The sequence below is a fragment of the Pelophylax lessonae genome, assembly GCF_965119305.1.
Source record: "Pelophylax lessonae genome assembly, chromosome: 1".
Classification (NCBI taxonomy): Eukaryota; Metazoa; Chordata; class Amphibia; order Anura; family Ranidae; genus Pelophylax; species Pelophylax lessonae.
Genome location: NC_138768.1, coordinates 814,865 through 1,093,232, shown reverse-complemented (window position 1 = coordinate 1,093,232; position 278,368 = coordinate 814,865). Strand labels below are relative to the sequence as shown.

At 48.8% G+C, this 278,368-nt stretch overlaps 1 protein-coding gene, 1 long non-coding RNA gene and 1 pseudogene across 3 annotated transcripts; 2 read left to right on the top strand and 1 right to left on the bottom strand.

Annotated features, from left to right (window-relative positions):
* The first annotated feature begins 102,425 nt into the window (after positions 1–102,425).
* On the top strand, positions 102,426–214,699 carry LOC309543142 (annotated as a pseudogene). Its single transcript, XR_014226120.1, has 6 exons — positions 102,426–102,556; positions 143,449–143,670; positions 146,863–146,972; positions 173,702–173,793; positions 204,473–205,561; positions 214,389–214,699. The product of XR_014226120.1 is annotated as an uncharacterized misc_RNA (transcript).
* Positions 214,700–227,218: 12,519 nt separating this feature from the next.
* Positions 227,219–228,246, bottom strand: LOC309566342. Its single transcript, XR_014225865.1, has 3 exons — positions 228,029–228,246; positions 227,326–227,412; positions 227,219–227,283 (listed from the first exon to the last, which is right to left on the bottom strand). It is a non-coding gene; the product is annotated as an uncharacterized lncRNA (long non-coding RNA).
* A 10,523-nt stretch (positions 228,247–238,769) lies between these two features.
* LOC309550124 (olfactory receptor 51G2-like) lies at positions 238,770–239,729 on the top strand (the record flags this gene model as incomplete). Its single annotated transcript, XM_082250573.1, has 1 exon — positions 238,770–239,729. One exon carries the CDS (start codon positions 238,770–238,772, stop codon positions 239,727–239,729), a length of 960 nt encoding a protein of 319 aa, XP_082106699.1.
* Between the last annotated feature and the right edge of the window lie 38,639 nt (positions 239,730–278,368).

The following is a 278,368-nucleotide window of genomic DNA, read 5'->3' as shown; positions in this document are numbered from 1 at the left end:
GCAGCCCCTGCATCTCCTGCACAATGCCCGCAGCCTCTCCCTCTCGTACCATGTCCGCAGCCTCTGCATCTCCTGTACCATGCCCACAGCCTCTGCATCTCTTGGACTATGTCCACAGCCTCTCCCTCTCTTGTATCATGCCCTCAGCCCCTGCATCTCCTGCACCGTGCCTGCAGCCCCTGCATCTCCTGTACCATGCCCACAGCCTCTGACACATCCTCCTGTATCATGTATGCAGCCTCTGACATCTCCTGTACCATTACCACACTTTTACCTCTGTTAACCGGAATTTGCTTATAAATATATATATAAAGCCCTATATGCTTTCATATCTGTCTTATCTATATATAATACATTCTTCTTTATAATGCATGTGAACAATAAATAATGGTGTTATGCTGTTGGGTTGGTATAATAATGCTATGGGGCTGGTATGAAATAATTTCCAGGGCTGAATTTTATTCCCAGTCCGGCCCTGTCTGTAATCACCCCGTTCTTTGTATTGTGTGCAGTTCTCTGGATCCTGTAGCAGCGGCTTCCAGTCCACCTCTGGCCTTTGGATTCTTGGTGACATTTTCATCCGGGAATATTTTGTGGCATTTGACCGTGGAAATAACAGAGTCGGATTTGCACCTACTATCAAGTCATAACTTGTATTCTCTACAAGAGTTTGTGAGATTTTGGCTCATGATTTCTGAATAAAGTTGGTGCAGTTTACTCCCTGCTTTGTCTTCCATTATTGAATCTCTCCTACACATTTACTGACAGCAGTGTGAGTGTATTGAGTGTTTTAGGGTTAGTTGGTGCAAAGACAGTTGGGGTCTAGTCAGTGCAACAGCCTTTTCATTGTCTTTGGGTTAGTGCTACTGAGAATTGATGGACATTCAAGGGTGCATTAGAGTTCATACCATTGGTGAACCTTCTGTACACTTGTAGAATCCTTTAGCACTGGGTAGCGAAGGATGACCCCCAAGTGGCTCAGTGAGCTAGCATTCCATCTCTTAGATTGGACTCCTTGGGGTGGAAGGAATAAAGTTAGTCACTTAAGAAGATTTAAGGAGTTTATTAGACACAATGAACTTGGGACAGAAGGATGAGGCACAGAATCCCCACAAAGACAACAAAAATATCTCCATGCTAGTCACAGCCAGACAGACTATCCAGCAATCTGTGTACACAGAACAGCAGCAAGATACCTTCTAGACAAGTAGACAGGACCCACTGCTCCGCCCTTCCATAGACCCTAAGTCCCAGTACATAGGGAACCGGTCGCTAGCCAAAGGGCCACACATAACACCTACTTACTACCAGAACTTCCATCACCCTTACCATGTCACCCAGTTCCTGGCTGGTGGTTGCTTAGGTATGTGACACAAGTATGGTAGTCATTAGCAACGTCAATATAGCCTCCTTAAGACAGCTCCTCTGCTCATTAGACCCATGTACTGTATCTTCGCCCACTATTTTTGTTCCCATGAATAAGCACTGTTCTTTGTGTACAACATGCATGTACCCCTAACTTCAAATCAGTTGTAGTGACCCCTGAAGTAGTCAAACCATAGTTAGTTAGTAAAGTCCACCAAAAATCCTTTGCAAGGTAAGAGTCCATTATTGGCATTGGGTCTATGATTTGGTGGCCATAATCCATAGAAGTCTACACCCCCTGGAATTCAGACAGATACTAGGGGAGGGAGAGAGCCAGAAAAAGAGTTTATAAAAGATCTTTGTTTAAGAACAGCTCTGTATCTCAGAGTCTTCTGTACTGTAGAAGTTGCCCTAAACCCTTGCCTGACCTCTCAGTGCCAACAAATGCCGCCTTTCAGCTTTCACCATCTCACCCTTTTTCATAGTTTTCTTATGTAGCAATATTTTCAGGCATTGGGCCTGATATGGTTCTGCCATCATTACCGGAAACACTTCCAACACATTTAAGTTGAAAACCCAAGTGTGAGAACTGAGACAATGACCATTCTGGTATCTTTGGTTTATTTTGTTTATTTTGTAATAGGGATTAGGGATGATCGAACGGTTCAGGTCAACCATCGGTTCAACCCGAACATTGAGTGTTCAAAACTCAGCCGAATTCCGAACTCTTTGCGGTAAAAGTTCGGAATTCGGTCACCCGAACCGCCCAGAATGCAATGGGACAGGAACTGGGCTTTAAAAGCCCGTTATTGGCCCAGAAACGTCAGTAAAAGCCATCGAGGGGACAGGAGTCTGCTAGGAACGTGATTGGAGTGACTACGGGGACTAGAGGCCAATCAGGAGTGAATACGCCCCCCAGTATATAACATAGCCCCGTCTAACCTCTAGCACTGTAATACAGAGGCTTTGGAAGAGACTGGAAGCATTTGTGTTTCTCCTGCTGCGTTAAACAACGTTTGCTGCATAGCCGATTGCTTGTAAAGCTCCAGATCAGCAGAAGAGCAGTCAGCTTACAGAGAGATTGTCAGTGTAGTTAGAAATACAGCGATTGTGCTGTGCAATAATTTAAAGGGACAGTGTCAGTTAGAAATTATCTTCTGCTGTATGGAGCTGTTCTTTTAGTGTGAGGAAAGGGATATGCAGTGTAGTTAGGGTACTATATACCACTATAGTTAGATTCAAAAATCTTGTTTTTTTGTAGGGATACTTTTAAGTGTCAGGGTTCCGTCTAGTGAGCACGTTGCACTGCTGATATATCTACAGCAGGTATACGTGCTTGCTAGTCAGCTATTGTGCAAAATACATTTCAGCGATACACACATCTGCTGTATTTAGCGACAACTTTGGGTCGCATAGCAGTGTGCGTTTTGCAGGTGAATTTCACCGCGCAGAGTTGCCAAAGCCTCAGTGACAACTTAACGGCTGTTCTTGTTGTAAGCTTAAGTCTGCTGCAAAAGGCTTTGCTACTCTGCGTCACACACAACTGCTGTATTTAGCGACAACTTTGGGTCGCATAGCTGTGTGCGTCTTGCAGATTATTTTCACATCACACAGTTGATAAAGCCTCAGTGACAACTATACATAAATTAAAATTCATCACAAAAAAATGATTATATTTCTTAGAATTTCAATAGCGCAGGGATGGTGTTACCCTCCTTTCATAAAGTGCAAATAAATAAAGTGCATAAATTGCATAAATAATCCAAACCATCCAACTAAGCAAGAACAGAATCCTTCAAAAGTCTTTGTTTATGTAGTGCCAGAGCAATACACAGTGCCTTTAATGCAGGGTCATTGGTGTCAGTTATAGGAACCACCATACAATGTCACCACCACCAGCTCTGGCACCAGTTGTCACTGAGGCTTTATCAACTGTGCGATGTGAAAATCACCTGCAAGACGCACACTGCTATGCGACCCGAAGTTGTCGCTAAATAAAGCAGATGTGTGTGACGCCTTTTGCAGTGGACTTAATGCCTCAGTGACAAGTTAACGCCTTTTCTTGTTGTAAGCGTTAAGTCCACTGCAAAAGGCGTCACCACATCTGCTTTATGAGGAGCAAAAGAAAGGCGCGGTTAAGCAAAAAAGTAATTTTCGAAGGTTTGGCTATAATTCTGGTTCTGGACATGCTACAGAGCTGAAACTTCACAGGGACACTTTTTAGACAATTTTTAAGAACTTTTTTTTTTTGTGTGATTAATAGTCCCTGGGGCATGACCCAGAACCCTGGGCACTTTTTAGGGGCACTTATTAGGTTTTAGGGCTTCAAAATGGTGTTTTTTGATTGCCAAAGTTCGGGTCCCATTGAATTCAATGGGGTTCGGGAATCCGAACCGAACTTTCGGGAAATTCGGGTGTTCTGGTGGAACCAAACTTTTCAAAAGTTTGATCATCCCTAATAGGGATGGGGGAAGGGAATGAGTGGGATACTCCTCTGGATGGGGGAAAGGAATGAGTGGGATACTCCTCTGGATGGGGGAAGGGAATGAGTGGGATACTCCTCTGGATGGGGGAAAGGAATGAGTGGGATACTCCTCTGAATGGGAGAAGGGAATGAGTGGGATACTCCTCTGGAGAGGAGAAGGGAATGAGTGGGATACTCCTCTGGATGGGGGAAGGGAATGAGTGGGACACTCCTCTGGATGGGAGAAGGGAATGAGTGGGATACTCCTCTGGATGGGAGAAGGGAATGAGTGGGATACTCCTCTGGATGGGAGAAGGGAATGAGTGGGATACTCCTCTGGATGGGGGAAGGGAATGAGTGGGATACTCCTCTGGAGAGGAGAAGGGAATGAGTGGGATACTCCTCTGGATGGGAGAAGGGAATGAGTGGGATACTCCTCTGGATGGGAGAAGGGAATGAGTGGGATACTCCTCTGGAGAGGAGAAGGGGATGAGTGGGACACTCCTCTGGATGGGAGAAGGGAATGAGTGGGATACTCCTCTGGATGGGAGAAGGGAATGAGTGGGACACTCCTCTGGATGGGAGAAGGGAATGAGTGGGACACTCCTCTGGATGGGAGAAGGGAATGAGCGGGATACTCCTCTGGATGGGAGAAGGGAATGAGTGGGATACTCCTCTGGATGAGGAAAGGGAATGAGTGGGATACTCCTCTGGATGGGGGAAGGGAATGAGTGGGATACTCCTCTGGATGGGGGAAGGGAATGAGTGGGATACTCCTCTGGATGGGAGAAGGGAATGAGTGGGATACTCCTCTGGATGGGGGAAGGGAATGAGTGGGATACTCCTCTGAATGGGAGAAGGGAATGAGTGGGATACTCCTCTGCAGAGGAGAAGGGAATGAGTGGGACACTCCTCTGGATGGGAGAAGGGAATGAGTGGGATACTCCTCTGGATGGGAGAAGGGAATGAGTGGGATACTCCTCTGGATGGGAGAAGGGAATGAGTGGGACACTCCTCTGGATGGGGGAAGGGAATGAGTGGGACACTCCTCTGGAGAGGAGAAGGGAATGAGTCGGATACTCCTCTAGATGGGGGAAGGGAATGAGTGGGATACTCCTCTGGATGGGGGAAAGGAATGAGTGGGATACTCCTCTGGATGGGGGAAGGGAATGAGTGGGATACTCCTCTGGATGGGGGAAAGGAATGAGTGGGATACTCCTCTGAATGGGAGAAGGGAATGAGTGGGATACTCCTCTGAATGGGAGAAGGGAATGAGTGGGATACTCCTCTGGATGGGGGAAGGGAATGAGTGGGATACTCCTCTGGATGGGGGAAGGGAATGAGTGGGATACTCCTCTGAATGGGAGAAGGAAATGAGTGGGATACTCCTCTGGAGAGGAGAAGGGAATGAGTGGGATACTCCTCTGGATGGGGGAAGGGAATGAGTGGGACACTCCTCTGGATGGGAGAAGGGAATGCGTGGGATACTCCTCTGGATGGGGGAAGGGAATGAGTGGGATACTCCTCTGGATGGGGGAAGGGAATGAGTGGGATACTCCTCTGGATGGGAGAAGGGAATGAGTGGGATACTCCTCTGGATGGGAGAAGGGAATGAGGGGGATACTCCTCTGGATGGGAGAAGGGAATGAGTGGGATACTCCTCTGGATGGGGGAAGGGAATGAGTGGGATACTCCTCTGGAGAGGAGAAGGGAATGAGTGGGATACTCCTCTGGATGGGAGAAGGGAATGAGTGGGATACTCCTCTGGATGGGAGAAGGGAATGAGTGGGATACTCCTCTGGAGAGGAGAAGGGAATGAGTGGGACACTCCTCTGGATGGGAGAAGGGAATGAGTGGGATACTCCTCTGGATGGGAGAAGGGAATGAGTGGGGCACTCCTCTGGAGAGGAGAAGGGAATGAGTGGGACACTCCTCTGGATGGGAGAAGGGAATGAGCGGGATACTCCTCTGGATGGGAGAAGGGAATGAGTGGGATACTCCTCTGGATGAGGAAAGGGAATGAGTGGGATACTCCTCTGGATGGGGGAAGGGAATGAGTGGGATACTCCTCTGGATGGGGGAAGGGAATGAGTGGGATACTCCTCTGGATGGGAGAAGGGAATGAGTGGGATACTCCTCTGGATGGGGGAAGGGAATGAGTGGGATACTCCTCTGAATGGGAGAAGGGAATGAGCGGGATACTCCTCTGGAGAGGAGAAGGGAATGAGTGGGACACTCCTCTGGATGGGAGAAGGGAATGAGTGGGATACTCCTCTGGATGGGAGAAGGGAATGAGTGGGACACTCCTCTGGATGGGGGAAGGGAATGAGTGGGACACTCCTCTGGAGAGGAGAAGGGAATGAGTGGGATACTCCTCTGGATGGGAGAAGGGAATGAGTGGGATACTCCTCTGGATGAGGAAAGGGAATGAGTGGGATACTCCTCTGGATGGGGGAAGGGAATGAGTGGGATACTCCTCTGGATGGGAGAAGGAAATGAGTGGGATACTCCTCTGGATGGGGGAAGGGAATGAGTGGGATACTCCTCTGGATGGGAGAAGGGAATAAGTGGGACACTCCTCTGGAGAGGAGAAGGGAATGAGTGGGATACTCCTCTGGATGGGGGAAGGGAATGAGTGGGACACTCCTCTGGATGGGAGAAGGGAATGAGTGGGACACTCCTCTGGAGAGGAGAAGGGAATGAGTGGGATACTCCTCTGGATGGGGGAAGGGAATGAGTGGGATACTCCTCTGGATGGGAGAAGGGAATGAGTGGGATACTCCTCTGGATGGGGGAAGGGAAAGAGTGGGACACTCCTCTGGATGGGAGAAGGGAATGAGTGGGACACTCCTCTGGAGAGGAGAAGGGAATGAGTGGGATACTCCTCTGGATGGGGGAAGGGAATGAGTGGGATACTCCTCTGGATGGGAGAAGGGAATGAGTGGGATACTCCTCTGGATGGGGGAAGGGAAAGAGTGGGATACTCCTCTGGATGGGAGAAGGGAATGAGTGGGACACTCCTCTGGATGGGAGAAGGGAATGAGTGGGATACTCCTCTGGATGGGGGAAGGGAATGAGTGGGATACTCCTCTGGATGGGGGAAGGGAATGTGTGGGATACTCCTCTGGGTGGGAGAAGGGAATGAGTGGGACACTCCTCTGGAGAGGAGAAGGGAATGAGTGGGATACTCCTCTGGATGGGAGAAGGGAATGAGTGGGACACTCCTCTGTATTGGAGAAGGGAATGAGCGGGATACTCCTCTGGATGAGGAAAGGGAATGAGTGGGATACTCCTCTGGATGGGGGAAGGGAATGAGCGGGATACTCCTCTGGAGAGGAGAAGGGAATGAGTGGGATACTCCTCTGGATGGGAGAAGGGAATGAGTGGGACACTCCTCTGGATGGGAGAAGGGAATGAGTGGGACACTCCTCTGGACGGGGAAGGGAATGAGTGGGATACTCCTCTGGATGGGAGAAGGGAATGAGTGGGATACTCCTCTGGATGGGGGAAGGGAATGAGTGGGATACTCCTCTGGATGGGAGAAGGGAATGAGTGGGACACTCCTCTGGACGGGGAAGGGAATGAGTGGGATACTCCTCTGGATTGGAGAAGGGAATGAGCGGGATACTCCTCTGGATGGGGGAAGGGAATGAGTGGGATACTCCTCTGGATGGGGGAAGAGAATGAGTGGGATACTCCTCTGGATGGGGGAAGGGAATGAGTGGGATAATCCTCTGGATGGGGGAAAGGAATGAGTGGGATACTCCTCTGGATGGGGGAAAGGAATGAGTGGGACACTCCTCTGGATGGGAGAAGGGAATGAGTGGGACACTCCTCTGGACGGGGAAGGGAATGAGTGGGATACTCCTCTGGATGGGAGAAGGGAATGAGTGGGATACTCCTCTGGATGGGGGAAGGGAATGAGTGGGATACTCCTCTGGATGGGAGAAGGGAATGAGTGGGATACTCCTCTGGATGGGAGAAGGGAATGAGTGGGATACTCCTCTGGATGGGAGAAGGGAATGAGTGGGACACTCCTCTGGATGGGGGGAAGGGAATGAGTGGGATACTCCTCTGGATGGGGGAAGGGAATGAGTGGGACACTCCTCTGGATGGGAGAAGGGAATGAGTGGGATACTCCTCTGGATGGGAGAAGGGAATGAGTGGGACACTCCTCTGGATGGGGGAAGGGAATGAGTGGGACACTCCTCTGGATGGGGGAAGGGAATGAGTGGGATACTCCTCTGGATGGGGGAAGGGAATGAGTGGGACACTCCTCTGGATGGGGGAAGGGAATGAGTGGGACACTCCTCTGGATGGGAGAAGGGAATGAGTGGGACACTCCTCTGGATGGGAGAAGGGAATGAGTGGGACACTCCTCTGGATGGGGGAAGGGAATGAGTGGGACACTCCTCTGGATGGGGGAAGGGAATGAGTGGGACACTCCTCTGGATGGGGGAAGGGAATGAGTGGGACACTCCTCTGGATGGGGGAAGGGAATGAGTGGGACACTCCTCTGGATGGGGGAAGGGAATGAGTGGGACACTCCTCTGGAAGGTGAAGGGAATGGGTGGGATACTCCTCTGGCTCAACTAGGTTCAGCTGGGACACTTTACAGAAAAATGCCTGTTAGCGCTGTCTTGACGCCAGCTGAATGCCGGCCAACACTCCCTGGCGCTGGAAGATTCTGTTCTGATGAGCTGTGCTGAAACTTCGACTTTAATTCTCAGATTAACTCAGAAGATCCAGGACTGTAAGACATTTGACTCCTGACACTCTGTTTAGCTTAAAATTCCGGTGAACGGCTCCCTCCAGCCCTTCACTGACTGAGTTAGCTCCTTGTTACTGCTTGTGCTACCGCAACTCTTCATGCTGTACACTTAACTCTTCAGGGCCCAACCGCTGGCACCCCCTCTACACTTCAGGGTCCTCTGCACTAGGCACCCCCTTTAACACTAGCAGGCTCCTGGATCCCTGGGACCTTCCCTGGAGTGGTCCCCTCTACACTAGGCAGACCCTCAGGGGCAATTCACAGTACTCACGAACTTGGCATGCTTTCCTGGAACTGAACCCCTCTATCTCCACTGGTCCTCGGCACACCGGATCCTCTCTGCAGCTCAGCTCTCTCTCTGGACTCTCAAGCAGCCACCCGAGACACCCGATCCTTCTGACAGGAGGAGAGACAGCCGTTCTCTCCCTCCTGGGACTCTGCTTCCCACCAAAGACACTGCGTCATGCGTTACCCTCAAACTTATACCCACTCCCAGAATCCTCTGCGGCAGAATCTGCCTTCTGGGGTAGATACAGGCCTGATTGGGCTTCCTCCACTGCCCAATGAGAATCCTTTTATGGAACCAGTGGGGAGACTCCCCTCTCATCAACCACACCTGGGAGACATGAGAGCCCAGCTGAAACCATGGCCCTGCTGTTAGGCAGCCAAGGCCCATTATACTTTACCTATCACTGACCTGTAGGGTGTATGTAATATTTTCATGTGATCTGCCCCTCACCCCATATACTTCTCTGACTCTTCGTATTCTCTAAAAACTGACCCTCCCCCCACCCGCACCCCATCACCATTGTCCTTCTCTAACTCTCCCCATCCTCCAATAATTGATCTGCCCCTACCCCACCCCCCATCGCTTTTCCTAATTCTCCTCATCCTCTAATATCTGATCTGCCCACCCCCCCACCCCCCATCTCCTTCTCTGACTCCCCCGTCCTCTTATATCTGACCCCCCCCCCCACCCCCATCTCCTTCTCTGACTCCCCCGTCCTCTTATATCTGACCCCCCCCCCCACCCCCATCTCCTTCTCTGACTCCCCCGTCCTCTTATATCTGACCCCCCCCACCCCCCCATCTCTTTCTCTGACTTCCCAATCCTCTAATATCTGATCTGCCCCCCCACCCCCCCATCTCTTTCTCTGACTCTTCTCATTCTTTAATAATTGATCTGCCCTGACCCCCCCCCCCACACACACACCCTTGTCCTTCTCTAACTCTCCCCATCCTCCAATATCTGATCTGCCCCTACCCTACCCCCCATCTCCTTCTCTGACTCCCCCGTCCTCTTATATCTGACCCCCCCCACCCCCCATCTTCTTCTCTGACTCCCCCTTCCTCTAATATCCAATCTGCCCCCCCCCCCACCCCCCATCTTCTTCTCTGACTCCCCCTTCCTCTAATATCTGATCTGCCCCCCCCCCACCCCCCATCTCCTTCTCTGACTCCCCCTTCCTCTAATATCCGACCTGCCCCCCCCCACCCCCCATCTTCTTCTCTGACTCTCCCTTCCTCTAATATCCGATCTGCCCCCCCCACCCCCCATCTTCTTCTCTGACTCCCCCTTCCTCTAATATCTGATCTGCCCCCCCCCCACCCCCCCATCTCCTTCTCTGACTCCCCCTTCCTCTAATATCCGATCTGCCCCCCTCACCCCCCATCTTCTTCTCTGACTCCCCCTTCCTCTAATATCCGATCTGCCCCCCCCCCCATCTTCTTCTCTGATTCTCCCTTCCTCTAATATCCAATCTGCCCCCCCCCCCACCCCCCATCTTCTTCTCTGACTCTCCCTTCCTCTAATATCGGATCTGCCCCCCCCCCCCCATCTTCTTCTCTGACTCCCCCTTCCTCTAATATCTGATCTGCCCACCCCCCATCTCCTTCTCTGATTCTCCCTTCCTCTAATATCCGATCTGCCCCCCCCCCCCATCTTCTTCTCTGACTCTCCCTTCCTCTAATATCCAATCTGCCCCCCCCCCATCTCCTTCTCTGATTCTCCCTTCCTCTAATATCCAATCTGCCCCCCCCCCCCATCTCCTTCTCTGACTCTCCCTTCCTCTAATATCCGATCTGCCCCCCCCCCCCACCCCCCAATCTCCTTCTCTGACTATGTGGATAAATAAATCCGCGCTAAGGATATCAAGGGATTGTAACAATATATGCACAAATAAGCTGCAGCCTCCCTTAAACTATAGCCAAAGGCTATAAAGAGATAAATAAAATGGAAGGTGATGGCGCTGCTTATTTAATAAAGTGCAAATAAATATAAGATGCTAAAGTATAAATATGATTGAGGAATAAGTTAATAGATAAAAGATGCGGAGGTGAAAAACCAAGTAAAAAGATCAAACGTATAGTGTTATAAGGGATATAAATTATTCTAAAAATAAATTTAAATATATAAAAATATTCCAAAGGTATATGAGAGAAACAACCACCAGAGGGCGTAATAAGTGGCAAAGTGTGACAATAAATATGCTTGTGTATATGCCAAAATAAAATAAACAATGTGAATATATGACAATGCTAAATAAATAAATAAAATTTATACAAGGTGTATATTCCACAAGTGATAATATAAATAATAGTGAATAGATAAGTAAATAAATAGGTGATAAATGTGCGGGAAACTATTATGCACGGGATGGGTGTGCAAAACAACAGTTGGTATACAGTGCAACAAAAAGTGATAACAATAAATATATCAAGGTGAGTCAAAGATAAATGTGCCAAAAATAATTTTTTATATAAATATGCAGGTGAATATAAAGGTGCGGGAAGTCTATTTGTGCAACGTGCAAAAAAATCCAAAAAATTAGTCCATAAAATAATGGTGATAGCAAAAAATATATAGGTGTACAGGATATCTTACGGTGACCCCCAAGGTGGGTGACTGGTGAGTGGCAAAGTGGCCCCTGGTAAAAAGACCTACTCACCAGATGCCGTCACGTCACTTCCGGTTCCGGTCTCTGGTTGGAACGCATTGCGTTCCGGGACGCTGATACCTCGCTGTTTTCCCACATTGTATATGTGAGTACCCATTTTGCTGCTGTAATTTACAATAAACTTTCTAGCTTAACGATAATACACTATCGAGCTCCTTTTTTTCCTCCATCCATATACCCTTGAGTGGCCACACTTGATTTACCCACGAGATTTTGGATACCACAATTCACTACCGGACCCCACTCAGGACACTCCGGACTCCATAACACATCTACCCTAGGAAGTGAACTACTACACAGATCCAGGCTTAAAAGATACCTCTTCAGTACCCGCTCTATACCCCTGTGTTGGGTGGGTACATCTGGTGAGTAGGTCTTTTTACCAGGGGCCACTTTGCCACTCACCAGTCACCCACCTTGGGGGTCACCGTAAGATATCCTGTACACCTATATATTTTTTGCTATCACCATTATTTTATGGACTAATTTTTTGGATTTTTTTGCACGTTGCACAAATAGACTTCCCGCACCTTTATATTCACCTGCATATTTATATAAAAAATTATTTTTGGCACATTTATCTTTGACTCACCTTGATATATTTATTGTTATCACTTTTTGTTGCACTGTATACCAACTGTTGTTTTGCACACCCATCCCGTGCATAATAGTTTCCCGCACATTTATCACCTATTTATTTACTTATCTATTCACTATTATTTATATTATCACTTGTGGAATATACACCTTGTATAAATTTTATTTATTTATTTAGCATTGTCATATATTCACATTGTTTATTTTATTTTGGCATATACACAAGCATATTTATTGTCACACTTTGCCACTTATTACGCCCTCTGGTGGTTGTTTCTCTCATATACCTTTGGAATATTTTTATATATTTAAATTTATTTTTAGAATAATTTATATCCCTTATAACACTATACGTTTGATCTTTTTACTTGGTTTTTCACCTCCGCATCTTTTATCTATTAACTTATTCCTCAATCATATTTATACTTTAGCATCTTATATTTATTTGCACTTTATTAAATAAGCAGCGCCATCACCCTCCTTCTCTGACTCTCCCTTCCTCTAATATCTGCTCAGACTTTTTCTTCCTCCCCCCCCCATAGCTCCAGCTTGGCTCCCCACCTTCCCCTCTAATTTCAGCGTCTGCCCAGAGCGGCCTTGGGGAAGAGTCAGGCCTGAGTCCAGCCACGATTGAAGCTTTCCAACCTTCTAGTATATAATGATTGTGATGTGTTATGACAAGCCAGGATCTCCGAGCTTCCAGATGACACAATAATCCTTCCGCAGAGGGAAATCCCAATTCTTCTTGCTGTAATGTAACTCAACCGTCACTCAACGGTCACTTCACCGTCACTCAACCGTCACTCAACCGTCACTTCTCCGTCACTTCACCGTCACTCAACCATCACTCAACGGTCACTTCACCGTCACTCAGCCATCACTTCTCCGTCACTCAACCATCACTCAGCCATCACTTCTCCGTCACTCAACCATCACTCAGCCATCACTTCTTCGTCACTCAACCATCACTCAACCATCACTCAACCGTCACTTCTCCGTCACTCAACCATCACTCAACCGTCACTTCTCCGTCACTCAACCATCACTCAGCCATCACTTCTTCGTCACTCAACCATCACTCAACCGTCACTTCTCCGTCACTCAACCATCACTCAACCGTCACTTCTCCGTCACTCAACCATCACTCAGCCATCACTCAACCGTCACTTCTTCGTCACTCAACCGTCACTCAACCGTCACTTCTCCGTCACTCAACCATCACTCAGCCATCACTCAACCGCCACTTCACCGTCACTCAACCATCACTCAACCGTCACTTCTCCGTCACTCAACCATCACTCAACCGTCACTTCTCCGTCACTTCACCGTCACTCAACCATCACTCAGCCATCACTTCTCCGTCACTCAACCATCACTCAGCCATCACTTCTCCGTCACTCAACCATCACTAAGCCATCACTCAGCCATCACTTCTCCGTCACTTCACCGTCACTCAACCGTCACTCAACCGTCACTTCTCCGTCACTCAACCATCACTCAACCGTCACTTCTCAGTCACTCAACCATCGCTCAGCCATCACTCAGCCATCACTTCTCCGTCACTTCACTGTCACTCAACCGTAACTCAACCGTCACTCAACCATCACTCAACCGTCACTCAGCCATAACTCAGCCATCACTCAGCCATCACTTCTCCGTCACTTCTCCGTCACTTTACTGTCAGTCAACCCATCACTCAACCATCACTTCACCGTCACTCACCTGTCACTCACCCATCACTCAACCGTCACTTCACCGTCACTCACCTGTCACTCACCCATCACTCAACCGTCACTTCACCGTCACTCACCTGTCACTCACCCATCACTCAACCGTCACTTCACCGTCACTCACCTGTCACTCACCCATCACTCAACCGTCACTTCACCGTCACTCAACTGTAACTCAACCGTCACTCAACCATCACTTCTCCGTCACTTCACTGTCACTCAACCGTAACTCCACCGTCACTCAACCATCACTCAACCATCACTTCTCCGTCACTTCGCTGTTAGTCAACCGTCACTCAACCATCACTTCACCACTTCTCCGTCACTTCACCGTCACTCAACCGTAACTCCACCGTCACTCAACCATCACTCAACCATCACTTCTCTGTCACTTCACTGTCAGTCAACCGTCACTCAACCATCACTTCACCATCACTTCTCCGTCACTTCACCGTCACTCAACCGTAACTCCACCGTCACTCAACCATCACTTCACCATCACTCACCTGTCACTCACACATCACTCAACCGTCACTTCCCCGTCACTCAGCCGCCACTTCACCGCCACTCAACCGCCACTTCACCGTCACTCACCCTTCACTTCAACGTCACTCAACCGTAACTCAACCGTCACTCACTTCACCATCAATTCACCATCACTCAGCCATCACTCAGCCATCACTTCTCCGTCACTTCACTGTCAGTCAACCGTCACTCAACCATCACTTCACCATCACTCACCTGTCACTCACCCATCACTCAACCGTCACTTCACTGTCACTCAACCGTAACTCAACCGTCACTTCACCGTCACTCAACCATAACTCAACCGTCACTCAACCGTCACTTCACCATCACTCAGCCGCCACTTCACCGCCACTCAACCGCCACTTCACCGTCACTCAACCGCCACTTCACCATCACTCAACCGTAACAAAAACCGTCACTCAACCATCACTTCACCATCTATTCACCATCACTCAGCCATCACTTCTCCGTCACTTCACTGTCAGTCAACCGTCACTCAACCATCACTTCACCATCACTCACCTGTCACTCACACATCACTCAACCGTCACTTCACCGTCACTCAGCTGCCACTCAACCGCCACTTCACCATCACTCAACCACCACTTCACCGTCACTCACCCTTCTCTCAACCGTCACTTCACCGTCACTCAACCGCCACTTCACCATCACTCAACCGTCACTTAGCCATCACTTCACTGTCAGTCAACCGTCACTCAACCATCACTTCACCGCCACTCACCTGTCACTCACCCATCACTCAACCGTCACTTCACCATCACTCAACCGTCACTTCACTGTCACTCAACCGCCACTTCACCATCACTCAACCGCCACTTCACCGTCACTCAACCGCCACTTCACCGTCACTCACCCATCACTTCACCGTCACTCAACCGCCACTAAACTGTCACTCAACTGTCACTTCACCGTCACTCAACCGTCACTTCACCGTCACTTAGCCATCACTTCTCGGTCACTTCACTGTCAGTCAACCGTCACTCAACCATCACTTCACCGCCACTCACCCATCACTCAACCGTCACTTCACCATCACTCAACCGTCACTTCACCGTCACTCAACCGCCACTTCACCATCACTCACCCATCACTCACTTATCACTCAATTGTAACTGTACCGTCACTCAACCACCACTTCACTGTCACTCAACCGCCACTTCACTGTCACTCAACCGCCACTTCACCGTCACTCACCCATCACTCAACCGCCACTTCACCTTCACTCACCCATCACTCAACCGCCACTTCACCTTCACTCACCCATCACTCAACCGCTGCTTCACCGTCACTCAAAAGCCACTTCACCGTCACTCACCCATCACTCAACCGCTGCTTCACCGTCACTCAAAAGCCACTTCACCGTCACTCACCCATCACTCAACCGCTGCTTCACCGTCACTCAACCGCTGCTTCACCGTCACTCAACCGCCAACTCACCGTCACTAAACCGCCATTTCACCGTCACTCAACCGTCACTGAACTGTCACCTGAAATCAATTGAAATGCGCCGTCGGGCTGATGACGTCAACACGTTTCGCTGAAGTGCCGTAGCTTCGTCTGGACGTCTAGAGGAAGCTACGCCACCTCAGCGAAACGCGTTGACGTCATCAGCCCGATGGCGTAATCTCTAACTACTCCATAGTGGATGGCGGATTCAATCGAGAGCGGACCCTGCAGCCGGAGACCCGGTCAGTGACCAGAGACGTGCGGAAGACATACAGGACACCGCACACCGCGGGAGAAAGCAGCGAAGATAGCGAGGACAGCAAGGACACTATATACAACGGGAGGAACAACCGAATGGACCTCAACACCTAAGGTAATACTGGAGGTTCAGTCATGGTCTGTAGAAGATGGACAGGAAAGGGTCATAGTAAGAGATGTATATTGTGGGGTGAGGGACATGGGGTTCAGTCATGGACTGTAGAAGGTGGACAGGAAAGGGTCATAGTAAGAGATGTATATTGTGGGGTGATGGACATGGGGTTCAGTCATGGTCTGTAGAAGATGGACAGGAAAGGGTCATAGTTGGAGATGTATATTGTGGGGTGATGGACATTGGGGTTCAGTCATGGTCTGTAGAAGGTGGACAGGAAAGGGTCATAGTTGGAGATGTATATTGTGGGGTGATGGACATGGGGTTCAGTCATGGTCTGTAGAAGGTGGACAGGAAAGGGTCATAGTTGGAGATGTATATTGTGGGGTGATGGACATTGGGGTTCAGTCATGGTCTGTAGAAGGTGGACAGGAAAGGGTCATAGTAAGAGATGTATATTGTGGGGTGAGGGACATTGGGGTTCAGTCATGGACTGTAGAAGGTGGACAGGAAAGGGTCATAGTTGGAGATGTCATAGTTGGAGATGTATATTGTGGGGTGAGGGACATTGGGGTTCAGTCATGGACTGTAGAAGGTGGACAGGAAAGGGTCATAGTTGGAGATGTATATTGTGGGGTGAGGGACATTGGGGTTCAGTCATGGACTGTAGAAGGTGGACAGGAAAGGGTCATAGTTGGAGATGTATATTGTGGGGTGAGGGACATTGGGGTTCAGTCATGGTCTGTAGAAGGTGGACAGGAAAGGGTCATAGTTGGAGATGTATATTGTGGGGTGATGGACATTGGGGTTCAGTCATGGTCTGTAGAAGGTGGACAGGAAAGGGTCATAGTAAGAGATGTATATTGTGGGGTGAGGGACATTGGGGTTCAGTCATGGACTGTAGAAGGTGGACAGGAAAGGGTCATAGTTGGAGATGTCATAGTTGGAGATGTATATTGTGGGGTGAGGGACATTGGGGTTCAGTCATGGACTGTAGAAGGTGGACAGGAAAGGGTCATAGTTGGAGATGTATATTGTGGGGTGAGGGACATTGGGGTTCAGTCATGGACTGTAGAAGGTGGACAGGAAAGGGTCATAGTTGGAGATGTATATTGTGGGGTGAGGGACATTGGGGTTCAGTCATGGTCTGTAGAAGGTGGACAGGAAAGGGTCATAGTTGGAGATGTATATTGTGGGGTGATGGACATTGGGGTTCAGTCATGGTCTGTAGAAGGTGGACAGGAAAGGGTCATAGTAAGAGATGTATATTGTGGGGTGAGGGACATTGGGGTTCAGTCATGGACTGTAGAAGGTGGACAGGAAAGGGTCATAGTTGGAGATGTCATAGTTGGAGATGTATATTGTGGGGTGATGGACATTGGGGCTCAGTCATGGTCTGTAGAAGGTGGACAGGAAAGGGTCATAGTAAGAGATGTATATTGTGGGGTGATGGACATTGGGGTTCAGTCATGGTCTGTAGAAGGTGGACAGGAAAGGGTCATAGTTGGAGATGTATATTGTGGGGTGAGGGACATGGGGTTCAGTCATGGACTGTAGAAGGTGGACAGGAAAGGGTCATAGTTGGAGATGTATATTGTGGGGTGATGGACATTGGGGTTCAGTCATGGTCTGTAGAAGGTGGACAGGAAAGGGTCATAGGGATATTCATTTAGGAGATATATATACAGCTGTGGGGGACTCAGGGTTGTGCTGCTGCTCTTTGCCAGGCACAGAATAGACGCACGGGGAGGAATGGAGCGCAGAGGAGCCTCCCAACCACTTATCACTTGTAGGGAAAAGAAGTTTGGCTGGAGGAATTGGCAGGTATTTCTCCACATTCATTCCCCACCCAATCAGGCTCGGGTTTGTGTCCCCCCAAGGACTCATTCCTATACTCAGAGTTGGGTGTGACACCATGTAACATATAACGATGAAATGATTCATTCTGACACACTTAATGTACAGCAGATCCCGGCTCAGCCTCTAATCTCCTCATCTGACATTCCATGAGAGGAATGAGGCTCACTAGATGGCTGTCACCTCCCGGAGGCCATGAGCTTAGCAGATCAAACGTTCAATGACAGTTAGGTGATCCTTGTTGTGAGATACAGAATGGAAGAGCCGGCAGTGACACCAATGTTCCCTATTGTACGTCTGTCAGGCACAGGAAAGGGTTAATTATGAGGCGCCATCGTTTTCCTTCAATATTTTCTTAGCATTTCATGGCGGTGACACAGAAAGTCCATCAATTCCACGTAAGAAAAGCCCCGGAACCCTTTAATGACGGAAGGCGAAACAAATCCAAACATCTAAACGCAATTTTCCGTCACGTGTTGATAAAACTGTTCTTATCACCGCGGCGACCTCGTGTATCCGCGGGAAATATTCCACGCTCTTTTCAGGATTTATTTTCTTATTAAAGAAAAAAACTGACCCAAAACGGGTAAAAATCGTATTTCTTGTCATTATCGTCATCAAAACAATCCCAAATAAATTCTCTGCCTCCTGACATTCATGGCGGTACCACCTATGTGTATATTAGTTGTGGTACCACCTATGTGTATATTAGTTGTGGTACCACCTATGTGTATATTAGTTGTGGTACCACCTATGTGTATATTAGTTGTGGTACCACCTATGTGTATATTAGTTGTGGTACCGCCTATGTGTATATTAGTTGTGGTACCGCCTATGTGTATATTAGTTGTGGTACCACCTATGTGTATATTAGTTGTGGTACCACCTATGTGTATATTAGTTGTGGTACCACCTATGTGTATATTAGTTGTGGTACCACCTATGTGTATATTAGTTGTGGTACCACCTATGTGTATATTAGTTGTGGTACCACCTATGTGTATATTAGTTGTGGTACCACCTATGTGTATATTAGTTGTGGTACCGCCTATGTGTATATTAGTTGTGGTACCGCCTATGTGTATATTAGTTGTGGTACCACCTATGTGTATATTAGTTGTGGTACCACCTATGTGTATATTAGTTGTGGTACCACCTATGTGTATATTAGTTGTGGTACCACCTATGTGTATATTAGTTGTGGTACCACCTATGTGTATATTAGTTGTGGTACCACCTATGTGTATATTAGTTGCGGTACCACCTATGTGTATATTAGTTGTGGTACCACCTATGTGTATATTAGTTGTGGTACCGCCTATGTGTATATTAGTTGTGGTACCACCTATGTGTATATTAGTTGTGGTACCACCTATGTGTATATTAGTTGTGGTACCACCTATGTGTATATTAGTTGTGGTACCGCCTATGTGTATATTAGTTGTGGTACCACCTATGTGTATATTAGTTGTGGTACCGCCTATGTGTATATTAGTTGTGGTACCGCCTATGTGTATATTAGTTGTGGTACCGCCTATGTGTATATTAGTTGTGGTACCGCCTATGTGTATATTAGTTGTGGTACCACCTATGTGTATATTAGTTGTGGTACCACCTATGTGTATATTAGTTGCGGTACCACCTATGTGTATATTAGTTGTGGTACCACCTATGTGTATATTAGTTGTGGTACCACCTATGTGTATATTAGTTGCGGTACCACCTATGTGTATATTAGTTGCGGTACCACCTATGTGTATATTAGTTGCGGTACCACCTATGTGTATATTAGTTGTGGTACCGCCTATGTGTATATTAGTTGTGGTACCACCTATGTGTATATTAGTTGTGGTACCACCTATGTGTATATTAGTTGTGGTACCACCTATGTGTATATTAGTTGCGGTACCACCTATGTGTATATTAGTTGTGGTACCACCTATGTGTATATTAGTTGCGGTACCACCTATGTGTATATTAGTTGTGGTACCACCTATGTGTATATTAGTTGTGGTACCGCCCAGAATCCATAGTCCATCCGACCCACTAGGGATGAGCTTCCAGTTCGTTAGTCGAATGATGAACAAATGTGCTTCTTCGCGGGAAATTCGAGTTTCCCATAAAGCTCTGCATGAGCGCCGCGCGTTATGTGGTTGGCCAAAGCGTGAGGTCAGGGTGCAATGATCTCTGCCATGATTGGACTAAAGGCAGGCTGCATTTAGCCAATCATGGCTGAGGGGCCAAGTACACGCCCCACACTACATAAAGACCGCTCGCGCAGCCGCAGCGCACAGTGCCATCAGACAGGGAGAGGGTCGATTTTTTTGGAGTTAGACAGTGCAGAGAGAGCAGTGCCGGGACAAGGCCATCCAGCGCCCAGGGCAAAGACACCAAACCGCCCCCCCCCCCCCCCTACAAGATGTAGCAGCATAATGTGTTAGCAAAAGAAAAAAGAAATTTGAGCACTAATTGGCACACTTAGGTCCTAAGCAGACATTCCCTTTCCAAGCCAAATATTTCCACAATTCTCCCTCCTCCCAGTACAAATCTCCCCCCCCCCTTCCCACAGCACAAATCCTTCCCCCCATCCTCTCTAAACTCAAAGCCTCGCTCTTCCCAAATCTTCCCTGCTAGCACAACTATTCCTCCTCAACAAAGCCCGTTAGCACACATTCTCACCCCTCCAATTTCCCCTCCAAGCGCAAATTCTCCCCTCTCCAAATCCCCCCTCCCAGCACAAATACCCATCAATTATCTCTTCTAGCACAAACCCCCCCCCCCCATCCCCCAAGCACAAATCCCCCCTCCTGGCACAAATCCTCTTCCCTCCATCCCCACAGCAAGAATCCATCCTCCTGGCACAAATCCTCTTCCCCCATCTCCCCAGCACATATCACCCCCTCCTGGCACAAATCCTCTCCCCCCCCCCACATCCCACCAGCACAAATCCTCTTCCCTCCATCCCCACAGCAAGAATCCCCCCTCCTGGCACAAATCCTCTTCCCCCATCTCCCCAGCACATATCACCCCCTCCTGGCACAAATCCTCTCCCCCCCCACATCCCACCAGCACAAATCCCCCCTCCTGGCACAAATCCTCTTCCCCCATCTCCCCAGCACATATCACCCCCTCCTGGCACAAATCCTCTCCCCCCCCACATCCCACCAGCACAAATCCCCCCTCCTGGCACAAATCCTCTTCCCCCATCTCCCCAGCACATATCACCCCCTCCTGGCACAAATCCTCTCCCCCCCCACATCCCACCAGCACAAATCCCCCCTCCTGGCACAAATCCTCTTCCCCCATCTCCCCAGCACATATCACCCCCTCCTGGCACAAATCCTCTCCCCCCCAACCTCACAGCATAACCCCCCAAATCACCCTCCTAGTACCCCCCAAATTTCCCATCCTAGAACAAATCTTGCCCCTGTCAAATCCTCCCCCCCATCAAAATTTTGCCTCTAGCACAAATACCCCCCATCGTTCCTACAGGCACAACCCCCCCCCCCCAAATACCCCTTTCTAACAGCCCCAAGACTTCCTGCTCTGACACAAATCCCCCCCCCATCCCAAAAATCTCTTCAAGGACAATCCCCAAATCCCCCCTCCTGGCACAAATCCTCACCCCCCCCCCCCAGCACAAATCACCCCTCCTAGCACCCTCCCCCCCAATTCCCCTGCTAGAAGAAATCTTATCCTGTCACCTCTCAAATTCCCCATCTCAGCACAACCCCCCCCCTCCCCTCCCCTCCTAGCACAACCCCCCCCCCCCCTCCCATATCGATCCCACCTAGAAGTAATCATCTTCTCCCCACCCCTCCTGGTACAAATACTTTTTGGGGGATTGTCCTTGGGGGGGGTAGGGAATGAGAGAAGTTGTACTAGGAGGGGTGGGGAGAAGATGATTACTTCTAGGTGGGATCGATATGGGGGGGGGGGGGGGGTTGTGCAAGGAGGGGAGGGGGGAGATTGTGCTGAGATGGGGAACTTTAGAGGTGACAGGATAAGATTTGTGCCCCCAGTGCAGTTCTCCCTTTCCTCCAGCAGGTAGACCTCAGATACAGCGCAGGACAGCGCTCTGTGATTCTCCTCTTCTGAGGCTCCTCCTCCTCTTCATATGTAAAAGTGGAGGAGGAGCCTAGGATAAGCCAATTCCTAAACCTTTGCATGGACAGCTGGCGGGAGAGATGCAGCTGCAGAAGGGGAAGAAGATTGCGGCTCAGGAATGACACGGGATGTCAGATCCGGACTATACAGAGTTTGTTACCCCCCCCCCCTTTCCACATTGCTTGCTGGGAGGAGAGGGGGGTAACAATCTCTGTATAGTCCGGATCTGACATCCAGTGTCATTCCTGAGCCGCAATCTTCTTCCCCTTCTGCAGCTGCATCTCTCCCGCCAGCTGTCCATGCAAAGGTTTAGGAATCGGCTTCTCCTAGGCTCCTCCTCCGCTCCTCTTCCGCTCTGACATTTTAAGGGGAGGAGAAGCCAAAGGAGAAGTCCCGATCTGACGCCCACTACAGTGACAGGAGTGTGAAGCCCGGCGAGAAGAGAGAGAGAGAGCACATCCCGCTCTCTCCTGTCAACTAATAGTCACAGAAACACTCCTGGTAGTGCCCCCACCACCTCCCATGCTCCAGACACCCAGGGATGCCGTCCCTACCGCCCACCCCTTGTACCGGCCCGGAGAGAGACATTCCTAGCAGTTTAGCCAGGGCCAGGTTCCTGTGTGAGGTAGGGAGAGATTTCTTTCTTTACATCAGATACCAGTCACAGTATTGTTCATGGGTCAGTTTTTGCAACATTCTATAATATTTACAGACCTCTAGGAATAGAGATCACTTCAGATATCAGTCAGAGTATTCATTGCTCAGTTGTGGATCTTTCTATAGGGATCACAGATCATCCATCTATAGGATTATAGATTACATCAGATATCAGCGAGAGTATTTTTAATCGGTCATTTGCGTACATCTATAACCATCACAACTCATCTATAGGGCTATCAACTACATCATATCAGGCCATTGAGTATCTATTGGTCAGTTGCGTATACCCTATATTGATCTGTATCAACATCATGTCCGAAAGGCCAACAAGGAGAGGCCGACGCTCACAGGCCACGAAAAGAGGGCAAGCAGCCTCTGTGTCCATTGTGAAAAGTGGTGGTCACAGTGCACCCTCTGCAGTCGGGGCACGCCCGTCCTTTATTTTCGGTGCTGCCCGTGCTATTCATCCACAACATATGGAAGAGTTGGTGGAGTGGATCAATAAGCCATCCTCATCCTCCTCTTCCTCTGACACCCACACTCCCAATAGTTTTCCTTCCACCGCAGCTGCCAAAGCGGCCCGTTCCACAGGCTCCTTCTCCACAGCTACTCCTTCAGTGGCCCCACCATCATGCACGGAGGAGTCACCTGAAATATTCGATCATAGTGTCAGTGACATGATCCTGGAGGATGCGCAGCCATTTGAAAGTTGGTTCCCAGGTTGATGAAGGGAATAACGTGAGCCTAGAGAGAGGGGTGACAATGATGGACAAGAAACCAGCAGTCATGTTGCCACAGCTGAAGCATATTGCCAAGTTTGCTCCAGTGACGAGGAGGGAGGGGATAATGAGGTCACTGACTGTACTTGGGTGCCTGACAGGATAGAGGAGGAAGAGGAGGAGGGGAAGGATGAGGAGGATGCACAACTCCAATGAAGCAGGATGTGCTCCAGGGGCCGCCATAGCAGTAGCCAACCTATTGCGTCACAGCACAGAGCTCCACAGGTGCAGGATGCCATAAAATCCCTGCAGACTCCAAAAAGTTCATTAGTGTGGGCTTTTCTCAGCACCTGTGCAGGAGACCGCAGCGTTGCTGTTTGCAGCATCTGTCTAAAGCGGATCAAGCGTGGCCAGAACACCAACCGCTTGGGCACCGCATGCTTGACAAGGTGTATGACAACCTGCCATGCAGTCCGTTGGCAACAGCACCTGAAAGAGGCACCAGATCAAAACAAGCATACATCACCTTGCTTCTCATCTGCGATCTCTAACCCTACTATACCTCATGCCTTCTCAAATACCAGCATTGAGAGGGATGGTGGTATACCAATGAGTAACACAGAGACTTGCACTCAATCTGCTAGCAGTACACCACCGCTTGATTTGAGCAGCAGGCAAATTTCACTACCCCAGTTGCTGAACCGTAGAAAGAAATCCTGTCCCAGCCATCCACATGCTCAGCGTCTTAATGCTAGCTCGGCCAAATTGCTAGCATTACAGTTGCTGCCTTTTCATCTGGTAGACTCGGCTCCCTTTTGCGAATTTGTGGAATGTGCTGCACCACAGTGGCAGGTCCCAAAAAGGCATATCTTTTCGCGTAAGGCCATTCCGGCTCTCTACCGTCATGTGGAAGGTAGTGTTTTGGCCTCGTTGGACAAAGTGGTCAGCAGGAAGGTGCACATTACTGCTGACTCTTGGTCCAGCAGGCATGGACAGGAACGTTACATTTCTTTCATGGCGCACTGGGTAACTCTGCTGGCAGCTGAGAAGGGTGCTGGAGCTTGTTTTGCCACCACGCCTCCAAAAAGATGATGTTGGTTCTGCCACATCTGTCTGCTCCACCACCTCCTCCGTGTTCTCTTCTGCGCAATTCTCCTCTGCAGCAGCAGTGCTCCCTAAGCGTCCAAGGGTCTACGCAAGCAGTCAGGATAAAAGATGCCATGCTATGCTTCAGTTGGACTGTCTAAGGGATAGGAGTCACACCGGTGCAGAGATTCTGTCAGCTCTGCAGGGGCAGGCTCAGAGATGGTTGACGCCACGACAGCTTGAGCCAGGAATGGTTGTATGCGATAATGGCACGACCTTCTCTCTGCCCTCCGACAGGGACATTTGACACATGTTCCATGCTTGGCACATGTTATGAATCTCGTGGTTCAGCGTTTCTTGAGCAGATACCCGGGATTCCAAGAACTCCTGAGGCAGGCCAGGAAAGTCTGTGGCCATTTCCGCCGTTCGTTCAATGCCAGTGCTCGCTTATCTGACATTCAATGGGAATTCAAACTGCCCACCAACCGCCTCATTTGTGACATGTCCACAAGGTGGAACTCAACATTGGCAATGCTGCAGCAGCTGCACATGCAGCAGAGGGCCATCAATCTGTACCTGTGTGTGTATGGCACAAGGACAGGGTCAGGGGAGCTTGGCTTTTTTTAGCCACGCAGGTGGCTTTTGATTAAGGATGCATGCATCGTCCTGTGACCATTTGAGGAGGCTACAAGGCAGTGTTGCCAACCGCCCGTAGATTTACGGGCAGCCCGTAAAAACAGGGCACTTTTAGGCTGCCCGTAAATGCCCGTAGGAGCTGAAAACTGCCAGTAAAAATCGATGTTACGGGTTTGGGTGAGAACTGCCCATGCGCAGTTCCGGATATCGCAGAGTCAATCCGATCTTCAGTCCGCGCTGCCCACTGATGATGTCATGCTGCACGGGCACTGGCCTAAAAAATGCCAGGAGGCGCCAAGCCGCAGTGGGCGGATGGGAGGAGATTTGACTTGTTGTGGTGTGAACAGTGCAGGGGGAGCCGAAGGACTGTGGCAGCACCAGCAAGAAAGACAGACAGCGCAGACCCGACCACCATGAATGGATTGGACACACAAAGCCCTGACCAGTGCCACTAGCCGACACTGAGCACACTCTGCCCTGGCTGCAGCCCCCCTGGTAAGTGAGTGAGTGGAGTCAGGAGTGTAAGCATGCATGCCAGTTTTAACTTAGAATGAGTCCCACCACCTGGCCTGCAACATCCATCCATTGCTTGGCTGTCCACTGGCAGGCACAGGTAGCAGTTATCATACAAGAATGGCAGTGCTGAGATTGTACAGAATCACAGATGTTCACAATCTTTGTCTTGCTATCTCCTGTATCCTGTCTGTATCCTCTGACCACCACCACCTGTCTGCATGCTCAGTCCGCCACCTGTATCCTGTCCGCATGCTCTGACCGCCACCTGTATCCTGTCCGCATGCTCTGACCGCCACCTGTATCCTGTCCGCATGCTCTGTCTGCCACCTGTATCCTGTCCGCATGCTCTGTCTGCCACCTGTATCCTGTCCGCATGCTCTGTCTGCCACCTGTATCCTGTCCGCATGCTCTGTCTGCCACCTGTATCCTGTCCGCATGCTCTGACCGCCACCTGTATCCTGTCCGCATGCTCTGACCGCCACCTGTATCCTGTCCGCATGCTCTGAATGCTACCTGTATCCTGTCCACATACTCTGACCGCCACCTGTATCCTCTCCGCATGCTCTGTCTGCCACCTGTATCCTGTCCGCATGCTCTGACCGCAACCTGTATCCTGTCCGCATGCTCTGACCGCCACCTGTATCCTGTCCGCATGCTCTGACCGCCACCTGTATCCTGTCCGCATGCTCAGTCCGCCACCTGTATCCTGTCCGCATGCTCTGACCGCCACCTGTATCCTGTCCGCATGCTCAGTCCGCCACCTGTATCCTGTCCGCATGCTCTGACCGCAACCTGTATCCTGTCCGCATGCTCTGACCGCCACCTGTATCCTGTCCGCATGCTCAGTCCGCCACCTGTATCCTGTCCGCATGCTCTGACCGCAACCTGTATCCTGTCCGCATGCTCTGACCGCCACCTGTATCCTGTCTGCATGCTCAGTCCGCCACCTGTATCCTGTCCGCATGCTCTGACCGCCACCTGTATCCTGTCCGCATGCTCTGACCGCCACCTGTATCCTGTCCGCATGCTCTGACCGCCACCTGTATCCTGTCCGCATGCTCTGAATGCTACCTGTATCCTGTCCACATACTCTGACCGCCACCTGTATCCTCTCCGCATGCTCTGTCTGCCACCTGTATCCTGTCCGCATGCTCTGACCGCCACCTGTATCCTGTCCGCATGCTCTGACCGCCACCTGTATCCTGTCTGCATGCTCAGTCCGCCACCTGTATCCTGTCCGCATGCTCTGACCGCCACCTGTATCCTGTCCGCATGCTCTGACCGCCACCTGTATCCTGTCCGCATGCTCTGACCGCCACCTGTATCCTGTCCGCATGCTCTGTCTGCCACCTGTATCCTGTCCGCATGCTCTGACCGCCACCTGTATCCTGTCCGCATGCTCTGACCGCCACCTGTATCCTGTCCGCATGCTCTGACCGCCACCTGTATCCTGTCCGCATGCTCTGTCTGCCACCTGTATCCTGTCCGCATGCTCTGACCGCCACCTGTATCCTGTCCGCATGCTCTGTCTGCCACCTGTATCCTGTCCGCATGCTCTGTCTGCCACCTGTATCCTGTCCGCATGCTCTGTCTGCAACCTGTATCCTGCCGCATGCTCTGACCGCCACCTGTATCCTGTCCGCATGCTCTGACCGCCACCTGTATCCTGTCCGCATGCTCTGACTGCCACCTGTATCCTGTCCGCATGCTCTGACCGCCACCTGTATCCTGTCCGCATGCTCTGACCGCCACCTGTATCCTGTCCGCATGCTCTGACCGCAACCTGTATCCTGTCCGCATGCTCTGACCGCCACCTGTATCCTCTCCGCATGCTCTGTCTGCCACCTGTATCCTGTCCGCATGCTCTGACCGCCACCTGTATCCTGTCCGCATGCTCTGACCGCAACCTGTATCCTGTCCGCATGCTCTGAATGCTTCCTGTATCCTGTCCACATACTCTGACTGCAACCTGTATCCTGTCCGCATGCTCTGACCGCCACCTGTATCCTGTCCGCATGCTCTGTCTGCCACCTGTATCCTGTCCGCATGCTCTGACTACAACCTGTATCCTGTCCGCATGCTCTGACTGCAACCTGTATCCTGTCTGCATGCTCTGACCGCCACCTGTATCCTTTCCGCATGCTCTGACCGCAACCTGTATCCTGTCCGCATGCTCTGACTGCAACCTGTATCCTTTCCGCATGCTCTGACCGCCACCTGTATCCTGTCCGCATGCTCTGACCGCCACCTGTATCCTGTCCGCATACTCTGACTGCAACCTGTATCCTGTCCGCATGCTCTGAATGCTACCTGTATCCTGTCCGCATACTCTGACCGCCACCTGTATCCTGTCCGCATGCTCTGACCGCCACCTGTATCCTGTCCGCATGCTCTGACTGCCACCTGTATCCTGTCTGCATACTCTGACTGCCACCTGTATCCTGTCTGGATGCTCTGACCGCCACCTGTATCCTGTCCGCATACTCTGACTGCAACCTGTATCCTGTCCGCATGCTCTGAATGCTACCTGTATCCTGTCCGCATACTCTGACCGCCACCTGTATCCTGTCCGCATGCTCTGACCGCCACCTGTATCCTGTCCGCATGCTCTGACCGCCACCTGTATCCTGTCCGCATGCTCTGACTGCCACCTGTATCCTGTCTGGATGCTCTGACCGCCACCTGTATCCTCTCTGCATGCTCTGTCCGCCACCTGTATCCTGTCCGCATGCTCTGACCGCAACCTGTATCCTGTCCGCATGCTCTGACCGCCACCTGTATCCTGTCTGCATGCTCTGTCCGCCACCTGTATCCTGTCTGCATACTCTGACCGCCACCTGTATCCTGTCTGCATGCTCTGTCCGCCACCTGTATCCTGTCTGGATGCTCTGACCGCCACCTGTATCCTGTCCGCATGCTCAGTCCGCCACCTGTATCCTGTCCGCATGCTCTGACCGCCTCTTGTATCTTGTGTGCATCCTCTGACCATCTCTTGTATCATGTTTGCAATCTCTGACCATCTCTTGTCTTTATCATGTCTGTAGTTTCTGAGGGGGAGTCTGGAATGGAATCAAGGGTGAGAGCGGGGATGGAGATTATGGGAGAAGTCAGACGTGTGTGTGTGGACTGTGAAGAGGAGACTATGGGATACAACCAGAGCCACCATCCTGGAGCGGTCTGACTGAGCCTTGCATGATGCACCTGAGAGGAGGTCAGTGACAGCGCCGCCAGGCTAGTGGGGGGGGGGGGGGTGGGGGGTCACTGATGTAAGGGGGGAGTGAATACAATAATGTAAGTGGGCAATGATATAAAGTTCCCCCTTTTATCAGTAACCCCCCCCCCTTACCGTAGCGTATTCACTCTGCAGAAGGTGGTCTCTGGTCACCAGAGTCCCGTCCCCCCCACATCAGAGTTTCCGGCATTCCCCTTTACATTAGAGTTTTCAGGATTTTCCCTTACAGTGCAAAGGGGAACTCTGCAAACCCTAATGTAATGGGGAACTCTGATGTGAGGGGCAATACTGCAGACCTTGATGTAAGTGGGAACTCTAAAGTAAAGGAGAATGCAGTGGATTCTGATGTAAGGTGGCCTCTGGTGACCAGAGCCCCCCTTACAACAGAGTTTCCCCTTAGATCATGACCTGCAGCATTCCCCTTTACGTCAGAGTTTCCTTGTGCTGTAAGGGGGAATCCTGCACACTCTGATATACAGTGAAACTCTGTGCTGGCTGGGTTATATTAACCTGACCTTCATATAAATGGAGAAATATGTTTTTTTACTTTTTTGTTTAACGTTAACACTTTGCTAATAGCACTAGCTACATGTTTATAGTTTAAATATTGATATTTGCACTGTTTAGCACTGAAAACAGACATTTTAAGTATGTTTTTGCAGTGTCAGTAAAAAATGCGGCTCTGTCAGTAAATTTCATGTTTTTTTCCCAGTAAAAAATTGGTGCCGTTTGTAAATTTTGGCATCCTGCCAGTAAATTTCACTTCGGGGGGTTGGCAACACTGCTACAAGGATGGTGAGCCGGGACAATGCATGCATCAGTGACACTATCCTGCTAGTCTACCTGCTGGAGCACACGCTGTGTGGAATCATGGACAGGGCACTTGAGGCAGAACAGCGGCAAGAAGAGGAGGACTTCCCTTCCTCACAAGGCCCCCTTTATGCAGATATCATGCCTGCAGGGACACAAAACACACAGGAGGAAGAGGAGGAGGATTGTGGCAGCATGGATGTAGAGGATAGCATACAGCAGTCTTCAAGGGATGGTTTTGATTCCCCAGTAACCCCAGGAGTTGTACGTGGTTGGGGAGAGGTTGCTCCTGTTGACAATGTCATCCTTAGTGACCCAGAGGACTCAGAAGCTCATGCCTCCTCCAACTTATTTTGCATGGGCTCCCTGATTCCTCAAAGCCTGCGAAAGGACCCGAGGATTTGTGTCATCAAGGAGAGGAATAATTACTTTTTACTAATTAGGGAGAGTTGGCAATCCTTCTTGATCCACGTTACAAGGGTAAGGTTGCAGAGCTCATCCTGCCTTCGCAGAGGGAGCAGAGGATGAAACATCTTGAGGAGGCCTTGAAAAAAAATGTGTGTACCGCCTTTCCAGACACTGGGAAGTCAACATTCTCCGGACATATTTCTGAGGCATCGTTCAGCCAAAGGAGGAGCGGTGGAGAAGGCGGCCAGCTGACCGATGCCTTTAAACAGTTCTTTTGTCCTCAGCAGCACCCAGGGCTGTTACGTTTAAGCAACCATCACCGGCATCTCCATCATATGGTGCATGATTATCTAGGCGCAAGAGCAGACTTGGAGACCTTTCCAACTGAGCATCCACTGGCTTACTGGGTCTTGAGGATGGAACACTGGCCAGAACTTGCTCAATATGCAATGGAGCTACTGGCCTGTCCTGCTTCCAGCGTGCTTTCCGAATAGATGTTTAGTGCTGCTGGAGGTTTTGTGACGGACAAAAGAGTGCATCTGTCCACAGACTCTGTTGACCAGCTGACTTTTATCAAAATGAACCAGTACTGGATCAAGAAGAGCTATCAGGCCCCTGATGCTGATGTAACTGATTGAATTTGCTAGGGGTCTGGCATCCCTTGAAGACTGCATATGCTGCCTATCCTATTCCTCTACCTTGATTCTGCTAGCTTCCAACAATGTTTTTGGTTTAGGTCACTACCAACCCCCAAGGCCTAATTTTTCTGCACTTGTATGACAGGTACATACAATTGAAATGTCGTATGTCATTTTTAACAGCAGGCCCTGTCCCTGTGCCCTGCTAACTGTGAGGGGTTATGGTGTTCAGGCACCACCAACACCAAAGACCCAATTTTGGGCACCTGTGTAGTACATGCAATTTCAAATTTGCATGGAATTCTTACCAGCAGGTCACGTTCCTGCACCCAGCAAGAGTAACTGCAAGGCCTTGGTTACGGTCTTCAGGCACCACCTACGGCAAAGGCCCAATTTTTGGCACTTGTATAGCACATGCAATTTCCCACTTGTATGCAATTCTTACCAGCAGTTCCCATTCCTGCACCCAGCAAGAGTAACTGTGAGGTGTTGGTTATGGTGTTCAGGCACCACCAACAGCAAAGGCCCAATATTTGGCACCTGTATGACAAGTACATGCAATTTCAAATTTGTATGTATATTTGTACAGTATATGACATTTGTTGCTTTAGAAATGTCAGTATAGCTGCAGCAGGCTACATACATCATAGAGAGGCACTACTTTACAGGCACATTCAGGCCCCCGAGGCACGATATTTGAAGGAATTTTTCATTTTTATTGTTTCACTTTAAGCCTCATTAAAATCAATAAATCAGTGCTCCTTTAAATAAGATCATTTAAAAAAAAAAAATGTCATTGCTACATGTTCCCCAGGTCAGGACCTGGACCCCCATACACTTTTTTGGGGCAATAACTTGAATTTAAGCCTTCAAAATGAGGCAGTTTGATGTTCGAGGTTCAAGTCCCATAGACTTCAATGGGGGTTCGTTTGTTGGAACAAACTTTTCCTCTGTTCGCGGTGTTCTGGTGCGAACCGAACCGGGGGGTGTTCAGCTCATCACTACCACACACACACACTGACCCTGACCTTTCACCCCAACCATGACCTTTCACCTCAACCATGACCCTTCACCCCAACCATAACCCTTCACCCCAACCATGACCTTTCACCTCAACCATGACCTTTTACCCCAACCATATCCTTTCACCCCAATCATAACCTTTCACCCCAACCATAACCTTTCATCCCAACCATAACCTTTCATCCCAACCATGACCTTTCACCCCAACCATGACCTTTCACCCCAACCATAACCTTTCACCCCAACCATAAATTTTCACCCCCAACCATAATCTTTCCTCCCCCAGCCATGACCTTTCACCCCAACCATAGCCTTTCACCCCAACCATAGCCTTTCACCCCAACCATAACCTTTCACCCCAACCATGACCTTTCATCCCAACCATAACCTTTCATCCCAACGATGACCTTTCACCCCAACCATAAAATTTCACCCCAACCATAATCTTTTCTCCCCCAGCCATGACCTTTCACCCCAACCATGATCTTTAACCCCAACCATGACCTTTCACCCCAACCATGACTTTTCATCCAAACCATAACCTTTCCCCCCCAACCATGACGTATCACTCCAACCATAATCCTTAACCCCAACCATGATCTTTCACCCCAACCATAACCCCCCCAACCATGATCTTTAACCCCAACCATGATCTTTAACCCCAACCATAAACTTTCACCCCAACCATGATCTTTCACCCCAACCATGATCTTTAACCCCAACCATAAACTTTCACCCCAACCATGATCTTTCACCCCAACCATAACCTTTCACCCCAACCATGATCTTTCACCCCAAGCATGACCTCACTCTGTATGTAGCACACCTCTCGACCCTGCACTCGGTACATAGAGCAGCTTTCAACCTTGCACTCTGTACATAGTGCACCTCTCAACCCTGCAGTCTGTACATAGTGCACCTCTCAACCCTCTACTCTATAGAAAAACTCTTAAGAGAAACTTAACATAAATAAATCACCGGGACCGGATGGCTTGCACCCGAGGGTTCTTAAAGAGCTCAGCCAGGTGATTGCCAGACCATTATTCTTGATCTTTAACCACTTGCCTACAGTGCACTTTCACCCCCTTCCTGCCCAGACCGATTTTCAGCTTTCAGCGCTCTCACACTTTGACTGAGAATTACTCAGTCATGCAACACTGTACCCATACAAAAATTGTGTCCTTTTTTTCACACAAATAGAGCTTTCTTTTGATGGTATTTGATCAATACTGGGTTTTTTATTTTTTGTGCTATAAATAAAAAAAGACTGAAAATATCGTGAAAAAACACATTTTTCTTTGTTTCTGTCATAAAATTTTGCAAATTAGTCATTTTTCTTCACAAATTTTGGCCAAAATTTATACTGCTACTTATCTTTGGTAAAAATAACCTAAGTAAGTGTATATTATTTGGTCTTTGTGAAAGTTATAGAGTCCAAAAGCTATGGTGCGAATCATTGAAAATTGATCACACTTGCTCACACCTGATGTACTGAAGGCCTATCTCATTTCTTGAGACACTAAAAAAAGTCAGGAAAGTACAAATACCCCCCAAATGACCCCTTTTTGGAAAGTAGACATTCCAAGGTATTTAATAAGGGGCATGGTGAGTTTTTTGAAGTTGTCATTTTTTCCCACAATGCTTTGCAAAATGAAGATTTTTTTTTTTTTTTTTTTTTTTTCACAAATTGCCATATTAACAGGTTATTTCTCTCACACAGCACATGTATACTTGCAACTACACCCCAAAACACATTCAACTACTCCTCCTGAGTATGGCGATACCACATGTGTGAGACTTTTTCACAGCCTGGCCACATACAGAGGCCTAACATCCGAGTAGCAGCGTCCGGCATTCTAGGAGCACAAATTACACATATAATTTCCTGACAACCTATCGCACTTTTGAAGGCCCTGGAGCACCAGGACAATGGAAACCCCCATAAAATGACCCCATTTTGGAAAGCAAACAGCCCAACGTATAATTTTTGAGGCATAATGAGTCTTTTGAATATGTCATTTTTTTCCACAAGTTTTTGGAAAATGTGGAAAGAAAATGAAAACACATTTTTTTTTACACAAAGCTGTCCATTTATGCAATATTTCTAACACATAGCATGTACATAGCAAAAATTGCACCCCAAAATACATTCTGCTATTCCTCCTGAGTATGGCGATAGCACATGTGTAACACTTTTTCACAGCCTGGCCACATACATAGGCCTAACATCCAAGTAGCGCTTTACACAAAGTTGTCCATTTATCCACTTTAAGACTGGGCCTATTTTTGACACTTGGTGTTTACAAGCTAAAATCATTTTTTTTGCTAGAAAACTACTTGGAACCCCCAAACAGTATATATTTTTTTTTAGCAGAGACCCTAGAGAATAAAATGGAGATCGTTGCAATATTTTTTATCACACCATATTTGCGCAGCAGTTTTCTAGATGCGATTTTTTTGAAAAAAATTCACTTTTTTTAACTAAAAAATAAGAAAACAGTAAATTTAGCACAATTTTTTTCCATAATGTGAAAGATAATGTTTCGCCGGTAATTAGATACCCAACATGTCATGCTTCAAAATTGCGCATGCTCACAGAATGGCGCCAAACATTGGTACTTAAAAATCCCCATAGGCAACATTTTAAAAATTTCTGCAGGTTACTAGCTTAGAGTTACAGAGGAGGTCTAGGGCTCAAATTATTGCTCTCACTCTAACGATCGCGGCTATACCTCACATGTATGGTTTGAACACCATTTACATATGTGGGCGGGACTTGCGTATGCGTTTGCTTCTGCGCGCGAGCTAACGGGGACAGGGCGCTTTAATTTTTTTTTTTCCTATTTATTTTATTTATTTTTTTTTTATTTTTACACAGTTTAAAAAAAAAATGTTTTGATCATTTTTATTCCTATTACAAGGAATGTAAACATCCCTTGTAATAGAAATAGGCATGACAGGTCCTCTTTATTGTGAGATCTGGGGTCAAAAAGACCTCACACCTCACAACTACACTAAAAAAGAAAAGAAAAAAAAAAATTGTTGAAAGAGGAAAAAAAAAAGAGAAAAAAAAAAGCGGCCCTTTAAACCGGTTGCTAGGCAACGTCTTTTGACGTAGCTCCGGTCCTCCAAGACCATAGAGTTGAGTGAGGGCCATCTTGCCCTCACTCGACTTCCTGTCTCTGAGGATCCGGGACCGGATAGTTTTCCCCGCTGCCGGCGGGTCCGGTAAGCTGGGAAAACGTCTGGGACGCGGCAGGAGGGGGGGGCACCTCTTCCCCTGCACCGTAAGGGTAATTCCGCGGCGAATCCGCCACTGGGACCACCCTTATCTGAAAGCCGACCGCCCGCCGTTTCAAAAAATACCGGGGTTATGGGGGCTATCTGCTGCCATAACCCCAGTATTTAGCTTTTAATGGCCGACGCATATAGTCGTTAGGCGGTCAGTAAGTGATTGCATGTATATGGCAAACAGGTGACGATGACTGATGGGGTGACAGGTGACGATGACTGATGGGGTGACAGGTGACAATGACTGATGGGGTGACAGGTGACGATGACTGATGGGGTGACAGGTGATGATGATTGATGAGGTGACAGGTGACGATGATTGATGGGGTGATAGGTGACGATGATTGATAGGGTGACAGATGACGATGACTGATGGGGTGACAGGTGACGATGACTGATGGAGTGACAGGTGACAATGACTGATGGGGTGACAGGTGACGATGACTGATGGGGTGACAGGTGACGATGACTGATGGGGTGACAGGTGACGATGACTGATGGGGTGACAGGTGATGATGATTGATGAGGTGACAGGTGGCGATGATTGATGGGGTGACAGGTGACGATGATTGATGGGGTGACAGATGACGATGACTGATGGGGTGACAGGTGACGATGACTGATGGGGTGACAGGTGGCGATGATTGATGGGGTGACAGGTGACGATGATTGATAGGGTGACAGATGACGATGACTGATGGGGTGACAGGTGACGATGACTGATGGGGTGACAGGTGACAATGACTGATGGGGTGACAGGTGACGATGACTGATGGGGTGACAGGTGACGATGACTGATGGGGTGACAGGTGACGATGACTGATGGGGTGACAGGTGATGATGATTGATGAGGTGATAGGTGACGATGACTGATGAGGTGACAAGTGACGATTATTGATGGGGTGACAGATGACAATCACTGACGGGGTGACAAGTGACGATGATTGATGGGGTGACAAGTGACGATGACTGATGGGGTGACAGGTGACGGTGATTGATGGGGTGACAGGTGACGGGCGATGGTCACTGATGGGTGACAGGTGACGGGCGATGGTGCACGGCGGTACTGATGGCAGTCTCTAGTGACCGGTGAATTTTAGGCTACGTTCACATGTGAGCGTAGCGATCACGGGCAGAATCACTGCGATTCTGCCCGTGATCCAGAAATCATTGCAAATTGTGAGACGCCTGTGCGTTGCCCGTTTTTTGCAATAGCACCCCAAACGCTGTGCGATGTTGCTGCGATTTCCGCCTGCCGAATCGCGGTAACATCACGCAAACAACGCATGACGCCCCAAAGAAGCTCTTGTACCTTTTTTGGGCGTCATGAGATGTTTGCGCGATGTTACCGTGATTCGGCAGGCGGAAATGGCGGCAACATCGCACAGCGTTTGGGGTGCTATTGCAAAAAACGGGCAACGCACAGGCGTCTCACAATTTGCAATGATTTCTGGATCACGGGCAGAATCGCAGTGATTCTGCCCGTGATCGCTACGCTCACATGTGAACATTATGGGTGTCAATTTCTGGGCACTGATGAGGTGACTGTTGGGTGACAGGTGACATTGGGGGGGGCTGAGGACTGTGTGGGGACCTTTATTACTGTGATTTTACTTTTGCAGGTACACAGAGCAGTAACTCACTATTTCTAGCTCTTCTCCTCTCACACTGGAAACTGTAACACTGAGTTACTGCTCTTTGTTTACATTTTGTGATCGGCTGTGAATGGATTCACTGTCAGTGACTGTTTACTACCGCCGGTGACAGCTGTGTTCCTACGGAACACAGTGCCACCGACATGACCGCGCTGTGCGCTCCCGATCGCGCATGCGCGGTCATCTCCCGGCCGCCTCCATTGTGATCGGCTGTGTCATTGGAACACAGCCGATCACGTGGGAAACAGCCACGCCCAGTGGCTGTTTCCCCCCTGCCGGTGACCGGCTGTGTCCCGGGGACACGCCGACACCGGCAGTGCACGGCGGCGCGCCCGCGATCGCGGGCCTGCCGTGCATTTCCTGGGTCACGTCATATGACGGCGGGTGGGCGGTAAGTGGTTAAGGATAGTTTACAGACGGGTATGGTGCCAGCTGATTGGAAAAAAGCCAACGTGGTACCAATATTTGGGCCGAGATATATCCCGGGTAACTATAGGCCGGTCAGCCTAACATCTGTAGTCTGCAAGATTTTGGAGGGGATGTTAAGGGACCACATACAAGACTTTAGTAATGAAAACGGTATTATTAGTAGTAATCAGCATGGATTCATGAAAAATCGTTCTTGCCAAACCAATCTATTAACCTTCTACGATGAAGTGAGCTGCCACCTAGATAAAGGTAAGCCAGTGGATGTGGTGTATCTGGATAAAGGAAGGTCTGTGGATGTGGTGTATCTGGATAAAGGAAGGTCTGTGGATGTGGTGTATCTGGATAAAGGAAGACCTGTGGATGTGGTGTATCTGGATAAAGGAAGGTCTGTGGATGTGGTGTATCTGGATAAAGGAAAGCCTGTGGATGTGGTGTATCTGGATAAAGGAAGGTCTGTGGATGTGGTGTATCTGGATAAAGGTAAGTCTGTGGATGTGGTGTATCTGGATAAAGGAAGGTCTGTGGATGTGGTGTATCTGGATAAAGGGAAGCCTGTGGATGTGGTGTATCTGGATAAAGGAAGGTCTGTGGATGTGGTGTATCTGGATAAAGGAAGGTCTGTGGATGTGGTGTATCTGGATAAAGGAAGGTCTGTGGATGTGGTGTATCTGGATAAAGGAAGGTCTGTGGATGTGGTGTATCTGGATAAAGGAAGGTCTGTGGATGTGGTGTATCTGGATAAAGGAAGGTCTGTGGATGTGGTGTATCTGGATAAAGGAAGGTCTGTGGATGTGGTGTATCTGGATAAAGGAAGGCCTGTGGATGTGGTGTATCTGGATAAAGGTAAGCCTGTGGATGTGGTGTATCTGGATAAAGGAAGGTCTGTGGATGTGGTGTATCTGGATAAAGGGAGGTCTGTGGATGTGGTGTATCTGGATAAAGGTAAGTCTGTGGATGTGGTGTATCTGGATAAAGGAAGGCCTGTGGATGTGGTGTATCTGGATAAAGGAAGGTCTGTGGATGTGGTGTATCTGGATAAAGGGAAGCCTGTGGATGTGGTGTATCTGGATAAAGGAAGGTCTGTGGATGTGGTGTATCTGGATAAAGGTAAGTCTGTGGATGTGGTGTATCTGGATAAAGGAAGGTCTGTGGATGTGGTGTATCTGGATAAAGGGAAGCCTGTGGATGTGGTGTATCTGGATAAAGGAAGGTCTGTGGATGTGGTGTATCTGGATAAAGGAAGGTCTGTGGATGTGGTGTATCTGGATAAAGGAAGGTCTGTGGATGTGGTGTATCTGGATAAAGGAAGGTCTGTGGATGTGGTGTATCTGGATAAAGGAAGGTCTGTGGATGTGGTGTATCTGGATAAAGGGAAGCCTGTGGATGTGGTGTATCTGGATAAAGGAAGGTCTGTGGATGTGGTGTATCTGGATAAAGGAAGGTCTGTGGATGTGGTGTATCTGGATAAAGGAAGGCCTGTGGATGTGGTGTATCTGGATAAAGGAAGGTCTGTGGATGGGGTGTATCTGGACTTTGCAAAGGCCTTTGACACCGTTCCCCACAAACGCTTACTATACAAACTAAGGAAGGTAGGTATGGACCATAAGGTGAGTACCTGGATAGAGAACTGGCTCCAGGGGAGAGTACAGAGGGTGGTGATTAATGGGGAGTACTCGGATTGGGCGGGTGTGGAAAGTGGGGTCCCCCAGGGTTCTGTCCTGGGGCCAATCCTGTTTAATTTATTCATAAATGATCTAGAGGAGGGGATATCTAGTACAATCTCAGTATTTGCAGATGATACTAAACTAAGCATGCCAATATCTTCTATGCAGGATGTGGAAACCTTACAAGCGGACTGTAGGCTCATGCGTCCTTTTGCGGAGGTGACAACCCTGGTGGTCAGTCAAACCCAAGGCAACATCATCGACCTCATCCCATATGCGTTTTTTCTGGAGCGTGCCCTGCGAAGAGTACTGGATCAGGCTGTAGATGAGCATGAAGAGGAAGAGTTGTGGTCCTCATCACCACCAGAAGCAGCCTTGTTGTTGTCGATTGCTGGACCTGTGGCAACGCAGAGAGAGGAGTCTGAAGAAGAGAAGTCAGAGGAGGAAGGTGGCTTTGAGGAGGTGGAATACCAACCACAGCCGGCGTCCCAGGGGGCTTGTTGTCACCTTTCGGGGACCCTTGGTGTTGTACGTGGCTGGGTGGAGGAAGAGACATTCAATGACGTCAGTGAGGACAAGGAACGGGACATGGCTAGCTTGGTATCCAACCTTGTGCAAATGGGGACTGACTGACTGTTAAACAGGAAGTTTGGTCTGTCAGAGTTTGGTCTGTCACTGTGAAGCGGGCGTATCCCTTACACTACCTGATCGATACAACATCATACCTGATCGTATTCACACACTGGATGTTTTAAAGCACGTTATTCCAAACAATTTAGGAATGTTGGGTGATTTATGCCCTTTATGGAATAAAACCCGACTCTGCGTCAACTACGTAATTTTCCATTGGAGTTTTGCCATGGATCCCCCTCCGGCATGCGACAGTCCAGGCGTTTGTCCCCTTGAAACAACTTTTCTATCACTATTGTGGCCAGAAAGAGTCCCTGTGTGTTTTAAAATTCGCCTGCCTATTGAAGTCTATGGCGGTTCGCCCGGTTCGCCCGTTCGCGAACATTTGCGGATGTTCGCGTTCGCGAACGGCAAATTTTAGGTTCGCGACATCTCTAGTGAGTAGCTTGCTTTCGTGTTTCTGACGCCCAAGTGCATTACTTTACATTTTTCAACATTAAACCTCATCTGCCATGTAGTTGCCCCCCCCCCCCCCCACCCCATTATTTTGTTCAGGTCCGCTTGTAAGGTTTCCACATCCTGCATAGAAGATATTGGCATGCCTAATTTAGTATCATCTGCAAATACTGAGATTGTACTAGATATCCCCTCCTCTAGATCATTTATGAATAAATTAAACAGGATTGGTCCCAGGACAGAACCCTGGGGGACCCCACTTTCTACACCCGCCCAATCCGAGTACTCCCCATTAATCACCACCCTCTGTACTCTCCCCTGGAGCCAGTTCTCTATCCAGGTACTCACCTTATGGTCCATACCTACCTTCCTTAGTTTGTATAGTAAGCGTTTGTGGGAAACGGTGTCAAAGGCCTTTGCAAAGTCCAGATAGACCACATCCACAGACCTTCCTTTATCCAGATACACCACATCCACAGACCTTCCTTTATCCAGATACATCACATCCACAGGCCTTCCTTTATCCAGATACACCACATCCACAGACCTTCCGTTATCCAGATACACCACATCCACAGACCTTCCTTTATCCAGATACACCCCATCCACAGGCTTACCTTTATCCAGATACACCCCATCCACAGGCCTTCCTTTATCCAGATACACCACATCCACAGACCTTCCTTTATCCAGATACACCACATCCACAGACCTTCCTTTATCCAGATACATCACATCCACAGACCTTCCTTTATCCAGATACACCCCATCCACAGGCCTTCCTTTATCCAGATACACCACATCCACAGACCTTCCTTTATCCAGATACACCACATCCACAGACCTTCCTTTATCCAGATACACCACATCCACAGGCCTTCCTTTATCCAGATACACCACATCCACAGGCCTTCCTTTATCCAGATACACCACATCCACAGACCTTCCTTTATCCAGATACACCACATCCACAGACCTTCCTTTATCCAGATACACCACATCCACAGGCCTTCCTTTATCCAGATACACCACATCCACAGACCTTCCTTTATCCAGATACACCACATCCACAGACCTTCCTTTATCCAGATACACCACATCCACAGACCTTCCTTTATCCAGATACACCCCATCCACAGGCCTTCCTTTATCCAGATACACCACATCCACAGACCTTCCTTTATCCAGATACACCACAACCACAGGCCTTCCTTTATCCAGATACACCACATCCACAGACCTTCCTTTATCCAGATACACCACATCCACAGACCTTCCTTTATCCAGATACACCACATCCACCGACCTTCCTTTATCCAGATACATCACATCCACAGGCTTTCCTTTATCCAGATACACCACATCCACAGGCTTACCTTTATCCAGATACACCACATCCACAGACCTTCCTTTATCCAGATACACCACATCCACAGACCTTCCTTTATCCAGATACACCACATCCACAGACCTTCCTTTATCCAGATACACCACATCCACAGACCTTCCTTTATCCAGATACACCACATCCACCGACCTTCCTTTATCCAGATACACCACATCCACAGGCCTTCCTTTATCCAGATACACCACATCCACAGACCTTCCTTTATCCAGATACACCACATCCACAGACCTTCCTTTATCCAGATACACCACATCCACAGGCCTTCCTTTATCCAGATACACCACATCCACAGACCTTCCTTTATCCAGATACACCACATCCACAGGCCTTCCTTTATCCAGATACACCACATCCACAGGCTTACCTTTATCCAGATACACCACATCCACAGACCTTCCTTTATCCAGATACACCACATCCACAGACCTTCCTTTATCCAGATACACCACATCCACAGACCTTCCTTTATCCAGATACACCACATCCACAGACCTTCCTTTATCCAGATACACCACATCCACAGACCTTCCTTTATCCAGATACACCACATCCACAGGCTTACCTTTATCCAGATACACCACATCCACAGGCCTTCCTTTATCCAGATACACCACATCCACAGGCTTACCTTTATCCAGATACACCACATCCACAGGCCTTCCTTTATCCAGATACACCACATCCACAGGCTTACCTTTATCCAGATACACCACATCCACAGGCCTTCCTTTATCCAGATACACCACATCCACAGGCTTTCCTTTATCCAGATACATCACATCCACAGGCTTTCCTTTATCCAGATACACCACATCCACAGGCTTTCCTTTATCCAGATACATCACATCCACAGACCTTCCTTTATCCAGATACATCACATCCACAGGCTTTCCTTTATCCAGATACACCACATCCACAGACCTTCCTATATCCAGATACACCACATCCACAGGCTTTCCTTTATCCAGATATACCACATCCACAGGCTTTCCTTTATCCAGATACACCACATCCACAGGCCTTCCTTTATCCAGATACACCACATCCACAGACCTTCCTTTATCCAGATACACCACATCCACAGGCCTTCCTTTATCCAGATACACCACATCCACAGACCTTCCTTTATCCAGATACACCACATCCACAGGCCTTCCTTTATCCAGATACACCGCATCCACAGAGCTTCCTTTATCCAGATACACCACATCCACAGACCTTCCTTTATCCAGATACACCACATCCACAGGCCTTCCTTTATCCAGATACACCGCATCCACAAGCCTTCCTTTATCCAGATACACCACATCCACAGACCTTCCTTTATCCAGATACACCACATCCACAGGCCTTCCTTTATCCAGATACACCGCATCCACAGAGCTTCCTTTATCCAGATACACCACATCCACAGACCTTCCTTTATCCAGATACACCACATCCACAGACCTTCCTTTATCCAGATACACCACATCCACAGACCTTCCTTTATCCAGATACACCACATCCACAGGCCTTCCTTTATCCAGATACACCACATCCACAGACCTTCCTTTATCCAGATACACCACATCCACAGACCTTCCTTTATCCAGATACACCACATCCACAGGCCTTCCTTTATCCAGATACACCACATCCACAGAGCTACCTTTATCCAGATACACCACATCCACAGGCCTTCCTTTATCCAGATACACCACATCCACAGACCTTCCTTTATCCAGATACACCACATCCACAGGCCTTCCTTTATCCAGATACACCACACCCACAGGCTTTCCTTTATCCAGATACACCACATCCACAGACCTTCCTTTATCCAGATACATCACATCCACAGGCCTTCCTTTATCCAGATACACCACATCCACAGACCTTCCTTTATCCAGATACACCACATCCACAGGCTTTCCTTTATCCAGATACATCACATCCACAGGCCTTCCTTTATCCAGATACACCCCATCCACAGGCCTTCCTTTATCCAGATACACCCCATCCACAGGCCTTCCTTTATCCAGATACACCACATCCACAGACCTTCCTTTATCCAGATACATCACATCCACAGGCTTTCCTTTATCCAGACACACCACATCCACAGACCTTCCTTTATCCAGATACACCACATCCACAGACCTTCCTTTATCCAGATACACCACATCCACAGACCTTCCTGTATCCAGATATACCACATCCACAGGCTTTCCTTTATCCAGATACACCACATCCACAGACCTTCCTTTATCCAGATACACCACATCCACAGACCTTCCTTTATCCAGATATACCACATCCACAGGCCTTCCTTTATCCAGATATACCACATCCACAGACCTTCCTTTATCCAGATACACCACATCCACAGACCTTCCTTTATCCAGATACACCACATCCACAGACCTTCCTTTATCCAGATACACCAAATCCACAGGCCTTCCTTTATCCAGATACACCACATCCACAGGCCTTCCTTTATCCAGATACACCACATCCACAGGCCTTCCTTTATCCAGATACACCACATCCACAGACCTTCCTTTATCCAGATACACCTCATCCACAGACCTTCCTTTATCCAGATACACCACATCCACAGACCTTCCTTTATCCAGATACACCCCATCCACAGGCTTTCCTTTTTCTAGATGGCAACTCACTTCATAGTAGAAGGTTAATAGATTGGTCTGGCAAGAACGATTTTTCATGAATCCATGCTGATTACTACTAATAATACCGTTTTCATTACTAAAGTCTTGTATGTAGTCCCTTAACATCCCCTCCAACATCTTGCAGACTACAGATGTCAGGCTGACCGGCATATAGTTACCCGGGATATATCTCGCCCCTTTTCTAAATATTGGTACCACGTTGGCTTTTCTCCAATCAGCTGGCACCATACCCGTCTGTAAACTATCCTTAAAGATCAAGAATAATGGTCTGGCTATAACCTGGCTGAGCTCTTTAAGAACCCTCGGGTGCAAGCCATCCGGTCCCGGTGATTTATTTATTTTAAGTTTCTCTGGTTTAGTTCTAAGTCTATCTTCTGTTAACCATGGGGGTATTTCCTGAGGTATATTATTTAATTTAGCATTACAAGCTGGGTTAGTGTAGCCCCCCAATTCTTTTGTGAAGACTGAAGAGAAAAAATTATTTAACACTTTCGCTTTCTCTATGTCCTCTGTGGCCAGATTCCCTTTGTCGTCTTTTATGGGGCCAATGTGTTTTACTATTTATACACTTAAAGAATTTCTTGGGTTTTTTTTTTTTTACTCTCTACCGCTATATGTCTCTCGTGTTCTATTTTAGCCTCCTTGATTTCCCCTTTACATTTCTTATTACACTCTTTGTAATGCTTGAATGCTGCCAATGACCCCTCAGTCTTGTATTTTTTGAAGGCCTTTTCTTTAGTATTAATATGCCTTTTTATGTTGGAGTTTAGCCACCCAGGGTTTAGTTTTGCTCTTTTAAATTTATTTCCCTTTGGAATGCACTGGACAATCCCTTTGTTTAGTATGCTCTTGAAGCACTCCCATTTCTCCTCCGTGTTCTTTGTTCCCAGGGTTCTATCCCATTTGATATTTTCTAGCAGCGAGCGCAGTTTTGGGAAATTAGCTCTTTTGAAATTCAGTGTCCCTTGTGTTTCCTATTACTGTAATTAATACTGAAACTTATTGACCTATGGTCACTGTTTCCTAAGTTGCCCCGTATTTCTATATCTGTGAGCAGGTCTGTATTGTTGGTAATCAGTAGGTCTAGTACCTCATTTAAAGTCCCAAATTTCTCCCTCCACCCCTTTTAACAATCATGAGAGCTGTCGAACCAAGTCTCTGTAATCCCCACAAAATCTATGTCCTCATCATACATCAGCAGCTCCAGCTCTCCCATCTTGTTGGCCAGGCTTCTGGCATTGGTATACAAACCTCATAATTTTGACCGGATGCAAACTATATCCTCGTTTGATGTTGTTTTTAGGCTGCTCTTGTGATTTTTCCCCATACCCACCTTGGATTTAGGAACTCTGAACACCCTACCGCTAATGTCCCCATTTGTGCCCGCCGAACCTTGCTCCCCACTGGCTAATTCTACATCTGTACCCCCCCCCCCAATCACCTAGTTTAAAAGCCCCTCTAACTTTATGGCCATCCTCTCACCCAGTATGGTTGCACCCTCCCCATTTAGGTGCAATCTGTCCCTACCAAAGAGCCGGTGGCCGACTGAGAAGTCGGCCCAGTTCCCCAGTATCCCGAAACCCTCCTTACTACACCAGCTCCTCAGCCACTTGTTAACTTCCCTCATCTCCCGCTGCCTCTCTGGTGTGGCTCGAGGTACAGGTAGTATTTCTGAAAATACTACCTTGGAGGTCCTACTCCTCAACTTAGCTCCTAAGTCCCTGAAATTGTTTTTTAGGACTCTCCATCTCCCTCTGCCTATGTCATTGGTACCCACGTGTACCATGACAGCTGGATCTTCCCCAGCCCCACCCAGTAATCTGTCCACCCAATCCATGATGTGCCGAACCCGAGCGCCCGGTAAACAACAGACAGTTCGGCTCTTACGGTCTTTGTGACAGATTGCCCTGTCTGTCCTTCTAATAACTCAGTCCCCTACTTGAGTCGTCCTCACTGGAGGAGTTCTTCCCCTGGCAGCTAGGGGCGTCGCTCTGCTCCAGCAATGCTGGTCCCTGACTGGTTTCCCCAACATCACGCAACAGGGTGAATATATTGGGGTTCCGGCCTCCTTGCCTTGTTCCCTTCTACCCCTTCTAACTGTCACCCATCTACTCTGCTGTGATGCCTGCACCCTTGTATCTCCACCCTCCTCTGTGCAGGCCCCTGCCTGCACCTGATGGGTACGTTCCCAGCTCTCCTTCAGTATGGACATTCTTCTCAGTGTTGCCAGTTGTTTCCCTAGATTCAGGACCCGAGCTTACAGGGAAGCAACGTGCTTACATTTTGTGCAGCTGTATTCGCCCTCGATCACATGATCGAAGAACATATACATGCCGCCGGGCATTGTACCCACTAATCTAATCTGATGGGGATTCAGTAATTTAAGTCTGTCCTATGTGGCTGTTTTCTAGCTTCCTAACTCTACTTTCTCACCCTCCTGTACTCCACGGCACTCACAGACACTCACTGACCAGTGACGGCCGACACGTTAGGGGCGCAGGGCGCCGCCCCCCCATCCATGCATCCGCCCCCCTAATCTGCATGCAGAGGCGCCGGACGCATGGAGTTCAATGGGGATTTTTTTTTTCATCACCTGATTAGAGCCAGAGGCTCTAATAGGGTGATGGAAAGGGTGGTCTCGGGGCGCAGAGCAGTGCGTCCCGAGCCCACCCATTGTGTGACAATAGCGAATGAAAATTCGTTATTTTCACACCGATCCTCCTCCTGGCCAATCAGGAAGCGCGTCCAATACGCGCTTCCTGATTGGCCGCAAGGCAAACCCCATGCCATTGTCCGAGGAGGAGGCAGGACCGGAAAGGACTGGAGGAGATGCGCCGGGACCGTGCAGAAGAAGCCGTTCGGGGGACTGAGGAGAAGCCGATCGCCGCCGCTACTGCTCCAGGTAAGAAAGGGGGCACGCACGCTGATCTCTGCATTGGGGGCATGTATGCTGGTCAGTACATTGGGGGCACGCACGCTGATCTCTGCATTTGGGGACATGTTCACTGGTCATTGCATTGGGGGCATGTATGCTGATCTCTGCATTGGGGGCATGTATACTGGTCACTGCATTGGGGGCATGTATACTGGTCACTGCATTGGGGACATGTATACTGGTCACTGCATTGGAGGCACGCACGCTGATCTCTGCATTGGGGGCATGTATACTGGTCACTGCATTGCGGGCATGTATGCTGGTCACTGCATTGGGGGCATGTATACTGGTCACTGCATTGGAGGCACGCACGCTGATCTCTGCATTGGGGACATGTATGCTGGTCACTACATTGGGGGCACGCACGCTGATCTCTGCATTGGGGGCATGTATACTGGTCACTGCATTGGGGGCATGTATACTGGTCACTGCATTGGGGACATGTATACTGGTCACTGCATTGGGGACATGTATACTGGTCACTGCATTGGGGGCATGTATACTGGTCACTGCATTGGGGGAACGCACGCTGATCTCTGCATTGGGGGCATGTATGCTGGTCACTACATTGGAGGCTTGCACGCTGATCTCTGCATTGGGGACATGTATACTGGTCACTGCATTGGGAGCATGTATACTGGTCACTACATTGGGGGCACGCTCGCTGGTCACTGCATTGGGGGCATGTATGCTGGTCACTGCATTGGGGGCATGTATGCTGGTCACTACATTGAAGGGGGCACGCACGCTGGTCACTGAATTGGGGGCATGTACGCTGGTCACTGCATTGAAGGGGGTATGTACACTGGTCACTGCATTGAAAGGGGGCACACTGGTCACTGTGCATTAATAGGGGGCACGCTAGTCACTGTGCATTGAAAAGGGGCATGCTGGTCTCTCTGCATTGAAAGGAGGCACGCTGGTCACTCTGCATTAAATGGGGGCACTCTGGTCTCTCTGCATTAAATGGGGGCACGCTGGTCTCTCCGCATTGAAAGGGGGCACGCTGGTCTCTCTGCATTGAAAGGGGGCACGCTGGTCTCTCTGCATTGAAAGGGGGCACGCTGGTCTCTCTGCATTGAAAGGGGGCACGCTATACCTTAATTACTGAAGGCTCCTTTCACACTTTTGCGACCTCAAAGTCACGCAATTTTTTAGAGCGTTTTTTGCCGCAAAGCAATGCCTATTACATTTTTCTGTTTACCAATACATCAATGTGTAAGTGTCAGGTGACCGCACTGTCCTCGTATGAAGACCGCACCATGTATAACATGTCTATCAGATGACCGCACTGTCCTCGTATGAAGACCGGACCATGTATGACATGTCTATCAGATGACCGCACTGTCCTCGTATGAAGACCGGACCATGTATGACATGTCTATCAGATGACCGCACTGTCCTCGTATGAAGACCGGACCATGTATGACATGTCTATCAGATGACCGCACTGTCCTCGTATGAAGACCGGACCATGTATGACATGTCTATCAGATGACCGCACTGTCCTCGCATGAAGACCGGACCATGTATGACATGTCTATCAGATGACCGCACTGTCCTCGCATGAAGACCGGACCATGTATGACATGTCTATCAGATGACCGCACTGTCCTCGTATGAAGACCGGACCATGTATGACATGTCTATCAGATGACCGCACTGTCCTCGTATGAAGACCGGACCATGTATGACATGTCTATCAGATGACCACACTGTCCTGGTATGAAGACCGCACCATGTATGACATGTCTATCAGATGACCGCACTGTCCTCGTATGAAGACCGGACCATGTATGACATGTCTATCAGATGACCGCACTGTCCTCGTATGAAGACCGGACCATGTATGACATGTCTATCAGATGACCGCACTGTCCTCGTATGAAGACCGGACCATGTATGACATGTCTATCAGATGACCGCACTGTCCTCGCATGAAGACCGGACCATGTATGACATGTCTATCAGATGACCGCACTGTCCTCGTATGAAGACCGGACCATGTATGACATGTCTATCAGATGACCGCACTGTCCTCGTATGAAGACCGGACCATGTATGACATGTCTATCAGATGACCACACTGTCCTGGTATGAAGACCGGACCATGTATGACATGTCTATCAGATGACCGCACTGTCCTCGTATGAAGACCGGACCATGTATGACATGTCTATCAGGTGACCGCACTGTCCTCGTATGAAGACCGGACCATGTATGACATGTCTATCAGATGACCGCACTGTCCTCGTATGAAGACCGGACCATGTATGACATGTCTATCAGATGACCGCACTGTCCTCGTATGAAGACCGGACCATGTATGACATGTCTATCAGATGACCGCACTGTCCTCGTATGAAGACCGGACCATGTATGACATGTCTATCAGATGACCGCACTGTCCTCGTATGAAGACCGGACCATGTATGACATGTCTATCAGATGACCGCACTGTCCTCGTATGAAGACTGGACCATGTATAACATGTCTATCAGGTGACCGCACTGTCCTCGTATGAAGACCGGACCATGTATGACATGTCTATCAGATGACCGCACTGTCCTCGAATGAAGACCGGACCATGTATGACATGTCTATCAGATGACCGCACTGTCCTCGTATGAAGACCGGACCATGTATGACATGTCTATCAGATGACCGCACTGTCCTGGTATGAAGACCGGACCATGTATGACATGTCTATCAGATGACCGCACTGTCCTCGTATGAAGACCGGACCATGTATGACATGTCTATCAGATGACCGCACTGTCCTCGTATGAAGACCGGACCATGTATGACATGTCTATCAGATGACCGCACTGTCCTCGTATGAAGACCGGACCATGTATGACATGTCTATCAGATGACCGCACTGTCCTGGTATGAAGACCGGACCATGTATGACATGTCTATCAGATGACCGCACTGTCCTCGTATGAAGACCGGACCATGTATGACATGTCTATCAGATGACCGCACTGTCCTCGTATGAAGACTGGACCATGTATGACATGTCTATCAGGTGACCGCACTGTCCTCGTATGAAGACCGGACCATGTATGACATGTCTATCAGATGACCACACTGTCCTCGTATGAAGACCGGACCATGTATGACATGTCTATCAGATGACCACACTGTCCTCGTATGAAGACTGGACCATGTATGACATGTCTATCAGGTGACCGCACTGTCCTCGTATGAAGACCGGACCATGTATGACATGTCTATCAGATGACCACACTGTCCTGGTATGAAGACCGGACCATGTATGACATGTCTATCAGATGACCACACTGTCCTGGTATGAAGACCGGACCATGTGACATCTATTACCCATACTGAAGGGTCAGGCATTGCGGGTGAAATCAGTTGGTGATCAGATATATGAAGCTTCTCAGGCCTGTGATTGCACATTGGGACTTGTATTCGGGTCGCTCTTCAGTTGGGTGTTGCAGAAGATTGCAGCTGTTACAGACAGAGAAATCTCGGATTGGGAGGATTCGGGTGTAGATATGTGAATGGAATGTATACAGATGGCTGTGGGGAAGAACATAGGACTTGATTTTTGTGTTTTCTCCTTTAATACGTCCGTCTGTTAATCAGAGGCGGCGGACGCTGAGCAGCGCCAGGAATGGAACTTACACCAAGAAATAACATGAGATGTAATCTGTCCTCGTATGAAGACCAGACCATGTATGACACCCCTCTAGGATTAGGGTTAGCGGGTCAACCCTACAAGGTTAGAGTTAGAGGGTCAACCCTCTAGAGTTATGGGGTCAACCCTCTAGGGTTAGGTGGGGGTCATCCCTCTAGGTTTAGGGTTAGGGAATCAACCCTCTAGGGTTAGGGGGGGGGGGTCAACCCTCTAGGTTTAGGGTTAGGGAATCAACCCTCTAGGGTTAGGGTTACAGCATCAACCCTCTAAGGTTTGGATTAGGAGGTCATCCCTCTAGGATTAGGGTTAGAGGGTCACCCTCTAGGGTTAGAGCGTCAGCTCTCTAGGGTTAGGGGGTCAACCCTCTAGGGTTAGAGCGTCAGCTCTCTAGGGTTAGGGGGTCAACCCTCTAGGATAAGGATTAGGAGGTCAACCCTCTAGAATAAGGGTTAGAGAGTCAACCCACTAAGGTTAGGGTTAGAGGGTCAACCTTCTAGGGTTAGGGTGAGAGGGTCACACTCTAGGGTTAGAGCGTCAGCTCTCTAGGGTTAGGGGATCAACCCTCTAGGATTAGGGTTAAAGGGTCACCCTCTAGGGTTAGGGGGTCATCCCTCTAGGTTTAGGGTTAGGGAATCAACCCTCTAGGGCTAGGGTTACAGCCTCAACCCTCTAGGGTTTGGATTAGGAGGTCATCCCTCTAGGATTAGGGTTAGGGTTAGAGGGTCAACCCTCTAGATCAGGCATCACTAAATGGCGGACCGGGGTCCGGATCCGGACCCAGTTAATGTCTCATCCGGACCCCTGCGGTCCCACCCTTTAGAGTCGTTCTGCCCACAGCCATCACCACTGCCATTCTCACAGAGCCAACAGCTGGAGGCAGGAAAGCTATAGACAGAGGACGGGGGCTATCCAAGTTAACAAGCAGGTGATTGGTTGCGAGGATACAGGGCGGTCATCGCACAAACATGCGATTCGGACCTCTGCTGGAAGAATATTTTATTGACTGGACCTTTGTAAATTTTAATTCAATACCCCTGCTCTAGATATTCCCTAGAAGACAGCTAAAGCTTCTTCTTCTGATAAGAGTTCCACACCATGGATGGGGATTGGTGATGGAAGGAGGAGATGCAAAGACCTTAAAGTGGATCTCTAGTCAATGAGTGAAGATTTTCTGTTTACAGGGGGTATGTAGAGGGGGTATGTAGAGGGGATATGTAGAGGGAGTATGTAGAGGGGTATGTAGAGGGGGTATGTAGAGGGGGTATGTAGAGGGGATATGTAGAGGGAGTATGTAGAGGGGTATGTAGAGGGGGTATGTAGAGGGGGTATGTAGAGGGGATATGTAGAGGGAGTATGTAGAGGGGTATGTAGAGGGGGTATGTAGAGGGGGTATGTAGAGGGGATATGTAGAGGGAGTATGTAGAGGGGTATGTAGAGGGGGTATGTAGAGGGGGTATGTAGAGGGGGTATGTAGAGGGGTATGTAGAGGGGGTATGTAGAGGGGTATGTAGAGGGGATATGTAGAGGGGGTATGTAGAGGGGGTATGTAGAGGGGGTATGTAGAGGGGATATGTAGAGGGGGTATGTAGAGGGGGTATGTAGAGGGGGTATGTAGAGGGGGTATGTAGAGGGGATATGTAGAGGGGGTATGTAGAGGGGTATGTAGAGGGGATATGTAGAGGGGGTGTTTAAGGATAGAGACCCCCCGGCATTCCTCCTTGGTTTCCATACATAGCACTGATAATAGTTTGGAGCCGATCGCTCTATAATATGAGGCTGTACGAGTTCTATATGAAATGTTGCCCTGGCAGTATACATGGCTCCGCCCACTACGCTAAGGCGAGGAATGCAGCCCTTATGATATCAGACATGTATACACAGTATATACTTGCGGAGCTCTGCACTGGTTTAGAGGGGGGTCTCTGGATTCATTTAGGTCCATCTATAACTTGTCTGGTAAGACTTTCCAATGTACAAATAATAATATAGCCTCTATGAGGTGTGTGGGGGATGGGCGCCCGCTCACTTGCCATTTTATTACACACTCGCTCTGACCCGAGGCCAGCACACCGGCAATGCCAGAACATTAATTGAACACATGCCGTGTTTTCTCTGGAAAGGTTATACACGCCTGGAAATGTGCTGTGAATTATTACAGAATGTAGCCGGGAGCTGGAACTTTCCATGGGGTCCCGTGTGTGCCCTCCCCGGGTGCTTGTACATGTGAGGGTACATTTCAGGGTACATGTGAGGGTACATGTGAGGGTACATGTCAGAGTACATGTGAGGGTACATGTGAGGGTACATGTCAGGGTACATGTGAGGGTACATGTGAGGGTACATGTCAGAGTACATTTGAGGGTACATGTCAGGGTACATGTCAGGGTACATGTGAGGGTACATGTCAGGGTACATGTCAGGGTACATGTCAGAGTACATGTCAGAGTACATGTCAGGGTACATGTCAGGGTACATGTCAGAGTACATGTGAGGGTACATGTCAGGGTACATGTCAGGGTACATGTCAGGGTACATGTCAGGGTACATGTGAGGGTACATGTCAGAGTACATGTGAGGGTACATGTGAGGGTACATGTCAGAGTACATGTGAGGGTACATGTGAGGGTACATGTCAGAGTACATGTGAGGGTACATGTGAGGGTACATTTCAGAGTACATGTGAGGGTACATGTCAGAGTACATGTGAGGGTACATGTGAGGGTACATGTGAGAGTACATGTTAGGGTACATGTGAGGGTACATGTCAGAGTACATGTGAGGGTACATGTGAGGGTACATGTCAGGGTACATGTGAGGGTACATGTGAGGGTACATGTCAGAGTACATTTGAGGGTACATGTCAGGGTAAATGTGAGGGTACATGTCAGGGTACATGTCAGGGTACATGTGAGGGTACATGTGAGGGTACATGTGAGGGTACATGTGAGGGTACATGTCAGGGTACATGTGAGGGTACATGTGAGGGTACATGTCAGAGTACATTTGAGGGTACATGTCAGGGTAAATGTGAGGGTACATGTCAGGGTACATGTCAGGGTACATGTGAGGGTACATGTGAGGGTACATGTCAGGGTACATGTCAGAGTACATGTCAGGGTACATGTCAGGGTACATGTGAGGGTACATGTGAGGGTACATGTGAGGGTACATGTGAGGGTACATGTCAGAGTACATGTCAGAGTACATGTCAGGGTACATGTCAGGGTACATGTCAGAGTACATGTGAGGGTACATGTCAGGGTACATGTCAGGGTACATGTCAGGGTACATGTGAGGGTACATGTCAGAGTACATGTGAGGGTACATGTGAGGGTACATTTCAGAGTACATGTGAGGGTACATGTCAGAGTACATGTGAGGGTACATGTGAGGGTACATGTGAGAGTACATGTTAGGGTACATGTGAGGGTACATGTCAGAGTACATGTGAGGGTACATGTGACGGTACATGTGAGGGTACATGTCAGGGTACATGTGAGGGTACATGAGAGGGTACATGTCAGGGTACATGTCAGGGGAGTTACATGTCAGGGTACATGTCAGAGTACATGTGAGGGTACATGTGAGGGTACATGTGAGGGTACATGTCAGGGTACATGTCAGGGTACATGTGAGGGTACATGTGAGGGTACATGTGAGGGTACATGTGAGGGTACATGTCAGAGTACATGTGAGGGTACATGTGAGGGTACATGTCAGGGTACATGTCAGGGTACATGTCAGGGTACATGTCAGGGAGGGTACATGTGAGGGTACATGTGAGGGTACATGTCAGGGTACATGCCAGGGTACATGTGAGGGTACATGTCAGAGTACATGTGAGGGTACATGTGAGGGTACATGTCAGAGTACATGTGAGTGTACATGTGAGTGTACATGTGAGGGTACATGTGAGGGTACATGTCAGAGTACATGTGAGTGTACATGTGAGGGTACATGTGAGGGTACATGTCAGGGTACATGTCAGGGTACATGTGAGGGTACATGTGAGGGTACATGTGAGGGTACATGTCAGCGTACATGTGAGGGTACATGTCAGGGTACATGTCAGAGTACATGTGAGGGTACATGTCAGGGTACATGTCAGGGTACATGTCAGAGTACATGTGAGGGTACATGTCAGGGTACATGTGAGGGTACATGTGAGGGTACATGTCAGGGTACATGTCAGTGTACATGTGAGGGTACATGTCAGGGAGGGTACATGTGAGGGTACATGTGAGGGTACATGTCAGGGAGGGTACATGTGAGGGTACATGTCAGGGTACATGTCAGGGTACATTGCACAGGGGGTGACAAAGTGGACATTTCTTGGGTGTTATCTTTGACTCCATTGTAACTTTTGATTGGGGGGTGTGCAGACCACTCCTATTTGCTTTGGTTGTTTCTTGGCTGCTCTACGCTGGGCCCAATCGGCCTGACAGCTCACAGCCCACAGTCATGCGCCAGCCCGGCCCAAAAGATTATATTTGGCTAACAGGTGGGGTAAGTCCAGGTCTTTCAAGACATTCATGCCCAGCGTAACAGGCACTGCTGGGTTGACTGGGCCATGGGTCACCACTATCCCTACCCACTCCACCACTATCCCTACCCACTCTACCACTATCCCTACCCACTCCACCACTATCCCGACCCACTCCACCACTATCCCTACCCACTCCACCACTATCCCTACCCACTCTACCACTATTCCTACCCACTCCACCACTATCCCTACCCACTCCACCACTATCCCTACCCACTCCACCGCTATCCCTACCCACTCCACCGCTATCCCTACCCACTCCACCGCTATCCCTACCCACTCCACCACTATCCCTACCCACTCTACCACTATTCCTACCCACTCCACCACTATCCCTACCCACTCCACCACTATCCCTATCCACTCTACCACTATCCCTACCCACTCCACCACTATCCCTACCCACTCTACCACTATCCCTACCCACTCTACCACTATTCCTACCCACTCCACCACTATCCCTACCCACTCCACCACTATCCCTACCCACTCTACCACTATTCCTACCCACTCCACCACTATCCCGACCCACTCCACCACTATCCCTACCCACTCCACCACTATCCCTACCCACTCTACCACTATTCCTACCCACTCCACCACTATCCCTACCCACTCCACCACTATCCCTACCCACTCCACCACTATCCCTACCCACTCCACTGCTATCTCTACCCACTCCACCACTATCCCTACCCACTCTACCACTATTCCTACCCACTCCACCACTATCCCTATCCACTCCACCACTATCCCTACCCACTCCACCACTATCCCTACCCACTCCACTGCTATCTCTACCCACTCCACCACTATCCCTACCCACTCTACCACTATTCCTACCCACTCCACCACTATCCCTACCCACTCCACCACTATCCCTACCCACTCTACCACTATCCCTACCCACTCCACCACTATCCCGACCCACTCCACCACTATCCCTACCCACTCCACCACTATCCCTACCCACTCTACCACTATCCCTACCCACTCCACCACTATCCCTACCCACTCCACCGCTATCCCTACCCACTCCACCGCTATCCCTACCCACTCCACCGCTATCCCTACCCACTCCACCACTATCCCTACCCACTCTACCACTATTCCTACCCACTCCACCACTATCCCTACCCACTCTACCACTATCCCTACCCACTCCACCACTATCCCTCCCCACTCTACCACTATCCCTACCCACTCTACCACTATTCCTACCCACTCCACCACTATCCCTACCCACTCCACCACTATCCCTACCCACTCTACCACTATTCCTACCCACTCCACCACTATCCCGACCCACTCCACCACTATCCCTACCCACTGCACCGCTATCCCTACCCACTCCACCACTATCCCTACCCACTCCACCGCTATCCCTACCCACTCCACCACTATCCCTACCCACTCCACCACTATCCCTACCCACTCCACCGCTATCCCTACCCACTCCACCACTATCCCGACCCACTCAACCACTATCCCTACCCACTCTACCACTATCCCTACCCACTCCACCGCTATCCCTACCCACTCCACCACTATCCCTACCCACTCCACCGCTATCCCTACCCACTCCACCACTATCCCTACCCACTCCACCACTATCCCGACCCACTATACCACTATCCCTACCCACTCCACCACTATCCCTACCCACTCCACCACTATCCCGACCCACTATACCACTATCCCTACCCACTCCACCACTATCCCTACCCACTGCACCACTATCCCTACCCAATCCACCACTATTCCTACCCACTCCACCACTATCCCTACCCACTCCACCACTATCCCTACCCACTCTACCACTATCCCTACCCACTCCACCACTATCCCTACCCACTCTACCACTATCCCTACCCACTCTACCACTATTCCTACCCACTCCACCACTATCCCTACCCACTCCACCACTATCCCTACCCACTCTACCACTATTCCTACCCACTCCACCACTATCCCGACCCACTCCACCACTATCCCTACCCACTGCACCGCTATCCCTACCCACTCCACCACTATCCCTACCCACTCCACCGCTATCCCTACCCACTCCACCACTATCCCTACCCACTCCACTGCTATCTCTACCCACTCCACCACTATCCCTACCCACTCTACCACTATTCCTACCCACTCCACCACTATCCCTACCCACTCCACCACTATCCCTACCCACTCTACCACTATCCCTACCCACTCCACCACTATCCCGACCCACTCCACCACTATCCCTACCCACTCCACCACTATCCCTACCCACTCTACCACTATTCCTACCCACTCCACCACTATCCCTACCCACTCCACCGCTATCCCTACCCACTCCACCGCTATCCCTACCCACTCCACCGCTATCCCTACCCACTCCACCACTATCCCTACCCACTCTACCACTATTCCTACCCACTCCACCACTATCCCTACCCACTCTACCACTATCCCTACCCACTCCACCACTATCCCTCCCCACTCTACCACTATCCCTACCCACTCTACCACTATTCCTACCCACTCCACCACTATCCCTACCCACTCCACCACTATCCCTACCCACTCTACCACTATTCCTACCCACTCCACCACTATCCCGACCCACTCCACCACTATCCCTACCCACTGCACCGCTATCCCTACCCACTCCACCACTATCCCTACCCACTCCACCGCTATCCCTACCCACTCCACCACTATCCCTACCCACTCCACCACTATCCCTACCCACTCCACCGCTATCCCTACCCACTCCACCACTATCCCGACCCACTCAACCACTATCCCTACCCACTCTACCACTATCCCTACCCACTCCACCGCTATCCCTACCCACTCCACCACTATCCCTACCCACTCCACCACTATCCCGACCCACTATACCACTATCCCTACCCACTCCACCACTATCCCTACCCACTCCACCACTATCCCGACCCACTATACCACTATCCCTACCCACTCCACCACTATCCCTACCCACTGCACCACTATCCCTACCCAATCCACCACTATTCCTACCCACTCCACCACTATCCCTACCCACTCCACCACTATCCCTACCCACTCTACCACTATCCCTACCCACTCCACCACTATCCCTACCCACTCTACCACTATCCCTACCCACTCTACCACTATTCCTACCCACTCCACCACTATCCCTACCCACTCCACCACTATCCCTACCCACTCTACCACTATTCCTACCCACTCCACCACTATCCCGACCCACTCCACCACTATCCCTACCCACTGCACCGCTATCCCTACCCACTGCACCGCTATCCCTACCCACTGCACCGCTATCCCTACCCACTCCACCACTATCCCTACCCACTCCACCGCTATCCCTACCCACTCCACCACTATCCCTACCCACTCCACCACTATCCCTACCCACTCCACCGCTATCCCTACCCACTCCACCACTATCCCGACCCACTCAACCACTATCCCTACCCACTCTACCACTATCCCTACCCACTCCACCGCTATCCCTACCCACTCCACCACTATCCCGACCCACTCAACCACTATCCCTACCCACTCTACCACTATCCCTACCCACTCCACCTCTATCCCTACCCACTCCACCGCTATCCCTACCCACTCCACCGCTATCCCTACCCACTGCACCACTACCCTACCCACTCCACCGCTATCCCTACCCACTGCACCACTATCCCTACCCACTCCACCGCTATCCCTACCCACTGCACCACTATCCCTACCCACTCCACCACTATCCCTACCAACTCCACCACTATCCCTACCAACTCCACCACTATCCCTACCCACTCCACCGCTATCCCTACCCACTGCACCACTATCCCTACCCACTTCACCACTATCCCTACCCACTCCACCGCTTTCCCTACCCACTCCACCGCTATCCCTACCCACTCCACCGCTATCCCTACCCACACCACCGCTATCCCTACCCACTCCACCACTATCCCTACCCACTCCACCACTTTCCCTACCCACTCCACCACTATCCCTACCCACTCCACCGCTATCCCTACCCACTCCACCACTATCCATACCCACTCCACCACTATCCCTACCTACTCCACCACTATCCCTACCCACTCCACCGCTATCCCTACCCACTCCACCGCTATCCCTACCCACTCCACCACTATCCCTACCCACTCCACCACTATCCCGACCCACTCCACCACTATCCCTACCCACTCTACCACTATCCCTTCCCACTCCACCACTATCCCTACCCACTCCACCACTATCCCTACCCACTCCACCACTATCCCGACCCACTCCACCACTATCCCTACCCACTCTACCACTATCCCTACCCACTCCACCACTATCCCGACCCACTCCACCACTATCCCTACCCACTGCACCGCTATCCCTACCCACTCCACCACTATCCCTACCCACTCCACCACTATCCCTACCCACTCCACCGCTATCCCTACCCACTCCACCACTATCCCTACCCACTCCACCACTATCCCGACCCACTCCACCACTATCCCTACCCACTCTACCACTATCCCTACCCACTCCACCGCTATCCCTACCCACTCCACCACTATCCCTACCCAATCCATCACTTTCCCTACCCACTCCACCACTATCCCTACCCACTGCACCACTATCCCTACCCACTCCACCACTATCCCTACCCACTCTACCACTATCCCTACCCACTCCACCACTATCCCTACCCACTGCACCACTATCCCTACCCAATCCACCACTATTCCTACCCACTCTACCACTATCCCTATCCAGTCCACCACTATCCCTACCCACTCCACCACTATCCCTACCAGCTCCACCACTATCCCTATCCACTCCACCGCTATCCCTACCCACTCCACCACTATCCCTACCCACTCCACCACACCCCTACCCACTCCACCACTATCCCTACCCAATCCACCACTATCCCTACCCACTCCACCACTACCCTACCCACTCCACCACTATCCCTACCCACTCCACCGCTATCCCTACCCACTGCACCACTACCCTACCCACTCCACCGCTATCCCTACCCACTCCACCGCTATCCCTACCCACTGCACCACTACCCTACCCACTCCACCGCTATCCCTACCCACTGCACCACTATCCCTACCCACTCCACCGCTATCCCTACCCACTGCACCACTATCCCTACCCACTCCACCACTATCCCTACCCACTCCACCACTATCCCTACCAACTCCACCACTATCCCTACCCACTCCACTGCTATCCCTACCCACTGCACCACTATCCCTACCCACTCCACCACTATCCCTACCCACTCCACCGCTATCCCTACCCACTCCACCACTATCCCTACCCACTCCAACACTATCCCTACCCACTCCACCACACCCCTACCCACTCCACCACTATCCCTATCCACTCCACCACTATCCTTACCCACTCCACCACTATCCCTACCCACTCTACCACTATCCCTACCCACTCCACCACTATCCTTACCCACTCCACCGCTATCTCTACCCACTCCACCACTATCCTTACCCACTCCACCACTTGAACTTAAATTTGAATCCTCACCCAGGTGATGCCTTTGACCAGGATGGGTGGATTATTGGCTGCTTGGAGGGATAGCCAGCAGGAGTCTAACTGTTCTCACATTCCAAATCTGTGCACATAGAACTCATACCCCATGACCTCTGACCCCGTATCATTCAGGCATGGGACTTCTTGCCCATTAACTAAGGCGGCTACCACTGTGTTTGGTGCAACCATGTCCTTTGACTTGCTGGGACTTTGGGTTGTTGGTCCCGGGAATCGTCCTTCGGCCCCAGAAATCAGTAATTTAAAGACAGCCTGGAGGGGTTTCTGAATCCAGACTATCCACAGTCCTCGGGTTATGTCCATAGCGGCTGCACCGACAGTATTTGCAGTCATCTGCAGGGACCCTGCTTGGTGGGTTCCCATCCCTATGGGGTTGACGTGAGTCCTTCATAAAGGAGGTCACCTCCCGTTTCATCCTGAGCTTCATCAGCGTGGTTTACATGGCTGACAAGGGTGAAGGTGGCCGGTACCAATGGCCATTACTCCATGCTCCACCTACATGACCTCTCTGCGGCCTTTGACACTGTTGACCACCCGCTCCTTCTCAATAAACTCTGTTCCCTTGGCCTCCAAGATTCTGCTCTCTCCTGGTTCTCCTTCTACCAATCACAGCGCTCCTTCAGTATTACCCACAACTCTACCTCCTCCTCCCCATTGCCCCTTTCTGTGGGGGTTCCCTAAGGCTCTGTTCTTGGACCCCTTCTCTTCTCTATTTACACCGCCTCCCTCCGTCACTCGATAATCACCCATGGCTTCCAATACAATCAATACGCCGATGGCACCCAAATCTGTCTGTCTACCCCTCACCCCGATCCTTCAGTCTCCTCTCCCATTACTGACTTCTTTACTGACATATCATGGAGGTCACACCACTTCCTTCAACTGAACCCCTCTAAAACTGAGCCGGTAATATTACCCCCCCCCCGCCTGTGCCCCCCATCCATCAACATCAATAATGCGATCATCAATCCCTCCCCTCATGTCAGGGTGTAATCCTAGACTCTGACCCGCCCCTTCACCCCAAATCCTTGTCCAATGCTTGTAGACTTCACCTCCATAACATCTCTAAACCACGCCCCTTTCTAACCACTTCTGGACCGCCCACCACATATATACTGCGGGTTCTCAGGGGCGCGGGTGTGCGCTGCCGGAGCCAATCAGCAAGTCCGGCCTCCCGCGATCCTGCAGGAGAATAACAGAACAGCGATCCAATGGAAACAAGGCAGAGGAAGAGAGAGATCTTCTGTTCAGCTCTTTTCCTCTAGTACATCCCCTCCCCCTACAGTTAGAAAGCACTCCCTAGGGGCACACTTAACCCCTTCATCACACCCAGTGTTAACCCCTTCCTTCAGTGCATATTGTTTTAGCACTGATCACTTTATTGGTGTCACTGGATCCCAAAAAGTGTCAGTTAGGGGTCAGATTTGTCCGCCGCAATGTCGCAGTCCCGCTAAATATCGCTGATCGCCGCCATTACTAATAAAAAAATAAAAAGTCCATAAATCCGTCCTGTAGTTTGCAGAAGAATCAATAAACACTTATTAGGATTTTTTTCACCACAAACATGGAGCGGAATACGGCTTGGAATTTATTGATCAGGAAATTGAATTTCTTACATTTATTATTGGATGTTTTATAGCAGAAAGTGAAAATATTGTTTTTTGTTTATAGCGCAAAAATAAAAATCGCAGTGGAGATCTAATCCCACCAAAAGAAATCTCTATCTGTGGGGGAAAAGGACATCGATGTTATTTAGGTACAGCGTCGCACGACCGCGCAATTGTCAGTTAAAGTAGGGCAGTGCCGAATCGCAAAAAATGGCCTGGTCTTTAAGGGGGGTAAATCTTCCGGAGTGGAAGAGGTTAATTAATGAAACCACTAAGTTACCCATTCACTCCCTTCTCATTGGCTGACCTCTTCATAGGCCCCTCCCCTCTACACCGATCCCTACACTGACCTCCACTCAGTGTCCTCCACCCCTCTCCACCGATCCCTACACTGACCTCCGCTCAGTGTCCTCCACCCCTGACCAGTATGAGAGAGTGAGAGCGATAACACCAAATGTAATACACCTGCTCCCCATTCACACCCGAGACCTTGTAACACTAACGAGTCACATGACACTTTGGGCCCAATTTGGAGTACTTAGGGGTGTACTCACTTTTGTTGCCAGCGGTTTAGACATTAATGGCTGTGTGTTGAGTTATTTTGAGGGGACAGTAAATTTACACTGTTATACAAGCTGTACACTCACTACTTTACATTGTAGCAAAGTCTCATTTCTTCAGTGTTGTCACATGGGAGGGGTGTACTTACTTTTGTGACATACTGTATGTAGGTTCAATACATTGGTCACTGCCACCGTTGCACCAGTTTTTTCCTGTTTCCGTGGAACCTCATCCACCATTGCACTATGGAAGGAGGTGGTGGGTTCCGTCTTACCTCTCTCGGGTCCCATAGATTTCAGCACCGCCGCGCCCATCCCCCTTCTACAGGCATCTCCAGAGCTATGGCATGGCGACCGCAGAACCATGGATGATAGAGCCATTGGATTTCCATATTAGTGCTAAGGCCAATCCTAGCAGCTCCATGCCAGAACCCAATTCTCCTTCTGCACCACTGCCAGGGAGATATCCTGCCGACTGCTGCTGAGTGTAGGCGGGGTGCAGCGGGGTGCAGCGCAGTGCAGTGGGGTGCAGCGGGGTGCGGCGGGGTGCAGCGGGGTGCGGCGGGGTGCGGCGGGGTGCGGCGGGGTGCAGCGGGGTGCAGCGCAGTGCGGCGGGGTGCAGCGGGGTGCAGCGCAGTGCAGTGGGGTGCAGCGGGGTGCAGCGGGGTGCGGCGGGGTGCAGCGGGATGCGGCGGGGTGCGGCGGGGTGCGGCGGGGTGCGGCGGCACAATAACACACACAGTCCCAGTGTGATGAAATAAAGCAATAAGACTTCACAACAAACCCAGTGGAACACTTACAGATCCTACTGACAGCGCCTGTTAAGATGAGAGTCTTATACTCTACCTCCTCATCAGGGACCTTTCCCTGCCACTACTTCTGTCCTTACCAAGCAGGGTACCTGTCCCTGCTCTACCCACTCTCAAACCTGGGAGTCAGGGCCTTAGATAGGCTCTGCCTGACCCAAGATGGCTGCTAGAGTCAGATAGGGCGGCGGCATCCAATGGGATATGTTCCCCAGTGACCCAGGAAACCATAGAGAAAAGATGTTCCTATTGACTTCCTTCCTCTCCAACTGCGGTGCCACTGCGGAGGAGGAGCGCCACCTGCAGTGGAGAAAGTAGACTGCACCCGCCTACGTGCTTTCCAGTCATTCAAATCTGTGAAAGGAGCTGAGATTCCTCCCCATCCCCTATTCTAGGAGGGTCTATAACACCCCCACTAACATTGTCACCCACATTGTACCCTAATATTGTCACCCACATTGTACCCTAATATTGTCACCTGCATTGTACCCTAATATTGTCACCCGCATTGTACCCCAATATTGTCACCCACATTGTACCCTAATATTGTCACCTGCATTGTACCCTAATATTGTCACCCACATTGTACCCCAATATTGTCACCCACATTGTACCCTAATATTGTCACCCACATTGTACCCTAATATTGTCACCCGCATTGTACCCCAATATTGTCACCCACATTGTACCCTAATATTGTCACCCACATTGTACCCTAATATTGTCACCTGCATTGTACCCTAATATTGTCACCCACATTGTACCCTAGTATTGTCACCTGCATTGTACCCTAATATTGTCACCTGCATTGTACCCTAATATTGTCACCCGCATTGTACCCTAATATTGTCACCCACATTGTACCCAAATATTGTCACCCACATTGTACCCAAATATTGTCACCCACATTGTACCCTAATATTGTCACCCGCATTGTACCCTAATATTGTCACCCACATTGTACCCTAATATTGTCACCCGCATTGTACCCTAATATTGTCACCCACATTGTACCCTAATATTGTCACCTACATTGTACCCTAATATTGTCACCCACATTGTACCCTAGTATTGTCACCCACATTGTACCCTAATATTGTCACCTGCATTGTACCCTAATATTGTCACCCACATTGTACCCTAATATTGTCACCCGCATTGTACCCTAATATTGTCCACCACATTGTACGCTAATGATATCACACACATTGTACCCTAATATTGTCACCCGCATTGTACCCTAATGACATCACCTACATTGTACCCTAATATTGTCAACCACATTGTACCCTAATATTGTCACCCGCATTGTACCCTAATATTGTCACCTGCATTGTACCCTAATATTGTCACCCACATTGTACCCTAGTATTGTCACCCACATTGTACCCTAATATTGTCACCTGCATTGTACCCTAATATTGTCACCCACATTGTACCCTAATATTGTCACCTGCATTGTACCCTAATATTGTCACCCACATTGTACCCTAATATTGTCACCCACATTGTGCCCTAATATTGTCACTCACATTGTACCCTAATGACATCACCCACATTGTACCCTAATATTGTCACCCACATTGTACCCTAATATTGTCACCCACATTGTTGTACCCTAATGACATCACCTACATTGTACCCTAATATTGTCACCCACGTTGTACCCTAATATTGTCACCCACATTGTACCCTAATATTGTCACCCACATTGTACCCTAATATTGTCACCTGCATTGTACCCTAATATTTTCACCTGCATTGTACCCTAATATTGTCACCCGCATTGTACCCTAATATTGTCACCCGCATTGTACCCTAATATTGTCACCTGCATTGTACCCTAATATTGTCACCCACATTGTACCCTAATATTGTCACCCACATTGTACCCTAATATTTTCACCTGCATTGTACCCTAATATTGTCACCCACATTGTACCCTAATATTGTCACCCACATTGTACCCTAATGACATCCCCCACATTGTACCCTAATATTGTAACTCACATTGTACCCTAATGACATCACACACATTGTACCCTAATATTGTCACCCACATTGTACCCTAATATTGTCACCTGCATTGTTCCCTAATGACATCACACACATTGTACCCTAACATTGTCACCCACATTGTACCCTAATATTGTCACCCACATTGTACCCTAATATTGTCACCCACATTGTACCCTAATATTGTCACCTGCATTGTACCCTAATATTGTCACCCACATTGTGCCCTAATATTGTCACCCACATTGTACCCTAATATTGTCACCCACATTGTACCCTAATGACATCACCTACATTGTACCCTAATATTGTCACTCACATTGTACCCTAATGACATCACCCACATTGTACCCTAATATTGTGACCCACATTGTACCCTAATATTGTCACCCACATTGTACACTAATATTGTCACCTGCATTGTACCCTAATATTGTCACCCACATTGTACCCTAATATTGTCACCCACATTGTACCCTAGTGACATCACACCCATGGTACCTCATTGACATCACCCATATGATCTAGTCTCGGGTTCGGGTTTGAGGCTGGTCTCGGGTTCGGGTTTGAGGCGGGTCTCGGGTTCGGGTTTGAGGCCGGTCTCGGGTTCGGGTTTGAGGCGGGTCTCGGGTTCGGGTTTGAGGCCGGTCTCGGGTTCGGGTTTGAGGCGGGTCTCGGGCTCGGGTTTGAGGCCGGTCTCGGGTTCGGGTTTGAGGCCGGTCTCGGGCTCGGGTTTGAGGCCGGTCTCGGGTTCGGGTTTGAGGCCGGTCTCGGGTTCGGGTTTGAGGCCGGTCTCGGGTTCGGGTTTGAGGCCGGTCTCGGGTTCGGGTTTGAGGCGGGTCTCGGGCTCGGGTTTGAGGCCGGTCTCGGGTTCGGGTTTGAGGCGGGTCTCGGGCTCGGGTTTGAGGCCGGTCTCGGGTTCGGGTTTGAGGCCGGTCTCGGGCTCGGGTTTGAGGCCGGTCTCGGGTTCGGGTTTGAGGCCGGTCTCGGGTTCGGGTTTGAGGCGGGTCTCGGGCTCGGGTTTGAGGCCGGTCTCGGGTTCGGGTTTGAGGCTGGTCTCGGGCTCGGGTTTGAGGCGGGTCTCGGGTTCGGGTTTGAGGCCGGTCTCGGGTTCGGGTTTGAGGCCGGTCTCGGGTTCGGGTTTGAGGCCGGTCTCGGGTTTGGGTTTGAGGCCGGTCTCGGGTTCGGGTTTGAGGCCGGTCTCGGGGTTCGGGTTTGAGTCTCTTCCGCCGGGCCGGTAAACGTTGTATCAGTAGAAGGGATTCTGCTTAGACTGAATCATCCCTCTGAATAGATTTCTCTTGGCCGGTGTTGATATTTATTGGCCTGCTGTGAACAAAGAGGTTTTATAAAGAAATATAATGAAACCCGCGAGGTTTGATGGTCCAAACAGAAGAATGTAATTCAATTACCACCAGGCCTCCAGTGTTCCCCATAAAAATGTCCTCAGCAGTCTATAAAAGAGCCTGACGTACGCTCTATAAATATACGTCGCTGGCGGTGCCCAGAGGTGAGCGGCTCTTCTGCCATCCACTAACCTGGGTGGGATCCGGTATTTATTACATGAAATATCTTCCCACCCACGGAAAGGGAATTATAATTCACTCACGTTGGTAAATTGTTTACTAATCCGTCTCCGCAATAAAATAAAATCAGGAAATGTCCAAATGTTATAAAGAAAGCGGAACATCCCTTTATATGGGTTCAGCTTCCGTACAGTCCCTAGTTTGGGACAGTTTGGATGTGTCCTTTTGAACTATGGGACTAGGACCTTCTCCCACTCGTCACCTACTAGAGAAACCTCTCCCCTTTACAGTCATCTAGGGGATGAACATCTTCACCCACTGATCATCTACAGGGGACATCGCCACCCACTGATCATCTACAGGGGACATCTTCACCCACTGATCATCTACAGGGGACATCTTCACCCACTGATCATTTACAGGGGACATCTTCACCCACTGATCATCTACAGGGGACATCTTCACCCACTGATCATTTACAGGGGACATCTTCACCCACTGATCATCTACAGGGGACATCTTCACCCACTGATCATCTACAGGGGACATCGCCACCCACTGATCATCTACAGGGGACATCGCCACCCACTGATCATCTACAGGGGACATCTTCACCCACTGATCATCTACAGGGGACATCTTCACCCACTGATCATCTACAGGGGACATCTTCACCCACTGATCATTTACAGGGGACATCTTCACCCACTGATCATCTACAGGGGACATCTTCACCCACTGATCATCTACAGGGGACATCTTCCCCCACTGATCATCTACAGGGGACATCTTCACCCACTGATCATCTACAGGGGACATCGCCACCCACTGATCATCTACAGGGGACATCACCACCCACTGATCATCTACAGGGGACATCTTCACCCACTGATCATCTACAGGGGACATCTTCACCCACTGATCATCTACAGGGGACATCGCCACCCACTGATCATCTACAGGGGACATCACCACCCACTGATCATCTACAGGGGACATCTTCACCCACTGATCATCTACAGGGGACATCGCCACCCACTGATCATCTACAGGGGACATCTTCACCCACTGATCATCTACAGGGGACATCTTCACCCACTGATCATCTACAGGGGACATCTTCACCCACTGATCATTTACAGGGGACATCTTCACCCACTGATCATCTACAGGGGACATCTTCACCCACTGATCATTTACAGGGGACATCTTCACCCACTGATCATCTACAGGGGACATCTTCACCCACTGATCATCTACAGGGGACATCTTCCCCCACTGATCATCTACAGGGGACATCTTCACCCACTGATCATCTACAGGGGACATCTTCACCCACTGATCATCTACAGGGGACATCTTCACCCACTGATCATCTACAGGGGACATCTTCACCCACTGATCATCTACAGGGGACATCTTCACCCACTGATCATCTACAGGGGACATCTTCACCCACTGATCATCTACAGGGGACATCTTCACCCACTGATCATTTACAGGGGACATCTTCACCCACTGATCATCTACAGGGGACATCGCCACCCACTGATCATCTACAGGGGACATCGCCACCCACTGATCATCTACAGGGGACATCTTCACCCACTGATCATCTACAGGGGACATCTTCACCCACTGATCATCTACAGGGGACATCTTCACCCACTGATCATCTACAGGGGACATCTTCACCCACTGATCATCTACAGGGGACATCTTCACCCACTGATCATTTACAGGGGACATCTTCACCCACTGATCATCTACAGGGGACATCTTCACCCACTGATCATCTACAGGGGACATCTTCCCCCACTGATCATCTACAGGGGACATCTTCACCCACTGATCATCTACAGGGGACATCTTCACCCACTGATCATCTACAGGGGACATCTTCACCCACTGATCATCTACAGGGGACATCTTCACCCACTGATCATCTACAGGGGACATCTTCACCCACTGATCATTTACAGGGGACATCTTCACCCACTGATCATCTACAGGGGACATCTTCACCCACTGATCATCTACAGGGGACATCGCCACCCACTGATCATCTACAGGGGACATCACCACCCACTGATCATCTACAGGGGACATCTTCACCCACTGATCATCTACAGGGGACATCTTCACCCACTGATCATCTACAGGGGACATCGCCACCCACTGATCATCTACAGGGGACATCTTCACCCACTGATCATTTACAGGGGACATCTTCACCCACTGATCATCTACAGGGGACATCGCCACCCACTGATCATCTACAGGGGACATCGCCACCCACTGATCATCTACAGGGGACATCTTCACCCACTAATCATCTACAGGGGACATCTTCACCCACTGATCATCTACAGGGGACATCTTCACCCACTGATCATCTACAGGGGACATCTTCACCCACTGATCATCTACAGGGGACATCTTCACCCACTGATCATCTACAGGGGACATCGCCACCCACTGATCATCTACAGGGGACATCTTCACCCACTGATCATCTACAGGGGACATCTTCACCCACTGATCATTTACAGGGGACATCTTCACCCACTGATCATTTACAGGGGACATCTTCACCCACTGATCATCTACAGGGGACATCTTCACCCACTGATCATCTACAGGGGACATCTTCACCCACTGATCATCTACAGGGGACATCGCGACCCACTGATCATCTACAGGGGACATCTTCACCCACTGATCATCTACAGGGGACATCTTCACCCACTGATCATCTACAGGGGACATCGCCACCCACTGATCATCTACAGGGGACATCGCCACCCACTGATCATCTACAGGGGACATCTTCACCCACTGATCATCTACAGGGGACATCTTCACCCACTGATCATCTACAGGGGACATCTTCACCCACTGATCATCTACAGGGGACATCTTCACCCACTGATCATCTACAGGGGACATCTTCACCCACTGATCATCTACAGGGGACATCTTCACCCACTGATCATTTACAGGGGACATCTTCACCCACTGATCATCTACAGGGGACATCTTCACCCACTGATCATTTACAGGGGACATCTTCACCCACTGATCATCTACAGGGGACATCTTCACCCACTGATCATTTACAGGGGACATCTTCACCCACTGATCATCTACAGGGGACATCTTCACCCACTGATCATCTACAGAGGACATCTTCACCCACTGATCATCTACAGGGGACATCTTCACCCACTGATCATCTACAGGGGACATCTTCACCCACTGATCATTTACAGGGGACATCGCCACCCACTGATCATCTACAGGGGACATCTTCACCCACTGATCATCTACAGGGGACATCGCCACCCACTGATCATCTACAGGGGACATCCTAACCCACTGATCATCTACAGGGGACATCTTCACCCACTGATCATCTACAGGGGACATCTTCACCCACTGATCATCTACAGGGGACATCTTCACCCACTGATCATCTACAGGGGACATCACCACCCACTGATCATCTACAGGGGACATCTTCACCCACTGATCATTTACAGGGGACATCGCCACCCACTGATCATCTACAGGGGACATCTTCACCCACTGATCATTTACAGGGGACATCGCCACCCACTGATCATTTACAGGGGACATCTTCACCCACTGATCATCTACAGGGGACATCTTCACCCACTGATCATCTACAGGGGACATCTTCACCCACTGATCATCTACAGGGGACATCTTCACCCACTGATCATCTACAGGGGACATCGCCACCCACTGATCATCTACAGGGGACATCTTCACCCACTGATCATTTACAGGGGACATCGCCACCCACTGATCATCTACAGGGGACATCTTCACCCACTGATCATTTACAGGGGACATCTTCACCCACTGATCATCTACAGGGGACATCTTCACCCACTGATCATCTACAGGGGACATCTTCACCCACTGATCATCTACAGGGGACATCTTCACCCACTGATCATCTACAGGGGACATCTTCACCCACTGATCATCTACAGGGGACATCTTCACCCACTGATCATCTACAGGGGACATCTTCACCCACTGATCATTTACAGGGGACATCTTCACCCACTGATCATCTACAGGGGAAATCGCCACCCACTGATCATCTACAGGGGACATCTTCACCCACTGATCATTTACAGGGGACATCGCCACCCACTGATCATCTACAGGGGACATCTTCACCCACTGATCATTTACAGGGGACATCGCCACCCACTGATCATTTACAGGGGACATCTTCACCCACTGATCATCTACAGGGGACATCGCCACCCACTGATCATCTACAGGGGACATCTTCACCCACTGATCATTTACAGGGGACATCGCCACCCACTGATCATTTACAGGGGACATCTTCACCCACTGATCATTTACAGGGGACATCTTCACCCACTGATCATCTACAGGGGACATCGCCACCCACTGATCATTTACAGGGGACATCGCCACCCACTGATCATCTACAGGGGACATCGCCACCCACTGATCATCTACAGGGGACATCTTCACCCACTGATCATCTACAGGGGACATCTTCACCCACTGATCATCTACAGGGGACATCGCCACCCACTGATCATCTACAGGGGACATCTTCACCCACTGATCATCTACAGGGGACATCGCCACCCACTGATCATCTACAGGGGACATCTTCACCCACTGATCATCTACAGGGGACATCTTCACCCACTGATCATCTACAAGGGACATCTTCACCCACTGATCATTTACAGGGGACATCTTCACCCACTGATCATCTACAGGGGACATCTTCACCCACTGATCATCTACAGGGGACATCGCCACCCACTGATCATCTACAAGGGACATCGCCACCCACTGATCATTTACAGGGGACATCTTCAACCACTGATCATCTACAGGGGACATCTTCACCCACTGATCATCTACAAGGGACATCTTCACCCACTGATCATTTACAGGGGACATCGCCACCCACTGATCATTTACAGGGGACATCTTCAACCACTGATCATCTACAGGGGACATCTTCACCCACTGATCATTTACAGGGGACATCTTCACCCACTGATCATCTACAGGGGACATCTTAACCCACTGATCATCTACAGGGGACATCGCCACCCACTGATCATTTACAGGGAACATCTTCACCCACTGATCATTTACAGGGGACATCTTCAACCACTGATCATTTACAGGGGACATCTTCACCCACTGATCATTTACAGGGGACATCTTCACCCACTGATCATCTACAGGGGACATCTTCACCCACTGATCATTTACAGGGGACATCTTCACCCACTGATCATCTACAGGGGACATCACTACCCGCTGATCATCTACAGGGGACATCACCACCCACTGATCATCTACAGGGGACATCACCACCCACTGATCATTTACAGGGGACATCGCCACCCACTGATCATCTACAGGGGACATCTTCACCCACTGATCATTTACAGGGGACATCTTCACCCACTGATCATTTACAGGGGACATCTTCACCCACTGATCATCTACAGGGGACATCGCCACCCACTGATCATTTACAGGGGACATCTTCACCCACTGATCATCTACAGGGGACATCTTCACCCACTGATCATTTACAGGGGACATGTTCACCCACTGATCATCTACAGGGGACATCGCCACCCACTGATCATCTACAGGGGACATCTTCACCCACTGATCATCTACAGGGGACATCTTCACCCACTGATCATCTACAGGGGACATCTTCACCCACTGATCATCTACAGGGGACATCTTCACCCACTGATCATCTACAGGGGACATCGCCACCCACTGATCATCTACAGGGGACATCGCCACCCACTGATCATTTACAGGGGACATCTTCACCCACTGATCATCTACAGGGGACATCGCCACCCACTGATCATCTACAGGGGACATCTTCACCCACTGATCATTTACAGGGGACATCGCCACCCACTGATCATTTACAGGGGACATCTTCACCCACTGATCATTTACAGGGGACATCTTCACCCACTGATCATCTACAGGGGACATCTTCACCCACTGATCATCTACAGGGGACATCTTCACCCACTGATCATCTACAAGGGACATCTTCACCCACTGATCATCTACAGGGGACATCTTCACCCACTGATCATTTACAGGGGACATCTTCACCCACTGATCATCTACAGGGGACATCTTCACCCACTGATCATCTACAGGGGACATCACCACCCACTGATCATCTACAGGGGACATCACCACCCACTGATCATCTACAGGGGACATCTTCACCCACTGATCATCTACAGGGGACATCTTCACCCACTGATCATCCACAGGGGACATCGCCACCCACTGATCATCTACAGGGGACATCTTCACCCACTGATCATCTACAGGGGACATCTTCACCCACTGATCATCTACAGGGGACATCTTCACCCACTGATCATCTACAGGGGACATCACCACCCACTGATCATTTACAGGGGACATCGCCACCCACTGATCATCTACAGGGGACATCTTCACCCACTGATCATTTACAGGGGACATCGCCACCCACTGATCATTTACAGGGGACATCTTCACCCACTGATCATCTACAGGGGACATCTTCACCCACTGATCATCTACAGGGGACATCTTCACCCACTGATCATCTACAGGGGACATCTTCACCCACTGATCATCTACAGGGGACATCTTCACCCACTGATCATTTACAGGGGACATCTTCACCCACTGATCATCTACAGGGGACATCTTCACCCACTGATCATCTACAGGGGACATCTTCACCCACTGATCATCTACAGGGGACATCGCCACTCGCCTATCACCCATGTGTACCTTCAAAGGGACCATGGGATTCTTGGGTCATTCTGCCCTGCACCGGTGAGGACCCATCCTGTACCTGGACCCGAGGGACCAATGACAAAGCAGCAAATGTTTTCATTGACTTTATTAATGGATATAAGCTCTGTAAAAGAAAAATGGTTCAGCAGACAATAAATACAACCATCAACCACAAAATGCTACAAAATTTACATAGTTACATAGTTAGTGAGGTTGAAAAAAGACATCAGTCCATCCAGTTCAACCTATGATGTGTGTGTTTGCTGTTAACCATACATTGTATACCCCTGTATGTTGTACATTGTATACCCCTGTATGTTGTACATTGTGTATCCCTGTATGTTGTACATTGTATATCCCTGTATGTTGTACATTGTATACCCCTGTATGTTGTACATTGTATACCTCTGTATATTGTACATTGTATACCCCTGTATGTTGTACATTGTATACCCCCTGTATGTTGTACATTGTATACCCCTGTATGTTGTACATTGTATACCCCTGTATGTTGTACATTGTATACCCCCTGTATGTTGTACATTGTATACCCCTGTATGTTGTACATTGTATACCCCCTGTATGTTGTACATTGTATACCCCTGTATGTTGTACATTATATACCCCTGTATGTTGTACATTGTATATCCCTGTATGTTGTACATTGTATACCCCTGTATGTTGTACATTGTATATCCCTGTATGTTGTACATTGTATACCCCTTGTATGTTGTACATTGTATACTCCTGTATGTTGTACATTGTATACCCCTGTATGTTGTACATTGTATACTCCCTGTATGTTGTACATTGTATACCCCCTGTATGTTGTACATTGTATACCCCTGTATGTTGTACATTGTATACCCCTGTATGTTGTACATTGTATACCCCCTGTATGTTGTACATTGTATACCCCTGTATGTTGTACATTGTATACCCCTGTATGTTGTACATTGTATACCTCTGTATATTGTACATTGTATACCCCTGTATGTTGTACATTGTATACCCCCTGTATGTTGTACATTGTATACCCCTGTATGTTGTACATTGTATATCCCTGTATGTTGTACATTGTATACCCCTTGTATGTTGTACATTGTATACTCCTGTATGTTGTACATTGTATACCCCTGTATGTTGTACATTGTATACTCCCTGTATGTTGTACATTGTATACCCTCTGTATGTTGTACATTGTATACTCCCTGTATGTTGTACATTGTATACTCCCTGTATGTTGTACATTGTATACCCCCTGTATGTTGTACATTGTATACTCCTGTATGTTGTACATTGTATACCCCTGTATGTTGTACATTGTATACTCCCTGTATGTTGTACATTGTATACCCCTGTATGTTGTACATTGTATACCCCCTGTATGTTGTACATTGTATACCCCCTGTATGTTGTACATTGTATACCCCTTGTATGTTGTACATTGTATACCCCCTGTATGTTGTACATTGTATATCCCTGTATGTTGTACATTGTATACCCCTGTATGTTGTACATTGTATACCCCTGTATGTTGTACATTGTATATCCCTGTATGTTGTACATTGTATACCCCTGTATGTTGTACATTGTATTCCCCTGTATGTTGTACATTGTATACCCCTGTATGTTGTACATTGTATACCCCCTGTATGTTGTACATTGTATACCCCTGTATGTTGTACATTGTATACCCCTGTATGTTGTACATTGTATACCCCTGTATGTTGTACATTGTATACCCATGTATGTTGTACATTGTATACCCCCTGTATGTTGTGGTCTTTAAGGTGTCCATCTAATAGTTTTTTTTAACTATAGATGCTCCCTGCTGATACGACTGCTTGTGGAAGAGAATTCCACATCCTTACTGCTCTGACAGTAAAGAACCCCTTACGTAGTTTAAGGTTAAACCGCCTTTCCTCTAGTTTTAGTGAGTGGCCACGTGTCTTATTGTATTCCCTTACTCTGAATAGTTTGTTCCTTATGCTAGGGTCACCAGTACAGTATTTGTACATTGATATCATATCCCCCCTCAATCGTCTCTTCTCCAGAGAGAATAAGTTCAGTGCTTGTAGTCTTTCCTCATAGCTGATGTCCTCCATTCCCCTAATTATTTTTGTTGCCCTTCTCTGGACTCTTTCCAGTTCCAGCACATCCTTCCTGAGGACCGGTGCCCAGAACTGGACAGCATACTCCAGATGTGGCCGGACCAGAGTCTTGTAGAGTGGGAGAATAATCTCTTTATTTCTGGAGTGAATCCCCTTTTTTATACATCCCAGTATTCTGTTGGCTTTGCTTGCAGCAGCTTGGCATTGCATGCCACTGCCAAGCCTGTTGTCTACCAGTACCCCGAGGTCCTTTTCCATCCTAGACTCACCCAGAGGTTTCCCCCCAGTGAGTAGCTTGCTTTCTGGTTTCTGGCACCCAAGTGCATTACTTTACATTTTTTAACTGTAGCAGGTTTTCCAGGCCTGTGGCCTGATGTGGGTCTGCCATTGTTACCGGTTACCTCTCCAGCCCATGTGAGCTGCGACCATGGGTGTGAGAACTGAGACATGGACAACTCCGGCATCTTTGTTTTATTGTAAATAAAGGGGATGGGAGAAGGGAATGAGTGGGATACTCCTTTAGGTTTAACTAAATACAATTCGGGACTGTTAGCATACAAGGTTTGTATTTAATCAGCAACAACCACTGTATGTCATTGCTGTGTGCCTATTACATTGTATGACCACTAGATGGCAGTGTTACATTTGTGAGTTCATGTTTTGTCTATGCCTAAAAAGAGTAATAAATAGAATAGTTCCTGCTCCGAACAAAAGCAGCGTTCAGTGAAACAACAGAATGTCTGCCTGTACTTTGTTTAGCCCCAAAAGGTTATATCTAACAGGTTATGGGCCCAGGACATGTTACAGAAGCCCAGGATATAATACAGATTACCGCTGGATATAGCCAGATACAGTGAGCTAAAGCAAGTGAGTACAGGAGACAGCAACAGAAAGACAAACAGCAGAAATGGCTGCTGCCATCCCCTCAGCAAAGTTCTCCATTGCAAATCTGACAAATCAGAACTACCAATCTTGGAAATTCAAGATGAAAATGCTGCTTATAAGAGAAGGTACGTGGAAATGTATAAATGAATCAAGACCTGCACAGCGCACAGAGGAGTGGTTAGACAGAGATCAGAAAGCACAGAGCACAATCTCCCTGTGCATAGATGATGATCAAATCATACATATATGTAACTGTCAGACTGCTAAAGACATGTGGGAAGAGTTACAGAAAGCACATGAAAGAGTTAATCTCAGCAATAAACTGTATTTAATCAGAAAGCTCTATCAGACTAAGCTACAGAAAGACCAGGACATGCAGGACTATATAAGACAGACCTTAGAGATGGTGGAGAGACTGAGAGGGATTGGAGAAGAGATAAAAGATTTCCATGTTGCAGCACTGTTATTAAGTGGACTTCCTGAAAGTTATGAGACACTTGTCACAGCACTAGATGCACGTCCAGATGATGATCTGACACTGGAATATGTTAAAGGCAAGCTTGTGGATGAATACAAGCGCAAAACTGAGAGCATGAGTAATGTGAGTGTGTGTTCAGAGACAGCTTTAAAGACAAAATTCAAAAATAAACACAGTAACGTGCAGCTAGAAAAGCGGGAATGCTTTGTGTGCAAGAAACCAGGACACCTAAAAGCAGATTGTAGAATCTGGAAAGCTAGAATGCAAAAACAAAGTGCATTGCAACAAGCTAAGAATGTCATAGAAACAAAGGAGTATGCATTCGGATCCAAAAATGGTGTCACCTCTGTGCAAGCATGGTGTGTGGACTCAGGTGCTACAAGTCACATGACAAATGACCGAAGTTTCTTCACTCAGCTTGATGAAAGCAAAACAGAAGGGATAACTACAGCTAATGGACAATTTATGAAATCAGTGGGAATAGGAGATGGCTTTCTATACTGTCCTATCTCTCCAGATATCACTAAAAAGATCCATATGAGGAATGTTCTGTATGTGCCAGATCTTGAAAGCAACCTTTTGTCAGTAAAGAAACTCACTAACCAAGGCAATGTAGTCACATTTCAGGGTGACAGTTGTATCATAACAAAAGGGGATTGCTTGCTTGCAAAGGCTAAAATCATAGATGAACTGTATCAGCTGAACTGCAGTGAAATGGTTAAAATAGCCAAAGAGGATAAACATTCAAACTGCATCCACACTTGGCACAGACGATTGTGGCACAGAAATTCTGATACAATAAAGAAAATAGTTGAGAATAACTATGCAAGTGGTATTAAGATTAATCCATGTGATCACATAATGATTTGTACCAGCTGTATTAAAGGAAAAATGGCAAGGACACCTTTTCCCAAGCAGACCAACAACAAATCCCAAAAACCTCTGGACTTAATACATTCAGATCTTTGTGGTCCAATGAAAACTAAGACTCCAGGAAAGAAAAAGTACTTCCTGACCTTCATTGATGATTACTCCAGATATACCACAGTATTTCTACTTCACAATAAAGATGAAGTGCCAGAGAAATTAGAAGAGTATCTCGCTCAAGTAAACAATATTTTTGGCGGAATGCCCAGAGTACTACGAACAGATAATGGCTCAGAATATACAAGTGGTAAAACACAAGCCATTCTCAGGAAGCATGGAATTATGTTCCAGACAACAGTTCCATATAACCCAGAGCAAAATGGAGTTGCAGAAAGAATGAAACGCACACTGTGTGAAAGTGGGAGGAGCATGCTAGTTGATGCTGATATGCCAACTACAGAAGCAATCACAACTGCATGTTATCTTCAAAATCGTTTGCCGGGAAAAGTAACAATAAAAACTCCATATGAACTGTGGAACAAAAGGAAACCAGATTTAAGACACATCAGAATTTTTGGAAGTAAAGCCTATGTACACATTCCAAAAGAAAAACGTACAAAATGGGATGCATGTGCAAAAGAAGGTGTGCTTGTGGGGTACAGTGAATCTCAAAAAGGAGGATACAGGATTTTACATCAAGACACGAACAAAGTAACAGTCAGCAGAAGTGTGATTATTGATGAAAGTTCTGTGTGCTCAAAGTTTGAACAACAGACTCAAACTTTTCAAACTGAGAAAGAATCAACATCAGTCACTCAAGAAAATAAGGGAAGAGATACAGAAATAGAAATAACTGCAGAAGAATCAAAACCTGAAACTGAACCAGAAATACCTTCAGTCAGAAAATCAACCAGAATCAGCTGAACGTTTATCTTACATAGCTCGCAGAGCTGTTCAAAGTGAACCAGGTTCATGGAAAGAGATGCAGAAACTGCCAATGCATGAGAAACAAGTATGGTATAAAGCCGCTGATGAAGAAATGACATCACTCAAAGATCTCCAGACATGGACACTTTCAGAGCTACCTCAAGGTAAACATGCCATAGGATGTAAATGGGTTTTTAAAACCAAATGTAACTCTGAAGGGAAAGTCTGTCGGTACAAGGCAGAACACTAATGACAGTGGCTGTACAATGATTGTGAAACATCACGATATTAAGACAGCTTTTCTTAATGGTGATATTGAAGAAGAAATTTACATGTCACAGCCAGAAGGATATTTGAAAAAGGGACAAGAGCATCTTGTCTGCAAGTTGAATAAATCTCTTTATGGCCTTAAACAATCAGCTCGAGCATGGAACCTGAAGATTAATCAAGTTCTACTAAATGAAGCAGTGGCGGCCCGTGCATAGCGGGCGCCAGGGCGCCGCCCCCCTACCCCTAAAAAAAAGAAAAAAAAAAAAAGAAAAAAAAAATGACAGCGAACAAATAAAGTTTAAAAAAAAAAATTGGGTTCGCCGGCCTTTGTAAGGGAAGTGGTGGCTAGGGGGGGGGGGGGGGGTTACGTCCCAGAAGAGGCGCCGATCGGCAGCCTTCTGGGGGCGTAACCCGATCGCAAGTCCTTGCGATTGGACACCCCCACTTTCGGATATCCTGGCTGTGATTGGTCCAGTCTCCAGCCTGGACCAATCATCATCCAGGACATCCGATCCCTGACGTCACAATGGGGGCGGTGCCGGTGCGTGAGTCAGTCACTCACCGTCACCGCCGCTTGGAGGACGAGGGAGAAGCCGCTCTCCTTCCCGCCGCCGCCGCCGCAGAGAGGACGGACTGGATCGAGGAGGGAAGAACCCGCCGCCGCCGCCGCCAGGTAAGTGCATTAAATTGAAGGGAGCACGCACGCTGCACTCTGCATTGATTGGGGGACAATGCTGTGGGCACTCTGCATTTATTGGGGTACATTGCTGTGGCACTCTGCATTTATTGGGGTACAATGCTGTGGGCACTCTGCATTGATTGGGGGAAAATGCTGTGGGCACTCTGCATTTATTGGGGTACATTGCTGTGGCACTCTGCATTTATTGGGGTACATTGCTGTGGCACTCTGCATTTATTGGGGTACAATGCTGTGGGCACTCTGCATTGATTGGGGGACAATGCTGTGGGCACTCTGCATTTATTGGGGGACAATGCTGTGGGCACTCTGCATTTATTGGGGGACAATGCTGTGGGCACTCTGCATTTATTGGGGTACAATGCTGTGGCGCTCTGCATTTATTGGGATACAATGCTGTGGCACTCTGCAATCATTGGGGTACAATGCTGTGGGCACTCTGCATTTATTGGGGTACAATGCTGTGGCACTCTGCAATCATTGGGGTACAATTCTGTGGCACTCTGCAATCATTGGGGTACAATTCTGTGGTGCTCTGTATTTATTGGGGTACAATGCTGAGGCGCTCTGTATTTATTGGGGTACAATGCTGTGGTGCTCTGCATTTATTGGGGTACAATGCTGTGGGCACTCTGCATTTATTGGGGTACAATGCTGTGGGCACTCTGCAATCATTGGGGTACAATGCTGTGGGCACTCTGCATTTATTGGGGTACAATGCTGTGGGCACTCTGCAATCATTGGGGTACAATGCTGTGGCACTCTGCAATCATTGGGGTACAATTCTGTGGCACTCTGCAATCATTGGGGTACAATGCTGTGGCACTCTGCAATCATTGGGGTACAATTCTGTGGCACTCTGTAATCATTGGGGTACAATTCTGTGGCACTCTGCAATCATTGGGGTACAATGCTGAGGGCACTCTGCAATCATTGGGGTACAATGCTGTGGCACTCTGCAATCATTGGGGTACAATGCTGTGGCACTCTGCAATCATTGGGGTACAATTCTGTGGCACTCTGTAATCATTGGGGTACAATTCTGTGGCACTCTGCAATCATTGGGGTACAATGCTGTGGCACTCTGCAATCATTGGGGTACAATGCTGTGGCACTCTGCAATCATTGGGGTACAATTCTGTGGCACTCTGCAATCATTGGGGTACAATGCTGAGGGCACTCTGCAATCATTGGGGTACAATGCTGTGGGCACTCTGCATTTATTGGGGTACATTGCTGTGGGCACTCTGCAATCATTGGGGTACAATTCTGTGGCACTCTGCAATCATTGGGGGACAATGCTGTGGGCACTCTGCAATCATTGGGGACAATGCTGTGGCGCTCTGCAGTGATTGGGGACAATGCTGTGGCGCTCTGAATTGAAAGGGGCATGCACGCTGAACTCTGCATTGTGGGGGCACAGCACAGTGTTTATTGCATTGAAGGGGGCACAGCACAGTGTTTATTGCATTGAAGGGGGCACAGCACAATGTTCATTGCATTGAAGGGGGCACAGCATTGATTGGGGGACAATGCTGTGGGCACTCTGCATTTATTGGGGGACAATGCTGTGGGCACTCTGCATTTATTGGGGGACAATGCTGTGGGCACTCTGCATTTATTGGGGTACAATGCTGTGGCGCTCTGCATTTATTGGGATACAATGCTGTGGCACTCTGCAATCATTGGGGTACAATGCTGTGGGCACTCTGCATTTATTGGGGTACAATGCTGTGGCACTCTGCAATCATTGGGGTACAATTCTGTGGCACTCTGCAATCATTGGGGTACAATTCTGTGGTGCTCTGTATTTATTGGGGTACAATGCTGAGGCGCTCTGTATTTATTGGGGTACAATGCTGTGGTGCTCTGCATTTATTGGGGTACAATGCTGTGGGCACTCTGCATTTATTGGGGTACAATGCTGTGGGCACTCTGCAATCATTGGGGTACAATGCTGTGGGCACTCTGCATTTATTGGGGTACAATGCTGTGGGCACTCTGCAATCATTGGGGTACAATGCTGTGGCACTCTGCAATCATTGGGGTACAATTCTGTGGCACTCTGCAATCATTGGGGTACAATGCTGTGGCACTCTGCAATCATTGGGGTACAATTCTGTGGCACTCTGTAATCATTGGGGTACAATTCTGTGGCACTCTGCAATCATTGGGGTACAATGCTGAGGGCACTCTGCAATCATTGGGGTACAATGCTGTGGCACTCTGCAATCATTGGGGTACAATGTTGTGGCACTCTGCAATCATTGGGGTACAATTCTGTGGCACTCTGTAATCATTGGGGTACAATTCTGTGGCACTCTGCAATCATTGGGGTACAATGCTGTGGCACTCTGCAATCATTGGGGTACAATGCTGTGGCACTCTGCAATCATTGGGGTACAATTCTGTGGCACTCTGTAATCATTGGGGTAAAATTCTGTGGCACTCTGCAATCATTGGGGTACAATGCTGAGGGCACTCTGCAATCATTGGGGTACAATGCTGTGGGCACTCTGCATTTATTGGGGTACATTGCTGTGGGCACTCTGCAATCATTGGGGTACAATTCTGTGGCACTCTGCAATCATTGGGTGACAATGCTGTGGGCACTCTGCAATCATTGGGGACAATGCTGTGGCGCTCTGCAGTGATTGGGGACAATGCTGTGGCGCTCTGAATTGAAAGGGGCATGCACGCTGAACTCTGCATTGTGGGGGCACAGCACAGTGTTTATTGCATTGAAGGGGGCACAGCACAGTGTTTATTGCATTGAAGGGGGCACAGCACAATGTTCATTGCATTGAAGGGGGCACAGCACAGTGTTCATTGCATTGAAGGGGGCACAGCTTCAAAGTCACGCAATTTTTTTACTGCGTTTTTTGGCGCGAAGCAATACCTATTACATTTTTCTTTTTGCGCCCCCCCCCAAAAATTTTGAGCACCAGCTGCCACTGAAATGAAGGATTTACAAGAAGCAAAGCTGATCCGTGCCTATATGCTAAACAAGTAGACACTGAGTGGACGTATCTGCTAATTTATGTAGATGACCTGATCATTGCTCACAAAAACGACAATGAAATTGCAAAGTTAACAGGAGTACTCAACAAGCACTTTGAAACTAAAGACCTAGGTGAAGTGACATATTATCTTGGAATTGACATCCAGCGTGAGAAAGATGGAAGTTTCCTGTTGAATCAGAGTGCAAAAATTGAATCTATTCTTCAGCAATTCAAATTGACAGAGGCGAAAGGAGCAAGCACACCTATGGATACAGTCTATCCAAAGTTAGAAGGAGAAGATGATCTTCTCACATCCAATGAACAATACAGACAAGCAGTGGGGGCACTTCTCTACATTGCAACCACTACACGTCCAGACATTGCAGCCAGCATGTCTTCTTTGCAGGCGAGTTGATAAACCACGTCAAAGAGACTGGAATGCGATCAAAAGAGTTATGAGATATCTGAAAAAGACAAAAGACTTAAATTTGAAACTGTCAGCAAGTGGTAGTTTAAACCTCGTGGGATATGTGGACTCCGATTGGGCAGGTGATCACAGCACACGCAAATCCACAAGTGGTTACTTATTAAAATTGGGAGACAGTCCTATATCATGGTCCAGCAAGAAACAGATGTCAGTGGCATTGTCCTCTACAGAAGCTGAATACATATCTGCAGCTTATGCCAGTCAAGAAGTTGTGTGGTTACAGCAATTACTCAAGGATCTTGGAGAAGCAACATCAGAACCTACCGTCTTATTTGAGGACAATCAGGCTTGCATTAAGCTTGCAACTAGTGAGAAAATTAATGGAAGAACCGAGCACATCGATGTCAGACATCATTACATTCATGACTTAGTTGATCAGAAAGTGATTGTACTTGTGTATTGTGAGTCGGGAAAAATGATTGCTGATGCTTTGACAAAGCCACTAGCTAGAACCAGATTTGTGGATCTTAGATCAGAAATGGGATTGACATAGATAGTAGTTGTTGAGTGGGGGTGTTAGCATACAAGGTTTGTATTTAATCAGCAACAACCACTGTATGTCATTGCTGTGTGCCTATTACATTGTATGACCACTAGATGGCAGTGTTACATTTGTGAGTTCATGTTTTGTCTATGCCTAAAAAGAGTAATAAAAAGTATAGTTCCTGCTCCGAACAAAAGCAGCGTTCAGTGAAACAACAGACTGTCTGCCTGTACTTTGTTTAGCCCCAAAAGGTTATATCTAACAGGGACTTTATCCAGAAAATGTCTGTTAACGCTGCCTTGACGCCAGCCAACGCTCACTGACGCTTAGAACACACTGTATCTTGACAGAAGTGCTGAATCCTCGACTCTAGGTCCAGAAGACTCAGGACTGTGGACCATAGAACTACTGACACTGCTGCACTGCAAAGTCACTGACCACTCTTTCCAACCTGGCACTGGCTGGAGGTAGCTTGCTGTGAATTACTGTATAGCTGCAACTCTCAACTGGTACTCTGTACAATTCAGGGCCCAAACCGTAGGCACCCCCTTTACACTTTTAGCTCTTCAGGGTCCACTGACTAGGTACCCCCTCTGCTACTTCAGGGTCCGCAACCTAGGCACCCCCTTTACAGCTAGCTGACACTTCATCCCAGAACCTCTTCCGGAGTGGTCGCCTCTGACTCTTCAGGCAGACCCCCAGGGACAATCCTCAGTACTCATGACCTGTGTAGGCTTTCCTGGGACTGGACCCCTCTCTCTCTCCGCAGGTTCTCGGCACACTGGATCTCCTCAGCTCAACTCGGACGACACCCCGAGATATCCACCTTCCTCTGACAGGAGGAGAGACAGCCGCACTCTCCCTCCTGGGACTCTGCTTCCGCCAAAGATGCCAGGTCACACGCTTTCCCCAAACTTATACCCACTCCCAGAATCCTTTGCAGCATAATCTGCCTTCTGGGGTAGTTACAAGCTGGGATGTGTCCCCTGATTGGGATTCCTCCACTGCCCTATGAGAAGCCTCTCACAGGAGCCAGTGGGGAGACTCCCCCTTCAGCAGGCACATCTGGAAACCATGACACCCTAACCGAAAGAAATCATGGCCATTCCACGCCTGACCAATCCGAGTATTCCCCATTTATCACCACCCTCTGGACTCTCCCCTGGAGCCAGTTCTCTATCCAGGTACTCACCCTATGGCCCATAAGTATGTACCTTAGTTTGTACGTAGGTATGGAAATCAAACGATAGAATCTGAGAAACCGGTGTGATTGTATATTGATAAACAACATCTGCAGATCCCATCAGAAATTCCCCCTAGATCACTGGTCAGCGACTCTACAGCTCCTGCTGGTGTTGGGGTTTGATGTGATAAGATGATGGCCAAGAGGCCTCTCACCATGGAGGATGATGGAGGTGGCCTTGTCTGAAGAGCTCCCTCATAGGACAGTGAAAGGTTCCCCTCTCAAGCCAGCAGAGAATGACGACCGTGGTCTCACTCTGATCTGTGTGAGAAAGATGCACATGGGCAGCACAACACACAGCAATGCGGGGGTTCTGTGTTCTGGGTTCTGTGTTCTGGGTTCTGTGTTCTGGGTTCTGTGTTCTGGGTTCTGTGTTCTGTGTTCTGGGTTCTGTGTTCTGGGTTCTGGGTTCTGGGTTCTGTGTTCTGGGTTCTGTGTTCTGGGTTCTGTGTTCTGTGTTCTGGGTTCTGGGTTCTGTGTTCTGTGTTCTGGGTTCTGGGTTCTGTGTTCTGGGTTCTGGGTTCTGTGTTCTGGGTTCTGTGTTCTGTGTTCTGGGTTCTGGGTTCTGTGTTCTGGGTTCTGGGTTCTGGGTTCTGTGTTCTGGGTTCTGTGTTCTGTGTTCTGTGTTCTGGGTTCTGGGTTCTGTGTTCTGGGTTCTGTGGACGCCATTTGCACTTTTTGTATATACACAGATCAGAGCGGCGCCCATTGTTTGTTTGTTTGTTTGGATGTGGAAATCTTCATCTGCCTTGGAGCGGCCATGTCTGGGCTCCCGCTATGCTGCTGTACCTTTAGGAAAGGGAGGGCGCCCTCTCCAGGTGATTCTACACCCTGTGCATTGCTATTTACTGCATGTCCTATAGTTAGAAAAATTAGGGACCGCGCTTACCAGAGGTGCCTTGGTGAGGCAAAGTGTGGCTGCCAAATATTCAAAGAAAATCTCTTTATTTACTTGAGTAGTTACATCGTTTATATGTTTAAAAAAAGACTCCGCTCCATCCAGTCCATCCTCTCTATCCAGTCCATCCGCCCATCCAGTCCATCCTTCCATCCAGTCCATCCACTCTATCCAGTCCATCCTTCCATCCAGTCCATCCACTCTATCCAGTCCATCCGCCCATCCAGTCCATCCGCTCTATCCAGTCCATCCTTCCATCCAGTCCATCCACTCTATCCAGTCCATCCTTCCATCCAGTCCATCCACTCTATCCAGTCCATCCGCCCATCCAGTCCATCCGCTCTATCCAGTCCATCCGTCCAACCAGTCCATCCAGTCCATCCTTCCATCTAGTCCATCCCTCCATCCAGTCCATCTGCCCATCCAGTCCATCCTTCCATCCAGTCCATCCTTCCATCCAGTCCATCCACTCTATCCAGTCCATCCTTCCATCCAGTCCATCCTTCCATCCAGTCCATCCGTCCAACCAGTCCATCCAGTCCATCCTTCCATCCAGTCCATCCTTCCATCCAGTCCATCCATCCAACCAGTCCATCCAGTCCATCCTTCCATCCAGTCCATCCTTCCATCCAGTCCATCCGTCCAACCAGTCCATCCAGTTCATCCGCTCCATCCAGTCCATCCAGTCCATCCCTCCATCCAGTCCATCCGTCCATCTAGTCCATCCCTCCATCCAGTCCATCCTTCCATCCAGTCCATCCGTCCAACCAGTCCATCTAGTCCATCCGCTCTATCCTGTCCATCCGTCCAACCATTCCATTCAGTCTTACCAGTCCATCCGCCCATCCAGTCCATCCAGTCCATCCGCCCATCCAGTCCATCCAGCCTAACCAGTCCATCCACTCTATCCAGTCCATCCTTCCATCCAGTCCATCCGTCCAACCAGTCCATTCAGTCTTACCAGTCCATCCAGTCCATCCGCCCATCCAGTCCAACCAGTCCATCCACTCTATCCAGTCCTTCCAGTTCATCCGCTCCATCCAGTCCAACCAGTCCATCAAGTCTATCTGCTGCATCCAGTCCATCTGGTCCATCCGCTCCATCCAGGCCATCCAGGCCAACCTTCGTGTGTGTAATTATTTCTCCAACAATTCCCAAAGTTCTGTATATTCCTCTTCCTGAGGAAGACATCGGAAATAGTTCGCTCAGCTAGCACCACTTCCTGGGGGAGGGAGTAGAACATTTTTCTGCTCTAACAGCAAAGAACCCTTTCCTCAATATAAGGCTAAACCTCCTTTCTTCTAATCTCAGATCATGGCCACATTTCCTCTTCTGGGACCTCAGAGAGAACCGCTCTTTACAGTTACTGGAGTCATCTTTATATATTTGTACATTGTAATCATTGGAGCTTCTTCTCCAGAGTCATCAACTGAAATCTACAGAGAATCCGGAAAGTTCTCACAGCGCTTCACTTCCTTCACATTATATTTTGTTATATTACAGCCTTATTCCAAAATGGATTACATTCATTATTTTCCTCAAAATTCTACAAACCATCCCCCATAATGACAACGTGAGAGAAGATTGTTTGAAATCTTTTCAAATGTATTAAAAATAAAAAAGGAAAAAAATCCCATGTACATAAGTTTTCACACCCTTTGGCATGTACATAAGTATTCACACCCTTTGCCATGACACTCAGAATTGAGCTCAGGGGCATCCTGTTTCTACTGATCATCCTTGAGAGGTTTCTACAACTTCATTGGAGTCCACCGGTGGTAAATTCAGTTGATTGGACATGATTTGGAAAGGCACACACCTGTCTATATAAGGTCCCACAGGTAACAGTGCATGTCAGAGCACAAACCAAGCCATGAAGTCCAAGGAATTGTCTGTAGACCTCGGAGACAGGATTGTATGGAGGCACAGATCGAGGGAAGGGTACAGAAACATTTCTGCAGCATTGAAGGTCCCAATGAGCACAGTGGCCTCCATCATCTGTAAATGGAAGAAGTTTGGAACCACCAGGACTCTTCCTAGAGCGGGTCGCCCGGCCAAACTGAGCGATCGGGGAGAAGGGCCTCTCTCTCAGCCCCCCCTCTCTCTCTCTCTCTCACCCCCCCCTCTCTCTCTCTCATCCCCCTCCCTCTCTCTCTCTCTCTCAGCCCCCTTTCTCTCTCTCTCTCTCTCTCAAGGGGCTAGGATTCTCTCTCATCTTCCCCCTCACCCCCCTTCTCTCTCAGCCTCCCGCTCTGTCACCCCCCCTTAGCCCCCCTCTCTCACTTACCCTCTCTCTCACCCACTCCCTCTCTGCCCCCTTCTCTCTCTCTCTCTCTCTCACACCCTCTATGTCAGACCCCCCTCTCTCTCTGCCCCGTCCCTCACCCCCCTCTCTCTCCCACCCCCTCTCTCTTACCTTCTCTCTCACCTCCCCTCTCAGCCTCATTCTCTCTCTCTCACCCCCTCTCTCTCATGCCTCTCTCTCGCCCCCCCCCTCTCTCTCACCTCTCCCTCTCAGTCCCCTTCTCTCTCTCTCTCACGCCCTCTCTCTCTCAACCACCCTCTCTGTCAGACCCCCTCTTTCTCAGCCCCCTGTCTCTCACCTCCCCTCTCTCTCTTTCAGCCACTCTCTCTGCCAGACCCCCCTCTCTCTCTTAGGCCCTTCCCTCTCTCATCCCCTTCTCTCTCTCATTCCTCTTTCTCTCTAGGTTAGGAGTCTCTCTCATTTCCCCCCTTACCTTCTGTCTGTCAGCCCCCTTCTCTATCAGCCCCACTGTCTCTCAGCCACCTTCTTTATGACCCTCACCTCCCTGCTCTCTAAGCCCCCCTCCCTCTCAGCCCCCTGTTCTCTCTCTCACCCACTCTCTCTCATCTCCCTCTTTCTCCCCTGTCTCTCAACTCTTTTCTCTCTCTTCAGCCCCCCTCACTAGGCCCCCCTTAACTCCCTTCTCTTTGACCCCCCCTCCCTCTCAGTCCTCTTTCTCTCTCATCTCCTCTCTCTCTCTTCCACCCCCCCCTCACTAAGCCCCCCTTACCTCTCTTCTCTCTGACCCCCCATCCCTCTCAGCCCCCTTTTCTCTCTCTCACCCCCCCCTCTATCAGACACCTCTCTCTCTCACCCCACTTTATCTCTCATCTCCTCTCTCTCTCTTCCACCCCCCCCCTCACTAAGCCCCCCTTACCTCTCTTTTCTCTGACCCAATTCCTCTCAGCCCACTTTTCTCTCTCTTACCCCCCTCTTTTTCAGACCCCTCTCTCTCTCTCACCCCACTTTCTCTCTCATCTCCCTCTTAATCACAGCCCCCTCTCTCTCAGCCCCCCTCTCTCTCCCACCCCTTCTCTCTCAGCCCTCCTGTCTCACCTTCCTTCTCTCTCACCCCCCCCCCCCCGCTCCTTTCTCTTTCTCAGCCACCCTTTCTCTCTTTCACCGCTCTGTCTCTCACCCCCTCTCTCTCTCATCCCCCTCTCTCTCAGCCCCCCTATCTATATCACCCCCCTCTTTCTGCCAACCCACCTATTTCTCTCTCTCACTCCCCTCTCTTCCCCCCCACCCCCTCTCTCTGCCCCCTCCCTCTTTCCTGTGAACTGGACTGGTTAACATCTGGAGGGAATTAAGAGGTTAATTTGTTATGTCATTAGTGCAGCAAGAAGGGGTTCATGTTCTGCAACTGATGCATTAGTGACATGTGACAGTTATTTACCCCCCTTTGTGCTGCATTAGTGGCACCAGTGTCAGTCCTCGCTGACTAACATAGGGGACCATGTGACCGGACCAGAGCGAGCTGAAAATAGGTAAGTCCATGAGTTAGGGGGCGCAAATTACCTGCCTTGCCCTGGCCACTGATAATCACGCTATGCCCCTGCTTCTGTGATATGTGGACTCAGAGATGAGGTCCAGTAGATGGATTGGTGACGTATTCTACAGATGGCACAATGTAGGGAATATTCGGTAATGTATAAGGATGGATGGGTGACGTATTCTACAGATGGCACAATGTAGGGAATATTCAGTAATGTATAAGAGATGGATTGGTGACGTATCCGTACAGATGATACAATGTGTGGAATATTCGGTAATGTATAAGAGATGGATGGGTGACGTATCCGTACAGATGATACAATGTAGGGAATATTCAGTAATGTATAAGAGATGGATGGGTGACGTATCCGTACAGATGATATAATTGTGTAGAATATTCGGTAATGTATAAGAGATGGAAGCTGAAGTCTCATTATGACCCATCAATCTTCGAGCAATGGTCCCTGAATGTGGTGTCCTCTGTGATAGGTGGACTCGGAGATGAGGTCCATTAGATGGATGGGTGACTTATCCGTACAGATGGCACAATGTAGGGAATATTCAGTAATGTATAAGGATGGAAGCTGAAGTCTCATTATGACCCATCAATCTTCTAGCAATGGTCCCTGAATGTGGTCTCCTCTGTGATAGGTGGACTCGGAGCTGAGGTCCATTAGATGGATGGGTGACGTTACCCATACAGATGGCACAATGTAGGGAATATTCAGTAACGTATAAGAGATGGATGGGTGACGTATTCGTACAGATTATACAATGTGTGGATCTTTCAGCAATGTATGAGGACAGAAGTTAAACTCTTATTATGAGTCATCAGTGGAATTCTTTATTGGAGCTCATGTTTATGAATGAATGTTTTTTGACACGGCATGCCTATAAACATATCATAGATTCCTCCTTGGCTTTGTTATTTTATGGATGTCACACGTGTGTAGGGAGATGTGACATTGATGGAAATATCAATAAATAAACTTTACATTTTATATTTATCCAAACATGAAATAATTCCTCAATATGTTTCATTCTGGAAGAAGCTTTTATCATCTTCAATGAAGTTGGATCTGTCGTCCCCATAACTCATTACACATTATGGGCAGGCACTGGTCTGAGCCACAGAAATACCGAGCATGAATCAGTTCCAAATAATGAGGACAATTCTAGAGAATTGTGGGAGCATTCTGTGTAATAGCGAGTTACTGCTAGAAACACAGACTTTGTTGGAGATAATCTCTCCACTATCTAGAAATAAAGATAGGACCAAATTCTTCTATCTGTGATTCCGGTTCCTGAATTCTTTCTGGGTCTGGTCTGGGGTTAGGGTTAGGGGGATCTGCCCCATGGCTCAACCCTGAATGTTAGAAGAAGAGGCACTTAGACTTTCAAAGAAAGAAATTCCACATCCATGTTTGAGTTTCTGCTGATCATCCAGCCCATGGGTGGTCGGCTCATAATACCAGAAGATGTAGTCTATTCATCACGCAAAAACACATGATGATGTTCTCCAGCCACTATCTCTCTGGGTTGTGTGAACTGCATCTTAGGGTTACAGTTAGGGTCATTGTGTTAGGGTTACAGTTAGGGTCATTGGGTTAGGGTAATTGTGTTAGGGTCATTGTGTTAGGGTTACAGTTAGGGTCATTGTGTTAGGGTTACAGTTAGGGTCATTGTGTTAGGGTTACAGTTAGGGTCATTGGGCTAGGGTATTTGTGTTAGGGTCATTGGGTTGGGGTAATTAGGTTGGGATCATTTTTCTTAGTCCAATGTTACCCCAGACAGGTCATTTCATATCATGGGCTGCGGATACCTGGAACCATGGAACCCACCAGGACATCTGTATTGCTCATATTACAGGCAGAGCTATGTGCACTCCATTTAACATGTGACGGTGATTCAGAAACAGGAAATGCCACCATGACTGGCTGTACAGGAGCAGGGAGAGGATTATCAATGTGACAATTCAATTACTGCCACCCCAGACCTCCCAGAATGGTGGGTTCTATAAAAAAGGTTCTGTGCTCATTTTCTCTGGAGCCTACCAGACTGGCAGTGTGTGGAAGTTACCTGCAATACTTGAACCTGGCCAGGATTAGATCATACATATCATACAAGTATGGGATCATACATATCATACAAGGATGGGATCACACATATCATACGAGTAACAGATCACACATATCATACAAGGATGGGATCATACATATCATACAAGGATGGGATCACACATATCATACGAGTAACAGATCACACATATCATACAAGGATGGGATCATACATATCATACAAGGATGGGATCATACATATCATACAAGGATGGGATCATACATATCATACAAGGATGGGATCACACATATCATACAAGGATGGGATCATACATATCATACAAGGATGGGATCATACATATCATACAAGGATGGGATCATACATATCATACAAGGATGGGATCATACATATCATACGAGCATCAGATTATACATATTGTACAAGGATGGGATCATACATATCATACGAGCATCAGATTATACATATCGTACAAGGATGGGATCATACATATCATACGAGCATTAGATCATACATATCATACAAGGATGGGATCATACATATCATACGAGGATGGGATCATACATATCATACGAGCATCAGATTATACATATCGTACAAGGATGGGATCATACATATCATACGAGCATCAGATTATACATATCGTACAAGGATGGGATCATGCATATCATACGAGCATTAGATCATACATATCATACAAGGATGGGATCATACATATCATACGAGGATGGGATCATACATATCATACGAGCATCAGATCATACATATCATACAAGGATGGGATCATACATATCATACGAGGAACAGATCATACATATCAAACAAGCATCACATCATACATATCATACAATGATCAGATTATACACATCATATGAGGATCAGATCATACATATTATATCAGGATTTCCCCTCCCTGCTCCCCTGACCATAGCCTAAACGTTGCCTGCCCATAGCCTGTCCATAGCCAGACCATAGCCTGTCCATAGCCTTACTGTTGCCTGTCCATAGCCGGACTGGAGCCTATCCATAGCCCGCCCATCACGACCATAGCCTGTCCATAGCCTGACCATAGACTGTCCATAGCCTGTCCATAGTGGACCGTAGCCTGTCCATAGCCTGACAATGGCCTTTCCATAGCCTGACCGTAGCCTGCCCGTAGCCTGCCCATAGCTTGACTGTAGCCTGTCCACACCCTGACTGTAGCTTGCCCATAGCCTAACCATAGCCTGTCCGTAACCTGTCCATAGCCCGACCATAGCCCGACCATAGCCTGACCGTAGCCTGTCCATAGCCTGGTCCTGACCATAGCCTGTCTATAGCCTGACCGTAGCTTGACTGTAGCCTGTCCATAGTGTTCTGTTCTCACTACACGTATGCCCCAGGCGTATGCAGCTCAACATACAGCTAAACCTTTAATCCTGCAATAACCAGTCCTTTTGTAACTTAAGGCTTTATTCCAGAGATAGAATAGTGGTCACAGGTTACAAGTTAGAATGGAAATGCGAATAGGATTGTGAATAGGTGAAACTGTAAATAAACAGACAAAGCATACAGTCAGTATACAAACATTAACAAACATATGCATTGAGTATATAACTGACAGTTCTGAGCATACCAGCGATGCTACAAAGGGGGGTTCAGAAATCTTCCCACAGGAACCTCAGATGCTTTCTGGCTGTCTCTATGAGGTAATGGAGATTCTCCTCAGAGAAGGGTTGAACTAATATCCCGCAATAGAGTACAGGAAGTATCATAAAGTGCTGTATAACAGTCTATGTCACAGTGGCATCTTGTGGACAAAATTGGTATTACAAGTTCCAATGGAATTAATTATTAACTTATGCTGGAGGCACGACACTCCCCGCCTGGTATCATCAGATACCACTATTTATTCCTCAGGTGATAACAGCAAACTAGTTCTGAAACTGATCTGAGGAACAACTTTGTCTCCTTGATTCTCTGGATCTTGACTTCCACTTTACATGGGAGTGATGACTTGACACAATCAAGTGAGCGATGTGGTGGTGACCAGGAACTGTTAGAGGGTTTCTTGCGGTCACAGTTGTTTGAGTCACCTTTAAAGGAGCGAGCTATATGGATAAGACAAGAAATAGCTCGTACAAGTGTCTTCCATTTTGAGAATCTGGTAAATCTGTCAGATTTAAGCTGGCAGTCTGAAGTTGTAGTATGAAATGTTGAGATCTCAGGACGGATGTCAGTATCTGAGTCTGGATCTACTAGTTCAATAGTGTCACTTTTAGAAAGGGTCTGTTCTGCATCGTACAAGAATGCAGGTCCAGTAAACCATGTTGTGTCTTTCAGGTTACATGCAGCAACAGCTCTTGTAGCATGGTCTGCAGGGTTGTAGTCAGTAGGTACATAATGCCATTGTTTTGGAATGGTAGATCTCCTAATCCTCAACACTCTGTTGTTGACATAGACATAGAAACGTCTGGTCTCATTGTAGATGTAGCCTAGAACTACTTTGCTGTCTGTGTAGAGTTGAACATCCTTGAGGTCAATGTCCATCTCTGAGGCTATTAGCTCTGCTAGTTCAACAGCTAGTACTGCAGCACAAAGTTCTAGCCTAGGTATAGTATGCTCGGGGTGTGGAGCAAGCTTTGCTTTGCCCATGATGAATCCTACGTGGCATCGTGCTGTAGTGTCAACAGTCCTTAGGTAGGTCACAGCAGCTATTGCCTTGACAGAAGCATCACAGAATATGCAAAGGTTTTGACTCTGTATCTCTGTAGAAGGTACAGGAGCATATGGGCGTGAAACATGGAGATCAGATAAGACTGATAGAGAGTCCCTCCACTCTACCCAAGAGTTCCTCTTATCGAGGGGTAGTGGGGCATCCCAGTCGGATGTTTCATGAATCAAGTCTCTAAGTAAGGCTTTGCCTTGAATTGTAACAGGTGCCGCAAATCCTAATGGATTGTACAGGCTATTGATTGTAGACAAGACACCTCTGCGAGTGAAGGGTCTTTCTTCTCCATTTACTTGGAAGGTAAAGGAATCAGATTTCAAGTCCCAAGGTAGACCTAGACTGCGCAGTACAGGTAAAGAGTCTGTACCCAGATCTAAGTCCTTTAGATCACTGGAATGGTCTTGAGCAGGGAAAGCTTCCATTACCTCTTTGCTGTTAGAAGTAATCTTGTGAAGCCTGAGATTGGAACAAGCGAGCATTTCCTGCGCTCTTTTAAGAAGACAGATTGCAGACTCACTGGAAGGTAAGGATTTTAAACAGTCATCCACATTAAAGTCTTTCTCTACGAATTGTCTTGCATCTGAGTCAAACTCAAGTTCGCCTTCTTGGGCGGAATGTCTGAGTCCGTAGATAGCGACTGCAGGTGAAGGGCTATTGCCAAAGATGTGTACCCATGCGATACTCTGAGATATCTTTTGAAGGATCATTAGGAAGTTCCTGTCTTCCTCTCTGACCAAGAAACAATGGAACATCTGCTGGATGTCGGCTATGAAGGCAATAGAATCTTTGCGGAAGCGTAAGAGCACTCCCAGGAGTTTGTTATTAAGGTCTGGGCCTGTCAAGAGGACATCGTTTAAGGAGATACCCTTGTATTTGGCACTAGAGTCAAACACTACTCTGATTTGACCTGGCTTTTTGGGATGGTACACTCCGAATATAGGGAGATACCAACACTCTTCAGAGTCTTTAGGGGTGGGAGCCACCTCGACATGACCGTTCTCAAAGATCTTCCCCATGAAAGAAAAGAAATGTTCCCTCATCTCTGGCTTTCTTTGTAAATTACGTTTAAGGGAAGCAAAACGTTGTAACGCTTGTTCTTTGTTATTGGGTAAGCGTTGTCTCTGTGGTCTGAAGGGAAGAGGTGCAACCCAGCTGTTTGTGCCGTCTTTGACTAGACCTTGCTCCATTATTTCTAAGAAGAGTTTGTCTTCAATAGGCATTGCCACACGATTGTCATCTTTAGTTCTCTGAAAGACTGTGCACCCTAAATGGTCTTGGTCACTGTCACAGGCAAAGTTGTCACTAGTGAGGCTTGTGAAGGGACAAGATGAGTGGGTGGTGTAGGCTGATTCCTTAACAAGGAAATGGTTGTGGCATGGCTGGAAAAGAGAGGGACCTCCATTCTCTAGGGTATTTGTGAGCATGCTGCTAACGGAGTTAGGTTTGTGCAAGCTTCCTAGACAGACATCTCCTATGATGACCCATCCGAGGTCTAACTTCTGAGCATAAGGAGCGTTATTGGGACCATTAATTTGAGCTCTTGATTTGTGGGCTTGTAAGATATCTCTCCCGTGGAGTAGGATAATCTGAGCCTGAGGATCAAGTTCTGGTATCAGATGTGCTATGCGTTTCAAGTGTGGGTGATTAGCCGCTACATCTGGTGTAGGAATTTCAGATCTGTGATCAGGGATCTGATTGCATTCGATAAGAGTTGGCAAAGACAAGCGAGATCGCCCATCGATGGACTCGATTTGGTAGCCGGATGCTCTCCTACCAGCCGTCTCCACTATTCCTGCACAAGTTTTCAAGGAGTAGGGAATGCTGGGGCCTTTAATGCCGAACATGTCAAAGAAAGTTGAGCTGGCTAATGACTTGTTACTTTGGTCATCCAGGATTACGTAAAGCCTAATAGCTTTGTCTTTTTGGCCTGCTGGGTAGACTCTGACTAGGCAGATTTTGGAGCAGGACCTACCACCTTTGGCTCCTTTGCATATCTCTGTACATTGTGAAGTGACCTCTGGTGTAGTTGTGGTGGTGTGCTCCTCCTCCCCACCGTGCTCACTAGTGCTGAGGGTGTGTTGTAAAGTCCATGGAGCTGGCCCAGGATGTAACCCTGTGTTGTGATCTGAGCTGTCACATTCTGTGCATTTCAAACTGACCTTACAGTCCTTGGCGAGATGAGATGTTGAAGAGCAGCACCTGTAGCAGATGTGGTTCTCCTTGAGGAAGGCTTTGCGGTCCTGCGGGGTTTTCTCTCTGAAGGCTCTGCATTTTAGTAGAGGATGCGGCTTCCGATGCAAGGGACACTGCTTACCAGGATCGTTGACCTTTGTCTCTGAGTTAGAGAAGTTGGCAGACCTGTGAAAGGAACCTGGAGGAGACACATTCGTTTTGTGTACTGCTACTGGAGGTTTGCGAGGGTTAAGTCCCACAGGAGCGGCACACAACAGTGTAAAATCAAAACTTGGATAATTTCTTGTTTTAGCTTGCTGGCACACAAAGTCCACAAAAACAGAAAAGGGAGGGAATGGAACATCATGCTGTCTTTTATATCGGGATCCGTGTGTAATCCACTGCTCTTGCAAGTTATAGGGTAACCTTTGCACAATGGGGTTGACACCTCTGGCTGTGTCAAGGAATGCAAGTCCTTGTAAGTCTCTCTCAGATTTAGCTACTTGAAGTTCCATTAACAAGTCACTTAACTCTCTAAGTTTATGGTAGGCTTTGCTAGGTATTCTGGGAAAGTTATCAAGTCTTTTGAATAATGCATTTTCTACTGCTTCTGCTGAACCATAACACTCATCAAGTCTATCCCAGATTGTTCTAAGACCAGTGTCTGGGTAGTTTATATTGCATATGCAGATGATTGCACTGGCAGGGTAGCAGGCCTCTGTATAGTCTCTGTCCTAAATCCCACTTGCTGGAAGCCGCTGTTTCACTGTTCTGTTCTCACTACACGTATGCCCCAGGCGTATGCAGCTCAACATACAGCTAAACCTTTAATCCTACAATAACCAGTCCTTTTGTAACTTAAGGCTTTATTCCAGAGATAGAATAGTGGTCACAGGTTACAAGTTAGAATGGAAATGCGAATAGGATTGTGAATAGGTGAAACTGTAAATAAACAGACAAAGCATACAGTCAGTATACAAACATTAACAAACATATGCATTGAGTATATAACTGATAGTTCTGAGCATACCAGCGATGCTACAAAGGGGGGTTCAGAAATCTTCCCACAGGAACCTCAGATGCTTTCTGGCTGTCTCTATGAGGTAATGGAGATTCTCCTCAGAGAAGGGTTGAACTAATATCCCGCAATAGAGTACAGGAAGTATCATAAAGTGCTGTATAACAGTCTATGTCACAGTGGCATCTTGTGGACAAAATTGGTATTACAAGTTCCAATGGAATTAATTATTTCCTTATGCTGGAGGCACGACACATAGCCTGACCGTAGCCTGCCCATAGCCTGTCCATAGCCTGTCCATAGCCTGTCCATAGCCTGTCCATAGCCTGTCATGGAGGAGTATGAGCATTTCCGGTTCATGGCACAGGAAGCCATGTCCAGCCCTTTAAATTTATATATTTGGCAATTCTTTTGATAATAAGCATATTCATAATTGAAGTTTGCCCCCTTTTTTACATCGGGATATTCTTGATCTTAGCACCCTAGAGGTTTGCATATTTAACATCTTGCAGACACTAGGGGTATTTTCCAACAATTTACTGACGTTTCCCTTCCTGGGTTACAGTCAGTGCTGATATCCTGGATTGCTAAACCGGTGTAACGTTAGAATTCCATACCTCGTTAGATTTCCATACCCTCGTCACTTCCTGTCTGAAACAGCTGAGCAGCGTAACAGTGCGCATGCTCAGAGCCCCGAAAACACCATTGAACAGCTGTGAAGTAGAGGAGTGCGCATCACGGCACTGTGTGTAATGTTACACTTGCGGCGGTTACCTAAAAACAGTTCGGCTGCAACATCAATCATCTCCTCTGCTATCCCTGTCACCTCCCTGATGTCGGCTAGTAAATATAAAAGCGGCGGCGGGTGTATGAATTCGAAATGACGGAGATCTCGGCTTCCGTGATGCGCTTTTATATTTATTAGCCGAGATGAGGGAAGTGAGAGGGGAAGGAGAGGAGATGATTCATGTTGCAGAGGAGCTGTTTTAATGTAATCGCGGCAAGTGTAAGTACCGTGAGAAATCCATACCCTCCGTAGGTGCACCGGAAGTGACGAGGGTATGGTTTTCTCATGGGTATGGTTTTTTCACGGAACACCGGAAGTGGAATGAGTACATCCGGTTCATGAAACCGGAAGTGATGTCATCAGACTTCCGGAACGCCGCAGCTAGACCAGATTTGCACATTACATGCGGCTATTTAAACATGGAGGTTGACAGCGCGCCTTTATGCTCCAGTCCCAGTAGATGACCCCTTGTGTGGAAACGCGTTGGAAGGAGCTGGTCGCGCTGTCATTTTGTCACGTTACCGTTCTGCAGACGGCCGTGACGTTCTTCAGCTTGTTGCATCTTTTTAACTTGGATTGCTGTAAGTGTATTTGCCTTTATTAAATTTGGTTTAAAGGATAATGCACTATTAGTCCCTTTCTTTCTTTTGGGAATGCATCTTTGGGCCATTTCATCTTGAGCCGCACCAAGTGTTTTTTGGATGCTGTGGGTGGATGTGATCTGGAGGATCCTCAAGGAGAGTTCTCCACGTCTTCAGTCCTGCTAACACGGGATCATCTACCTCCATCATCTCTGGTAAGAGTCCATCTTTATCACTGGGCGTTATTTTATTATCACATTGTCACGTTTATTTGGAGGCTCTGTTTTGTTGGTAAGAGGCCATTCACTACGTTGGAATTTGAACACAGTCACCATTAAAGTGTGGACTCACCACTGAACATATTACTTACACATGTTTGATTATGGACTTTATTGATGAACTGTATTTTGTTTACACATTATTCTGAAGTCCTCCAATTTTGTGCACTATTTTTGCACCTACAAGATTTTATTGTTTTACGCATCAATATTGTTGGTTTACTATTGAAGCGCATTACTATCCACTTTCACTTCTTCATACACATCATATGAGGATCCGATCATACATATTATATCAGGATTTCCACTCCCTGCTCCCCTGACCATAGCCTAAATGTAGCCTGACCATAGCCTGTCCATAGTCTGACCGTAGCCTGTCCATAGTCTGACCGTAGCCTGACCGTAGACTGACCATAGCCTGACCGTAGACTGTCCATAGCCTGACTGTAGCCTGTCCATAGTCTGACCATAGCCTGACCATAGCCTGTCCATAGTCTGACCGTAGCCTGTCCATAGCCTGACCGTAGCCTGTGCATAGCCTGACCGTAGACTTACCATAGCCTGTCCATAGCCTGACCGTAGCCTGACCATAGCCTGTCCATAGCCTGACCATAGCCTGTCCATAGTGGACTGTAGCCTGTCCATAGCCTGACAATAGCCTTTCCATAGCCTGACCGTAGCCTGTCCATAGCCTGCCTGTAGCCTGACCGTAGACTGACCATAGCCTGACCGTAGACTGTCCATAGCCTGACTGTAGCCTGTCCATAGCCTGACTGTAGCCTGTCCATAGCCGGACTGGAGCCTATCCATAGCCTGACCATAGCCTGTCCATAGCCTGACCGTAGCCTGTCCATAGCTTGACCGTAGCCTGTCCATAGCCTGACCGTAGACTGACCATAGCCTGTCCATAGCCTGTCCATAGCCTGACTGTAGCCTGTCCTTAGCCGGACTGGAGCCTATCCATAGCCCGCCCATAGCTTGACCATTGCCTGTCCATAGCCAGACCATAGCCTGTCCATAGTGGACTGTAGCCTGTCCATAGCCTGACCATAGCCTGACCATAGCCTTACCATAGCCTGACCATAGCCTGACCATAGCCTGCCCATAGCCTGCCCATAGCCTGACTATAGCCTGTCCATAGCCTGTCCATAGCCTGACTGTAGCCTGTCCATAGCCTGTCCATAGCCGGACTGTACCCTGTCCAAATCATTTTATGTGTGACATAAATCTCCTCCGATGACATCATTACCAATAATAATCTTTACCATCCGCTCCACATGTGTCTTGCCATGTATGAGATCCACTCAGCCAACTGGCACTGCAGGAAATGACTCAGCCAATAAATAGAGCCGTGCAAAAACAACAACCGCAGGTCAGGGAGGGGTTAATGGGACACCTCAGGGCGACACCTGTGCAGATGTGGAGTTGATTTACTACCATAAAAATCCTGAATAATAATATAAATCCTGAATAATAATAATAAATATAAATCCTGAATAATAATAATAAATATAAATCCTGAATAATAATAATAAATATAAATCCTGAATAATAATAATAAATATAAATCCTGAACAATAATAATAATTCTATATATTCTGAATAATAATAATAAATATAAATCCTGAATAATAATAATAATAACACACAGTGTGCTGCTAATTCTCCCCAGCTGGATGGACGGAGTATTCGGCTCTGCCCAGTCCCCGATCCCTACACCACTTGCAGAATAATAATACATCAATGGGTGGAGACGTGACGCACGGCACACCCAACTCCACACTTTATAGTCTCTCTCCTTCCTTCACTGTGTATAGAGAACGCTGACACCAAGCTACACTGACACCAACAGCACTGACACCAAGCTACACTGACACCAACAGCACTGACACCAAGCTACACTGACACCAACAGCACTGACACCAACAGCACTGACACCCACAGCACTGACACCCACAGCACTGACACCCACAGCACTGACACCCACAGCACTGACACCAAGCTACACTGACACCCACAGCACTGACACCCACAGCACTGACACCCACAGCACTGACACCAAGCTACACTGGCACCAACAGCACTGACACCAACAGCACTGACACCCAGTGACACCCACAGCACTGACACCCACAGCACTGACACCCACAGCACTGACACCAAGCTACACTGACACCCACAGCACTGACACCCACAGCACTGACACCCACAGCACTGACACCCACTGACACCCACAGCACTGACACCCACAGCACTGACACCCACTGACACCCTGTCCCTGCACTGACTGACACCCAGGTAGTGTAATGCCCAGGTACACAATAACACACAGGTGAAATATACAGCCCCCCCCCCACACTTCACCATGGGGAGTCATCTTCATCCTCTTCTTCTCCTCCTCCCCCTCCTCATCTCCGCTCTCACCAACAAGGAGAAGAAACTGATTGTGGAGAAACACAACTTCTACCGATCCGAGACCGACCCCCCCGCCGCCAACATGAGGGCACTGGTGAGATACAGCGCTGCCGTATATTCATAGTGTGTGACTGTGGGGGAGGGGAGATTAGAGTGTAAGTTCCTCTGGTACAGAGACTGATGTGACGGTGGAGGAGGGGACATTAGAGTGTAAGCTCCTCTGGTACAGAGACTGATGTGACGGTGGTGGAGGAGGGGAGATTAGAGTGTAAGCTCCTCTGGTACAGAGACTGATGTGACTGTGGGGAAGGGGAGATTAGAGTGTAAGCTCCTCTGGTACAGAGACTGATGTGACTGTGGGGGAGGGGACATTAGAGTGTAAGCTCCTCTGGTACAGAGACTGATGTGACGGTGGAGGAGGGGAGATTAGAGTGTAAGCTCCTCTGGTACAGAGACTGATGTGACTGTGGGGGAGGGGACATTAGAGTGTAAGCTCCTCTGGTACAGAGACTGATGTGACGGTGGAGGAGGGGAGATTAGAGTGTAAGCTCCTCTGGTACAGAGACTGATGTGACTGTGGGGAAGGGGAGATTAGAGTGTAAGCTCCTCTGGTACAGAGACTAATGTGACGGTGGAGGAGGGGACATTAGAGTGTAAGCTCCTCTGGTACAGAGACTGATGTGACTGTGGGGGGAGGGGACATTAGAGTGTAAGCTCCTCTGGTACAGAGACTGATGTGACGGTGGAGGAGGGGACATTAGAGTGTAAGCTCCTCTGGTACAGAGACTGATGTGACTGTGGGGGAGATTAGAGTGTAAATTCCTCTGGTACAGAGACTGCTGTGACTGCGGGGGAGGGGACATTAGAGTGTAAGCTCCTCTGGTACAGAGACTGATGTGACTGTGGGGGGAGGGGACATTAGAGTGTAAGCTCCTCTGGTACAGAGACTGATGTGACTGCGGGGGAGGGGACATTAGAGTGTAAGCTCCTCTGGTACAGAGACTGATGTGACTGTGGGGGAGGGGACATTAGAGTGTAAGCTCCTCTGGTACAAAGACTGATGTGACTGTGGGGGAGGGGACATTAGAGTGTAAGCTCCTCTGGTACAGAGACTAATGTGACGGTGGGGAAGGGGAGATTAGAGTGTAAGCTCCTCTGGTACAAAGACTGATGTGACTGTGGGGGAGGGGACATTAGAGTGTAAGCTCCTCTGGTACAGAGACTGATGTGACGGTGGAGGAGGGGAGATTAGAGTGTAAGCTCCTCTGGTACAGAGACTGATGTGACTGTGGGGAGGGGACATTAGAGTGTAAGCTCCTCTGGTACAGAGACTAATGTGACGGTGGAGGAGGGGACATTAGAGTGTAAGCTCCTCTGGTACAGAGACTGATGTGACTGTGGGGGAGATTAGAGTGTAAGCTCCTCTGGTACAGAGACTTATGTGACTGTGGGGGAGGGGACATTAGAGTGTAAGTTCCTCTGGTACAGAGACTGATGTGACTGCGGGGGAGGGGACATTAGAGTGTAAGCTCCTCTGGTACAGAGACTGATGTGACTGTGGGGAGAGGGGACATTAGAGTGTAAGCTCCTCTGGTACAGAGACTGATGTGACTGCGGGGGAGGGGACATTAGAGTGTAAGCTCCTCTGGTACAGAGACTGATGTGACTGTGGGGGAGGGGACATTAGAGTGTAAGCTCCTCTGGTACAGAGACTAATGTGACGGTGGAGGAGGGGAGATTAGAGTGTAAGCTCCTCTGGTACAGAGAATGATGTGACGGTGGAGGAGGGGAGATTAGAGTGTAAGTTCCTCTGGTACAGAGACTGATGTGACTGCGGGGGAGGGGACATTAGAGTGTAAGCTCCTCTGGTACAGAGACTGATGTGACTGCGGGGGAGGGGACATTAGAGTGTAAGCTCCTCTGGTACAGAGACTAATGTGACGGTGGAGGAGGGGACATTAGAGTGTAAGCTCCTCTGGTACAGAGACTAATGTGACGGTGGAGGAGGGGAGATTAGAGTGTAAGCTCCTCTGGTACAGAGACTGATGTGATTGGCTCAGTGATCTCTGTACAGCGCTGTGGCATATGTTGGTGTTATAGGAATCTTATTGTATAGAAATGTGTGAGATTGTTGCGGGATTGGGGAAAGTCGGAACGCGTATCTCTGGGGATCAGCGAAGATTCGTGTCTGTCAGTGTATGACGTGTTCTGTGTGCTGATGTCTTATTGGTCATTCTCTGTATATTGATACAATAAGATACATCTGTGAATCAATCAACCAATCCATCAATCAATAATCCGATACTGAGAGCCTCACTGGTATTGATCTGTGATACAAAACATTCCAATTATTCCAGAAACAAGAAAAAAACTGCAACAAAATCTTCCTAGAATTCTGATAAATATTCAGTCCATATAATCCCAAAACTTCCATCTGTAGAGAATTGGTTGTATCTTCAACTAGAAAAATCCCAATAAAGGAAGAAAACCAAAAACTCTTCTTGTGTTAATATCACCCCCTCCCCCGTGTGCAATCCTTTCCCGCAGGTACACACCAGAGACCCATGGTGCAGCGACTCGGCCCCCCTCCCCCCCTCCCTCTTCCCGTCCTCCTCCTGACCCCTATTCCAGGCTGAACCCTGATCCAGGTATTCTCTACTAACCGCTGAATCCGGGTTCCCAACCTGGCCAGCAGGGGGCTGTTGGGGGGAGCTGTGCAGACACGGTTTACACCATCCATGCTGAGAGAGGCCAGGGCTCCGTCCTTCACTCAGTACGTCAGTGGAAGGGATATTTTACTTCTCTTCACCAAGAATCCTTTAGGCATGTCTGTGGACATCAGAGCGGCCCAAAGGGCAATTGCCCCCCTACCCCATGGCCCAGTCCTCCCCTTGTCCCACATCTGTCAGATCCTCAGGTTCCCGATGTCCCACATCTGTCAGATCCTCAGGTTCCCGATGTCCCACATCTGTCAGATCCTCAGGTTCCCGATGTCCCACATCTGTCAGATCCTCAGGTTCCCGATGTCCCACATCTGTCAGATCCTCAGGTTCCCGATGTCCCACATCTGTCACATCCTCAGGTTCCCGATGTCCCACATCTGTCAGATCCTCAGGTTCCCGATGTCCCACATTTGTCACATCCTCAGGTTCCCGATGTCCCACATCTGTCAGATCCTCAGGTTCCCGATGTCCTACATCTGTCACATCCTCAGGTTCCCGATGTCCTACATCTGTCACATCCTCAGGTTCCCGATGTCCCACATCTGTCAGATCCTCAGGTTCCCGATGTCCCACATTTGTCACATCCTCAGGTTCCCGATGTCCTACATCTGTCACATCCTCAGGTTCCCGATGTCCTACATCTGTCACATCCTCAGGTTCCCGATGTCCCACATCTGTCAGATCCTCAGGTTCCCGATGTCTAATATCTGTCACATCCTCAGGTTCCCGATGTCTAATATCTGTCACATCTTCAGGTTCCCGATGTCCCACATCTTCTCAGATCCTCAGGTTCCTGATGTCCTACATCTGTCAGATCCTCAGGTTCCCGATGTCCCACATCTGTCAGATCCTCAGGTTCCCGATGTCCTACATCTGTCAGATCCTCAGGTTCCCGATGTCCCACATTTGTCACATCCTCAGGTTCCCGATGTCCCACATCTGTCACATCCTCAGGTTCCCGATGTCGTACATCTGTCAGATCCTCAGGTTCCCGATGTCCCACATCTGTCACATCCTCAGGTTCCCGATGTCTAATATCTGTCACATCTTCAGGTTCCCGATGTCTAATATCTGTCACATCTTCAGGTTCCCGATGTCCCACATCTGTCAGATCCTCAGGTTCCTGATGTCCTACATCTGTCACATCCTCAGGTTCCCGATGTCCTACATCTGTCACATCCTCAGGTTCCCGATGTCCCACATTTGTCACATCCTCAGGTTCCCGATGTCCCACATCTGTCAGATCCTCAGGTTCCTGATGTCCTACATCTGTCACATCCTCAGGTTCCCGATGTCCCACATCTGTCACATCCTCAGGTTCCCGATGTCCCACATTTGTCACATCCTCAGGTTCCCGATGTCCCACATCTGTCACATCGTCAGGTTCCCGATGTCCCACATCTGTCACATCCTCAGGTTCCCGATGTCTCATATCTGTCACATCTTCAGGTTCCCGATGTCCCACATCTGTCACATCCTCAGGTTCCCGATGTCCCACATCTGTCACATCCTCAGATTCCCGATGTCCCAGATCTGTCACATCCTCAGGTTCCCGATGTCTCATATCTGTCAGATCCTCAGGTTCCTGATGTCCCACATCTGTCACATCTTCAGGTTCCCGATGTCCCACATCTGTCAGATCCTCAGGTTCCTGATGTCCCACATCTGTCACATCCTCAGGTTCCCGATGTCCCACATCTGTCACATCTTCAGGTTCCCGATGTCCCACATCTGTCACATCTTCAGGTTCCCGATGTCCCACATCTGTCACATCCTCAGGTTCCTGATGTCCCACATCTGTCAGATCCTCAGGTTCCCGATGTCCCACATCTGTCAGATCCTCAGGCTCCCGATATCCCACATCTGTCAGATCCTCAGGTTCCCGATGTCCCACATCTGTCACATCCTCAGGTTCCCCATGTCCCACATGTGTCAGATCCTCAGGTTCCCGATGTCCCACATCAGTCACATCCTCAGGTAACCGATGTCCCACATCTGTCAGATCCTCAGGTTCCCGATGTCTCACATCTATCAGATCCTCAGGTTCCCGATGTCCCACATCTGTCAGATCCTCGGTTTCCCGATGTCCCACATCTGTCACAACCTCAGGTTCCCGATGTCTCATATCTATCACATCCTCAGGTTCCCGATGTCCCACATCTGTCACATCTTCAGGTTCCCGATGTCCCACATCTGTCAGATCCTCAGGTTCCCGATGTCCTACATCTGTCACATCCTCAGGTTCCCGATGTCCCACATCTGTCAGATCCTCAGGCTCCCGATGTCCCACATTTGTCAGATCCTCAGGTTCCCGATGTCCCACATCTGTCACATCCTCAGGTTCCCGATGTCCTACATCTGTCAGATCCTCAGGTTCCCGATGTCTCACATCTGTCAGATCCTCAGGTTCCTGATGTCCCACATCTGTCACATCCTCAGGTTCCCGATGTCCCACATCTGTCAGAGCCTCAGGTTCCCGATGTTCCACATCTGTCACATCCTCAGGTTCCCGATGTCCCACATCTGTCACATCCTCAGGTTCCCGATGTCCCACATCTGTCACATCCTCAGGTTCCCGATGTCCTACATCTGTCAGATCCTCAGGTTCCCGATGTCTCACATCTGTCAGATCCTCAGGTTCCCGATGTCCCACATCTGTCACATCCTCAGTTTCCCGATGTCCCACATCTGTCAGATCCTCAGGTTCCCGATGTCTCACATCTGTCAGATCCTCAGGTTCCCGATGTCCCACATCTGTCACATCCTCAGTTTCCCGATGTCCCACATCTGTCAGATCCTCAGGTTCCCGATGTCTCACATCTGTCAGATCCTCAGGTTCCCGATGTCCCACATCTGTCACATCTTCAGGTTCCCGATGTCCCACATCTGTCAGATCCTCAGGCTCCCGATGTCCCACATCTGTCACATCCTCAGGTTCCCGATGTCCCACATCTGTCACATCCTCAGGTTCCCGATGTCCCACATCTGTCACATCTTCAGGTTCCCGATGTCCCACATCTGTCAGATCCTCAGGTTCCCGATGTCCCACATCTATCAGATCCTCAGGTTCCCGATATCCCACATCTATCAGATCCTCAGGTTCCTGATGTCCCAGATCTGTCTGATCCTCAGGTTCCCGATGTCCCACATCTGTCAGATCCTCAGGTTCCCGATGTCCCACATCTGTCAGATCGTCAGGTTCCCGATGTCCCACATCTGTCACATCTTCAGGTTCCCGATGTCCCACATCTGTCACATCCTCAGGTTCCTGATGTCCCACATCTGTCAGATCCTCAGGTTCCCGATGTCCCACATCTGTCACATCCTCAGGTTCCCGATGTCCCACATCTGTCAGATACTCAGGTTCCTGATGTCCCACATCTGTCACATCCTCAGGTTCCCGATGTCCCACATCTGTCAGATCCTCAGGTTCCCGATGTCCCACATCTGTCAGATCCTCAGGTTCCTGATGTCCCACATCTGTCACATCCTCAGGTTCCCGATGTCCCACATCTGTCAGAGCCTCAGGTTCCCGATGTTCCACATCTGTCACATCCTCAGGTTCCCGATGTCCCACATCTGTCAGATCCTCAGGTTCCCGATGTCCCACATCTGTCACATCCTCAGGTTCCCGATGTCCCACATCTGTCAGATCCTCAGGTTCCCGATGTCCTACATCTGTCAGATCCTCAGGTTCCCAATGTCTCACATCTGTCAGATCCTCAGGTTCCCGATGTCCCACATCTGTCAGATCCTCAGGTTCCCGATGTCCCACATCTGTCAGATCCTCAGGTTCCCGATGTCCCACATCTGTCACATCTTCAGGTTCCCGATGTCCCACATCTGTCACATCCTCAGGTTCCTGATGTCCCACATCTGTCAGATCGTCAGGTTCCCAATGTCCCACATCTGTCAGATCCTCAGGTTCCCGATGTCCCACATCTGTCACATCCTCAGGTTCCCGATGTCCCACATCTGTCAGATACTCAGGTTCCCGATGTCCCACATCTGTCACATCCTCAGGTTCCCGATGTCCCACATCTGTCAGATCCTCAGGTTCCCGATGTCCCACATCTGTCAGATCCTCAGGTTCCCGATGTCCCACATCTGTCACATCCTCAGGTAACCGATGTCCCACATCTGTCAGATCCTCAGGCTCCCGATATCCCACATCTGTCAGATCCTCAGGTTCCCGATGTCCCACATCTGTCAGATCCTCAGGTTCCCGATGTCCTACATCTGTCAGATCCTCAGGTTCCCGATGTCTCACATCTGTCAGATCCTCAGGTTCCTGATGTCCCACATCTGTCACATCCTCAGGTTCCCGATGTCCCACATCTGTCAGAGCCTCAGGTTCCCGATGTTCCACATCTGTCACATCCTCAGGTTCCCGATGTCCCACATCTGTCAGATCCTCAGGTTCCCGATGTCCCACATCTGTCACATCCTCAGGTTCCCGATGTCCCACATCTGTCAGATCCTCAGGTTCCCGATGTCCCACATCTGTCAGATCCTCAGGTTCCCGATGTCCCACATCTGTCAGATCCTCAGGTTCCCAATGTCTCACATCTGTCAGATCCTCAGGTTCCCGATGTCCCACATCTGTCAGATCCTCAGGTTCCTGATGTCCCACATCTGTCACATCTTCAGTTTCCCGATGTCCCACATCTGTCAGATCCTCAGGTTCCCGATGTCCCACATCTGTCAGATCCTCAGGTTCCTGATGTCCCACAACCGTCAGATCCTCAGGTTCCCGATGTCCCACATCTGTCACATCCTCAGGTTCCCGATGTCCTACATCTGTCAGATCCTCAGGTTCCCGATGTTCCACATCTGTCAGATCCTCAGGTTCCCGATGTCCCACATCTGTCAGATCCTCAGGTTCCCGATGTCCCACATCTGTCAGATCCTCAGGTTCCCGATGTCCCACATCTGTCAGATCCTCAGGCTCCCGATGTCCCACATCTGTCACATCCTCAGGTTCCCGATGTCCCACATCTGTCACATCCTCAGGTTCCCGATGTCCCACATCTGTCAGATCCTCAGGCTCCCGATGTCCCACATCTGTCACATCCTCAGGTTCCCAATGTCCCACATCTGTCAGATCCTCAGGCTCCCAATGTCCCACATCTGTCAGATCCTCAGGTTCCCGATGTCCCACATCTGTCAGATCCTCAGGTTCCCGATGTCCCACATCTGTCAGATCCTCAGTTTCCCGATGTCCCACATCTGTCAGATCCTCAGGTTCCCGATGTCCCACATCTGTCAGATACTCAGGTTCCTGATGTCCCACATCTGTCAGATCCTCAGGTTCCCGATGTCCCACATCTGTCACATCCTCAGGTTCCCGATGTCCTACATCTGTCAGATCCTCAGGCTCCCAATGTCCCACATCTGTCAGATCCTCAGGTTCCCGATGTCCCACATCTGTCAGATCCTCAGGTTCCCGATGTCCCACATCTGTCAGATCCTCAGTTTCCCGATGTCCCACATCTGTCAGATCCTCAGGTTCCCGATGTCCCACATCTGTCACATCCTCAGGTTCCCGATGTCCTACATCTGTCAGATCCTCAGGCTCCCAATGTCCCACATCTGTCAGATCCTCAGGTTCCCGATGTCCCACATCTGTCAGATCCTCAGGTTCCCGATGTCCCACATCTGTCAGATCCTCAGTTTCCCGATGTCCTACATCTGTCAGATCCTCAGGCTCCCAATGTCCCACATCTGTCAGATCCTCAGGTTCCCGATGTCCCACATCTGTCAGATCCTCAGGTTCCTGATGTCCCACATCTGTCAGATCCTCAGGTTCCCGATGTCCCACATCTGTCACATCCTCAGGTTCCCGATGTCCTACATCTGTCAGATCCTCAGGTTCCTGATGTCCCACATCTGTCACATCCTCAGGTTCCCGATGTCCCACATCTGTCACATCCTCAGGTTCCCGATGTCCTACATCTGTCACATCCTCAGGTTCCCGATGTCCCACATCTGTCAGATCCTCAGGCTCCCGATGTCCCACATCTGTCACATCCTCAGGTTCCCAATGTCCCACATCTGTCAGATCCTCAGGCTCCCAATGTCCCACATCTGTCAGATCCTCAGGTTCCCGATGTCCCACATCTGTCAGATCCTCAGGTTCCCGATGTCCCACATCTGTCAGATCCTCAGTTTCCCGATGTCCCACATCTGTCACATCTTCAGGTTCCCGATGTCCCACATCTGTCAGATCCTCAGGCTCCCGATGTCCCACATCTGTCCGATCCTCAGGTTCCCGATGTCCTACATCTGTCAGATCCTCAGGTTCCCAATGTCCCACATCTGTCAGATCCTCAGGTTCCCGATGTCCTACATCTGTCACATCCTCAGGTTCCCGATGTCCCACATTTGTCAGATCCTCAGGTTCCCGATGTCTCACATCTGTCAGATCCTCAGGTTCCCGATGTCCCACATCTGTCACATCCTCAGGTTCCCGATGTCCCACATCTGTCACATCCTCAGGTTCCCGATGTCCCACATCTGTCACATCCTCAGGTTCCCGATGTCCCACATCTGTCACATCCTCAGTTTCCCGATGTCCCACATCTGTCACATCCTCAGTTTCCCGATGTCCCACATCTGTCAGATCCTCAGGTTCCCGATGTCCCACATCTGTCACATCTTCAGTTTCCCGATGTCCCACATCTGTCACATCTTCAGTTTCCCGATGTCCCACATCTGTCAGATCCTCAGGTTCCTGATGTCCCACATCTGTCAGATCCTCAGGTTCCCGATGTCCCACATCTGTCCGATCCTCAGGTTCCCGATGTCCTACATCTGTCAGATCCTCAGGTTCCCGATGTCTCACATCTGTCAGATCCTCAGGTTCCCGATGTCCCACATCTGTCACATCCTCAGGTTCCCGATGTCCCACATCTGTCACATCTTCAGTTTCCCGATGTCCCACATCTGTCACATCCTCAGGTTCCCGATGTCCCACATCTGTCACATCTTTAGTTTCCCGATGTCCCACATCTGTCACATCCTCAGGTTCCCGATGTCCCACATCTGTCACATCTTCAGTTTCCCGATGTCCCACATCTGTCAGATCCTCAGGTTCCCGATGTCCCACATCTGTCACATCCTCAGGTTCCCGATGTCTCATATCTGTCACATCTTCAGGTTCCCGATGTCCCACATCTGTCAGATTCTCACTAGTATGGGGGGGGGGGGGGCAGGGAGGGGGGAAAGTGCCCGGTATTGGGGGGGGGTCAGGAAGGGGGGAAAGTGCCCAGTATAGGGGGGGGGGGTCAGGAAGGGGGGAAGGTGCCTGATATGGGGGGTCAAAAAATGCTCGGTATGGGGGGGGGGTCAGGAAGGGGGAAAAGTGCCCGGCATGGGGGGCAGGGAGGGGAGAAAGTGCCCGGTATGGTGGGGGTCAGGAAGGGGGGAAACTGCCCGGTATGGGGGGGGCAGGGAGGGGTGAAAGTGCCCATTATGGGGGGGGCAGGGAGGGGGGAAAGTGTTTGGTATGGAGTGGGGGCAGGGAGGGGGGGAAAGTGTTTGGTACGGAGGGGGTCAGGAAGGGGGGAAAGTGCCCAGTATGGAGGAGAGGGCAGGGAGGGAGGAAAGTGCCCGGTATGGAGGGGGGGCAGGGAGGGGGGGGAGTGTCTGGTATGGAGGGGGTCAGGAATGGGGGAAATTGCCCAGTATGGAGGGGGGGCAGGGAGGGGGGAAAGTGCCCAGTATGGGGGGGTGTCAGGAATGGGGGAAATTGCCCAGTATGGAGGGGGGCAGGGAGGGGGGAAAGTGCCCAGTATGGAGGGGGTCAGGAATGGGGGAAATTGCCCAGTATGGAGGGGGGAAAGTGCCCAGTATGGAGGGGATCAGGAATGGGGGAAATTGCCCAGTATGGAGGGGGGCAGGGAGGGGGAAAGTACCTAGTATGGGGGGGCAGGGAGGGGGGAAAGTGCCCAGTATGGAGGGGGGGTAGGGAGGGGGGAAAGTGCCCAGTATGGAGGCGGGGGCAGGGAGGGGGGAAAGTGCCCAGTATGGAGGGGGGGGGCAGGGAGGGGGGAAATTGCCCAGTATTGAAGGGAATAAAATAGCGCACTCACATATAGCGGTGTCCTCCTGATCCGGGTATTCAGTACTATCGCCGCCAACCCAAACTCCGTATAACGTGCGGCACATCGAATAATGATTTGGAATAATTGGAATTTTTTGTATCACAGATCAATACAGGTGAGGCTTTCAGTATTGGAATATTGATTGATGGATTGGTTGATTGATTCACCGATGTATCTTATTGTATCAATCTACAGAGAATGGCCAATAAGACATCAGCACTTTGGTGTGTCACATACGGTAGACGTCATACACTGACAGACACGGATCACGCCATGGGAATATCTCCGTGTTTAGTTATATGATGATGATGATGATGATGATGATGATGATGGGTGTCAGAGCACAGCTCGGTCCTTGTGGCTCAGCCAGTGATTCAGCGAGTCGTATGACAGGTCCTCTGTGTAGTATACAGGTCTCTTTCATCTTCCCCTGGCTGTGATTATTGGAAGGTAATAGGGAGGGTGGTGGAGTGAGGGAAGATAACATCATCCCAATTATATGATCTCCACCTGACTGACAGCTCTGGGTGGATCGGGGATAGTTGGGATGACGATGGAGCTGCTATGGCCTAGGCAGAATGACAACTGCTCCTTGTTATAAACAGGCATAGAAAGCAGGGGTTCCAAAACATATACAAAAATCCCCAACAGTGGGGGGAGGGACTATCAGTGAGCGGGGGAGGGACTATCAGTGAGCGGGGGAGGGACTATCAGTGAGCGGGGGAGGGACTATAGATGAATATCTTAGAGGGGAACAGTGGAGATCAGACAGCATTCTCCAGCTTGGCTGGTCCACTTCCCAGCAACAACGATTGGCTGGAGGATGTCTGACTCCCCCCATGGATGTGAGATTGGCCTCCCTTCATCTCATATGTATGGGACACGAGCCAGGAGCAGATTTTGGCTCCAACATTGGGCAGAAGATTTGGTTTTGGTTCCTACACTGGGCAGAAGATTTGGTTTTGGCTTCTATATCAGGCAGATTTGGTTTTGACTCCTACATTAGGCAGAAGATTTGGTTTTGGCTCCTATGTTAGGCAGAAGATTTGGTTTTGGCTCCTATGTTAGGCAGAAGATTTGGTTTTGGCTTCTACGTTGGGCAGATTTGGTTTTGGCTCCTACATTGGACAGAAGATTTGGTTTTGGCTCCTACGTTGGGCAGATTTGGTTTTGGCTCCTACATTAGGCAGAAGATTTGGTTTTGGCTCCTACGTTGGGCAGATTTGGTTTTGGCTCCTACATTGGACAGAAGATTTGGTTTTGGCTCCTACATTGGACAGAAGATTTGGTTTTGGCTCCTACGTTGGGCAGATTTGGTTTTGGCTTCTACGTTGGGCAGATTTGGTTTTGGCTCCTACATTGGACAGAAGATTTGGTTTTGGCTCCTACATTGGACAGAAGATTTGGTTTTGGCTCCTACATTAGGCAGAAGATTTGGTTTTGGCTCCTACATTGGACAGAAGATTTGGTTTTGGCTCCTACGTTGGGCAGATTTGGTTTTGGCTCCTACATTGGACAGAAGATTTGGTTTTGGCTCCTACATTGGACAGAAGATTTGGTTTTGGCTCCTACGTTGGGCAGATTTGGTTTTGGCTTCTACGTTGGGCAGATTTGGTTTTGGCTCCTACATTGGACAGAAGATTTGGTTTTGGCTCCTACATTGGACAGAAGATTTGGTTTTGGCTCCTACATTAGGCAGAAGATTTGGTTTTGGCTCCTACATTAGGCAGATTTGGTTTTGGCTCCTACATTGGACAGAAGATTTGGTTTTGGCTCCTACATTGGACAGAAGATTTGGTTTTGGCTCCTACATTAGGCAGAAGACCATTCACTCTGTCTATTTATTATGGTCCTCCAACCAATCAGCGATCTTTTTACAGTGATAAAAATTATGACGAAAATCAGTGACGTATTCGTTAACGAATGAAAACTAAATGAAAATGTGAGGCAGGAACATTTACCCTCGTGAACTTCCGGTATCCACAGAGCTCCGTCTGCTTATGCTCCCAGCAAGCAAGCGAATGGGCAGCCAGCATTACAGGCCTTCGAGTCCTCAGACAACTGTCCAGAGCAGCACTGTGCATTACAGGCCATCCCTCAGACCTCAGACCTCCATCCAGCACTGTGCATTACAGGCCATCCCTCAGACCTGAGACTTCCATCCAGCACTGTGCATTACAGGCCATCCCTCAGACCTGAGACTTCCATCCAGCACTGTGCATTACAGGCCATCCCTCAGACCTGAGACTTCCATCCAGCACTGTGCATTACAGGCCATCCCTCAGATCTGAGACTTCCATCCAGCACTGTGCATTACAGTTCTCCTCAGACCACCATCCAGAGCACTGTGCAGCATTACAGGCCTCCTCAGACCACTGTCCAGAGTGGCTAAATCTCAACACCATAAATAATACCATGATATCAGATTTTTTACTCCAGAAGTATATAATAAGTTTGGAAATTCTATAGGGGGTGTGGGGGGGGGGCGGCTGCCCCCTTTCTCTAGTGAGGAGCGGGGGGGGGCGGCTGCCCCTGTTCTCTAGTGAGGAGCAGGGGGGGGGCGGCTGCCCCTGTTCTCTAGTGAGGAGCAGGGGGGGGGGTGGCTGCCCCTGTTCTCTAGTGAGGAGTGGGGGGGGGCTGCTGCCCCTGTTCTCTAGTGAGGAGTGGGGGGGGGGGGCTGCTGCCCCTGATCTCTAGTGAGGAGCTTCCTCCATGTATGAACCTCAGAGGGACCGGCTGACTTCCCATTCCAATACTGAAATAGCGAGCCGATGTCTCCATGTTTTTTGTGTTCTATCCATGTATAGGCTGAGATGTGACGAGATGTCCATAAGATCATATAGGTATGTATGAGGCATGAGGTATGACAAATGTATGAGGCATGAGGAATAAGGGATGGTATGTATGACTGGTCAGTAGAAAGGTGTGCGCTGCATCCTATATGTCTGTAATGAGGTATGAGGTATGAGAACTGAGACATCAATCATAAAGTATGTGGTGTGATGAATGAGGAATGATGGCTCAGACATCGGGGATGAAGAATGAGATTTATGACTGAGCAATAAAGAGAGGCGTGAGTTTAGCAGATATCTCAGTACTGAGGTATGAGGAGTGAGGTATGGAGAGTGAGGGATGAGGAGTGACGTATGGAGAGTGGGGGATGAGGAGTGAGGTATGGAGAGTGGGGGATGAGGAGCGAGGTATGGAGTGTGAGGGATGAGGAGTGAGGTATGGAGAGTGAGGGATGAGGAGTGAGGTATGGAGAGTGAGGTATGGAGAGTGAGGGATGGGGAGTGGAGGTATGGAGAGTGAGGGATGAGGAGTGAGGTATGGAGAGTGAGGGATGAGGAGTGAGGTATAAGGAGCGAGGTATGGAGAGTGGGGGATGAGGAGCGAGGTGTGGAGTGTGAGGGATGAGGAGTGAGGTATGGAGAGTGAGGGATGAGGAGTGAGGTATGGAGAGTGAGGGATGAGGAGTGAGGTATGGAGAGTGAGGTATGGAGAGTGAGGGATGAGGAGTGAGGTATAAGGAGCGAGGTATGGAGAGTGGGGGATGAGGAGCGAGGTGTGGAGTGTGAGGGATGAGGAGTGAGGTATGGAGAGTGAGGGATGGGGAGTGGAGGTATGGAGAGTGAGGGATGAGGAGTGAGGTATGGAGAGTGGGGGATGAGGAGTGAGGTATGGAGAGTGGGGGATGAGGAGTGAGGTATGGAGAGTGGGGGATGAGGAGTGAGGTATGGAGAGTGAGGGATGAGGAGTGAGGTATGGAGAGTGGGGGATGAGGAGTGAGGTATGGAGAGTGAGGGATGAGGAGTGAGGTATGGAGAGTGAGGGATGAGGAGTGAGGTATGGAGAGTGAGGGATGGGGAGTGGAGGTATGGAGAGTGAGGGATGGGGAGTGAGGTATGGAGAGTGGGGGATGAGGAGTGAGGTATGGAGAGTGAGGGATGAGGAGTGAGGTATGGAGAGTGAGGGATGAGGAGTGAGGTATGGAGAGTGAGGGATGGGGAGTGGAGGTATGGAGAGTGAGGGATGAGGAGTGAGGTATGGAGAGTGGGGGATGAGGAGCGAGGTGTGGAGTGTGAGGGATGAGGAGTGAGGTATGGAGAGTGAGGGATGGGGAGTGTGGTATGAAGAATGTCAGTATTGAGGTACAGTGCCTGGAAAAAGTATTGACACCCCCTGAGATTTCCCCCATTTTCTCATGTTACACCCAGAAATGTATTTTATTGGGATTTTATGTGATAGAACGACACAAAGTGGCCATAATTGTGAAGTGGAAGGAAAATGATAAATGATACAAATAAATCTGTGAAAAGTGTGGCTGCATTTGTATTCACCCCCCGGAGTCAATACTTTGTAGCTCCGCCTTTCCCTGCAATTACAGCTGGGAGTCTTTCTGGGGATGTCTCTACCAGCTTTGCACATTCTTCTCTGCAGAATATCTCATCTCTGTCAGATTGGATGGAGAGCGTCTGTGAACAGCAATTTTCAAGTCTTCCCACCAGTGGCTGCTGGTGAAGTTTTAAGATGAGGGGGGCGCAAGACCCCGCCCTTCTATTTTGACCCCTCCCGTTTCTAAGAAGATCCACCCCTGATAGACTCCACCCATTTTGTCCCCTGTATTTTGCTTGCGTGAACAAATTCTCCCAAAATATCGCATATTAAGGGGTCCATCAGTGCTAGTATATCCTATAAAAGGGAACAGGGGCCCTATTATGGGATACACTGACTGAGAGTGGCACAAACCCCACAGTACAGACCCCCCCAGCACAAACCCCACAGTACAGACCCCCTAGCACAAACCCCACAGTACAGACCCCCTAGCACTAATCCCACAGTACAGACCCCCTAGCACAAACCCCACAGTACAGACCCCCTAGCACTAATCCCACAGTACAGACCCCCTAGCACAAACCCCACAGTACAGACCCCCTAGCACAAACCCCACAGTACAGACCCCCTAGCACAGACCCCACAGTACAGACCCCCTAGCACTAATCCCACAGTACAGACCCCCTAGCACAGACCCCACAGTACAGACCCCCTAGCACAGACCCCACAGTACAGACCCCCTAGCACAAACCCCACAGTACAGACCCCCTAGCACAAACCCCACAGTACAGACCCCCTAGCACAAACCCCACAGTACAGACCCCCTAGCACAAACCCCACAGTACAGACCCCCTAGCACAAACCCCACAGTACAGGCCCCCTAGCACAAACCCCACAGTACAGACCCCCTAGCACTAACCCCACAGTACAGACCCCCTAGCACTAATCCCACAGTACAGACCCCCTAGCACAAACCCCACAGTACAGACCCCCTAGCACTAATCCCACAGTACAGACCCCCTAGCACAAACCCCACAGTACAGACCCCCTAGCACTAATCCCACAGTACAGACCCCCTAGCACAAACCCCACAGTACAGACCCCCTAGCACAAACCCCACAGTACAGACCCCCTAGCACAGACCCCACAGTACAGACCCCCTAGCACAAACCCCACAGTACAGACCCCCTAGCACTAATCCCACAGTACAGACCCCCTAGCACAAACCCCACAGTACAGACCCCCTAGCACTAACCCCACAGTACAGGCCCCCTAGCACAAACCCCACAGTACAGACCCCCTAGCACTAATCCCACAGTACAGACCCCCTAGCACAAACCCCACAGTACAGACCCCCTAGCACTAATCCCACAGTACAGACCCCCTAGCACTAATCCCACAGTACAGACCCCCTAGCACAAACCCCACAGTACAGACCCCCTAGCACTAATCCCACAGTACAGACCCCCTAGCACAAACCCCACAGTACAGACCCCCTAGCACAAACCCCACAGTACAGACCCCCTAGCACAGACCCCACAGTACAGACCCCCTAGCACTAATCCCACAGTACAGACCCCCTAGCACAGACCCCACAGTACAGACCCCCTAGCACAGACCCCACAGTACAGACCCCCTAGCACAAACCCCACAGTACAGACCCCCTAGCACAAACCCCACAGTACAGACCCCCTAGCACAGACCCCACAGTACAGACCCCCTAGCACTAATCCCACAGTACAGACCCCCTAGCACAGACCCCACAGTACAGACCCCCTAGCACAAACCCCACAGTACAGGCCCCCTAGCACAAACCCCACAGTACAGACCCCCTAGCACAAACCCCACAGTACAGACCCCCTAGCACAAACCCCACAGTACAGACCCCCTAGCACTAATCCCACAGTACAGACCCCCTAGCACAAACCCCACAGTACAGACCCCCTAGCACAAACCCCACAGTACAGACCCCCTAGCACTAACCCCACAGTACAGGCCCCCTAGCACTAATCCCACAGTACAGACCCCCTAGCACAAACCATACAGTACAGACCCCCTAGCACAAACCCCACAGTACAGACCCCCTAGCACAAACCCCACAGTACAGACCCCCTAGCACAAACCCCACAGTACAGACCCCCTAGCACAAACCTCACAGTACAGACTCCCTAGCACAAACACCACAGTACAGACCCCCTAGCACAAACCCCACAGTACAGACCCCCTAGCACAAACCCCACAGTACAGACCCCCTAGCACAGACCCCACAGTACAGACCCCCTAGCACTAATCCCACAGTACAGACCCCCTAGCACAGACCCCACAGTACAGACCCCCTAGCACAGACCCCACAGTACAGACCCCCTAGCACAAACCCCACAGTACAGACCCCCTAGCACAAACCCCACAGTACAGACCCCCTAGCACTAATCCCACAGTACAGACCCCCTAGCACAAACCCCACAGTACAGACCCCCTAGCACTAATCCCACAGTACAGACCCCCTAGCACTAATCCCACAGTACAGACCCTCTAGCACAAACCCCACAGTACAGACCCCCTAGCACTAATCCCACAGTACAGACCCCCTAGCACTAATCCCACAGTACAGACCCCCTAGCACTAATCCCACAGTACAGACCCCCTAGCACAAACCCCACAGTACAGACCCCCTAGCACTAATCCCACAGTACAGACCCCCTAGCACTAATCCCACAGTACAGGCCCCCTAGCACAAACCCCACAGTACAGACCCCCTAGCACAAACCCCACAGTACAGACCCCCTAGCACTAATCCCACAGTACAGACCCCCTAGCACAGACCCCACAGTACAGACCCCCTAGCACTAATCCCACAGTACAGACCCCCCTAGCACAAACCCCACAGTACAGACCCCCTAGCACTAATCCCACAGTACAGACCCCCTAGCACAAACCCCACAGTACAGACCCCCTAGCACTAATCCCACAGTACAGACCCCCTAGCACTAATCCCACAGTACAGACCCTCTAGCACAAACCCCACAGTACAGGCCCCCTAGCACAAACCCCACAGTACAGACCCCCTAGCACTAATCCCACAGTACAGACCCCCTAGCACAGACCCCACAGTACAGACCCCCTAGCACTAATCCCACAGTACAGACCCCCCTAGCACAAACCCCACAGTACAGACCCCCTAGCACAAACCCCACAGTACAGACCCCCTAGCACTAATCCTACAGTACAGACCCCCTAGCACTAATCCCACAGTACAGACCCCCTAGCACTAATCCCACAGTACAGACCCCCTAGCACAGACCCCACAGTACAGGCCTCCTAGCACTAATACCACAGTACAGGCCCCCTAGCACAAACCCCACAGTACAGACCCCCTAGCACAAACCCCACAGTACAGACCCCCTAGCACTAATCCTACAGTACAGACCCCCTAGCACTAATCCCACAGTACAGACCCCCTAGCACTAATCCCACAGTACAGACCCCCTAGCACAGACCCCACAGTACAGGCCTCCTAGCACTAATACCACAGTACAGACCCCCTAGCACAAACCCCACAGTACAGGCCCCCTAGCACAAACCCCACAGTACAGACCCCCTAGCACAGACCCCACAGTATAGACCCCCTAGCACAAACCCCACAGTACAGACCCCCTAGCACTAATCCCACAGTACAGACCCCCTAGCACAGACCCCACAGTACAGACCCCCTAGCACAGACCCCACAGTACAGACCCCCTAGCACAAACCCCACAGTACAGACCCCCTAGCACAAACCCCACAGTACAGACCCCCTAGCACTAATCCCACAGTACAGACCCCCTAGCACTAATCCCAGAGTACAGACCCCCTAGCACTAATCCCACAGTACAGACCCTCTAGCACAAACCCCACAGTACAGGCCCCCTAGAACTAATCCCACAGTACAGGCCCCCTAGCACAAACCCCACAGTACAGACCCCCTAGCACTAATCCCACAGTACAGACCCCCTAGCACTAATCCCACAGTACAGACCCCCTAGCACTAATCCCACAGTACAGACCCCCTAGCACAAACCCCACAGTACAGACCCCCTAGCACAAACCCCACAGTACAGGCCCCCTAGCACAAACCCCACAGTACAGACCCCCTAGCACTAATCCCACAGTACAGACCCCCTAGCACTAATCCCACAGTACAGACCCCCTAGCACAAACCCCACAGTACAGACCCCCTAGCACTAATCCCACAGTACAGACCCCCTAGCACAAACCCCACAGTACAGACCCCCTAGCACAAACCCCACAGTACAGAACCCCTAGCACAAACCCCACAGTACAGACCCCCTAGCACTAATCCCACAGTACAGGCCCCCTAGCACAAACCCCACAGTACAGCCCCCTAGCACAGACCCCACAGTACAGACCCCCTAGCACAAACCCCACAGTACAGACCCCCTAGCACAAACTCCACAGTACAGACCCCCTAGCACAAACCCCACAGTACAGACCCCCTAGCACAAACCCCACAGTACAGACCCTCTAGCACAAACCCCACAGTACAGACCCCCTAGCACAAACCCCACAGTACAGACCCCCTAGCACAAACCCCACAGTACAGACCCTCTAGCACTAATCCCACAGTACAGACCCCCTAACACAGACCCCACAGTACAGACTCCCTAGCACAAACACCACAGTACAGACCCCCTAGCACAAACCCCACAGTACAGACCCCCTAGCACAAACACCACAGTACAGACCCCCTAGCACTAATCCCACAGTACAGACCCCCTAGCACAAACCCCACAGTACAGACCCCCTAGCACTAATCCCACAGTACAGACCCCCTAGCACTAACCCCACAGTACAGGCCCCCTAGCACAAACCCCACAGTACAGACTCCCTAGCACAAACCCCACAGTACAGACCCCCTAGCACTAACCCCACAGTACAGGCCCCCTAGCACAAACCCCACAGTACAGACCCCCTAGCACAGACCCCACAGTATAGACCCCCTAGCAAAAACCCCACAGTACAGACCCCCTAGCACTAATCCCACAGTACAGACCCCCTAGCACAGACCCCACAGTACAGACCCCCTAGCACAGACCCCACAGTACAGACCCCCTAGCACAAACCCCACAGTACAGACCCCCTAGCACAAACCCCACAGTACAGACCCCCTAGCACAAACCCCACAGTACAGACCCCCTAGCACTAATCCCACAGTACAGACCCCCTAGCACTAATCCCACAGTACAGACCCCCTAGCACAAACCCCACAGTACAGACCCCCTAGCACAAACCCCACAGTACAGACCCCCTAGCACTAATCCCACAGTACAGACCCCCTAGCACTAATCCCACAGTACAGACCCTCTAGCACAAACCCCACAGTACAGGCCCCCTAGCACTAATCCCACAGTACAGACCCCCTAGCACAAACCCCACAGTACAGACCCCTAGCACAAACCCCACAGTACAGGCCCCCTAGCACTAATCCCACAGTACAGACCCTCTAGCACAAACCCCACAGTACAGACCCCCTAGCACTAATCCCACAGTACAGACCCCCTAGCACAAACCCCACAGTACAGACCCCCTAGCACAAACCCCACAGTACAGGCCCCCTAGCACAAACCCCACAGTACAGACCCCCTAGCACTAATCCCACAGTACAGACCCTCTAGCACTAATCCCACAGTACAGACCCCCTAGCACTAATCCCACAGTACAGACCCCCTAGCACTAATCCCACAGTACAGACCCCCTAGCACAAACCCCACAGTACAGACCCCCTAGCACAAACCCCACAGTACAGACCCCCTAGCACTAATCCCACAGTACAGACCCCCTAGCACAAACCCCACAGTACAGACCCCCTAGCACAAACCCCACAGTACAGACCCCCTAGCACTAATCCCACAGTACAGACCCCCTAGCACTAATCCCACAGTACAGACCCTCTAGCACTAATCCCACAGTACAGACCCCCTAGCACAAACCCCACAGTACAGACCCCCAGCACTAATCCCACAGTACAGACCCCCTAGCACTAATCCCACAGTACAGACCCCCTAGCACTAATCCCACAGTACAGACCCCCTAGCACTAATCCCACAGTACAGACCCCCTAGCACAAACTCCACAGTACAGACCCCCTAGCACAAACCCCACAGTACAGGCACCCTAGCACTAACCCCACAGTACAGACCCCCTAGCACAAACCCCACAGTACAGACCCCCTAGCACAAACCCCACAGTACAGACCCCCTAGCACTAATCCCACAGTACAGGCCCCCTAGCACAAACCCCACAGTACAGACCCCCTAGCACAAACCCCACAGTACAGGCCCCCTAGCACAAACCCCACAGTACAGACCCCCTAGCACAAAACCCCACAGTACAGACCCCCTAGCACAAACCCCACAGTACAGGCCCCCTAGCACAAACCCCACAGTACAGGCCCCCTAGCACAAAACCCCACAGTACAGACCCCCTAGCACTAATCCCACAGTACAGACCCCCTAGCACAAACCCCACAGTACAGGCCCCCTAGCACTAATCCCACAGTACAGACCCCCTAGCACTAATCCCACAGTACAGACCCTCTAGCACAAACCCCACAGTACAGACCCCCTAGCACAAACCCCACAGTACAGACCCTCTAGCACTAATCCCACAGTACAGGGCCCCTAGCACAAACCCCACAGTACAGACCCCCTAGCACAAACCCCACAGTACAGACCCCCTAGCACAAACCCCACAGTACAGACCCCCTAGCACAAACCCCACAGTACAGACCCCCTAGCACTAATCCCACAGTACAGGCACCCTAGCACTAATCCCACAGTACAGGCACCCTAGCACTAACCCCACAGTACAGACCCCCTAGCACAAACCCCACAGTACAGACCCCCTAGCACAAACCCCACAGTACAGACCCCCTAGCACAGACCCCACAGTACAGACCCCCTAGCACTAATCCCACAGTACAGACCCCCTAGCACTAATCCCACAGTACAGACCCTCTAGCACTAATCCCACAGTACAGACCCCCTAGCACAAACCCCACAGTACAGACCCCCTAGCACTAATCCCACAGTACAGACCCCCTAGCACAAACCCCACAGTACAGACCCCCTAGCACAAACCCCACAGTACAGGCCCCCTAGCACAAACCCCACAGTACAGACCCCCTAGCACTAATCCCACAGTACAGACCCCCTAGCACTAATCCCACAGTACAGACCCCCTAGCACTAATCCCACAGTACAGACCCCCTAGCACTAATCCCACAGTACAGGCCCCCTAGCACTAACCCCACAGTACAGGCCCCCTAACACTAATCCCACAGTACAGACCCCCTAGCACAAACCCCACAGTACAGACCCCCTAGCACAAAACCCCACAGTACAGACCCCCTAGCACAAACCCCACAGTACAGGCCCCCTAGCACAAACCCCACAGTACAGGCCCCCTAGCACAAAACCCCACAGTACAGACCCCCTAGCACTAATCCCACAGTACAGACCCCCTAGCACAAACCCCACAGTACAGGCCCCCTAGCACAAACCCCACAGTACAGACCCCCTAGCACTAATCCCACAGTACAGACCCCCTAGCACAAAACCCCACAGTACAGACCCCCTAGCACTAATCCCACAGTACAGGCCCCCTAGCACAAACCCCACAGTACAGGCCTCCTAGCACTAATACCACAGTACAGGCCCCCTAGCACAAAACCCCACAGTACAGACCCCCTAGCACAAACCCCACAGTACAGACCCCCTAGCACAAACCTCACAGTACAGGCCCCCTTCAATGTAGTGACCAGTATATATGCCCCCTTTCAATGTAGTGACCAGTATACATGCCCCCTTTCAATGCAGTGACCAGCATACATGTCCCCAATGCAGTGACCAGCATACATGCCCCCAATGCAGTGATCAACGTACATGTCCCCAATGCAGTGACCAGCATACATGTCCCCAATGCAGTGACCAGCATACATGCCCCCAATGCAGTGATCAGCGTACATGTCCCCAATGCAGTGACCAGCATACATGTCCCCAATGCAGAGATCAGCGTGCGTGCTTCCAATGCAGTGACCAGTGTACATGTCCCCAATGCAGTGACCAGTGTACATGTCCCCAATGCAGAGATCAGCGTGCGTGCTTCCAATGCAGTGATCAGCGTACATGTCCCCAATGCAGTGACCAGTGTACATGTCCCCAATGCAGAGATCAGCGTGCGTGCTTCCAATGCAGTGATCAGCGTACATGTCCCCAATGCAGTGACCAGCATACATGTCCCCAATGCAGAGATCAGCGTGCGTGCCTCCAATGCAGTGACCAGCATACATGTCCCCAATGCAGTGACCAGCATACATGTCCCCAATGCAGTGACCAGCATACATGCCCCCAATGCAGTGACCAGCGTACATGCCTCCAATGCAGTGACCAGCATACATGTCCCCAATGCAGTGACCAGCGTGCGTGCTTCCAATGCAGTGACCAGCGTACATGTCTTCAATGCAGTGACCAGCATACATGTCCCCAATGCAGTGACCAGCATACATGTCCCCAATGCAGTGACCAGCATACATGTCTTCAATGCAGTGACCAGCATACATGTCCCCAATGCAGTGACCAGCATACATGTCCCCAATGCAGTGACCAGCATACATGTCCCCAATGCAGTGACCAGCATACATGTCCCCAATGCAGTGACCAGCATACATGTCCCCAATGCAGTGACCAGCATACATGTCCCCAATGCAGTGACCAGCATACATGTCTTCAATGCAGTGACCAGCATACATGTCCCCAATGCAGTGACCAGCATACATGTCCCCAATGCAGTGACCAGCATACATGTCCCCAATGCAGTGACCAGCATACATGTCCCCAATGCAGTGACCAGCATACATGTCCCCAATGCAGTGACCAGCATACATGTCCCCAATGCAGTGACCAGCATACATGCCCCCAATGCAGTGACCAGCATACATGTCTTCAATGCAGAGATCAGGGCGCGTGCCCCCTTCAAAGCAGACACTTACCTCACTAGTCACAGACGGCATGCTGCCCTGAGTCGGCCCGGGGCGGCGGCGGGATGCGGTGGTGACACGATCTTCTACTTCCTCACGCGTGGCGTCGGCTCTCCTGTCTCCTCTCTTCTCCGGCGCTGGCGGGAACTGAAGGTGAACGTGACACCGGGGCAGTGCACAATATATATATTAGAAAAGAATAAATACAGCATGTGATCAGCTCTGCAGTTCTGTGGGTAATTTGCATAAACCACTCCCACCTACCAATCAGACAGTAGAAGTTATCTGCTCAGCAGCACACATAGGCTCTGTGTACACCATCGGGGTTACATAGCAGAGAAGTAGAGAGAGAGAGAGAGAGTAGCTGTGAAGCTGACATTTTGTACTGTGTATATTATATATATAGATGGGAATATTGTCTGATAGAGAACACAAACACAGCTCTTATGAGGGCACATTACAGGGGACTCCGACCGCATTATTAAGGGGGACTCCGACCGCATTATTAAAGGGGGACTCCGACCGCATTATTAAGGGGGACTCCGACCGCATTATTAAAGGGGGACTCCGACCGCATTATTAAAGGGGGACTCCGACCGCATTATTAAGGGGGACTCCGACCGCATTATTAAGGGGGACTCCGACGGCATTATTAAGGGGGACTCCGACGGCATTATTAAAGGGGGACTCCGACGGCTTTATTAAGGGGGGACTCCGACCGCATTATTAAAGGGGGACTCCGACGGCATTATTAAGGGGGATTCCGACAGCATTATTAAAGGGGGACTCCGACGGCATTATTAAAGGGGGACTCCGACGGCATTATTAAGGGGGACTCCGACCGCATTATTAAAGGGGGACTCCGACGGCTTTATTAAGGGGGACTCCGACGGCATTATTAAAGGGGGACTCCGACGGCATTTTTAAGGGGGATTCCGACAGCATTATTAAAGGGGGACTCCGACGGCATTATTAAAGGGGGACTCCGAGTGAATTATTCAGGGGGACTCTGTCGGCATTATTTAAGGGGGACTCCGACGGCATTATTAAAGGGGGACTCTGACGGCATTATTAAGGGGGACTCCGATGACATTATTAAAGGGGGACTCCGACGGCATTATTAAGGGGGACTCCGACGGCATTATTAAGGGGGGACTCCGACCGCATTATTAAGGGGGGACTCCGACCGCATTATTAAGGGGGATTCCGACAGCATTATTAAAGGGGGACTCCGACGGAATTATTAAGGGGGACTCTGGCGGCATTATTTAAGGGGGACTCCGACGGCATTATTAAAGGGGGACTCTGACGGCATTATTAAGGGGGACTCTGATGGCATTATTAAAGGGGGACTCCGACGGCATTATTAAAGGGGGACTCTGAAGGCATTATTAAAGGGGGACTCCGACCGCATTATTTAAGGAGGACTCCAACCGCATTGTTAAGGGGGGACTAAGACCGCATTATTAAGGGGAACTCTGACGGCATTATTACGGGGGACTCCGACCACATTATTAAGGGGGACTCCAATAGCATTATTAAGGGGGACTCTGACCAGGGGCACTTTAACCGGGGCTCATAAAGGGGAACTCTGACCCGGACACATAAAGGGACACTGATGTAAGAAGGCACTCCGATGGGGACACTGATGTAAGGGAGCACTCCGATGGGGACACTGATGTAAGGGAGCACTCCGATGGGGACACTGATGTAAGGGAGCACTCCGATGGGGACACTGATGTAAGGGAGCACTCCGATGGGGACACTGATGTAAGGAGGCACTTTCCAGTGGGGACACTGATGTAAGGAGGCACTCCGATGGAGACACTGATGTAAGGGAGAACTCCGATGGGGACACTGATGTAAGGAGGCACTCCGATGGGGACACTGATGTAAGGGAGCACGCCGATGGGGACACTGATGTAAGGGAGCACTCCGATGGGGACACTGATGTAAGGGAGCACTTTCCAGTGGGGACACTGATGTAAGGAGGCACTCCGATGGGGACACTGATGTAAGGAGGCACTCCGATGGGGACACTGATGTAAGGGAGCACACCGATGGGGACACTGATGTAAGGGAGCACCATACCGATGGGGACACTGATGTAAGGGAGCACTCCGATGGGGACACTGATGTAAGGAGGCACTCCGATGGAGACACTAATGTAAGGGAGAACTCCGATGGGGACACTGATGTAAGGAGGCACTCCGATGGAGACACTAATGTAAGGGAGAACTCCGATGGGGACACTGATGTAAGGAAGCACTCCGATGGAGACACTGATGTAAGGAAGCACTCCGATGGAGACACTGATGTAAGGGAGAACTCCGATGGGGACACTGATGTAAGGGAGAACTCCGATGGGGACACTGATGTAAGGAGGCACTCCGATGGGGACAATGATGTAAGGGAGCACTCCGATGGGGACACTGATGTAAGGGAGCACTCCGATGGGGACACTGATGTAAGGGAGCACTCCGATGGGGACACTGATGTAAGGGAGCACTTTCCAGTGGGGACACTGATGTAAGGGAGCACTCCGATGGGGACACTGATGTAAGGAGGCACTCCGATGGGGACACTGATGTAAGGAGGCACTCCGATGGGGACACTGATGTAAGGAGGCACTCCGATGGGGACACTGATGTAAGAAGGCACTCCGATGGGGACACTGATATAAGGGAGCACTCCGATGGAGGCACTGATGTAAGGGAGCACTCCGATGGGGACACTGATGTAAGGAGGCACTCCGATGGGGACACTGATGTAAGGGAGCACTCCGATGGGGACACTGATGTAAGGGAGCACGCCGATGGGGACACTGATGTAAGAAGGCACTCCGATGGGGACACTGATGTAAGGGAGCACGCCGATGGGGACACTGATGTAAGGGAGCACTCCGATGGGGACACTGATGTAAGGGAGCACGCCGATGGGGACACTGATGTAAGGGAGCACTCCGATGGGGACACTGATGTAAGGAGGCACTCCGATGGGGACACTGATGTAAGGAGGCACTCCGATGGGGACACTGATGTAAGGAGGCACTCCGATGGGGACACTGATGTAAGGAAGCACTCCGATGGAGACACTGATGTAAGGGAGAACTCCGATGGGGACACTGATGTAAGGGAGCACTCCGATGGGGACACTGATGTAAGGGAGCATTCCGATGGGGACACTGATGTAAGGGAGCACTTTCCAGTGGGGACACTGATGTAAGGAGGCACTCCGATGGAGACACTGATGTAAGGGAGCACTCCGATGGGGACACTGATGTAAGGGAGCACTCCGATGGGGACACTGATGTAAGGGAGCATTCCGATGGGGACACTGATGTAAGGGAGCACTTTCCAGTGGGGACACTGATGTAAGGAGGCACTCCGACGGGGACACTGATGTAAGGAGGCACTCCGATGGGGACACTGATGTAAGGAGGTTCTCCGATGGGGACTCTAATGTAAGGGAGCACTCCAATAGGGACACTGATGTAAGGAGGCACTCCGATGGGGACACTGATGTAAGGAGGCACTCCGATGGGAACACTGATGTAAGGAGGCACTCCGATGGGGACACTGATGTAAGGGAGCACTCCGATGGGGACACTGATGTAAGGGAGGCACTCCGATGGAGACACTGATGTAAGGGAGCATTCCGATGGGGACACTGATGTAAGGGAGCACTCCGATGGGGACACTGATGTAAGGAGGCACTCCGATGGGAACACTGATGTAAGGAGGCACTCCGATGGGGACACTGATGTAAGGGAGCACTCCGATGGGGACACTGATGTAAGGGAGGCACTCCGATGGAGACACTGATGTAAGGGAGCATTCCGATGGGGACACTGATGTAAGGAGGCACTCCGATGGAGACACTGATGTAAGGGAGCATTCCGATGGGGACACTGATGTAAGGGAGCATTCCGATGGGGACACTGATGTAAGGGAGCACTCCGATGGGGACACTGATGTAAGGGAGCACTCCGATGGGGACACTGATGTAAGAGAGCACTCTCCAGTGGGGACACTGATGTAAGGAGGCACTCCGACGGGGACACTGATGTAAGGAGGCACTCCGACGGGGACACTGATGTAAGGAGGCACTGCGATGGGGACACTGATGTAAGGAGGCACTCCGATGGGGACACTGATGTAAGGGAGCATTCCGATGGGGACACTGATGTAAGGAGGCACTCCGATGGGGACACTGATGTAAGGGAGCACTCCGATGGGGACACTGATGTAAGAGAGCACTCTCCAGTGGGGACACTGATGTAAGGAGGCACTCCGACGGGGACACTGATGTAAGGAGGCACTCCGACGGGGACACTGATGTAAGGAGGCACTCCGATGGGGACACTGATGTAAGGAGGCACTCCGATGGGGACACTGATGTAAGGAGGCACTCCGATGGGGACACTAATGTAAGGGAGCACTCCGATGGGGACACTGATGTAAGGAGGCACTCCGATGGGGACACTGATGTAAGGGAGCACTCCGATGGGGACACTGATGTAAGGAGGCACTCCGATGGAGACACTAATGTAAGGGAGCACTCCGATGGGGACACTGATGTAAGGGAGCACTCCGATGGGGACACTGATGTAAGGAGGCACTCCGATGGGGACACTGATGTAAGGAGGCACTCCGATGGGGACACTGATGTAAGGAGGCACTCCGATGGAGACACTAATGTAAGGGAGCACTCCGATGGGGACACTGATGTAAGGGAGCACTCCGATGGGGACACTGATGTAAGGAGGCACTCCGATGGGGACACTGATGTAAGGGAGCACTCCGATGGGGACACTGATGTAAGGAGGCACTCCGATGGGGACACTGATGTAAGGAGGCACTCCGATGGGGACACTAATGTAAGGGAGCACTCCGATGGGGACACTGATGTAAGAAGGCACTCCGATGGGGACACTGATATAAGGGAGCACTCCGATGGGGACACTGATGTCAGGAGGCACTCCGATGGGGACACTGATGTAAGGAGGCACTCCGATGGGGACACTGATGTCAGAAGGCACTCCGATGGGGACACTGATGTAAGGAGGCACTCCAACGGGGACACTGATGTAAGGGAGCACACCGATGGGGACACTGATGTAAGGGAGCACTCCGATGGCGACACTGATGTCAGGAGGCACTCCGATGGCGACACTGATGTAAGGAGGCACTCCGATGGGGACACTGATGTAAGGAGGCACTCCGATGGGGACACTGATGTAAGGGAGCACTCCAATGGCGACACTGATGTCAGGAGGCACTCCGATGGGGACACTGATGTCAGGAGGCACTCCGATGGGGACACTGATGTAAGGAGGCACTCCGATGGGGACACTGATGTAAGGAGGCACTCCGATGGGGACACTGATGTAAGGGAGCACTCCAATGGCGACACTGATGTCAGGAGGCACTCCGATGGGGACACTGATGTAAGGGAGCACACCGATGGGGACACTGATGTAAGGAGGCACTCCGACGGGGACACTGATGTAAGGGAGCACTCCGATGGGGACACTGATGTAAGGAGGCACTCCGACGGGGACACTGATGTAAGGGAGCACACTGATGGGGACACTGATGTAAGGGAGCACACTGATGGGGACACTGATGTAAGGAGGCACTCCGATGGGGACACTGATGTAAGGAGGCACTCCGACGGGGACACTGATGTAAGGAGGCACTCCGATGGGGACACTGATGTAAGGAGGCACTCCGATGGGGACACTAATGTAAGGGAGCACTCCGATGGGGACACTGATGTAAGAAGGCACTCCGATGGGGACACTGATGTAAGGGAGCACTCCGATGGGGACACTGATGTAAGGAGGCACTCCGATGGGGACACTGATGTAAGGAGGCACTCCGATGGGGACACTGATGTAAGGAGGCACTCCGATGGGGACACTAATGTAAGGGAGCACTCCGATGGGGACACTGATGTAAGAAGGCACTCCGATGGGGACACTGATATAAGGGAGCACTCCGATGGGGACACTGATGTCAGGAGGCACTCCGATGGGGACACTGATGTAAGGAGGCACTCCGATGGGGACACTGATGTCAGAAGGCACTCCGATGGGGACACTGATGTAAGGAGGCACTCCAACGGGGACACTGATGTAAGGGAGCACACCGATGGGGACACTGATGTAAGGGAGCACTCCGATGGCGACACTGATGTCAGGAGGCACTCCGATGGCGACACTGATGTAAGGAGGCACTCCGATGGGGACACTGATGTAAGGAGGCACTCCGATGGGGACACTGATGTAAGGGAGCACTCCAATGGCGACACTGATGTCAGGAGGCACTCCGATGGGGACACTGATGTCAGGAGGCACTCCGATGGGGACACTGATGTAAGGAGGCACTCCGATGGGGACACTGATGTCAGGAGGCACTCCGATGGGGACACTGATGTAAGGGAGCACACCGATGGGGACACTGATGTAAGGAGGCACTCCGACGGGGACACTGATGTAAGGGAGCACTCCGATGGGGACACTGATGTAAGGAGGCACTCCGACGGGGACACTGATGTAAGGGAGCACACTGATGGGGACACTGATGTAAGGGAGCACACTGATGGGGACACTGATGTAAGGAGGCACTCCGATGGGGACACTGATGTAAGGAGGCACTCCGACGGGGACACTGATATAAGGAGGCACTCCGACGGGGACACTGATGTAAGGAGGCACTCCGACGGGGACACTGATGTAAGGAGGCACTCCGATGGGGACACTGATGTAAGGAGGCACTCCGATGGGGACACTGATGTAAGGGAGCACTCCGATGGGGACACTGATGTAAGGGAGCACTCCGATGGGGACACTGATTTAAGGAGGCACTCCGATGGAGACACTAATGTAAGGGAGCACTCCGATGGGGACACTGATGTAAGGGAGCACTCCGATGGGGACACTGATTTAAGGAGGCACTCCGATGGGGACACTGATGTAAGGGAGCACTCCGATGGGGACACTGATGTAAGGAGGCACTCCGATGGGGACACTGATGTAAGGGAGCACTCCGATGGGAACACTGATGTAAGGAGGCACTCCGATGGGGACACTGATGTAAGGAGGCACTCCGATGGGGACACTAATGTAAGGGAGCACTCCGATGGGGACACTGATGTAAGAAGGCACTCCGATGGGGACACTGATGTAAGGAGGCACTCCGATGGGGACACTGATGTAAGGGAGCACTCCGATGGGGACACTGATGTAAGGGAGCACGCCGATGGGGACACTGATGTAAGGAGGCACTCCGATGGGGACACTGATGTAAGGGAGGCACTCCGATGGAGACACTGATGTAAGGGAGCATTCCGATGGGGACACTGATGTAAGGGAGCACTCCGATGGGGACACTGATGTAAGGAAGCACTCCGATGGAGACACTGATGTAAGGGAGCACTCCGATGGGGACACTGATGTAAGGGAGCACTCCGATGGGGACACTGATGTAAGGGAGCACTCCGATGGGGACACTGATGTAAGGGAGAACTCCGATGGGGACACTGATGTAAGGAGGCACTCCGATGGAGACACTGATGTAAGGGAGCACTCCGATGGGGACACTGATGTAAGGGAGCACTCCGATGGGGACACTGATGTAAGGGAGCACTTTCCAGTGGGGACACTGATGTAAGGAGGCACTCCGATGGGGACACTGATGTAAGGGAGCACTCCGATGGGGACACTGATGTAAGAGAGCACTCTCCAGTGGGGACACTGATGTAAGGAGGCACTCCGACGGGGACACTGATATAAGGAGGCACTCCGACGGGGACACTGATGTAAGGAGGCACTCCGACGGGGACACTGATGTAAGGAGGCACTCCGATGGGGACACTGATGTAAGGAGGCACTCCGATGGGGACACTGATGTAAGGAGGCACTCCGATGGGGACACTAATGTAAGGGAGCACTCTGATGGGGACACTGATGTAAGGAGGCACTCCGATGGGGACACTGATGTAAGGGAGCACTCCGATGGGGACACTGATGTAAGGGAGCACCATACCGATGGGGACACTGATGTAAGGGAGCACTCCGATGGGGACACTGATGTAAGGAGGCACTCCGATGGAGACACTAATGTAAGGGAGCACTCCGATGGGGACACTGATGTAAGGGAGCACTCCGATGGGGACACTGATGTAAGGAGGCACTCCGATGGGGACACTGATGTAAGGGAGCACTCTGATGGGGACACTGATGTAAGGAGGCACTCCGATGGGGACACTGATGTAAGGAGGCACTCCGATGGGGACACTAATGTAAGGGAGCACTCCGATGGGGACACTGATGTAAGGAGGCACTCCGATGGAGACACTAATGTAAGGGAGCATTCCGATGGGGACACTGATGTAAGGGAGCATTCCGATGGGGACACTGATGTAAGGGAGCACTCCGATGGGGACACTGATGTAAGGAGGCACTCCGATGGGGACACTGATGTAAGGGAGCACTCTGATGGGGACACTGATGTAAGGAGGCACTCCGATGGGGACACTGATGTAAGGAGGCACTCCGATGGGGACACTGATGTAAGGGAGCATTCCGATGGGGACACTGATGTAAGGGAGCATTCCGATGGGGACACTGATGTAAGGGAGCACTCCGATGGGGACACTGATGTAAGGAGGCACTCCGATGGGGACACTGATGTAAGGGAGCACTCTGATGGGGACACTGATGTAAGGAGGCACTCCGACGGGGACACTGATGTAAGGGAGCACACCGATGGGGACACTGATGTAAGGGAGCACTCCGATGGCGACACTGATGTCAGGAGGCACTCCGATGGCGACACTGATGTAAGGGAGCACTCCGATGGCGACACTGATGTAAGGAGGCACTCCGATGGCGACACTGATGTAAGGAGGCACTCCGATGGGGACACTGATGTAAGGGAGCACTCCAATGGCGACACTGATGTCAGGAGGCACTCCGATGGGGACACTGATGTAAGGAGGCACTCCGACGGGGACACTGATGTAAGGGAGCACACCGATGGGGACACTGATGTAAGGAGGCACTCCGATGGGGACACTGATGTAAGGGAGCACACCGATGGGGACACTGATGTAAGGAGGCACTCCGATGGGGACACTGATGTAAGGAGGCACTCCGATGGGGACACTGATGTAAGGGAGCACTCTGATGGGGACACTGATGTAAGGAGGCACTCCGACGGGGACACTGATGTAAGGGAGCACACCGATGGGGACACTGATGTAAGGGAGCACTCCGATGGCGACACTGATGTCAGGAGGCACTCCGATGGCGACACTGATGTAAGGGAGCACTCCGATGGCGACACTGATGTAAGGAGGCACTCCGATGGCGACACTGATGTAAGGAGGCACTCCGATGGGGACACTGATGTAAGGGAGCACTCCAATGGCGACACTGATGTCAGGAGGCACTCCGATGGGGACACTGATGTAAGGAGGCACTCCGACGGGGACACTGATGTAAGGGAGCACACCGATGGGGACACTGATGTAAGGAGGCACTCCGATGGGGACACTGATGTAAGGGAGCACACCGATGGGGACACTGATGTAAGGAGGCACTCCGATGGGGACACTGATGTAAGGGAGCATTCCGATGGGGACACTGATGTAAGGGAGCACTCCGATGGGGACACTGATGTAAGGAGGCACTCCGATGGGGACACTGATGTAAGGGAGCACTCTGATGGGGACACTGATGTAAGGAGGCACTCCGACGGGGACACTGATGTAAGGGAGCACACCGATGGGGACACTGATGTAAGGGAGCACTCCGATGGCGACACTGATGTCAGGAGGCACTCCGATGGCGACACTGATGTAAGGGAGCACTCCGATGGCGACACTGATGTAAGGAGGCACTCCGATGGCGACACTGATGTAAGGAGGCACTCCGATGGGGACACTGATGTAAGGGAGCACTCCAATGGCGACACTGATGTCAGGAGGCACTCCGATGGGGACACTGATGTAAGGAGGCACTCCGACGGGGACACTGATGTAAGGGAGCACACCGATGGGGACACTGATGTAAGGAGGCACTCCGATGGGGACACTGATGTAAGGGAGCACACCGATGGGGACACTGATGTAAGGAGGCACTCCGATGGGGACACTGATGTCAGGAGGCACTCCGATGGGGACACTGATGTAAGGAGGCACTCCGACGGGGACACTGATGTAAGAGAGCACTCCGATGGGGACACTGATGTAAGGAGGCACTCCGATGGGGACACTGATGTAAGGAGGCACTCCGATGGGGACACTGATGTAAGGAGGCACTCCGACGGGGACACTGATGTAAGGGAGCACACTGATGGGGACACTAGATTGGATTGCTAGAGCAACAGGGACGCAGTGCACAGTGCGTGACAGGTCGGACAAGGAGGCTGATGAGGGAGAGACTTAAAGATATTAAAAGGGGGGGGCGTGGCCTGGAGCGGCATGGAATAGGACGTGGGTGAGAGCAGCTCCGCCGGCATACACTCCTTTTAACAATCATCCTGCATTCTAAGATTCTGCTCAGCCTCCCCGACACCCCCGCTCGAGCCCCAGACACCCTACAACATGTCCCCGCCGAAAAAGACGCTGGATTCGGCCGCCAAGCTGGAGAAATTCCGCCGAACTGACAAGGACCTGCAGGCACAAGATGGCGTCCAGGCGAGACCGGAGGCGAGCGGGACGGGAGCTGAGACGGCTAAGGTGCTGGAGGCTATCTCACAGTGCCAGGCTACATTGACCTGCAGGATTGAGGAGGTAAAAATCGATATATCTCTGGTCCGCCAGGACCTCCAGAAGGTGAGGGAGAGGGTGACTGAGACGGAGCAGCGGATCGGCGCTGTGGAGGATGCCCTGCCCCCCCTGCAAAACTCCTCAGATCGTCTTCAGCTTCAAGTCACTCAGCTCCTGCTCAAGCAAGACGATATGGAGAATCGACTGAGGAGATGCAACATTCGGCTGATAGGTCTGCCTGAGGGGGCAGAGGGGGCTCGACCGTCGGATTTTCTGGAAAAACTCCTCATTGACACCTATGGCCGGGAAGCCTTCTCTCCAACTTTTGTGGTGGAGAGAGCACATCGCCTGTCTGGCAGACCACCGCCGCAGGGAGCACCCCCCCGTACCTTCATAGCTAAATTCCTCAATTTCAGAGATAGGGATGCTGTGCTCCGCTTAACCCGGGAGAAAGGCAATATCCCCTTTGGGAACGGCAGACTAGCTATTTTTCCTGACTTCTCTGCAGATGTTCAGAAAAAGCGCAAAACCTTTCTGGAAGCAAAGCGCAGGCTCCGCATCAAAAACATCAGGTATGCTATGTTGTACCCCGCCCGCCTCCGCGTGGAGGGAGATGACAGAGTACATTTCTTTGATGACCCGGAGGCAGTTATATCCTGGCTGGAACATCTTGAGGCACGGGGCTGAGCCTACCTCCTGCCTCTTACTCCTTGTTGTGCACTGACCCCTCACTGGATTTCCGGAACTCGTGTATTGCTCTTTCCCTTATCTGCCTTGGAGGACTCCGCTATGTACCCCCTGGATTTTCCCTGCCTGTTGTCCTGGATTTGGGATCAAGCTGGAAGGCACCTGTATCAGTTAGTGACATCTCGGCTCCAACGCGGGGAGGCTGTTCCTCCCCTCCCCTTTTTTTTTTTTTTTTCTCCTCTCTTCTTAATTCTCCTCTGACTTTTATGGCCGGGACCGAACGTTTATTTGATTGAGATTTTTTTTTCACCGTTTTGCCCCTCTCTACCCGGCATAGGCAACCTTATCCTCACACCCTGGCGGAGTCACGGAAGTCTCTCACTTATTGTCCTAGACGCATGCACTGCTACCCAGCGAAGTTTCGCTCTTTATGTTTGCCTATGTTAGGCACATGCACCAGCCATCCCACTGTTGCCGCCGTGCGCGGCGGGGGAGCCCTTCCCCACTTTTTCTGATGCTGCTCTGGTTCTTTTCCTTTTTCCATTTTTGGTGGGACCTGCAAGGGTTGATTGGTTGGTTGGGGATTCAACATGCCCGCACCAGTTGGGGTGGGTGCAGGGCGGGGTGGGTGGGTGGGTGGTCTTTATTGTCATTCTATGCTCTGTTTTTTTTCGTTTTGAGGAACATGTATTGCATTTTTGTGTTTGTTTTGCTCATCCCTGTACTGCTGGGTATACCTCCGATTATTATCATTACTGCCATGTGTTTTCTTTCAGCACTGTCAATGGGTGGATGCCTGGGCCGAGGGGCACCCCCGGAGCTCCTGCACACTGTTATGATAATTTTCCCCCCATGGCGCACCTTAAACTCCTAACCTGGAACGTCAGGGGCATGAGGGACAGACTCAAGAGATCAGCGGTGTTTGATGCCCTGAGGCGCCTCAGGGCTGACGTTATGGTCCTACTGGAGACCCATCTAGACGGTACGCTCCAGCGGGCGCTGAAGCGCCCCTGGATAGGCTGGACGTTCCATTCTATGTTCACGTCCCACTCCCGAGGTGTAGCGGTCTTGGTTGCCAAGTCAGTGCATTTTGAGCTCCGGGGGTCCCTGATAGACCCACAGGGAAGATATGTGTTTCTGGAGGTACTGTTGTATGGTGAACCTTATTTACTGTTGGCCTTTTATGTTCCTCCTCCCTTTGCGGCCTCCGTTCTGCTTGAGGGCCTGGACTTCATGGTGTTGCATCCCCGTATACCTGCGATCTGGTTGGGGGACTTCAACAACACCATGGATCCCAGCTTGGACAGGCTGTCTGCCCCTGGAGCTACACAGCCGCTGCCCACGACTACCAGGTTTGCACGGTTGATGGCGGAATTTAATTTGCTGGACACTCGCTCAGGGCATACTCTTGTTTTTCTGCCACCCATAGTTCCATGTCCCGTATTGACTTGATTTTTATATCTCCCTTCCTACTCCCTAGATTATTGGACGCGGGCTTCGCGGCCCGTAGCCTTTCGGATCACTGCCCCTATTGGGTCACGCTTCAGGTCTGCAGTGAACGAGTTCGGCCAGCCTGGCGGCTGAATCCGTTCTGGCTCTCCCTTATCCCTGAGGGGGACGACATGTCCGCCAGGTGGCAACAATTTTTTGCTGACAATGGTGGTTCAGCCTCCCCCTTGGCGGTATGGGAGACCTTTAAGCTACATGCTAGGTCCACTCTGACGGCCACTATCAACGCTATTAAGGCAAATTCCGCTCAGGCTCACGTGGAGGCGACAGGGGCCCTGGCTGTCTCAGAGGCGGAGTACGCTGCCGACCCGACGCCCGCTGGCGCGGATCGGCTGAAACTTTTGACCAGAGTAGTGGAACAGTTGGAATATGAGAAAGCCCGTAGGACCCTTTTTTTCCAAAAGCAGAGGTTGTATGAGCACGGTGAACGGGCAGGCAAACTTTTGGCCTATCTTGTGCACTGCAATGATAGACCCCCGGTGGTGATTACTTTACACCCCCCGAATGGACCCCCTGTGTCTGATCCTGGGCAGGTGGCGGATCGATTTCGGGACTTTTTTAGCGATCTATACACCTCTACTGCACCGACCGATGACTCCCCGATTTCCTCATACCTGTCCCCGGACGTTCTTCCCCAACTGACGGTAGAGCAACTAGCGATCCTTGAGGCCCCGCTCTCACAGGAGGAGATCACAGAGGCTATGGCCAGGTTTCCCAGGTCTAAGTCCCCGGGCACAGACGGGTTACCTATAGAATTTTATTCCACCTATTCTGAGGTACTGGTACCGCATTTACTATCTATGTTTGAAAACGTATTCGACTCTTCCACGTTACCTCCCTCTATGCGGGAAGCCCTGATTGTCTTGATCCCCAAGCCGGGTAAAGACCCTCATCAGCCCGCCTCTTATCGTCCGATTTCCCTGTTACAGGTGGACGTTAAGATCCTGGCCAAGGTCCTTTCTATCCGCCTGAACAAAGTCATACTGTCGCTTGTCCATATGGACCAATCGGGCTTTATGCCGGGCAGGAATACCTCCTTCAACCTGAGGCGTCTGTTCATGAATCTACGGGCTGATCATGAGAATGCAGGTTCCAGAGTGGTTGTGTCACTAGACACGGCAAAGGCATTCGACTCGGTTGAATGGGGCTTCCTATGGCGGTGTCTGGAGGGTTATGGCTTCGGCCCCAATTTTATCCGGTGGGTTCGTATACTTTACCAGGGACCAATGGCAAGGGTTTTGGCTAACGGGAGGCAGTCGGATGGGTTTCCTCTTACTAGGGGTACCCGTCAAGGCTGCCCCCTCTCCCCCCTCCTATACGCGTTGGTGGCCGAACCGCTGGCGATAGCGATCCGGTCCCATCCTGATGTGTGCGGCCTTCGAGTGGGTGGCCTAGAGGAAAAGATAGGAATGTACGCGGATGACACCCTGCTGTATTTGGCTGACCCGGGTGCCTCCCTCTCCACTGCATTGACTCTTATTGAACATTTCGGCCGCTTTTCGGGACTACAGATTAACTGGGATAAGTCTCAAATTCTGCCCATTGACGATATATCTTCCTTCCCCATTGACCCGCGTTTCCCTTTGCAGGTAGTGAACCGCATTAAATACTTAGGGATCCAGGTGACCAATTCTCCGAAAGACTACATACCAGATAATTTACAACCACTGTTTGCATTGTTAAAGGCCAAGACGCAGACATGGGCGCGTCTCCCATTGGGGGTGCGTGGCCGCATTAATCTTGTGAAAATGGTATTACTTCCCAAACTTTTGTACATTCTATGGCACTCCCCAATTTACCTCCCTCTCAAATTTTTCCTTCAGATAGACTCTATCCTTAAGCCCTTTATCTGGGGTTCCAGTAGACACAAGTTGGCCTGGCGAAAGCTTAAGAATCCCACTGACCTGGGAGGCTTGGCTCTCCCCGATTTTAACTCATACTACTTGGCTTCGCAGCTGTCCCACTTTTTCTATCTTCATAGCTCCGATAGGGAGAGGTTCCTGGCCCTCCTCGCTCCTGCCTGGGCCCGTGCATCTGCAGATCCGTTGTCACTGATCCTAATGGGCATACGGGGGGTGGAGTCCTGCGGGGACAGGACATCCATGCTGTTTCAATACCGGAGGGTCTGGGACGTGGTAGCCACTAAATTGGGTCTTCCGGCGCTACATGCGCATACGCCGTTGTGGCATAATGTCAGCCTCCCCGAAATCGCTTCCATCCCTGATGCACATGTCTGGGCCCAGTATGGAATCACATACCTAGCACACATAGTCGCCAATGGTGTCCTTAAATCCTTTGACGCCCTAAAGGGGCAGTACGATCTCCCTAATCACCTGTTCTTTCGCTACCTTCAGCTCAGACATGCCTTCTCTGCTCAATTCCCCCGACCTGTACAGGACTTGGCCCCGGTCTCGGTTTTGGAGGTGCTGATGGGGTCTGAGTCTAAACAACTTATTTCCCATATGTATAATGCCCTACTTACCCCGGCGTCTACGGTCTTGGCGTACGCGGTCAAAACTAAATGGGAGGGAGATGTCGGGATAATTGATGATGAGGAGTGGGAGGATGCTCTGGATAATTGTAAACTAGTTTCCCCGAAGCTTTCAGACCGATTAACTCAACTATATGTCCTTCACAGGGCCTACCTGACGCCGGTGATGGTGGCAACCTATCGCAGTGAGACCTCTGGTCAATGCCCCATGTGTAGGCTGGAACGTGGCACCTTTTACCATTTGCTCTGGACCTGTTCGGTGGTTCAGGGCTTTTGGGGGCAGGTGGTTAAATTTCTACATGACACCATGGGCTCCCCCTTGACATTGGCCCCGAAATTCTGTTTACTGGGGATACCCCCTGATGTTAGCACAGATAAATACACCATCCTGTTTTTACATGAGACACTGTTTCTCGCCAGAAAATGTATAGCACGCCGCTGGATGAGGGACTCACCCCCCTCTTTCCAGGACTGGCTCCGGGAGGTCAATGCAACTCTGCCCTATAAGAAACTGGTCTATACCCATAGAGGATGCACGTCCAAGTATAACAAGATATGGGATAGGTGGGTCCAGGCTCCGGAGACGTGTGTGTCACCTTGATGATGCTGCTTGTCTGCTCAGTCCATCTGCTAGGGGTGTCGCAGCTGCCCCTCATAGTTGGGACGGCGCTGCATCTATTCTCACCTATAGTATGAGATACATGTCAGATGTCTGTATTCGCTGTGCCCCTCAGCTTTTCTTGTCGCAGTGATGGATGTTTTACATGGTGTCAGTTTGATACCTGTTTATTAACCCAGCTGTATTGTTCCTCTTACATTTTCATGTTGTACACTTTCATGTTGCAAGTATGCATACTTTTATGTATTCTATTCTATGACGTAATGCAATAAAGACTTTGTTGATAAAAAAAAAAGATATTAAAAGGACATTGAATGAGGAAACTTCTACTTGGCAAACCCAATAGAGCCATGATTAATTTTTAAAGGAAAAAAGCTGTTGCTGTCAGGAAAAGGATCATTTAAACAATAAAAAAACTGTCACACTCAGCAAAGCAAATCTGCGACTGTAGAAACGCTGTTAAAGGGACATGGCCTGATTGAAATCTATCACTGTAAGTGCATTACTGTAAAAAAAAAAAAAAACGCAGAACATAGACACGCTATTAAAGGGACATTTATAAGCAAACTGACTTTAGTAGCAAAGTACGCCTTACTGGAACAAGTCTGTTTTTACAAATGTTTGACCACATATGTTCTAGCGCCCGTTAATTTAATGGTCTTAATGTCTAGAAATGAATATTTCTGCAAATCTTTCCTCTGCAGAGCTGGGACTCCGCCCTGGAGGAGCTGGCCACATCCTATGCAGCAAAGTGCATCTGGGAACATAACGAAGAACGCGGATTCCGGGGGGAGAACCTCTTCCTGATGTCAGGCTCCGGCCTAGATGTGGACATGGGATTGGCTGATTGGCATAAGGAGCGAGACTATTACAACTTCACTGCCGACACCTGCCAGGAGGGCCAAATGTGTGGCCACTACACCCAGGTAATGGGGTTTCCAGGCCCTGGGGGGTTAGAATCGGCCCTCAGATGAGAGTACAGATGGGGGTTCATCACCTTCTATGTTCATTCATTAGGATCCATTATTCAGACCAATGTTTTGGAAGAAGAAATGTTTTATGGGCATCTGGCTGTGAGTCTGGCTATTGTACGGTCCTGAATAACGATTCAGGTTCAGGTTAGGTCAAAGGTCAGGGGTTCTGTAACATTACACACTATGGTGGGAGGATATTATAGATAGCTGAGAGATGACAATGAGAATATAGAAGGAACTCATCTGGCAGCTAATTTATATATTCAGAGGTATCACGAATTTGTAGCGATACTCCCATTGGAGGCGCTAGAAAGTTGCCCAGGGTTCCTTTTCCCAACACTTGCCCCACAGCCAGGCACACAGTCACAGCCAGGCACACCGTCACAGCCAGGCACACCGTCACAGCCAGGCACACAGTCACAGCCAAGCACACAGTCACAGCCAGGCACACAGTCACAGCCAGGCACACAGTCACAGTCAGGCACACAGTCACAGCCAGGCACACCGTCACAGCCAGGCACACAGTCACAGTCAGGCACACAGTCACAGCCAGGCACACCGTCACAGCCAGGCACACCGTCACAGCCAGGCACACAGTCACAGCCAGGCACACAGTCACAGCCAGGCACACCGTCACAGCCAGGCACACAGTCACAGCCAGGCACACAGTCACAGCCAGGCACACAGTCACAGTCAGGCACACAGTCACAGTCAGGCACACAGTCACAGCCAGGCACACAGTCACAGCCAGGCACACAGTCACAGTCAGGCACACAGTCACAGCCAGGCACACAGTCACAGTCAGGCACACAGTCACAGCCAGGCACACAGTCACAGCCAGGCACACAGTCACAGCCAGGCACACAGTCACCCTCCGGCTCAGTGAGCAGCCCAGGGGGGTTAATTTTTGTGTTTATATTTCTGGGGTGACTTAGGTAGGGTTAGGGAAATGAGTGGGATACTCCAAAAAGAACTTTGTACAAAGTGAGGAGGCTAGGCTGTGGAACTGTAAGAAAAGTCCTTGTAAAAGGGTCAATGGACTTGGCTTTGTTGTAGTAGCTAAAGGCACAAGAGCCTCCAGTCCCTTCACAAAGCACTAAACGGACTGAGCTGTTCAGGACACCAGCCGATGTCCACGTTTTTTCACACACAGCTGACTCTCTATCACCAGAGGGGTGGCAGCAGCCCACAGTCTCCAAGATCAGCAGTGTCCTCAGATGATGGTTGCCTCCGGCCAGACACCTTTACCAGTGACCTCATACTAGATCCTCAGACCAAATCCTCCAACTAGATCCTCAGACCAAATCCTCCGACTAGATCCTCAGACCAAATCCTCCAACTAGATCCTCAGACCAAATCCTCCGACTAGATCCTCAGACCAAATCCTCCAACTAGATCCTCAGACCAAATCCTCCGACTAGATCCTCCGACTAGATCCTCAGACCAAATCCTCCGACTAGATCCTCAGACCAGATCCTCCGACTAGATCCTCAGACCAAATCCTCTGACTAGATCCTCAGACCAAATCCTCCGACTAGATCCTCAGACCAGATCCTCCGACTAGATCCTCAGACCAAATCCTCCAACTAGATCCTCAGACCAAATCCTCCAACTAGATCCTCAGACCAGATCCTCCGACTAGATCCTCAGACCAAATCCTCCAACTAGATCCTCAGACCAAATCCTCCAACTAGATCCTCAGACCAAATCCTCCGACTAGATCCTCAGACCAGATCCTCCGACTAGATCCTCAGACCAAATCCTCTGACTAGATCCTCAGACCAAATCCTCCGACTAGATCCTCAGACCAAATCCTCAGTCTAGACCCTTAGATCAGATCCTCAGGCCAGATCCTCAGACTACATCTTCAGACCAGATCCTCAGATAAGATCCTCAGACTAGATCTTCAGACCAGATCCTCAGATAAGATCCTCAGACAAGATCCTTAGACCAGGTCCTCAGATGACACCCCCCCCTCTCAGCTTCCAGTAAATTTTCAGCATCCAGGCCTCTCAGCCAGCCCAGCTGAGGCCTCACAATCGGCAGGCACATGGCTGAGTTGCCTAAGGGGACAAGCATCCCCCCTTAGGCTGTTATCTCCTTATAAGGAAAAAGACCTGGAAGCTCTGTGTCTCAGAGTATTTATACAGACTCCCAGCAGCCATCTGGGCCACCTTCCCAGGGATTTGCCAGGGCCATATAAATATTCATGCTGCCCATTTGCCTTGCTCCACACCTCTGCTCCAGAACAAACCACAGTTCTCCAGAAAGCAATCAAACCTGCACCAAGTGAAACACCGAACAGACCAGAATAATCAACACAGTCCTACTGATTACAGGGAGCCAAAACTACACTTTCCTAATCCTAGTACCTATCTAGGAGGGTTCTACAAATAATTTATTAATTCAGTAATCAACGGGTTGGACAGATGTTCCTGAAATTTTAATCTGAAAAGCTGGATCCATCCTGAAGATCTGAGTTAGCACCTATCTGCCGATAAGTTTCTGACAGGTTTGTGTACCAATATTGGAGGACTGCGGTCACTTCATCAGACCATGCAGCTGCAGAGTTAGCAGGGAGCCAGGTTCTCTCAAATTAGGGGGCCCCAGACTGTCTACTACAACTCTCCCTTTCCTACGGATCAGGGTTTCATCTCCAATAAAATCCGAAATATTAGTCACCCGGATCTGATTACACCTTCTGAGGTGTTTAGGTTGTACAGAATCACCTAGAGACTGACAGAATGGTTATATAAAGGTGCAAAAACAAGGACCAGCAGCTTTGTCATCAGAATTCCATAAGGGGCCCCAAACTTCAACTTCCGGGATCCTCAGAGGATCAGACTTGTGTCTTTTTTCAACCTGACTAATTATGTAACTATGTAACAATGTAACAATGACTCACCATTATATTCTCTATCTGAGGCTGGCTGTCCAATTTACAATCTTTATTCAGTCTCCTTCAGAACTCCCAATGACTCCTTCCTAATGATAAGATCTGATCCAATATGGCCTCCATCTGTATGAATGACGAGTGTGCGGCTCTGCGGCTCAGTAGCCTCATCATACATGCCATTACCGTGTTATCTGTTACTTGTATCCTCTGGTGGTGTCACCTATGAGACTTCCTCTCATTCTTCACAGATGGTCTGGGCTGACACGGAACGCGTTGGATGTGGAGAGAAATTCTGTGAGACGGTTGAGGGATTTGAAGAAGGCAACATGTATCTCATGGTCTGTAACTATGAACCACCGTAAGTCAGCAACCAATCAGCAGTCTTTGATTTGTCACATGCTGGGGAAAGCATTTAGCTGTCATTTTTCACAAAGACAATGACACTGATAACTCCTTTAGGGTTAGGGTTACTAGGGTTAGGGTTAGGGTTCCTAGGGTTAGGATTACTAGGGTTAGGGTTACTAGGGTTAGGTTTACTAGGGTTAGGGTTCCTAGGGTTAGGATTACTAGGGTTAGGGTTACTAGGGTTAGGGTTACTAGGTTTAGGGTTAGGATTACTAGGGTTAGGGTTTCTAGGGCTAGGATTACTAGGGTTAGGGTTACTAGGGTTAGGGTTACTAGGGTTAGGGTTCCTAGGGTTAGGATTACTAGGGTTAGGGTTACTAGGGTTAGGGTTACTAGGGTTAGGGTTACTAGGGTTAGGGTTCCTAGGGTTAGGATTACTAGGGTTAGGGTTCCTAGGGTTAGGATTACTAGGGTTAGGGTTCCTAGGGTTAGGATTACTAGGGTTAGGGTTACTAGGGTTAGGGTTACTAGGGTTAGGGTTCCTAGGGTTAGGGTTAGGTTTCCTAGCATAAGAGTTAGAGTTCCTAGCTTTAGGGTTCCTAAAGTTAGGGTTCGGTTTCCTAGCATAAGGGTTAGGGTTAATAGCAAAAAAGAGAAGTCAGAGCATGTTGCACACATAATTAACAATGATGGGAGGATGGTTACAGAGGACACAGAGAAGGCAACTGTGCTAAATACTTTCTTCTCCTCGGTTTTTACACACAAAAAGGATGGATATACAGACCAGGACTGTCTGGTTAGCACATCATCACAAGACTTGCCGCAGTGGCTATCAGAGGGCGAAATCAAGGAAAGACTTGATAACATTAACACTAATAAATCACCCGGACCAAATGGCTTGCACCTGAGGATACTCAAGGAACTCAGTAGGGTTATATCTAGACCGTTGTTCCTAATCTTCACAGACAGTATATTGACAGGTATCAGGTGACTGAAGGAAAGCCAATATGATACCAATATTCAAAAAATGGAGGAGAGATATTCCGGGAAACTATAGACCGGTCAGCCTGACATCAATTGTCAATGTAAATTATTGGAAGGGTTGATAAGGGACTACATCCAAGAATTTGCTAAGGACAACAATATCATCAGCAGTAATCAGCACAGGTTCACAAAAGGACATTCTTGCCAAACCAATCTGTTAACATTTTACGAGGAGCTGAGCTGTGAGCTAGATAGGGGGAGACCAGTGGATGTGGTGTATCTGGATTTTGCTAAGGCATTCGACACTGTTCCACAAACGCTTAATCTACAAGCTAAGGGTTGCAGGCATTGACCTCAAAGTTTGTTCTTGGATAGAAAACTGGTTACATGGACGTGTCCAAAGGGTGGTGATAAATAACGCGTATTCAGACTGGTCTGGGGTGGTAAGTGGGGCCCCCCAGGGCTCAGTCCTGGGACCAATTTTGTTCAATTTATTCATCAATAACATAGAGGACGGAATCAGTAGCTCAATCTCAGTTTTCGCGGATGACACAAAGATAAGCAGGGCAATAACTTCTCATCAAGATATAGAAATCTTACAGAATGAGGATTTGGGGGTTCTAATTGAAGATAGACTAAGTAATAGCATGCAATATCAAGCTGCAGCTGCCAAAGCCGGCAGAATATTAGCATGCATAAAGAAAGGGATGTATTCCAGAGATAAGACTATAATCCTTCCACTTTATAAAACTCTGGTCCGACCGCATCTGGAGTATTCTGTCCAGTTCTGGTCGCCAGTCCTCAGAAGGCATGTGCTGGAGCTGGAAAGAGTCCAAAGAAGGGCAACTAAACTAATAAGGGGATTAGAGGACCTTAATTATGAGGAGCGATTACAAGCGCTTAATTTATTCTCTTTGGAGAGGAGACGCCTGAGAGGGGACATGATAGCGATTTACAAATACCTTAATGGCGATCCCAGCATGGGTAAAAACAATTTTGTCTCAAGGAGTGCAAGAAGACACGTGGTCACACAATGAGATTAGAGGAGAGGCGTTTTACCCTTAAGCTGTGTAAGGGGTTCTTCACTGTAAGGGCGGTGAGAATGTGGAACTCTCTTCCACAATTGGTGGTAGCTGCGGGGAGTATGGCTCTTTTTAAAAGACTCTTGGACGTGTATCTCACAGATCACAACATTCAGGGTTATGGAAAATGATCAGGCCACTGACACTTTCAGGTTGAACTGGATGGACTGATGTTTTTTGCAACCTCTATGTAACTACTATGCAACTGCTATGTAACTATGTTACTAGGGTTAGTTTTCCTTGGTTTAGGGTTCCTAGGGTTAGGTTTCCTTGGTTTAGGGTTCCTAGGGTTAGGGTTCCTAGGTTTAGATTTAGGGTTCCTGGGGTAAGGGTTACTAGGGTTAGGGTTCCTAGGGTTAGGCTTAGGTTTCCTAGCATTAGGGTTCCTAGGGTTAGGGTACTAGGGTTAGGGTTAGGTTTCCTAGCATTAGGGTTCCTAGGGTTAGGGTACTAGGGTTAGGTTTCCTAGCATTAGGGTTAGGGTTCCTAGGGTTATGGCTACTAGGTTTAGGTTTCCTAGGTTTAGGGTTACTAGGGTTAGGTTTGCTAGGTTTAGGGTTGGGGTTCTTAGGTTTAGGGTAACTAGAGTTAGGGTTGGGTTTCCTAGGTTTAGGGTTACTAGGGTTAGTGTTAGGTTTCCTAGGTTTAGGGTTAAGGTTCCCAGGGTTAGGGTTCTTAGGGTTAGATTTCCTAGGTTTAGGGTTACTAGGGTTCGGTTTGCTAGGGTTATGGCTACTAGGTTTAGGGGTTCCTAGGTTTAGGATTAGCATTACTAGGGTTAGGGTTCCTAGGTTTAAGGTTCCTAGGGTTAGGGTTCCTAGGTTTAGGGTTACTAGGGTTAGATTTCCTAGGTTTAGGGTTAGGGTTCCTAGGTTTAGGATTACTAGGGTTAGGTTTCCTAGGTTTAGGGTTAGGGTTCCTAGGTTTAGGGTTTGCTAGGGTTAGCGTTCCGGGGGGTTAGGGTTCTTAGGGTTAGAGTTCCTAGGTTTAGGGTTAGGGTTCTTAGGTTTAGGGTAACTAGGGTTAGGGTTGGGTTTCCTAGGTTTAGGGCTACTAGGGTTAGTGTTACGTTTCCTAGGTTTAGGGTTAAGGTTCCCAGGGTTAGGGTTCTTAGGGTTAGATTTCCTAGGTTTAGGGTTACTAGGGTTCGGTTTCCTAGGGTTATGGCTACTAGGTTTAGGGGTTCCTAGGTTTAGGATTAGCATTACTAGGGTTAGGGTTCCTAGGTTTAAGGTTCCTAGGGTTAGGGTTCCTAGGTTTAGGGTTACTAGGGTTAGGTTTTCTAGGTTTAGGGTTAGGGTTCCTAGGTTTAGGGTTTGCTAGGGTTAGCGTTCCGGGGGTTAGGGTTCCTAGGTTTAGGGTTACTAGGGTTAGATTTCCTTGGTTTAGAGTTAAGGTTCCTAGTTTTAGGGTTACTAGGGTTAGGGATAGGGTTCCTAGGGATAGTGTTCCTAGGTTTAGGGTTACTAGGGTTAGATTTCCTAGGTTTAGAGTTAAGGTTCCCTAGCGTTAGGGTTACTAGGGTTTGGGTTCCTTGGCTTAGAGTTACTATGGTTAGGTGTAGGGTTCCTAGGGTTAGGGTTACTAGGGTTAGGGGTAGGGTTCATAGGGTTAGGGTTCCTAGGTTTAGGGTTATCATTCCTAAGGTTAGGGTTTCTAGGGATAGCGTACTAGGGCTAGGTTTCCTAGGTTTAGGGTAGGGTTCATAGGGTTAAGGTTCCTAAGGTTAGGGTTCCTAGGGTTAGGATTAGGTTTAGGGTTCCTAGGGTAAGATTAGGTTTCCTAGGTTTAGGGTTTATAGGGTTAGAATTAGGTTTCCTAGGTTTAGGGTTAAGGTTCCTTGGGTTATGATTAGGTTTCCTAGGTTTAGGGCTAGGTTTCCTAGGTTCAAGGTTAGTGTTTCTAGGGTTAGAATTCGATTTCCTAGGTTTAGGGTTACTAGGATTAGGGTTGGGTTTCCTAGGTTTAGGGTAACTAGCTTTAGGGTTAGGTTTCCTAGGGTTAGGGTTACTAGGGTTAGGGTTAAGTTTCCTAGGTTTAGGGTTACTAGGAATAGGGTTAGGTTTCCTAGGCTCAGTGTTATTAGGGTTAGGGTTACTAGGGTTAGGTTTCCTAGGGTTAGGGTTACTAGGGTTAGGGTAACTAGGCTTAGGGTTAGGTTTCCTAGGTTTAGGGTTACTAGGGTTAGGTTTCCTAGGTTTAGGGTTAGGGTTTCTAGGGTTAGCGTTCCTAAGGTTAGGGTTAGGTTTCCTAGGTTTAGGTTTCATAGGTTTAGGGTTAAGGTTCCTTGAGTTATGATTAGGTTTCCTAGGTTTAGGGTTAGGTTTCTTAGGTTCAAGGTTAGCGTTCCTAGGGTTAGGATTAGGTTTCCTAGGTTTAGGGTTACTAGGGTTAGGTTTCCTAGGGTTACTAGGGTTAGGGTTAATGTTCCTAGGGTTAGAGTTGTTAGTTTTAGGGTTACTAGGGTTAGGTTTCCTAGGTTTAGGGTTAGGGTTCCTAGGTTTAGCGTTCCTAAGGTTAGGGTTAGGTTTCCTAGGTTTAGGTTTCCTAGGTTTAGGGTTAGGTTTCTTAGGTTCAAGGTTAGCGTTCCTAGGGTTAGGATTAGGTTTCCTAGGTTTAGGGTTACTGGGAATAGGGTTAGGTTTCCTAGGCTCAGGGTTACTAGTGTTAGGTTTCCTAGGGTTACTAGGGTTAGGTTTCCTAGGTTTAGGGTTACTAGGGTTAGGGTTAGGTTTCCTAGGTTTATGGTTACTAGGGTTAGGTTTCCTAGTGTTAGGGTTACTAGGCTTAGGGTTAGGCTTCCTAGGTTTAGGGTTACTAGGGTTAGGTTTCATAGGTTTAGGGTTAGGGTTGCTAGGTTTAGCATTCCTAATGTTAGGGTTAGGTTTCCTAGGTTTAGGGTTACTAGGGTTAGGATTTCCTAGGTTTAGGGTTACTAGGAATAGGGTTAGGTTTCCTAGGCTCAGAGTTACTAGGGTTAGGTTTCCTGGGGTTATGGCTACTAGATTTAAGGCTACTAGGTTTAGGGTTAGGGCTCCTAGGATTAGGGTTAATGTTGCTAGGGTTAGAGTTGTTAGTTTTAGGGTTACTAGGGTTAGGTTTCCTAGGTTTAGGGTTCCTAGGTTTTGGGTTACTAGGGTTAGGTTTCCTAGGTTTAGGGTTCCTAGGTTTTGGGTTACTAGGGTTAGGCTTCCTAGGTTTAGGGTTAGGGTTCTTAGGTTTAGGGTAATTAGAGTTAGGGTTGGGTTTCCTAACAATGTGGGCTATGTGGGACTTTAAGTGAGACACCAGCAGGTAATGCCCAACGTCTCTATCCCTGTATCAGAAAAGCTGAAAGTTGAAAGGATTAAAAGAGGTGCATGAAAGTCAGCCAGCCCCCAGTCTGATGTACTCACCCTGCAGTCTGCCACCAACCAAGTAGACCTGTCTCATGATATAAATAAAGAACAGGGGTTTAGGTGACACGCATTTGCAAACGCATGTGTAAGCTGAAAGGCCTCTACATGGCACCCTGCGTTACTTGCAGTCCTAACACTGACTATTTTGAGTGTCTCCACAATGGAAGCACATGGCCGCTAATGGATAGATGGGAGACAGGTGGGAGGGAGGCAGCCCAAACCTCCCCAACCCGCTCCCATCTATGACTGGTCTAATATATCATAGCTCTAATAGCTATGTTGTAGCGATGGTACACAACTAAAAAGGACCAGCTGAGAAGCATACACCTCCATCCCCTTGGCGGATGCAGTATAAAACACAGATTGAGACTTTATTTGAGGCATTGGCCTGTAAAGCATGGTGCCTCCATCCCTAGTTTCATAAAATATTTGGGACTTTAAATGAGACACAAGCAGGTCATGCTATTGTTCTCCATCCCTGTATATGAAAAAACTGAGGTCAAATCAGGCTGCATCCACCAAAAACACAGGAAAATCGCATGGATGGACTTTAAATGAGGCACCAGCCTGTAGGCACTGCGCCTCCATCCCTGGTTATATGAACAATAAAGGCTATGTGGGACTTTAAGTGAGACACCAACATAGAAACATAGAAACATAGAATGTGTCGGCAGATAAGAACCATTTGGCCCATCTAGTCTGCCCAACAGGTAATGCCCAGCGTCTCCATCCCTGTATCAGAAAAGCTGAAAGTTGAAAGGATTAAAAGAGGTGCATGGAAGCCAGCCAGCCCCCAGTCTGATGTACTCACCCTCCAGTCTGCCACCAACCAAGTAGACCTGTCTCACGATATAAATAAAGAACAGGGGTTTAGTTGGCACGCATTTGCAAACGCATGTGTAAACTGCAAGGCCGTGTTTTATACTGCATCCGCCAAGGGGATGGAGGTGTATGCTTCTCAGCTGGTCCTTTTCAGGTTTGTACCATCACTACAACATAGCTATTAGAGCTATGATATATTAGACCAGTCATAGATGGGAGCGGGTTGGGGAGGTTTGGGCTGCCTTCCTCCCACCTGTCTCCCATCTATCCATTAGCAGCCATGTGCTTCCATTGTGGAGACACTCAAAATAGTCAGTGTTAGGACTGCAAGTAACGCAGGGTGCCATGTAGAGGCCTTGCAGCTTACACATGCGTTTGCAAATGCGTGTCACCTAAACCCCTGTTCTTTATTTATATAGTGAGACAGGTCTACTTGGTTGGTGGCAGACTGGAGGGTGAGTACATCAGACTGGGGGCTGGCTGGCTTCCATGCACCTCTTTTAATCCTTTCAACTTTCAGCTTTTCTGATACAGGGTTGGGTTTCCTAGGATTTGGGTTACTAGGGTTAGTGATAGGTTTCCTAGGTTTAGGGTTAAGGTTCCCAGGGTTAGGGTACTTAGGATTAGATTTCCTAGGTTTAGGGTTACTAGGGTTCGGTTTCCTAGGGTTATGGCTACTAGGTTAAGGGTTACTAGGTTTAGGGGTTCTTAGGGTTAGGGTTCCTAGGGTCAGGTTTTCTAGGTTTAGGGTTAGGTTTTCTAGGTTTAGGGTTAGGGTTCTTAGGTTTATGGTTCCTAGGGTTAGCGTTCCCAGGGTTAGGGTTCTTAGGGTTAGGGTTCCTAGGTTTAGGGTTACTAGGGTTAGGATTAGGGTTAGGATTAGTTTAAGGGTTACTAGGGTTAGGGGTAGGGTTCCTAGGGTTAGGGTTTCTAGGTATAGGGTTATCATTCCTAGGGTTGGGGGTCCTGGGTTTAGGGTTAGGGTTTCTAGGGTTAAAGTACTAGGGTTAGGGTTCCAAGAGTTAGGATTAGATTTCTTATTGGGGATTTTTTGGTGCCTCAAACCAAATCAAGAGTGGGACTTTATGGGCAGGTAGATGCAAGTACTGATGTATATGTATACAATATATACAAGATATATACAAAGAATAATAAAGGATATATTATTCCACAAAGGATAAAAAATTCAAACAAAAAATTATTTACAAAAAGTGTGAAAGGTAAGAAAGAAGTTGATTCCGAGGAATCAGTGACAATGGTGCAAGGTGACAAATTTAAGGGATTTTTTGGGCTGTTTTCCAGTAGTTGTTAGTGGGACTTTTGTTCTCCCAAAAAAGGTCCCCATTTGCTGACGCGTTTCGGCTCGCAGGCCTTTTTCAAAGCTTTAAGTCACTCAGTGCTTGTTCTATGAAAAAGAAAGTATATTTAAGCCTATTTGGGGCCTTGATGTTACCATAGGTGTGATACAAATAATGGGTAGGAAAATATTTCCACATACATTGGTGTAGCTGGCGGCTAATGCATCAGGGTCCCCTGTCCTTGTTGTAGTCACAGCGGGATCAAATTCTGCGCAAAGACCTGGGATGATATTGGTGGATAAAGAGGGTAATCATTGGATACTGTGTGTCCAATTAGTATCTGAATGTGTATTTGATGTATTTAAATATTTATATTATATTTTATTTTATTTTATTTATTGTGACCACTTACAGTTGCGGGGGTTGGTACGCGCTTCCTCTTTTAGGGGGGTGGTTATTCCTCCCTCTGACCGTGCCAAATGCTTGGTCTGTGATATATAGTGATAAGGTGTATCAAAGCGGTCTGTTACATGGTTTTCATTAACCTTCCAAGTTAAGTGATAGAGTGCTTGCAACAGTATACAAGGTGACTTGTAAGTGCCAAATTGTATTAATGGATAGGGATTCCCCTGTAGAACTTACATTTGAAAGGGTCTTGAATAAGCAGAATAGTTCCTCCGGTCGGCGCAGGTAGTGTCCGTCTCCTTCCTCCTGTTAGGGAGAAGTGAGAGCTGACTGTTGATCCCCGGCCTTTTAAAGACGTCCGCACATGCGCAGTGGGTTCTGCATGTGGGACGGCTTAGACTCCGAGCGTGACGTGGCGTCTGTGTAGTAAACCTGCGCCCGTCGGATGCGCGCGCAGGTTGCCACGGCCCGTTGTGAAGGACGCTCTCTGGCCGCCAGTACGGAAGAAGGTACCCTCCTTCCCTCGATTGGGATTGGTGGGCCCTGAGTCGCCCCTACATCGGAATGTAGGGGCTACCCGTGCTGGGTGTGACTGAAAGGAGTGTGGGGAGCCGGTCTGCACCGCCGACAGCCATAATCAATGCATATGGAGTATCGCAATACAATCCCTTCAGGATTAGATTTCTTAGGTTTAGGGTTAGGGTTCCTATGGTTAGGATTAGATTTCCTAGGTTTAGGGGTAGGGTTTCTAGGGTAAGGATTAGGTTTCCTAGGGTAAGGATTAGGTTTCCTAGGTTTAGGGTTTGGGTTTCTAGGGTAAGGATTAGGTTTCCTAGGTTTAGGGTTAGGGTTTCTAGGGTAAGGATTAGGTTTCCTAGTTTAGGGTTAGGGTTCCTAGGTTCAGGGTTAGGGTTTCTAGGGTAAGGATTAGGCTTCCTAGGGTTAGGGTTTCGAGGGTTAGGATTAGGTTTCCTAGGTTTAGGGGTAGGGTTTCTAGGGTAAGGATTAGGTTTCCTAGGTTTAGGGTTTGGGTTCCTAGGATTAGGATTAGGTTTCCTAGGTTTGGGGTTAGGTTTCCTAGGGTCAGGGTTAGGGTTTCTAGGGTAAGGATTAGGTTTCCTAGTTTAGGGTTAGGGTTCCTAGGTTCAGGGTTAGGGTTTCTAGGGTTAGGATTAGGCTTCCTAGGGTTAGGGTTTCGAGGGTTAGGATTAGGTTTCCTAGGTTTAGGGGTAGGGTTTCTAGGGTAAGGATTAGGTTTCCTAGGTTTAGGGTTTGGGTTCCTAGGTTTAGGTTTAGGGTTTCTAGGGTTAGGATTAGGTTTCCTAGGTTTGGGGTTAGGTTTCCTAGGGTCAGGGTTAGGGTTTCTAGGGTAAGGATTAGGTTTCCTAGGTTTAGGGTTAGGGTTCCTAGGTTCAGGGTTAGGGTTTCTAGGGTTAGGATTAGGCTTCCTAGGGTTAGGGTTTCGAGGGTTAGGATTAGGTTTCCTAGGTTTAGGGTTAGGGTTCCTAGGATTAGGATTAGGTTTCCTAGGTTTGGGGTTAGGTTTCCTAGGGTCAGGGTTAGGGTTTTTAGGGTAAGGATTAGGTTTCCTAGTTTAGGGTTAGGGTTCCTAGGTTCAGGGTTAGGGTTTCTAGGGTTAGGATTAGGCTTCCTAGGGTTAGGGTTTCGAGGGTTAGGATTAGGTTTCCTAGGTTTAGGGTTAGGGTTCCTAGGGTAAGGATTAGGTTTCCTAGTTTAGGGTTAGGGTTCCTAGGTTCAGGGTTAGGGTTTCTAGGGTTAGGATTAGGCTTCCTAGGGTTAGGGTTTTGAGGGTTAGGATTAGGTTTCCTAGGTTTAGGGTTTGGGTTCCTAGGTTTAGGTTTAGGGTTTCTAGGGTTAAGATTAGGTTTCCTAGGGTTAGGATTAGGTTTCCTAGGTTAAGGGTTTCCAGGGTTAGGATGAGGTTTCCTAGGGTTAGGATTAGGTTTCCTAGGGTTAGGGTTTCCTAGGGTTAGGATTAGGCTTCCTAGGTTTATCGCTAGGGTTCCTAGGATCAGAGTTAGGGTTTCTAGGGTTAGAATTAGGTTTCCTAAGCTTAGGGTTCCCAGGGTCACCTTTTACTACTTTAGGGTTAAATGGTGTTCTAGATACAGGGGGAGACTAGCCAGCGGAGTCAACCTCTTGGTTCTAATATGCCTTAAATGCTCCAATGGAATCTTCCGGCCATGATTCCGTGTGTTTCCTCCCCATAGCGAGTATTCCCAAAAGTGCGTTCCAACTCCTCCATAAAATAAAAATCAAGGGCTGGGAATTCTTTTCACAAAGTGCATAAAAGGTGAATGTGCAGCTGAACAGCTGGGTATACAGGTGATCTGGGTGTACAGGTGATCTGGGTGTACAGGTGGTCTGGGTGTACAGGTGAGCTGGGTGTACAGGTGGTCTGGGTGTACAGGTGAGCTGGGTGTACAGGTGAGGTGGGTGTACAGGTGGTCTGGGTGTACAAGTGAGCTGGGTGTACAGGTGATCTGGTTGTACCTGTGATCTGGGTGTACAGGTGGTCTGGGTGTACAGCTGAGCTGGGTGTACTGGTGAGCTGGGTGTACTGGTGATCTGGGTGTACAGGTGAGCTGGGTGTACTGGTGATCTGGGTGTACAGGTGAGCTGGGTGTACTGGTGGTCTAGGTGTACTGGTGATCTGGGTGTACAGGTGAGCTGGGTGTACTGGTGAGCTGGGTGTACTGGTGATCTGGGTGTACAGGTGAGCTGGGTGTACTGGTGGTCTAGGTGTACAGGTGAGCTGGGTGTACAGGTGGTCTAGGTGTACTGGTGAGCTGGGTGTACAGGTGAGCTGGGTGTACAGGTGAGCTGGGTATACAGGTGATCTGGGTGTACAGGTGATCTGGGTGTACAGGTGAGCTGGGTGTACAGGTGAGCGGGTGTACAGGTGAGCTGGGTGTAAGGGTGAGCTGGGTGTACAGGTGAGCTGGGTGTACAGGTGAGCTGGGTGTACAGGTGAGGTGGGTGTACAGGTGAGGTGGGTGTACAGGTGGTCTGGGTGTACAGGTGAGCTGGGTGTACAGGTGATCTGGTTGTACCTGTGATCTGGGTGTACAGGTGGTCTGGGTGTACAGGTGGTCTGGGTGTACAGCTGAGCTGGGTGTACTGGTGAGCTGGGTGTACTGGTGATCTGGGTGTACAGGTGAGCTGGGTGTACTGGTGATCTGGGTGTACAGGTGAGCTGGGTGTACTGGTGGTCTAGGTGTACTGGTGATCTGGGTGTACAGGTGAGCTGGGTGTACTGGTGATCTGGGTGTACAGGTGAGCTGGGTGTACTGGTGGTCTAGGTGTACAGGTGAGCTGGGTGTACAGGTGGTCTAGGTGTACTGGTGAGCTGGGTGTACAGGTGAGCTGGGTGTACAGGTGAGCTGGGTATACAGGTGATCTGGGTGTACAGGTGAGCTGGGTGTACAGGTGAGCTGGGTGTAAAGGTGAGCTGGGTGTACAGGTGAGCGGGTGTACAGGTGAGCTGGGTGTATTGGTGAGCTGGGTGTATTGGTGAGCTGGGTGTACAGGTGAGCTTGGTGTACTAGTGAGCTAGGTGTACAGGTGAGGTGGGTGTACTAGTGAGCTGGGTGTACAGGTGAGGTGGGTGTACTAGTGAGCTGGGTGTACAGGTGAGGTGGGTGTACTGGTGAGGTGGGTGTACTGGTGACCTGGGTGTACAGGTGAGCTGGGTGTACAGGTGAGCTGGGTGTATAGGTGAGGTGAGTGTACTGGTTAGCTGGGTGTAATGGTGATCTGGGTGTACAGGTGAGCTGGGTGTACAGAAAGTGTTCTGGCTGGGGTGCAGGAGACATCTGTGCTCTAGCTGGGGGTGCAGGGGACATCTGTGCTCCAGCTGGGGGTGCCGGTGACATCTGTGCTCTAGCTGGGGGTGCAGGGGACACTTGTGCTCTAGCTGGGGGTGCAGTAAAATGGGGGAGCAGGTGAGCTGGGTGTATTGGTGAGCAGGATGTACAGAAAGTATCTGTGCTCTTGCTGGGGGTGTAGGGGACATGGGGGTGCAGGTGATATCTGTGTTCTAGCTGGGGATGCAGGGGACACCTGTGCTCTAGATGGGGTGTGCAGGGGACATCTGTGCTTTAGCTGGGGGTGCAGGGGACATCTGTGCTCTAGCTGGGGGTGTAGGGGACATCTGTGCTTTAGCTGGGGGTGCAGGGGACATCTGTGCTCTAGCTGGGGGTGCAGGGGACACTTGTGCTCTAGCTGGGGGTGTAGGGGACATCTGTGCTCTAGCTGGGGGTGCAGGGGACACTTGTGCTCTAGCTGGGGGTGTAGGGGACATCTGTGCTCTAGCTGGGGGTGCAGGGGACATCTGTGCTCTAGCTGGGGGTGCAGGGGACACTTGTGCTCTAGCTGGGGGTGTAGGGGACATCTGTGCTCTAGCTGGGGGTGCAGGGGACACTTGTGCTCTAGCTGGGGGTGTAGGGGACATCTGTGCTCTAGCTGGGGGTGTAGGGGACATCTGTGCTCTAGCTGGGGGTGTAGGGGACATCTGTGCTCTAGCTGGGGGTGTAGGGGACACTTGTGCTCTAGCTGGGGGTGCAGGGGACACTTGTGCTCTAGCTGGGGGTGTAGGGGACATCTGTGCTCTAGCTGGGGGTGCAGGGGACATCTGTGCTCTAGCTGGGGGTGTAGGGGACATCTGTGCTCTAGCTGGGGGTGTAGGGGACACTTGTGCTCTAGCTGGGGGTGCAGGGGACACTTGTGCTCTAGCTGGGGGTGCAGGGGACACTTGTGCTCTAGCTGGGGGTGTAGGGGACATCTGTGCTCTAGCTGGGGGTGCAGGGGACACTTGTGCTTTAGCTGGGGGTGCAGGGGACATCTGTGCTCTAGCTGGGGGTGTAGGGGACATCTGTGCTCTAGCTGGGGGTGCAGGGGACATCTGTGCTCTAGCTGGGGGTGCAGGGGACATCTGTGCTCTAGCTGGGGGTGCAGGGGACATCTGTGCTCTAGCTGGGGGTGCAGGGGACATCTGTGCTCTAGCTGGGGGTGCAGGGGACATCTGTGCTCTAGCTGGGGGTGCAGGGGACACTTGTGCTCTAGCTGGGGGTGCAGGGGACACTTGTGCTCTAGCTGGGGGTGCAGGGGACATAGGGGGTGCAGAGGACATCTCAGCTGTGGTAGAAATGTGTTCTGCACTTCCAGCCACAGTGCAGATGCCCCCCTGCATCCCCGTCCCGTCACAGTGTGCGCCTCCTTCTGGCTGAAGTCTATGAATGAATCCCTGGAGAAGTTGATGAATGTTCAGCTGGAGAATGCTGGCCGGGAACACAATAATAAGACCTGGAAGGCCGGATCTGCTTTTATTGCTGGGACTCTGGGAGGGGGAGAAAATGACTTTTCCAGGCTGGATCCTGCGGCGGCGGCGGTGGGGGGGGGGGGGTTGGGTTGGAGGGGGGGGGGCAGTTATACAAGTCTGCCGTCACTGGGATTCGATGGAGGAGACGCACAATCCTCGTCAGGAAAGTCACTTGTGAGTAATGAAATGGAGAAAATAACGCGAGCCACGAGGACAGACATGGAAAACTCCAGAAACTGGACGCAGCCAATCCATGAGTGAGAAACATCTGCCGGAAGCTTTCCTGGGAACGAACCCCAACTTTCTCCTCTCTGTCCTACTAATAACAACGCACCGGCGGGGACCAGAGAGGAGGCCAACCAACCGCCAACAGGACAGAATCCCATTGTCCCTAATGAGGAAGGCGGCAGTGTGATGGGGGATCCGGGTACAGGAGGGGAACCCCCCCCCCCCCCCCGGTGTCTGTATTATCTGTGCCTTTACACACACATGACCTTAAATGACCCCCCCAGTCTTAGTCTGTAGGGTTCAATATTGGGTTGGCTCCGCCCTTTGCAGCTATAACAGCTTCATCTCTTCTGGGAAGGCCGTCCACAAGGTTTAGGAGTGTCTATGGGAATGTTTCACCATTCTTCCAGAAGTCAGGCACTGATGTTGGATGAGAAGGCCTGGCTTGCAGTCTCCACTCTGATTCATCCCAAAGGTCTTTCATCGGGTTGAGGTCAGGACTCTGTGCAGGCCAGTCAAGTTTCTCCACTCCAAACTCTCTCATCCATGTCTTTATTGACCTTGCTTTGTGCACTGGAGCGCAGTCATGTTGGAACAGGGAGGGGCCATCCCCAAACTCCTCCCACAAAGTTGGGAGAATGAAATTGTCCAAAATGTCTTGTTAAGCTGACGCCTTAAGAGTTCCCTTACTGGAACTAAGGGGCCCAACCCAACCCCCACACCATAATGTTATTCCTGCCATTGGTTAGCATATCCGGATCCCTGAACCCCTCTCCGGATCAAGTTCTAAAAAGACTTCCCCTGGAGTCTGGAGTGAGCCTCTGTTGTTGGGGGGGTGGGGGGGTGTGCCTGGTGGTCTTTATACTAGTCGGGGGGACCTGCATTATGTTACTCCTGGAACAGGTAACATTTAAACCCTGCCATGCTAACTATCTAATCTCTGTGAACCGTTCTTAGTGACTGGATGATAGGCACAGTCCCTTCTCAGCACTGGGGCACTGACTCTCCCCCTATCACAGTCAGACTCACAAGTTCAGAACCAAGACATACAGAGTCCCTGGTGTTCACAATGTCCTTTCCTCCTGTAACACGAGGCAATATGTCTTTTCTCTGTGACAAGTGGTTTTGCTGGAGCCTGAGCAAACTTGTCCAACTTGTGAGTGTTAGGATTCTCTTCAATGGGCCCCTCCTCTGGCATCCCCTTCTCTGAAGAGACTTCAAGCCACTACCCGCTCTCCTGAGGTAGTAACTTGCACAAAGTTTCTCCAACTGGCCCACTGGCCCAACCAGGGCCATCTTACTGAATGGGCACGCTGGCCAGTTGCCTGGGGGCCCCACTTGCCCAGGGGGCCCCATCTGCCCAGCGACCCAGCCAAGCATTATTCCCGATTCCCGTGTGCATCCCGCCGCGGAACTTAGAAGGTGGCAAGCTCTTGTCGGCCCTGCACTGCTGTCAGGCCACTTTGGCCATGGAGGTGGAGCCCAAAACTACAGGAATGCTTGTCTGCCTCCATGGGAACAGGCACACACAGGACAGTCGAGTCCGACTCCCATCCGTGTTCACCGGACCCAGCTGCTGAACTTAGAAGCTGTCATTAGCCTGGCAGTGCTGTACCAATAAATATCGCCTTATCGATAATTTGCATTTTTACGAGTAATTGGGAAGGCAGGGCCCCAGTGCACTGCATTGCACGGGGCCCTTTAATGCTCTTAAGATGGCACTAGGCCCAACAGGATCTTCGCACAGTGTCCTTTGAACAAAGTATCTTTGTGAAGGGATCCTCTTCTTCTGTACTCTTTTCCCTTGGCCCGATGGCCCAAATCTTTTTGCAAAGTGTCCATTAAATGATCCTGACCCGATGGCCCAAAGGATCTTGATAGAACTTGTAGTGAAACTGACTTCTGATGATGACGGAGTTATGACTTTAAGTGACTACTTAGTCCTCTTTAACAGAAAGTCCATTGTGTGTTAGAGGGTCGGCCCTCTTCTGAAGATACTACCCAGTGGTAGCAGTTCTGCTGACTTTCCCGATCCCTTTTGCAAGGATAGAAGGGAAAGGGGTATTTGGGAAAAGGGCTTTGGCCCTAGCAACAAGCAACAACAACTTGAATTTTACACTTGAACTTTGGGCTCTCCGGGCCTTCTCCTTCTTCAAAGAATTCTCAGGCTAACCAGCCTTGCAACGGTATATCTGCAGGGGTGGGGTCCTACATCCTCAGCAGTAGTGGTCAGGATTAGGGATGATCGAACTTTTCAAAAGTTCGGTTCGGCCAGAACATCCAAACTTCCCGAAAGTTCGGACCGGATTTCAGAACCCCATTGAAATCAATGGGACCCGAACTTCCGTAATCAAAAAACACCATTTTGAAGCCCTAAAACCAAATAAATGCCCCTAAAAAGTGCCTAGGGTTCTGGGTCATGCCCCAGAGACTATTAATCACACAAAAAAAGTTCTTAAAAATTGTAATTTTTGATAGAGAGCCAATTATTGAAAAGATTAAAAAAAAAAAAATGAGATTTTTTGATTTAGTGTCTGGGGGGGTCTAAAAAGTGTACCTGTGAAGTTTCAGCTCTGTAGCATGTCCAGAACCAGAAAAAAAAAGATTGTTTGTATTATGTCACTTATAGAACAGGGATATGGCTTCACTCTTTTCACACCTATACAGGGGAGGACTGGGCCAGGGGGCAGGGGGGCAATTGATGCCCTGTAAAAAGGCTGCACTGCTTCTGCCACAGACATGATTCCTGGTGAAGAGAAGTAAAAAGTCCCCACCACTGACCTACTGAGTACGGGATGAAGACAAGTACAGAGCACAGGCCTCCCCCCAGCATGGATGGTGTAAACTGTGTCTGAGCAGAGGCCGGTTCTATGCCCCACTGGAGACTCTCCCCCGGCCAGCCCCAACCGAGCTGTCTCAGCTCCCCCCAACAACCTCCTGCTGGCCAGGTTGGGAACCCAGATTCGGCCAGTGAGTAGAGAGTACCTGGAGCGGAGCTTCAGTCTGGAATGGGGGTCAGGAGGAGGCTGGGAAGAGGGAGAGTGGGAGGGGAGCTTAGTCGCTGCACCATGGGCCTCTGGACTGTACTTGCCCCCTGGGCCGAAAGTTGCCAGTCAGCCCCTGCACCTATATATATGTAAGTGTAAAAATACATACAAGTATGTGTGTATATATACCACTATACACAAGTTCAGATGTTTTGCCTGCCTCCAAAAACCCCCAAAAAATGCCTGCAACAACACACCTGGGCGTTTTTTTTTTTTTTGGCGCTAGTGTTTTTTGGCCATTTTTTTGGGTTCTTTGGAGGCAGGCAAAACATCTGAACTTGTGTATACGGGTATATATACACACATACTTATATGTATATATACACATATATAGGTGTGATAGTAGCATAAATATATGCTTGCGCTAATTAAATAATTAACATTAATATGGTTACGCTCCTATCACACCTATATATGTGTAAAATACATATAAGTGTGTGTGTATATATACCCCTATACAGAAGTTCAGATGTTTTGCCTGCCTCCAAAGAACCCAAAAAAATGCCTGCAACAACACACCAGGGCGTTTTTTTTTTTTTTGGCGCTAGCGTTTTTTTGGACTTTTTTTGGGTTCTTTGGAGGCAGGCAAAACATCTGAACTTCTGTATAGGGGTATATATGTACACACACCCTTATATGTATTTTACACATACACATATATAGGTGTTATAGGAGCAGAGCCATATTAATGTTAATTATTTAATTGGCGCAAGCATATATTTCTGCTACTATCACACCTATATATGTCTAGCAAGCATATATTTCTGCTACTATCACACCTATATATGTCTAGGTGTATATATACATACATGGGTGTGTATATATACCCCCTATACACATGTTCAGATGTCATGCCTGACTCCAAACATGTCCTCAAAAAATCCCTATAAACGCCTGCAGCCAAAAAGCAAGCTGGCGGGTGAGAAGCCATATTAGTGTTCTGAATGTGATTTAAGAGAAACAATGTTTTCTCTATAGCGGTCACCCTGACATGGAAGGGTTTGGTCACCCTGCCATAGCAGTCAGTGTCAGTTCACCCTACACTACACTACGGTCACCCTGACACTTAATACTTTCCCTACAGAAACTAATTTTTTGCATCTAACTAAAGTGTAAAGGAGCACCCTAACTACACTAGATATCCCTTTCCTCACACTAATAAATGCTAAATGACACTTTTGAAGCAGAAGTAACAGAACTGCTTCCACTCTCTTCCACGTCCCTGTATTACAAAGCTAGGAATTTGCCGGGGCTATCTTATATACTGGGGGGCGTATTCACTAATGATTGGTCTAGGGACCCCCTAGTCACTCCAATCACATTCCTAGCATTCTCCTGCCCCCCCAATTGGCTTTTACTAATGGTTCTGGTCCAATCACGGGCTTTTAAAGCCCATTTCCTGTCCCATTGCATTTTGGTCGGTTCTGGTTGCCGAATTCCGAACTTTTTCAGCAAAAAGTTCTAAATTCGGCCGAACCTCGAACAGCCAATGTTCGGGTCGAACCGATGGTCGACCCGAACCGTTCGATCATCCCTAGTCAAGATAAGGGATCCGGACTAACATCCCTTCAGAGTCTTTAATACGGACAGACCAAGCCTGGCCAGTCCCGTTTGGGCAACGGACCTCCACATGGTCTGTATAGATGGCCCGTCCTAGGTTCCAGTTCGTCTTTGTAGAGCAGAAGGTGTCCCATATCTCAGGCCTTTCTTTGTTCCGGTATGGTTTGGGAATGTAGAGGAACTCCCAATTCACATCACAGCACCACTCCTCTCTTCTGGCCTCGACCTCCAACATGATCTCCCGGGGAGCCTAGGGGTAGTCATACCCATACTCCAGGGACACCTTCCTCTGAATCAGACGCTGGCATCTTGAGAACCTGGGGAGGGTTTGTCTGGTTCCTCTTCCAGGTAGGGAGGACAGGGTCTCTTGTCTCCTAATGAGATTTTTATAGGCCCCGCTTTGATCCCAAGCCTGGGTGTAGGTACAAGGTGGGGACAGATCTGCAACGCGTGTAGCATAGGCCTCACAGTGCCCGAAATTCCCGACACACTGCATGCGTACCACCAAATCCCTTGTCTCCTCATCAGGCAAACTGGGACTTGTAGAGCTGCTCCTGTCATCTGCTCCCCAGTCCCACAGACATCTATCCCCTCCTCCAAGGATCCAAACCGATGCTGAAAGCTGGGGGACCCTGTATCAATTGCGCCGGCCTACCCTTCACTCGTCACACTGGGAGCCTTCTTCCCGGGAGGCCATTGATTCCCTTCTGCCTTGATAAAAGTTGGTTCTGTCCATGAAGGTGTAACTTGCCCTCTTCCTGGCTGCGACTCGGCCTGAATCACCTGGGTGCACTTCACCTCTGAGGTGTAAGTCTCCCTGGTCTGGCAAATGGCAGTGTAAGTCTGCACCAGCGGCCCCGGCTCTGGCATCGCTCAGAGCACTCCCCTTCCTCTGCCTACAGGGATTCTCATGAGTGCCCGTGCTTCTTGAGTGAAGCCTGTCTCCCAGATCACACATAACTTCCTGGGCTGACTCTCACTCGGCACCACCTGCACCAGCAAATTACCGGAGTGTCCTCATGGACTCCAGGCACGCAGCCGTGTGAACATATTCAAGCATTGGTGACATACCAGCCCAAGATGCTCCTTGTCCTCCCCACTGCACAGCGCCAGTCCTCCCTTGGGCACTAACCGCACTCCGGTGTCCCACAGGACCGACTCCGGTAACTTCATCAACTTTTTAGGTATTCCGCCAACACGTGGGATAGTCCCTGCGCTCCGGCGCACTCCAACATCCGCCATCTTGCTCCTCCACACACGTATCTCCCTCTCAGCTACACCCGAAGGTGGAAGTGATGTCTCAGCTCCCTTCCTCCGTTCGGATTGGCAGTCTGTGGGCGGCGACTCCACCCACAACTCTAGACTAGCTGACTCTCTGGCAGTGGCTCCTCCTGTTAGCAGATCTCTTCGCAGTGCAGTAACCTCTTCACTGCTGCACCAACTCTGCTCATCCAACATGAAGATCACTGCCTGGCAGATTGTGCTCCTCAATCCACACACATCCACCATCTCTGTCTGTACTTGGGCCTCAAATGCACTTCCATCTCGCCAAGCCAACTGACCTCCCACACTGTTTATGAAAATTGTCCCTGTCGTGGAAATGAATGGAGCTTGGAGCATAGAAATTCGCTCGGTGTGCTGAAAACTTCGCTGCGCTGAAAAGCGTACTTGTAGATATTAATACGCGCCAAACACCATTATTCCCTTTTACTGGAAAGTACAATGTACCTCTCTTTTGTATAAGGTTATCCCAGCGCTCGGTGACAAAGAAAGAAACGCTCGCTGTAGTCAATTCGATGCCAACTGAAGTATCTCTGTGTGTCCTACAGAGCAGAGCTCAGGTTTATTTACAGTCAGAGAACAAAAGGGGGGTTACAAGGGAGTGGCTTCAAGACCACCAATCACAGACATGTATACATTCAAAAGTACAATAGGAAAGGGGAGTGAATGTTTATGGACAAACACGGCCGTGTGCAGAGACTCCAACTGCCAAGTGAAAGCAACATGGCTGCCACATGGATTCTTATGGACTCGGCCACGCTAATTCACAAGCATGCACTCTCATCATAACCTGTTAGAGTGAATCCTTTATAATATAGTTCATAAAAACCATGTTTGATAGTGATCATGCTATTGTTCCAGTGATTGGACTTTATTTATTATTATTATTATATCTGCAAAAGACAATAGCAGCAGTATTTCAATCATATGGATCAAATATGACAGAAAGAGGCCAGCCATTAATCCTGGTAAAGGGCAGATATTATTAAAACAATAAGAATTCCACATGATAAACATATCTCCGCAGTGAATACCGGGGCCCCGGCTGGCTGATATACATTTGTGCGGTGGAGTTCTCCTTGCACTGCCATAGATCCGGACCGGCACCACCTATAGGATGATCAGGCTACAAGTAGCCTGCAGTCTAGATTTAATTGAAGATTTCCACTAACAGGTCTTTCCTCAATGTCAGTTAAAGCAATATTCGCTGTGCATAGCAATTACCGGTAAACTGACACTGGGAGACATAATGGCAATTTACATAAAAATACATTCTTAAGAAACATCCACATAAATATTAATAACATTTCCACAACATCCCACTGTCAGGCATTGCACGGCCGACACTTTTATCCACAGCTCGTGTACAGACATGACTTCCCCTACTGTCTTAGAAAATTGTCCCGCTGTCATGAATTGCACGGTCAACACTTTTCTTCATAGTGCATGTACAGACACGACACCCGACACACCGATCCCTCTGTCCTGGGTCACTACTTTCTTCATCCACACTTGCACCGATTACTGTAAAACAGACACTTTATTTTTGTACAATACAGTGCATCTCCTCGTCATCAACTCTCCTGCATTTTACTCGAGAACAGATACAGTTTCTTAGGTGAAAGTCTGTTTGTTGTCCATGGCAACCACCATTACTAACTTGACTTGTCAGCACACTTTCACTAATCACTGTAAGGCAGACATTTTCCTCTTCATTGACACCCCAGTACATCACTGGGGAGGCGCCGCACCGTCACACATCTCGTCCACGGTCCGCGCTGCAGGCGGCCGCGGTCATCTACAAGTTTTATGCAAACCGCTCATTGATACCATCATAACTGTAAGTGCATGTCTATTTATACTATTAAATTGTTTAGAGGTAATGCACTATTGTTCATTTCTCCCTGGGTACACTCTGAGGGATTGTCTCCAAGCATACATGTTTGATGCCCCGTACACACGTGCAGATTATCTGCAGACTTACCTTTTCTATGTAGTGCAAGGGCCTGCCTGATTGCATACAAATTGAAAGTGTTTAGGTTTGACCTCATATTATATGGTTTTGGTAAGTCTGCAGACAAAAGTCTGCAGATAATCTGCACGTGTGTATGGGGCATGAGTGTGATTGCATTGTGAATCACCTGGATGTGTTTCTACCTTAATGAGGAGAGAGGAGTATTTCCATTGGACAATACATGCATTCTCATGTTGGTTTTTTAGTAAGAGGCTTATATTGATTTTGGGTGTCCACGCGTGGCAAGTAGGCAAGCACCTAACAGGAATTTGCACCGTTGGATTTGGAAGTCTACATTTCATTTTGTTTATACACCAGTGATTTATGGACTTTTTTTTATGTGTATACATTTTTTCCACTTCACTTTTTTTCTATACATTTGTGTATTGGTGTTTACAGTGCCTTGCGAAAGTATTCGGCCCCCTTTAACTTTTCGACCTTTTGCCACATTTCAGGCTTCAAACATAAAGATATAAAACTGTAATTTTTTTTTTGAAGAATCAACAACAAGTGGGACACAATCATGAAGTGGAAGGAAATTTATTGGATATTTCAAACTTTTTAACAAATAAAAAACTGAAAAATTGGGCGTGCAAAATTATTCAGCCCTTTTACTTTCAGTGCAGCAAACTCTCTCCAGAAGTTCAGTGAGGATCGCTGAGCGCCGGTTCACATACACGCGACGCTACTTCCCGGGGCGACCTCCGAGATCGCGGTGCGAGCAGCGCGCCGCGACCTCGGAGCGGCCGCCACAGACTTCATAACATTGAAGTCTATGGCGGTCACCTCCTGGTCGCCCCAAAGAAGCTCCGGACGCTTTTTCTGAGTCGGAGCGACTTGTGTCGCTCCTATTAGAACGGGTCCGCAGCTTCCCTACCAGGTCGCCTCACAGGTCGCCTTAGTGTGAACAGGGGCTTAATGATCCAATGTTGACCTAAATGACTAATGATGATAAATAGAATCCACCTGTGTGTAATCAAGTCTCCGTATAAATGCACCTGCACTGTGATAGTCTCAGAGGTCCGTTTAAAGCACAGAGAGCATCATGAAGAACAAGGAACACACCAGGCAGGTCCGAGATACTGTTGTGGAGAAGTTTAAAGCCGGATTTGGATACAAAAAGATTTCCCAAGCTTTAAACATCCCAAGGAGCACTGTGCAAGCGATAATATTGAAATGGAAGGAGTATCAGACCACTGCAAATCTACGAAGACCTGGCCGTCCCTCTAAACTTTCAGCTCCTACAAGGAGAAGACTGATCAGAGATGCAGCCAAGAGGCCCATGATCACTCTGGATGAACTGCAGAGATCTACAGCTGAGGTGGGAGACTCTGTCCATAGGACAACAATCAGTCGTATACTGCACAAATCTGCCCTTTATGGAAGAGTGACAAGAAGAAAGACATTTCTTAAAGATATCCATAAAAAGTGTTGTTTAAAGTTTGCCACAAGCCACCTGGGAGACACCAAACATGTGGAAGAAGGGGCTCTGCTCAGATGAAACCAAAATCAAACTTTTTGGCAACAATGCAAAACGTTATGTTTGGCGTAAAAGCAACACAGCTCATCACCCTGAACACACCATCCCCACTGTGAAACATGGTGGTGGCAGCATCATGGTTTGGGCCTGCTTTTCTTCAGCAGGGACAGGGAAGATGGTTAAAATTGATGGGAAGATGGATGGAGCCAAATACAGGACTATTCTGGAAGAAAACCTGATGGAGTCTGCAAAAGACCTGAGACTGGGACGGAGATTTGTCTTCCAACAAGACAATGATCCAAAACATAAAGCAAAATCTACAATGGAATGGTTCACAAATAAACATATCCAGGTGTTAGAATGGCCAAGTCAAAGTCCAGACCTGAATCCAATCAAGAATCTGTGGAAAGAACTGAAAACTGTTTACAAACGCTCTCCATCCAACCTCACTGAGCTCCAGCTGTTTTGCAAGGAGGAATGGGAAAAAATTTCAGTCTCTCGATGTGCAAAACTGATAGAGACATACCCCAAGCGACTTACAGCTGTAATCGCAGCTAAAGGTGGCGCTACAAAGTATTAACTTAAGGGGGCTGAATAATTTTGCACGCCCAATTTTTCAGTTTTTTATTTGTTAACAAAGTTTGAAATATCCAATAAATTTCGTTCCCCTTCATGATTGTGTCCCACTTGTTGTTGATTCTTCACAAAAAATTACAGTTTTATATCTTTATGTTTGAAGCCTGAAATGTAGCAAAAGGTCGCAAAGTTCAAGGGGGCCGAATACTTTCGCATTGTATATAGTCAGTGGTCAGAATGTTATGGCTGATTGGTGTGTACAGAGAGGGGGGTATATACTGTACATATATCTATATATATTTGGGGATATATATACCACTATTGGAGTTAATGGTATTCAGTTTAGTGCTCCACCCTGGAAGCTGTTGTGCGTTGTGCTGAAAGGACCTCCGCCCTCCTCCTCCCTGGGTGAACGCTCCTCGCCCCTCGTCCCCGGGTGTACGGTCCGCGCCCGGCTCACGTCTGTCACCTGGATTTACTTATAGTAACTGGAAGCAGAGAGAAATGTGAGACGTCGGATGACTGTGACACGGGGGACTCCGCTCTGCCAACAGCCCAGAAATTAACCCCGAATCACACAATCACAGCCCACCGTTATCCAATCACAGGGGCCACAGCCCACCGTTATCCAAACACAGGGGCCACAGCTCACTGTTATCCAATCACAGGGGCCACAGGCCACCACAGTCCAGTCACAGTCCACTTTATCCAATCAGAGGGGCCACAGCCCACCGTTATCTAAACACAGGGGCCACAGCCCACTGTTATCCAATCACAAGGGCCACAGCCCACCGTTATCCAAACACAAGGGCCACAGCCCACCTTTATCCAATCACAGCCTACCATATCCAATCAGAGGGGCCACAGCCCAACATAATACAACCAGAGGGGCCACAGCCCAACATAATACAACCAGAGGGGCCACAGCCCAACATAATACAACCAGAGGGTCCACAGTCCACTGTTATCCAATCACAGGGGCCACAGCCCACCATTATCCAATCACAGGGTCCACAGCCCACTGTTATCCAATCACAGGGGCCACAGGCCACCACAGTCCAGTCACAGTCCACTTTATCCAATCAGAGGGGCCACAACCCAACATAATAAAATCAGAGGGGTCACAGCCCCCTGTAATACAAGGTGTGGGTCTCTGTACAGGACTATTTACAATAAACTTACAGAAGAATATTTCATCATATATTATTCTCAGACAATTGGCCCCAATGTTCCCATTAATTTCAGAGAATTGATGGGCACTGATGAGGTGGCACTGATGAGCACTGATAGGCGGCACTGATGGGTGGCACTGATAGGCAGCACTGATAGGCGGCACTGATGGGAGGCACTGATAGGTGACACTGATGAGCAATGATAGGCGGCACTGATGAGCCCTGACAGGCGGCACTGACGGGCGGCACTGATGGGCACTGACGGGCGGCACTGATTAGCACTGATTGTGGGCACTGATGATGGGCACCGATGGTGGGCACTGTGGGCACTGTTTTTGAGTATTTCTGTAATCAGTGCCCTGATTACCTTTTCTAGGTTCCCCTTTTAGGAGGAGCCGCTGATTGGCTCTCCTCACCACACAATCTGACAGTGTGAGGCGAGGAGAGCCGGTAAGTGGCACGTCCTCATTTACATGTGACTGGCTGTGATTGGACACAGCCAATCACATGGGTAAAGAGCCAAGTCATTGGCTCTTTACAAATATTGGTAGATTGCTAGGACACGGCACGGCCTCGATCGCCGCACTGCGTGCCCCGCGGGCGCGTGAGAGAGGCTGTTCTGGTGCGCCGTCATATGACGGCCTCCCAGAACAATAGTCGCACTGCTCTGCCGTCATTTGACGCCGGGCGGGTGAGATGTGGTTAAATTAGGGATGGGGGAAGGGAAGAGTGGGCTACTCCAACTTGAACTATTCACATTAGATGAGGACTCCTGACTGAAGATGCAGCCAGGCTGCTGATTCACCTTGTCACTTAGATGAATTTAGGATTACTTGTTAGGATAAATTATCTTGGGGATACACACCTCTGACTATCCTACACTAGGGTGGCCCCCCTCAGGTCAGGCCCCTAGACAGGATCCCCTGTACTCATGATACTGTTTTTCTAGGGTCTCCAGTGTCTCTACCCCCTCAGTCAGCTCTTTTCGACCTCTGAGCTCAGCTCCTTCCTTCTGGTCCCCAGGCCGACTGCCTGTGTCCGCGTGCCACTGCTATAGAGGAGGAGGCAGCCGCTACCCTCCCTCCAGGACTCTGCTCACCAGCCAAAGACCCCCAGCACATGTGTTCCTGGCTTTTATACCACACCCCACAATGCACTGAGACAATCAGTCTGTGCCAATCACTGGGGCTGTATCAAAGCCTGTGTACCCATTGGTCAGATTTCCTCCACTGTCCAATATGCCTCCCTATTGGACCAGTGTGCAACACTCCCCTAGACCAGATGAATCACACACTGAGCACCATGAGCAGACCTAACTCACAGACCCCGCTCTCTGGTAGGCAGAAAGCAATATAAAATGTTCCTGCTACTCCTCTGATAGGCAGACAGAGACAAAAATTATACCCCTAGCACCTACCTAGGAGGGCGCTACACCATTATTATCAGACAATCGGCCCTCATCAATGCCAGAGAATTGGCCCCCATGTTCCCATTATTGTCAGAGAATTGGCCCCCATCAATGCCAGACAATTGACCCTCATGTTCCCGTTAATATCAGACAATTGGCCCCCATTTTCCCATTAATGTCAGACAATTGGCCCCATCATACACAGCAGTTTCCCTACAGGGCCCCCATTATGCATTGCAGTTTTCCTATGGGCCCCCATCATACATAGCACTTTCCCTACAGGGCCCCATCATACATAGCAGTTTTCCTATGGGGCCCCTTCATACACAGCTGGTTTCCCTATGTGGGGCCCCATCATACACAGCAGTTTCCCTATGTGGCCCCCATCATACATAGTAGTTTTTCTATGGGGCCCCATCATAGATAGCAGTTTTCCTACGGGCCCCCATCATCCATAGCAGGGGCCCCATCATACATAGCAGGGGCCCCATCATACACAGCAAAGGCCCCTGGTTGGAGCTCCATGAAGGTCTCCTCGGTAACCCAGTAGATAAATGTGAAGTAAAGTGAATGATTGGAATGGTGATGATGATGATGAGGATGATGGTGATGATGATGATGGATCTCTCTCTCTCCTTCCTCACAGAGGGAACTTCCAGGGTCGGAAGCCGTTCACAGTGGGGGCCCCATGTACCGCCTGCCCGGAGACACACACCTGTAAGGATTCTCTGTGTGGAGGTAATTACAAATCCAACAATAACTCGTATTTACACCAAATTATAGAAAATTCAGATCCATCACCAATTTATCAATCCAAAAACCCCGGAACCCGGAGCCTTGAGGACTAGTGTTGAGCGAACACGGACTGTATTATTCGTGTTCGTACCGAATAATTGGATTTTTTGTACCCGAACACGGACACGGACACTTTACTGTATGTTCGGGTAAAAATCCGTGTTCGGTCGTTTTATTTCCGGGTTTTGCATGCTTTGGCGCTCTTTTCATGGCGGGCTTTCAACAGCCAATCAACAATCGTTTAACTGGTGTGCCTTAAGCCATCCCAGCCATGCCTGCAAATGTCTCACTAGCTGTGATTGGCCGTCTGAAGCATGTGACCAAGTCTTTATAAGTTCGAGGCAGCCGCAGCGGCGTCATTATGCTGCTTAGATTCAGGGACAGAGCACACATCAACGTGCTGGCTGCTGATTAGGGAAAGATAGGCAGGAAAAAACCATTTGTGTCCGGATAGAATTGAGGGACAGGTCGGAGTGTTTAGGCAGGGCGAGTTGTAGGCATTTTAGGGATAGAGTCTGCTGAATTATAGGGTCAGTGTCTTCTACAAACTACAATCGATATTGCTGTGTGGGGGGTGGGGTGAATCTGCACTCAATCCTGATCTACGATCTCTTCTCAATCCTGTTAGGGACAGAGTCTGCTGAATTTTAGGGAAACTGTGTTCTACAAACTACAATCGATATTGCTGTGTGGTGTGGGATTGGAGATAGGCAGGTGTCAGTGATCCACATCCATTTTTCTGTGTGTGAGCTGCAGTGAACACAATCTTTTTGGGCTGCAGTGAACACAATCTTTTTGGGCTGCAGTGAACACAATCTTTGTGGGGTGCAGTGAACACAATCTTTTTGGGGTGCAGTGAACACAATCCTTTTTGGTGTGCAGTGAACACAATCTTTGTGGGGTGCAGTGAACAAAATCCTTTGTGGGGTGCAGTGAACAACATCCTTTTTGGGGTGCAGTGAACACAATCTTTTTGGGGTGCAGTGAACAAAATCCTTTGTGGGGTGCAGTGAACACAATCTTTTTGGGGTGCAGTGAACAAAATCCTTTTTGGGGTGCAGTGAACAACATCCTTTTTGGGGTGCAGTGAACACAATCTTTTTGGGGTGCAGTGAACAAAATCCTTTGTGGGGTACAGTGAACACAATCTTTTTGGGGTGGAGTGAACAACATCCTTTTTGGGGTGCAGTGAACAAAATCCTTTTTGGGGTGCAGTGAACAAAATCATTTTTGGGGTGCAGTGAACACAATCTTTTTGGGGTGCAGTGAACACAATCTTTGTGGGGTGCAGTGAACACAATCTTTTTGGGGTGCAGTGAACACAATCCTTTTTGGTGTGCAGTGAACACAATCTTTGTGGGGTGCAGTGAACAAAATCCTTTGTGGGGTGCAGTGAACAACATCCTTTTTGGGGTGCAGTGAACACAATCTTTTTGGGGTGCAGTGAACAAAATCCTTTGTGGGGTGCAGTGAACACAATCTTTTTGGGGTGCAGTGAACAAAATCCTTTTTGGGGTGCAGTGAACAACATCCTTTTTGGGGTGCAGTGAACACAATCTTTTTGGGGTGCAGTGAACAAAATCCTTTGTGGGGTACAGTGAACACAATCTTTTTGGGGTGGAGTGAACAACATCCTTTTTGGGGTGCAGTGAACAAAATCCTTTTTGGGGTGCAGTGAACAAAATCATTTTTGGGGTGCAGTGAACACAATCTTTTTGGGGTGCAGTGAACACAATCTTTGTGGGGTGCAGTGAACACAATCTTTTTGGGGTGGAGTGAACAACATCCTTTTTGGGGTGCAGTGAACAACATCCTTTTTGGGGTGCAGTGAACACAATCTTTTTGGGGTGCAGTGAACACAATCTTTGTGGGGTACAGTGAACAGAATCTTTGTGGGGTGCAGTGAACACAATCTTTGGGGGGTACAGTGAACACAATCTTTTTGGGGTGCAGTGAACACAATCTTTTTGGGGTGGAGTGAACAAAATCATTTTTGGGGTGCAGTGAACAACATCCTTTTTGGGGTGCAGTGATCAAAATCCTTTTTGGGCTGCAGTGAACACAATCTTTTTGGGCTGCAGTGAACACAATCTTTTTGGGGTGCAGTGAACAAAATCTTTTTGGGGTGCAGTGAACACAATCCTTTTTGGTGTGCAGTGAACACAATCTTTGTGGGGTGCAGTGAACAAAATCCTTTGTGGGGTGCAGTGAACACAATCTTTTTGGGGTGCAGTGAACAAAATCCTTTTTGGGGTGCAGTGAACAACATCCTTTTTGGGGTGCAGTGAACACAATCTTTTTGGGGTGCAGTGAACAAAATCCTTTGTGGGGTGCAGTGAACACAATCTTTTTGGGGTGCAGTGAACACAATCTTTTTGGGGTGGAGTGAACAACATCCTTTTTGGGGTGCAGTGAACAAAATCCTTGTTGGGGTGCAGTGAACAAAATCATTTTTGGGGTGCAGTGAACACAATCTTTTTGGGGTGCAGTGAACACAATCTTTTTGGGGTGCAGTGAACACAATCCTTTTTGGTGTGCAGTGAACACAATCTTTGTGGGGTGCAGTGAACAAAATCCTTTGTGGGGTGCAGTGAACACAATCTTTTTGGGGTGCAGTGAACAAAATCCTTTTTGGGGTGCAGTGAACAACATCCTTTTTGGGGTGCAGTGAACACAATCTTTTTGGGGTGCAGTGAACAAAATCCTTTGTGGGGTGCAGTGAACACAATCTTTTTGGGGTGCAGTGAACACAATCTTTTTGGGGTGGAGTGAACAACATCCTTTTTGGGGTGCAGTGAACAAAATCATTTTTGGGGTGCAGTGAACACAATCTTTTTGGGGTGCAGTGAACAAAATCCTTTTTGGGGTGCAGTGAACAAAATCATTTTTGGGGTGCAGTGAACACAATCTTTTTGGGGTGCAGTGAACACAATCTTTGTGGGGTGCAGTGAACACAATCTTTTTGGGGTGGAGTGAACAACATCCTTTTTGGGGTGCAGTGAACAACATCCTTTTTGGGGTGCAGTGAACACAATCTTTTTGGGGTGGAGTGAACAACATCCTTTTTGGGGTGCAGTGAACAACATCCTTTTTGGGGTGCAGTGAACACAATCTTTTTGGGGTGCAGTGAACACAATCTTTGTGGGGTACAGTGAACAGAATCTTTGTGGGGTGCAGTGAACACAATCTTTGGGGGGTACAGTGAACACAATCTTTTTGGGGTGCAGTGAACACAATCTTTTTGGGGTGGAGTGAACAAAATCATTTTTGGGGTGCAGTGAACAACATCCTTTTTGGGGTGCAGTGATCAAAATCCTTTTTGGGCTGCAGTGAACACAATCTTTTTGGGCTGCAGTGAACACAATCTTTTTGGGGTGCAGTGAACAAAATCTTTTTGGGGTGCAGTGAACACAATCCTTTTTGGTGTGCAGTGAACACAATCTTTGTGGGGTGCAGTGAACAAAATCCTTTGTGGGGTGCAGTGAACACAATCTTTTTGGGGTGCAGTGAACAAAATCCTTTTTGGGGTGCAGTGAACAACATCCTTTTTGGGGTGCAGTGAACACAATCTTTTTGGGGTGCAGTGAACAAAATCCTTTGTGGGGTGCAGTGAACACAATCTTTTTGGGGTGCAGTGAACACAATCTTTTTGGGGTGGAGTGAACAACATCCTTTTTGGGGTGCAGTGAACAAAATCCTTGTTGGGGTGCAGTGAACAAAATCATTTTTGGGGTGCAGTGAACACAATCTTTTTGGGGTGCAGTGAACACAATCTTTTTGGGGTGCAGTGAACACAATCCTTTTTGGTGTGCAGTGAACACAATCTTTGTGGGGTGCAGTGAACAAAATCCTTTGTGGGGTGCAGTGAACACAATCTTTTTGGGGTGCAGTGAACAAAATCCTTTTTGGGGTGCAGTGAACAACATCCTTTTTGGGGTGCAGTGAACACAATCTTTTTGGGGTGCAGTGAACAAAATCCTTTGTGGGGTGCAGTGAACACAATCTTTTTGGGGTGCAGTGAACACAATCTTTTTGGGGTGGAGTGAACAACATCCTTTTTGGGGTGCAGTGAACAAAATCCTTTTTGGGGTGCAGTGAACAAAATCATTTTTGGGGTGCAGTGAACACAATCTTTTTGGGGTGCAGTGAACACAATCTTTGTGGGGTGCAGTGAACACAATCTTTTTGGGGTGGAGTGAACAACATCCTTTTTGGGGTGCAGTGAACAACATCCTTTTTGGGGTGCAGTGAACACAATCTTTTTGGGGTGCAGTGAACACAATCTTTGTGGGGTACAGTGAACAGAATCTTTGTGGGGTGCAGTGAACACAATCTTTGGGGGGTACAGTGAACACAATCTTTTTGGGGTGCAGTGAACACAATCTTTGTGGGGTGCAGTGAACACAATCTTTTTGGGGTGGAGTGAACAAAATCATTTTTGGGGTGCAGTGAACAACATCCTTTTTGGGGTGCAGTGATCAAAATCCTTTTTGGGCTGCAGTGAACACAATCTTTTTGGGCTGCAGTGAACACAATCTTTTTGGGGTGCAGTGAACAAAATCTTTTTGGGGTGCAGTGAACACAATCCTTTTTGGTGTGCAGTGAACACAATCTTTGTGGGGTGCAGTGAACAAAATCCTTTGTGGGGTGCAGTGAACACAATCTTTTTGGGGTGCAGTGAACAAAATCCTTTTTGGGGTGCAGTGAACAACATCCTTTTTGGGGTGCAGTGAACACAATCTTTTTGGGGTGCAGTGAACAAAATCCTTTGTGGGGTGCAGTGAACACAATCTTTTTGGGGTGCAGTGAACACAATCTTTTTGGGGTGGAGTGAACAACATCCTTTTTGGGGTGCAGTGAACAAAATCCTTGTTGGGGTGCAGTGAACAAAATCATTTTTGGGGTGCAGTGAACACAATCTTTTTGGGGTGCAGTGAACACAATCTTTGTGGGGTGCAGTGAACACAATCTTTTTGGGGTGTAGTGAACAACATCCTTTTTGGGGTGCAGTGAACAACATCCTTTTTGGGGTGCAGTGAACACAATCTTTTTGGGGTGCAGTGAACACAATCTTTGTGGGGTACAGTGAACAGAATCTTTGTGGGGTGCAGTGAACACAATCTTTGGGGGGTGCAGTGAACACAATCTTTGTGGGGTGCAGTGAACACAATCTTTTTGGGGTGGAGTGAACAAAATCATTTTTGGGGTGCAGTGAACAACATCCTTTTTGGGGTGCAGTGATCAAAATCCTTTTTGGGGTGCAGTGAACACAATCTTTTTGGGGTGCAGTGAACAAAATCCTTTGTGGGGTGCAGTGAACAGAATCTTTGTGGGGTGCAGTGAACACAATCTTTGGGGGGGTACAGTGAACACAATCTTTTTGGGGTGCAGTGAACACAATCTTTGTGGGGTACAGTGAACAGAATCTTTGTGGGGTGCAGTGAACACAATCTTTGGGGGGTACAGTGAACACAATCTTTTTGGGGTGCAGTGAACACAATCTTTGTGGGGTACAGTGAACACAATCTTTTTGGGGTGCAGTGAACAACATCCTTTTAGGGTGCAGTGAACACAATCTTTGTGGGGTACAGTGAACAGAATCTTTGTGGGGTACAGTGAACACAATCTTTTTGGGGTGCAGTGAACACAATCTTTGTGGGGTACAGTGAACACAATCTTTGGGGGGTACAGTGAACACAATCTTTGTGGGGTGCAGTGAACACAATCTTTGGGGGGTACAGTGAACACAATCTTTGTGGGGTGCAGTGAACACAATCATTGTGGGGTGCAGTGAACTCAATCTTTGTGGGGTACAGTGAACACAATCTCATACTTCTGAAGGTTTGAGGGTGCTGCCTGTTCCATACTCCCCCTACTCCTAGCCTTTTAGGGGTACAAACAATAGTAATTGGGGCCTAGTGTGGTTGTGTACGTGTGATATACATACACTTTTTTTGGGATCATATTTTCTATTCCGCTATTTAATCAAAAACCTTTGGGGATCAGTTAAATTGGGGGATAGTCTGTGTTGGTACGTGTGAGAGAGATCCACCTTTCCAAGTTTTTGGGGTTCATCTCATACTTCTGAAGATTTGAGGGTGCTGCATGTTCCATACTCCTCTTCCTCATCCTCCCTTTAGGGTAGGAAAAAATTTAATCGGGCCTAGTCTGTGTTTGTACGTGTGAGATACACAGTTTTTTATCCTATTCCGCTATTCAATACACACCCTTTTGGTGTAAAAAACATTAAATTGCGGCATAGTTTGCATATTTGACATTTGCATATATTGTGCCTTGTTGCGCTGTTTTGAGTACTCCACCAACATGGCCAGTGGCAATGACGCCGTTCTCAGCTTAACTATCCCACTTCTATGCCTCCTTGAAAAAACAATTTGGGCGATGATGGAAGAGGATGTGGCACAGGATGAGGAGGAGGAGGAGGATGAAGAGGTAACATTTCCAAGGCTTTCAGGGCAGTCATTCGCAAGGGGCTCCGAGGGTGGGTTCCTGCACACACAAACGCCAGGGACACAATTGTCCAGCAGGGGCACAGTTCTGGAGGATGAGGAGGATGAGGAGGAGGAGGAGCTGGAGGAGGAGATGGAACCATGTTCACAGCAGGGTGGCACCCAGGCCAGCTCATGGCCATCACTGGTGCGTGGCTGGGGGGATACAGAGGACACGGACGATACACCTCCCACAGAGGACAGCCTTTCGTTGCCTCTGGGCAGCCTGGCACACATGAGCGATTACATGCTGCAGTGTCTCCACAACGACCGCCGAGTTGCCCACATTCTAACTTGTGCTGATTACTGGGTGGCCACGCTGCTGGATCCCCGTTACAAGGACAACGTACCGTCCTTAATTCACTCACTGGAGCGCGATCGCAAGATGTGCGAGTACAAGCGCACGCTGGTAGACGCCATGCTGCTGGCATTCCCATCTGACAGCGGGGCCACAGTGGAAGAACAAGGCAGAGGAGGAGGAGGAGGAGGTCGCCAACGCAACCAGGGCACCGCCAGCACCTCAGAAGGCAGGGTTAGCATGGCCGAAATGTGGAAAAGCTTTGTCAGCACGCCACAACAAACAGCAGCACCAGCAGCTCAGATGGAACGTCTTAGCAGGAGGCAGCATTTCACCAACATGGTGGAGCAGTATGTGTGCACACGCCTACATGTAGTGAATGACGGGTCTGCCCCCTTCAACTTCTGGGTCTCCAAATTGGGCACATGGCTTGAGCTTGCCCTTTACGCCTTGGAGGTGCTGGCGTGCCCTGCAGCCAGTGTATTATCTGAACGGGTATTTAGCACGGCTGGGGGCGTTATAACAGACAAGCGCAGCCGCCTGTCCAGAGACAATGTGGACAAGCTCACGTTCATTAAAATGAACCAGGCATGGATCCCACGGGACTTTTCCGTACCTTATGCAGAATAGCAATGGATACCGACCTTACCCACCCATTGTTCCATTTTTGCTCTTTCTCACTCTTTTGGGGTGTACCCTCATTTAAAATTTTTGAAAAGAAGCAGTGTTGGCTACCTCGTCCTCCTCCTCAGGGCCAGATTAATGTAGGGGCTATTGGAGCTGCAGCTCCAGGCCCCTACCTTTTATATAGGCCCCGGGTTGGCCATATTCACTGTTACCGCTCTTCTGTCACTTGTAAACACAGAAGTCTGGCTTCTATGCTCGCTTCCCCAGGCAGCACCCTCAGAACCTCCCCACACAGCGTGAAGGCCGGACAAGGAGGGACAGTTGGCGATGCATGGATGTGTTTATGGGCTTCAGAGACAGCATCCCATGTTGAATTAGGCATGCATGGCTGCACCCTTCCTCCTCTGGGTGCATGCCAAGGCACGGCCCTTAAGGCCCTTCAAAATCCTCAGCACCAAGCCCATGATGCTGTTAATCCGGCCCTGGTCCTCCTCCACCGCCGCTTCCACCTACACCGCCCATAGGTGTGCGCAGCCTATTGCATTAAGGTGTGCACCCCAAAGTTGAAATACACATGCATGTGTTTGCCAGCAGGGAGAGTAATGTATCGGGGCCATGTACCTGTAGGCAAGGAGAAATAGAGCAGAGCAGGTCCCAGGGAGATCTTTCCCATCTCCTCACTGGCAATGCTATGTGCCCTAGGTGATTAGGGTGTGCCCAGGCACACCCAGCACACCCTGTGCGCACGCCTATGTCACCGCCACATCCACCACCACCTCAACCTCCCTCCTACTCCATATGGGCCTCGTCCTTCAGAGATGAAGAAGAACATTGTTTTATTTTTCTGTTTTTTTTTTGTTGTTTTAAGTTATTTCCCTATCCACATTTGTTTGCAGAGCACTTGCCATGCTCTTAATTACGTTTTGCTGCCATTTGCAGCACTCTAGCCCTTTCCTTTGGTGTTTTAGAGCCATTTTAGTGCCTTAAAGTTCGGGTCCCCATTGACTTCAATGGGGTTCGGTGTCCGGGAAAAGTTCGGTAAAAGTCCGGGACACAGACCCGGACTTTTTTTTAAAGTTCGGCCGAACCCGTCGAACACGGACATCTAGGTGTCCGCTCAACCCTATTGAGGACCAATCATAGTTCTGTTTGTTGAACATTTTCCAAACACGATCCTATAAATAGCCTTCACCTACCCTTTAGTACATTCTACCACCTCTAGAATGTACTAAAGGGTTTGGGTTGCTAGGCATGGTGGGTGCTCGGTGTGGGTTGCTAGGCATGGTGGGTGCTCAGGGTGCGGGTTGCTAGGCATGGTGGGTGCTCAGGGTGCGGGTTGCTAGGCATGGTGGGTGCTCAGGGTGCGGGTTGCTAGGCATAGTGGGTGCTCAGGGTGTGGGTTGCTAGGCATGGTGGGTGCTCGGTGTGGGTTGCTAGGCATGGTGGATGCTCAGATTACTGCGGGTTGCTAGGCATGGTGGGTGTTCAGGGTGCAGGTTACTAGGCATGGGGAGTGCTCAGGGTGCAGGTTACTAGGCATGGGGGGTGCTCAGGGTGCGGGTTGCTAGGCATGGCGGGGTGCTCAGGGTGTGGGTTGCTAGGTATGGGGGGTGCTTAGGGTGTGGGTTGCTATGCATGGTGAGTACTTAGGGTGCAAGGCATGGTGGGTGCTCAGGGTGCGGGTTGCTAGGCATGGGGGGTGCTCAGGATGTGCGTTGCTAAGCATGGTGGGTGCTCAGGGTGCTGGTTGCTAGGCATGGGGGCTGCTCAGGGTGCAGGTTGCTAAGCATGGTGGGTGTTCAAGGTGTGGGTTGCAAGGCATGGTGGGTGTTCAGGGTGTGGGTTGCTAGGCATGGTGGGTGCTCAGGGTGTGGGTTGCTAGGCATGGTGGGTACTCAGGGTGTGGGTTGCTAGGCATGGTGGGTGCTCAGGGTGCGGGTTGCTAGGCATGGGGGGTGCTCAGGATGCGGGTTGCTAGGCATGGGGGGTGTTCAGGGTGTGGGTTGCTAGGCATGGTGGGTGTTCAGGGTGTGGGTTGCTAGGCATGGTGGGTGCTCAGGGTGCAGGTTACTAGGCATGGTGGGTGCTCAGGATGTGGGTGGCTAGGCATGGTGGGTGCTCAGGTTACTGCGGGTTGCTAGGCATTGTGGGTGTTCAAGGTGTGGGTTGCTAGGCATGGGGGGTGCTCAGGGTGTGGGTTGCTAGGCATGGTGGGTGCTCCGGGTGCAGGTTACTAGTCATGGGGGGGTGCTCAAGGTGCAGTTGCTATGCATGGTGGGTGTTCAGGGTGCGGGTTGCTAGGCATGGTGGGTGCTCAGGGTGGGTTGCTAGGCATGGTGGGTGTCTAGAGTTCGGGTTGCTAGGCATGGGGGGTGCTCAGAGTGCAGGTTGCTAAGCATGGTGGGTGTTCAAGGTGTGGGTTGCTAGGCATGGTGGGTGCTCAGGGTGCGGGTTGCTAGGCATGGTGGGTGTTCAGGGTGTGGGTTGCTAGGCATGGTGGGTACTCAGGGTGTGGGTTGCTAGGCATGGTGGGTGCTCAGGGTGCGGGTTGCTAGGCATGGTGGGTGCTCAGGGTGCGGGTTGCTAGGCATGGTGGGTGTTCAGGGTGTGGGTTGCTAGGCATGGTGGGTACTCAGGGTGCGGGTTGCTAGGCATGGTGGGTACTCAGGGTGTGGGTTGCTAGGCATGGTGGGTACTCAGGGTGTGGGTTGCTAGGCATGGTGGGTGTTCAGGGTGTGGGTTGCTAGGCATGGTGGGTGTTCAGGGTGTGGGTTGCTAGGCATGGTGGGTGCTCAGGGTGCAGGTTACTAGGCATGGTGGGTGCTCAGGATGTGGGTGGCTAGGCATGGTGGGTGCTCAGGTTACTGCGGGTTGCTAGGCATTGTGGGTGTTCAAGGTGTGGGCTGCTAGGCATGGGGGGTGCTCAGGGTGTGGGTTGCTAGGCATGGTGGGTGCTCCGGGTGCAGGTTACTAGTCATGGGGGGGTGCTCAAGGTGCAGTTGCTATGCATGGTGGGTGTTCAGGGTGCGGGTTGCTAGGCATGGTGGGGGCTCAGGGTGGGTTGCTAGGCATGGTGGGTGTCTAGAGTGCGGGTTGCTAGGCATGGGGGGTGCTCAGGGTGCAGGTTGCTAAGCATGGTGGGTGTTCAAGGTGTGGGTTGCTAGGCATGGTGGGTGCTCAGGTTACTGCGGGTTCCTAGGCATGGTGGGTGTTCAAGGTGTGGGTTGCTAGGCATGGTGGGTGCTCAGGGTGTGGGTGGCTAGGCATGGTGGGTGCTCAGGTTACTGCGGGTTGCAAGGCATGGTGGGTGTTCAAGGTGCAGGTTACTAGGCATGGGGGGTGCTCAGGGGGTAGGTTGCTAGGTATGGGGGGTGCTTAGAGTGTGGGTTGCTACTTATGGCGGGTGCTCAGGGTGTGGGTTGCTAGGCATGGTGGGTGTTCAAGGTTTGGGTTGCTAGGCATAGTGGGTGCTCGGGGTGTGGATTACTAGGCATGGGGGGTGCTCATGGGGTAGGTTGCTAGGCATGGTGGGTGTTCAGGGTGCAGGTTACTAGGCATGGGGGTTGTTCAGGGTTAGGCTTGCTAGGTATGGGGGTGCTCAGTGTGTGGGTTGCTAGGCATGGTGGGTGTTCAAGGTTTGGGTTGCTAGGCATAGTGGGTGCTCGGGGTGTGGATTACTAGGCATGGGGGGTGCTCAGGGTGCGGGTTGCTAGGCATGGTGGGTGCTCAGGGTGCAGGTTGCTAGGAATAGTGGGTGCTCAGGGTGTGGGTTGCTAGGCATGGTGGGTGCTCAGGGTGCGGGTTGCTAGGCATGGTGGGTGCTCAGGGTGCGGGTTGCTAGGCATGGTGGGTGCTCAGGGTGCGGGTTGTTAGGCATAGTGGGTGCTCAGGGTGTGGGTTGCTAGGCATGGTGGGTGCTCGGTGTGGGTTGCTAGGCATGGTGGATGCTCAGATTACTGCGGGTTGCTAGGCATGGTGGGTGTTCAGGGTGCAGGTTACTAGGCATGGGGGGTGCTCAGGGTGCAGGTTGCTAGGCATGGCGGGGTGCTCAGGGTGCTGGTTGCTAGGCATGGGGGGTGCTCAGGGTGCAGGTTGCTAAGCATGGTGGGTGTTCAAGGTGTGGGTTGCTAGGCATGGTGGGTGTTCAGGGTGTGGGTTGCTAGGCATGGTGGGTGCTCAGGGTGTGGGTTGCTAGGCATGGTGGGTACTCAGGGTGTGGGTTGCTAGGCATGGGGGGTGCTCAGGGGGTAGGTTGCTAGGCATGGTGGGTGTTCAGGGTGTGGGTTGCTAGGCATGGTGGGTGCTCAGGGTGCAGGTTACTAGGCATGGTGGGTACTCAGGGTGTGGGTTGCTAGGCATGGTGGGTACTCAGGGTGTGGGTTGCTAGGCATGGGGGGTGCTCAGGGGGTAGGTTGCTAGGCATGGTGGGTGTTCAGGGTGTGGGTTGCTAGGCATGGTGGGTGCTCAGGGTGCAGGTTACTAGGCATGGTGGGTGCTCAGGGTGCAGGTTACTAGGCATGGTGGGTGCTCAGGATGTGGGTGGCTCGGCATGGTGGGTGCTCAGGTTACTGCGGGTTGCTAGGCATTGTGGGTGTTCAAGGTGTGGGCTGCTAGGCATTGGGGGTGCTTAGGGTGTGGGTTGCTAGGCATGGTGGGTGCTCCGGGTGCAGGTTACTAGTCATGGGGGGGTGCTCAAGGTGCAGTTGCTATGCATGGTGGGTGTTCAGGGTGCGGGTTGCTAGGCATGGTGGGGGCTCAGGGTGGGTTGCTAGGCATGGTGGGTGTCTAGAGTGCGGGTTGCTAGGCATGGGGGGTGCTCAGGGTGCAGGTTGCTAAGCATGGTGGGTGTTCAAGGTGTGGGTTGCTAGGCATGGTGGGTGCTCAGGGTGCGGGTTGCTAGGCATGGTGGGTGTTCAGGGTGTGGGTTGCTAGGCATGGTGGGTACTCAGGGTGTGGGTTGCTAGGCATGGTGGGTGCTCAGGGTGCGGGTTGCTAGGCATGGTGGGTGCTCAGGGTGCGGGTTGCTAGGCATGGTGGGTGTTCAGGGTGTGGGTTGCTAGGCATGGTGGGTACTCAGGGTGCGGGTTGCTAGGCATGGTGGGTACTCAGGGTGTGGGTTGCTAGGCATGGTGGGTACTCAGGGTGTGGGTTGCTAGGCATGGTGGGTGTTCAGGGTGTGGGTTGCTAGGCATGGTGGGTGTTCAGGGTGTGGGTTACTAGGCATGGTGGGTGCTCAGGGTGCAGGTTACTAGGCATGGTGGGTGCTCAGGATGTGGGTGGCTAGGCATGGTGGGTGCTCAGGTTACTGCGGGTTGCTAGGCATTGTGGGTGTTCAAGGTGTGGGCTGCTAGGCATGGGGGGTGCTCAGGGTGTGGGTTGCTAGGCATGGTGGGTGCTCCGGGTGCAGGTTACTAGTCATGGGGGGGTGCTCAAGGTGCAGTTGCTATGCATGGTGGGTGTTCAGGGTGCGGGTTGCTAGGCATGGTGGGGGCTCAGGGTGGGTTGCTAGGCATGGTGGGTGTCTAGAGTGCGGGTTGCTAGGCATGGGGGGTGCTCAGGGTGCAGGTTGCTAAGCATGGTGGGTGTTCAAGGTGTGGGTTGCTAGGCATGGTGGGTGCTCAGGTTACTGCGGGTTCCTAGGCATGGTGGGTGTTCAAGGTGTGGGTTGCTAGGCATGGTGGGTGCTCAGGGTGTGGGTGGCTAGGCATGGTGGGTGCTCAGGTTACTGCGGGTTGCAAGGCATGGTGGGTGTTCAAGGTGCAGGTTACTAGGCATGGGGGGTGCTCAGGGGGTAGGTTGCTAGGTATGGGGGGTGCTTAGAGTGTGGGTTGCTACTTATGGCGGGTGCTCAGGGTGTGGGTTGCTAGGCATGGTGGGTGTTCAAGGTTTGGGTTGCTAGGCATAGTGGGTGCTCGGGGTGTGGATTACTAGGCATGGGGGGTGCTCATGGGGTAGGTTGCTAGGCATGGTGGGTGTTCAGGGTGCAGGTTACTAGGCATGGGGGTTGTTCAGGGTTAGGCTTGCTAGGTATGGGGGTGCTCAGTGTGTGGGTTGCTAGGCATGGTGGGTGTTCAAGGTTTGGGTTGCTAGGCATAGTGGGTGCTCGGGGTGTGGATTACTAGGCATGGGGGGTGCTCAGGGTGCGGGTTGCTAGGCATGGTGGGTGCTCAGGGTGCAGGTTGCTAGGAATAGTGGGTGCTCAGGGTGTGGGTTGCTAGGCATGGTGGGTGCTCAGGGTGCGGGTTGCTAGGCATGGTGGGTGCTCAGGGTGCGGGTTGCTAGGCATGGTGGGTGCTCAGGGTGCGGGTTGTTAGGCATAGTGGGTGCTCAGGGTGTGGGTTGCTAGGCATGGTGGGTGCTCGGTGTGGGTTGCTAGGCATGGTGGATGCTCAGATTACTGCGGGTTGCTAGGCATGGTGGGTGTTCAGGGTGCAGGTTACTAGGCATGGGGGGTGCTCAGGGTGCAGGTTGCTAGGCATGGCGGGGTGCTCAGGGTGCTGGTTGCTAGGCATGGGGGGTGCTCAGGGTGCAGGTTGCTAAGCATGGTGGGTGTTCAAGGTGTGGGTTGCTAGGCATGGTGGGTGTTCAGGGTGTGGGTTGCTAGGCATGGTGGGTGCTCAGGGTGTGGGTTGCTAGGCATGGTGGGTACTCAGGGTGTGGGTTGCTAGGCATGGGGGGTGCTCAGGGGGTAGGTTGCTAGGCATGGTGGGTGTTCAGGGTGTGGGTTGCTAGGCATGGTGGGTGCTCAGGGTGCAGGTTACTAGGCATGGTGGGTACTCAGGGTGTGGGTTGCTAGGCATGGTGGGTACTCAGGGTGTGGGTTGCTAGGCATGGGGGGTGCTCAGGGGGTAGGTTGCTAGGCATGGTGGGTGTTCAGGGTGTGGGTTGCTAGGCATGGTGGGTGCTCAGGGTGCAGGTTACTAGGCATGGTGGGTGCTCAGGGTGCAGGTTACTAGGCATGGTGGGTGCTCAGGATGTGGGTGGCTCGGCATGGTGGGTGCTCAGGTTACTGCGGGTTGCTAGGCATTGTGGGTGTTCAAGGTGTGGGCTGCTAGGCATTGGGGGTGCTTAGGGTGTGGGTTGCTAGGCATGGTGGGTGCTCCGGGTGCAGGTTACTAGTCATGGGGGGGTGCTCAAGGTGCAGTTGCTATGCATGGTGGGTGTTCAGGGTGCGGGTTGCTAGGCATGGTGGGGGCTCAGGGTGGGTTGCTAGGCATGGTGGGTGTCTAGAGTGCGGGTTGCTAGGCATGGGGGGTGCTCAGGGTGCAGGTTGCTAAGCATGGTGGGTGTTCAAGGTGTGGGTTGCTAGGCATGGTGGGTGCTCAGGTTACTGCGGGTTGCTAGGCATGGTGGGTGTTCAAGGTGTGGGTTGCTAGGCATGGTGGGTGCTCAGGTTACCTCGGGTTGCTAGGCATGGTGGGTTTTCAAGGTGTGGGTTACTAGACATGGTGGGTGCTCAGGGTGTGGGTGGCTAGGCATGGTGGGTGCTCAGGTTACTGCGGGTTGCAAGGCATGGTGGGTGTTCAAGGTGCAGGTTACTAGGCATGGGGGGTGCTCAGGGGGTAGGTTGCTAGGTATGGGGGGTGCTTAGAGTGTGGGTTGCTACTTATGGCGGGTGCTCAGGGTGTGGGTTGCTAGGCATGGTGGGTGTTCAAGGTTTGGGTTGCTAGGCATAGTGGGTGCTCGGGGTGTGGATTACTAGGCATGGGGGGTGCTCATGGGGTAGGTTGCTAGGCATGGTGGGTGTTCAGGGTGCAGGTTACTAGGCATGGGGGTTGTTCAGGGTTAGGCTTGCTAGGTATGGGGGTGCTCAGTGTGTGGGTTGCTAGGCATGGTGGGTGTTCAAGGTTTGGGTTGCTAGGCATAGTGGGTGCTCGGGGTGTGGATTACTAGGCATGGGGGGTGCTCAGGGTGCGGGTTGCTAGGCATGGTGGGTGCTCAGGGTGCAGGTTGCTAGGAATAGTGGGTGCTCAGGGTGTGGGTTGCTAGGCATGGTGGGTGCTCAGGGTGCGGGTTGCTAGGCATGGTGGGTGCTCAGGGTGCGGGTTGCTAGGCATGGTGGGTGCTCAGGGTGCGGGTTGTTAGGCATAGTGGGTGCTCAGGGTGTGGGTTGCTAGGCATGGTGGGTGCTCGGTGTGGGTTGCTAGGCATGGTGGATGCTCAGATTACTGCGGGTTGCTAGGCATGGTGGGTGTTCAGGGTGCAGGTTACTAGGCATGGGGGGTGCTCAGGGTGCAGGTTGCTAGGCATGGCGGGGTGCTCAGGGTGCTGGTTGCTAGGCATGGGGGGTGCTCAGGGTGCAGGTTGCTAAGCATGGTGGGTGTTCAAGGTGTGGGTTGCTAGGCATGGTGGGTGTTCAGGGTGTGGGTTGCTAGGCATGGTGGGTGCTCAGGGTGTGGGTTGCTAGGCATGGTGGGTACTCAGGGTGTGGGTTGCTAGGCATGGGGGGTGCTCAGGGGGTAGGTTGCTAGGCATGGTGGGTGTTCAGGGTGTGGGTTGCTAGGCATGGTGGGTGCTCAGGGTGCAGGTTACTAGGCATGGTGGGTACTCAGGGTGTGGGTTGCTAGGCATGGTGGGTACTCAGGGTGTGGGTTGCTAGGCATGGGGGGTGCTCAGGGGGTAGGTTGCTAGGCATGGTGGGTGTTCAGGGTGTGGGTTGCTAGGCATGGTGGGTGCTCAGGGTGCAGGTTACTAGGCATGGTGGGTGCTCAGGGTGCAGGTTACTAGGCATGGTGGGTGCTCAGGATGTGGGTGGCTCGGCATGGTGGGTGCTCAGGTTACTGCGGGTTGCTAGGCATTGTGGGTGTTCAAGGTGTGGGCTGCTAGGCATTGGGGGTGCTTAGGGTGTGGGTTGCTAGGCATGGTGGGTGCTCCGGGTGCAGGTTACTAGTCATGGGGGGGTGCTCAAGGTGCAGTTGCTATGCATGGTGGGTGTTCAGGGTGCGGGTTGCTAGGCATGGTGGGGGCTCAGGGTGGGTTGCTAGGCATGGTGGGTGTCTAGAGTGCGGGTTGCTAGGCATGGGGGGTGCTCAGGGTGCAGGTTGCTAAGCATGGTGGGTGTTCAAGGTGTGGGTTGCTAGGCATGGTGGGTGCTCAGGGTGCGGGTTGCTAGGCATGGTGGGTGTTCAGGGTGTGGGTTGCTAGGCATGGTGGGTACTCAGGGTGTGGGTTGCTAGGCATGGTGGGTGCTCAGGGTGCGGGTTGCTAGGCATGGTGGGTGCTCAGGGTGCGGGTTGCTAGGCATGGTGGGTGTTCAGGGTGTGGGTTGCTAGGCATGGTGGGTACTCAGGGTGCGGGTTGCTAGGCATGGTGGGTACTCAGGGTGTGGGTTGCTAGGCATGGTGGGTACTCAGGGTGTGGGTTGCTAGGCATGGTGGGTGTTCAGGGTGTGGGTTGCTAGGCATGGTGGGTGTTCAGGGTGTGGGTTACTAGGCATGGTGGGTGCTCAGGGTGCAGGTTACTAGGCATGGTGGGTGCTCAGGATGTGGGTGGCTAGGCATGGTGGGTGCTCAGGTTACTGCGGGTTGCTAGGCATTGTGGGTGTTCAAGGTGTGGGCTGCTAGGCATGGGGGGTGCTCAGGGTGTGGGTTGCTAGGCATGGTGGGTGCTCCGGGTGCAGGTTACTAGTCATGGGGGGGTGCTCAAGGTGCAGTTGCTATGCATGGTGGGTGTTCAGGGTGCGGGTTGCTAGGCATGGTGGGGGCTCAGGGTGGGTTGCTAGGCATGGTGGGTGTCTAGAGTGCGGGTTGCTAGGCATGGGGGGTGCTCAGGGTGCAGGTTGCAAAGCATGGTGGGTGTTCAAGGTGTGGGTTGCTAGGCATGGTGGGTGCTCAGGTTACTGCGGGTTCCTAGGCATGGTGGGTGTTCAAGGTGTGGGTTGCTAGGCATGGTGGGTGCTCAGGGTGTGGGTGGCTAGGCATGGTGGGTGCTCAGGTTACTGCGGGTTGCAAGGCATGGTGGGTGTTCAAGGTGCAGGTTACTAGGCATGGGGGGTGCTCAGGGGGTAGGTTGCTAGGTATGGGGGGTGCTTAGAGTGTGGGTTGCTACTTATGGCGGGTGCTCAGGGTGTGGGTTGCTAGGCATGGTGGGTGTTCAAGGTTTGGGTTGCTAGGCATAGTGGGTGCTCGGGGTGTGGATTACTAGGCATGGGGGGTGCTCATGGGGTAGGTTGCTAGGCATGGTGGGTGTTCAGGGTGCAGGTTACTAGGCATGGGGGTTGTTCAGGGTTAGGCTTGCTAGGTATGGGGGTGCTCAGTGTGTGGGTTGCTAGGCATGGTGGGTGTTCAAGGTTTGGGTTGCTAGGCATAGTGGGTGCTCGGGGTGTGGATTACTAGGCATGGGGGGTGCTCAGGGTGCGGGTTGCTAGGCATGGTGGGTGCTCAGGGTGCAGGTTGCTAGGAATAGTGGGTGCTCAGGGTGTGGGTTGCTAGGCATGGTGGGTGCTCAGGGTGCGGGTTGCTAGGCATGGTGGGTGCTCAGGGTGCGGGTTGCTAGGCATGGTGGGTGCTCAGGGTGCGGGTTGTTAGGCATAGTGGGTGCTCAGGGTGTGGGTTGCTAGGCATGGTGGGTGCTCGGTGTGGGTTGCTAGGCATGGTGGATGCTCAGATTACTGCGGGTTGCTAGGCATGGTGGGTGTTCAGGGTGCAGGTTACTAGGCATGGGGGGTGCTCAGGGTGCAGGTTGCTAGGCATGGCGGGGTGCTCAGGGTGCTGGTTGCTAGGCATGGGGGGTGCTCAGGGTGCAGGTTGCTAAGCATGGTGGGTGTTCAAGGTGTGGGTTGCTAGGCATGGTGGGTGTTCAGGGTGTGGGTTGCTAGGCATGGTGGGTGCTCAGGGTGTGGGTTGCTAGGCATGGTGGGTACTCAGGGTGTGGGTTGCTAGGCATGGGGGGTGCTCAGGGGGTAGGTTGCTAGGCATGGTGGGTGTTCAGGGTGTGGGTTGCTAGGCATGGTGGGTGCTCAGGGTGCAGGTTACTAGGCATGGTGGGTACTCAGGGTGTGGGTTGCTAGGCATGGTGGGTACTCAGGGTGTGGGTTGCTAGGCATGGGGGGTGCTCAGGGGGTAGGTTGCTAGGCATGGTGGGTGTTCAGGGTGTGGGTTGCTAGGCATGGTGGGTGCTCAGGGTGCAGGTTACTAGGCATGGTGGGTGCTCAGGGTGCAGGTTACTAGGCATGGTGGGTGCTCAGGATGTGGGTGGCTCGGCATGGTGGGTGCTCAGGTTACTGCGGGTTGCTAGGCATTGTGGGTGTTCAAGGTGTGGGCTGCTAGGCATTGGGGGTGCTTAGGGTGTGGGTTGCTAGGCATGGTGGGTGCTCCGGGTGCAGGTTACTAGTCATGGGGGGGTGCTCAAGGTGCAGTTGCTATGCATGGTGGGTGTTCAGGGTGCGGGTTGCTAGGCATGGTGGGGGCTCAGGGTGGGTTGCTAGGCATGGTGGGTGTCTAGAGTGCGGGTTGCTAGGCATGGGGGGTGCTCAGGGTGCAGGTTGCTAAGCATGGTGGGTGTTCAAGGTGTGGGTTGCTAGGCATGGTGGGTGCTCAGGTTACTGCGGGTTGCTAGGCATGGTGGGTGTTCAAGGTGTGGGTTGCTAGGCATGGTGGGTGCTCAGGTTACCTCGGGTTGCTAGGCATGGTGGGTTTTCAAGGTGTGGGTTACTAGACATGGTGGGTGCTCAGGGTGTGGGTGGCTAGGCATGGTGGGTGCTCAGGTTACTGCGGGTTGCAAGGCATGGTGGGTGTTCAAGGTGCAGGTTACTAGGCATGGGGGGTGCTCAGGGGGTAGGTTGCTAGGTATGGGGGGTGCTTAGAGTGTGGGTTGCTACTTATGGCGGGTGCTCAGGGTGTGGGTTGCTAGGCATGGTGGGTGTTCAAGGTTTGGGTTGCTAGGCATAGTGGGTGCTCGGGGTGTGGATTACTAGGCATGGGGGGTGCTCATGGGGTAGGTTGCTAGGCATGGTGGGTGTTCAGGGTGCAGGTTACTAGGCATGGGGGTTGTTCAGGGTTAGGCTTGCTAGGTATGGGGGTGCTCAGTGTGTGGGTTGCTAGGCATGGTGGGTGTTCAAGGTTTGGGTTGCTAGGCATAGTGGGTGCTCGGGGTGTGGATTACTAGGCATGGGGGGTGCTCAGGGTGCGGGTTGCTAGGCATGGTGGGTGCTCAGGGTGCAGGTTGCTAGGAATAGTGGGTGCTCAGGGTGTGGGTTGCTAGGCATGGTGGGTGCTCAGGGTGCGGGTTGCTAGGCATGGTGGGTGCTCAGGGTGCGGGTTGCTAGGCATGGTGGGTGCTCAGGGTGCGGGTTGTTAGGCATAGTGGGTGCTCAGGGTGTGGGTTGCTAGGCATGGTGGGTGCTCGGTGTGGGTTGCTAGGCATGGTGGATGCTCAGATTACTGCGGGTTGCTAGGCATGGTGGGTGTTCAGGGTGCAGGTTACTAGGCATGGGGGGTGCTCAGGGTGCAGGTTGCTAGGCATGGCGGGGTGCTCAGGGTGCTGGTTGCTAGGCATGGGGGGTGCTCAGGGTGCAGGTTGCTAAGCATGGTGGGTGTTCAAGGTGTGGGTTGCTAGGCATGGTGGGTGTTCAGGGTGTGGGTTGCTAGGCATGGTGGGTGCTCAGGGTGTGGGTTGCTAGGCATGGTGGGTACTCAGGGTGTGGGTTGCTAGGCATGGGGGGTGCTCAGGGGGTAGGTTGCTAGGCATGGTGGGTGTTCAGGGTGTGGGTTGCTAGGCATGGTGGGTGCTCAGGGTGCAGGTTACTAGGCATGGTGGGTACTCAGGGTGTGGGTTGCTAGGCATGGTGGGTACTCAGGGTGTGGGTTGCTAGGCATGGGGGGTGCTCAGGGGGTAGGTTGCTAGGCATGGTGGGTGTTCAGGGTGTGGGTTGCTAGGCATGGTGGGTGCTCAGGGTGCAGGTTACTAGGCATGGTGGGTGCTCAGGATGTGGGTGGCTCGGCATGGTGGGTGCTCAGGTTACTGCGGGTTGCTAGGCATTGTGGGTGTTCAAGGTGTGGGCTGCTAGGCATTGGGGGTGCTTAGGGTGTGGGTTGCTAGGCATGGTGGGTGCTCCGGGTGCAGGTTACTAGTCATGGGGGGGTGCTCAAGGTGCAGTTGCTATGCATGGTGGGTGTTCAGGGTGCGGGTTGCTAGGCATGGTGGGGGCTCAGGGTGGGTTGCTAGGCATGGTGGGTGTCTAGAGTGCGGGTTGCTAGGCATGGGGGGTGCTCAGGGTGCAGGTTGCTAAGCATGGTGGGTGTTCAAGGTGTGGGTTGCTAGGCATGGTGGGTGCTCAGGTTACTGCGGGTTGCTAGGCATGGTGGGTGTTCAAGGTGTGGGTTACTAGACATGGTGGGTGCTCAGGGTGTGGGTGGCTAGGCATGGTGGGTGCTCAGGTTACTGCGGGTTGCAAGGCATGGTGGGTGTTCAAGGTGCAGGTTACTAGGCATGGGGGGTGCTCAGGGGGTAGGTTGCTAGGTATGGGGGGTGCTTAGAGTGTGGGTTGCTACTTATGGCGGGTGCTCAGGGTGTGGGTTGCTAGGCATGGTGGGTGTTCAAGGTTTGGGTTGCTAGGCATAGTGGGTGCTCGGGGTGTGGATTACTAGGCATGGGGGGTGCTCAGGGGGTAGGTTGCTAGGCATGGTGGGTGTTCAGGGTGCAGGTTACTAGGCATGGGGTTTGTTCAGGGTTAGGCTTGCTAGGTATGGGGGTGCTCAGTGTGTGGGTTGCTAGGCATGGTGGGTGTTCAAGGTTTGGGTTGCTAGGCATAGTGGGTGCTCGGGGTGTGGATTACTAGGCATGGGGGGTGCTCAGGGTGCGGGTTGCTAGGCATGGTGGGTGCTCAGGGTGCAGGTTGCTAGGAATAGTGGGTGCTCAGGGTGTGGGTTGATAGGCATGGTGGGTGCTCAGGGTGCGGGTTGCTAGGCATGGTGGGTGCTCAGGGTGCGGGTTGCTAGGCATGGTGGGTGCTCAGGGTGCGGGTCGTTAGGCATAGTGGGTGCTCAGGGTGTGGGTTGCTAGGCATGGTGGATGCTCAGATTACTGCGGGTTGCTAGGCATGGTGGGTGTTCAGGGTGCAGGTTACTAGGCATGGGGGGTGCTCAGGGTGCAGGTTGCTAGGCATGGCGGGGTGCTCAGGGTGCTGGTTGCTAGGCATGGGGGGTGCTCAGGGTGCAGGTTGCTAAGCATGGTGGGTGTTCAAGGTGTGGGTTGCTAGGCATGGTGGGTGTTCAGGGTGTGGGCTGCTAGGCATGGTGGGTGCTCAGGGTGTGGGTTGCTAGGCATGGTGGGTACTCAGGGTGTGGGTTGCTAGGCATGGTGAGTGCTCAGGGTGCGGGTTGCTAGGCATGGGGGGGTGCTCAGGGGGTAGGTTGCTAGGCATGGTGGGTGTTCAGGGTGTGGGTTACTAGGCATGGTGGGTGCTCAGGGTGCAGGTTACTAGGCATGGTGGGTGCTCAGGATGTGGGTGGCTAGGCATGGTGGGTGCTCAGGTTACTGCGGGTTGCTAGGCATTGTGGGTGTTCAAGGTGTGGGTTGCTAGGCATGGGGGGTGCTCAGGGTGTGGGTTGCTAGGCATGGTGGGTGCTCCGGGTGCAGGTTACTAGTCATGGGGGGGTGCTCAAGGTGCAGTTGCTATGCATGGTGGGTGTTCAGGGTGTGGGTTGCTAGGCATGGTGGGTGCTCAGGGTGGGTTGCTAGGCATGGTGGGTGTCTAGAGTGCGGGTTGCTAGGCATGGGGGGTGCTCAGGGTGCAGGTTGCTAAGCATGGTGGGTGTTCAAGGTGTGGGTTGCTAGGCATGGTGGGTGCTCAGGGTGCGGGTTGCTAGGCATGGTGGGTGCTCAGGGTGCGGGTTGCTAGGCATGGTGGGTGCTCAGGGTGCAGGTTACTAGGCATGGTGGGTGTTCAGAGTGTGGGTTGCTAGGCATGGTGGGTACTCGGTGTGGGTTGCTAGGCATGGTGGGTGCTCAGGGTGTGGGTTGCTAGGCATGGGGGGTGCTCAGGGGGTAGGTTGCTAGGCATGGTGGGTGTTCAGGGTGTGGGTTGCTAGGCATGGTGGGTGCTCAGGGTGCAGGTTACTAGGCATGGTGGGTACTCAGGGTGTGGGTTGCTAGGCATGGTGGGTACTCAGGGTGTGGGTTGCTAGGCATGGGGGGTGCTCAGGGGGTAGGTTGCTAGGCATGGTGGGTGTTCAGGGTGTGGGTTGCTAGGCATGGTGGGTGCTCAGGGTGTGGGTTGCTAGGCATGGTGGGTGCTCAGGGTGTGGGTTGCTAGGCATGGTGGGTGCTCAGGGTGCAGGTTACTAGGCATGGTGGGTACTCAGGGTGTGGGTTGCTAGGCATGGTGGGTGTTCAGGGTGTGGGTTGCTAGGCATGGTGGGTGCTCAGGGTGCAGGTTACTAGGCATGGTGGGTGCTCAGGATGTGGGTGGCTAGGCATGGTGGGTGCTCAGGTTACTGCGGGTTGCTAGGCATTGTGGGTGTTCAAGGTGTGGGCTGCTAGGCATTGGGGGTGCTTAGGGTGTGGGTTGCTAGGCATGGTGGGTGCTCCGGGTGCAGGTTACTAGTCATGGGGGGGTGCTCAAGGTGCAGTTGCTATGCATGGTGGGTGTTCAGGGTGCGGGTTGCTAGGCATGATGGGTGCTCAGGGTGGGTTGGTAGGCATGGTGGGTGTTCAAGGTGTGGGTTGCTAGGCATGGTGGGTGCTCAGGTTACTGCGGGTTGCTAGGCATTGTGGGTGTTCAAGGTGTGGGCTGCTAGGCATTGGGGGTGCTTAGGGTGCAGGTTACTAGTCATGGGGGGGTGCTCAAGGTGCAGTTGCTATGCATGGTGGGTGTTCAGGGTGCGGGTTGCTAGGCATGATGGGTGCTCAGGGTGGGTTGGTAGGCATGGTGGGTGTTCAAGGTGTGGGTTGCTAGGCATGGTGGGTGCTCAGGGTGCGGGTTGCTAGGCATGGTGGGTGCTCAGGGTGCGGGTTGCTAGGCATGGTGGGTGCTCAGGGTGCAGGTTACTAGGCATGGTGGGTGTTCAGAGTGTGGGTTGCTAGGCATGGTGGGTACTCGGTGTGGGTTGCTAGGCATGGTGGGTGCTCAGGGTGTGGGTTGCTAGGCATGGGGGGTGCTCAGGGGGTAGGTTGCTAGGCATGGTGGGTGTTCAGGGTGTGGGTTGCTAGGCATGGTGGGTGCTCAGGGTGCAGGTTACTAGGCATGGTGGGTACTCAGGGTGTGGGTTGCTAGGCATGGTGGGTACTCAGGGTGTGGGTTGCTAGGCATGGGGGGTGCTCAGGGGGTAGGTTGCTAGGCATGGTGGGTGTTCAGGGTGTGGGTTGCTAGGCATGGTGGGTGCTCAGGGTGTGGGTTGCTAGGCATGGTGGGTGCTCAGGGTGTGGGTTGCTAGGCATGGTGGGTGCTCAGGGTGCAGGTTACTAGGCATGGTGGGTACTCAGGGTGTGGGTTGCTAGGCATGGTGGGTGTTCAGGGTGTGGGTTGCTAGGCATGGTGGGTGCTCAGGGTGCAGGTTACTAGGCATGGTGGGTGCTCAGGATGTGGGTGGCTAGGCATGGTGGGTGCTCAGGTTACTGCGGGTTGCTAGGCATTGTGGGTGTTCAAGGTGTGGGCTGCTAGGCATTGGGGGTGCTTAGGGTGTGGGTTGCTAGGCATGGTGGGTGCTCCGGGTGCAGGTTACTAGTCATGGGGGGGTGCTCAAGGTGCAGTTGCTATGCATGGTGGGTGTTCAGGGTGCGGGTTGCTAGGCATGATGGGTGCTCAGGGTGGGTTGGTAGGCATGGTGGGTGTTCAAGGTGTGGGTTGCTAGGCATGGTGGGTGCTCAGGTTACTGCGGGTTGCTAGGCATTGTGGGTGTTCAAGGTGTGGGCTGCTAGGCATTGGGGGTGCTTAGGGTGCAGGTTACTAGTCATGGGGGGGTGCTCAAGGTGCAGTTGCTATGCATGGTGGGTGTTCAGGGTGCGGGTTGCTAGGCATGATGGGTGCTCAGGGTGGGTTGGTAGGCATGGTGGGTGTTCAAGGTGTGGGTTGCTAGGCATGGTGGGTGTCTAGAGTGCGGGTTGCTAGGCATTGGGGGTGCTCAGGGTGCAGGTTGCTAAGCATGGTGGGTGTTCAAGGTGTGGGTTACTAGACATGGTGGGTGCTCAGGGTGTGGGTGGCTAGGCATGGTGGGTGCTCAGGTTACTGCGGGTTGCAAGGCATGGCTGGTGTTCAAGGTGCAGGTTACTAGGCATGGGGGGTGCTCAGGGGGTAGGTTGCTAGGTATGGGGGGTGCTTAGAGTGTGGGTTGCTACTTATGGCGGGTGCTCAGGGTGTGGGTTGCTAGGAATGGCGGGGTGCTCAGGGTGTGGGTTGCTAGGCATGGTGGGTGTTTAAGGTTTGGGTTGCTAGGCATAGTGGGTGCTCGGGGTGCAGGTTACTAGGCATGGGGGTTGTTCAGGGTTAGGGTTGCTAGGTATGGGGGTGCTCAGTGTGTGGGTTGCTAGGCATGGTGGGTACTCGGTGTGGGTTGCTAGGCATGGTGGGTGCTCAGGGTGTGGGTTTCTAGGCATGGGGGGTGCTCAGGGGGTAGGTTGCTAGGCATGGTGGGTGTTCAGGGTGTGGGTTGCTAGGCATGGTGGGTGCTCAGGGTGCAGGTTACTAGGCATGGTGGGTACTCAGGGTGTGGGTTGCTAGGCATGGGGGGTGCTCAAGGGGTAGGTTACTAGGCATGGTGGGTGTTCAGGGTGCGGGTTGCTAGGCATGATGGGTGCTCAGGGTGCAGGTTACTAGGCATGGTGGGTACTCAGGGTGTGGGTTGCTAGGCATGGTGGGTGCTCAGGGTGCAGGTTACTAGGCATGGTGGGTGTTCAGGGTGCGGGTTGCTAGGCATGATGGGTGCTCAGGGTGGGTTGGTAGGCATGGTGGGTGTTCAAGGTGTGGGTTGCTAGGCATGGTGGGTGCTCAGGGTGTGGGTTGCTAGGCATGGTGGGTGCTCAGGGTGCAGGTTACTAGGCATGGTGGGTGCTCAGGATGTGGGTGGCTAGGCATGGTGGGTGCTCAGGTTACTGCGGGTTGCTAGGCATTGTGGGTGTTCAAGGTGTGGGCTGCTAGGCATTGGGGGTGCTTAGGGTGCAGGTTACTAGTCATGGGGGGGTGCTCAAGGTGCAGTTGCTATGCATGGTGGGTGTTCAGGGTGGGTTGGTAGGCATGGTGGGTGTTTAAGGTTTGGGTTGCTAGGCATAGTGGGTGCTCGGGGTGCAGGTTGCTAGGCATGGTGGGTTGTTCAGGGTTAGGGTTGCTAGGAATGGTGGGTGTTCAGGGTGGGGGTTGCTAGGAATGGGGGGTGTTCAGGGTGGGGGTTGCTAGGAATGGTGGGTGTTCAGGGTGGGGGTTGCTAGGAATGGGGGGTGTTCAGGGTGGGGGTTGCTAGGAATGGGGGGTGTTCAGGGTGGGGGTTGCTAGGAATGGGGGGTGTTCAGGGTGGGGGTTGCTAGGAATGGGGGGTGTTCAGGGTGGGGGTTGCTAGGAATGGGGGGTGTTCAGGGTGGGGGTTGCTAGGAATGGGGGGTGTTCAGGGTGGGGGTTGCTAGGAATGGGGGGTGTTCAGGGTGGGGGTTGCTAGGAATGGGGGGTGTAGACAGTTGAGGAAAAGGAGTTCATTGCTCGGAAAACAGCAACAATTCAGGGAGATCAATGTGGATCCATCACCAATCACATTGTCCATCATGGCCTTATTTATTATCCAGTAAATAACTTTCACAGATTGATTCCAGTGGCACCGGAAGTCCCAGCACGGTCCTCTGTACAATATATTACTGGTCCCAGCACGGTCCTGTGTACAATATATCACTGGTCCCAGCATGGTCCTGTGTACAATATATCACTGGTCCCAGCATGGTCCTGTGTACAATATATCGCTGGTCCCAGCATGGTCCTGTGTACAATATATCGCTGGTCCCAGCCTGGTCCTCTGTACAATATATCACTGGTCCCAGCATGGTCCTGTGTACAATATATCACTGGTCCCAGCCTGGTCCTCTGTACAATATATCACTGGTCCCAGCACGGTCCTGTGTACAATATATCACTGGTCCCAGCATGGTCCTGTGTACAATATATCGCTGGTCCCAGCATGGTCCTGTGTACAATATATCGCTGGTCCCAGCATGGTCCTGTGTACAATATATCACTGGTCCCAGCATGGTCCTGTGTACAATATATCACTGGTCCCAGCCTGGTCCTCTGTACAATATATCACTGGTCCCAGCATGGTCCTGTGTACAATATATCGCTGGTCCCAGCATGGTCCTCTGTACAATATATCACTGGTCCCAGCATGGTCCTGTGTACAATATATCACTGGTCCCAGCCTGGTCCTCTGTACAATATATCACTGGTCCCAGCATGGTCCTGTGTACAATATATCGCTGGTCCCAGCATGGTCCTGTGTACAATATATCGCTGGTCCCAGCATGGTCCTGTGTACAATATATCACTGGTCCCAGCATGGTCCTGTGTACAATATATCACTGGTCCCAGCATGGTCCTGTGTACAATATATCGCTGGTCCCAGCCTGGTCCTCTGTACAATATATCGCTGGTCCCAGCACAGTCCTCTGTACAATATATCACTGGTCCCAGCATGGTCCTGTGTACAATATATCACTGGTCCCAGCATGGTCCTGTGTACAATATATCACTGGTCCCAGCATGGTCCTCTGTACAATATATCACTGGTCCCAGCATGGTCCTGTGTACAATATATCACTGGTCCCAGCATGGTCCTCTGTACAATATATCACTGGTCCCAGCACGGTCCTGTGTACAATATATCGCTGGTCCCAGCATGGTCCTGTGTACAATATATCACTGGTCCCAGCATGGTCCTGTGTACAATATATCACTGGTCCCAGCATGGTCCTCTGTACAATATATCACTGGTCCCAGCATGGTCCTGTGTACAATATATCACTGGTCCCAGCATGGTCCTCTGTACAATATATCACTGGTCCCAGCACGGTCCTGTGTACAATATATCGCTGGTCCCAGCATGGTCCTGTGTACAATATATCGCTGGTCCCAGCACGGTCCTGTGTACAATATATCGCTGGTCCCAGCATGGTCCTGTGTACAATATATCACTGGTCCCAGCATGGTCCTGTGTACAATATATCACTGGTCCCAGCATGGTCCTCTGTACAATATATCACTGGTCCCAGCATGGTCCTCTGTACAATATATCACTGGTCCCAGCATGGTCCTGTGTACAATATATCACTGGTCCCAGCACGGTCCTGTGTACAATATATCACTGGTCCCAGCATGGTCCTGTGTACAATATATCACTGGTCCCAGCATGGTCCTGTGTACAATATATCACTGGTCCCAGCATGGTCCTCTGTACAATATATCACTGGTCCCAGCATGGTCCTGTGTACAATATATCGCTGGTCCCAGCATGGTCCTGTGTACAATATATCACTGGTCCCGGCATGGTCCTGTGTACAATATATCACTGGTCCCAGCATGGTCCTCTGTACAATATATCACTGGTCCCAGCATGGTCCTGTGTACAATATATCACTGGTCCCAGCATGGTCCTGTGTACAATATATCACTGGTCCCAGCATGGTCCTCGGCCCCATGAAAGTCATGCAGACAGCATAGTCTCTGGTGTGATTCTCTTCGGTGAGGATTTGCGCAGTGTGGGGTCACCGGGGGTCAGATTGCCGATTATCAATACTGCCTTCCCTCTACTCTGATAACATACCAGGAGAAATGATCCAACATATGTCACATGTATGTACATCGCGTGTGTCACCTTCATGGGGGTATGAGGGTCCACACAGGGCACAGATGTCCTTAGAGGGGTATGAGGGTCCACACAGGGCACAGATGTCCTTAGAGGGGTATGAGGGTCCACACAGGTAACAGATGTCCTTAGGGGGGTATGAGGGACCACACAGGTAACAGATGTCCTTAGGGGGGTATGAGGGTCCACACAGGTAACAGATGTCCTTAGGGGGGTATGAGGTTCCACACAGGTAACAGATGTCCTTAGGGAGGTATGAGGTTCCACACAGGTAACAGATGTCCTTAGGGGGGTATGAGGGACCACACAGGTAACAGATGTCCTTAGGGGGGTATGAGGGACCACACAGGTAACAGATGTCCTTAGGGGGGTATGAGGGTCCACACAGGGCACAGATGTCCTTAGGGGGGTATGAGGGACCACACAGGTAACAGATGTCCTTAGGGGGGTATGAGGTTCCACACAGGGCACAGATGTCCTTAGGGGGGTATGAGGGTCCACACAGGGCACAGATGTCCTTAGGGGGGTATGAGGGTCCACACAGATAACAGATGTCCTTAGGGAGGTTTGAGGGTTCACACAGGGCACAGATGTCCTTAGGAGGGTATGAGGTTCCACACAGGTAACAGATGTCCTTAGGAGGGTATGAGGGTCCACACAGGGCACAGATGTCCTTAGGGGGGTATGAGGGACCACACAGGGCACAGATGTCCTTAGGAGGGTATGAGGTTCCACACAGGGCACAGATGTCCTTAGGAGGGTATGAGGGTCCACGCAGGGCACAGATGTCCTTAGAGGGGTTTGAGGGTCCACACAGGGCACAGATGTCCTTAGGGGGGTATGAGGGTTCACACAGGGCACAGATGTCCTTAGAGGGGTTTGAGGGTCCACACAGGGCACAGATGTCCTTAGGAGGGTATGAGGTTCCACACAGGTAACAGATGTCCTTAGGAGGGTATGAGGGTCCACACAGGGCACAGATGTCCTTAGAGGGGTTTGAGGGTCCACACAGGGCACAGATGTCCTTAGAGGAGTTTAAGGGTCCACACAGGGCACAGATGTCCTTAGGAGGGTATGAGGTTCCACACAGGTAACAGATGTCCTTAGGAGGGTATGAGGGTCCACACAGGGCACAGATGTCCTTAGGGGGGTTTGAGGGTCCACACAGGTAACAGATGTCCTTAGAGGGGTTTGAGGGTCCACACAGGGCACAGATGTCCTTAGGAGGGTATGAGGTTCCACACAGGGCACAGATGTCCTTAGGAGGGTATGAGGGTCCACACAGGGCACAGATGCCCTTAGGGGGGTTTGAGGGTTCACACAGGGCACAGATGTCCTTAGAGGGGTTTGAGGGTCCACACAGGGCACAGATGTCCTTAGGAGGGTATGAGGGTCCACACAGGGCACAGATGTCCTTTGGGGGGTATGAGGGACCACACAGGTAACAGATGTCCTTAGGGGGGTATGAGGGTTCACACAGGGCACAGATGTCCTTAGAGGGGTTTGAGGGTCCACACAGGGCACAGATGTCCTTAGGAGGGTATGAGGGTCCACACAGGTAACAGATGCCCTTAGGGGGGTATGAGGGTTCACACAGGGCACAGATGTCCTTAGAGGGGTTTGAGGGTCCACACAGGGCACAGGTGTCCTTAGGAGGGTATGAGGGTCCACACAGGGCACAGATGTCCTTAGGGGGGTATGAGGGACCACACAGGGCACAGATGTCCTTAGAAGGGTATGAGGGTCCACACAGGGCAACCCAGGGCACAGATGTCCTTAGGAGGGTATGAGGGTCCACACAGGGCACAGATGTCCTTAGGAGGGTATGAGGGTCCACACAGGGCACAGATGTCCTTAGAAGGGTATGAGGGTCCACACAGGGCAACCCAGGGCACAGATGTCCTTAGGAGGGTATGAGGGTTCACACAGGGCACAGATGTCCTTAGAGGGGTTTGAGGGTCCACACAGGGCACAGATGCCCTTAGGGGGGTTTGAGGGTTCACACAGGGCACAGATGTCTTTAGGAGGGTATGAGGGTCCACACAGGGCACCCCATGTCCCATGCAGACTGATTCTGAGTGGGAAGGGTCTGGTTCATTATAATCATCTGGTGCACTCTCTGGTAAACTGAACTCCTTATTACAGGGGATTCCTAAAATCTGACTTGTATCTTAGTGCAGACTTCTGGGAAAATCAGTGAGCCAATCACACAAGCAGGAAATGACATTTCTGGAAAACTCTGTTCATAGGGTTTGTTATACATTCTTCTGATATGGAGCGGCGAGGCTCAGGCCTGATCAGAGACCCCCCCGGACGTGTTTATCACCCGCTCTCCTGTTTATATCCCCATCATGTATGATTGTATCACATCTGCTGATATATTGCCTGTAACGGGAAATCTTTCTATTTATAATCAGATATAAACATAGAGCTGAAGGAAAGCAGCACAGATCTACCAGACACAAGGTCTGAGCTGGCCCCCGATACAGTGTCTGAGTTGGCATCATATACAATAATATGGGCACCATATACAATAACGATGGCACCATATACAATAACAATGGCACCAGACACAACTTCACAGCTGATATCAGAGAAACAATTAGAAATTACTTCGGACGCTACAACAGTATTAGAAGCCGACATTACGACAGCAAAGACTGAGTCAGACCCAACAACACCACCAACCCAATCATTACCACCTGTGCCAACTACGACATTATCACCCATCATGCCAACCACAATATCATCAACCACAACATCCGAGCCGATACTGGACTTGTCTCCATCCAGTCCAGAGGATTCCTCTATTGGCTCCCCACAGACACCTGAAGATTCAAGTCCACAGATAGAACTTGGCACAGTTGATGACAGTAGATCCAGATTGCCTGATACAGCTATGGAGGACACCAGCTTGGGTCAAGGTGCAGACCATTCTAATGTCAACACTCAGCCCACCGAGAAACAGAAGGATGACCGGATAACCGAGGAACCAGGAAGGCAAAGGAACACAGATTCTCCCCTCACCGCTACAAAGAGTCTCGGTGATTATACCGTTTCTGCAGGGACAGATAAGATTGTCCAACCTACATCAGAGCGCTCTCCCAAATCATTGGAGTCTCCTTCACCCCTTCAGACGATAAGCGGCCAAACATTTTCCAAAGACGGGCCAAACACAGTGGAAACAACAACAATAGCAAAAATGACATCATCTTCTAAGAAACCGTTAGATGAAGGAGTCTCCCTATTAGTGGACAAGGACCACCCAAAGGACAGCCCAGTCCAAGCTACACCCAAACCTCTTCAATTGCTGGTGTTACCATCTAAAGATCTAAGCAAAGGCCAGAAAGACAAAAATCCATATACCGATCCAAGAGCGGCCCAAAAACTAAACAAAGAGAAGAGCAAACAAAAGTTAAACTTGACTTTTTTTCCAAAAAAGGATCGTCTAAAACCAAAATTCTTCTCCAAAGGTGTAAAATGGGGCTTCAAAACCGGATTTTCAGGTAAGAGGAAAATGAATGGAGAAGGTGATGAAGCTCATGATTTCTCTTATCAAAGTATGTAAAGAAATCAGGTGCGCTGCCCTAGTGCATATGTGCAACATACAAAATGATGCAAACAAATAAACCAAAAATGCAATAATAATGCAAAAAAATGAAAACGTATGCAATTCGTGTAAAACAAAAAATGTCCAGAAGGTGACTAGTGATACACCAATGTGCAATAAACGTCCATGTTATAAGTCCATAAATAAAGTGCAAAAAATGGTGACATAAGCTTCCAGCTTGGGGAAAGGTGAACTGTGATTGGAAGGTGCAAAGTCCCACCACCAGCTTGGCCTCTTACCAGAAGTTAAACGTTAAGGGCATATATGAATATGACCGCTCCAAAGGTCATGCAGCCAGGTAGAAAAGTTCCCAGAAATACAGAAGGCACTCTGACACACTCGTGCTCCCTAGACTCTTACCGGACAAAAGCCAAACAAGAAGCCTGGTTCTATGGTGATGAGTGGTCCTGCCGGGGGTTACTGGACTCTAGGATGGCTAATGTAGTCCTTGTGTCCAAGAGGAACAGACCCAGTCAGAAAGCCTGACGAAAGAAGATCCTGCCAAAGGTGACTAGACTCTGATTGGCTGCTGTAACTCCTTAGTCTGGTTGACCTCAATAATAGGGGACACAACAGAGGGGACCGCAATAGTGCATTACCAACAGTAGATATTTATTAAAAACAAATGGTTGCACTTACAGTTGTGAAGACAATAATAGCGAGTTCCCTCACGGAGGAGCTGTATGGCGGGGTCCGCCTGCAGTGCGGACCGCTGCCTGGTCTAGATGTGATGACGCGGCGCCTCCTCTCTGACGCGTTTCTCCCGATAGGGCATCCACTTAGATAGGAGGTAGTTTAGAGTCTAGTCACCTTTGGCAGGATCTTCTTTCGTCAGGCTTTCTGACTGGGTCTGTTCCTCTTGGACACAAGGACTACATTAGCCATCCTAGAGTCCAGTAACCCCCGGCAGGACCACTCATCACCATAGAACCAGGCTTCTTGTTTGGCTTTTGTCCGGTAAGAGTCTAGGGAGCACGAGTGTGTCAGAGTGCCTTCTGTATTTCTGGGAACTTTTCTACCTGGCTGCATGACCTTTGGAGCGGTCATATTCATATATGCCCTTAACGTTTAACTTCTGGCAAGAGGCCAAGCTGGTGGTGGGACTTTGCACCTTCCAATCACAGTTCACCTTTCCCCAAGCTGGAAGCTTATGTCACCATTTTTTGCACTTTATTTATGGACTTATAACATGGACGTTTATTGCACATTGGTGTATCACTAGTCACCTTCTGGACATTTTTTGTTTTACACGAATTGCATACGCTTTCATTTTTTTGCATTATTATTGCATTTTTGGTTTATTTGTTTGCATCATTTTGTATGTTGCACATATGCACTAGGGCAGCGCACCTGATTTCTTTACATATTCTACAACATACACTCTAAGGTAGCAGCACACCCTATATTGAATCAGCGCACTTTCCTACCCACCATATTCTCTTATCAAAGTCACTGTGATCACCTAGAAAGTCATTTCATATCTCTAATTCTATCTACCAATTCATCCATCCATCTACAGATCCACACTGATCTACATCCATCCTCCGTATACTCATCCATCATCTATATGATCATCTATAAATACTACCAGTTCATCTACCAATTCATCCATCCATCTACAGATCCACACTGATCTACATCCATCCTCCGTATACTCATCCATCATCTATATGATCATCTACAAATACTACCAGTTCATCTACCAATCCATCCATCCATCTACAGATCCACTCGGATCTACATCCATCCTCCGTATACTCATCCATCATCTATATGATCATCTATAAATACTACCAGTTCATCTACCAATTCATCCATCCATCTACAGATCCACACTGATCTACATCCATCCTCCGTATACTCATCCATCATCTATATGATCATCTACAAATACTACCAGTTCATCTACCAATTCATCCATCCATCTACAGATCCACACTGATCTACATCCATCCTCTGTATACTCATCCATCATCTATATGATCATCTACAAATACTACCAGTTCATCTACCAATCTGCTTCCATCAACCAACCTTTAGATCCATTCTAATCTATATCCATATACTCATCTATTATCCATATACTCCATTGATTGTGATCACCTAGAAAGTCACCTCACATCTCTACAAATATTATCCCAATTCATCCATGCCTCCATTTATCCATCTACAGATCTATTCTGATTGACTTCCATCATCTATATGATGGTCTACAAATACCATACAATTCATCCATGCTTCCATTCATCTGGCCATCCGTCTACAGATCCACACTGAGCTACATCCATCATCCTTAAGGCCCGTACACACGACTAGAAATTCGGCCAGGAAATTTCGTCCGACGACTGATCTGCCGATTTTCGGCTTGTTAGTATGATGCTTCCGACAACCGACTCCGACTTTTCGGCCGAAAAAATCCCGGTGTGCAGGCTATATGATTTTTGTCGACCGTCAAAACACGTCCGATTTTCGTCTCATTAGAACAGATTTCGGTGGGGAAAAATCTTATGAGCAAGACTGGGCATGCTGAGAGATGAAAGAACACAAAGAAAGCAATCCAACACATGACATCACTTCTGAAGTAGAATTCTGTCCTGCGGGAAAATTCGTGTGCAGTCTAGACACATTCCAACCAACAGACACCACTCTGGACAAAAGATGGACGACCGGTCGGCGGAAATTCGTTGCGTGTGTACGAGGCTTAATACTCCTCCATCATCTATATGATCATCTACAAATACTATCCTTTCATCTACCAATCTGCTTCCATCAACCAATCTTTAGATCCATTTTGATCTACATCAATCATCCATATACTACATTGGTTGTGATCACCTAGAAAGTCGCCTCATATCTCTACAAATACCAACAATGCATCCGTGCTTTCATTCATCCAACCATCCATCTACAGATCCATTCTGATCCACATCCACCATCAATATACTTTATTGGTTTTTGTTGGGATCATAAAGGAGGTCTTCCTAATACTACCCTACCAGTTAATTTACCAATCTGCTTCCATCATTCAACCTACAGATCCATCCTGATGTGCATCCATCATCCATATACTACATATATTGTCATCACCCAGAAAGTCCCCTCATTCTAGATCTCTACAAATACCATATAAATTATCCATGCTTCCATTTATCCAACCATCCATCTACAGATCCATTCTGATCTACATCCATCATCCATATACTTTATTGGTTGTGATAATAAAGGTCTTCATCATAGAGGTCTTCCTAAGCCTTCCTACTGTATCAGTTCATCTGCCAATCTGCTTCAATCAATCAATCTACAGATCCATCCTGATGTGCATCCAACATCTATATACTCCATTGGTTGTGTTTACCCAGAAAGTCAACTCATATCTCTACAATTCATCCATGCTTCCATTCATCCATCTACAGATCTTTTCTGATCTACATCAATCTTCCATATACTCATCTATCAACCATATCATCATCTATAAATACTACCATCTACCAATCTGCTTCCATTAACCAATCTATAGATCAATTTTTATCTACATCCATATACTCCATTTAATGAGATCACCTAGAAAGTCGCCTTATGTCTCCACAAATACCATAAAATTCATCCATGCTTCCATTCATCCAACCATCCATCTACAGATTCTTCTTATCTACATCCATCATCCATATACTCATCCATCAACCATATACTCATCCATCATCCATATACTCATCCATCATCCATATACCCATCCATCAACCATATACTCATCCATCAACCATATACTTATCCATCATCCATATACTCATCCATCAACCATATGTTCATATATAAATACTACCAGTTCATCTACTAATCTGCTTCCATCAGTCTATCTACAGATCCATCGTGATGTGCATCAATCATCCATATACTCCAATGATTCTGATCATTTAAAGGTCCACTCGAACATCTAATATTACCATATCATTCGATCGATCCTTCCATCTAATAATCTACAGATCATGTTGGATTGTGATTGTCTAGAACAACCTTTTCCAACCTGGTTACCTTCTAGGGTCCTCAGGGTTGCATTGGCAAAATGCCTAAAAATTGTCCCAGATTGTCCAAACATTTGTGTGGGAAAGTTCATAGTTAGAGAAGCTCCGTTCCTCAGGGGAGTTGCCACATTCCAGGCAGGGAAATGCCTATCAAGGGGCAACATGGGTTTCACGTATTGCATTATGTCATCATTTTTTAACCAGTGTGCTGCGGCACTTTGGGGTGCCATCTGAGTTCTTTAAGCGGGCCTTGGCAAAATGCCTAAAAAATTGCCCATAAATTGTCAACAAGCCAGTGAGTGGATCAAGCCAGCTTTTCTGTTCCACAAAGCCCTATGTTATTATTGTGCAGCATTACAACCTTGGGCAATGTGTGTGCCAACTGCCGGGGTCTAAATAACTGATGACATCATAGGTGAATAGGTTTTATGCGGGGCTCCTGAGGACGTCCTTGTTTGCCCCTCCCCCACTCTTCTCCATCATTTATGGGGTCAAAGTTAGCTGTGTGAGGGAAGACAAACTCTGAAATACAAGTCAGTACCTGGGAGCGAAGGTGTGTTCACTAAATCACCTCCAATGTTGGGTGTCCGGTGTGTGTGGATGGTGCCGCCATATGGAAAATTATATCTATTGTGAGGGATTAGCTCGGTGGCGGGTGTGGATGACCCCTTGGGGGGTTCGTTACACAGGGAGATAGCCGAGAAGTGGTTGCAAACAACAGTGTATGGTTTTATTCTTGCAATTTTCTTCACACAAGTGCAAGCATCAAAACATCAAAAATCAAAATAAAACACAAAATAAATCCTTGCCACTGTGGGCGGCTACTTTCTCACACACAGGAACCTACCTAAGGAGTCTGTCCCCAACCTACTGTTGGGCAGACATGGCTGATCATACAGCAGACCATCAATATTCCATTTATTTTCTCTTCACACAGAAAATCTCCCTTTGTTTTTCTTCACACAGAAAACAATCCATGACCTCACCTTGAGAAGTCTTCAGTCTTACTGCCCTCCTCAGCGCACATCGCTTCAGGAGGCATTCCTCTGACTGCTCTCCTATACTCACACAGCTTCAGGAGGCAGCTCTCTGCCCTCCTCTACTCACACAGCTTCAGGAGGCAGCTCTCTGCCCTCCTCTACTCACACAGCTTCAGGAGGCAGCTCTCTGCCCTCCTCTACTCACACAGCTTCAGGAGGCAGCAATCAGTAGTCATCCTCTTGATAACTTATAGAGGCCTTAATTGCCTCATTCTGAATAGCTGAAGGTTTTTCAACTTCAGCTATTTTTCCCCCATTGAACTTTCCTTCCACCAACATATGGGTCAGAGGCAAAAACACAGTCTATTACAGGTTTCTTCAATGCACTTTCTGCTATTGCACTACTTTTCCCTTGTAGCTCCTTTAGTATTTCCTTGATTTGGTTGAATTGCATATCTGCTGAACTATTTGACCGTTCCAGGTCACCTAGTTCCTTTTCTTTATCTGAACTCCCCATGGAATGTATCTCAAGATCACGATCAAACTTCTGCCACCTGTCTTTCACCAGTTCCATTTTGGAAATATTCCCAGAAAGTCACTTATTCCTTTGCTTCACGTTTTCACCAACAGCCTTAGTTTTCTCCACTAGGTGGTGTTTGCTTTTTTCTCCAAGCTTTATATCACTTGCCTTCTTCACTAGACTTTCAGCCTGAACTGAGAAATCATCACATTTCTTACACAGCTCCTTTGTTTGCTGAAGTTCTAATGATACATTTTCCAGTGCTTGAAGTTTTTGAAGGAACTGTTTATTCCAGAGGGGTGATTCAAGCAACATGTCATCAAATTTCTGATGCTCACTCAGGACAGACCCCAAAACACTGATCCTTTTAAAAACTGCTTCAGGCACACTATCCCCTCTTTGGGACAGATCCTCTGTTGCCTGTAATTCCGGCAACGGAATCTTCATCTCTTCTACTTGCTGTTCTAAGGCTCGCTTAGACTCTTCTAGCTCCTGAACGCTTTTCCCAACATCATCCTTGGAGCTGACCAAATCTTCCATCTCTGTACACAGCTGTCTGTTCCTGAGTGTCTTGCAGCTGCGATTCCAAGATAGAGAAATCTTTGGCAATTTCTCTAGATTTGCTGTCTGCTTGAGAAAGCTGATTTGTGACATTGTCCAACTCAACCTGCAGTCGGTTTGCCTTCTCTGACAGCTTAGCACACAATCGGTCACCTTCTGATACTTTGACTTGCAATTCCAGAAGCTGTGCCTCTACTTTTTTTCTCTTGTGTTCTGAATCTCCTTTTCCCTGCATAAGAGCCTTCACCTCATTGGCTAGTTTCTGGGAATGAGAATGTAATTCTGCCACACAGGCTTCTTTCTTCTTTAGCTGCTGCTGGACACTTTGGGCTTCATCTTTCCAACTTTCACAGTCTGTACGTAATTCATCTACCACATTGCTCAAAGTGGTGAGCTCATACACAGTACTCAGTAATTTAGCCTCTCTCTCATTTTTCTCCTTGTAGCTGAGAGACAATGTCGTTTTCAGAGCGACATTCTGTTCCTGCACCACCTGCAGGTCTATTTTTGTAGCTTCCAAAGACTGAAGACTTTTTTCCAGCTGATTACGCAACTCCAACATATCACCCATACTTTGCTCCTGCAAAGTCTGAACTTCAATTTCCTTTTCCATGAGGATGGTATCTTTCTCCATTATAGTCTCTCTCCGTTTTTGCAACTCGGAAAAAAGAAGAGCAGTGGATTCTTCCCACTGTAACACTTGAGCCTGCAAGTTTCTATGCTCCATCCTAAGCAACTCCAGGGCATGTTCCTTTTCTTCCATTTTCCGTTGCAAGGCATCCAGCTCAGCCCTGCACACATACTCAGTTTCCTCCAAACCGATGGCCTCCATTTGCTGCTGGCGTCTCTGCTTCCAGCCTGCCATGCTCTCTTGGTGAGCCTGTTGAGCTGCAAAGCTCCGCTGAAAATCCGCATTTGCCCCAGTGTTGCTAGGGACAACAACCTTTCTCTTTAGTAGACTCTGTTCAGGCCTGGATGGGGCTCGTTCAGGCGGTAACATCCCCTCCATCCATAGAATTCGGTCTCTCATTTCAGCTATCTTTGCTTCTTTCAGGCGCTTTGACCGCCCTATCTTCAGTCACTCCACAAAAAAATTTTCAAAGTCCAGCAAAATTTTTTGAGACCACTGTCTCTTTAAAACAAGTAGTTTTTCTCTCTCTTGCAGGATCTCCTCTCCTGCACACACAGATTGTGCAGTCTCATGCACCAGACAAAGTTCATAGAACAGATGAACTTCTTTGCAGGGATCTCTGCTTCTGCCCAATGCATACCTCCACCATATGTGAGGGATTAGCTCGGTGGCGGGTGTGGATGACCCCTTGGGGGGTTCGTTACACAGGGAGATAGCCGAGAAGTGGTTGCAAAACACAGTGTATGGTTTTATTCTTGCAATTTTCTTCACACAAGTGCAAGCATTAAAACATCAAAAATCTAAATAAAACACAAAATAAATCCTTGCCACTGTGGGCGGCTACCTTCACACACAGGAACCTACCTAAGGAGTCTGTCCCCAACCTACTGTTGGGCAGACATGGCTGATCATACAGCAGACCATCAATAGTCCATTTATTTTCTCTTCACACAGAAAATGTCCCTTTGTTTTTCTTCACACAGAAAACAATCCATGACCTCACCTTGAGAAGTCTTCAGTCTTACTGCCCTCCTCAGCACACATTCAGGAGGCATTCCTCTGACTGCTCTCCTATACTCACACAGCTTCAGGAGGCAGCAATCACTAGTCATCCTCTTGATAATTTATAGAGGCCTTAATTGCCTCATTCTGAATAGCTGAAGGTTTTTCAACTTCCTTAAACCTTCCTGGCTACCTTTGCAGCCGACACCCTATAGTAATTGGTGAATTGTCTAAACCAAGCAGAAGTGTATCTCCTGTCTGTGACAACACTCACAGATTTACCTGACTATCTATCTATCTATCTATCTATCTATCTATCTATCTATCTATCTATCTATCTATCTATCTATCTATCTATCTATCTATCTATCTATCTATCTATCTATCTATCTATCTATCTATCTATCTATCTATCTATCTATCTATCTATCTATCTATCAACATATCCAGCTGCTATTACCATTCATCTATTCATGTATCCAGCTACCACTTTCCATACAACCATCTATCCACCATTTCTTCATCCAGCAAGAAATGTATTAATTGTGCTCTACATCCATCACCCATATTCTCAATATTCCACACATCCCTCATCCCAACTCTTAGTTATTTCATCCCTCCATCAGTCTGTAGATCCTGTCCCATCTCTCTAACCATTCAGCCCTCCCTCCCTTCTGCTGTCAATACTTTTACCCATTCATCAGGCTTTAGGACCCGCCCCGTCCCTCTATCCATCCATCCCTTACTTTGTCGATCCTTTCATCCATTCATTACCTTGTAGATCTCATCCCTCTATCCATCCACCACTCTCTCCCTGTCGATCTCTTCATCCACCCATTTCAGTACAGTAACTGCAATCAGTAAAACGAATGAAGAATAAAAGTAACATTATAATCAATGTAATCTAGGAATATTCTATAAAAGTTCTGATTTCCTCTTCCTGAACATAAACTTTTCTGTCATTTCTGGTCAGGGTTCTCATGTCGGTTCCCTTAATTTCTTATATCTAGAACGTTCATATTTTGGTAATCACGTCTCCAGCCCACGCTTGGGCCAGGCTCATAGATCTGCCTGTCCTTACCCTTGTCTCCAGCCACCAGCCTCCTTTCCTCTCTATCAGACAAACATTGCATCACCCTGGGGGGGCCAACTCCACAAAGACTGGTCATCCTACAAGACAATGTCCAAAAAGCCTTGTAAACTCTTCGGAAACAAGAGAGGGGTATACAGCTTGTACCTGCCATCCAAAAATATGGAAGAGAATCTAACTCAGCCCAAGAGCTAAAGAGACAAAGTGGGGGAGAAGCCCCTCCAATGGTAAAAGTTGAGGTAAGTCCACCATGTCTGTTCAGAGGGTCCATTCCCTGCTTCATGTCTGTACGTCTGTGGACATCTCCACCATTACTGATGGCATTGTTCTGTCCTGTATGTGAGTTTACATTGGAATGATGCATGCAGGGGGTCCTACATTCACACAGCATGTAACACTGCACATCCTCCGTACCTGTACCTATCTGTACCTATCCATACCTGTACCTGTATTCATCCGTACCTGTATTCATCCATACCTGTACCTGTATTCATCCGTACCTGTACCTGTATTCATCCATACCTGTATTCATCCATATCTGTACCTGTATTCATCCATACCTGTACCTATCCATACCTGTACCTGTATTCATCCATACCTGATACCTGTATTCATCCATACCTGTACCTGTATTCATCCATACCTGTACCTGTATTCATCCATACCTGTACCTGTATTCATCCATACATGTACCTGTATTCATCCATACCTGTACCTATCCATACCTGTATCTGTATTCATCCATACCTGATACCTGTATTCATCCATACCTGTACCTGTATTCATCCATACCTGTACCTGTATTCATCCATACATGTACCTGTATTCATCCATACATGTACCTGTATTCGTCCATACCTGTACCTGTATTCGTCCATACCTGTACCTTTATTCATCCGTACCTGTACCTGTATTCATCCATACCTGTATTCATCCATACATGTACCTGTATTCCATACATGTACCTGTATTCATCCATACCTGTATTCATCCGTACCTGTACCTATCCATACCTGTACCTGTATTCATCCATACCTGTACCTGTATTCATCCATACCTGATACCTGCCTAGGACTATGACCTTGTAACCATCTGTATATAAGTGCTTTCCTGCCATGGCTAACAACACTAACAGCTCCATATACTTTGCATGCCTAGCTGATGAAACAAAGCAAAAACATTCCACTACTACCACAGCAAGACAGACCACCACCATACGTACCATCATCTTCACCGTACAACCGGCCGGGGGACCCCAAGATCTCTTCTCCAACTTTGCTTCCTTTTTCTGGCCAAAATGGTTGAAGTAAGTATTGTCTTTTCTTCCCTTCTAATGATTGAACCCCAAAAGCAGCATCTCTTCATATCAGACCGATATCTGAGTGTCCAACCCAGGCCTGTATTCCAATGCAGCTGGACAATAATGGTTTGATCCACTGCAGATTGTGTAAGTTTGCCCACTTACATAGAAATGGCGGATCTATATTTATTTTATCATCGGTGTATTTTATATGATAGAGACAGAATATCAACCACAAATCCAGAAAACACACATGATACAAATGTTATAAATGGAGTTGCAGTTCAGGGAGTAAAATAAGTATTTGATCCCCTTAGTAGTTGGTGGAGAAACCCTTGTTGGAAGCACAGAGGTCAGACGTTTCTTGTAGATGGAAGCACAGAGGTCAGACGTTTCTTGTAGTTGGAAGCACAGAGGTCAGACGTTTCTTGTAGATGGAAGCACAGAGGTCAGACGTTTCTTGTAGATGGGAGCACAGAGGTCAGACGTTTCTTGTAGATGGGAGCACAGAGGTCAGACGTTTCTTGTAGTTGGGAAGCACAGAGGTCAGACGTTTCTTGTAGTTGGGAAGCACAGAGGTCAGACGTTTCTTGTAGTTGGAAGCACAGAGGTCAGACGTTTCTTGTAGTTGGAAGCACAGAGGTCAGACGTTTCTTGTAGTTGGAAGCACAGAGGTCAGACGTTTCTTGTAGATGGAAGCACAGAGGTCAGACGTTTCTTGTAGATGGAAGCACAGAGGTCAGACGTTTCTTGTAGATGGAAGCACAGAGGTCAGACGTTTCTTGTAGATGGAAGCACAGAGGTCAGACGTTTCTTGTAGATGGGAGCACAGAGGTCAGACGTTTCTTGTAGATGGGAGCACAGAGGTCAGACGTTTCTTGTAGTTGGGAAGCACAGAGGTCAGACGTTTCTTGTAGTTGGGAAGCACAGAGGTCAGACGTTTCTTGTAGATGGGAGCACAGAGGTCAGACGTTTCTTGTAGTTGGGGTCACAGAGGTCAGACGTTTCTTGTAGATGGAAGCACAGAGGTCAGACGTTTCTTGTAGATGGGAGCACAGAGGTCAGACGTTTCTTGTAGTTGGGGTCACAGAGGTCAGACGTTTCTTGTAGATGGAAGCACAGAGGTCAGACGTTTCTTGTAGATGGGAGCACAGAGGTCAGACGTTTCTTGTAGATGGAAGCACAGAGGTCAGACGTTTCTTGTAGTTGGGAAGCACAGAGGTCAGACGTTTCTTGTAGTTGGGAAGCACAGAGGTCAGACGTTTCTTGTAGATGGAAGCACAGAGGTCAGACGTTTCTTGTAGATGGAAGCACAGAGGTCAGACGTTTCCTGTAGTTGGGAAGCACAGAGGTCAGACGTTTCCTGTAGATGGAAGCACAGAGGTCAGACGTTTCTTGTAGATGGAAGCACAGAGGTCAGACGTTTCTTGTAGTTGGGGTCACAGAGGTCAGACGTTTCTTGTAGATGGAAGCACAGAGGTCAGACGTTTCTTGTAGATGGAAGCACAGAGGTCAGACGTTTCTTGCAGTTGGGAAGCACAGAGGTCAGACGTTTCTTGTAGATGGAAGCACAGAGGTCAGACGTTTCTTGTAGATGGAAGCACAGAGGTCAGACGTTTCTTGTAGTTGGGAAGCACAGAGGTCAGACGTTTCTTGTAGTTGGAAGCACAGAGGTCAGACGTTTCTTGTAGATGGAAGCACAGAGGTCAGATGTTTCTTGTAGATGGAAGCACAGAGGTCAGACGTTTCTTGTAGATGGAAGCACAGAGGTCAGACGTTTCTTGTAGATGGAAGCACAGAGGTCAGACGTTTCTTGTAGATGGAAGCACAGAGGTCAGACGTTTCTTGTAGTTGGGAAGCACAGAGGTCAGACGTTTCTTGTAGATGGAAGCACAGAGGTCAGACGTTTCTTGTAGATGGAAGCACAGAGGTCAGACGTTTCCTGTAGTTGGGAAGCACAGAGGTCAGACGTTTCCTGTAGATGGAAGCACAGAGGTCAGACGTTTCTTGTAGTTGGGAAGCACAGAGGTCAGACGTTTCTTGTAGTTGGAAGCACAGAGGTCAGACGTTTCTTGTAGTTGGAAGCACAGAGGTCAGACGTTTCTTGTAGTTGGAAGCACAGAGGTCAGACGTTTCTTGTAGTTGGAAGCACAGAGGTCAGACGTTTCTTGTAGATGGAAGCACAGAGGTCAGACGTTTCTTGTAGATGGAAGCACAGAGGTCAGACGTTTCTTGTAGATGGAAGCACAGAGGTCAGACGTTTCTTGTAGATGGAAGCACAGAGGTCAGACGTTTCTTGTAGATGGGAGCACAGAGGTCAGACGTTTCTTGTAGATGGGAGCACAGAGGTCAGACGTTTCTTGTAGTTGGGAAGCACAGAGGTCAGACGTTTCTTGTAGTTGGGAAGCACAGAGGTCAGACGTTTCTTGTAGATGGGAGCACAGAGGTCAGACGTTTCTTGTAGTTGGGGTCACAGAGGTCAGACGTTTCTTGTAGATGGAAGCACAGAGGTCAGACGTTTCTTGTAGATGGGAGCACAGAGGTCAGACGTTTCTTGTAGTTGGGGTCACAGAGGTCAGACGTTTCTTGTAGATGGAAGCACAGAGGTCAGACGTTTCTTGTAGATGGGAGCACAGAGGTCAGACGTTTCTTGTAGATGGAAGCACAGAGGTCAGACGTTTCTTGTAGTTGGGAAGCACAGAGGTCAGACGTTTCTTGTAGTTGGGAAGCACAGAGGTCAGACGTTTCTTGTAGATGGAAGCACAGAGGTCAGACGTTTCTTGTAGATGGAAGCACAGAGGTCAGACGTTTCCTGTAGTTGGGAAGCACAGAGGTCAGACGTTTCCTGTAGATGGAAGCACAGAGGTCAGACGTTTCTTGTAGATGGAAGCACAGAGGTCAGACGTTTCTTGTAGTTGGGGTCACAGAGGTCAGACGTTTCTTGTAGATGGAAGCACAGAGGTCAGACGTTTCTTGTAGATGGAAGCACAGAGGTCAGACGTTTCTTGCAGTTGGGAAGCACAGAGGTCAGACGTTTCTTGTAGATGGAAGCACAGAGGTCAGACGTTTCTTGTAGATGGAAGCACAGAGGTCAGACGTTTCTTGTAGTTGGGAAGCACAGAGGTCAGACGTTTCTTGTAGTTGGAAGCACAGAGGTCAGACGTTTCTTGTAGATGGAAGCACAGAGGTCAGATGTTTCTTGTAGATGGAAGCACAGAGGTCAGACGTTTCTTGTAGATGGAAGCACAGAGGTCAGACGTTTCTTGTAGATGGAAGCACAGAGGTCAGACGTTTCTTGTAGATGGAAGCACAGAGGTCAGACGTTTCTTGTAGTTGGGAAGCACAGAGGTCAGACGTTTCTTGTAGATGGAAGCACAGAGGTCAGACGTTTCTTGTAGATGGGAGCACAGAGGTCAGACGTTTCTTGTAGATGGAAGCACAGAGGTCAGACGTTTCTTGTAGTTGGAAGCACAGAGGTCAGACGTTTCTTGTAGTTGGAAGCACAGAGGTCAGACGTTTCTTGTAGATGGAAGCACAGAGGTCAGACGTTTCTTGTAGTTGGAAGCACAGAGGTCAGACGTTTCTTGTAGTTGGAAGCACAGAGGTCAGACGTTTCTTGTAGATGGAAGCACAGAGGTCAGACGTTTCTTGTAGATGGAAGCACAGAGGTCAGACGTTTCTTGTAGATGGAAGCACAGAGGTCAGACGTTTCTTGTAGATGGAAGCACAGAGGTCAGACGTTTCTTGTAGATGGGAGCACAGAGGTCAGACGTTTCTTGTAGTTGGAAGCACAGAGGTCAGACGTTTCCTGTAGATGGAAGCACAGAGGTCAGACGTTTCTTGTAGATGGAAGCACAGAGGTCAGACGTTTCTTGTAGTTGGAAGCACAGAGGTCAGACGTTTCCTGTAGATGGAAGCACAGAGGTCAGACGTTTCCTGTAGATGGAAGCACAGAGGTCAGACGTTTCTTGTAGTTGGAAGCACAGAGGTCAGACGTTTCTTGTAGATGGAAGCACAGAGGTCAGACGTTTCTTGTAGTTGGGAAGCACAGAGGTCAGACGTTTCTTGTAGTTGGGGGTCACAGAGGTCAGACGTTTCTTGTAGATGGGAGCACAAAGGTCAGACGTTTCTTGTAGATGGAAGCACAGAGGTCAGACGTTTCTTGTAGTTGGAAGCACAGAGGTCAGACGTTTCCTGTAGATGGAAGCACAGAGGTCAGACGTTTCTTGTAGATGGAAGCACAGAGGTCAGACGTTTCTTGTAGTTGGAAGCACAGAGGTCAGAGGTTTCTTGTAGATGGAAGCACAGAGGTCAGACGTTTCTTGTAGATGGGAGCACAGAGGTCAGACGTTTCTTGTAGTTGGAAGCACAGAGGTCAGACGTTTCCTGTAGATGGAAGCACAGAGGTCAGACGTTTCTTGTAGATGGAAGCACAGAGGTCAGACGTTTCTTGTAGTTGGAAGCACAGAGGTCAGACGTTTCCTGTAGATGGAAGCAGAGAGGTCAGACGTTTCTTTTAGATGGAAGTACAGAGGTCAGACGTTTCCTGTAGATGGAAGCACAGAGGTCAGACGTTTCTTGTAGATGGAAGCACAGAGGTCAGACGTTTCTTGTAGTTGGAAGCACAGAGGTCAGACGTTTCTTGTAGATGGAAGCACAGAGGTCAGACGTTTCTTGTAGTTGGGAAGCACAGAGGTCAGACGTTTCTTGTAGTTGGGGGTCACAGAGGTCAGACGTTTCTTGTAGATGGGAGCACAAAGGTCAGACGTTTCTTGTAGATGGAAGCACAGAGGTCAGACGTTTCTTGTAGATGGAAGCACAGAGGTCAGACGTTTCTTGTAGATGGAAGCACAGAGGTCAGACGTTTCTTGTAGTTGGGAAGCACAGAGGTCAGACGTTTCTTGTAGTTGGGGGTCACAGAGGTCAGACGTTTCTTGTAGATGGGGGCACAGAGGTCAGACGTTTCTTGTAGATGGAAGCACAGAGGTCAGACGTTTCTTGTAGATGGAAGCACAGAGGTCAGACGTTTCTTGTAGATGGAAGAACAGAGGTCAGACGTTTCTTGTAGTTGGAAGCACAGAGGTCAGACGTTTCTTGTAGATGGAAGCACAGAGGTCAGACGTTTCCTGTAGATGGAAGCACAGAGGTCGGACGTTTCTTGTAGATGGAAGCACAGAGGTCAGACGTTTCTTGTAGTTGGAAGCACAGAGGTCAGACGTTTCTTGTAGATGGAAGCACAGAGGTCAGACGTTTCTTGTAGTTGGAAGCACAGAGGTCAGACGTTTCTTGTAGTTGGAAGCACAGAGGTCAGACGTTTCTTGTAGATGGGAGCACAGAGGTCAGACATTTCTTGTAGATGGAAGCACAGAGGTCAGACGTTTCTTGTAGTTGGGAAGCACAGAGGTCAGACGTTTCCTGTAGATGGAAGCACAGAGGTCAGACGTTTCTTGTAGATGGAAGCACAGAGGTCAGACGTTTCTTGTAGTTGGAAGCACAGAGGTCAGACGTTTCTTGTAGATGGAAGCACAGAGGTTAGACGTTTCTTGTAGTTGGAAGCACAGAGGTCAGATGTTTCTTGTAGATGGAAGCACAGAGGTCAGACGTTTCTTGTAGATGGAAGCACAGAGGTCAGACGTTTCTTGTAGATGGAAGCACAGAGGTCAGACGTTTCTTGTAGTTGGGAGCACAGAGGTCAGACATTTCTTGTAGATGGAAGCACAGAGGTCAGACGTTTCTTGTAGATGGAAGCACAGAGGTCAGACGTTTCTTGTAGATGGAAGCACAGAGGTCAGACGTTTCTTGTAGTTGGAAGCACAGAGGTCAGACGTTTCTTGTAGTTGGAAGCACAAAGGTCAGACGTTTCTTGTAGATGGGAGCACAGAGGTCAGACGTTTCTTGTAGATGGAAGCACAGAGGTCAGACGTTTCTTGTAGTTGGGAAGCACAGAGGTCAGACGTTTCTTGTAGGTGGAAGCACAGAGGTCAGACGTTTCTTGTAGATGGGAGCACAGAGGTCAGACGTTTCTTGTAGTTGGAAGCACAGAGGTCAGATGTTTCTTGTAGATGGAAGCACAGAGGTCAGACGTTTCTTGTAGATGGGAGCACAGAGGTCAGACGTTTCTTGTAGATGGAAGCACAGAGGTCAGACGTTTCTTGTAGTTGGGAAGCACAGAGGTCAGACGTTTCTTGTAGGTGGAAGCACAGAGGTCAGACGTTTCTTGTAGTTGGAAGCAAAGAGGTCAGACGTTTCTTGTAGTTGGGAAGCACAGAGGTCAGACGTTTCTTGTAGATGGAAGCACAGAGGTCAGACGTTTCTTGTAGATGGGAGCACAGAGGTCAGACGTTTCTTGTAGTTGGAAGCACAGAGGTCAGATGTTTCTTGTAGCTGGAAGCACAGAGGTCAGACGTTTCCTGTAGATGGAAGCACAGAGGTCAGACGTTTCTTGTAGATGGGAGCACAGAGGTCAGACGTTTCTTGTAGTTGGAAGCACAGAGGTCAGACGTTTCCTGTAGATGGAAGCACAGAGGTCAGACGTTTCTTGTAGATGGAAGCACAGAGGTCAGACGTTTCCTGTAGATGGAAGCACAGAGGTCAGACGTTTCTTGTAGTTGGAAGCACAGAGGTCAGACGTTTCTTGTAGTTGGGAAGCACAGAGGTCAGACGTTTCTTGTAGTTGGAAGCACAGAGGTCAGACGTTTCTTGTAGATGGGGGCACAGAGGTCAGACATTTCTTGTAGATGGAAGCACAGAGGTCAGACGTTTCTTGTAGTTGGGAAGCACAGAGGTCAGACGTTTCTTGTAGATGGAAGCACAGAGGTCAGACGTTTCTTGTAGTTGGGAAGCACAGAGGTCAGACGTTTCTTGTAGATGGGAGCACAGAGGTCAGACGTTTCTTGTAGATGGAAGCACAGAGGCCAGAGGTTTCTTGTAGTTGGAAGCAAAGAGGTCAGACGTTTCTTGTAGATGGAAGCACAGAGGTCAGACGTTTCTTGTAGATGGAAGCACAGAGGTCAGACGTTTCTTGTAGTTGGGAGCACAGAGGTCAGACGTTTCTTGTAGATGGAAGCACAGAGGTCAGACGTTTCCTGTAGATAGAAGCACAGAGGTCAGACGTTTCTTGTAGTTGGAAGCACAGAGGTCAGACGTTTCTTGTAGTTGGGAAGCACAGAGGTCAGACATTTCTTGTAGTTGGAAGCACAGAGGTCAGACGTTTCTTGTAGTCGGTGTCCAGGTTTGCACACATCTCAGGAGGGATTTTGGTCCACTCTTCTTTACAGATCTTCTCTAAATCCTTAAGGTTTCTTGGCTGTCGCTTGGCAACACAAAGTTTCAGCTCTCTCCATAAATTGTCTATAGGATTAATATCTGGAGACTGGCTAGGCCACTCTGTTCTGTTCTCACTACACGTATTTCCCCAGGCGTGTGCAGCTCAACATACAGCTAAACCTTCAATCCTATAATAACCAGTCTTTTGTAACTTTAGGGTTTATTTCAGTGAAAGAATGGTGGTCACATGAAACAGGATACAAGTCAGATGGATATGTAAATAGGATTGAGAATAGGTGAAACTGTAAATAAACAGATAAAGCATACAATCAGTGTACAAACAAACAATATATGCACTAAATATATAACTAACAGTTCATGGGCATACCAGCGATGCTTCCAAAAGGGGTTCAGGAATCTCCTACAGGAACCTCAGATGCTCTGTGGCTGTGTCCATGAGGTGTTCTAAAATGGAGATTTTCTCAGAGAGGGGTGGAACTAATACTCAGTAATAGAGAGCAAGAGATACCATAAAGTACTGTCCAACAATTGTATTGTCACAGTGGCACCTTGTGGACAATATTGGTATTACAATTTCCAATAGCATTAATTATATTCTTATGCTGGAGGCATGACACTCCCCGTCTGGTATCATCAGATACCACTATTTATTCCCCAGATGACAACAACAAAACTAGTTCAGAAACTGGTCTGAGGAACAACTTTGTCTCTTTGTTTCCATAGATTTTGACTTCCAATTTCCTGACCTTCCCATCCTCACTTGGAAAGGTGTCAGTGATGAGACCCAAAGGCCATTCGTTCCTTTGAGACTGACAGTCTTTGACAAGAACAAGATCTCCCTTTTTCAGGTTGGGTTTGTTATCTTGCCATTTAGTACGTGGCTGTAAGGTAGAGAGATATTGCTTCCTCCACCTGTCCCAGAAGGTATTTGCCAGACTTTGTACTTGTCTCCACTAGCGCAAGTATAAGTCCTTAGTGGTGAAATTCCCATAAGGAGCACTGATTACTCCAGTTTTCTGCGTAAGGAGTGCTGCTGGTGTGAGCAAAACAGGCTGATCTGAGACTGGAGTTAGAGGTCTGGCATTGATGATGGCTGAGACTTCTGCCATGAAGGTTACCAGGCTCTTGTGGGTCAGTCTTGAGGTCTCCATTTGCAGAAAGATAGAGTCCAGGATTCTGCGGGCTATGCCTATCATTCTTTCCCACGCTCCGCCCATGTGATCTGTAAAGAGTGGACCAAAATCCTTCCTGAGATGTGTGCAAACCTGGTCACCAACTACAAGAAACGTCTGACCTCTGTGCTTCCAACAAGGGTTTCTCCACCAACTACTAAGTCATGTTTTGCTTGGGGATCAAATACTTATTTTACTCACTGAACTGCGACTCCATTTATAACATTTGTATTGTGTGTTTTTCTGGATTTTTGGTTGATATTCTGTCTCTATCATATAAAATGCACCTATGATAAAAATTATACACCCGCCATTTCTATGTAAGTGGGCAATCTTACACAATCTGCAGGGATCAAATCATTACTTCCCCCACTGTAGATGGCGGGAATGAACTAGAGAGGTGCTAAAAGATTGGGGACAAGGAAGACGGCGGATGATGAAACCCCCGACAAACACCTTCCAGGCCAGAAATGTGGTCCTATCACCCATTATGTGTCTGTACAGCAAGTATACTTCCAGTTCCCAACCCCCCCCCCCCCCCCCATATTCCTGAACCAAAAATCATTATAGCAATAGCAGTAGTAATAATAATGTAAAGGGAACACGGTGTGTTTCTGCGTTCGTGTAATCAGGACTAAAGAAACCTTTCCAATGTGAAATTCTATATTAGATGAGTATATTCGATATTAGATGAGTAAATTCTATGTTTACCACTTGCGGTGGTTTATCTTGGTTTTGTGCTGCCCTAGGCAAGACTAAAGTTGGGCGCCCCCCACCCCCCTCCAATGTAAATTTGTCCACCCCCTTCCTGTTTAACGGATGCGACTCCCTCCAAAATTGAAGGACTACAAGTCTGGGTAAGAACCCCTGAGATATCATGAGGGGGGGTGAGAGGGGGTAGGAGAGAGATAGAGGGGTGGGTGAGGGAGGGTGAGAGAGAGGGGGTGAGTAAGGAAGGGTGAGGGGGGATGAGAGAGAGAGAGACAGAGAGAGAGGGTGGTGGGGGGGAGAGAGAGGGGGGATGAAACGGGGGATGAGAGAGACAGAGGGGGGGTGGAAGAGAGAGAAAGAGGGGATGAGAGAGAGGGGAGTGAGAGAGAGAGGGGGGAGAGGGAGGTGTTGGGAGAGAGAGGGGTGAAAAGGGAGAGAGAGGGAGAGAGAGGGGGTGGGGGGGAGAGGGAGGGGGGTGGGAGGAGAGTGGGAGAGAGTGAGGGGGTGGGAGAGAAGGAGAGGGGAGAGAGAGAGAGGGGTGGGAGAGTGAGAGACGGGGTGGGAGAGGGAGAGAGAGAGGTGTGGGTGGGGAAGAGATGGGGGGTGGGGGAGAGAGAGAAAGAGAGAGAAGGGTGGGTGGGAGAGAGAGGGGGAGGGAGAGAGAGGAAGAGGGGGGTGGGGTAGAGAAAGGAGGATGGGGGAGGGTGAGAGAGAGGGAGGGGGAAGGGCCAGGGTGTCACAGCCATGACATCACTGGTTGCTAGACACCAGGTGGCTCTAGCAAACAGTGGCCAATAGAGTCTCAGATGGAGGGGGGGCGATCTTTTTGCAGCCCCCCTGCAAAGTGTAGCCCTAGGCCTGGGCCTTGTCTGCCTAGGCCAAAATACAGCACTGACCACTTGGGGGAGAATTCCCATTCCCTGATTCCCAAAGTCCAACTGTTAATAATACTTAACCTATGACACCCGTCCCTTCCATCTGCTGCACTCAGTACACTCCCGTGGAAAGCACCTTGGTGGTGCTGCACTCAGTACACTCCTGGGGAAAGCACCTCGGTGGATATGATTGGCTCAGACAAGGATGATGATTACTTTTTCTTTTCTCAGGTTTTGAAGAGAAGAATTCCCATGATTTATTCCTCACACGCCGGTGTTCCTGCAATCTTCATCCCAACCAAGGAACACCATTGTTTCATCAAATCCCCGTTCTCTCCACACAAGGCCATTCCAGATATGGGACCACGAGGACAGATTGTCCAGAAAGATGACCCAGAACTCAGACATTGATCCAGAAGTGATCTTGAAGCATGTGCTCAGAATTCGATTCTAGAATAGTAAACGTGGGGAGGAATTCTTCATCATTAGAAGGCCAGGAGAGCGAAAAGACGACGACAGAGAAGACGTTCCCAACACACCATGTCTGGATGAAGTCTTCCTCCCCTCCCCCCTCATTACTGAGAAAATATTATTGATGAAGGTATAAAACGTTCCCCACCTTTCCTTTGTCTCACATGAAATCCAGAAATCAGAATCAAAGTCCACGGAGAATGCACGGGGAATGCAGAAATTCAGAGCTAGTAATCCTCACCATAAATAATGTTATATACGGGACTTTCCACCATATGTCTGCCCACCACATCTTCTCACCATTGGGAGGATTTACTAAAGCTGGAGTGTGCAAAATCTGGTGAAGCTCTGCATGGGAACCAATCAGCTTCCAGGTTTTATAGTCAAAGCTTCATTGAACAAGCTGAAGATAGAAGCTGATTGGCTGCCATGCACTGCTGCACCAGATTCTGAGTGCTCCAATTGTAGTATATCTTCCTCAGTGTATCTGCTCACCAAATGTTTCTTCACCATTTTTCTGTTTACCTGTGTCCTCTCACCTGTGTCCTCCCACCTGTGTCCTCTCACCTGTGTCCTCCCACCTGTGTCCTCCCACCTGTGTCCTCTCACCTGTGTCCTCCCACCTGTGTCCTCCCACCTGTGTCCTCTCACCTGTGTCCTCTCACCTGTGTCCTCCCACCTGTGTCCTCCCACCTGTGTCCTCTCACCTGTGTCCTCTCGCCATGTGTCCTCTCACCATGTGTCCTCTCACCTGTGTCCTCTCACCATGTGTCCTCTCACCTGTATCCTCTCGCCATGTGTCCTCTCACCATGTGTCCTCTCACCTGTGTCCTCTCACCATGTGTCCTCCCACCTGTGTCCTCTCACCATGTGTCCTCTCACCTGTATCCTCTCGCCATGTGTCCTCTCACCATGTGTCCTCTCACCTGTGTCCTCTCACCATGTGTCTTCTCACCATGTGTCCTCTCACCTGTGTCCTCTCACCATGTGTCTTCTCACCTGTGTCCTCCCACCTGTGTCCTCTCACCTGTGTCCTCTCACCTGTGTCCTCTCACCATGTGTCCTCTCACCTGTGTCCTCTCACCATGTGTCTTCTCACCTGTGTCCTCTCACTATGTGTCTTCTCACCTGTGTCCTCCCACCTGTGTCCTCTCACCTGTGTCCTCTCACCTGTGTCCTCTCACCATGTGTCCTCCCACCTGTGTCCTCTCACCTGTGTCCTCTCACCATGTGTCCTCTCACCTGTGTCCTCTCACCTGTGCCCTCCCACCTGTGTCCTCTCACCATGTGTCCTCTCACCTGTGTCCTCTCACCATGTGCCTTCTCACCATGTGTCCTCTCACCTGTGTCCTCTCACCATGTGTCTTCTCACCTGTATCCTCTCACCTGTGTCCTCTCACTATGTGTCTTCTCACCTGTGTCCTCTCACCATGTGTCCTCTCACCTGTGTCCTCTCACCTGTGTCCTCTCACCATGTGTCCTCCCACCTGTGTCCTCTCACCTGTGTCCTCTCACCTGTGTCCTCTCACCATGTGTCCTCCCACCTGTGTCCTCCCACCTGTGTCCTCTCACCTGTGTCCTCTCACCATGTGTCCTCCCACCTGTGTCCTCTCACCTGTGTCCTCTCACCATGTGTCCTCCCACCTGTGTCCTCTCACCTGTGTCCTCTCACCTTTGTCCTCTCACCATGTGTTGTCTCACCTGTATCCTCTCGCCATGTGTCCTCTCACCTGTGTCCTCTCACCTGTGTCCTCTCACCATGTATCTACTCACCTGTGTCCTCTCACCATGTGTCTGCTCACCTTTGTACTCCCACCATGTGTCTGTTCACCTTTGTCCTCTCGCCATGTGTCCGGTCACCTTTTGTTGGTAATATTTGGATTAATAGTTTTTTAACCCTTAGTATTGATTGTGATTTAAAGATGTTGTTATCTATTAGTATAAAAAGGACAATAAACAGCCACTGGCTGCCCTGGTAAAGGTGATGGCAGGTATGGTGCAGATGAAGACAGGTGTGGTCAGGGCCGCTGATAGGGGGGGGGCCACCAGCCCTCTTGTAGGGGGCCCGAGCACACAGGGGGGCCCACACAGAGAGGGGGATTAGTGATGAACAACAAATACAGAAATCTTCCTCCAGCACCTGAATCTGATCTGTTCCTCCCCCTGCTATCAGCTTTTATCTGCTGAGAAAGAGACAGTCGTCCCTCACTAATCCCCCTCCCTGTGTGGGCCCCCCTCCCAGCACTGGCTCTAATGTTATCTCTGCTCAGGAGTTTATTTGTAACTTTGTTTCTCTATCTCTGTTTCTCTGATCCTGGAGCTCCAACTGCCCAGCCTGTATATTTTTCTCATCTCATCTTCTTTTTTATTTAACATAGTTTTTATTTTTTTGGATTTAGCAGGAATTATGTGAGTTATGTTATATTTGTGTCTGCTAATAGTGATTTTGTTGTAATTTTAGATAATTATATCTTTAATATTTTCTTGGGGGCCTGCCAGGTAGTCTGTACGGAGCCCCGCGATTTCTAACAGCAGCCCTGTGTGTGGTACAGGTGATGGCAGGTGTGGTGCAGATGATGGCAGGTGTGGTGCAGGTGATGGAAGGTGTGGTGCGGTGCAGGTGAGGGCAGGTGTGATGCGGGTGATGGCAGGGGTGGTGCAGGTGAGGGCCCCAGGCCACCAGTACATCTGCTCCTCCCTGTTATTACTTGGACCACACCCCAGCTTCCATCTAGATCTAGGCAGCAGTGACACCCCACCACAGACAAAAGCTGTCTTCTGATTGGTCGGCACCCGGAAAGAGATGGGAATTACGTCTTGTATGTTCTATAAATGTCTGTTATTTTGTATCTCATATCTGTATTATTATTATTATTATTGGCAGGGGATTTGGCTGGGTTATGGGTCTGCAGTAATAAAGCGAATCTCACCAATTTGTGTCTCTGCCTTTCTATCCTCGCCTCCAATAAAATCCTCCGCCATTGCTCTGGGTGAGTAACGAGTTACACAGGAAAACATCGGGGGAGATTTTTAGAAAAAAAGAGAATTAGTATCATATGGAGAAATCAAATCTAGTACTCAGTATTAGGCCCCATTTACACCCCGTATTAGGGCCAATTCATACCTAGTATTAGGGCTCATTCACACCCGGTATTACGGCCGTATTAGGGCCCATTCACACCCAGTATTAGGGCTCATTCACACCCGGTGTTAGGGCTCATTCACACCCGGTGTTAGGGCTCATTCACACCCGGTATTAGGGCCGTATTAGGGCTCATTCACACCCAGTATTAGGGCTCATTCACACCCGGTGTTAGGGCTCGTTCACACCCGGTGTTAGGGCTCATTCACACCCGGTATTAGGGCTCATTCACACCAGGTATTAGGGCTCATTCACACCCGGTATTAGGGCTCATTCACACCCGGTGTTAGGGCTCATTCACACCCGGTATTAGGGCTCATTCACACCAGGTATTAGGGCTCATTCACACCCGGTGTTAGGGCTCGTTCACACCCGGTGTTAGGGCTCATTCACACCCGGTGTTAGGGCTCGTTCACACCCGGTGTTAGGGCTCATTCACACCCGGTATTAGGGCTCATTCACACCAGGTATTAGGGCTCATTCACACCCGGTGTTAGGGCTCATTCACACCCGGTGTTAGGGCTCATTCACACCCGGTATTAGGGCTCATTCACACCAGGTATTAGGGCTCATTCACACCCGGTATTAGGGCTCATTCACACCCGGTATTAGGGCTCATTCACACCAGGTATTAGGGCTCATTCACACCCGGTGTTAGGGCTCATTCACACCCGGTATTAGGGCTCATTCACACCCGGTATTAGGGCTCATTCACACCCAGTGTTAGGGCTCATTCACACCCGGTGTTAGGGCTCGTTCACACCCGGTGTTAGGCCTCATTCACATCCGGTATTAGGGCCCATTCACACCCAGTATTAGGGCTCATTCACACCCGGTATTAGGGGCGTATTAGGGCCCATTCACACTTAGTATTATGGCCCATTCACACCCGGCATTAGGGCCGTATTAGGGCCCATTCACACTTAGTATTAGGGCCCATTCACACCTGTGTGTTACTCTTTCAGACCAGACCTCCTGTAACAAGCCCTCCATTCCATCCTACTTCTCAGTTGTTGGCTTTAACGGCACGGCTGTTAATACCCAGGCCTTACAGAAAGGGGCATTACTGATTCTGTCATACCCACCTTCATCAAAGCCAAAATTCCTACTTTCCATAAAATCTGCCATGGCACTTGGAAGGCTTATTGTGGCAGTGGGAAAGCAAACACCTTAGGACTCTGGAATATTCCTCGCTTCCTGAACTTCCACCAGTCTGCTCTAGGCCAGCATTTGTCTCATAATACTCTAAAGGGACAAGTTTCTGCCCCATCCATTCTGTTCAAAAGACCTTCGGCTTCTAAAACGTAAGACCTTTATACAAGGTGTGGCCCATGTTAATCCCCCCACTCTGAACTTCGGGGGCCCCCGAGATATACATCCGATACTTTTGGTCCTTCAAAGTGGCCTTTTCGGTAACTATTTCCTCCGTCAGGTGTGTCTCTGCGTTGGCAGCTGTTCTTGTAAAGAACCTTCTCTTATCTTATATGTAGTTAAGGAGGTTCCGAGACACAAACGCTCATTTCTCCCCAAGGTTGTCTCATCTTTTCATCTCAGTGAGGGTACTCCCTTCCCCGTGTCCTGCGGCAACGTATGCCAAGGAAAATTCCCTCCATTGTGTTGATGTGGTCAGAGAAGTTCGGGTTTACCTAGCTAATGCATCTTCCGAAAACCCAAATCCCTTTCCGTCCTCCATGAAGGTCCCAAGAAGGGTCATCCTGCTTCCTATTCCACCATAACTAGATGACTCAGGCAGCTCCTTTCCAGTTTCCCCCTACCCTATCATGGCCACTCCACAAGAACTGTTGGGTTCAGGGTTAGCGTTTAGCATCAAGCCTCTATTTTTCTGGTCTGCAAAGCTGTCACCTCTTCTTCTGGTAAAACCTTCGTACAATCCTCCTGGGTGGATGTCCAGGCCTCTGCTGATGTGGGATTCGGATATAAGGCGTTCCAGCTGTTATTTGAGAGTTCCAGGTTCAGTGACCCTTGTTTTTTTGGGGGCCTGCTTGCTGTTGTTTGCCATGTTGTTGCCCCCCCCCCCCTTGTGTTTGGGACATCCCAGGGTCTATGACTACACATCGTGTGCCCTGTGCTGTACAATTATGATAATAGGATAATGGAATTAAGATTAAGAATGATGGGGAGTTTTAGTTACCTGTAAATTTCATATAAGAGAGTAGAGTACAGGACATGGAGCGCTCCCCTCTCTTCTGTCTATCCTTTTGGTTTAATGTCTGTGATCTGAGCTGTCATTGGATGGCTCTGTACCATGTGATTGCTGTGATGACCAATCACAGATTTCACTGATGTAAACAGTACTATAGTTTACACTGGAAAGCCCACCCCCTCCTCTCACAATGAAGGAATCCAGATCAGCTGCAGATCATGGGGTGGGGTTTTGGGTGTTAAATCATTTTTTTAATTGTCTTCCCTTCCCCCTTTCCTCTCCCTTCCATTCCTTTTCTCTCCCTTCTTCTTGTACAGTAGTCACCCTGGAACCCCACTAATCAGTTACATACAACATATAAAGATCCTACAGAACACGCTCTGTGATATTTCCCAGTAAATTCATAATTAAAGATTTGTTCATAGAAGAAAATGGATTGATCTTTGGGGGGTCGGTCTTCAGAGTCAGACGATTACAGTAAGTGGGTCCCCAGACTCTTCTGACCCCGGGGGATTGCGTGAATCCTGAAAACATTACTAATGACATGAAGACAATGGAATAATTATTAGTATATAAATGATCAAATAACGGAGACTTCACTATATATTCAGAAATATGATCCATTAATGGAGACTTTGCTATATACTGTATACACACACAATAGGTGACACTTATAATTCAATTCTTCACACTTCTCCAGTATTGGTACACTGTGGGAGCGCATTGGGCACCGAGACTCCAGTAAGTTATTTTGGTAATCTCTTCCTCTCCTCCCGATCTCAGAGCCCCCCGGGGAATCTCTGAGTTTTAGGGGAACTTCAGTGAAATTTAATAGAGGAAAGTGAGAATGGTGAGGTGTTTCTAGGCTCATGGGTCCATCTCTAAATGTGTCAGAAAACCATTACCTCACTAAGAGCCTAAATCTGCCAATTGCAACCTTATTTCAAGTCTACCAAAACACCATTGTTATGTCGTATGATCCCGTCACAGGAGCCAAAGTCTATTAAATGCCACCTTATGACAAGGATACCAGCCCCCGTTGTTTCAAGACCCCATTACAAGGTCCAGAATCTACCATGTACCATCCTACTGTATTTCAAGTGTACGAGGGCCCCCCTTGGTAAGTCTCATGATCCCATTTCAAGTTCCAGAGACTACCAAGTGCCATCTTATTTCAAGGGTACCAGGACCCCCTTGTTATATGTCATGGCAATTGTGTTCCCCCACTACGCTGAAAGTGTCCCCCATCACCCAAAACATCACCCAAAAACTAAAGTGTCCCCCCAAAATCCAAACTCTGAGAGTGTCTCCCATCACCCAAAAACTAAACGTGTCCCCTACAATCCAAACTCTAAAAGTGTCCTCCCACTATCCCAACTCTGAGAGTGTGCCTTTACTATCACTAACCCTGGGAGTACCCCTCACTATTCAAACTCTAAGTCCTGTTTACATTAGTTTCCAATTTCAGTTGCAAAGAATAGCATGACAATGGAAATCAGATTGTTTTCAACGTTGTTCAATCACATCAATACAACTCAGTGTGGCACAATCTTGGAAATGGATACTGAACTACTTTGGTGCGATTCCAGCGCGATTTTGGCTCCACAGAATAGGCAACCACATCCAAAACACAACCACGTTGCATTACATAATCACACTGAAAATTAGATCAAAATGGGATCGCAGTAGCATAAACCGAGCACAATCCAAACTCTGAGAGTGCCTCCACCACCAATATCCAAGCTCTGTGGGGGAGATTTTCTAAGACTGGAGCACACAACATCTGGTGCAGCTCTGCAAAGAAAATGTGACAGACTTCCTAGCACCCTGATTGGGTGCTTCTGCCAAGATACAGCTTCCTCTAGTCCGGAACCAGGTATTGTAGATGAGCACTCAAGAACTAGATGACACTAGCTTAGGTGCAAACTGGAACTCACTTTTTTGTAAGCTCACACAGAATATATATCACACAAAATCAGACAAGGGCCTGATCACATTATCCTGAACAATACAAACTCTGAACAGTAATCTCATTAGTACATCTAAGAAAGCCAACATAAACATAAACACAAATCGAAATAACAGTAAGCTAATTAACAACTAGTCACCTAGACAAGCCTAGGTGACTCTGGTCAGTGGCCCCAAGACAGTTTCGCACCAGTTCCCCAGAAAGAAGACACAGGGCTGTCCAAATCTCATTAACCAGCTTTCTTTTCACATACATCTTCTCACTGAGTTTGCAAGTTGGCAGAGAACATCATGGCTTCCTTGACTGTTAAATGTGGTAATGTCATCTTGCATTATATAACAGGACATCTTCCTAATTTCTTGTAGCTCCCTCAAACGCCAGGGCCCATAGTCATTAGGCAAGAGGCTAACTTGCGGTCCCCTCCAAAAACCCCTGTCCCAGTTGGGTCTGTCACATTTCTCTCCCATAAAATGAGACTAACCAGGTCCCAGACCTCCACCTGGTTTGAACCTGCATTAGTCGGGCAGAGTGAACCCTCATAGTCGGTCCACATGATCTCCACTCTTGGCTGCAAGGAAGGTTGTCGTCAGTTGGCATGGGACAGAGGTCAACGCTTCAGCTGGGTGGTCTTTACCATTCTGGGACTTTCTGTTGCTGGGGAAAGGGGCTGACTGCCCCGGCTCCTTGAAGTCGTGGAGACACTATAGGTGCTAGGCAGAGGACAGCGGCACTCTGCCCTGTTGCCATCACTTCAGCTGGGAGTAGGAGCTTCACTACATTAGCTTGTCACTGGGGAAAGAGGCCACCTGCCCCAGCTCCGGAGTTGTTGCAGGTGCTGGGAAGAGGCCGATGCCAGCGCTTCTGCTGGGGACCCCACATGATCCTCCCAGGCTAACTGTTGGGCAGAAAAGACAATTTCCCTTGCTCTGGCTGACTGTCGGGGGGGGGGGGGGAGACAGCTTCTTCTACTCCCAGACTGTTGATCTGCTGCTGAAGAGGGTGGATGACTACCTCCTCTCCCTGGTTCTTGGCCTGCCGCTGGGGAGGGGGAGTGACTTCCTCCCCTCCCATCTCTGACTGCTGCTGGGGAGGGAGAATCACCACCTTCTCCCCCTGGATACTGGTCTACTGCTGGAGATGAAGAACCGCTACCTCCACTCCCTGGGCCCATGGAACTGCTGCGGGTGTGGGGCAGAGGTCTTGGACCCTCTGTCTGGTTGCCAGCACTTCAGGTGGGAGTTCAAGCTTCTTTGCAGCCTGTTGCTGGGGAGGACTCCCCGCCCTGGCTCCCTGGATCTCCAGAAGTGCTGTGGATACTGGGCAGAGGTCAGTGGTGCTCTGCCCTAATGCCAGCTCTTCCACTGTAAAGCAAATGAAAATTCAGAGCCACTGCACAAATCCTCCAGGGCCACTAATTGGTGTAGACAGAGGTCAGCAGCAGTCTGCCTTGATGTCAGCTCTTCTACTGGAGGCTCGCTGGGTTGTTCCCTCTCAGCAGAAAAGTCTAATAAATCCCCAGTCTCTGGAGCAGGTGGCTAAAGATAGAGTTTCACTATCTCCTGTCCCTGGAACCCAGAAGATATTACCAGTGCTGGGCAGAGGCTAGCGGAGCTCTGACCCTATCTCAGCACTTCAGTTGGAAGCTCAGTGAATGTTAAATACTCAGATGAAAAGTCAAATAAATCCATGCTTTCTGGGATCTGTGGCTGGGGAGTGAGGACGGCTTCCTCTCTTCCCTCATTCTTGAACTGCCGCTGGGGAGATGAGTCGGCTGCTCCATATCCTGTACCTTTTACCCAGCTGCTGGACAGATGCATTCCTCCATCCAAGCTCGTCCTGTGCAGGAACAGGTTCGTCAAGGTGAGTCAGTACTTGCTGCATCCGCCATAATAGCTCCACTTCCATAGCTGGTGGTGGGCAAAGCACATTGTCACTCTGCCCCATTGCCGACACTTTAGCTAGGATTTCAGAGCTGTCAGCTGGTATTTCCTGATGGTCCCAGGCAAAGGAAGCCCAGTCCTGCTGCTGAGCAGAGTCTAGCAGCCGTCTATAGGCAGTCTCCAGCTCCCTATCCTGTTTGGCTAGAGACTCCAAATCTTCCTGTGCCCACAGCACTTCCGAGACAGTCAGCCTCTGGTCTCTGTACTTCATGATTTTCTCCAAACCCCACTCCAGATTGCTCCCAAAATCAGGGTCCTTGGACAGCCTCTAGTATAACAGCCCGAAGTCACTGTAGCCAAAGTTGTCCGCTGTCCACAGGCACACTTGGGCTATATACCAGTTAAGGGCTCGGCAGCTCTTGTCCAGCTGCACCTCTGCCTGGATCAGCCTGCTTAACCCAGCTGTCCACTCCTTGTGCAGTTGTTCCCCCAAAAACAGCACTCCAAAGTCATACTGCGACCAATACTTTTCCTGGGTGGGGAAGAGGTTTTTTTCCCTGACAGCCTTGCTCACGGTCCAGCTCTTCCTTCCAGAGTTTCCGGTGGACAGAGTCATACCATCCCAGCATGACCTGCGTTGGTACTGGTCCCCTGTACTGCATCCGCATCTCTCACAGATTTGTTACATATTCCTCTTCCACGGCCGCTGGTATCTGTACCTCTCCTCTTCTGCTAACTGAACCTCAGATCACAGTGGTGGTTTGGATGTCCCAGACTGCAGGAAGCATCCCACAGCTGTTAACCAAATGTAACAGACTGCCTAGCACCCCACTTGGGTGCCTCTGCCAAGATATATAGCTTCCTCCAGTCTGGAACCAGGAACTGATATCATAGCTGAGCACCCAAGACTGGATAACACTAGCTTAGGTGCAAACTGGAACTCACTTTATTGTAAATTCACACAAAATATATACCACACAAAATCAGGTACAAGCTTGATAGCATTACCCTAAAACATGCAAACTGTAAACAGTAATGTCTAATGAACAGCCAACATAAACAGTGGTCTAAATAAACAGTAAGCTAATTAACAACTAGTCACCTAGACAAGCCTAGGTGATTCAGGTCAGTGGCCACACAGACAGTTCGGCACCAGTATTTAAGAGGACCCAGGGCTGTCCAATCTCAATAACCCCCTTTCTTTTCACATACATCTTCTCACTGAGTTTCAAGTCGGCAGAGACCATCATGGCTTCCTTGACTGTTCAATGTAATAATGTCCTCTTGCATTTTATAACAGGACATCTTCCTAAATGCTTGTAGCTCCCTCAAATACCAGGGCCCATAATCATTAGGCAAGAGGCTACCCTGCAGTCCCCTCCAAAAGCCCCTGTCCCGATTGAGTCTGTCAAAGAAACCAATCATCTTCCAGGTTTTATTGTCAAAGCTTAATTGAACAAGCTGATTAGTTAATATGCAAAGCTGCACCAGATTCTGAGTGCTCCAGTTTTAGTAAATCCCCCCTATGAGTATCTTTGCACTGTCCAAACTCTGTGTGTGACCACCATTCACAATTTAGAGTAACACTCAAGATTTCAAACTCTAAGAGTGTCCCCCACCATCCAAACATTGAGATTGTCCCACCACCATCCAAACTTTGAAATGTTCAATCACCATCCAGACTGTGGAAGTGACACCCCCATTACCCACATACGAAGAGTGTCCCCCACCATTCAAACTCTAAGAGTGCCCCCTATTACACACATACTAAGAATATACCCCACCATCCAAACATTGAGATTGTCCCACCACAATCAAATCTTTGAAATGTTCAATCACCATCCAAACTGTGGAAGTGACCCCCCCCCCTATTACCCATATACTAAGAGTGTCCCCCACCATCCAAATATTAGGATTGTCCCACCACCATCCAAACTTTGAGATGTTCTCTGACCATCCAAACTCTGAGAGCGCCCCCCATTACCCACATACTACAAGTGCCCCCCACAACCCAAATACTGAGAATGCCTCCCATTTCCTACATACTAAAAGTGTCCTCCATCATACAAATTCTGAGAGTGTCCCCCATTACCCACATGCTGAGAGTGTAACCCACTATCCAAACTCTGAGAGTGCCCCCCATTACCCACATACTGAGAGTGTCCCCCACCATCCAAACTCTGATAGTGCCCTTATTACCCACATACTAAGAGTCCACCCCACAACCCAAATACTAAGAGGGCCCCCATTACACACATAATAAGAGTGTACCCCACAACCAAAATTCTGAGAGTCCCCCCCATTACCCACATACTGGGAGTATCCCCACCATCCAAACTTTGAGAATGCACCCCATTACCACATTCTAAGAGTGTCCCCCACCATTCAAACTCTGAGAATGCCCCCCATTTCCCACATTCTAAGAGTGTTTCCCACCATCCAAACTCTGAGAGTGCCCCCATTATCCACATATTAAGAGTGCCCCCCATTACTCACATATTAAGAGTGCCGGCCTCACCACCAGAAGTCCTAATATTTTAGGGAACAGGGGCAAAAAAAAAAAAAAAACACTTCCGGTACATTTGACTCGGAGTCCCCCTCACTATTTAAAATCTTAGTGCTCCCTACCATCCAGACTCTAGGGGTGCTCTTTCCACCATTTTAACTTTTGGCGTTTTGTCCTTCATCCAAATTCTAAGTGCCCCCTACACTAGTGTTCCCAACACCATCTAAACTCCATGAGTGACAGCCTTATCACCATGAGGAGTCCTATGATTGTAATGATGAATGGTGTGGACAGGGGGCAGCAGAGACGGAGTGAAGGAACCTTCTGTACATCAGCTCCAATGTCAATCAAGTGTCTTTCCTAAATATCTTCCCACCGAGCCTTACCTCAGAGGAAACAGAAAGAACTGTGCTGTTTTCTGACCAGCATGCCAAACATAGGACCGCATCCATGCACATCAGAGGTGGAGAAGACATAAAGAGGGGATTGGCCACCTATATGCCTAATAATCTGCACCGATCTACAGAACAGCCAGCAGTTCTTCTTCTGGGTCTTAGTTGGGTAAATCTTATGAATACACTGAATGTGTTTAAACCCAACACATCGAACATTCATCTATGACCAGAGAGATTCTTCGCATTCAGTATGACAGCATCTCCTACTGAGACTAGACCACACCTCACTATAGGCATTAGATGAGCCCTATTCAGACAGCTGTTCCTCAGGGGCGGGACCCCATATCGTGATAGGTGAATCTCTTACATCGGATATCACAGGCAGACATACTGTATATAACCTGTTATCTTGTCATGTCTAGGGGTACTATGGTCTCCTCCATGAATATTACGGAAAGCAGCAATCTCGGGACTGTTGTTCTAGTGGGAATTCCGGGCCTAGAAGATATGTATTCCTGGATCTTAGGCCTCTTCTGCCTCCTTTATCTTCTAGCATTGTTTGGAAACTGTATACTAATACTTATAATAAAGACAGATGAATCTCTGCAGATTCCGATGTATGACTTGGTTTCCATGCTGGCCATCACAGACCTGGGGCTCTCATTGACTACAATCCCCACAGTTCTGGGTGTATTCGCCTTCCAGTCTATGGAGCTCCCATTGCCACTTTGTTTGCTTCAGATGTTCTTTATTCATTCTTTTTCAGTCATGGAATCTTCTATTCTTCTGGCTATGGCCTATGACAGGTTTGTAGCAATCTGCAACCCTCTGAGATATCCGTCTCTTCTCACCAGTCATATGACCAGGAGATTAGGACTGTTCACAGTGCTTCGTAGCTTTGTAGTGATATTGCCTATTCCAGTCATGGTCCAAACCTCCAGACTCTGCAGGAGCGCCATGCTGTCCCATGCCTTCTGCTTACACCCCGACATCATGAGGCTTCTCTGCTCCAAGCCCATTGAGAATAACATCTACAGTATATTTGCTGTTATCTCCACGATGGGTCTGGACGCTTTTTTTATTGTTCTCTCGTATGCCCTGATAATACGAGCCGTTTGTCAACTAAGTTTAGTGTCGGCACGCTGGAAAGTCTTCCGGACTTGTGTGCGCCACATCAGTGCTGTGCTTCTGTTCTACATTCCCATGATCAGCCTATCGATGATTCATAGATTTGCAGGTCACAGTTCTACATTAGTCCACATCCCTTTGGCCTATCTCCATTTCCTCTTACCACCCACACTCAATCCCATTCTGTATGGAATGAAAACTAAAAAGATCTACCAGAGCATAATCCATAGCTTAAGACGAGCTTCAAAGAACAAGGCGTAGAGGCTGAAACAACGACCTCCACAATCCTTCACCAATGACACATGGTGGGCCAAACACTCAATCCCATTCTGTATGGAATTGTTAGCTCAATTCTCGTCAGGAGGCAATCACGATGATATACAGCCTTTCAGTTGCTAACCCCCCAATAGATAGTGAATTCATCCTCTTCCAGCTGGGAAATGCAAGAACACAGAGTACCTAAACAAAGTGTAGTCACATCTGATTTTATTGCACGTGTAGCTGATATTTAAGGCATGTTTAAGCAGGAAAAAACTGCTTCAACTGGTTTACAATTCATCAGTCAAATTAACAATAGCACATCTCAGACAGAACAGTACATGAAAGGGCCTTTTGCTTTCGCCATGCATCTGTGTCAATATGAGGTGTTTTGTTGTAGTCGGACTGTCTGTGTTCAGCTTGTCTGTGTTAATGTAAGCAATTGTCAATTGTTTATGGGTGGCGTCAGCAATCTCTATGCAACATGTCTTGTAATCTAAATGCAAAATATCCAACTGTCAAGTGTTCAAATGAATGAATGGACAGGTGGTTTAACATGTCGTCTAAATGCAAAATATAGCTGTCTGCTGTCCAAGGTTGTTATGAATGGGTGCTAGTCTGGCTTGTTAAATCTGTAATTGCAGGGGGCCACCTTCCATTGTAGAATGAGCCCTAACAAAATGTAATATGAAATATAATTTCTGTAAGGCACGTTGATACACTCTTTCAGGAATGAAAACTAAAAAGATCTACCAGAGCATAATCCATAGCTTAAGACGAGCTTCAAAGAACAAGGCGTAGAGGCTGAAACAACGACCTCCACAATCCTTCACCAATGACACAGGGTGGGCCAAACAGTCAATCCCATTCTGTATGGAGAAAAAGTTAAAAGGATCTACCAGAGCATAATCCATAGCTTAAGACGAGCTTCAAAGAACAAGGCGCAGAGGCTGAAACAACGACCTCCACAATCCTTCACCAACGACATATTGTGGGCCAAACACTCAATCCCACGCCGGCCGCACGTCACCCGGAAGAGCCACCGATGCGTTCCAGCTCCAGCCCATGGCGTTGTAACACTGCGATACATGGTACACGCTGCCTCCTCATGGCACGCCGGAGCCGAACCTGCTTATCGGGCCTTCATTCTAATAACACCCGCTGAGGGACAACAGAAGCCCTTCCACCAGGAGTAGCATGTGAACGGTGAGCAATAGCTAACTGGTATTAGGGGATAGAGAAAAGGCAGTGAACACTGGCTGTAATGGGCACATAGCAAGGCTAATGCAACTAAGTGAAAAGCCACCTGTGGGCCAACGGCATTTTACCCACATTCAATACAGCTTTATCATGGTGTGAGCCCGCGCAGTCATAACGTCATACTGCGTCTCTCCCCAGCTCCCGCTCCTATATCTACATATGAAGGAGAGACTTTCTGTTGCAGGGTGACAATGTCGGTCTGATATTGCTACTCAATATTTAAGTGGGGCCCATACTTCACCCATTCTAGGACGTCAGTCATTGTCCATCCTAAGGACTGGTACTACATTCAGCCCATCTCTGTCGGCATACAGACATTCCTCTAGTTACACCCTTCCATACCGGGACTGCTCTGGAAGTCAAGAGCAAAGATTACCTTTATCCATCTATGAATAGAAATGTAATGGTTTGGTCTGAGTCTGAATTATGAACCAATACTTCCATCAATTTGAATTCCTGTTATGCAGACTCAAGAATTGTTTAATCTTCAATTTATTAATTTTTTGGCTTTGAAGTATTAGGTTGACTAGATGGGGTTACACATTATGATGTCTACGATCTTGATGAATTGTTGGTGAAGTTTTTGGTCATACACATCCATAAGCAATTTAAACATATTGTGGCATGCCGACCAGCAGACCCATGAGCCAGCGGCATTCACATATTCCGGTTGTAGGAATGTATGCCGCTCGCTCAGGTATCTGTTGGTCAGATCTTCTGGAATGAATGCGTGGCCGGCCTTGTGAGTGTGAGTCATTGTTTTATGTCATTTGTCTTGCTTGTTGTTGGTTATTAACCATTGCACCTTGAAATTACTTGTAAATTGTTCCCCTGTGTAGGGGCATTTTTAGACAATGTGTCAATTGCTCTTTAATAAAGTTTTTTGAAATTTATACTAAAGTTGGTTTGAGCATCCCTCATTGCAGCCGTTCAAAGGGGCTGTTCTGTGGCCCCTTATATTTCTTTTTTCATCGCTATTTTGGCTGCGGTGGCTCCCCACTTATTACTTGAGACTATCTGGATTTCCAATAGGTCTCTTGACGGTTTGTGCCCAGTCATATCACTGGACACATTAGTCTCTAATTTAGGTGTGCCTTCCTTTCTGTCAAACACTCAATCCCATTCTGTATGGAATGAAAACTAAAAAGATCTACCAGAGCATAATCCATAGCTTAAGACGAGTGTAGCACCCTTGTTTTAATGCAAGGTTGCTGTTAAATTTAGTTGCTGGGCCTTAACTAGCCTGGCTGTAATTTTACTGTGGTTAATTGAACTTCCTCTCTTAATCTGGTTTGACTGCGTTTCTCCCTTCCGTCAGTAGGTGGCACTGTTGCCTCTGACACTAGTGTGAGAATATCCATGTCTCTCTCAGCCAATTACAGTGTCACTACGGCATTCTGGGAGATCTTATTTAAGAGAGGGGAGGTCCAATAATCGGTCTCTTCCCGCCCGGACCCCCTTGGGGGAGGGTGTGTATTGCTGTGCTGCTGCTGGCTAGGCCTAAAGTCTGAGGCCTGGTCACATGCCTGGGATTCTGCTGAGGAGAGCCAGCGACCCAGATGGGAAAGATCATACACAGACATCCACCAACCTGTGTGAGTAACCTGCCTGTTTCTTATGGAGGACAGCTGTCCAGACAGTACAGACCACAAAAAGGGATTGAATCTGGTGGAGAGAAGTTGCCTCCCAGATCGATCTGAAGCTCTATGGATATCTAATGATTCTCAAGGTCTGCTATCCTGTACCGCTGTCTGAGTACCTGCCTTTTGCAATGTGAGTCTGCCTAATAGACTGTTCTTAAAGGGTGTCCTGGACCCTACCCCTCTCTCCCTCAGTTTATTTTTGACCTGTTGAGAAGAAATAAACTATCCTGTTCCTTCAGCATAAAAGTGACTGGCGCCCAACATTTATTTTACCTGCATCACTACCCACCATGCCTGACAATCCACACCCACAGGAGGTATGTAGCCCCTCTCCGCCTCTGAAGGTCATCCCTAGGCCCTAGGGGGTTCTGGGGGTCCGCTACATCTGGCGCCCAACGTGGGGCCGGCGGTATTTTTGTGGTGGTCGCCCATAGCAACCGCACAGGAATCACCGTTTGGCTCCGTGTGAGAGTGGCAAGTAACATCTTTTGTACCTCAAAGACTGTGTTTTGTCCTTTCAACAACGTGGGAAGAACCTAACTGTCTCTTTGCTCTGGGGAGAGTGTCAGCCTGGTCTTTTGTCACTTTACGCCAGGGCTGAAGGGGTTAAGGCAGACTCCAGAAGATTTTTGGCACTGCAAAGGAAAAGAGGCGGGCGCTGAAGATTCTGCTGAGCAGCTGGACCAATCCCTTGGCAGGGTGAGGGGTGGCTGTTCCCACGCGGAGGAAATTAAACCGCGCTTGTGTGCGCAGTTACCTGGCTGCACGTGTTGGGAGAGTGAGAAGATGGCGCACTTCGGAATTCCTTCTTCTGACCTGAGAATGTTTGTGCCAGGCATCGGTTCTAGCCCCGCTGGGCTGAAAGAAGTCATCACTGACACCGGGGTGCGGTACACACCTAAAGGGAACCTGGTGCTGTACACGGCTGGAGGCTACGAAGTGTGAAGTGTTCTGGACTGGCTACTAGTATTCGGCCCTGGATCACCTGCGGAAGTTGCGGGGAATCGCTCCTGGAAGTAGTCTCCCCGGCCTTATCACCCCGGGTGCTGCAAGTGGACTGGCTCAAATGTGTTGCACTTGCTGATTCCGGACCGGCTCCAGTGGTCACTGCTACCATTGCTCTACCTGCTGAAGCTCCTGCTACTTCTACTTCTTCAGCTACAGTGACCGCTTCAATGCCGGACATCCCAGTGACCTCCCGCCGTGGTCGCCTGCTTGCTTTAATGATGGGATCACCGGAAAAGAAATCGCCTGAACCTGGTAAGCCTGATGTGGGTGAGGGTGGCGTACCTGTTGGGACTGTGACACCGGTGTCTTCCTTGGGAGCAGAGTCAGGAGAGTCTGTCGCTATAATTTCCCGGCCTAACCTGCTCCCAGCTGAAGAGTTCTCCGCAGAGTCAGACTCTGATATAATGTCTGACCGAATCTCAGAACTGTTCCCTGACACTGTGTCATTTTGTGAAAATTGGTCTGATAGTGAGACTGAACCGCAAGATGAGCCTACAAAGGAGGATGTCCATTCACCCAATATCACCTCCAGTATTAGGCCTACCTTGCCTTTGCCTGCACCCCATGCATCTGGTCCTGCCAGTGTTACTCAAAGACCAGATACAGTTGCGGGATATCCTGTCAAGTGTGCTCCAGATACGCCTGTGTTGCCTGGCTATGGAGACCCTAGAATCTTGTCAAAATTGTCTAAGTTTCAGCGAATTGTGATGAAGAAAATAGCTGAGGAATATGGCTATTTGTATCCTTATGTGCCAGAGTCTCTTGTAGCTGAAATTCAGGACAAGCAGGCTCAATGGATTGACAGTGCAATCAGAGATTACCTGAGAATTCCTGTCTACCTCTGAGTTATCACCCAGACAAGCAGAACAGTACACTAAAGTTCTCAAAACCTGGGACTATGGTCGTCATATATACCCGGATTGTGTCATTATAAGGAGGCCCAATCAAGCTGATGCAAGGCATTACATCACCACTATTGGATCTTCTGGGAAGCCGATTCAACTGCCTGATCCACGATACTACTGGTGATGTATAAAGTCTGAATTTCTGTGTCAAAATCCTATGGAATACAGCTGTGTGATGTCAAGTTTGAAGCTGTATCTGCTGTAACGCTGAGCGCTCCGGTCCCTGCTTCTGGACCGGAGCGCTCGCAGCATTCGTTCCAGATCCACTCACCTGTGCCCGCTCCGGCTCCCTCCTCCGCTCCCCGCTCACATGGTTCCCGGAGCGTGCGCCCCTGCACTATAGGGCGCGCACACGCGCAGGTCATTTGAAATTTAAGGGGCCTGTGCACCAGTAATTGGTGCCTGGTCCAAACCTCCCTTCCTGTTTCCTGTGACCTGTTTCCTGTTTCCTGTGACCTGTTTCCTGTTTCCTGTGACCCGTTTCCTGTGACCTGTTTCCTGTGACATGTTTCCTGTTTCCTATATAAGTGACCTGCCCCTTCCAGCCATTGCCGGATCTTTGTTGCCTTGTTGCCTTAGTGAAAGCGTTATTTGTGTAATCCTTTGCCTGTTGCCGAACCCTTTGCTAACGACTATCGCCTCTGAACCTGTGCTGCCTGCCCTGACCTTTGCTACGTCTGACTACGCCTCTGCCTGTCCCTTTTGTACTACGCCTATATCAGCAGTCGGTGAGGTTGAGCCGCTACCAGAGGACACGACCTGGTAGTTACCGCCGCAGCAAGCCCATCCCGCCTTGCGGCGGGCTCTGGTGAAAACCAGTAACTACTTAGAACCGATCCTCCGGTACGGTCCACGCCAATCCCTCACTGACACAGCGGATCCACTCCCTGCATCGCTCCTGCTACCAGTCCGGACCCTGACAGTAAGATCCGGCCATGGATCCCGCTGATGTGCCTCTGCCTAGTATCGCGGACCTTACTACAGTTGTGGCCCAGCAGTCGCAGCAGATCGCTCAGCAAGGTCAACAGCTGGCACAGTTGACCGCCATGCTGCAGCAGCTTCTTCCAGCACAGCAGCAGCCGCCTCCACCGCCTGCATCTGCTTCACCACCGCAGCCTGTGGCCGCCGCCACTTCTAGAGTCCGTCTGTCCATGCCGGCCAAGTATGACGGTGATCCCAAGTTGTGCCGCGGATTCCTATCCCAATGCTCCCTTCACCTGGAGATGTCGGCTGACCAGTTCCCCTCGGAACGAGCCAAGGTGGCATTTGTCGTTAGCCTGCTTTCGGGGAAGGCCCTGGCCTGGGCTACACCACTTTGGGACCGCAACGATCCTGCCACTGCCAGTGTCCAGAGTTTCTTTGTGGAATTCCGGAGTGTTTTTGAGGAGCCAGCCCGGGCTGCCTCAGCAGAGACTGCGTTATTGAACTTGTCCCAGGGGAGTTCCTCTGTCGGAGACTATGCTATCCGTTTCCGCACCCTGGCTTCGGAACTCTCCTGGAATAACGAGGCGCTCTGTGCTACCTTTAAGAAAGGCTTGTCCAGCGCCATAAAGGACGTCCTGGCCGCACGAGAAGTCCCTACCAACCTGAGTGACCTCATCCATTTGGCCACCAGGATTGACCTGCGTTTTGCTGAGCGACGAGAGGAACTGCTACAGGAAAAGGGAAGTGCTCGTCCCAGACGCTTTCCTCGTCTGGTGCCTATCTTCCAGCCTCCACCGCAACCCTCTTCTGGGCCTCCCGCCGAGGAAGCAATGCAGGTGGATCGGTCTCGCCTGACCACGCAAGAAAGGAACCGCCGTAGAGACGAGAACCTCTGTTTGTACTTTCCAGTACTGAGCACTTTCTAAAGGACTGTCTTCTCCGTCCACCGCGTCAGGGAAACGCTCGCACCTAGTCAACGTGGGAGAGGCGTTGCTAGGTGTGAATACCTCCTCTCCGCGCATTACGGTACCCGTGCGGATTTCCGTGTCCGCCAAGATCTCCTTTGCTGCCTCTGCCTTTCTGGATTCCGGTTCAGCCGGTAACTTCATCGACGCCTCGCTGGTGAACAAGTTCCACATCCCTGTGGTTCGTTTACTGAAGCCCATCTTCATCTCCACAGTTAATGGAGAGAGACTCGACGGTATGGTGCAGTTCCGTACAGAACCCCTCCAGATGGACATCGGAGTCCTGCATTCTGAGCGATTGGAGTTTTTTGTGTTACCCCATTGCACCTCAGAACTCCTCTTGGGTCTGCCCTGGCTCCAGCGCCATTGTCCCGTTCTGGATTGGACCTCCGGAGAGGTTCGAAGCTGGGGTTCGGCTTGTTTCGGCAGATGTCTCAAGTCGGTACGAGTCAAGTCTGCACCTGTTATTTCTCCTCCTCCCGGTCTGCCTGAACCATATGCGGATTTTCCAGACGTTTTTTGCAAGAAACAGGCAGAGGTGTTGCCTCCACATAGGCCATATGACTGCCCCATTGACTTGCAACCTGGCACTACGCCGCCTAGGGGAAGAATCTATCCTCTCTCCCCTCCAGAGACTCTAGCCATGTCAGAGTATAACCTGGAGAACCTGCAGAGAGGGTTTATCAGGAAATCCTCTTCTCCTGCCGGAGCAGGATTCTTCTTTGTTGCAAAGAAGGACGGTACCCTTAGGCCTTGCATAGACTTTCGGGGTCTCAACAGCATTACTGTAAAGAACCGTTACCCTCTTCCCCTGATTACGGAACTCTTTGACCGGTTACAAGGCGCCAAGTACTTCACCAAGTTGGATCTCAGAGGGGCCTATAACCTTATTCGCATCCGAGAGGGTGACGAGTGGAAGACGGCTTTTAACACCCGAGACGGGCATTTTGAGTACTTAGTCATGCCTTTCGGGCTCTGTAACGCTCCAGCGGTCTTCCAGGAGTTCGTTAACGACATTTTCCGAGACCTGCTCTATACCTGTGTCGTGGTCTATTTGGATGACATCCTCATCTTCTCTACTAACTTGGATCAACACCGTGCTCATATCCGCTTAGTACTCTCCCGTCTCAGAAAGAACCGTCTCTACGCTAAATTTGAAAAGTGTTTGTTCGACCATACCAGCCTTCCCTTCCTGGGCTACATCATTTCTGCCAAGGGACTACAAATGGATCCTGCCAAACTGTCTGCCATCCTGGACTGGCCTCGGCCCTCTGGCCTTAAGGCCATCCAGCGATTCCTCGGATTCGCAAACTATTATAGACAGTTCATCCCGCATTACTCCACCCTTGTGGCACCAATTGTAGCCCTAACCAAGAAGGGGGCTAACCCGAAATCTTGGCCGCCCCAGGCCGAGAAGGCCTTCAGCGCTCTTAAGTCTGCCTTTGCCACCGCCCCAGTTCTGTCCAGACCGGATCCTACTAAGCCGTTCTACCTGGAAGTAGACGCTTCCTCTGTTGGTGCTGGTGCTTTGCTCATGCAAAAGACTACGAGAGGCAAGTCGGTTACTTGCGGGTTTTTCTCTAAGACTTTCTCTCCCGCTGAAAGAAATTATTCTATTGGGGATAGAGAATTACTCGCCATCAAGCTGGCCTTGGAAGAGTGGCGGCATTTACTGGAAGGATCGGTACATCCCGTGAACATCTACACGGATCATAAAAATTTATCTTTCCTCCAGTCTGCTCAGAGACTAAATCCCCGCCAAGCTCGCTGGTCTCTATTTTTTGCCAGATTTAACTTCCGGATCCACTTTCGTCCAGCGAGCAAAAACCTCAGGGCCGATGCCCTCTCTCGTTCGTCTGATGTCACAGGAGAGGAAGTCAAGCCACAGCACATTGTGCCCCCAGAATGTCTGGTCACCGTGGCACCTATAGACTTGCGTAACCTCCCTCCCGGAAAGACCTATGTTTCTCCCCATCTTCGCCTAAAGGTTCTTAAGTGGGGACATTCTTCTCTTCTCGCAGGACATCCTGGCGTCCGAAAGACTCTACAACTTATTTCCAGGAGATATTGGTGGCCATCCTTGGAGAAGGACATCTCTGAATTTGTACAGTCCTGCTCTGTATGTGCCAGAGACAAAACCCCTCGCCAAAGACCCGCCGGCTTTCTCCAGCCACTTCCCATACCAGAGACCCCTTGGTCCAATATCGCGATGGACTTTGTTACGGACCTACCACCATCTCACGGGAAAACGATAATTTGGGTCGTCGTAGATCGCTTCTCAAAGATGGCGCACTTCATCCCGTTGCCAGCCTTACCATCCGCACCTCAGTTGGCCAAGCATTTCCTCCGACACATCTTCCGGTTACACGGCCTGCCTTCACATATTGTCTCCGATAGAGGAGTCCAGTTTGTGTCCAAGTTCTGGAGGGCTCTCTGTGGACGGCTTAAAATCAAGCTGGATTTCTCTTCTTCATACCACCCCCAAACCAACGGACAAGTAGAGCGGGTCAATCAAATCTTGGGCGACTACCTTCGCCACTTCGTTTCCTCCCGTCAAGACGATTGGGTCGACCTCCTCCAGTGGGCGGAGTTCTCCTATAACCACAAAGACTCTTCCGCCACCAACAAGTCTCCCTTCTTCGTGGTTTACGGTCGTCATCCTCTGCCTCCTCTGCCGTTATCCTCCTCCTCCGGTGTACCTGCAGTGGATGACCTGGTGCAAGACTTTTCTGCCATCTGGCGTGAGACGCGCCTGTCCCTCTTACAGGCCTCATCCCGCATGAAAATCCAAGCGGACAAGAAACGTCGGTCTCCTCCTGTCCTGGTTCCTGGGGACAGAGTTTGGCTCTCCTCCAAGTACGTCCGCTTCAGGGTTCCTAGTTACAAGCTTGGTCCTCGTTATTTGGGACCCTACAAGGTCAAGAAGAGGATCAATCCTGTGTGTTACCAACTCCATCTCCCTCCCTCCCTTAAAATTCCCAACTGTTTTCATGTCTCCCTCCTCAAGCCTGCGGTCTTTAATCGCTTTTCCCCCAAGAATCTTCCTCCCACGCCTGTATCCGGTACCTCGGATGTCTTCTCCGTTCAGGAGATATTGGCCTCTAAATTGGTCAGGGGGAGAAGATATTTTTTGGTGGACTGGGAGGGCTGCGGTCCTGAAGAGAGATCCTGGGAGCCAGAGGAGAATATCTTGGACCGTAACCTCATCCTCAGGTTTCTGGGTACCAAAAAGAGGGGGAGACCAAAGGGGGGGGGGGGTACTGTAACGCTGAGCGCTCCGGTCCCTGCTTCTGGACTGGAGCGCTCGCAGCGTTCGTTCCAGATCCACTCACCTGTGCCCGCTCCGGCTCCCTCCTCCGCTCCCCGCTCACATGGTTCCCGGAGCGTGCGCCCCTGCACCATAGGGCGCGCACGCGCAGGTCATTTGAAATTTAAGGGGCCTGTGCACCAGTAATTGGTGCCTGGTCCAAACCTCCCTTCCTGTTTCCTGTGACCTGTTTCCTGTTTCCTGTGACCTGTTTCCTGTTTCCTGTGACCTGTGACCTGTTTCCTGTGACCCGTTTCCTGTGACCTGTTTCCTGTGACATGTTTCCTGTTTCCTATATAAGTGACCTGCCCCTTCCAGCCATTGCCGGATCTTTGTTGCCTTGTTGCCTTAGTGAAAGCGTTATTTGTGTAATCCTTTGCCTGTTGCCGAACCCTTTGCTAACGACTATCGCCTCTGAACCTGTGCTGCCTGCCCTGACCTTTGCTACGTCTGACTACGCCTCTGCCTGTCCCTTTTGTACTACGCCTATATCAGCAGTCGGTGAGGTTGAGCCGCTACCAGAGGACACGACCTGGTAGTTACCGCCGCAGCAAGCCCATCCCGCCTTGCGGCGGGCTCTGGTGAAAACCAGTAACTACTTAGAACCGATCCTCCGGTACGGTCCACGCCAATCCCTCACTGACACAGCGGATCCACTCCCTGCATCGCTCCTGCTACCAGTCCGGACCCTGACATCTGCCTCACCAGAAGCTGTTCCTCTTTTGAAAAGTTGCTTTGGGGACACTCCTGTCTGTGCTATGCTACTGCTGGGCTGTGCTCTGAATTGCCAGCAGCTACAGGAGGTGCCCTGAAAAGTGACATGCTGACCGGTCTCTTTTCATTGTCAGCGTGTCTTGTTTATGAAAAGGTGAGATGTAATTATGTATGCAGTGGGACTTTGTTTGCTCTGGAAAAGTGAATCAGCAAAGTTCATTATAATTACAGTCCTCTGCATTTTTGTGTGGCTGTGTTGCTTCTGGAAGTAGCCATGCAAACAAGCTCAAGTTAAATACCTGCTGGCTTATGTCTCTGAATTGCCAGCATGCTTCTCATCCAGGTGTGAAGAAAACTAGCCTCAGCCTCCTGGAGAAAATGGCTGATGCTATCTCTCAGTTATTGGTGTTGCCTGTTTGCAACACTACCGTCAGTTTTGGTACAACTACTGAACTCGAACTTTCCTAGAAAGGAGTGTGTTTTCCTATTTTTGAAACAAATGCAATAAGTTAAGTGCCTGCTGGACTTTGGTGTAACAGAGCCAGCAAGAAATGATCTTCGCTAGCAAAGACAATTGGTGGTGCACGGACTTTTGGGACTCTGGGGTCACAGAGACCTTGTAATATAAGTTAGTTAGTTAGGTAGGCTGTGCTATAGGAAACCGGCAAGTCTTTCACCTGCATTTTTGAAACTCATAGACTGGAAAGTTTTTTTTTTTCTGCAAAGTGTTTTCTGTTTCTCCACTAGATGGCGTGAGAGTGTCAATCTCAGTGAGCAGTAAAATTCTATGCTACCGTTAAAAATCGTTTAAAGTGGATTATTTTCTCTGATGTATTGGCATGTTTCAGGGGATGTGCCCTCATCTGGGGGTTTGCACCTCTTCCTAGCCCCTCGGGGGTGGCACCTTCTCTCTGACATGCAACATTTTCATGGTAAATTGCGTAGAGTATTAGGATGTGATAATATGTGTTTCCTTATTAAAATCTTGTTTTCCCTCGGCTGAGGTTAAACAACATTTCAGATGTATATGTATCTATAGTGTAGTGGTTGATATTATAAGTATGTTGCTAATTTTTCATACCCACAGCGTTCTCTCTCGGCTGAGGTGAGACAGTGCCTTTGGTGAGTATGGTGTTGCCTTATACAACTGTAGGATGTACTGACAGTCAGTTAGTCAGTTAGGAAGTATTGCAACGTGTATATTGTTTTTCTATTTTTGCTTCGTGTGGAATGCCACACGTAATTGTACACCAAAGTTTATCCTTTTCCTTTTTTTACCCTTACCCATCCATTTTTGCCAGGACATCCACTCTCAGGCTTGAGAGTTTCTGTCTCTGCAGACTCCGAGGACGTAGTCTCCTTGGCAGGGGGAGTGTGTAGCACCCTTGTTTTAATGCAAGGTTGCTGTTAAATTTAGTTGCTGGGCCTTAACTAGCCTGGCTGTAATTTTACTGTGGTTAATTGAACTTCCTCTCTTAATCTGGTTTGACTGCGTTTCTCCCTTCCGTCAGTAGGTGGCACTGTTGCCTCTGACTCTAGTGTGAGAATTACAGTTAAACAAACTGTTAATGTCCATGTCTCTCTCAGCCAATTACAGTGTAGCTACGGCATTCTGGGAGATCTTATTTAAGAGAGGGGAGGTCCAATAATCGGTCTCTTCCCGCCCGGACCCCCTTGGGGGAGGGTGTGTATTGCTGTGCTGCTGCTGGCTAGGCCTGAAGTCTGAGGCCTGGTCACATGCCTGGGATTCTGCTGAGGAGAGCCAGCGACCCACATGGGAAAGATCATCCACAGACATCCACCAACCTGTGTGAGTAACCTGCCTGTTTCTTATGGAGGACAGCTGTCCAGACAGTACAGACCACAAAAAGGGATTGAATCTGGTGGAGAGAAGTTGCCTCCCAGATCGATCTGAAGCTCTATGGATATCTAATGATTCTCAAGGTCTGCTATCCTGTACCGCTGTCTGAGTACCTGCCTTTTGCAATGTGAGTCTGCCTAATAGACTGTTCTTAAAGGGTGTCCTGGACCCTACCCCTCTCTCCCTCAGTTTATTTTTCACCTGTTGAGAAGAAATAAACTATTCTGTTACTTCAGCATAAAAGTGACTGGCGCCCATCCTTTATTTTACCTGCATCACTACCCACCATGCCTGACAATCCACATCCACAGGAGGTATGTAGCCCCTCTCTGCCTCTGAAGGTCGTCACTAGGCCCTAGGGGGTTCTGGGGGTCAGCTACACAAGCTTCAAAGAACAAGGCATAGAGGCTGAAACAACGACCTCCACAATCCTTCACCAATGACACATGGTGGGCCAAACACTCAATCCCATTCTGTATGGAATAAAAGCTAAAAAGATCTACCAGCGCATAATCCATAGCTTAAGACGAGCTTCAAAGAACAAGGAGTAGAAGCTGAAACAACGACCTCCACAATCCTTCACCAATGACACATGGTGATGAAAGTGGGGGAAAAGAGACTGGACTTTATAGGCACCAATATTAAAATAGTATATTCTTTATTGGAAAATTTACAAAAGCACATAAATAGCAAAACACAAAAAAAAAAAAAAGAAACATATAAAAAGGACAACATATCATATACATCAATAATTACAATAAGGCGGCAGAGCCTCAAAACAGTTGTGCAAATCACATAGCCTTATCAGGTATTGATTATTTGTACAGCAATCACAAGTGATACAAGAATGACCTGTGTTCATGAGGCGGCCCTGGAGATGGGATAGCCGTCTCCAAAGGGTCGTCTGTACATAGTAGATGCAGATGTTAGGTTGAATCCCAGCTGCTCTACATGTTTCGCTTAACCTAATACGCTTCTTCTGGAGCATATGATAAAGGCAAACATCTGAGAGAGATATTTCAGGTGAAAGAACCTTATGATGAATCGAGCCTTAAAGGCTAGAAAGAATAATAACGAGGGGGATCGGTGCGCTGTAGTTGGAGCAAAGAGCCTGGTAGGATTGCCAAACATAGGTACGGAACAAGGTAGTGGCTTATTATCATGGAAGTTGTGGTCCCATGAGGAGGTAGTATGTGGCGGCCGAATGGAGAAAAAGCCCCGGCCTACAGACCCAAAACACGGGCAGGTGAGGTAAGTAACCTCATGTGCCTAAAACCCAGGTGTATTCAGGCTGTGAATGCTACCGCTACAGCGACCGTATGTGTGTCCCCCCTGGATGGGTGACACATGGTGGGCCAAACACTCAATCCCATTCTGTATGGAATAAAAGCTAAAAGGATCTACCAGCACATAATCTAAAGAACAAGGCATAGAGGTTGAAACAACGACCTCCGCAATCCTTCACCAATGGCCGGCCAACGATGGCTTCTACCATCACTAAGTTATTTGAATCATCCTGGGAGACTTCTGACCGAATAAATATTAGAAATGAGATTGGTCGTAAACAAAGCATCGTTCTCATTGGCTGCAATAAACAGGAAGCTTCTTAATTGTATTACTGGAATGATGAGGATTGATCTGGAACCTCATCTGGAAATCAAAAGAACGTTTCCTTAGGTGTTATGTGCTGTGATTCATCCACAAGATCCGGAACAGCTGGTTCTCCTCCTGTAGTGTACAAGGAATGTCCATCTGCTGGATCTTTCTCTTCATTTCTATCTACTGCACCTTCTATTAGGGCTGAACGATAGTCGATATGATATCGACTATCGTTCTGCGGCCGTAGGTGATATTCATATCGCCGAGGTCACGATATTTGCATAGGCAGGGGGAAGGGACTCGGAGGAGGACAGGAGGACTCACAGACTTCCGTGTTAGGCAGGGAGAAGTCGGGACACTTCAGCGGTGAGCATACACTGACTCACTCGTGCACTGCAGCCTGCACACCTGATTGGTTCCGCTGTGCCGCTACTCATGGCGTGATTGGTTCCCTGAATGTGCTATTGAGAAAACTAGGGCGGAGAGTGAGACTCCCTGAATGTGTGGGGCGGGCTGCAGTGCACGAGTGAGTAATGTATGTATGCGGCTGTGCTCCTTTCCCGGCTCCTAGTCCACCGCTCCAGCCTCCTACCACCACCACTGTGAGAGACTGTCTGTCACTGAATAATCCGATCGATTCCACAGTCCACACTGTCACTGAGTAATTGATGTTACCATATTAACCCTGACCTGCCCAGTGCCCTGTATCCGCAAATTAAAATATACAAGGCTGCCTGCATGCTTCCTGATTTCCATTCCCAGCATCCTTCCCAATCCCTACAGTGTCACTAACATTAACCCTATGGTACAAGGCTGCAGTGTGCACTGAATCCCATTCCCTACAGTAACATATATTAACCCTGTATGGTCAGAAAGGATTGGTTTGCTGTGTTGCTGCTCACGGCGCTCACCGCTCATTGTCAATATCCCAATATATATTTTTCCAATATCGTGCAGGCCTACCTTCTATTACAATGTAGAGAGGCCATTCTGCAGTCTACACATTGGGCCTTGTTCTGCTTCGTGTTATTGAACTGTTGTATAACACTAGTCAGACAGCTTAACCTCCCTGGCGGTATGATTCTGTCAGGAATTACATACCAAAAGCGGTACAATTTTTTTTCATGGAAATTTGGCGTTATGTATTATAGGCCTACAATTCTTAGTAAATACTGACTTAAACCTAACCAAAACAAGACTCTAGTAGACATCCCAGATGTGATAAATTTGAAACACAAACGCATGAATTATAATGGAATCAATAATATAATTTTATTATATATATATATATATACACGTGTATATATAGTTATATATACGTATATATATATATATATATATATATATACATACATATGTGTGTGTGTGCATATATATATATATATATATATATAATATAAAATGTGTTATGTGTTTATGTTTGTGTTTTGTGCAACGTTTTGAATTTCCCTCCCTAGCATTGCTGCTGCAGAGAACGGAACCAGGAAGTCATCAGACCGACGGAGGAGCGGCGGGGATCTCGGCTGGCGGTCACAGCAATGAGAGATCATCGCTGGATCCCCAGGAGAAGGTAAGAGACACCGCTGCGCTCTCTGCACATCCACCCCGAGCGTGACTCGGAGATACCGATCCTGGACTAAAAAATCCACCCCAAGTCACGCTCGGGATTACCGCCAGGGAGGTTAACAATAATTCAGAAGTCAAGAAATGGGAGACATCAGATTTGTATGTATTCTTTTTTCTGAATAACTACAACATAAGCATAAACAAAACATATGTGTCAGTACATTAAACATTATACAGCAGCCTCACTCCATCAGTGACAATTCCATCATTAGTCCATAGTGACATAGTAGGTGAGGGTTAGAGGTTACATAGTGACATAGTAGGTGAGGGTTAGAGGTTACATTGTTACATAGTAGGTGAGGGTTAGAGGTTACATAGTGACATAGTAGGTGAGGGTTAGAGGTTACATAGTGACATAGTAGGTGAGGGTTAGAGGTTACATTGTTACATAGTAGGTGAGGGTTAGAGGTTACATAGTGACATAGTAGGTGAGGGTTAGAGGTTACATTGTTACATAGTAGGTGAGGGTTAGAGGTTACATAGTGACATAGTAGGTGAGGGTTAGAGGTTACATTGTTACATAGTAGGTGAGGGTTAGAGGTTACATAGTGACATAGTAGGTGAGGGTTAGAGGTTACATAGTGACATAGTTGGTGAGGGTTAGAGGTTACATTGTTACATAGTAGGTGAGGGTTAGAGGTTACATAGTGACATAGTAGGTGAGGGTTAGGGTTACATAGTGACATAGTAGGTGAGGGTGAATAAAGACAATAGTCCATCCAGTTCAACCATCCAAGTCCAAGAATAGATGAGAGCTCTTCTGCTGGATCTGTGGCTCAGTGATGAAATGGAGGAAGTTCCAAGTTAAAGGTTACTCCCCTTCCCTCTGAGGGAATACAGTAATCCCCCGCTCCATCGCGGTTCAGTTTTTGCGGTCCCGGTAATTCGCGGTTTATTTTTGTAATGTTATTTTACTATATAAATCATTAAAAATGAAATATTTTTGTGTTTCCATCGCTCTTGCTCTGTCTCTCAGTATCTTTTATTTGTTTAAATGAGTTTCTATTGTTTTAAAAGTGTGTTTAAAGACCTTAAAATGCTTTCCCACGTACAGTGACAGTAAAAAAATCATGCCTACAATGCTTTTTAATAGGGTTTTTCTATTTCGCGGATTTTCACTTTTCGCGGCTGGGTCCGGAACGTAACCCCCGCAATGGAGGGGGGTTTACTGTACCTTTTCCTATCAAGCTCTAGCAATAATAGCTATAATAACTAACTCTGACCACTAGATGGCAGCAATGTCAAACAACACTGCAGTATAATCTATAACAGCCAACATTTACTATGACCAATATGGGCAGACCAGGCGTCAGTAGTAGAGGTGAAGTCAGACCTTCTGTCTGGCCGGTCAATATTCTATGACATTAGAATTGTCTTCCCTTCTGTTTGGAACTTGGTTTACCTGCTTTAATTGTCTGCCTGCTATTCCTGGGGCCATCTGATGGAACATGAATCACTCCAGCCCCTGTCTCGCTTCCACCACCAGACTTTGCACCCTTGAGGGATGGAGGAGTCACATCCACACCATCAGCAGCAAGTAAATGTCAGTAAATAAGGTGAAGCTCCAAATATCCAAAGACCCCAAATCAGTGAGAGACGATACAAGATCTGCAGACCATCTATGAATCAATCATTTCAAAGTCAACTTCCATTACATTGGCTCCGTCAGCTATGAAATATTTGGACTCTAATAGAGTTCTCAGCTTCCACCAATACCGAGGACCCATGTAAATGGCTTCTCCAAATACGATCTTTCCTCCGCTCACTTTTCTCTCTATCCAATCATCGGCCAGGATTCCTTCTACGGTTCTTAGAAGGCCCTTTTCACACTCTTATCTAAGAAGAGGCCCAAAGCCTTTCACTTCCCTCTGGACACCGACCTCTGATAGACGACCTCCCAAATTCATGGCTCTTATGGCCTCGATCTCTGGAATGCCTTACAATCCAACCATTTCCTTCCCAGTTACTGCTCCCAGCCCCCTTCCAATACCTCTGCACAAGCCGGGGGGGGGGGGGCAGATATTCCTCATCTACTCTCCACACACATTCATACACACCTAAACCAGGACACAAAGCCCCAAACTCTGGGAGAAAGAGCTGCAGCTTTCCTTTACCAACCGATTACACTTCTCAAAGTCCACTAATGGCACAAAATATCAAGGAACCGACTTCAATTCTTATCTGGATGGCCCAGAACACCGAACGCCATTCATCACTTACATAGTTTGTGAGGTTCAACCTATGATGTGTGTGTTAGTACATTGTATATCCCTGTATGTTGTACGTTGTATACCCCTGTATGTTGTACATTGTATACCCCCTGTATGTTGTACATTGTATACCCCCTGTATGTTGTACGTTGTATACCCCTGTATGTTGTACATTGTATACCCCTGTATGTTGTACGTTGTATACCCCTGTATGTTGTACATTGTATACCCCTGTATGTTGTACGTTGTATACCCCTGTATGTTGTACATTGTATACCCCTGTATGTTGTACATTGTATACCCCTGTATGTTGTACATTGTATACCCCTGTATGTTGTACATTGTATACCCCTGTATGTTGTACATTGTATACCCCTGTATGTTGTACATTGTATACCCCTGTATATTGAACATTGTATACCCCTGTATGTTGTACACTGTATACCCCCTGTATGTTGTACATTGTATACCCCTGTATGTTGTACATTGTATACCCCCTGTATGTTGTACATTGTATACCCCTGTATGTTGTACATTGTATACCCCCTGTATGTTGTACATTGTATACCCCCTGTATGTTGTACATTGTATACCCCTGTATGTTGTACATTGTATACCCCTGTATGTTGTACATTGTATACCCCTGTATATTGAACATTGTATACCCCTGTATGTTGTACACTGTATACCCCCTGTATGTTGTACATTGTATACCCCTGTATGTTGTACATTGTATACCCCTGTATGTTGTACATTGTATACCCCCTGTATGTTGTACATTGTATACCCCTGTATGTTGTACATTGTATACCCCCTGTATGTTGTACATTGTATACCCCTGTATGTTGTACATTGTATACCCCCTGTATGTTGTACATTGTATACCCCCTGTATGTTGTACATTGTATACCCCCTGTATGTTGTACATTGTATACCCCCTGTATGTTGTACATTATATTCCCCTGTATGTTGTACATTGTATACCCCCTGTATTTTGTACATTGTATACCCCTGTATGTTGTACATTGTATACCCCCTGTATGTTGTACATTGTATACCCCTGTATGTTGTACATTGTATACCCCTGTATGTTGTACATTGTATACCCCTGTATGTTGTACATTATATATCCCCTGTATGTTGTACATTGTATACCCCCTGTATGTTGTACATTGTATACCCCCTGTATGTTGTACATTGTATACCCCTGTATGTTGTACATTGTATACCCCTGTATGTTGTACATTGTATACCCCTGTATGTTGTACATTGTATACCCCTGTATGTTGTACATTGTATACCCCTGTATGTTGTACATTGTATACCCCTGTATGTTGTACATTGTATACCCCTGTATGTTGTACATTATATATCCCCTGTATGTTGTACATTGTATACCCCCTGTATGTTGTACATTGTATACCCCCTGTATGTCGTACATTGTATACCCCCTGTATGTTGTACATTGTATACCCCCTGTATGTTGTACATTGTATACCCCTGTATGTTGTACATTGTATACCCCTGTATGTTGTACATTGTATACCCCTGTATGTTGTACATTGTATACCCCCTGTATGTTGTACATTGTATACCCCCTGTATGTTGTACATTGTATACCCCCTGTATGTTGTACATTGTATACCCCCTGTATGTTGTACATTATATATCCCCTGTATGTTGTACATTGTATACCCCCTGTATGTTGTACATTGTATACCCCCTGTATGTTGTACATTGTATACCCCTGTATGTTGTACATTGTATACCCCTGTATGTTGTACATTGTATACCCCTGTATGTTGTACATTATATATCCCCTGTATGTTATACATTGTATACCCCCTGTATGTTGTACATTGTATACCCCTGTATGTTGTACATTGTATACCCCCTGTATGTTGTACATTGTATACCCCTGTATGTTGTACATTGTATAGCCCTGTATGTTATACATTGTATACCCCTGTATGTTGTACATTGTATACCCCTGTATGTTGTACATTGTATACCTCCTGTATGTTGTACATTGTATACCCCTGTATGTTGTACATTGTATACCCCTGTATGTTGTACATTGTATACCCCTGTATGTTGTACATTGTACACCCCTGTATGTTGTACATTGTATACCCCTGTATGTTGTACATTGTATACCCCTGTATGTTGTACATTGTATACCCCCGTATGTTGTACAAACCCGATTCCAAAAAAGTTGGGACGCCGTACAAATTCTGAATAAAAACAGAATGCAATGATGTGGAAGTTTCCGATTTCTATATTTTATTCAGAATACAACATAGATGACATCAAATGTATAAACTGAGAAAATGTATAATTTTAAGGGAAAAATAAGTTGATTTTAAATTTCATGGCATCAACACATCTCAAAAAAGTTGGGACAAGGCCATGTTTAGCACTGTGTGGCCTCCCCTCTTCTTTTTATAACAGTCTGCAAATATCTGGGGACTGAGGAGAAGTTGCTGAAGTTTAGGAATAGGAATGTTGTCCCATTCTTGTCTAATCCAGGCTTCTGTTGTTCAACTGTCTTAGGTCTTCTTTGTCCCATCTTCCTCTTTATGATGCACCAAATGTTTTCTATGGGTGAAAGGTCTGGACTGCAGGCTGGCCATTTCAGTACCCGGATCCTTCTTCTACGCAGCCATGATGTTGTAATTGATGCAGTATGTGGTCTGGCATTGTCATGTTGGAAAATGCAAGGTCTTCCCTGAAAGAGACGACGTCTGGATGGATCATATGTTGTTCTAGAACTTGGATATACCTTTCAGCATTGATGGTGCCTTTCCAGATGTGTAAGCTGCCCATGCCACACGCACTCATGCAACCCCCATACCATCAGAGATGCAGGCTTCTGAACTGAGCGCTGAGAACAACTTGGGTTGTCCTTGTCCTCTTTAGTCCGGATGACATGGCGTCCCAGTTTTCCAAAAAGAACTTCAAATTTTGATTGGTCTGACCACAGAACAGTTTTCCACTTTGCCACAGACCATTATAAATGAGCCTTGGCCCAGAGAAAACGCCTGCGCTTCTGGATCATGTTTAGATATGGCTTCTTTTTTGGCCTATAGAGTTTTAGCCGGCAACAGTGAATGGCGCGGTGGATTGTGTTCACCGACAATGTTTTCTGGAAGTATTCCTGAGCCCATGCTGTGATTTCCATTACAGTAGCATTCCTGTATGTGATGCAGTGCCGTCTAAGGGCCCGAAGATCACCGCCATCCAGTATGGTTTTCCGGCCTTGACCCTTACACACAGGGATTGTTCCGGATTCTCTGAATCGTTGGATGATATTATGCTCTGTAGATGATGAGAACTCCAAACTCTTTGCAATTTTTCTCTGAGAAACTCCTTTCTGATATTGCTCCACTATTTTTCGCCACAGCATTGGGGGAATTGGTGATCCTCGGCCCATCCTGACTTCTGAGAGACACGCCCACTCTGAGAGACACGCCCACTCTGAGAGGCTCTTTTTATGCCCAATCATGTTGCCAATTGACTTAATAAGTTGCAAATTGGTCCTCCAGCTCTTCCTTTTATGTACATTTAACTTTTCCGGCCTCTGATTGCTACCTGTCCCAACTTTTTTGGAATGTGTAGCTCTCATGAAATCCCAAATGAGCCAATATTTGGCTGACATTTCAAAATGTCTCACTTTCATCATTTGATATCTTATCTATATTATATTGTGAATAAAATATAAGTTTATGAGATTTGTAAATTAGTCCATTCCTTTTTTACTCACAATTTGTACAGTGTCCCAACTTTTTTGGATTTGGGTTTGTACATTGTATACCCCCTGTATGTTGTACATTGTATACCCCCTCTATGTTGTACATTGTATACCCCCTGTATGTTGTACATTGTATACCCCTGTATGTTGTACATTGTATACCCCCTGTATGTTGTACATTGTATATCCCTGTATGTTGTACATTGTATACCCCTGTATGTTGTACATTGTATACCCCCTGTATGTTGTACATTGTATACCCCTGTATGTTGTACATTGTATACCCCCTGTATGTTGTACATTGTATACCCCCTCTATGTTGTACATTGTATACCCCCTGTATGTTGTACATTGTATACCCCTGTATGTTGTACATTGTATACCCCCTGTATGTTGTACATTGTATATCCCTGTATGTTGTACATTATATACCCCCTGTATGTTGTACATTGTATACCCCTGTATGTTGTACATTGTATACCCCCTGTATGTTGTACATTGTATACCCCTGTATGTTGTACATTGTATACCCCTGTATGTTGTACATTGTATACCCCTGTATGTTGTACATTGTATACCCCCTGTATGTTGTACATTGTATACCCCCTGTATGTTGTACATTGTATACCCCCTGTATGTTGTACATTGTATACCCCCTGTATGTTGTACATTGTATACCCCTGTATGTTGTACATTGTATACCCCTGTATGTTGTACATTGTATACTCCCTGTATGTTGTACATTGTATACCCCTGTATGTTGTACATTGTATACCCCCTGTATGTTGTACATTGTATACCCCTGTATGTTGTACATTGTATACCCCTGTATGTTGTACATTGTATACCCCCTGTATGTTGTACATTGTATACTCCCTGTATGTTGTACATTATATACCCCTGTATGTTGTACATTGTATACCCCCCCTGTATGTTGTACATTGTATACCCCTGTATGTTGTACATTGTATACCCCTGTATGTTGTACATTGTATAGCCCTGTATGTTATACATTGTATACCCCTGTATGTTGTACATTGTATACCCCTGTATGTTGTACATTGTATACCTCCTGTATGTTGTACATTGTATACCCCTGTATGTTGTACATTGTATACCCCTGTATGTTGTACATTGTATACCCCTGTATGTTGTACATTGTACACCCCTGTATGTTGTACATTGTATACCCCTGTATGTTGTACATTGTATACCCCCGTATGTTGTACAAACCCGATTCCAAAAAAGTTGGGACGCTGTACAAATTCTGAATAAAAACAGAATGCAATGATGTGGAAGTTTCAGATTTCTATATTTTATTCAGAATACAACATAGATGACATCAAATGTATAAACTGAGAAAATGTATAATTTTAAGGGAAAAATAAGTTGATTTTAAATTTCATGGCATCAACACATCTCAAAAAAGTTGGGACAAGGCCATGTTTAGCACTGTGTGGCCTCCCCTCTTCTTTTTATAACAGTCTGCAAACATCTGGGGACTGAGGAGAAGTTGCTGAAGTTTAGGAATAGGAATTTTGTCCCATTCTTGTCTAATCCAGGCTTCTGTTGCTCAACTGTCTTAGGTCTTCTTTGTCCCATCTTCCTCTTTATGATGCACCAAATGTTTTCTATGGGTGAAAGGTCTGGACTGCAGGCTGGCCATTTCAGTACCCGGATCCTTCTTCTACGCAGCCATGATGTTGTAATTGATGCAGTATGTGGTCTGGCATTGTCATGTTGGAAAATGCAAGGTCTTCCCTGAAAGAGACGACGTCTGGATGGGATCATATGTTGTTCTAGAACTTGGATATACCTTTCAGCATTGATGGTGCCTTTCCAGATGTGTAAGCTGCCCATGCCACACGCACTCATGCAACCCCATACCATCAGAGATGCAGGCTTCTGAACTGAGCGCTGATAACAACTTGGGTTGTCCTTGTCCTCTTTAGTCCGGATGACATGGCGTCCCAGTTTTCCAAAAAGAACTTCAAATTTTGATTGGTCTGACCACAGAACAGTTTTCCACTTTGCCACAGACCATTATAAATGAGCCTTGGCCCAGAGAAAACGCCTGCGCTTCTGGATCATGTTTAGATTTGGCTTCTTTTTTGGCCTATAGAGTTTTAGCCGGCAACAGTGAATGGCACGGTGGATTGTGTTCACCGACAATGTTTTCTGGAAGTATTCCTGAGCCCATGCTGTGATTTCCATTACAGTAGCATTCCTGTATGTGATGCAGTGCCGTCTAAGGGCCCGAAGATCACCGCCATCCAGTATGGTTTTCCGGCCTTGACCCTTACACACAGAGATTGTTCCAGATTCTCTGAATCGTTGGATGATATTATGCACTGTAGATGATGAGAACTTCAAACTCTTTGCAATTTTTCTCTGAGAAACTCCTTTCTGATATTGCTCCACTATTTTTCGCCACAGCATTGGGGGAATTGGTGATCCTCGGCCCATCCTGACTTCTGAGAGACACGCCCACTCTGAGAGACACGCCCACTCTGAGAGGCTCTTTTTATGCCCAATCATGTTGCCAATTGACTTAATAAGTTGCAAATTGGTCCTCCAGCTCTTCCTTTTATGTACATTTAACTTTTCCGGCCTCTGATTGCTACCTGTCCCAACTTTTTTGGAATGTGTAGCTCTCATGAAATCCCAAATGAGCCAATATTTGGCTGACATTTCAAAATGTCTCACTTTCATCATTTGATATCTTATCTATATTATATTGTGAATAAAATATAAGTTTATGAGATTTGTAAATTAGTCCATTCCTTTTTTACTCACAATTTGTACAGTGTCCCAACTTTTTTGGATTTGGGTTTGTACATTGTATACCCCCTGTATGTTGTACATTGTATACCCCCTCTATGTTGTACATTGTATACCCCCTGTATGTTGTACATTGTATACCCCTGTATGTTGTACATTGTATACCCCCTGTATGTTGTACATTGTATATCCCTGTATGTTGTACATTGTATACCCCTGTATGTTGTACATTGTATACCCCCTGTATGTTGTACATTGTATACCCCTGTATGTTGTACATTGTATACCCCCTGTATGTTGTACATTGTATACCCCCTCTATGTTGTACATTGTATACCCCCTGTATGTTGTACATTGTATACCCCTGTATGTTGTACATTGTATACCCCTGTATGTTGTACATTGTATACCCCCTGTATGTTGTACATTGTATACCCCCTCTATGTTGTACATTGTATACCCCCTGTATGTTGTACATTGTATACCCCTGTATGTTGTACATTGTATACCCCCTGTATGTTGTACATTGTATATCCCTGTATGTTGTACATTGTATACCCCCTGTATGTTGTACATTGTATACCCCTGTATGTTGTACATTGTATAACCCTGTATGTTGTACATTGTATACCCCCTGTATGTTGTACATTGTATACCCCTGTATGTTGTACATTGTATACCCCTGTATGTTGTACATTGTATACCCCCTGTATGTTGTACATTGTATACCCCCTCTATGTTGTACATTGTATACCCCCTGTATGTTGTACATTGTATACCCCTGTATGTTGTACATTGTATACCCCCTGTATGTTGTACATTGTATATCCCTGTATGTTGTACATTATATACCCCCTGTATGTTGTACATTGTATACCCCTGTATGTTGTACATTGTATACCCCCTGTATGTTATACATTGTATACCCCTGTATGTTGTACATTGTATACCCCTGTATGTTGTACATTGTATACCCCTGTATGTTGTACATTGTATACCCCCTGTATGTTGTACATTGTATACCCCCTGTATGTTGTACATTGTATACCCCCTGTATGTTGTACATTGTATACCCCCTGTATGTTGTACATTGTATACCCCCTGTATGTTGTACATTGTATACCCCTGTATGTTGTACATTGTATACTCCCTGTATGTTGTACATTGTATACCCCTGTATGTTGTACATTGTATACCCCCTGTATGTTGTACATTGTATACCCCTGTATGTTGTACATTGTATACCCCTGTATGTTGTACATTGTATACCCCCTGTATGTTGTACATTGTATACTCCCTGTATGTTGTACATTATATACCCCTGTATGTTGTACATTGTATACCCCCCCTGTATGTTGTACATTGTATACCCCTGTATGTTGTACATTGTATACCCCTGTATGTTGTACATTGTATAGCCCTGTATGTTATACATTGTATACCCCTGTATGTTGTACATTGTATACCCCTGTATGTTGTACATTGTATACCTCCTGTATGTTGTACATTGTATACCCCTGTATGTTGTACATTGTATACCCCTGTATGTTGTACATTGTATACCCCTGTATGTTGTACATTGTACACCCCTGTATGTTGTACATTGTATACCCCTGTATGTTGTACATTGTATACCCCTGTATGTTGTACATTGTATACCCCCGTATGTTGTACAAACCCGATTCCAAAAAAGTTGGGACGCCGTACAAATTCTGAATAAAAACAGAATGCAATGATGTGGAAGTTTCAGATTTCTATATTTTATTCAGAATACAACATAGATGACATCAAATGTATAAACTGAGAAAATGTATAATTTTAAGGGAAAAATAAGTTGATTTTAAATTTCATGGCATCAACACATCTCAAAAAAGTTGGGACAAGGCCATGTTTAGCACTGTGTGGCCTCCCCTCTTCTTTTTATAACAGTCTGCAAACATCTGGGGACTGAGGAGAAGTTGCTGAAGTTTAGGAATAGGAATGTTGTCCCATTCTTGTCTAATCCAGGCTTCTGTTGTTCAACTGTCTTAGGTCTTCTTTGTCCCATCTTCCTCTTTATGATGCACCAAATGTTTTCTATGGGTGAAAGGTCTGGACTGCAGGCTGGCCATTTCAGTACCCGGATCCTTCTTCTACGCAGCCATGATGTTGTAATTGATGCAGTATGTGGTCTGGCATTGTCATGTTGGAAAATGCAAGGTCTTCCCTGAAAGAGACGACGTCTGGATGGGATCATATGTTGTTCTAGAACTTGGATATACCTTTCAGCATTGATGGTGCCTTTCCAGATGTGTGAGCTGCCCATGCCACACGCACTCATGCAACCCCCATACCATCAGAGATGCAGGGATCTGAACTGAGCGCTGAGAACAACTTGGGTTGTCCTTGTCCTCTTTAGTCCGGATGACATGGCGTCCCAGTTTTCCAAAAAGAACTTCAAATTTTGATTGGTCTGACCACAGAACAGTTTTCCACTTTGCCACAGTCCATTATAAATGATCCTTGGCCCAGAGAAAACGCCTGCGCTTCTGGATCATGTTTAGATTTGGCTTCTTTTTTGGCCTATAGAGTTTTAGCCGGCAACGGTGAATGGCACGGTGGATTGTGTTCACCGACAATGTTTTCTGGAAGTATTCCTGAGCCCATGTTGTGATTTCCATTACAGTATCATTCCTGTATGTGATGCAGTGCCGTCTAAGGGCCCGAAGATCACCGCCATCCAGTATGGTTTTCTGGCCTTCACCCTTACACACAGGGATTGTTCCGGATTCTCTGAATCGTTGGATGATATTATGCTCTGTAGATGATGAGAACTCCAAACTCTTTGCAATTTTTCTCTGAGAAACTCCTTTCTGATATTGCTCCACTATTTTTCGCCACAGCATTGGGGGAATTGGTGATCCTCGGCCCATCCTGACTTCTGAGAGACACGCCCACTCTGAGAGACACGCCCACTCTGAGAGGCTCTTTTTATGCCCAATCATGTTGCCAATTGACTTAATAAGTTGCAAATTGGTCCTCCAGCTCTTCCTTTTATGTACATTTAACTTTTCCGGCCTCTGATTGCTACCTGTCCCAACTTTTTTGGAATGTGTAGCTCTCATGAAATCCCAAATGAGCCAATATTTGGCTGACATTTCAAAATGTCTCACTTTCATCATTTGATATCTTATCTATATTATATTGTGAATAAAATATAAGTTTATGAGATTTGTAAATTAGTCCATTCCTTTTTTACTCACAATTTGTACAGTGTCCCAACTTTTTTGGATTTGGGTTTGTACATTGTATACCCCCTGTATGTTGTACATTGTATACCCCCTCTATGTTGTACATTGTATACCCCCTGTATGTTGTACATTGTATACCCCTGTATGTTGTACATTGTATACCCCCTGTATGTTGTACATTGTATACCCCTGTATGTTGTACATTGTATAACCCTGTATGTTGTACATTGTATACCCCCTGTATGTTGTACATTGTATACCCCTGTATGTTGTACATTGTATACCCCTGTATGTTGTACATTGTATACCCCCTGTATGTTGTACATTGTATACCCCCTCTATGTTGTACATTGTATACCCCTGTATGTTGTACATTGTATACCCCTGTATGTTGTACATTGTATACCCCCTGTATGTTGTACATTGTATACCCCCTGTATGTTGTACATTGTATACCCCTGTATGTTGTACATTGTATATCCCTGTATGTTGTACATTGTATACCCCCTGTATGTTGTACATTGTATACCCCCTGTATGTTGTACATTGTATAACCCTGTATGTTGTACATTGTATATCCCTGTATGTTGTACATTGTATACCCCCTGTATGTTGTACATTGTATACCCCTGTATGTTGTACATTGTATAACCCTGTATGTTGTACATTGTATACCCCCTGTATGTTGTACATTGTATACCCCTGTATGTTGTACATTGTATACCCCTGTATGTTGTACATTGTATACCCCCTGTATGTTGTACATTGTATACCCCCTCTATGTTGTACATTGTATACCCCCTGTATGTTGTACATTGTATACCCCTGTATGTTGTACATTGTATACCCCCTGTATGTTGTACATTGTATATCCCTGTATGTTGTACATTATATACCCCCTGTATGTTGTACATTGTATACCCCTGTATGTTGTACATTGTATACCCCCTGTATGTTGTACATTGTATACCCCTGTATGTTGTACATTGTATACCCCTGTATGTTGTACATTGTATACCCCTGTATGTTGTACATTGTATACCCCCTGTATGTTGTACATTGTATACCCCCTGTATGTTGTACATTGTATACCCCCTGTATGTTGTACATTGTATACCCCCTGTATGTTGTACATTGTATACCCCTGTATGTTGTACATTGTATACCCCTGTATGTTGTACATTGTATACTCCCTGTATGTTGTACATTGTATACCCCTGTATGTTGTACATTGTATACCCCCTGTATGTTGTACATTGTATACCCCTGTATGTTGTACATTGTATACCCCTGTATGTTGTACATTGTATACCCCCTGTATGTTGTACATTGTATACTCCCTGTATGTTGTACATTATATACCCCTGTATGTTGTACATTGTATACCCCCCTGTATGTTGTACATTGTATACCCCTGTATGTTGTACATTGTATACCCCTGTATGTTGTACATTGTATACCCCTGTATGTTGTACATTGTATACCCCTGTATGTTGTACATTGTATACCCCTGTATGTTATACATTGTATACCCCTGTATGTTGTACATTGTATACCCCCTGTATGTTGTACATTGTATACCCCTGTATGTTGTACATTGTATACCCCTGTATGTTGTACATTGTATACCCCCTGTATGTTGTACATTGTATACCCCTGTATGTTATACATTGTATACCCCTGTATGTTGTACATTGTATACCCCCTGTATGTTGTACATTGTATACCCCTGTATGTTGTACATTGTATACCCCTGTATGTTGTACATTGTATACCCCCTGTATGGTGTACATTGTATACTCCCTGTATGTTGTACATTGTATACTCCCTGTATGTTGTACATTGTATACCCCCTGTATGGTGTACATTGTATACCCCTGTATGTTGTACATTGTATACCCCTGTATGTTGTACACTGTGTACCCCTGTATGTTGTACATTGTATACCCCCTGTATGTTGTACATTGTATACCCCCTGTATGTTGTACATTGTATACCCCCTGTATGTTGTACATTGTATACCCCTGTATGTTGTACATTGTATACCCCTGTATGTTGTACATTGTATACCCCTGTATGTTGTACATTGTATACCCCCTGTATGTTGTACATTGTATACTCCCTGTATGTTGTACATTGTATACCCCTGTATGTTGTACATTGTATACCCCCTGTATGTTGTACATTGTATACCCCCTGTATGTTGTACATTGTATACCCCTGTATGTTGTACATTGTATACCCCTGTATGTTGTACATTGTATACCCCCTGTATGTTGTACATTGTATACTCCCTGTATGTTGTACATTATATACCCCTGTATGTTGTACATTGTATACCCCCCCTGTATGTTGTACATTGTATACCCCTGTATGTTGTACATTGTATACCCCCTGTATGTTGTACATTGTATACCCCTGTATGTTGTACATTGTATACCCCTGTATGTTGTACATTGTATACCCCTGTATGTTGTACATTGTATACCCCTGTATGTTATACATTGTATACCCCTGTATGTTGTACATTGTATACCCCCTGTATGTTGTACATTGTATACCCCCTGTATGTTGTACATTGTATACCCCCCCTGTATGTTGTACATTGTATACCCCTGTATGTTGTACATTGTATACCCCTGTATGTTATACATTGTATACCCCTGTATGTTGTACATTGTATACCCCCTGTATGTTGTACATTGTATACCCCCTGTATGTTGTACATTGTATACCCCTGTATGTTGTACATTGTATACCCCCCGTATGTTGTACATTGTATACCACTGTATGTTGTACATTGTATACCCCTGTATGTTGTACATTGTATACCCCTGTATGTTGTACATTGTATACCCCCCCTGTATGTTGTACATTGTATACCCCCTGTATGTTGTACATTGTATACCCCCTGTATGTTGTACATTGTATACCCCTGTATGTTGTACATTGTATACCCCTGTATGTTGTACATTGTATACCCCCTGTATGTTGTACATTGTATACTCCCTGTATGTTGTACATTGTATACCCCTGTATGTTGTACATTGTATACCCCCTGTATGTTGTACATTGTATACCCCCTGTATGTTGTACATTGTATACCCCTGTATGTTGTACATTGTATACCCCTGTATGTTGTACATTGTATACCCCTGTATGTTGTACATTGTATACCCCTGTATGTTGTACATTGTATACCCCCTGTATGTTGTACATTGTATACTCCCTGTATGTTGTACATTGTATACCCCTGTATGTTGTACATTGTATACCCCCCCTGTATGTTGTACATTGTATACCCCCTGTATGTTGTACATTGTATACCCCCTGTATGTTGTACATTGTATACCCCTGTATGTTGTACATTGTATACCCCTGTATGTTGTACATTGTATACCCCTGTATGTTGTACATTGTATACCCCTGTATGTTGTACATTGTATACCCCCTGTATGTTGTACATTGTATACTCCCTGTATGTTGTACATTGTATACCCCTGTATGTTGTACATTGTATACCCCCCCTGTATGTTGTACATTGTATACCCCCTGTATGTTGTACATTGTATACCCCCTGTATGTTGTACATTGTATACCCCTGTATGTTGTACATTGTATACCCCTGTATGTTGTACATTGTATACCCCTGTGTGTTGTACATTGTATACCCCCTGTATGTTGTACATTGTATACCCCCTGTATGTTGTACATTGTATACCCCTGTATGTTGTACATTGTATACCCCTGTATGTTGTACATTGTATACCCCTGTATGTTGTACATTGTATACCCCTGTATGTTGTACATTGTATACCCCCTGTATGTTGTACATTGTATACTCCCTGTATGTTGTACATTGTATACCCCTGTATGTTGTACATTGTATACCCCCCTGTATGTTGTACATTGTATACCCCCTGTATGTTGTACATTGTATACCCCCTGTATGTTGTACATTGTATACCCCTGTATGTTGTACATTGTATACCCCTGTATGTTGTACATTGTATACCCCTGTATGTTGTACATTGTATACCCCCTGTATGTTGTACATTGTATACCCCCTGTATGTTGTACATTGTATACCCCTGTATGTTGTACATTGTATACCCCCTGTATGTTGTACATTGTATACCCCTGTATGTTGTACATTGTATACCCCTGTATGTTGTACATTGTATACCCCCTGTATGTTGTACATTGTATACCCCTGTATGTTGTACATTGTATACCCCCTGTATGTTGTACATTGTATACCCCCTGTATGTTGTACATTGTATACCCCTGTATGTTGTACATTGTATACCCCTGTATGTTGTACATTGTATACCCCTGTATGTTGTACATTGTATACCCCTGTATGTTGTACATTGTATACTCCCTGTATGTTGTACATTGTATACCCCTGTATGTTGTACATTGTATACCCCCCTGTATGTTGTACATTGTATACCCCCTGTATGTTGTACATTGTATACCCCCTGTATGTTGTACATTGTATACCCCTGTATGTTGTACATTGTATACCCCTGTATGTTGTACATTGTATACCCCTGTATGTTGTACATTGTATACCCCTGTATGTTGTACATTGTATACCCCCTGTATGTTGTACATTGTATACTCCCTGTATGTTGTACATTGTATACCCCTGTATGTTGTACATTGTATACCCCCCCTGTATGTTGTACATTGTATACCCCCTGTATGTTGTACATTGTATACCCCCTGTATGTTGTACATTGTATACCCCTGTATGTTGTACATTGTATACCCCTGTATGTTGTACATTGTATACCCCCTGTATGTTGTACATTGTATACCCCCTGTATGTTGTACATTGTATACCCCTGTATGTTGTACATTGTATACCCCCTGTATGTTGTACATTGTATACTCCCTGTATGTTGTACATTGTATACCCCTGTATGTTGTACATTGTATACCCCCCTGTATGTTGTACATTGTATACCCCCTGTATGTTGTACATTGTATACCCCTGTATGTTGTACATTGTATACCCCCTGTATGTTGTACATTGTATACCCCTGTATGTTGTACATTGTATACCCCTGTATGTTGTACATTGTATACCCCCTGTATGTTGTACATTGTATACCCCTGTATGTTGTACATTGTATACCCCCCCTGTATGTTGTACATTGTATACCCCCTGTATGTTGTACATTGTATACCCCCTGTATGTTGTACATTGTATACCCCTGTATGTTGTACATTGTATACCCCTGTATGTTGTACATTGTATACCCCTGTATGTTGTACATTGTATACCCCCTGTATGTTGTACATTGTATACCCCCTGTATGTTGTACATTGTATACCCCTGTATGTTGTACATTGTATACCCCCTGTATGTTGTACATTGTATACCCCCTGTATGTTGTACATTGTATACCCCCCTGTATGTTGTACATTGTATACCCCTGTATGTTGTACATTGTATACCCCCTGTATGTTGTACATTGTATACCCCTGTATGTTGTACATTGTATACCCCCTGTATGTTGTACATTGTATACCCCCTGTATGTTGTACATTGTATACCCCCTGTATGTTGTACATTGTATACCCCTGTATGTTGTACATTGTATACCCCCTGTATGTTGTACATTGTATACCCCTGTATGTTGTACATTGTATACCCCCTGTATGTTGTACATTGTATACCCCCTGTATGTTGTACATTGTATACCCCTGTATGTTGTACATTGTATACCCCCTGTATGTTGTACATTGTATACCCCCTGTATGTTGTACATTGTATACCCCCTGTATGTTGTACATTGTATACCCCTGTATGTTGTACATTGTATACCCCCTGTATGTTGTACATTGTATACCCCCTGTATGTTGTACATTGTATACCCCTGTATGTTGTACATTGTATACCCCCTGTATGTTGTACATTGTATACCTCTGTATGTTGTACATTGTATATTCCTGTATGTTGTACATTGTATACCCCCTGTATGTTGTACATTGTATACCTCTGTATGTTGTACATTGTATATTCCTGTATGTTGTACATTGTATACCCCCTGTATGTTGTACATTGTATACCCCTGTATGTTGTACATTGTATACCCCCTGTATGTTGTACATTGTATACCTCTGTATGTTGTACATTGTATATTCCTGTATGTTGTACATTGTATACCCCCTGCATGTTGTACATTGTATACCCCTGTATGTTGTACATTGTATACCCCCTGTATGTTGTACATTGTATACCTCTGTATGTTGTACATTGTATATTCCTGTATGTTGTACATTGTATACCCCCTGTATGTTGTACATTGTATACCCCCTGTATGTTGTACATTGTATACCCCTGTATGTTGTACATTGTATACCCCCTGTATGTTGTACATTGTATACCTCTGTATGTTGTACATTGTATACCCCTGTATGTTGTACATTGTATACCCCTGTATGTTGTACATTGTATACCCCCTGTATGTTGTACATTGTATACCTCTGTATGTTGTACATTGTATATTCCTGTATGTTGTACATTGTATACCCCCCTGTATGTTGTACATTGTATACCTCTGTATGTTGTACATTGTATACCCCCTGTATGTTGTACATTGTATACCCCCTGTATGTTGTACATTGTATACCTCTGTATGTTGTACATTGTATACCCCTGTATGTTGTACATTGTATACCCCTGTATGTTGTACATTGTATACCCCCTGTATGTTGTACATTGTATACCCCTGTATGTTGTACATTGTATACCCCTGTATGTTGTACATTGTATACCCCTGTATGTTGTACATTGTATACCCCTGTATGTTGTACATTGTATACTCCCTGTATGTTGTACATTGTATACCCCTGTATGTTGTACATTGTATACCCCTGTATGTTGTACATTGTATACCCCCTGTATGTTGTACATTGTATACCCCCTGTATGTTGTACATTGTATACCCCTGTATGTTGTACATTGTATACCCCCTGTATGTTGTACATTGTATACCTCTGTATGTTGTACATTGTATATTCCTGTATGTTGTACATTGTATACCCCCTGTATGTTGTACATTGTATACCTCTGTATGTTGTACATTGTATACCCCTGTATGTTGTACATTGTATACCCCCTGTATGTTGTACATTGTATACCCCCTGTATGTTGTACATTGTATACCCCCTGTATGTTGTACATTGTATACCCCATGTATGTTGTACATTGTATACCCCTGTATGTTGTACATTGTATACCCCTGTATGTTGTACATTGTATACCCCTGTATGTTGTACATTGTATACCCCTGTATGTTGTACATTGTATACCCCTATATGTTGTACATTGTATACCTCCTGTATGTTGTACATTGTATACCCCTGTATGTTGTACATTGTATACCCCCTGTATGTTGTACATTGTATACCCCCTGTATGTTGTACATTGTATACCCCCTGTATGTTGTACATTGTATACCCCTGTATGTTGTACATTGTATACCCCTGTATGTTGTACATTGTATACCCCTGTATGTTGTACATTGTATACCCCTGTATGTTGTACATTATATACCCCTGTATGTTGTACATTGTATACCCCTGTATGTTGTACATTGTATACCCCCTGTATGTTGTACATTGTATACCCTGTATGTTGTACATTGTATACCCCCTGTATGTTGTACATTGTATACCCCCTGTATGTTGTACATTGTATACCCCTGTATGTTGTACATTGTATACCCCTGTATGTTGTACATTGTATACCCCCTGTATGTTGTACATTGTATACCCCCTGTATGTTGTACATTGTATACCCCTGTATGTTGTACATTGTATACCCCTGTATGTTGTACATTGTATACCCCCTGTATGTTGTACATTGTATACCCCCTGTATGTTGTACATTGTATACCCCCTGTATGTTGTACATTGTATACCCCTGTATGTTGTACATTGTATACCCCTGTGTGTTGTACATTGTATACCCCTGTATGTTGTACATTGTATACCCCTGTATGTTGTACATTGTATACCCCTGTATGTTGTACATTGTATACCCCCTGTATGTTGTACATTGTATACCCCCTGTATGTTGTACATTGTATACCCCCTGTATGTTGTACATTTTATACCCCTGTATGTTGTACATTGTATACCCCCTGTATGTTGTACATTGTATACCCCCTGTATGTTGTACATTGTATACCCCCTGTATGTTGTACATTGTATACCCCTGTATGTTGTACATTGTATACCCCTGTATGTTGTACATTGTATACCCCCTGTATGTTGTACATTGTATACCCCTGTATGTTGTACATTGTATACCCCTGTATGTTGTACATTGTATACCCCCTGTATGTTGTACATTGTATACCCCTGTATGTTGTACATTGTATACCCCCTGTATGTTGTACATTGTATACCCCCCCTGTATGTTGTACATTGTATACCCCCTGTATGTTGTACATTGTATACCCCTGTATGTTGTACATTGTATACCCCTGTATGTTGTACATTGTAATACCCCTGTATGTTGTACATTGTATACCCCTGTATGTTGTACATTGTATACCCCTGTATGTTGTACATTGTATACCCCCTGTATGTTGTACATTGTATACCCCCTGTATGTTGTACATTGTATACCCCCTGTATGTTGTACATTGTATACCCCCTGTATGTTGTACATTGTATACCCCTGTATGTTGTACATTGTATACCCCCTGTATGTTGTACATTGTATACCCCCTGTATGTTGTACATTGTATACCCCCTGTATGTTGTACATTGTATACCCCCTGTATGTTGTACATTGTATACCCCTGTATGTTGTACATTGTATACCCCCTGTATGTTGTACATTGTATACCCCTGTATGTTGTACATTGTATACCCCTGTATGTTGTACATTGTATACCCCCTGTATGTTGTACATTGTATACCCCTGTATGTTGTACATTGTATACCCCTGTATGTTGTACATTGTATACCCCCTGTATGTTGTACATTGTATACCCCCTGTATGTTGTACATTGTATACCCCCTGTATGTTGTACATTGTATACCCCTGTATGTTGTACATTGTATACCCCTGTATGTTGTACATTGTATACCCCTGTATGTTGTACATTGTATACTCCCTGTATGTTGTACATTGTATACCCCTGTATGTTGTACATTGTATACCCCCTGTATGTTGTACATTGTATACCCCCTGTATGTTGTACATTGTATACCCCTGTATGTTGTACATTGTATACCCCTGTATGTTGTACATTGTATACCCCTGTATGTTGTACATTGTATACCCCTGTATGTTGTACATTGTATACCCCCTGTATGTTGTACATTGTATACCCCTGTATGTTGTACATTGTATACCCCTGTATGTTGTACATTGTATACCCCCCTGTATGTTGTACATTGTATACCCCTGTATGTTGTACATTGTATACCCCTGTATGTTGTACATTGTATACCCCTGTATGTTGTACATTGTATACCCCTGTATGTTGTACATTGTATACCCCTGTATGTTGTACATTGTATACCCCCTGTATGTTGTACATTGTATACCCCCTGTATGTTGTACATTGTATACTCCCTGTATGTTGTACATTGTATACCCCTGTATGTTGTACATTGTATACCCCCCTGTATGTTGTACATTGTATACCCCCTGTATGTTGTACATTGTATACCCCCTGTATGTTGTACATTGTATACCCCTGTATGTTGTACATTGTATACCCCTGTATGTTGTACATTGTATACCCCTGTATGTTGTACATTGTATACCCCTGTATGTTGTACATTGTATACCCCTGTATGTTGTACATTGTATACCCCCTGTATGTTGTACATTGTATACCCCCTGTATGTTGTACATTGTATACCCCTGTATGTTGTACATTGTATACCCCCTGTATGTTGTACATTGTATACCCCCCTGTATGTTGTACATTGTATACCCCCTGTATGTTGTACATTGTATACCCCTGTATGTTGTACATTGTATACCCCCTGTATGTTGTACATTGTATACCCCCTGTATGTTGTACATTGTATACCCCTGTATGTTGTACATTGTATACCCCCTGTATGTTGTACATTGTATACCCCTGTATGTTGTACATTGTATACCCCCTGTATGTTGTACATTGTATACCCCTGTATGTTGTACATTGTATACCCCTGTATGTTGTACATTGTATACCCCTGTATGTTGTACATTGTATACCCCCTGTATGTTGTACATTGTATACCCCCTGTATGTTGTACATTGTATACCCCCTGTATGTTGTACATTGTATACCCCCTGTATGTTGTACATTGTATACCCCTGTATGTTGTACATTGTATACCCCTGTATGTTGTACATTGTATACCCCTGTATGTTGTACATTGTATACCCCCTGTATGTTGTACATTGTATACTCCCTGTATGTTGTACATTGTATACCCCCCTGTATGTTGTACATTGTATACCCCCCTGTATGTTGTACATTGTATACCCCCTGTATGTTGTACATTGTATACCCCCTGTATGTTGTACATTGTATACCCCTGTATGTTGTACATTGTATACCCCTGTATGTTGTACATTGTATACCCCTGTATGTTGTACATTGTATACCCCTGTATGTTGTACATTGTATACCCCCTGTATGTTGTACATTGTATACCTCCCTGTATGTTGTACATTGTATACCCCCTGTATGTTGTACATTGTATACCCTCCCTGTATGTTGTACATTGTATACCCCCTGTATGTTGTACATTGTATACCCCCTGTATGTTGTACATTGTATACCCCTGTATGTTGTACATTGTATACCCCTGTATGTTGTAC